Raw genomic sequence first — 288,358 nt, forward strand, 5'->3', positions numbered from 1 at the left:
AAGAAAGAGGAAACAATGGGAGCAAAAACAAATGAAATTTGAGCGACAACATCATGCCCTCAACAATGAGGAGAAAATGAAAATCTCCTCCGAGATTGTGAGAGCTTTCAAGAGTAGGATTGAAGGTTTTACTGTACAAACACAAAGTGTGAAATCTGGAATCTTGTTCTCAACATCCACATGTTCGGGCGATCCACGATGAGTCTTTCGAGGAGGAGGCTACTGTACAGACCGCAATTGTCTCCAATGTCCACAACACACTGACTACCTTCAAGCAGCCAGGTTCCAATAAGGAATTGTTTTTGAAGAATGCAGCATTGTACATGATGTTGAATTCAAAGGAAAACATGTCTATTGCAAAAAATGTCAGGGAGGATCGATTCATATTAGATCGTTCTATTTAAGCAATCTACATGTACTCAATCTACTACATACATTGTTATGTAGTTATGGGTGTATACTTATTTTATCCTCGAATATAGGCATTGACCAATAAAGACGAGATTATTATCCGGTGGTCGTGATCTCCATGCATCTCCAGATCAAGGTGTGCGGAGATCACGCATGGCTAATGTGAGGTAGTTAGATCTGGTAGCAAATGATAGAAAAATCAGAAACGGACTTTAGAAACACAAACGGTCTTTAGAAACGACTTGTGTACTTCAAAAACGCAAACGGACTTCGACAAACGAAGAACAATAATGCAAACGGGATTCAATAACGCATGTAGACTTCAAAAATTATAAATGAATTTTAGAAATGGCAGTCTGTTGAGGATTGATCCGTATTAGCTCAATCCATTTAAGTAATCCGCATGAATTAGATTGTAATTTGTACTAGATCTACATGCATGCATTGTCATGTAGTCATGGGTGTGTACTTATAACAAGAGTGATTTGTTCATTTGTTGCATCATTGGTAGATAAAGCATGGATGACACGATAGTGTGTCCTTGTGTGCAATGTAAGTAGCAAAAATCTTTTGAGCAAAAAAAATCTATGGTCAGCACATACACAATAACGGTTTCTTTCCCATAGAGAAACTACAAGATCCGCATTATCCATCTCATGGTCCAGAGAGAGTAGATCAACCCCTACAAGTAGATATTGCTCGAATTTCATCACAAAGAAGGCGATTATCAAACGAATAGCCATTGACAGAGTTCACCCCACGAATACCTAATTCCACATTTCAAGAAGTTGAGATGGAGAAAATGTTAGATGCATTCTTTGACATGGACCCCATCATTGAAAACCAAGTTGGTGACAACATTCAAGTCAACACTGCAAACAAACCTCAGTCATCCCATCCATATCGATTGCATGAGGAAAACCATAAAGAGGGCGGGATGATGCAGACTCTTTCACGTATACCGTTTTACAATTGTACAAAAATCTCAGTTCTCCGTACTGCTTTGCCTATATGCTTAACCTGCAGTTTAACTACAAATAGTCTAGTGCCTCCATCACAGAGCTTTACACGTAAATATAATGTATCCTAAGCATGCCAAAGTCCAATTTAAAGTTCAATTATATGATCTTTGTGTTCAATTGTTGATGTAATGACATGTTTCTCAACGAAAATCTTGATGGAAGGCAATCACATACCCCCTACCCGTCCAGCCGCTCAAAAGCTTCTTATTAACTTGGGCTTGGATTATCACAAACTGCATGCATGCCCTAATGATTGTATACTCTTTCGCAATGAGTATGCAAATTTGGAACAATGTCCCAATTGTGGATCAAATAGGTATAGAGAGGAAACACAAGAAAAATTTATCCCTACAAAGATCCTTCGACACTTTCATATCATTCCAAAATAAAGAGCATGTTCAGGTGCAAGTCTATGGCCGCTTTGATGACATGGTATTCAAATACAGATTAAGTGATGATGTGATGCGGATACCTACTGACTCTCTGCATGGAAGCACATAGAGAAAAGATGGCTTACATTTAAGGATGATCCTCGATGTATTTGTTTTGATCTGGAAATGGATGGAGTAAACCCATTTGGATTACGGAGTTTGTAATGGATCACGTAGCCTATTTGCTTGGATAATTATAGACTTCCACCATGGCTAGCTATCAAGAAGGACCATCTGTTGTTGTCACTAATTGTCCCAAGAAAGTACAAAGCAAAGAACATGGACATCTATATAGAACCACTTATAGAAGAGCAAAGAACATGGACGTCTATCTGGCATCACAATGCGAGAAAAGGTTATGAGATTTGTCTACTCAACTCAGAAGTCATGCAAAAGAGGCTAGAGAGGTACAAAGGGAAAAAGCAACAACATTTGACAAATTTCTTGCAATTCAAGTGCAATCCTACCACTAGAAACCTTTCTTTTTTAGATCATCTTCAAAATTTGTCTTCCTATTGGGCGATGGCTAGATGACACAACGCACATACACATCAAAAATGCAAACGATCTTCAAAAATGGTAGTTTGTTGATGTGAGGATCAATCCATATTAGAGCGATCCATTTAAGCAATCTGCATGTACTAGATTATGGTTTGAGGATCGATTCATACTAGATCGGTCTATTTAAACAATCTACGTGTATTCTACTACATACATTGTCATGTAGTTATGGGTGTATACTTATTTTGAATCCTCAAATATAGGCATTGACCAATAAAGACGAGATTATTATTCGGGGTCCTGATCTCCATGCATCTCCACATCAAGGTGTGCAAAGATCTGGCATGGCTAATGTAGGTAGTTAGAGCTAGCGGCAAATGATAGAAAAATCACAAACGGACTTTAGAAACACAAATGGTCTTCAAAAACGACTGGTGTACTTCAAAACGCAAACGAACTTCGACAACAAATGAAGTAAAATAATGCAAACAGGCTTCAATAACGCATGTAGACTTCAAAAATTATAAATGAGCTTCAAAAATGGTAGTCTATTGAGGATTGATCCGTATTAGCTTAATCCATTTAAGTAATCCTCATGAATTAGATTATGGTTTGTACTAGATCTACATGCATGCATTGTCATGTAGTCATGGGTGTGTACTTGTAACGAGTGATTTGTTCATTTATTGCATCATTGGTAGATAAAGTATGGATGACACGATGGCGTGTCCTTCTGTGGAATGTAATTATTAGATCTTTTGAGAAAAAAAAACTATGATTAGCACATACACAATTATGGTTTCTTTCCCATAGAGAAACTACAAGATCCGCGTTATCCATCTCATGGTCCAGAGAGCGTAGATAAACCCCAACAAGTAGTTATTGCTCCAATTTCATCACAGAGAAGGCGATTATCAAACGAATAGCCATTGAAAGAGTTCACCCCACAAATACCCAATTCCACATTCCAAGAAGTTGAGATGGATCAAATGTTAGATGCATTCTTTGACATGGATCCCATCATTGAAAACCAAGGTGGCAACATTCAAGGCAACACTACAAACGAACCTCAGTCATCCCGTCCATATCGATGGCATGAGGACAACCATAAAGAGGGCGAGATGATGCAAACTCTTGCACGTATACCGCTTTACAATGGTACAAAAATCTCAGTTCTGCGTATCGCTTTGGCAATGCTTAACTTGCAGGTTTTCTACGGATAGTCTAATGCCTCCGTCATAGAGCTTTACACGTAAATATAATGTATCCTAAGCATGCCAAAGTCCAATTTAAAGTTCAATTATATGATCGTTGTGTTCACTTGTTGATGTAATGATATGTTGCTCAACGAGCAAATCTTTCTGGAAGGCAATCACGTACCCCCTACCCGTCCAACCTCTAAAAATCTTCTTATTAACTTGGGCTTGGATTATCACAAAATACATGCATGCCTAATGATCGTATAATCTTTCGCAATGAGTATGCAAATTTGGAACAATGTCCCAATTGTGGATCAAATACGTATAGAGAGGAAACACAAGAAAAATTTATCCCTGCAAAGATCCTTCAACACTTTCATATCATTCCAAAAATAAAGAGCATGATTAGGTGCAAGTCTGCCGCTTTGATGACATGGTATTCAAATACTAGATTGAGTGATGATGTGATGCGGATACCTACTAACTCTCGTGCATGGAAGCATATAGAGAAAAGATGGCTTACATTTAAGGATGAGCCTCGATGTATTTGTTTTGATCTGGCAATGGATGGAGTAAACCCATTTGGATTACGGAGTTTGTAACGGATCACGTTGCCTATTTGCTTGGTTAATTATAGACTTCCACCATGGCTAGCTATCAAGAAGGGCCATCTGTTGTTGTCACTAATTTTCCCAAGAAAGTACAAAGCAAGGAACATGGAAATCTATCTGCAACCACTTATAGAAGAGCAAAGAACATAGACGTCTATCTAGCATCACAATGTGAGAAAAGGTCATGATATTTTGTCTACTCAACTCAGAAGTCATGCAAAAGAGGCTAGAGAGGTACAAAGGGAAAAGGCAACAACACTTGACAAATGGCTTGCAATTTAGGTGCAATCCTGCCACTAGAAACCTTCCTTTTTTAGATCATCTTCAAAAATTGTCTTCCTACTGGGCGATGACTAGATGCGACAATCTTGGAGGCAAAGAAGAATGGAGTGTTGATTACTCAAGAAGAAAAAGAGAGTCAAGGGGCTGCAATTGGCATGTAAATATTTTCACAACTTCCTTTTACACATCCACATGATCACATTACTTTGACTATAAGTTCATTTCATTTTTGTGAATGCAGTATACAAATATGGAGCTTTGTGATCGCATGGGAGACACTTTAGGGTGCAACGGATAGACAAAAAAAGGGTCACCTTTGATAGTGCGGTTAGAGCACGCTTCGTCCAAGAAATTAGGAGTAGTGTCAGGGATGAAAACATAGAGACGTACTAGCCAGCTTGAATACTTTGGCTCTTGGGGGGGTCACTATTTGTAAAACCTATTTATCACAGGCATTCAAGGACTATTTATAAAACCCCTTAGCTGTAAATTCTTTTACCAATAAAAGGAACCCTTTTCCTATTCAATCTGTAAATTTTTCTCCATATTATTTTTTCAACATCCTTCTGTATGTGAAAATGTGTGAAAATATAGGATAAACTAATCCCTATTTATGAACCCATGTGATAGGTATTTTTTTAATGTAGTGACCCCACGAGTTTGGCAACATCCAAGACAATCTTGAAAATTAGCTTCAGGAAGTTTGATATTTTTATCTTTGATATCAAGTGGTTCAAAGTTATTACTAGAGGCCCTAATGAAACTCTGCCAAAGATAAGAGTCGACTGATTCAAGTGAACTCTAAGCAGGTATGCGCGGGATACATTCATTCTTCCGTAACATTGTGAAAAATTTGTGTTCACAACAGATTCACTATGGAATCAAAGAAAAGGATGAAAAAGATCTGTCTAAACCATGTTGGCTCTATGTTGTTCAAGTTGCTTCATGGAGCAAACAAGTGTGTGAAGGATTGGAGATTAGTGGGGAGCAGATGCCTGAACCTAGAGATGAACAAAGTGCACGGACAATGGATGATGTAAGTGAGTATTTTGAGATGGAGATCAGTGGGGAGTAGATGCTTGAACCTAGAGATGAGCTTTCAAATACGCAGGTTGATGCAGAGAGCAATGAAGAAGTGGAGTTTGATGACAAAGATGCAGAAGTAGAGATTGAGATAGATATGTTTGATTCATCAACTCTCATAGAAGATGAGAGATTGACCACTTATTTTTGTTGGGAACTCTTTTGTAAAACTCTTTTAATTAGTGTACAACACTGGATAGATTCAATGAGTTGTGTTGCAGCTTTGTTTTTTTTTTTATTTGCATGCTTAAGATTTTCTTTTGTGAACTAACGTATTGTATCTGTGCTATTTGTGTATCTACAGCCATGGCCGATGACGACGATACATACTCTCCTAGTTTTAGTTTTCCTATCACTCCGCTCGGCATGCCACTCAAGCAGATGGGCTTTTTTGTAACAATTCACACCGGAGAAAGTTTCTTATGCATAGAACCTTTGGAGAGTTGGTCCCTCTAGACCTAGTATATACGCGGGCCTGTGCCTAGGACTAGTGTGTCCCCTACACCAACCGGCCCTACATCTCAGTCGAGTGTGCCAGTTAAATCGACGGCTTGTCCTTCTTCAAGACAAGGTAGACGTCGTTCTGAAGGCGATGGTTGTTGTGGAAGCAGTTCTACCGATGCGTCCACACCACGGAGAGAGCGTCCACCACTCTCTTCAGTAGATAGTTCACAAATTGGTACACCACGTACACCTTGGGGATCACACGGGCATGATCCTATGAAGGTGTACAAGACCCTCAGGGGGTTCACCGTTCAGTACCCCCCTATATAACGTGCGTTCGTGGGGTATTAAAAAGATCCCTCTTTTAACATGTCTGAGGGAATAAAATAACCCCTTATTTTAAGAATTTGTTCTAAAATTGAATAAAAAACCGATTATTTTAATGTTTAGTCTGTTGGTGTTGGAGCATCACATCTTGGGAGTGGGCACTACGACACACTTCGGCATGAGCTTGTAAATATTATAGTTTAAATTATCGAATATGTATATGTTATTTGAATATATTCATCTTATGGTGGTTAATTGTTTATTTTGCAAAAAGTTACTGTGAAACTCCCTCTGACAGTTCGAGAGAAGAAGTATGGGTACAAGCATGGACTTGTGGCCCTCTTGACCCAGCTGTAGGAGAAGGGAGAGGCCGTCGATTGGGAGGCATTACGATGAGGGTGACATCCTCCATATATATTATTTTTTGTAGTTGTGCTCTTCTTGATACATTTGTGCTCATTCATTGTATACATGTATAGTTTGACGTTTATATTTATATGGTTTGACATCTGTTTACGATTATGATTATGGTATGACAATTATGTTATGGTTATGGTTTTGCAATTATGGTATGACAGTCATGTTATGGTTATGGTATGGCAAGCAGGTTATGGTTATGGTTTTACAAATATGGTTTGACAATCGGGTTATGGTTATGGTTTTGCAATGAACGTATGGAAATCATGTTATGGTTATGGCATGACGAGTAGGTTGTGGTTATAGTTTTGCAAATATGGTTTGGCCATCAGGTTATGGTTATGGTTTTGCAATGATGGTATGACAATCATGTTATGGTTATAGTATGACAAGCAGGCTATGGTTATGGTTTTGTAAACATGGTTTGGCGATCACATTATGGATATAGTATGGCAATCATGTTATGGTTATGGTATGGCAAACAAGTTATGGTTATGGTTTTGCAATCACGTTATGGTCATGGTATGGAAATCATGTTATAATTATGGTATGGCAAGCAGCTTATGTTTATGGTTTTGCAAATATGGTTTGACAATCACGTTATGGTTGTATTGCGGTTTTCAAGACATGTTTTATTTATGGTTTAAAAATCTTCATGTCGTTGTGCTTATGGTTTGGGAGTTGACGTTATGGTTATGCTTTTGAAAAAATGTCATGTTTAAGATTTCGTTGTTTTGTTATGCTTACAATATTTCTAATCTGTAGTGAATGTACCTCTCGCTCTTCAACGTCAAAATGTAGGTGGAGTGCGTTTACTTTTGTACTCTTCCTTTGGGCAAAGAGGACTGGTTCCTTGTGCTACAGTACGTGCAACATCAGTTCCCAGTCCTCCCTGCCCAAATTTTTTTCCAGGTTTTGGCACCGGTACAGGTGCCAGAATAGGCGCCGATATGGGCCGTGAAACTGACGTCGATATGCACGACGTTATACACGTTGGAATGCTCTTTGTCTTTTCGATGTGTATTTTAACGGCTATACCGACGCTCATTTTATTGCTTATTCCCGATGGTCAAGATACCAACACGTATACTGACGATGTGATACAGATGTTGATATCGATGCTTATATTAGGGCTTTTTATTCTTAAAACAAACTTTTATCCATCGATACAGGCGTCTATATTTGCATGACGAGTTGTAGTATACCCACACGTTTTTGAATGATGGAAGTGGGTTTTGCATGTATGGCAAGGAAAGTTTTATGTTAAGTTGACGGGGTTTAGAGACACCTTCCGTCTATGGAAGAAAAAAGATGGATGTAGCTCTTCGGTTATGTCAGCTAGCTTTCTTTGGAACAGGGTTTCTTTGGTGTAGAAAGAATGCCTGTTTATTTTTGTTTGAGGAGAACAAGTTTCCCTTCCTAGAGGATCTTATGCAAAGGATGTAAATTCATCTAATATACCACATACATACTTAATTTAGAGAGAGAGAGAGAGAGAGAGAGCGCTCTCTTTTCACGTTGATCAAGCCGGACACAGAGATCTGCGCGAGTTTTGAACTCAAGACGTACTGGTCAGAGAGAAACGAGGGGTTGAGAGAGAGAGAGAGAGAGAGAGAGAGGAGGTTTCGGTTATTAGAAAGTAGATGGAATTGAGGCCTAGATTAAGGGCGCCAACTCGTTTCCGTTTGCTGCAATCACTCTCACAGCTCGACCCGATTCCACTACTAACTTGGCATGGATTATGCATCAATGTATCCCTTATTTCTAAGCCCTCCTCATTACGGCCGAGCTTGGTCTAATCTCAAGTGTGATCTTACTCAGCTTCATCAAGCATTAACCATAGCTACCATCAGTCGTAGATGACAATTATCTCTCACTAATCCCATCATTAGCCCAATCTGATAGTGGGTCTTCTCATGGAGGCCCTAATGATTAGCTTAATGTGGATGGTAGTTACGCTCATCACATTTAGCTGTGCCTTGATTAGTAATGTGCAAGCAAGCTCTCTTCTCAACTTCAATGCGAATGGCACTGATATGACCCTTGACATCCCCACCGCTGTCATCATATTTGGAGACTCCACCGTCGATGCGGGCAACAATAACTTCATGGCGACTGTGATTAAGGCAGATTTTGCACCATATGGACTTAATTTTGACACCCACAAGCCCACTGGCAGATTTAGCGATGGCCGCATCGTCCCTGACTTCATGGGTAATTTATCTGCAATTATCCATGTTTGGATTACATCTACATTCATAAGTACATATAGAAGAATTATAGAATAAACATTTGAAGTGGGTCATGTGCAGCATCCAGAGTAGGCCTACCATTCCCATTGCCGTATTTGCATCCAGATGCGAAAGGAGACAAAATCGTGAAGGGAATCAACTTCGCATCGTCAGCGTCAGGCTTCTATGACAGCACTGCCAATCACTTTGTAAGGCCAAATGTCAACAAGAATGTGATTTTGTGTATGACATTAAGATGCTGATATTGAACTAATGTGAGTCTGGTGTTTGTGGTTATATGAGTGCAGAATGTGGCGCCCTTATCAAGGCAGTTGCAATGGTTTCGACAGTACAAGGTGCAGCTAAGGGGCTCAGTTGGGGAAGCAAAAGTGGCCCATATCCTCAACAAAGCTCTTTACGTCGTAAGCTCTGGCTCTAACGACTTCGTAAACAACTACTACATCAATCCCTCCCTTCAAAGACGCTACAATCAGACTCAATACATGAACTTTATCTCTGGCCTCATTGTGTCCTTCCTTCAGGTACGCACACACACACACATACTGTGGATCAATGCAAGGTTAAGAAGTCTGATTATATGCACAACATGTCATGTACAAAGTTGAGTGAGTGCCAAATCTGATGAATGCTGTCGTAGGACCTTTATGCTGAAGGAGCGAGAAAGATCGCAGTAGTGTCATATCCACCGCTGGGCTGCCTGCCGTCTCAGATTACGCTTCACAGAAAGGCCAGAAAGGCAAATGGCTGTGTCGCCTTCATGAATAGGGCTGCGGTTCAAATGAATGAAAGGCTTCAGCTGGTGCTGGGCACCTTGAAAATCACCCTTCCTGGAATTCAGTTTGCCTATTTGGACAGCTACAGCTTGCTTCTTGATGCTGCTCAAAATCCATCCAAATATGGTGAGTGAGAAGGACTAAGTCAGTGTGATATGCATGTATACACATGTGTATGCATGTATGTATCCTCATACCTTTTACTCAGTATAGGTATAGATGTGTGTGTGCATGTATGCATCCTCAATCTTGTACTTACAGAACTCACTATAGGAATGCATGTAGGTGTGTATGTGTGTGTGCATGTATGTGAGCACATGTCTTTAGTACAAAGTGTGCACAACTTCAGCCAGCTCTAGCAAAGTTCACTGAGTCTAATTGGGCTTTGTGGATTGTAAAAAGGAAGTCACTGCAATCTTCTGATTACCTGATGGTGGTGGTGTGATGCAGGCTTCGATGCGACATGGAAGGGGTGCTGTGGGAGCGGAACGCTGGAGGTCGCAATTGGATGCAACGTAATGACACCACTGACATGCAGAAATGCATCTACCCACATCTTTTGGGACAGCTTCCACCCTTCTCAAGCCATGAACAAGATCCTGGCAGACTCCATCTTTGAGCAGGGCATTTCCCAACTCTTCAAGCACCACTAGCCAAATGCTTCTTTACACTTAACACCACCAACATGAGCTTTCGAGCACACATCCGCGTGAATTAAGCTAAATACCCGCACAAATTAGCTGCGATTTTTAGCAAAATGCCGAGCTTTTCCACATCCACAACTAGTAAAGGGCTGCATCGAGAGCTCATCAATATTCTTTCAGCTGCCACATGAATGTACAAGGGAGTGCATTCCTCATGCTAAATTAGCTGTTTACAGGACTCTCTCTCTCTCTCCCCTTTTTTCAACCTTGACTTCTTCAGATAAAAGGGAGCATCATCAACGAACTTTTTGCAAAGAGCCATGTGCTTTTCTGTGTATAATGAGATTTGGTTGTCAAGTCTAGCATGGTACGATGATGTGCAGGGAAGGCCTGCTGAAATATTTTTGTGCCTTTGCTCAGGCTCGTTAGTAGGCTATATGGGCCCTAAAATCAGGGCTCACTCAGAGTAAGTTCGCTTTAACCTTCAAATAACAAATGGCCGCCTCAATTTTAGCAAGAAGAATTTGAGGCGCATTATGAAGATGTGGGAGGATGTACTCGGTCTGCTCTCATCGAAGCCGAATCTCACCAGATCCCCTTTCCTCACCCCTCCTGGCAAAAAGATAACTAATCATCAACCACATGCTCCGTCGCCTGTTCACGCCTTGCCCCATCACGCCTCTTGTCTGGTCATATATAGCCTTCGTCACCTCCTGCTCGCAATCCTTGCCTCCTGCTTTGACGCAAACAATGTGGCTTGCGCCTTCCCTCGTTGGCTCCCGTGCAGACTAGTGCGGCATAAAGGAAGTCTATTATCCCTCCCCGTCGCGCTCACGCGGCAACGTCGCTTTTGCCATCGCGCTGACACATTACATCTGGAAAATCGCGGCACAATCCAACAAAAATAGGGCGCGTCCGCACGCTGGGGTAGAACCCCCCCCCGCCGGCTCAACTCCTGTTGTCCAACCCCCGTCACCCCCACTGCCTGAGCGTTCGCACGCTCGTTAGCAAACCGCCACGTGGACGCTGTTGACGCTCGGCGGACCTGCTCCAGCCAGTGGCGCTCCACAGCGGAAAAATAAAGTTTGATTTTGAACTGCCCCACCATCCCGCGTTCATAAAATTAGATGGCCAGAAGTTCGCAGCCGCCCCTCAAACCTGCAATTCATCTCTCTCGCTCTCTCACACAAACACACAGCAGCCCCAAACGTCAACTATTCACCCTCTCTCTCTCTCTCTCTCTCTCTCTCTCTCTCTCTCTCTTTCGTTTACAGGCCATGGCCACTCATGATGAAATAGTGGTAGCTCTTGCAGCCATGTTGGCAAGCATTCAACACTGCTGTATTCAATTGCAGGCTCATCTTCAAAGCTTGCAACAATCCACTCAACTATTGCATTCACTACTGTTAGATTTGGGTGAAGGGGACGACGAAGACATGCATGTTGGAGTCATCACAACTTTTCCTTGGAGCGGCCGGCAACCTATTCTTGCAAGCAACCCGTCTTCCATGGGGTGATATTTCACTTCGCATGTGGTATGTGAAACCGCGGTCTTTGCACTGGTTTTCTAATTACAATCGGTGGTGTCTGTTCGACAACGAGCGTTTTCAATCATATTTTCGATTGCCGTAAACTCTCTTTAACCAGCTAGCTGAGCTTTTGCACGATGACCTAGCGCAAGGAGAAATCCCGCCGTCGCTACTCATGGTTCAAGGTCGGTACTTCTCGATCGAGAGGAAGGTTGCGATAGCACTCATGTGGCTAGCTACAAGGGCCTCGTTGCGTATTGTTTCAGAGCAATTTGGATGCGGTGTGTCAACAGTTTCAGAAATTGTGGATGCATTCGTGGATTCATTATGTTGACGACTGCATGAGATCGTGCGGTGGCCATCCACTCCACTTGATATGCAAGCAGTGAAGGTTGGGATGGAGGCCACAACGGGGATGCCAAATTGTTGCGGTGTGATCGACTCTACACACATTCAACTAGAGGCTCCGCCACACGAGTTGTCAACCAATTGGTATGACAGGAAAGGTAACTATTCAATGACATTACAAGACATTGTAGATTCTAATATGCGCTTTCGAGATATTTTTGTTGGTTTTTCGGGGCCAGCTAATGATAAGCCAGTCATGCAAAACTCTGGCTTCTTCCTTTTAGCACAAGGAGGTGCCATCCTCACTTTTCCTCCATTCATAGGATTGGGATACAACATTAGGGAGTATATTATAGGAGATGGAGGGTACTACCAACTTCCTTGGTTACTTATACCCTTCCAAGCCCCACTATCTCCCTCCCAAGCAAGGGACAATACTCGACACGCATCTACTCGCTCTGTGGTGGAACATGCATTTGGGCGCATGAAGACCACATGGAGAATCTTGCATGGCACAATTCGACAACCTGACATCAATAAAGTACCTAGGATTATCTCCGCGTGCTACATTTTGCACAACATGGCTATTGACCATGGGCTACTGGCAATTGATGGTGTGGACAAGGCACTACAAGCTTATCATGTCGACAATGAAGATGGTGTTGCGGAAGCAAATGATATTAATATGGAAACTGTGGCTATGTACTTGGATGAACTCCATGGCACTGTACTCTCTTAAATCTATTGAATTCTCCATCTATCTTAGATTCTCATGGTTCTTAGATTTATTTAATTGGAAACAGGTTATTTGTTTTTAAATATTTAGATTTGCTCACTTTCCAGGACTGGCTGCCTTTAGCATCTTCAAGAAATGTGATGTAACATCAATGAGCTAACAATTGTAGTATTGCAAATTGGAAATCCAAAAAGGCAATTGACAATAGAGCCAGCAGTTAACTAACTGAATATTGAGTGGGTTTTGGTTTTTTTTTTTTTGTTGTTGGGGGGGGGGGGGGGGGGGGGGGGGGGGGGAAATGAACATGCATAAGGCAAACACAGAGAATCAACTAGGCTGCGAAGAGGTCGCCAAACATATTCATCGACGTCTGCAAGCCCTGCATTGGCTCGTTGGCCGCTTTCATTTGCCTCTCTTGAATCATTAGCATAGTCTGAACTTGTTCCGCATGTGCTTTGGTGTGCTCCGTTGCAGTTTTGCTCATTTGGTCCATTAGATTGCGATTGATGTCAGTAAAATCGCGCCTAAGAGCTGATTGACGAGCTTCTTTGCCTGGATGTTTCTTGCCAGTGGAGCTACCGTCTTGCTCTATGGGTCCATCTCCTTCTCCTTGAGTTCCTCTAGCTTCGTTGCCTCCTTCGCGAGCAATGGAGTTGCCTGTAGACAAAGGTAATCAGTGTTCACTAAATGAAAACCGGCAAAAGGATAGTGAGACAAGTAGGATTAACAACAACTTGCTTCTTGTGCCGAGCTATCGCACAGGACATCGCCTGGATTGACCAGAACGTCACCTCCAAAGTTGGCTTCGAGAATGTCGAACATAGTCTTGTCGAATGATAGTGGCAAGCTATGCATTTTCCGCTCTTGCGAATCCATTTGCCAGTAGGAGCTCAACCCACTTGGTGGTGCTCTATCCCAATCAGCCACATTCTTGTACTTGGGGAAGTGATTTTCCCACTTGTCTCGACATTGCAGGGCGGTACGGATCCCCCCCTTCTATCGCACCCAAGCCGAAACACATTGCAGGGCGGTACGGATCCCCCCTTCTCTCATCCAAACTTAGGATTTTATTCCTACCCTTTGCCACAGCCATCTCCTCGTCTAAACACCGCTTTGACTCCGTGAGAGCTCAAAACTCCTCTAAGGATCAATTGTCCCACATTGTAGAAGGTTCTTGTGCTGCCATTTTCACCCGACGTGCTCTCTCCGAAGCTTGCTTTCGTTGGTGCTTTTGATCCGGGTCAAGAGGCTCGATGGAAGCTCTGTTGGTAGCGGGTGTAGAGCTTGGGACTTGCAATGGAAGGTGTCCCGCTGGAGCCACGCCGACCAAAGTAGGCGGAGCTCTTGCGAGACATGGCATTGGAGGTTGCTGTCCATCTAAGGCGGATATAGAGGACATGACGAATGGAGCCGCATTACCCGATGGCATGGACGGCACACGGATGGGGCTCGGCGATGGCATGGTCGGCACACGGATGGGGCTCGCGGCCGCTACATAGGAACCACTACCTGGAAACTGGGTTGACAACACTTGTGACATGCTGCTCCAACTCATGCCATCAAAATCATCTTCCTAGGAATCGAAGGCTAGTGAGTTAAGGTCAAATCCTTGAGCCATTAGGAGGAGGTGAGAGAGAGAGAATCTCTACAAAGAAGGTCGAGGCCTGAGGGAGTGATGGACAGAGGTCCTTAAGAGAGCTTTGATCTGATGGAGAGCTCAATAGGTTGAACTACAAAGGGACATGGCGAATTAGGATACTAGTGTAGACTGAGAGAGAGAGATGGGAGTTGTTTACTGCGTCTATTCTTTTTATGGATAGGCTCATGTTGTTTGTGTGTGTGTGTGTGTGTGTGTGTGTGAGAGAGAGAGAGAGAGAGAGAGAGATTCGGGAATCGGCACATGAGCCAAAATTGAACTGTCGTTGTTGACGCCCACGCGCTCAAATGAATGCGCCACCAGTTAACTATGCTGAGGATGGCCAACTCTGCCGTTTTCGGCAGAGTTGAGATTGACACAACTTCGTTCAATGATGCCTATTAACTATGCTGTGTGCAAATCCCAATCACCCTCGCCAGGCTGGAGTCAACCCTCGCCCGTGCGAAAGTGCCCATAGATACAAGCACATATTGGGAATTTTGGAAAATTTGCGTCGACGCGTCCCCCATGTCAGAGAGAAGGAGAGAGAGAGAGAGAGCCTTGGTGCATGGACAGACGTCCGAGCTGCAAGTTTGCGTCTCTGTTTTCGTTGCAGGGCGATGGTCGCGTTGGTGTGCTTAGCACGCAAGGTATGGAAGGCCAACACACAGACGGACAGTGTGTGCACGCAGGTGCGCTTTGTTGGAGCACAGGGTAGCCAGGGGGTATGCAGGCAGGGCTTACAATTTGCTAGAAATATTTCCCAACTAAAAGTTGTAGACTCAATACAGAGCTTGGCAAGGCATGGCTGGTAGCGTTTTGCTGTGTCCAGTGCAGTGGAGCAGATACGCACAATGCTGGGCTGTAGGGCGATGGAATTAGGCAAAGATCGGACCCGACGGGAAGGATCCCTGGCATAAATGGATTGCTGCGTGCAAGAACTGCGTCGAACGGAGAGGTGTTACTTTATCCAAACTGAGAAATGGAAAGACACATCCAAGCTTGCGATGCCTTTGCAAGTGCTTTGAGAGAGAGAGAGAGAGAGAGAGAGATAACATTATGAAGCGAGCAATAATACATCATTACTGCACAAGAAGATATAAAAAACTTTTCATCTTCCAATCTTCCAAGTTCTTTACATGAAACCTTTTAACACTTTTCAAATTCTATCTGTCTCATGGAATATTCCATGTTTTCTCAATGTTTTATCTTTTTTTGAAATTGGGGGAACCTAATGACCTTCTCGTAGACTAAAGCTGTGAAAAACATCTAAAGCCGGTTCCATAAAATTGTTTTCCCAAAGTCCGCCTTCATTACAAGTCACATGTGACTTCTTTTACAATGTGTTTTACAACGCCTAAGAAAGGCTTCACCTTGTTGAACACAAAACCCCCCTCCCTTGCTAAGATGGGTTGAGCCATGGTCACCAAGTGGAGATTAAGGAGAGTGATGGAATGAGTTTGTTGCGTGAGTCTCCTGAGGTCTACTGTGTGCCATTAGGGTTGCTTTCGGCTCGGCTCACATTTTATGGGGTGTCCTCGATGAAGTAATTGGCTACATGAGTGTTGATATTCCTTGAGAATGCTGCAACCTCTATCCCTCCTTGATCAACTTTCATGTTCAATCATTGTTCCACAAATTGCTTATCTCCTCCAACAATAACATATACTTTACTTCTTTGTAGGCTGGTAGCATCTAACAACCTATTACTTTACTTCTTTGTAACATCTAACAACCATGCATCAAAACAGATGATATAACAAATTCCTATAAGCTACACCAAACTTCTCCTTTAAAGAGAGTGGATCTAAGAGGCATGCCCTCTAAGCTCCAAAATCCCTCAATAATTCTCACAAGCACCTTGCAACACAAACCAAACGATCGGTCATGTCCATGTGTAACCGTGCTACCATCTGTACAACATGTAAAACAATACCAAAAACCTAGGTTATCTGATAATTTTTTCAATGCAATACATACCCTCTAGGTCATTGGGGCATGTTATAACTTCAACATGGATCTTTGCATCCTTTTTTGCTGCTACATTTTGGGGTTCCTACTGCTACGAACGGAAGCGCGAAGAGCCCTACAAAATACTCGAAATAGCACACAACAAGCCATAAACGAACAAATCTACATACCTTGACGACTTGCACAAATCCATAATCGAGCTCAACACTAACAAAGAGAGATAGAGAGTGTGAGAGAGCAAGAGAGCACGTGCATACACACCTCCTAGAGCGGAGTACTATGCTGACACAACGAGAGGGAATAGAGGAGAGAAGAGAAGAAACACATGAGCAGTGGGTGCAATCTTCACCCGTGCAAGAGTGAGCATTTCCCTCTTACACGTATTTTATTTATAGATTCTTCAATGCTCAAAATGGATACACATTGGCCGACCGACACAAATGACCATAGCTCCTAATGAGCACTTGAGTACTCAATGTACAAATCCCATATCCATAACATACTCCAGGGTTGAAAAAGCAACTACCCCCACTTGCGAGGTACATAAGTGGTGGAGTCGAGTGCGAGGTACAAAACTTTGAGGACATGCCTGCATAGCACAATGAGTAACTGAAAACCAACAGAGTAAGAATGATTCGTAGAAAGCAATTTAGAAGTGCAAAAATGTGTAACATGTGTATGGTGTGATGGGAGTGCATAAAATGAAGTAAATGTACACAGGTGCGGAGTGCAACCTTGGTGACTAATGTTGTTCCAAATAAACCACCATCTGTCACTCTTCCAACTTTCCATACCAGTGCATCATATCCGTTCATATCAATCCGTACAAAATGTGTTGGGCCAGTTCCACATATAATATAACCACGAAGAGTCCAGCCATACCAGGTGTAGGCACTCTAATACACATGTATCAACCATCATTCCATAACATTATTGCAAAGCCGAGAGCCCTGTCTCACGAAGCGTAGGCACTGTAGGACACATGTATCGACATCCGAAAAAACTTTCAGAATAGTATTGCAAAGCGGAGAGTCCTGCCTCACGAGGTGTAGGAGCTCTAATACATAGAAGATGAGCCAGTTAGAGTGCAGGGTGGAGTTGAAGAGCCAATCGGAGCACATGGTGGCCTTGAAGATGCACAAGCTGCTCCTCGCAAGCCCTCTCGTAAGAAGAAAAAGTTTTTCAAGGTTCGCCCTCGCAAGGCCCATGTCCCATATCCTACCATCCCTCAACAACGGGCTTCTACTGTGAAGCGACACATTCCAAAGGCGTTGCAAGAGATTCGTCACTATCAAAAAACTTCAGACCTTCTCATCCGCAAGGCACCATTCGCATGTTTGGTGAAAGAGATCATGCAAAGTTATCGAATGGCGTTTCGAGTTCAAGGTATCGCTGTAGAAGCTCTGCAAGAAGCGGTAGAATATCATCTAATTTCTCTTTTTGAAGACACCAACTTGTGTGCTATTCATGCGAAACGGGTGACAATAATGCCCAAGGATTTAGCTCTTGCGCGTCGAATTAGAGGAGAGAGAGATTGAATTTGACTTTTATGCAATTTTGGCAATGTAAAGATATCTTTTTGAAATATAACGAGTCGTGGCGTTTTCAAATATAACGAGTCATGTACATTTGTGTTTTAAGTGATATAAGTAGAACTAAGTAGAGAGAGAGAGAGAGAGAGAGAGAGAGAGACAGAGAGAGAGAGAGAGAGAGAGAGAGAGAGAGAGAGAGATGTCGATAGAAGAGCTGTCAACCAAGTGTGGTTGATTGAATAACCAAAAAAGCATAATATCATTGTATTCTTATAAACCTAGCCTAAAGAAGGTTTTAAAAAGCTGTCTGGGGGCTTGCCGCAGAGGCGTGCCAGAATGCAGAAGTAACATTTACTTTTGCCTTCTCGCGCGCCTTTGCGGCAAGCCCCCAGACAGCTTTTTTAAACTTTCTTTAGACTAGGTTTACAAGAATACAATGATATTATGCTTTTTGGTGTTATTTATATGAAAAAAACTCTTTATTTTGGTTCAGAGAATTTCACAATCATATCACAAGAGAGAACCAATCACCTACTATCTATTGTACCATAAACTCAATACAGAAGATGTAAAGTACCAGTTAAAATCAAGTCCCATTTGAAATTTGAAATAGTAAAGTACAAAGATATGATATATCTCATTACAAATTTGAAAGAGTTAATTACAAGATTTATGCAGCTATTGAGTGCTTGAGCCATCTAAGATATGGCGAGCAATGTTTTCTCGGTGCTCTTGGGCGCATGGAAGCTGTTTGTGCAGCATCCCAAGCAATTTGTTCCACATTGCTTAGACCTACAGCTTGGCTTAAGGCCATGTTACAAAGCACACGACCACAAATGTGTGTTGCAAATGTAGCACTGGCCAGAGATTTATTTACAAGATATATAACTTGGGACGCTTGAGATATGGTTGACAGGCATAGGATGCGGCTCATTGCTTTCATCATTGACACCCAAAATTGACCACAAGGAGTGTACTCCTTGTGGATTATCGCAAAGCCGTCCTGGGGGAGCTTGCCAAGGTAATGCGCAAGAGATGACTGCCATCCAAAAGCTTGGCGCCTACCATCTCCTCCCCGACCTGCATGCTTATCCAGCTCCACAACATTCTACAAAGAAATCAATAGGTAAATAAGATTTCAGAATGCAACAATGAAAATTAACATATCACAAAACAAAAATTAATTAATACCTCTTGTTTTTCGTCGTCCTCATCGTTTATGCCTTTGCTGTCAAGAGAAATAAATGAATTGGGAGCCATAGCTACACTCTCAAGTTCATCTATATAAACAGGAATATGGGTGCGTTGGCCTTCAAGAAATGTGCGTGTAGCTACAAACTCATCCTCTGACACTGATGAGTGTGGTGCATCTGTCACCGCCACCATTGCCAACTCCACTGTATCTAGCACACTCTCTCCAAGGGGTAGGAGGCTTCGATCCAGTGGATCGGAAGAGGGGTCAATGGTAGAGGACTCTACAATGGCATAGAGGATGGACAGACACTCATCCATGCGGATGTCAAAAGTCTTTTCAAGATCATGTCAAAACAAATATTCCTCCCCATTTATGACAATTGGGGAGAGGTGTTTAAAAAAAGCCTCCGGAGTTAATGTCTCCTCCGGCGCATCTGCAGCGGGCTTAAAGGATGCTTGTGCACTCTCATCACCCATGGATTTGGCGGCATCCATGACACCTCCTGGGTAGGTTAGGGCAAGAATATTGCCCTCTTTGCTTGCATCCCAGGGCATTGTAATGGGCTCCTTTGTGTCCTTGACGACACCCCCAAGGCGCAAATGAGGCAAACTCACCTCAGATCTTTCAGGCTCCTCCGCAAGAAGAAACACAGAAGTCGCCAAGCGACTTAGAAACTGGGTGCCGAACTTCTTCTTTTTCAAACGTGAATCTTCCATGTACTGACCTGCCTCACCCGCAATTACACAAAATCGCTAAATCCACTGGGTGAAAGGCCGATCACCTTTGTGTATGTAGCGAAGCAAATTGCATGGAATCCACAATTCCCCTTGTCCGACAATTGGTACAGCATACTTGTCAATGTAGATTTCAAAAAATTCCAAGATAGGCTGAAAAGATTGGGTGTTTAGGTGAATAGTTGCGTTCACATCAGGGAATTGGGTGAAGAAATTGTGGAGATCGTCACGATCTTTCCACTCGGTTGTTTGTAAAAATGCTTGGAAGCGTTGTAACGCCGTGGCTTCGGGAGGGGTGGAGGAGGATGCCATAATGCTAGCTCCTAAGGTAGGAATGCAAAGAGTGCTAGAGCTCAAATGAGAGTGTGAACAAGCTATGTAAGTGAATTGTGAAAATGGTAGGGTTTAGAAGCTTTATATAGCGCGCCCCCCCCCAAAAAAATAAAATAATAACAATAATTAAAATATTAAACAATTTTTATAAAGTAACACAAATAACAAGAGGTTATAAAAAACTTTCAAATTAAATTACAGTCATTTAACTCTAAAAACACATCACTACAACTTTAAGATAATGTGCATTGCCAAAATTTGATACAACCATCTGCTTGAACTTACAATTGTGATATTATAAGAAATTTAAGTACAAAACATAACTACGATAATGATAAAATCAGATTCTCTTCCGTCATCCACGCCTTTTCAATTTAAATCGTGCTCTCCATGCGGCTACCAATCTAGCAAAAAAAAAAGAAATAGCATACCCATCTTAGAGCAGGGAATAATCCAAAGAACATAAAGATCACATAATTAAGAGAGAAAAATCATTCACCTTACGTCGTCCGATGCAAAATTTTGTATCTTCTCCCGCACATTGCCAATGTCCAATGCTTTTTCACTTGGACGGTCTCAACGACACCACTCGACAATTTGATTGCAATATCAAATACCTCGATTGTAGCATCGGTGGATTGCAATGGAATCCATTCACCAAGCTTGCACATCCATCTTTCATAGAAGTACCGCACATAAAGGGTGGAGCGCACCTTGATGAAACAGATAGCAATGCCGAAACTTCCAACCTGACACCGAAAGCGATCTCCGTTGTGAAGTCCTTCAAGATACCCCCACTTCTCGCCAAGGATGACTTCCAATGTATCGTAATGTAGATCTTTGCAAACATACATAGTATTTGTATGATGGAAAGGCAAAGATTCGAATATGCTAGCAAAGACATGAGTAGTACAACACCATCCAAGCCCAACGGAACGCGAGGCTTTTCCAAATTGTAATGATTCTCTCACATCAGCAACAATCCTGGCTTTCAAAGACATTACAGTGAATGCATCTGGCTTTGGCCACTCGATGGTACGCAAGGTTGTAGCCTCCAAAGGTTGTAGCTCTCGTAGCCTTCCTCATCTGTAATGGAATTTGCCTATTCAATTTGAGAGAAGCGGAATTTAATGAGAGTACTTTCAAGAAATGATTTTGTGAGCATAGCGGGTTGACATAATTGAAGATAGCAACATAATCATAGCAATTAGCTAACTTGGCATAGACAATACTTTTGCAAGAGAGAGAATTTAGAGAACATGATAACAGTTGAGGACCGGATTTATGTGGAGCCGGTCCCCCCTCCAATAGGCATTTGTATTATGATTTCTCCCATAAAGAGAGACTTGTTACAATACATTCTTTGTGTTCCTTGTGACCTAGGTGAAGCAATGAAGATGGAAAGCTTCATGCATCACCATCATAGCATAACCTAAACTTGAAGAAAGCTTTAAATATACCAAGCCACAGTCCCAAGACCTCAAACACCTTCGAAGGTGGAGAGAGCTAGCAGGGAATGAGGGTAGGAAAGAGGAAGAAGAAACATTTCATACGAGAAAGAGCTAGTTCCTCACTTATCATAACTCTTGAGCTAGCATACATAATAGCATGGTAATGAAGAAGAAGGAGATGACAAGCTCAAGCATTGAAGCATGGCTCTTGGTTGGATTTGCACTCCATAGCCAAGAGTGTTGGTGTAGGCTCTCAACCTCTACTTGCTTGGAGAGGGAGCTCTTGCACTTTGCATAGCACACAATGAGAGTGCTTGTGATTGTGTGTGGGTGAGTATACCCCCTAAGCACTCCCCTAGCTTGCTTGGGTCGACCCCCCCTTGTAGCTCATGATTGAAGCTCATTGGAGCCCTCCAGGCCTAGCCAATCACAAGCAGAAGCCATTACAAGCAACAAGGATAGCCCTTGGACAAGTGTCCCCCTTTCCCCTTTGAGAGAGAGGGCTTGATAAATGTAAAAACAATTAGATAATTCAAGTAATTTATCATTGGACCCCTTTGAAGCCTAGCCAATAGGCTTCAAGCAACACATGAAGGTAACATGGGTAGGGACCTGACATGTGTCCTTGCCGCCTCTTCAAGCTGGGGCTTCCCTTGTGAGTGTGAGTGTGTGTTCTCTCTCTAATCCCTAGGAAAAGGGCTCGCCCCCCCTATTGTAGGGATGCTTTTGACTTTAGGAGCTCAAGCACCTTAGTCATAAAGCATGACAAAGCACTTGGACTAGGGGGTATTCCCACAAGCATCTCATGCAAGCATGTCAAGGAACCTCAAGCACCTTAATCAAGTGGCAAGTCAAGCACCTCAAGCATGGAGTAAGTCAAGCACCTCAAGCAGGTCAAGCACCTCGAGCTTGGGCCGGGTTCCCACCTCAAGCTCAGCCCTAGCTTACCTAAGGTCAAAGGACTTTTACACACATTATTGGAGGTCTTCAATGAAGCTAACCCTAAGGTCTTATGCTCCATTGGTTAGCCTTGCTCTTGATAGACCATCTCCCATTTGGGCCCCTTTATTATTGGCCCCGTGTTGAGATAGATCTATAAGCACATATCTATATGTTAACAATTGTTCCCTTTTATTCTCCCTCATTAAGTGATCAATTTAATATGAGAAAATCATTTGGGTTGGTTAGATATTAGATTTTATGACATTACCTCTCTCTTGAAATCATAGTCGTCCTCGACTATGAGGTAGAAGAGATAAAGCCTTTAGTCAATTGTACTTAGCGGGTAGAGGATCCCTTTTTTACCCTACGACATCTTTCCAAGATGGATGACTAATCCATTTGGTGCTTGGGAGACATAGCTGCCGCAAGCATGTCTGCTCTTTAGTCCATTTCATTCTCCCAAAGTAGAGTGACAAATTCTACTTGGTGTTTGAGAGACGTCGTCATCACAAACATGATTCTAAGCATGCATACTAGTTAAATTTGTGCACAATTAAAAAGAGGACTAGTCATATAAGACAAAAACATGAGTCATTTAAAAGAAATTTGTACATTTTCTTACTCTAATTTAGCATTGTAAGAATTGACAAGGTTCATACTATCCTTAAGTTGTACTCCTTGCATCCATCTAGCATCTTTAAAAGGATAATTTTTTAACTTAATAAGATACCGTCGGATTATCTTACCATGTCGTAGTACCTTGTCTTCATGCCGAAGGATAGCTTCAGGTTGTAGCACCTCTTCTTGGTCTTCTACTTCGGGAGGGTCTTCAATAATTGGTTCAATTGGTGGTTCTCCTTTGTAGGGCTTAAGTAGGCTTACATGAAAGGCATTGTGTATAAGCCAATGGCTGGGCAACTTGAGTTGATAAGCCGTCTCATTGATAGGCTTCAAGATTTGGAAAGGACCATAGTATCTTTTTGCTAGTTTAGCATAATACTTTTGATGGCCTGTAGGATTTTTTCCCGTCGTTTGCCTTAATCGAGCCTTAGGAAACTTGAGTAAGACCCAATCATTTTCTTCGAGCATTAAGGCTCTTCTGTGCTTATCAGCAGCAGCTTTTTGCCTTTGTTGAGAGATGGCTATAGCCTCCCTAATCTTTTGAAAAGATTCTTGTAGGTCACGGCTATATTCATCGGCGGCGAAGATCTTCCCATGTACTTTGAGTAGCAAGGGACTTTTAGGTCTTCCCTCTATGATCTCGAAAGGTGCTTTCCCGGTAGAAGTATGGACAGTATTATTGTAGGAATACTCTACTAGAGGTAAATACTTTTCCCATTGTGAGCGTTGATCTACTTCGGTAACATAAGTCCTGAGTAGATCGAGTATCGTAAGATTGGCTATCTCACTTTGGCCATCTGTTTGTGGGTGATAGGCCGAAGAGAAATTCAATCTTGTTCCTAGATTTTCAAAGAGACCTTTCCAAAAATTACTGGTCATTCTAGGATCTCTATCTGACACGATGGATGTGGGTAATCCATGGTGCTTGAAAATATGAGATATGAAGAGAGTTGCCATTTGATGTGCCTTAATAGTCTTTTTGACAAGAATAAAATGTTCTTGCTTGCTAAACCTGTCGACTATTGTCCATATTCCTGTATTCCCATGGATAGACTTGGGTAATCCAAAGATGAAATCTATGGATATACTCTCCCATGGTGAATTTGGAATAGGCAATGGCTGAAGTAATCCAGGTTGCTTCCCTCTATCATACTTGGTCTTTTGGCATACTACACATTTTGAAACATACTCTTGTATGTCCACTTTCAGGGTAGGCCAATAGAAATACGTCTCTACTCCTCGGAGAGTAGGTTGAATACCTCTATGCCCTGCATATGGAGGAGCATGGGATTCATACATAACCTTCTCACGAAGGGAATGGTTAACACATAGCCTATTGCCGTGGAGAAGATAACCATCCTGCAGGGTGAATGGTTCCTCTTTCTTCCCCAAAGCAAGGGCTGACATTATGTCTCTAAAGTCAGCGTCAGTAGCATACTCATCTATCATAAAGGATAGATCATTGTGAGTAGCTATAGACACCGCATTAACTTTTGGTCGTCGTGAAAGTGCATCGGCAACTTGATTGTGCTTACCAGCTATGTGAGCAATATGGAAATTAAATTGCGAAAGAAAATTTGACCACCTCATTTGTTTGTCGGAAAGCTTGGTTTGTGTCATGAAATACTTGAGACTTTGGTGGTCGGTTCGTAGGATAAATGGAGTCCCCAATAGGTAGTGCTTCCATGTGTCTAGGGCATGTAGAACAGCTAAAAGCTCTTTCTCATAAATGCCTAAGACTCGTTCATCACTATTGAGCCTTTTGCTCTCATATGCTATGGCATGCCCTTCTTGAAGCAAAACCGCTCCAAGGCAATCACCACACGCATCACATTGGACCTCAAATGGCTTTGAGAGATCCGAAAGCACGAGGACTGGTTGGGAAGTAAGCTTCTCTTTGAGTTTTTCAAAAGCATTTTGCTCCTTAGCAGTCCATACAAACTTAACGTTCTTCTTTGTTAAGTCGTGTAGTGGTCCTTCTACTTGAGAGAATTTTGCTATGAAGCGTCTATAGTATGCACACATACCAATAAAGCTTCTTAGCTCATGTAGATTCCTTGGGTTAGGCCATGATTTTATTACCTCTAACTTTGATGGATCCATATGAATACCATTGTGATAGATAATATGACCTAGATATTGAATCTCTTGAAGGAAGAATTCACTTTTCTTTTGGTTGAGAAAAAGTTTTTTCTCTCTCAAGGCTTGAAAAATCACTTGGAGATGTTGCTTATGTTCCTCCAAAGACTTGGAGTAGATGATGATATCATCAAAGAACACTCCAGTGAATTTACGATATGGTCTAAAAATTTTCTCCATGAGACGATTGAAGGTAGCTGGTGCATTAGTCAAGCCAAAATGCATGACTAGATATTCATAAAGACCAAATGTTGTGCGAAACGCGGTCTTTAGGATATCTTCATCCACTATCCTTATTTGATGATAGCCACTCTTAAGGTCAATCCTACTGAAGTAGGTAGAGCTTTGTAGCTTATCAAACAGATCTTCTACCCGAGGCACGGGAAATCTGTTTTTGATAGTGATATGGTTTAGTGCTCGATAGTCCACACACATACGGTATGTACCATCTTTCTTTTGCACTAAAAGGACTGGAGAACAAAAGGGAGAGGAACTAGGCCTCACCATCCCTTTGTCTACCAGCTCTTGTACTTGCCTCATGATCTCCTCTTGTTGAGCTTGTGAGACTCGATAAGGAGGTTTGTTAGGCGGTGAGTTTCCTGGAAGGAGCTCAATACGATGGTCATCATCCCCTCGTTTTGGAGGTAGGTCCATAGGGATATCATCGATGAACACATCTTGGAATCCTTTTAGAAAAGTAGACAAGTCTAACTCTTCTTGATTCCTATCATTTTCATTTGATGAAACATTATTAGCTTTTAGAGAGTCTTTGACATAAATCATGTACGCAGAAACTGAGCTCTTCATTGATTTATCAAAAGAAAGAGGATTTACAAGTGGAATAGTGTGACCACGCTCACTAGCATCTATATACATGTTCTTTCCCCTGTAGGTGAAGTAAATTCTCCTTTCAGGGAACTTCATGTTGGCATCCGTGCGATCAAACCATGGTGCCCCTAGGATAAAATCCTGATGTTGGAGAGCAGAGCTGAAGAAGTCTTCTTTGTCGACATAGCTTTGGACATGAAGCCTCAACTTCCCAATCAAGGGAGTAACGGAGGCTTGTTGTCCCTTGAAAGCTGCATCATCTGTTACTATATCTCCCATCTCAAAAGCTTGAATGCCCAACTTGGTGGCCAACTCTATTGATATGAAGTTGAGAGTAGAGCCCGGGTCAAACAAGATGAAGGCATCATGCTCTCTTACCTTTCCCCACGCATAGGAAAGTGATGATCCTTTGCAATGGCCATCCTCTTTTGGAGCTTCGATGGTGGAAGCTCTAGGAGTCTCATTGCGAGTATTCTTCTTGGGGCAAGAACGATAGCCATGTCCTTGCTCCCCATACTTGAAACACTGATGGTCCTTGCGAAAAGCTTCAAGCTCTTTAGGAGAGAGTTTGTTTTTACCTTTGTAAACTCCCTTCTCCTTGGACCGATTATTGTTGTTGTTGTTGTTGTTATTAGAAGTGCCTTGGGAATTATTTTGAGCATTGGATTTCCCCTTTGCATCATTTTTATCTTTGTTTTCCATGGGCTTGACATTACGTCTAGCCCCTTGATGGAAATTGATGCGTGAAGCAACCATGGTGTGGTGGATTACTTCGGTAATAGTACCGGGCCGTTGAGAGTTGATGTATTCGGCCATCTCTTCAGGTAATCCTGCACATAATTGCTGTCTTTGCTTGGCAAATTCTATCTTTTGAAAGACAGTAGCTTTGAGATGTAAATCCCAAAACTTGTCTACATACTTGTTGATAGACTCATGAGAGAGAAGCTTCAAGCCACACCATTCGGTAAGAACTTTATCTTTAGTATCACTTGGAAGAAATTGCTTCATGATGGAAACTCGTAGAGTTTTCCATGTCTTTGGGGCTTCTCCATTGCCACGAAGGCTAGCCCACCATTGACGAGCTGTTTTTTGGAAGTGCATAGCTACATGGCGTAGCTTGGAGGACTCTATGAAGCCCTCGTCCCCAAAGGCCGCATCAAATTGCTGGATGAAGGCCAACACTTTGTCGGTAGCACCAAAGGTGCCATCATAGGTGAGAAAAGAGATACTCTTTCCTCCCTCCTTGAACTTATTTAGCTTTTATGACCTTCGCCATGCAGGAAATGATTTGCGATGTCCTCCCCTCTTGTATTCTCTAGGAGAATAGCCATAAGTTTCATCCGAAGAGGAGGAAGGTGAAGAAGAAGGAGAAGAGGGTGACCTCTTCCTAACCCTTTTCTTCCTTTGTTTCCTCTCTTGCCTTTCAGAGTGATGAGGAGAAGAACTATAGGTTGCTCTTTTCCTCTTGGGAGGAGTAGGCGATCGTCTAGACCGCCGTCTTCGTGGAGCCACATCTTCAGAAGAACTTAAAGTGTCACTGCTTTCTTTCTCTTTGGATTCCTCCTCTCGAATGGGAGAGAGTCTTCTTTTGGGGGTCTCTTCAAGAGGCCTCCTAAGCTCTCTCTCCTCTGGGAGAGGAAGGGAAATTCCATAAGCACGAAGTTGTTGAGTAACTTCGGCTTGCAAAACAGGGTTGCCCATAGCTTGTTGCAACCTAGTGACGAGATAATTCACAAACATGGGAGCATCATCATTAGCACCTTCATGTGCAAAATCAAAGCTATCAATGTTCATTCTACTCTCTTGATTATTGTCAGCCATGTTAACAAAATTTATGTTTATACTTAGTGTATGCTTTGGCAATACAAAACCTTAGTTTCCACTCCTCTTAGCCTTTGAGAATCGGCTCTTAAGTATCTACACCCATGGCTCAAAGTGGTTTATTATAGAGAGTAGAGGAGTAGGTCTAACATAGCAGAGTTGCCAAGGGTTAGCTCCTTTCGGACTTCTTATGGCTCAATAATGGTAAAGCCGTAGGCAAGTCTAGAAAGACTCCATTATTAAGTCCAAAGCTCCCGAGGTGTGCACCATCCCCCACATAGTGGGCTCAACAAAACCGATAATAGATCCCAATTCCACTTACCCTATTATAATTAACAACATCAACCATTTATAGGCTACTTAAGGACCTCTCTTCTTAAGCAAGAAAAGAGAAACCAAATGCTCTCATACCAATGTAATGGAATTTGCCTATTCAATTTGAGAGTAGCGGAATTTAATGAGAGTACTTTCAAGAAATGATTTTGTGAGCATAGCGGGTTGACATAATTGAAGATAGCAACATAATCATAGCAATTAGCTAACTTGGCATAGACAATACTTTTGCAAGAGAGAGAATTTAGAGAACATGACAACAGTTGAGGACCGGATTTATGTGGAGCCGGTCCCCCCTCCAATAGGCATTTGTATTATGATTTCTCCCATAAAGAGAGACTTGTTACAATACATTCTTTGTGTTCCTTGTGACCTAGGTGAAGCAATGAAGATGGAAAGCTTCATGCATCACCATCATAGCATAACCTAAACTTGAAGAAAGCTTTAACTATACCAAGACTCAGTCCCAAGACCTCAAACACCTTCGAAGGTGGAGAGAGCTAGCAGGGAATGAGGGTAGGGAAGAGGAAGAAGAAACATTTCATACGAGAAAGAGCTAGTTCCTCACTTATCATAACTCTTGAGCTAGCATACATAATAGCATAGTAATGAAGAAGAAGGAGATGACAAGCCCAGGCATTGAAGCATGGCTCTTGGTTGGATTTGCACTCCATAGACAAGAGTGTTGGTGTAGGCTCTCAACCTCTACTTGCTTGGAGAGGGAGCTCTTGCAATTTGCATAGCACACAATGAGAGTGCTTGTGATTTTGTGTGGGTGAGTATACCCCCTAAGCACCCCCCTAGCTTGCTTGGGTCGACCCCCCCTTTTAGCTCATGCTTGAAGCTCTTTGGACCCCTCCAGGCCTAGCCAATCACAAGCAGAAGCCATTACAAGCAATAGGGATAGCCTTGGGACAAGTGTCCCCCTTTCCCCTTTGAGAGAGAGGACTTGATAAATGCAAAAACAATTCGATAATTCAAGTAATTTATCATTGGACCCCTTTGAAGCCTAGCCAATAGGCTTCAAGAAACACATGAAGGTAACATGGGTAGGGACCTGACATGTGTCCTTGCTGCCTCTTCAAGCTGGGGCTTCCCTTGTGAGTGTGAGTGTGTGTTCTCTCTCTAATCCCTAGGAAAAGGGCTCGCCCCCCCTCTTGTAGGGATGCTTTTGACTTTAGGAGCTCAAGCACCTTAGTCATAAAGCATGACAAAGCACTTGGACTAGGGGGTATTCCCACAAGCATCTCAAGCAAGCATGTCAAGGAACCTCAAGCACCTTAATCAAGCGGCAAGTGAAGCACCTCAAGCATGGAGTAAGTCAAGCACCTCAAGCAAGTCAAGCACCTCGAGCTTGGGCCGGGTTCCCACCTCAAGCTCAGCCCTAGCTTACCTAAGGTCAAAGGACTTTTACACACATTATTGGAGGTCTTCAATGAAGCTAACCCTAAGGTCTTATGCTCCATTGGTTAGACTTGCTGTTGATAGACCATCTCCCATTTGGGCCCCTTTACTATTGGCCCCGTGTTGAGATAGATCTATAAGCACATATCTATATCTTAACACTTGTTCCCGTTTATTCTCCCTCATTATGTGATCAATTCAATATGAGAAAATCATTTGGGTTGGTTAGATATTAGATTTTATGACATCATCTGTAGGTACAATGTACTTGTGGGTGTAGAAGAGCACCCTTTTTCGTGCAAGGTTTGATGAAGTTGTGTTGGAGAAGAGCATATCCCCAAGACTTGCATGCATGATCGTAAATGTGCCTGAAAGGCACGAGAGCGGTTGCTCCTCCACAAGGCTACAAGGGAAAACATCTACATAGAAACAAAACAGTCCGTGAGATGTAAAAATTCCAATTTTTTGTTACCACCAAAACCATTGATGTGCAAGGGACATACAATTACAAGGAAAATCCCTTGGTTTGGTGATCCCTTGTAGACTCATGTGTCCAAACATGAAGACATGTTGAATGATTGCCACCGTACCCTTGTCTCTTACTTTCTTGAAGCCTATTAGTCTTCCCTTCCAATGGAGATCAACGTTGTTGGGGTATAAAGCCCAATGTGGTCGCCCAGGTAAGTGGGCGGGCCGCCAGGTATGTACACATATTCTTTTGTAAAAACCTAATAAGAACTCACTATGCTCTACACATTATAGTAGAGCGAGTTCACCATATCGTCGTGCTCTTCTTCTCGCACTCTCCATCTCGCGTCACACTTCCGCTCGTACTCCTTCAACTGGTATCAGAGCTCAGATCGAGGCTCGGGGCAGCACTGCAGGAGGCTAGAGTCACCAGCTCAGATTGGAGTGAAATTTGATAGGCGAAGACTCGGTGTTCTCAGAATTTCATTCTGAGGTCATCTCGGCCACCGTTCGGCTTCGACAAAGGTCTGCGCAGGCCATTTTCGACTACGTGGTCTCGGCGGGTGCAGATCCGAATTTGCAAATTTGGGGTTTTCGGCCTACGAATGCAGGTGCTGAGGATATCGACACTCCCAGAGTGTTGATTTGTGGCTGTCTACACATCGAAGGACGGCTCACAGTTCTTGGAGGCATGTCACATACGACACGGGCGCATCTACACACAGACTGTAGGCGACATCCACTAGTTCATCTGGTAGCTTTTGTTTGCTGCTTGATATTCCAGATTTCATCATGACATTGCAGGTACTTCCACATGGGATGTATTGTCAGAGATGATGTATGTATGTTGAGGGTTTGCTGGCTATGAGTCACGCAACAAACAACCGCCGTAGCGGTTACAGCATACAGTGGGAAATTTGTGGATGTATGACTTTGTGGGAAGTCTATGTACTGTCAGATTTACTACAGACTTTGTTGAGGGTCGAGTGAGGTTTTATTGAGCTGGGGGATTCTCGAATGTTGAGATCCTTTCGGTGATACAGGTCTTGGAGCGATCCCTTGAGCACCCTTAGATAGGCAGCTAGGATGTATTGACTGTGAGTTAGACAGTTGGGATTGCATCTTTGCTTTACTGCCGTTGAGGCATTGTCGCAGTCTATGCTTACAGGACAGTGACAGGACAGTCAGAGATAGTACAGGTGCAGGACAGGTTTACCCACAGCTTACAGTGTTAGAGAGACAGTGGTTTTTTGAGGTATTTTTTGGTCTGTTTTTAGTAACCAGAGCCATTTTACAAAGGAGACTCTGCCAAAATTTCCGCAGAATCTGAAGCTTTCTTGGTTCATTTGACAGGTTGATATTGGTTCAGAGGCCAGTTTACAGGGGAAACTCTACCGAATTTTTCCCAGGAAAGTAAACTACTGTGAAGCGTAGCTATGGCTGGATCACAGGACACTGCTCTTTACAATATCAAGAAGCTGGATGGAACCAATTTCCCATTGTAGAAGAAGCACATTTGGCACGTGTTGGTACAAAAGAAGCAGATAAAACCTATAAAGCTCAAGGGGATAAAACCAGAAGATATGGACGAAGATGAATGGAGCGAAATGGATGAATTGGCACTTTCTACCATTATGCTGACTTTGGCAGAAAGCGTTTACTTCAATGTAGCAAACGAGATGTCGGCTTATCAAGCATGGTTAAAGCTGAGTGATCTTTATGAGAAACAGAGTGCAGCTTCACAGGTATATTGGCTTAAGAAGCTTGTTGACTTGAAGATGAAAGAAGGGACACCTATGTCCAATCATCTGAATGAATTCAACACAATCTATAGTCAGTTGTCAGCTCAAGGTGTCAAGTTTGATGAACCTGCTAGAGCTATGTTCCTGTTGATCACATTGCCGGAAAGTTGGGACACTTTTCGCACAGCTTTGAGTAATTCTGCACCTCTAGATGGTTTGAACATAGCAGGTGTAGAAGGAAGTCTGCTTATTGAAGAAACCAATAGAAAGACAATGGACAAAGGCAAAGGAACAGCCTTAGTTGTCAGGGGAAGGACCAAAGAAAAGTACAAAGGTGGAAAGAGGAATCAGTCTCGTAGCAAGTCCCGCAGTGCTAAAGGCAAGAGTGACATAGAATGCTACCATTGTGGCAAGAAGGGTCACATGAAAAGAGACTGCAGAGAATGGAAAGCAGAAAAAGGCAAAGAGAAAGCTGAAGACCATGGCGAGAAGAAAAAGTCCTCAGTGAAGATTCAAGAAATAAATGTGACAAACACTGTTGCAGAGGATGACAGTCTAGTGTCAGGAGACATCTACTTCTTGAAGAATACAATGGACTCAGCTCTTCTTACAGCATCTGATGGAAATGCACTGAGTGACTGGATTATAGACTCAGGGGCATCACTTCATGTGTCTCCAAACAAGGAGTGGTTTACCTCTTATTTGACCACTAAAGATCATGTTCGGCTAGGCAATGGGCAGACATGTGAGATCTTAGGTGTTGGAGATGTTCAATTGAAGTTTTAGAATGGCTCATCTTTCACGCTGAAGAATGTGAGACATGTTCCCGCAATTACAAAGAGCTTGATCAACACAGGTTTACTTGATGATGCTGGCTACGTCACCATTTTTGGACAGAACATGTGGAAGATATCCAAGGGTTCTATGACAGTAGCACATGGAGTAAATTCTGGAGGACTTTAATGATTTATGTATCAAATGTCTCTAAAAATGTAATCAATGTAACCGAGCAGCCGAACGTTTCTTTGTGGCATAGCCGGTTAGGACATATGTCCAAGAAGGGAATGGAAATCTTGTCTCATTATGGTTATTTGCCTGGCTTTTCATTTAATGATTTTGAATTCTGTGAACATTGTCTGTATGGTAAGCAAACACAGCAGCCACATAAGCATAGAAGCAGTAGAACAGATACACAGTTGGCACTTGTTCATAGTGATTTGTGTGGACCTATGCCTAACCTATCTCTAGGGGGAGCCTCTTACTTTATGACATTTATAGATGATTACAAGAGGAAAGTATGGGTTTACTTTCTCAAGCACAAGGATGAAGCGTTTAGTGTTTTCAAAACGTTTGTGACACTTGTAGAGAATCAGAGTGGCAAGAAGCTTAAATGCTTACGCACTGACAATGGTGGAGAGTATGTTTCAAAGGCCTTTCAGGACTTTTGTGAGTCAAAAGGTATAAAACGTGAACTTACTGCTCCTTACAATCCTCCTCAAAATGGTGTTGCTGAGAGGATGAATAGGACCATACAAGAGAAGGTCAGAAGTATGTTGTCTAATGCACGGCTGCCAAATGGGTTTTGGGCTGAAGCTGTATCAACAGCTGTTCATCTTGTAAATAGATCTCCTAGCAAGGTTTTGCAGAAGGATTCAGTGCCAGAGATGGTATGGTCAGGCAAAATGCCCTCATACAAGTATCTCAGAGTCTTTGGTTGTGAGGCATATACTCACGTTCCAAAGGAATTTAGGAACAAACTTGAGCCAAAGAGTAGAAACTGCATCTTTCTAGGCTATGGTAATTCTGGTGAGATGGGGTACAGACTTTGGGATCCCAAATCCAGAAAGGTTTTCCGCAGCAATGATGTTCACTTTAATGAATCCAAATATCATTCTAAATTAGAAGAGTTGTCTTCCAAGAAGATGGACCTGCACGTGCAAGACAAAATGTCAAGGCTCAAGAGGAGCAAGGGCAAGATAGAGTGGAACCACAGGTTGTGGCTGAGCCTGAGCCACCTATTGTGCTTAGATCTGGACGTGTCAGGCGACCTCCCGATAGGTTTGTTCCATCTATGAACTATGTCATGTTGACTGATTGCAATGAACCTTCATGTTACAAGGAAGCAGTGCAAATGAAGGACTCCGGGAATTGGCAATTAGCCATGCAGTCAGAGATGACAGCTCTGCATAAAAACAAGACATGGAAGCTAGTTAAATTACCACAGGGCAAAAAGGCTCTACCTTGTAAATGGGTTTATAGGTATAAGATCACCGCTCATGATAGTCAGCCCAAGTACAAAGCAAGGCTTGTTGCCAAGGGCTTTAAGCAAGAACAAGGCATTGACTTTGATGAAGTCTTCTCTCCGGTGGTCAAGATGACTACATTGAGATGCTTTCTTGCATTGGTTGCCATATTAGATTTGGTGTTGCACCAAATGGATGTCAAGATAGCGTTCTTGCATGGTGATTTAGATGTGGAAATTTACATGCAACAGCCATAAGGGTTTGTTGAGAAAGGCAAGGAAGATTGGGTATGCCAGTTGTTAAAGAGTCTTTATGGCTTAAAACAATCACCGAGGGCATGGTACCATAAATTCCACAAGTTTATGCTTTCTCAAGGATACAAATGTAGTGAGTTCGATCACTGTCTATATACAAAGAAAGCTAAGGATGGTAGTTGGCTGATCCTTATTTTGTATGTTGATGACATGTTGATTGCTGGCAAGCACTTGGAAGAAATTTCAGCTTTGAAGTCAAAGATGGCAAAATCGTTTGACATGAAAGACATGAGAGACAGATCAAAGAAGTTGATTTGGTTATCTCAAACACAGTATATTGACAAGGTTTTGCAACGTTTCAATATGGAGAAGGGAAAGGCATTGAGTGTTCCATTGCAACCATATGTGAAACTTAGCAAACAAGATTGTCCTGTGTCTAAGGAAGAAAAGGCTGAAATGGATAAGATTCCATATGCGTCTGCAGTGGGTAGTTTAATGTATGCAATGATTGCTACTCGCCCAAACATTGCATTTGCAGTGGGAGTAGTAAGTCGATACATGTCAAACCCAGGCAAGAAACATTGGGAGGCAGTGAAAGGAATATTGAGATACCAGAAAGCTATAAAGAGTATGCGTATATGCTATGGGAGTCAGGAGCTAAGTGTAAAGGGTTTTACAGACTCAGATTATGCAGGTGACTTAGACAACCAAAGGTCTACATCAGGGTATGTCTTTACATTGGCTGGTGGAGCAATATCATGGCGTTCTAGATTACAAGATTGTGTTACTCAGTCTACTACAGAGGCTGAATATGTTGCAGCATCAGAGGCATGCAAAGAATCAATTTGGCTTAATCGACTAGTAACAGATTTGGGAATCAAAGAAGAGATGCCTGTGTTATATTGTGATAGTCAAAGTGCTATACAATTGGCTCACAATCCAGTTTATCACTCAAAGACAAAGCATGTGGATGTGAAGTATCATTTCATCAGGGAAATGCTCGAGGATAAGCAACTTCAGCTTGTCAAAGTTCACACCACAGAAAATCCTGCTGATCTACTTACAAAAGGACTTCCCTCAGAGAGCTTTGCGCATTTTCGCAAGCAGTTAGGTGTAGGGTAGTACATCACTTCTCTACATCGCTTGTATATTAGCTTGTATAGTAGCTTCTCTCACACTTAAAGTACCACATTGGACTTTAAGTGGGAGGTTGTTGGGGTATAAAGCCCAATGTGGTCGCCCAGGTAAGTGGGCGGGCCGCCAGGTATGTACACATATTCTTTTGTAAAAACCTAATAAGAACTCACTATGCTCTACACATTACAGTAGAGCGAGTTCACCATATCGTCGTGCTCTTCTTCTCGCACTCTCTCTCTCGTGTCGCACTTCTGCTCGTACTCCTTCAAACGTTTGTTCTTTCACAAACACGATGGGGATCGATTGTGGAAGGTTGCATGTAGACCCATGCACCTGCTTGAAAAACCTGAGGTTCCCATTGCTGCTCCTCATTCTTCGAGTTGTGGAGAACCATACTTTGAATGATGGGTTTGGGGCGTCTATTTTGACCATTGTTTGCCATGGATGCTTAAGTGGGAGCTTGAAATTGCAATGGAGAGCTTGGGCAAGGAGGAGGGAGAGAGAGTGGGAGCTTAAAGTTGCAATGGAGAGCTTGAGGAAGGAGGAGGGATACAGAGTTTAGAGAGAGAGTGGGAGCTTAAAGTTGCAATGGAGAGCTTGAGGAAGGAGGAGGGAGACAGAGTTTAGAGAGAGAGTGGGAGCTTAAAGTTGCAATGGAGAGCTTGAAGAGGGAGGAAGGTGTAAGAGTTTAGAGAGAGAGTGAGAGCTTTGTGTTATGGAAAGGGGCTATGGAGGAAGGGAGTCTTGGGAAAAAGGTTCTAGAGTGAGAAAATGACTTTTTGATCATAGGGTAGGTTTGGGGGGAGTTTTGGATGGAATATTTTAAATTTTTTTTTTTGAAAATTTTAAAATTTTAGGGTTTTTGCAAAAACGTATCTATGGACCCACCACTCCGCCCCTCCCCCCTCCCCCCTTTCCCCCCCTCCCTCTTTTACCCATTCACCTCCCTCTAGGATACAAAGCAATAAATGAGTGGACAACCCTATTATTCTCTCTACTTTCTTAGGTTCTAGACTTATATACATTGCTCTCTTCCTATTGGTTGGAGCCTAATTAACCTTAATCCTATATGGCCCAAAGAGAGTCCATATATTTCCTAATGTCAATTGTTGTCATGTTCTCTAAATTCTCTCTCTTGCAAAAGTATTGTTCATGCCAAGTTAACTAATTGCTATGATTATGTTGCTATCTTCAACTATGTTCACCCGCTATGCTCACAAAGTCATTTCTCAAAAGTACTCTCATTCATTTTCGCTACTCTCAAGTTAAATAGGCCAATTCCATTACATAGTGCCTACTCAATTGTTGTTGTACAGGGAAAAAAAGTCCTTTAGTAACATATCCACAACCTAATCATCCTGCGAATCGATTGCCCCTATACACATTCTCAAGAACCACAATTCCGGTTTCACAGTAACTCCTTTTATGGAAAATTTATCCTCTTCCATCTCATAGTAAGATGTGCAGTTAATTATTCCACTAACAGCACGATCTTTATCTAGCGCCTCAAGAAACTTGTGAGTTTTTGCATCTATTATCTATTTAACATAATATGGCAGAGGGGTCTCCCTTTACACATGACGCAAGCTACGAGATGAAGGCTAAATTCCAAAAGAGGGAGAGAGAAAGACAGAGAGAACATGCAATAAGGAGGGAGAGAGGTGGGGATGGAATATACAGATGCAAACACAAGGAGGCTAGAGAAGTTGGAATGATTTCGATCTACCATCAAGCGTGCCCAGCAGAAGCTGCAACTTAGCTGCATCATTCGGTAATTCCTAATTTCTATATTCATCAGCTCCATCCTGTGTATCACGAGGTCCTGAGGACTCCTTTCATTGAGGATACAGGGTGCCATGTCAAGCTGGAAAAAGAAATAGGTGCCCAACACCAACATCCTTCCCATCCCAAGGACATATCATACCATGACATTGAGCAGCAGAAGAAACCAGCTTCTGCACATCAGATGGAGCTGGACGTTAAATATCCACACCTTGATCAGAAGTGGCAGACATGCTAGCCTCTGCAAAACATCGACCTAGCCATCACAACAAGAGCATTCATCCTCCATCCCATCACAAGTATGTACAGAAGCAATTACCCCATCAAATTCATAAGGACCTTTTGCAACAAAACCCCCAATTTATGCAAAAGTCTCCTGTACTCTCCAGCTACTCTTCAGATGTAACTGGGCAACAAGGTTTTTTGTCAAGCTCATCCAATCTGTCTAGCTGGCCACTGGTGAAGTGCACGGCAGAATGCTCCCATACACACCCCGGGGACTACGCAAGTGCCACTCACCTACCCCTGCTCGACATGAGCTTTTGCAACAGAAGAGGTGCAAGGCACGCGAAGCCATGGATGCGATCTCTTAGACTATCTTCTTTGATGATGCTTACAGCACCATAAGAGATTTCTTGGACTCATCAATTACTGCAAGCCAAGTAGGACAGCCACTACGCCCTTCTCATCTGATCGGCTTTCGTTATGCTCATCACGTACATCAACAACTAGCTCCAGTAATGTGGATTTTGTTAGGAATCACCCTTTCTTCAATTGTAGGTAGCTAGGACCACATATTGAAACAAGAAGATGTCTTCATGAAATCATATGAGGCACTACGTTTCTTTCAAGGGTATGTGATGGTTGACTACTTTGTTGGTCATGTAAAGTGAGAGAGAGATGACGAGAGATAGGGCGGGCACATATAGGGCTAGCATTTGGTGAGGGAAGGGAATGATCAATGCTGATAAAGTAGTCGTGCACATGCAAGGAGGTTGTATCTAGAGAGTGTGAATCAGCTCAAACCAAAAGTCATGAACAGTCTCTGTCGTTGGGACAGGGCGAGCCTCGAAGATGTGAAAGCAACGGGCTCGCCAGATGAATCAGAGTGTCTAGCTACAGACGAACTCCCAACATGCCTCTCTCTCATTGCACCACTCCTGGGGGGGTAAGCTTTGTTGCAAGCTGAAGTGTACGTAGGTTGATTCACTTTGATCACTATCATCTTGCTGGTGGAAACCAACTCAAAGTGGAGCGCAAGGCCCGTGAGAGTGCACTAGGCTGCAACACCCCAAGTGTATTGTTGAGTTGTGGGAAAAGCTGGCATTAGCCAAAGAACTCGAAGCCAAACCTGTTGTGACATGGGGTAGTTCTACAGATAGTGACACTAAATTTCCAAAGGACGTCCACAAGTTGCATAGGTTGTCGAGAAGCCACTATGTAATAGCCAACTCCCAACTATGTATTAACCAAATTGGACAATAGGATCAAGTCTTCCAAGTTAGTTCAACTTCAATAGCCTGAGTTGCGTAGACAAGGGTTGAACGAAGACAGCTTTCGGGGGTGCATCGCTTCAAGTTTGTCGTGCTAAAGAAAAGTATGCAACTAAAATGGCCTCACTATTGATTGAAATCTTGCAATAAGAGAACGATATATAAGTCTAAAGTCCTTTACCTTGGTGAAATGGTTGGGAGAGAGAAATCGAGGGGGGGGGGGGGGGGGCAGGTTCCCTCATTTGTTAGTAGGAATTGATATAACCCCAAGAGACATGAGAGAGAAGAATAGAAGAAAGGAGAAGTCTGAATGTTGTAGGAATATTCCCTAGAGATATGTTGTAGCTATTTCATTGGACTAGGATATGTAATAGTCTACTACACAATTGGTCATGAGAGAGGGAGACGTAGCAAATGACATCGAGCTATTTCATTGGACTAGGATATATATTAGTCTACTACACAATCGATCATGAGAACATGAAGTTGTTTGGTTGATGTCATTGGTCGTTCATGCCACAACGAGACTTGAACCACCTTGACCCCTCTTATCGTTAGCATTGTGTTGACACACAATGGGTTTTGTGCGAAGAATAATCATTGAGTATGACCTGTAGATGTTTCAGTTTTACACTAGACACACATATCCAGTTGTGTATCAATAGTACACCTCAAGCATTTGAGGTACTTATGAAAGGAGGTTGGATCCATTACATTTTCATCTCAATGACGTAATTGCAGGTACAAAATGGTGTCATGGTAGCACCCATTATCCATTGAAGAGTTGGCCTCCTACATCCATGGATGTCAACCACCATGAGTTGTGGAGACAAAATAGGGTGGGCCAATTGCCCTCTTTTTTGCTGAACGCCTTGCCGAATAGGTGCATGTGCAAAGCCAGAGAGAGAGAGAGAGAGAGAGAGAGAGAGAGAGAGAGAGAGAGAGAGAGAGAGAGAGAGAGAGAGAGAGAGAGAGAGAGAGAGAGAGAGAGAGAGAGGGGGGGGGGGGGGGGGGGGGGGATGGAGAGAGGGAGATGTAGCAAATAACATCAAGCTATTTCATTGGACTAGGATATGTAATAGTCTACTACACAATTGTTCATGAGAACATGAAGTTGTTTGGTTGATGTCATTGGTCGTTCATGCCAGAACGAGACTTGAATCACCTTGACCCCTCACTTATCATTAGCATTGTGATGACACACAATGGGTTCTGTGCGAAGAATAATATTTGAGTATGACCAATAGATGTTTCAATTTTACACAAGACACATATCCAGTATGTATCAATAGTAGACCTCAAGCATTTGAGGTACTTATGAAGATCTCCTGTTGATAGTACTATGCTAATGACAATGATTTTTTTTTCATGCTGATTAATGCATCTTTCTAGCTTCATCCATCAATAAGAAGGTGGTAGGGGTAGATAGAGCACTTTATAAGTTTGCCAGAAACTGATAAATTACATCCATGTCAATATTGTTTTCTTAGCGAAGCAGGGGTTAACCTCTCTCTGTGTGAATACTCTCTTGTTTTCTTTTTCTTTTTTGCAAAACTCACACATGTGAGTGAAATTATATTAAAAACGTCTTGCTGAACACGAGCCAAGGCATCAAGCTTGCCAATCCCATAACAAACCCAAGAACACCATCTAAATACAAAAAGTTATGGCCAACACAGTGGAGGCCAACCATGCTAATCATTAACAGATAGGATCACAAACCAATTACAGGGGATTCCACCATGATGCACTCCTCCCACCAGTAACCACCATGTCTCGAGTGACCAACAAGAAGATCCACACCAGCTTTACTTAAAAGAAATCAAATCGAAACGAGAATACCTTTGTGGATCTAGCAGATAATAGCCTTGCATAAGGGGAGATCCCATCCACTCCATCACCTCAAAGAGAGTCCCACCACACACAACATGCCTCCGCATCACAGTATCCCGTTCGGACCATACCGACCGCATCAAGCTTTAAGGGGAAGTGCACCCCGCAATGAAACAACCTCCTGTGCCACCTGTCATGCCACAACTTCCTAGCATGCTGGAAGCTACAGATCCATCAATTCCATCTGCAGACGAGACAGGAGGGAGGGGACGACTCCACCCTTGTCCAAAAACCCGAGGTCAATCATGGCCGCTTTGGGGAGAGAAGAGGAAGCGGCAAGGCGTCCCTCCCTAGGACTAACCCCCAACCCCCGCAGCACAACCTCCTTCCCCCATCGCCAACAGCTACTCCCAAGTAGGCTGAGTGCCTGCAGCATCTGCACGGGAGCTTCCTGCTCAAAGCGAGATACATACCTGCTCAACCCTAACAGGGGAGATCTCAACACTAAGACACACAAAATTTCAATACTCTCCTTATCTTAATCCGAAGGGACCTCAAGATCTATCTAAAGAGAAAAGGACAATTGGTATCAAATGTTTGCAAGCATAAGTGAAAAATTACAATTTTATAATATATATTCGCCACAAATGATATCTTCTCTATATCCCCACCTCCTCTCTCTCTCTCTCTCTCTCTCTCTCTCACACACACACACACACACACACACACACACACACACACACACACACACACACACACACACACACACACACACCGAAGATAGAACAAGCATTTGAGCGTGGGTAAAGAAGTGTTCATTGTGTATGTGTCCTGGGCGTATAAAGATACACACACACACACACACACACACACACACACACATGTGTGTGTGTCAGTGGTAAGAGCGAGCAAGACCCGCCAGTAGGTGGGTCGTGCAAGCTAGTTCCAAAAAAATTGGATGAATGAAATTTCTGTCCAAGTTGGTTCCCAGTGGTGTAGCTCCACTAAACCTCACTTGCACCACAACTTCTCAACATCAGAAACATTACAAACCCCCCCTCCGTTGGCATGAGAGTTTATGAAATGGACCATTATCCATCATCATCAAACAAAGTATAAATACCTGACACATTTTCCAGAATAAACTTAAGATGTGCGCCATCAACCACTCAACATCAACAACATTGCAAACCCCATCTCCGTTGGCATGAGAGTTCATGAAATGGACCATTATCCCATCGTCATCAAACAAAGTAGCAATCCTTGACACTTTTGCTAGAATAAACTTAAGATCATTGATGTGGTATCCATTCACTTCGAAGGCCATAGACACAATAGAAGACGATGTCATGAAGCACCAACGGAGCGAGATCGTACGCAAGCTCTATGCCTATCTTCGACTCTGCGATGATTTTGTGGAAATTGATGGCGGAAACTTTCTCGAGAACAATCTCAAATTTTGCAAGATCAAAGAAGCATTGAAGGCCATTACTCTATATGATACTTTGAAGCTTTTTGGCCAAGAGATCCCTGATGCTACTGGTTTAGTAATTTGCAAATTTTGTGTCGGGCGAGGACTGCTGATAAGGATACCCTAGTGGAGCTTGCACAATGAATTAAGTCTCATGAAACTCTGGACCAGGTGGATGCTAGACGGGTAGGGGTAGCCAGTGGGAGCCAGTGATTGGAAAGATTTTGCACCTATATGTAGGTGTGTTGAGGGCGGAGGGGCAGTGGGGAACACGTATTTAGCTTGTGGGTAAAATGGGTGAGCATAGTTAGCCTATGGGTAAGATGGGTCGGCATATTTTGCCTGTGGGTCATCCTTGGGATAAGCAGGGTAGGGAATGGTACGATACGTAGGGATGGCAAGATGCGATGCATATTTTTGGGGTTAAAGAGGTGGCATAGAGGGTGGAGGTTGTGCATATAATTGCCCCTCTGTTGGCCCTGCACCATCATAGGATTCGCTACCGCTGCTACTTTACTTTATCTTGCTCGGTAACCTCGCCTGTCTTCCTTCCTACTGAAGGCGGTCCGGGGCGAGCAACAAGAAGAGTGGCCTCTAAGCACCCTTCTAGGCTCCCGTGCTGCTCAATTGGGTTGGGGTTGGAAAAAACAACAAACACACACACAAACCCGCAACCTAACCCTACACAAATTTGGGGCACCACCTAGTTTTGGATGCGAACTAGGACGTGTAGAGAGAGAGAGAGAGAGAGAGAGAGAGAGAGAGAGAGAGAGAGAGAGAGAGAGAGAGAGAGAGAGAGAGAGAGAGAGAGAGAGAGAGAGAGAGAGAGAGAGAGTCCTCGGTCTACTTTGAAATGTATCAACAAGGATCAAACAAACACAATTATATATGTAAGAAACAGAGAGAAAGGGGCAGGGGGTGCTTGTTGCATTAATACCTTCTTACAAATCTGTCATGACCAATCAAAGTGAGATTAGTATTTGTTCAACATAGCTTGAGTAAATTACACCACAACACATCACAAGAAATGCCACCCCAATCACTGTCTTAAGCCAAGGGAGTCCTCTCCACCCTGTTGCCCTCTTACAGTTTATGGAATTTATGGCTGAATTGATGACAACACCCAGAGACAAGCTATCAAGAACATAAAAAAAACACCAAAACACTCACACATCATTTTTGTCCATTACTTCACTTTGGAAGAGAGACAAGTATACAAGCTTAGTCCAAATCCACCCTCCTTGATTCAACAAATGTTGGGCTTACACTAGTAGGAGAAATGATAGATTTCCTACTCTCAATTGAATGATCACTCTCTCACATCTCGTAGCTCAAAAAAATATGAAAACATTTGAGGTAAAAGTTCAGCCCACGAGCTACAACTTTTGTTTGTATCACCTTTTCAAATTCGGGGAGCATGTGATCTTTAAAAATTCAGCAAAACCGACTCTTTTTTTCCACTGCACAAAGTCCTTGTGAGGTCCTTCTTTGGATGATTCTTTTGAATACCTCCAAGAGTGAGCCCCCCATGGTGCATGCATACATGCCACATACCCTTGACTTTATTTGGTAGGTCTATAATTGAAGACATTGTTGAGATCATGATATAAGTGAATAGAACAACTAAGAAAATCAAATATTGAGGGGTCTAAAAAAATATGTACGTCAAATATAAATAATATAGGTGGAAAAAATATAAAGGGGTCAAAATAAATCTCTCTCATTATAAGTCTACCATAAAAAGATGAATATTTTTGGTGGTCTAATTTATGAGAGTAATAGAGAATAGATGTAGGAAGGAAAAAATCACAATAGTGAAAAAATATACACATAAATAGAACTAGTTTTTTTGGATTTTTGTTGGATGGAGTTACACCAAAAATAAGAGAAGCTTGCATGAAATTATTTTTATATGGAATAAAGAGTACGCAAAATGGTAAGAAAAAATATGGTAATGTTGAGTCAATGTACATAGCATAAATAACACACCATAGGTAGAAATATTTAAATAAATACCAAAATAATTATGAAAAATCCTTTTATTTAGGCCCTATATACAATGAAATATTTACACACAAATGGGCCATAATATACTTATATTTTTTATTTTTTTATTTTTTTGGCTCAACTAGCACGGTGACTAGCTAATTGAGGGTTTTTAAGAAAATATAGGGAAAGTCCCCTAGCTCACACACGCCTATGTACGGTGAAATGGTAGGGATAGCCACAGTGTTTGGGTGATTTTGGTAGGGTGAGGTAGCTCACTATGAAAATTTATAATAGCCAAAAAACAGCTATCATTAGCCCTCCCCCATGATGATGGTATATTCATGTACCATCATAAAGCATCTTTTCCAAAGAGAGTGCTTCGGAGTCCTTGACGAGATCTTCATTGTTTGGCCCCTCAGAATTTTGGCTAGAGTTACACTCATGCTTCATGGAATAGTACTTACATGAAATAGCTGCCCTTTGACAGATCTTTGGTAGATCGTTTGGTAGAAGGCGACTCAAATAGGGCTTCAAACGATAACCATTTACCTTCCTAGAGTGCTCTTTCCCATTCAAGTCCATAAGTTGATAGTAACTTGAATTGAAAGCCTTCTTACTATGTATGGCCCCTGCCATCTAGTTTCAAATTTGGCATCAAAACGATTATCGAGTCGATTGTCATAGCTTAGCACAAGATCTCCTTCAATTATGCCTTTGTCCTTTAGTTTCTTGTCAAGCTTCTCCTTCGCCTGCATAGCTTTCCTCTTGTAGCACTTGTATGCTGCTTCTCTTTTCCACTCAAGCTCAGCTAAGGTAAGAAGTCGATCCATCCATGCTTCTTGATCATCTTGTGCTGCTTTGCCATGAAGTCGCATTGTTGGAATGTTGAGCTCAGTTGGTTGTAAAGCCTCTTGACCATAGACCAAGTGAAATGGTGTAAACTCCGTGGCTTCCCTATATGTGGCTCGATACGCCCACAAGGCACCATCAAAGAATTCATCCCACAACTTTGTCTTGTTTCTCACCATCTTTCTAATGATGCCTGCAATGACACCATTAGATTTTTCTACCAGACCATTAGATTGGGGATAGTAGGGTGTACTATGACGATGTAGAATGTGAAGTTCTTCACAGACCTCTGTAAGCAAGCCCTTTCTTAATCCTAGACCATTATCAGAAACAATCTCCAAAGGTGTGCCAAATCTACAACAAATGTGAGTGTAGACAAATTTGCTCACTGTCCTCTCATTTACCTTTGCCACACTTTGTGCTTCCACCCACCTAGTCATATAGTCTACAGCCACTAGAATGTAGAGTTTACCATTTTTTGTCCTAGGGAGAGGACCCATAGCATCAATGCCCCACTTTTCAAAGGGTCCATTTGCAAGCACGATTTGCCTTGGACCATAAACCAATCTTCTATTCCCATTTACCTGACAATTGTGACAACTTTTACACCAATGTTGGACATCCAAATGCAGACTTGGCCAAACATACCCCACAAGCAAAATCTTCTTCACAGTTAACTCTTGGGCAAAATGACCACCACATGCCTCTTCATGCAAACCTTTTAGAATGGCTGGAATTTCCTTGATAGTTGGTACTCTTCTGCACACTTGATCCTTCCCTCTTTGATAGAGGGATCCTTCTAGAAAGAGATATGCACTTGCCTTTTTCTTGAGTCTCCTCTTCTGAGCCTTCGTGAAGTCTTGTGGAAACTCACCCTCCAAAATGTAGCTAATAATGGGAGTCAATGACTCCAATCCCTTCCCTCTTTGATAGAGGGATCCTTCTAGAAGAGATACACGCTTGTCTTTTTCATGAGTCTCCTCTTTTGAGCCTTCGTGAAGTCTTGTGGAAACTCACCCTCCAAAATGTAGCTAATAATGGGAGTCAATGACTCCAATCCTTGGTATCTCGGTTGCTTGACAGTTGTTGCCACCATGATGGCCTGCACTTCTTTCTCAACATATGTAACTGCTTGTTGTGCAAGTAAATTGGCATCTTCATTTTGTTTCCTAGGAATATGATATAGTTGCACTTCTTCAAACTGATTAAACATCCTACGAATGGCATGAACTTTTGTCCTTAAGCTTTCATTCTTGCATGCCCAAATGCCTTAAATTTGCTTCACAATGAGAAGTGCATCCCCTTTTACCATGAGACGTTGTATACCTTGCCCAATGCATATCTTTAAACCATGAAGTAGTGTGTCGTATTCTGCTTCATTGTTGCTAGTTGAACCTGGTAGATTGACCTTCTCTTTCATGACCACCTCTCCACTTGGGTTGAGCAATACTAGCCCTCCCCTTGATTTTCCTGTGACTCGTCGAAAAGCTCCATCAAAGAACAAGGTAAAAGCATTAGGAATACTTTTAGGTGGTGGCAATAGTAGGGTTTTTACTTCAGGCACCTTAATCTCCTTCTCATGTACCCTATAAGTAAGGATCCCTGCCAATTGTGCACGCACACTATCTTCTACCTTGAAAGAGTATTGGAACTCTTGCAATTCCATAATCCACTTTGAGATCCTGGTGCTAAGATTCATTTGAGATGACACCCAAGGAAATAAATTTTCTGCTGCAGTGAGAATTACAAAAGGTTTTGGTAGCAAGTAGGATCTAAACTTTCTCACCGTAAACATGAGAGACAGCATCATGAGTTCTGCCTCCGTGTAGCCTCTCTCCAAAGCATTCATGACCCTACTAGCAAAGTAGATGGGTCGCATCCTGGTACTGTGGGGATCTTGTTGTAATAAAACTGCACCAATTGTTTCCTTCCCAACACTAGAGCTAACAAGGAATGTGTACTGCCAACAAGGAGGCATGAGTATTGGTAGCTCTGACAAAATGACTTTAATATTACAAAAATACTCTTCAAGATCATCAGACCATGCAAATTCTACTTGTTGTGTCAACTTTTGCAAAGGGTGAAGTAACTCCGAGGCTAAGTGAATGAAGCGTGACATATACTTCACATTTTGAATGAATGAGATGACCTCTTTGAGATTCTTGGGTGATGGGAGCTCAATAAGAGCCTTTGCCTTTGAAGGATCCACCTCAATGCCTTTATAGGAAACCTTGTGACCAAGCAAGATCACTTCATCCTCACCTATGTGACACTTGTCAGGGTTGAGTTGACCTCCCATGTCATAGAGCTTCTTTAAACCTTCTTCTACCCTTTGTGGATGCAATGATTTTGAGCTATAAATGTAAAAATCATCAATAAAAACCCTAATGGACTTTCCAAAGAATGCTTGAAACACCATGTTCATGAAGTGTTGAAAAGTTGTAGGAGCATTTGTCAGACCAAATGGCATGATTCTAAAAGCATAACAACCCCAAGGAGTGATGAAGGTTGTTTTCCACTGATCTTCCAATGTGACACCTATTTGAAAGTAACCCGAGTAGCCATCACCCACAGTGTACTTTTCATGACCAGCTACCTCATTTAGTATCTCATCCTGAAATGGGAGGGGAAAGTGATCTCTTTTTGTTGCCTCATTGAGTGGACGGTAATCCACACACACCCTCCACTTGCCGTTCTTCTTGGGAGTGAATACAACGGGAGCGACCCACTCTGAATTCTCCACTAGATAAATGAAACCTGCTGCTAGAATCTTTCTTAGCTCCTTGAGTAAAGCCTGCTCCTTGATGACTCCTAGCCTTCGTAGCTTCTGAGCCTTAGGTGTGGCCTCTGGCTTCAACTCAATTTTGTGTTGAACAACATCTACTCCACACACATCGGTGTAGTCTTTAGGAAAAAGCCTAGGAAATTTCCTTAGCACACATTTGAACTCCTCTCTTTCGTCCTTTGTAAGTGTTGTAGACAACATACCTTCTAACATTCCTTCATCTTGCACATTTTGGTTCTCTTGGGAACCTACCTCTTCCAAACCTGGGCAAGAGGTCTCTTGGTTGTTTGGATTAAACCTTACCCTCATGACTTCGATGGAAGACTCCTCTTCAGTAATGCTGCCGCTACTTTCTCCTTATGAAGTGCTATCGGTCTAGCCTTCCTCCGTCTCACATTGAGATGATTCTTCATGGATCTCCTCTTGGCGTTGCTCCTTCATGTCAAAGACAACCTTCTTATGATTGTCATTCCTGCAAATTAGCTTTCCACTCTCCCAATCCTGCAAAGCTCGAATTTTCATTAGCCATGGTCTTCCTAGGATAAATGGGTAACCATTTCCTTTGGTAGACATGACATAGAAATCCACTACCTTCTTAATGCCAAAGGCCTCAACAAAAACATTTTTACAAATGCCTACAAACCTAGCCTTGCTATTATTTTCCATTTTCACTTTGACTTCAGGTGTCTCATGGATGTGCATGCCTAGTCTTTGCATGAGTCCCTCTGTCATGATGCAAATTTGTGCACCCCCATCCACTAGACCTTTCCTAACCAATCTTCCTTTGATGTAAGAATCTAGCACATGTGTAATATCCTCATTCATTTCAGCATGTGTAATTTTTACAACAGGAACACTCTCTTTTATCTTTCTCCTAGTGCTAACTGCCTTTGTTAAATCCCTCCTAACTTGTGGACATAATGCAAGAAACTGAGGCCATGAGATATCAGGACCCTTACCTCTCATGTCTTCCAATAGGTTGTATGGAGCCATACCATGTCCAAGAGGGAAGTCTTGGAGGTTGATATGACATCGAGTCCTCTTAGCTTCCTTGGTATCCTTTGCCTTATTTTCTCGTCCATGGGCACTTTGTGATGTAACCCCTTCTTTCTCCTTACCTTTTCCTCGGCCACGCTTAATGTCATTTGCTTCCATGTCAACCTCATTTGAGTTTGTCACCTCTACCACATGCACATTTGGATCTGTCAAAGGTGGAACTCCTTCTACCCCTTGTGGAGGTGGTCTTGGTCCATTTGGTCTTTGTAGAAGCCTTGGTTGTTGACCAGTTCCTTCACCTACATTCATCACTAGGTAATTCAAGTTAGGTCTCCCTGGCTCCCCACGGGGCCAAGGAAAATTATACATCCCATGTCCAGACTCACCGCAATTACGACATTGCAAGACTCTCCTAGGTCGTGAATCTCTCTCTTCACACTTCTTTGCTTGTCCCTTTGGACCTACAACTTGTGCAAGGTGAATTGACAAGCTGTTTAAAGATTCATTTAACTTCTCGATCACTTCCGCCGTTACCTCTGGAAGATCCCTAGATGTTGATTCTTGTGACTTACCTTTGGGTCTAAGACCTTGTATTGGAACCTCCCCCCTTAAGCACTTGAGTTTCCTATATTTCTCAGCAGCCCTAGTTTCTGTTGCATCAAAGGTAGTAGGTGCACCCGCCTCAACTTTGACCTTAAGGTTAGGATAGAGTCCGGCTATAAACCTCTCCTTCTTTAGAAATTCTGCACCATCGCCAGGGTTAGCAACATTTCGTATCCATAGAGACCAAAGACGTAGAAACTCTTGCTTGTACAAGTACTAGTCATCTAAGTCTTTTTGCTTATGAGAAACAATGTCTTTCCATAGTTTTTGAGTGTTTTGGGGATCAAAGAAGTATTTCTTGAAACGATTCAAAACATCTGTGTAATTCCCCTTAACTTCCTCAGGCAAAGAATCAAACCAAGTGCTAGCATCCTTCCTAAGGACCACCTCAAACATTTCTACACGTTCTTGATCAGTTACTATCCTCTTGCTACGGCAAGACATCTTGAAATTCGCTAAAAATAATTCTGCATCCTCTCCAGGCTCTCCAAAGAAAAGAGGATATCAAGAAATTTGGCGTTGGATCTCCATTGAATTGATTTCAAAGTGACGTGTTTTTGTTTTTTCTTTCTTTGAAAGATTTACATAATAATATTTTCTAAATTGCAATCTATTCTACAACAAAATAAAAATATTCACATCAAATGACCTATGATAATCAACAATAAGAGGTAGAATGACAGGGTTTGGTGATGCGAGAATTTCTCCTACTCTTTGGGCACCAAACATGAACACCATACGTTGTTGAAAATGGATTTTTCTACTAATTGCAATGTTTACTCTAATGTGTGGAGTGAAATGAAAGGGGGAAACCTCTATTCCTGGGCCATTATCCATGGTCTATGCATGAACTAATTCTTAAAACAAAACAAAAATATAGACGTCCAAACTAAGGTCGTACCTAATGAGAGGAAAAAAAAAAGGATTTACTGATGCGTTTATCTCTGCCAACCTAAGACGACCTAAAATTCTACGAATTACATGTTGAAATTGCAACTTAGTACTAACAATTATGTGTACCTTTTGCCTTGCAATGGGAATGAAGGGATCATACAAATTCTCGTGATTCATGCAAGCTACTTGATTATGCTAAAGGTTGAGCCTACACAAAACATACACAAGCCGTCCTTCGTGGGAACACCAATTTGAAGGCGGTCCGGGGCGGGCAACAAGAAGAGTGGCCTCTAAGCACCCTTCTAGGCTCCCGTGCTGCTCAATTAGGTTGGGGTTGGAAAAAACAACAAACACACACACACACACACACAAACCCGCAACCTAACCCTACACAAATTTGGGGCACCACCTAGTTTTGGATGCGAACTAGGTCGCGTAGAGAGAGAGAGAGAGAGAGAGAGAGAGAGAGAGAGAGAGAGAGAGAGAGAGTCATCGGACTGCTTTGAAATGTATCGACAATGATCAAGCAAACACAATTATATATGTAAGAAAGAGAGTGAAAGAGGGAGGGGGTACTTGTTGCATTAATACCTTCTTACAAATCTGTCTTGACCAATCAAAGTGAGATTAGTATTTGTTCAACATAGCTTGATTAAATTACACCACAACACATCACAAGAAAAGCCACCCCAATCACTGTCTTAAGGCCAGGGGAGTCCTCTCCACCCTGTTGCCCTCTTACAGTATGTGGAATTTATGGCTGAATTGATGACAACACCCAGAGACAAGCTATCAAGAACTTAAAAAAAACACCAAGACACTCACACATCATTTTTGTCCATTACTTCACGTTGGAAGAGAGACAAGTATCCAAGCTTAGTCCAAATCCACACTCCTTGATTCAGTAAATGTTGGGCTTACACTAGTAGGAGAAATGATAGATTTCCTACTCTCAATTGAATGACCACTCTCTCTTACAATGGCATAGAGTTCCCTTGCTAATCACCACTAATACAACACATGCATATGCATAAGACAATGAGCTTCCACTCTACAGCTCCTTCTAGACAGGTTGAGCTTGGCTTCTCAAGCTATAGCAGAGAGCTCTTGCTTATGACTCCCCCATTTTTGTGCTAGCTACACCCTCCTTTTATAGCAATTTTGAGGGCTAGGGTTACTCCTCTAACCATGGTTGGGTTAGATTTTCAGCACTTATCTAATTTCTTTTGCTTGGAATTATCAAGAAGTTGGTGGGGATAGATGAAGAAGAGAGAGAGGAGAGAAGTGGAGGTGATAGGACTTTTCATAGTAGGTTAGTGTTAGTAAATTAGTAGAGTTAGTATTTTTATTAATTTACAAATGGAAGTATCCATATAGGATACAAATAAGGAAGAAAAAACTCTTAATAGGTAAGAAAATATGGATTTCTTACAATGTTGATGCTCCAAGTGTCTTGAGTAGGGTCAATTTTGACGCTTGTTGACGGTCCACTAGATTTGACGGTACGTTTTTTCTCCACTCTTGACCTTCCTTGAGAGCCATGGTGATTGAATATTAGTAATCAATCAACATGGTGCTGTCTTTCAAGAGAAGAGGCTGAATTTTGTGGTTTTTTGATAGATATGGGTAATATGGAAGAGGAAAAATGAGACTAGGTGGTCAATTTTGGAATGGAAGTGTGTAGAGGAGACATGAGTTCACCATGGTTTCTCTTATTCTTGAAGGTTGAGAAGAAGGTGAGTAGGGTGTAGAGAGGAGTGGTGAGAGAGGTGGGGATGATGAGTGGAGAAGTGTGTGTGAAAGAGGAAAATGATAAAGTGGAAGAGGGAGTGTGGCTACATAGCATGGGCAAACTGGGGTCCACCAATAAAATCATAGCTCACATCTCGTAGCTCAAAAAAATATGAAAACATTTGAGTTAAAAGTTCAGCCCACGAACTACAACTTTTGTTTGTATCACCTTTTCAAATTCGGGGAGCATGTGATCTTTAAAAATTCAGCAAAACCGACTCTTTTTTTCCACTGCACAAAGTCCTTGTGAGGTCCTTCTTTGGATGATTCTTTTGAATACCTCCAAGAGTGAGCCCCCCATGGTGCATGCATGCATGCCACATACCCTTGACTTTATTTGGTAGGTCTATAATTGAAGATATTATTGAGATCATGATATAAGTGAATAGTACAACTAAGAAAATCAAATATTGAGGGGTCTAAAAAAATATGTACGTCAAATATAAATAATATAGGTGGAAAAAATATAAAGGGGTCAAAATAAATCTCTCTCATTATAAGTCTACCATAAAAAGATGAATATTTTTGGTGGTCTAATTTATGAGAGTAATAGAGAATAGATGTAGGAAGGAAAAAATCACAATAGTGAAAAAATATACACATAAATAGAACTAGTTTTTTTGGATTTTTGTTGGGATGGAGTTACACCAAAAATAAGAGAAGCTTGCATGAAATTATTTTTATATGGAATAAAGAGTACGCAAAATGGTAATAAAAAATATGGTAATGTTGAGTCAATGTACATAGCATAAATAACACACCATAGGTAGAAATATTTAAATAAATACCAAAATAATTATGAAAAATCCTTTTATTTAGGCCCTATATACAATGAAATATTTACACACAAATGGGCCATAATATACTTATATTTTTTATTTTTTTATTTTTTTGGCTCAACTAGCACGGTGACTAGCTAATTGAGGGTTTTTAAGAAAATATAGGGAGAGTCCCCTAACTCACACACGCCTATGTACAGTGAAATGGTACGGATAGCCACAGTGTTTGTGTGATTTTGGTAGGGTGAGGTAGTTCAGTATGACAATTTATAATAGCGGAAAAACGGCTATCACTACGTCCTCTACTCCATTGAGTACAAAAAGCTTGTGTGTCTTCGACCGCCTCTCTCTCTCTCTCTCTCTCTCTCTCTCTCTCTCTCTCTCTCTCTCTGAGCACACTGAGTGCCTTGGGTTGCACGCCACACAATCGGAGGCTGACGGGAGTGAAGAGGGGTCGACACGTGTTCAGGGGAGGGCGCCGGAATCCCTCCCCCTTTTACAATAGTATAGAGATATATATATGAAGTAATATTCAAGTATAAGAATGTGTTATTGTATTATGCTACTATGTACACTCGATTATTATGAAGTAATGTATGCAAGCTATGTTTCTACAAGCGAGTGCTTGATATACAGAACCTACACTCACCTAAGCATTGATATATACAAGCAGGTAAACCGTAAAATTTCATATGGAGAGACACTTTTCAAGAGAATAAAAGAGTGGCACCCTTCAATTTCTCAACATCTATACTATATATAATGCAGCTTAAAATTTTATAGGAAGGAGAGGGCATCCACATGTCACACTCTGGTTCATTTCAAAGAAAGTCTTAAAAGAACTTTTGGTTTGAAATGCAAAAGTGAAGGGTAAGTAGTAAGTAGTAAGTACTAATAACTATGATGGTAGAAAATGGTAGAAAACAAAAAGACATAGTTTTGAGTTCGAGTTCAGTTCAGTGAAAAATTCAAAAAGCTTAGTACTTCATAGTCCTTGGCAAGGCCTCTATGCCATATATAATGCAACTTAAAATTTTCTAGGAAGGAGAGGGCATCCACATGTCATACTCTGGTTCATTTCAAAGAAAGTCTTTAAAAAACTTTTGGTTTGAAATGCAAAAGTGAAGGGTAAGTAGTAAGTACTAATAACTATGATGGTAGAAAATAAAAAGACATAGTTTTGAGTTCTGAGTTCAGTCAAAAATTCAAAAAGCTCAATACTTCATAGTCCTTCGCAAGGCCATGGAGTGAAACCCCAGCTAATATTTGGGCAAAGTCAATTTCACAAATATAAAAAAGTTTCTTCAGAGTAGATTCAAACAGGAAGTTTTCCAAAATAATCAGTATCTTTTACAATGCACCTCTATTTCCTTAAATTTTTCAAGAAGATTTTTTTCTTCTCCCCCTCCCTTCAACCAATTGTTTTGAGTTTTCAGCTCGCTCAAGGCAAATCTAAGACACAATTTTTTTGAACACTGACTTCAACTTTCAAATTTGAAGGGTGACTACTTCTGTTTTTGTAAAGGGTTGCTCTACTTTACATTTTGAAGGCCATAAAGAACGCCAAGCAATACATGGCATGTGCATGCTCAAATGGGATCAAGAATGAAGGTGACGGATCATGACATGCATGCATTGTAGACCATGCCATTGAGAATGAAGGTGACGGATCATGACATGCATGCATTGTAGACCATGCCATCGACACACGAATTTACAAATCAGCCCACACTTACTATGTAATGCATTGGACTACCATGAACTTTAGCAAAAGCATATAGACGTGATGGTTAGAGTCCATGCCTTGAACGGGGGAAGTCGTGGGTTCGACGTGCAAGGTGAGAGATAACCTTGACTTGCTCGAATTTACTTGCTCGCCCGAATTTACTTTTTCTCATTGAATTTACTCAACAATTTGAATTTGATGATCCGAATGACCCCCCCATCCATCCCATTTGAATCTGCTTGTGCTAGATAGTGCTGAGGATAAAGAACTCCCTTTTCCTTTCTATACAAATGCAGACCTAGCCTTGAAATCTATACTTGAGCTTCAAAAAAAGGTAGAACTTTTAAAGATTCCATGCATTGTATAATGTCGAGTTAAAATATCGCACTTGGCACCTCGATGTATAATTGTCCTTCTAGCCCCGAGAATGTGCACATTGTACATTGTAGCTTTGTGAAAAGGGACATAGTCGAATGCTCTCAAAGTTGAATTGGTGTGTGTCTGTGTGTGTGTGTGTGTGTGTGTGTGAGAGAGAGAGAGAGAGAGAGAGAGAGGGGTCTCGAATAGGACCTACCAAAAAATAAAATTTTAATCAATAAAATCTTAAAATAAAAAATTGCACAATAAAAATCTTTTGAACTTTAAGTTGAAATTCAAATAATTGACGATATTTACACTAAAACTTACAAAATTTTATCGAATTTCTTCAAGGCAAGCTTGCAATCTAGCAAAAATTTTGCAATTTTAGTGGTAAAAATACACTAAAGCTTGGCTTGCTGCAAACATTGAGAATCTCAAATAGCCCCAAAATGGAAGAGCATAATAGACATAGAAAAGTTGAATCCCCAGTATATCCATGATCACTCTCTCACCACCTCGAGGACATGTTATGCCAAGAAAGGATGGGCACACCTATTGAAAATCTATTACAACCTCCCATGGGACACTGATGTGTGTGTGTGTGTGTGTGTGTGTGTGTGTGTGTGTGTGTGTGTGTGTGTGAGAGAGAGAGAGAGAGAGAGAGAGAGAGAGAGAGAGAGAGAGAATTTAAAGTGTGACTCTACTTTTCCTATCGAAGGCTATAAAGAAAATCCAGCCCTCAAATTTGTTTGACGGGTGACTCCACTTTGATATTTCATCTTACAGATCTTAACACTAGAATGGTAACCTAACAGGACATAAAAGTGTCCTTTCAGGGTTTTGGGAAAAAATTCCAAAACCATAGTAGATCCACTCATTTTGAAAAATCCTTTCATGAGCTTATAGTTCAATAACTACTACATATGGAAAAAACGAGAAACTTGTAATTTTTCTCATCCCTTGGTCACTACAAGCCTCCAAAGTTGACGGACCGGTGCATTTTGCCCAAAACAACAATTTCTTACGGTTGATTGTATAAATAAGAGTGGAGATTTTTGTAGGACACGAGATAAAATGCCCCGTTAACTTCAATGGGTTGGTGACCAAAACACATGGTTGCTTTTACCTCACTAATTTTGTTTTTGAAAAGAAAAATAGGTTCAAAAAAGTTGCATTCTTGCCATTCTGCGGACCTATCATCAAAGTTTCTATAGTCACGCTCAATATAGATACTATATACATGTTTTCTTAGTTCCCTTTGGGCCTTTGGATTCAAAAGGAGCCATGGAGCATGTCAAAAGAATAATGGATCTCTTACAATTGGAACCTTGGGAGCAATGATAAAGTGCTAAATACAGCAAACATGAAAAAACTGGGTTTAGCATTATGACCTCTAGAAACCCATAGAAACTACTCAGTATCTAGCCAAGTTTGTAGTCTATGATTAGATATGGTCACTACCTACAAAATACACACAATTGGCCTAAGAAACTAGCAATATTGAGAAAGTTATACTTGCTACTCTAAAATGTATCGTATTCTTCAGCAATGAAAAAACTCAACCATCATCATATACTATGCTATATAGCATATTAGGTCTCCCAAAACTCAAGGAATATTAGCTTTATGTTATACATTACACTTACACAATCAAAATTGAATTTGGATATCAAGAAAGCCACCAAAAAAATGATAAAAGTGCTAATTTTGGCCAAAAAACAGGATTATGCAATTCTTGTAAATTGGTCAAACCTTTCAATTTTAACACTTAGCTCTCTCTACAAGCATCAAAACATGTTGAGAACAATGAAGGCCTAACCTCTAGCCATCTAAACCTCACAAACATGAAGTTTAGAGTGGTATAGTTGCCAAAAATTGAAAAAAAGCCAAAAACAGGACCCATTTTTTCAGTCAGTTTAGGTTCAAAAATGTTGTGCAAGAGTAAGGTTAATGGTGAGATCGATACTAAAGAAAAAATGCTAAGTTTTTTTCAGCTCATAAGGCAACTTTGTGGATATATAGCACCTAGTAATTCATTTTCATACTCTTCAAAAAATTAAGAAAAATGGTTACTTAACAGGACACAAAAGTGTCCAAGGACATAAAAGTGTCCTGTTACCATTCTAGTGTTGAAGAAATCTGAGCCCTCGATGAGAGAGAGAGAGAGAGAGAGAGAGAGAGAGAGAGAGAGGAGAGAAGAAAGAGGTGTTTTAATGCCAAAGGAACACATCAAGAGACCTCAAATCTCTTGAATTTAAGACATGGTACAAGAGGGAATTGTGATAACCAATATTTTCCTCTACTTATTCACTAAGAGAGATCCCAAACATCTAGCCAACAAGTCTATAACTCAAAAATTTGTGTGTATGTATGTGTGTGTGTGTGTTAGAGAGAGAGAGAGAGAGAGAGGGAGAGAGAGAGAGAGAGAGAGAGAGAGAGAGAGAGAGAGAGAGAGAGAGAGAGAGAGAGAGAGAGAGAGACAAAGAGATAAAGAGAGAGAGGGATGGAAGGTGTCATAAGAATAATCCGAATAGATATAAATGATCTACTCAATGAGTCCTGATCTCAAGGTCTAGAGAGAGAGAGAGAGAGAGAGAGAGAGAGAGTCTTTTAGATAAAATGGAAAAATTCCACATCTTTGGGACTGATTTCAATGCCTATGGATTCCTATTTCCCATTTGATTTGGGAAAATTTCATTTATTTTGGGACTCTTGTGTTACATTAGACAAAGAGATAGATTCTCAAGAATATGGTGGTGTTGAGAAACACCTTTTTTTTTCCATCCAAAATTTTATTTTCAATTGGTGTTAATTGATACTTTATAAAACATACATAAACACGGATAGCAAGAAAAATAATATATGAAAATGAAATGCTATTCAATTTCTCCTATTAAGCTAGCTTGTGCTTTCTTCACAACATTGGATGGGATTTTAATTGCTTCTGCAAGTCTTCCACCCCTTGGAGTCCATGACCACACAATTGCATCAACACACTCCCAACACTTTGGGTTAGCAAGATTGCAGCACCAATTCTTTTTCCGAAAATCCTCATATTGTTCTTGGATTGTGGGATTTTTTTTCCCGATGTCTTGGTGCCCAATATTGAATGAAAACTTTCTTGTAGCTAGGCGATGATCTGTCTACATCAACATCTAACTCTGCAACTCCTAGCCATATCGGATATTCTGGATCTGCGGGTCTCACAAGAACAAAATCCCTCTCCTTACATCATTTGAGGCGTAAAACCTTCCTGTGGCCTTGCACTTTGAGGACCAACATAGTGATCATTCAATTCTTCATATCCTTGAAACTCATCTGTGTCTTCCTCTATCTGTTGCATTCAATGACTCCCTGTAGTCTTTGGCCAGAATGATGTATATTCACCAATTTGTTTATTGGTTGGTTGTTCAAGATCACTAATTATTTTTTACCAATAAATGATAACTCGCTCCATGTATTTTGTAGAATCGTGCTCCTTTTCCTTTAGTAGAGTTCATCTTTCCAAAATTCAAGATATGTCTTAATCCCTTGGATAACAAGCGGACTATCCCTCACATAGTCTGCTATAGGAACCATATCTAGACAACCTACTGGAAATTTTGGTTTCCCTTGATCATCTTTTTTCCACAACTCAATTCTTGACTCCCTCGGCATCCAAACAGGTGATTTGGGGTGAATTTTTGTACTGCATTACTAGGATCGATTTCACCTTGCATAAAGAAACAAAATTGAAGTGGCTTAGAGTGTCCAACAAGAGCATCTTGTCCATCACACATGTACCCTTTAACAAGGATTTGAAGTCAGGAACTTGCGTCATAAAAAATAGTGCTGGAGCTGAACTTTCACATTTTTGAAAATGTTTCATCAAATGTGGAAAAGTGTAGGTCATTCCTGTTCGTAATCTCTCTAAGAACGTGCTAAACATTGCATCCATGTCCTCATGCGTATGACCCACCATTAAGAATCCGATATTCACGGTTTTGAAAACACCTTTTGCTACTAGCAAGGATAAGTATGCAAATAAATATTGATTCTTATTCTCTCCTGCACAAGAAAATTCTTAGGCAATTTTTGAAACACGGGATTGGACATGGTATCCACAACACATTGAGAGGAGGCTGATTGTTGCAAGTTAGAAATCTCTCCATTACATCCTTCAATAGCCAACGGTGGTGTTACTGCTACTGATGTATTCCTCTCACACTCTTTCATCATTCTGTTTTGGTGGTCTAGAGCTGTCCTTGAATTCAATGCATTGAACAATGTTACATTGCTGCGTGGCATACCATCATGACATAAATATCCTAGCCCATGGTTTTTTGTTCTTTCCAAATTCTGTAACCATAATGTAAGGGAACCAATTGTAGCATTCGGATCTGAAGGCCATAGACCATTCAACGAGAAATAACCATACATCCCATGCCCATGCCCATGCCCATGTGTTATCATACCTGTTAATGATACTTGCAACTGATATGCATTCGCATAGTCTTTTGAGTTCACTCGCAATCTAGGTATTGCTGTCTTTTTTTGGTCCATTTTATCATGTATAATGCATAAGTACTTATCCTTTTGCATTTGCGAGAACTTACGCCAAGTGTAGTACACATTTTTATAGCTTTGTTGTTGCATCATGTGAATCTTACGTTCATCCTTCAAATGTGAAATCAGTTCATCATCCTTTGTTGACTCTAGTTGAGACTTTATCCGACTACACACAACACATTTTGAGAACTCGCTTGTTTTTTACAAGGTGACATTAGCAAAATCTGTATTCCAAACTCTATTGAATGTAGTGCTAGACATTGGATTGAGACACATACTCTCAAGTGTTTTATTGACAGCATGTAAGATGTCTATTTGCTTGTACGTGCTTGGTATTGCAAGCAAGGTTTCTCTAGTACCATCTTCTATAGTTCTACTCTTATGTGGAATTTTCTCTGAGTTTTCATCTACAAAAGAGCGCATCAATGCCCTTCCCATTTCTATATGGTCTCTTCCTTTTCTTATGACACCATCATTACCATGCACTGAGCGTCGAACCCCATTTTCAAACTGTTCACGGTAACGATAAAATGAAGTTTTTGGAATGCCATGAATTTCATACCAAGCTCTACTATAGAACTCATTGCCATTAAAAGAAAATACATAGCAAGTCTTTGCACTTGTTTTGTTCTCATTCCAAGCAGTCAACATTGTATCATACACATAGTTGCTTCTATTTTTCAAACTTTGTCCCCAAAATTCGTTGCACATAGCCACGACCTTATCTCTATTGGCATATTGACAACACCTCATAGAACAATAATGTATGGTTGAAACAAGTTGGACAGATGATAGGGATGCTTGATTGGATCTCTTAGAAGGTTTCACAGACATTTCTGGGTTCCTATTCATAAAGAAATATTTTGGTTTTTTTGAAATAGGCTCTACCAAATGAGCTGATTCAATGCATGTATCTTGTAATGCGTCACTAGCATGTAGATCCTCATATTGTAACAATTCTTTTCCATTCATAGTTGTCACTCTCTTGATAGGACAATAAACCAGATTGATGCTGCATACATCAGATTGTGCAGAAATAGTAGCCTCACAAGCATAGGATGTTTCAATACCAATACGGATGTTATCTTCACCTAGCTCACCAAAGTTCATGGAATCAAATGGACACACATACATGACAACCCTTTCGGCTACTACATGTGTTTTTCTTTCATCCCAAAGTTGAACCCTCTTATCCTTCCAAACCTCCCTATAGCTCATTCCGTCAGACTGTGCCTCGAATGCTCCCATTCCTTTGTGAGTCTCAGACATAGAAACCCCTTCGTAGTGTATCTAATCCATATGTTGAAGCAACCCAATACTCCATTTCACAATACTGTGAAAAGCATCTCCCACTATCAATACATCCATTGTTGGAAATGGAATAAGTGCTTTCTATTGAAAACACAAATCAACTGACACCGATACATTTCCTTTACCAATAAGCATGCCTGAGCAATATGCGTTTGGGTTTCTCTCACAGACACTGCCAAGGGAAACCTTTGTGTGGCTACAAACATGCATACTCTATCACCTTGATTAAAATCCATACCTGCAAGAAGGTTTCAATATATATTTGTGAAAATAACCATCACAAAGTCATTTCATGGTGAGTATATATGTAGGTGTCTCATTATGATTATATACATAGAGGGCACTATATGTGGTTGTTGGTATACAGAATCCTATGGACTTAGGGCCATACGATTTTATATGTAGTTGGTTCATACTTAGTGTGTATAAATCATATGGCCTTTAGTCCATATGATGTTTTATGTAGGTGTTTTGTGTTGAGTAAATATACATCTTGTGGCCTTAGGGCCATAGGCTACTACTATATGTAGTTGTCTCATGATGGGTATATAGCATCTTGTGGCCTTAGGTCCATAGGATGCTATATGTAGGTGTTTCACGATGAAACTGTACACATCCTATGGCTTGAGGGCCATAGGGCACTATATGTAGTTGTCTCACGATGTGTATATAACATCCTGTGGCCTTAGGGCCATAGGATGCTATATGTAGGTGTTTTGCGATGCAAATGTACACATCCTATGGCCTGAGGGCCATAGGGCACTATATTTAGTTGTCTCACAATGGGTATATAACATTCTTTGGCCTGAGGGCCAATATAGAGCTATATGTAGGTGTCTCACGATGCAACTGTACACATCCTATGGCCCTTAGTCCATAGGACACTATATATACTTGTCTCATGATTGGTATATAACATCCTGTGGCCTTAGGGCCAATATAGAGCTATGTGTAGGTGTTTCATGATGCAACTGTACACATCCTATTTCCTGAGGGCCATAGAGAACTATATGTAGTTATATCATGATGGGTATATAACATTTTGTGGCCTAAGGGACAATATAGAGTAGTATCTAGGTGTTTGGCGATGCAACTGTACACATCCTATGGACTAAGTGCCATAGGACACTATATGTAGTTGTCTCATGATGTGTATATAACATCATGTGGCCTTAGGGCCATAGGATGATATATGTAGGTGTTTCGTGATGCATATGTACACATCCTATGGTCTAAGGGGCATAGGGCACTATATGTAGTTGTCTCATGATGGGTATATAGCATTCTATGGCCTTAGGGCCATAGAACACTATATGTATCTGTTTTGTGTTGAGTATACATAGATCATATGTCCTTTAGTCTATATGATATCTGTTTTGTATTGAGGGCCATAGGGCGCTATATGCAGTTGTCTCATGATGGGTATATAGCATCATGTGGCCTTAGGGACACAATGAGTTTGTATACATCCTTTGGACTTAGGTCCATAGGATGCTATATATTGATATAATTATATATATACATCCTATGGCCTTAGGTCCATAGGGCCCTATATGTAGGTGTTTCATGATGACTATATGAACATCCTACAGACAAAAGACCATAGGATGCTATAGTTGATGTTTCTAGCTAAGGATATATAGATCTTATGGATTTATGACCACACGGTACTATATATTCATGTTTTGTGGTAGCTATATATGCATCCTATGGACTTTGGTCCATAGGGTGCTATATATAGTGATTTCAGAAAGCTAGAGCCTGCCAGAACGTAGGGGGGTATGTATGAGCCGCACGATATGCCACGTGGTGCGTCCACATTCATTGATCATATGCCATGTGGTGTATCCGTAACCATTGATTATATCTAGAGACCGTGTCTCAAGTAGTCCCGTGGATGTACATCCATATGATATGTTTACGTCTTTGAAGGGACATAAAAAACAACGGTGTGCATGTATCACATGATCAAATGTGTGATCAAATTGCGTATGTGCACCTTTACGAGCCTCTTTGCAAATGCGCACCAGCACCTTTGTAACCCATTCTAGTATATGGGCTCCTCATTTAAATACTATTTGTATAAATATATGTATGTTGCATGTATACTCACACTTTCAAAACACGTGCAATCAGTGTGTAATTGCACGTGCAGACAAAAAGCCAAAAATTTTGTTTTTTTTTTTTGCTTACCCCAAATTTTTTCAAAATGTATTTTCAAGTCTCCCGATCAATACTGCACAAAAAAATATCGCACTTTTTTCGAGGGAAAATCCTCTAATTTTGAATGTTTTTAGTGTATTTTTCAGTATATGCGATTTTTGGTCCCGCGACGTTGATTTCAACCATGGGTGTCATTCCACTCGTAGCGAGATGACACGGGCACTGACAAAGTCTCACACCAATTTTCGAAAAAACTCTATACTTTTTTTTTTTTTGCGGAAAGCTCTTTCAGTTTCCAATCCTTTGGTATGACTCTCCCCCTAAGAAAACGATTTTAAACTCTTCCAAATTTGAAAGTCAATTTTTGAATTTTGAATTAACAAGATTGATTAACCTTATCTCTATCTCTTTCTTTCTTTCTCTCTCTCTCTCTCTCTCTCTCTCTTTCTTTTCGAAACCCCACTCTGCTCTCTCGAACACAGCTCTCTGCGTGCTCCCTGCTTCTCTCCTAAACGCCCTCCGTGCACGCTTCCTACGCCTCTCCCAAACGCCGTCCCTCCCTACACCTCTCCGAAATGCCTCTTTTGCACCGCCTCTGTTGCCTGCCCTCTCTACGCCTCAAGCGCCTTGAACAAAGAGCGCTTCTCTGTTTCCATTGCTCCGCCTCTTCTCCCAAACAAATAGCACCTCACGCTGCCCTTTGACAGACGAATTGCTGTCCTTTGCCGCCCTCAATGCGCCTCTCGAGCGTGCAACATCTCACGACATTGAATGCTTCCCTGAGCCTCTCTCTCAAACGTGCAGCATCTTGTGGTGCCGCCTCTTTCGCCTTCTCTCTCCCTTTCTATGCCTCTCTCCCAAACACAACAGTGCCTCACGACACCGCTCGCAGGTAAGCTCAATATTTTTGTTAAACATTTATTTATGGCTCTCTATAAAAAAAACAATAAAATAGTAAAATAGAAAAACAGAAAAGAACTAACCTTTGTATTGTACACTTTTTGTTGCTGTGAGAGAGGTCCTAGAAAGAGGAGATGTGGTAGGGGATGCCTGAATGATGATGCTACGAGTAAACCAGTAGGTATTGAGGCCCAAAATTCACAAGGGACTGTCTGCTATATGAATGGGGAGAGATGAGAAGAGGGAGAAAAATAGTTATTTGGAGTGAGAGAGAAAGGAGAGTAAGAGAGACAAATAGAGGAGAGGAAGCTGAGAGAGATGGAGGACTGATAATAAGGCCAAATAAACAATCTAAATGCAAGAGAGAATGAGAGAGAGAGAGAGAGAGAGAGAGAGAGAGAGAGAGAGAGAGAGAGAGAGAGAGAGAGAGAGAGAGGGCACCTTGTGGCCCTGGGGCCGTAGGGTGTCAACATAGAGCATAGAGGGGTTTAGGGTAGCATAGAGCACACCTGGGCCCTGGGCCATAGGGTGTCAATGTAGAGCATTTAGGATTTTTTAAATTATTTCCATGGAGCATGACACCTTGTTGCCGTAAAGCAACAGAAGACAAACCTAGATAAATGGTGGTTTCTTATTAGCATATGGCACAACCGCCATAAGATGCCAAGATAGAGCATGGATAGTTTTCCTTAGTATACAACAAACCCTATGTCCATAAAGAGAGCATCCTCTGGCCTTGGGGCCATAGGTTGCCAAAAAACCCTCATAGTGGTTTCTAGCATACAAGGTACCATATACAGCATAGATCGGTTCTTACTAGCATAGAGAGGACCCTATGGACTTTAGGCAAAAGGGTGCCAATATAGATCATGGAGAGGCTCTTACTAGAATAGAGGGGACCCTATGGCCTTCAAGCCACATGGTGCCAATATAGAGCAAATAGTGTTTTTTATTGACAAATATAGCTCCCTATGGCCCTAGGGCCATGGTTGTCAAAAATCCATCATGAAGGGTTTCTTCAAATTGAAAACATAGAGGGAACCTTGTGGCCCTTGGGGCCATACGATGTCATTATAGAGCATCAAGAGCTTCTTACTAACATAGAGGGGAACCTATGGCCTTCAAGCCTTAGGGTGTCAATAAAGACCAAATAGTGCTTTATACCGGCATAGAGAGCACTCTATGGCCCTGGGGACATAGGTTGCCAAAACAATGAGGGTTTTTTTGAAACAATGAGGGCACCTTGTGGCCTTGGGTCCCAAGGATGTCAGTATGGAGCATAGAGCATAGAGAGATTCTTACTAGCATAGAGAGAACCGTATGGCCTTCCGGCCACAGGGTGTCATTATAGAGAAAACAAAGGTTCTTACTAGCATAGAGGGGACCCTATGGCCGCCAGCCCACAAGGTCTCCTCAATTTAGAGCAAATAGTGTTTTCTACTGGCATGGAGATCACCCTATGTCCCTCGGTCCATAGGTTGCCAAAAAACCCTCATGAATGGTTTCTTTAAAACATACAGGGCACCTTGTGCCCTTAGGGTCATAAGATGTGTAGAGCATAGAGAGGTTCTTACTAGCATACACGGGACCCTATGACCTTCAAGCCATAGGGTCCCAATATAGAGCATAGATTGGTTCTCACTAGCATAGACAGACCAATAGTGCTTTATACCTGGGTCCATAGGGTGCCAAAACAATGAGGGTTTTTTCAAAACAATGAGGGCACCTTGTGATCTTTGGGCCATAGTATGTCAATATAGAGCGTAGAGCATAGAGCATTGAGCATAGAGAGCTTCTTACTAGCATAGAGGGAACCCTATGGCCTTTTGAGGGTGTCAATATGGAGAAAACAGAGGTTCTTACTAGCATAGAGGGGACCCTATGGCCGCCAGCTCACAAGATCTCCTCAATGGCATAGAGAACACCCTATGGCCCTGGGTCCATAGGTTGCCAAAAAACCCTCATGAAGGGTTTCTTCAAAACATAGAGGGCAACTTGTGGCCTTGGGGTCATCATATGTGTAGAGCATAGAGAGTTACTTACTAGCATAGAGGGGACCCTATGACAGGTCATAGGGTGCCAATATAGAGGATAGATCGGTTCTTACTAGCATAGAGACACCAAATAGTGCTTTATACATGTGGCCATAGGGTGCCAAAACACTGAGGGTTTTTTCGAAACAATGAGGGCACCTTGTGGCCTTGGGGCCAAAGGATCTCAATATAGAGCATAGAGCATAGAGCATAGAGCATAGAGAGCTTCTTATAACCATAGACTAAACCCTATGGCCTTCAGGCCAGACGGAGTCAATATAGAGAAAACAGAGGTTCTTACTAGCATAGAGGGGACCCTATGGCCTTCAGCCCACAAGGTCTCCTCAATATAGAGAAAATAGTGTTTTTTACTGGCATAGAGAGCACCCTACGGCCCTTGGTCCATAGGTTGCCAAAAAACCCTCATGAAGGGTTTCTTCAAAACATAGAGGGCACCTTGTGCCCTTGGGGTCATAGTATGTGTAGAGCATAGAGAGGTTCGTACTAGCATACAGGGGACCCAATGGCCTTCAAGGCATAGGTGCCAATATAGAGCATAGATCAGTTCTTACTAGCATAGAGAGACCAAATAGTGCTTTATACTTGGGGCCATAGGGTGCCAAAACAATGAGGGTTTTTTTAAAACAATGAGGGAACCTTGTGGCCTTGGGGCCATAGAATGTCAATATAGAGCATAAAGAACTTCTTACTAGCATAGAGGGAACTCTATGGCCTTCAGGCCATAGGGTGTACAATGTAGAGAAATCAGAGGTTCTTACTAGCATAGAGGGAACCCTATGGACTTCAGCCCACAAGGTCTCCTCAATGGCATAGAAAGCACCCTATGGCCCTAGGTCCATAGGTTGCCAAAAAACCCTCATGAAGGGTTTCTTCAAAACATAGAGGTCAACTTGTGGCGTTGGATTCATAGGATGTATAGAGCATAGAGAGTTACTTACTAGTATATAGGGGACCCTATGGCCTTTAGGTCATAGGGTGCCAATATAGAGGATAGATGGGTTCTTACTAGCATAGAGACACCAAATAGTGCTTTATATCTGTGGCCATAGGGTGCCAAAACAATTAGGGTTTTTTTGAAACAATGAGGGTACCTTGTGGCATTGGAGCCATAGGATCTCAATATAGAGCATAGAGCATAGAGAGCTTCTTACTAGCATAGAGGGAACCCTATGGCCTTCAGGCCACAAGGTGTCAACGTAGAGAAAATAGAGGTTCTTACTAGCATAGAGGGGACCTTATGGCCTTCAGCCCACAAGGTCTCCTCAATATAGAGCAAATAGTGTTTTTTACTGGCATAGAGAGCACCCTATGGCCCTTTGTCCATAGGTTGCCAAAAAATCCTTATGAATGGTTTCTTCAAAACATAGGTGGCACCTTGTGCCCTTGGGGTGATAGGGTGTATAGAGCATAGAGAGGTTCTTACTAGCATACAGGGGACCCTATGACCTTCACGCCATAGGGTGCCAATATATAGAGCATAGATCGGTTCTTACTAGCATAGAGAGACCAAATAGTGCTTTATACCTGGGGCCTTAGGGTGCCAAAACAATGAGGGTTTTTTCGAAACAATGAGGGTACCTTGTGGCCTTGGGGCCATAGGATGTCAATATAGTGCATAGAGCATAGAGAGGTTCTTACTAGCATACAGGGAACCCTATGGCCTTCAAGCCAAGGGATTCAACATAGAGAAAACAAAGGTTCTTACTAGCATAGAGGGGACTCTATGGCCTTCAGCCCACAAGGTCTCCTCAATATAGAGAAATAGTGTTTTTACTGGCATAGGGAGCACCCTATGGCCCTGGGTCCATAGGTTGCCAAAAAACCCTCAGGAAGGGTTTCTTCAAAACATAGAGGGAACCTTGTGCCCTTGGTGTCATAGGATGTGTAGAGCATAGAGAGGTTCTTACTAGCATACAGGGGACCATATGACCTACAGGCCATAGGGTGCCAATATAGAGCATAGATTGGTTCTTACTAGGAAAGAGCAGACCCTATGGCCTTCAGGTCAAAGGGTGCCAATATAGAGCATTGATCGATTATTATTAGCATAGAGAGACCAAATAGTGATTTATACCTGGGGCCATAGGGTTCCAAAACAGTGAGGGTTTTTTAATGGCATAGAGAGCACCCTATGGCCCTGGGTCCATAGGTTGCCAAAAAACCCTCATGAAGGGTTTTTTCATAACATAGAGGGGAACTTGTAGCCTTGGGGTCATCGGATGTGTAGAGCATAGAGAGGTTCTTAATAGCATACAGGGGACCCTATGGCCTTCAGGCCATAGGGTGCCAATATAGAGAATAGATCGATTCTTACTAGCATAGAGAGACCAAATATTGATTTATACTTGGGGCCATATGGTGCCAAAACAATGAGGGTTTTCGCGAAACAATGAGGTCACCTTATGGCCTTGGGGCCATAGGATGTCAATATAGAGCATAGAGAGCTTATTACTATCATAGAGGGAACCCTATGGCCTTCAGGCCACAGGGTGTAAACATAGAGAAAACAGAGGCTCTTACTAGCATAGAGGGGACCCTATGGCCTTCAGCCCACAAAGTCTCCTCAATATAGATCAAATAGTGTTTTTACTGGCATAGAGAGCACCCTATGGCCCTGGGTCCATAGGTTAACAAAAAATCCTCATTAAGGGTTTCTTCAAAACATAGAGGGCACGTTGTGTCCTTGGGGTCATAGTATGTGTAGAGCATAGAGAGGTTCTTACTAGTGATAGCCATTTTTTGGCTATCCAAATTTCCATAGTGAGCTAACTCACCCTACCAAAATCACCCAAACACTGTGGCTATCCCTACCATTTCACTGTATATAGGCGTGTCTGAGTTAGAGGACTTTTCCCATATATATTTAAAACCCCTCAATGAGCTAGTCACTGGGCTAGTTGAGCCACAAAAACTAAAAAAAAAAAAACATAAAAGTATATTACGGCCTCTTTGTGTGTAAATATTTCATTGTATATGGAGCCTAAATATAAGTATTTTTCATCATTATTTTGGTATTTATTTAAATATTTCTACCTAGGTGTGCATTATTTATGCTATGTATATTGACTCACCATTACCATATATTTTTTTTACCACTTTGCATACTCTTTATTTCATATAGAAAGATTTTCATGCAAGGTTCTTTTATTTTTGGTGTAACTCCACCGCAACAAAATTCCAAAAAAACTAGTTTTATTTATGTGTATATTTTTCACTATTGTGATTTTTCCCTTCCTACATCTATTATTTTTGACTCTCAAAAATTATAACACCAAAAATATTTATCTTTTTATGGTAGCCTCATAATGAGAGAGATTTTTTTTTACCCCTATATATTTTTTTCACCTATATTATTTATATTTGACATATACATATTTTTTAGAACCCTCAATATTTGATGTCTTTAGTTGTACTATTCACTTATATCAGGATCTCAACAATATCTTCAATTATAGACCCACAAAATAAGGTCAAGGATATGTGGCATGGATGCATGCACTATGGAGGGCTCACTTTTGGAGGCATTCAAAAGAATCATCCAAAGAAGGACCCCACAAGGACTTTGTGCAGTGGGAAAAGACAGTCGGTTTTGCTGAATTTTTAAAGGTCATTTTCTCTCCGAATTTAAAAATGTGATACAAACAAAAGTTGTAGCTTATGAGTTGAACTTTTGCCTCAAATGTTTTCAAATTTTTTTGAGCTACGAGATGTGAGCTATGATTTTATTGGTGGACCCCAGTCCATGCCATGCAGCCACAATCTCTCTTCCACTCTATCATTTTCCTCTTTCACACACACACTTCTTCACTCATCATCCGCACCTCTCTCACCACTCCTCTTTACACCCTACTCACCTTCTCCTCAACCTTGAAGAATAAGAGAAACCATGGTGAACTCATGTCTCCTACACACAATTCCATTCCAAAATTGACCACCTAGTCTCATTTTTCCTCCTTCAAATTACCTATATCTACCAAAAAAACCACAAAATTCACCTTCTTCTCTTGAAAGACAGCATCATGGTGATTGCTTACTCATATTCAATTACCTTGGCTGCCAAGAAAGGTCAAGAGTGGAGAAAAAATGTGCCGTCAAAGCTAGTGGTGGACAGTCAACAAGCGCCAAAATTGGCCCTACTCAAGACACTTGGAGCATCAACCTTGTAAGAAATCCATCTTTTCTTACCTCTTAAGATTTTTTCTTCATTATTTGTATCCTACATGGATACTCCCATTGTGAATATCCAATTCGATTTGTAAATTAATAAAAATACTAACTCTACTAATCTACTAACACTAACCCACTATGAAAGCCCTATCACCTCCATTTCTCTCCTCTCTCTTTTCTTCATCTATCCCTACCAACTTCTTGATAATTCCAAGGAAAGAAATTAGATAAGTGCTGAAAATCTAACCCAACCATGGTTAGAGGAATAACCCTAGCCCTCAAAATTGCTATAAAAGGAGGGTGTAGCTAGGACAAAGGGGGGAGAAGCCATAAGCAAGAGCACTATGATATAGTTTGAGAAGCCAAGCTCAACCTCTTGGGAGGGAGCTCTTGAGTGGAATCTCATTGGCTTATGCATATGTATGTGTTGTATTAGCGGTGATTAGCAAGGGAGATCTATGCCATTGTAAGAGAGAGTGATCATTTAATTGGGAGTAGGAAGCCTATTATTTTTTCTACTAGTGTAAGCTCAACATTTGCTGAATCAAGGAGGGTGGATTTGGACTAAGCATGGATACTTTGTCTCTCTTTCAACGTGAAGTCATGCACAACAATGATGTGTAAGTGTGTTGGTATTTTATTTAAGTTCTTGATAGCTTGTCTCCGGTTTTGTTGTTATCAATTTAGCCATAAAACCCACATGCTGTAAGAGGACGACAGGGTGGAGAGGACTCCCGTGGCCTTAAGACAATGGCCAAGGAATAGAGGTTTATATTTTTGTTTTGAAGCATTAGTCATGAATAGATAATGGACAATGGCCCAGGAATAGAGTTTTTTTCCTTCCATTTCACTCCACACATTAGAATAAACGTTGCAATTAGTAGAAAAATCCATTTCCAACAACGTATGGTGTTCATGTGTGGTGCCCAAAGAGTAGGAGAAATTCTTGCATCACCAAACCCTGTCATCCTACCTCTTGTTGATTGTCATCGATCATTTGATGTGCATATTTCTATTTTGTTGTAGAATAGATTTCCATTTAGAAAACATTATTGTATAGATCTTTTTAAGAAAAAAAAAATGCGTGTCACTTTGAAATCAATTCAATGGAAATCCAACGCCAAATGTCTGGATATCCTCTTTTCTTTGGAGAGCCTGGAGAGGATGCATAATTACTTTTAGCAAATTTCAAGATGTCTTGCCATATCAAGAGGATAGTAATTGATCAAGAACGCATAGAAATGTTTGAGGTGGTCCTTAGGAAAGATGCTAGTTGACTCTTTTCCTGAGGAAGTTAAGGGGAATTACATGTGAGTTTTGAATCGTTTCAAGAGATACTTCTTTGATCCCCAAAACACTCAAAAACTATGGCAAGACATTGTTTCTCATAAGAAAAAAGATTTAGATGACTACTTCTTGTACAAGCAAGAGTTTGTACGTCTTTGGGCTCTATGGATACGAAATGTTGCTAACCCTGGTGATGGTGCAGAATTTCTAAAGAAGGAAAGATTCATAGCTGGACTCTTTCCTGATCTTAGGGTAAAGGTGGGGGCGGATGCACCTGCGACCTATGATGCAACTGAAATAAGAGCTTCCAAGAAGTATAGGAAACTCAAGTGCCTAAGGGGAGAGGTTCCAATAAAAGGTCTTAGACCCAAAGGTAAGTCACAAGCATTGACATCTAGGGAGCTTCCTGAGGTAACAACTGAAGTAAGCAAGAAGTTAAATGAATCTTTAAGTAGCCTGTCAATTCACCTTGCACAAGCCATAGGTCCAAAGGCACAAGCAAAGAAGTCAGAAGAGGGAGAGCCATGACCTAGGAGATTCTTGCAATATTGGAATTGCGGAGAGTCTAGACATGGGATGTATAATTGTCCTTGGCCCCATGGGGAGCTAGGGAGACCTAACTTGAATTACCTAGTAAAGAATCCAGGTGAAGGAATGGGTCAACAGCCAAGGCTTCTACAAAGGCCAAATGGAACAAGACCACCTCCACAAGGGGTAGAAGGAGTTCCACCTTTTCCAGATCCAAATGTGCATGTGGTAGAGGTGACGAATTCAAATGAGGTTAACATGGAAGAAAATGGTATTAAGCGTGGTCGAGGATAATGTAAGGAGAAAGAAGGAGTTACGTCACAAAGTGACAATGGAAGAGAAAAGAAGGCGAAGGAGACAGAGGAAGCAAAGAGGACTCGACGTCGTATCAACCTCCAAGACTTCCCTCTTGGACATGGTATGGATCCATACAACCTATTGGAAGACATGAGAGGTAAGGGTCCTGATATCTCATGGCCTTGATTTCTTGCATTATGCCCACAAGTTAGGAGGAATTTAACAAAGGCAGTTAGCACTAGGAGAAAGGTAAAAGAGAGTGTGCCTGTGGTAAAAATTGCACAAGCTAAAATGAATGAGGATATTACACATGTGCTAGATCATTACATCAAAGGAAGATTGGTTAGGAAGGGTCTAGTGGATGGGGGTGCACAAATTTGCATCATGACAGAGGGACTCATACATAGACTAGGAATGCACATCCATGAGACACTTGAAATCAAAGTAAAAATGGAAAAAAATAGCAAGTATAGGTATGTAGGCATTTGTAAAAATGTTTTTGTGGAGGTATTTGGCATTGAGTGGCATAAAATGGTAACCATCTTTTTGCAACATTTGTCAGCCTACTCAACGTTCTCTTCCTCATATGTGTATATATTTTCCTACACTATTAAGTTATCTAGAGTAAATTCCCCCTCTTCGTTTAACCTTTGTGGTGACACATACATTATATTCTTCCCAAAAATTTCACCTTAGTCCTATATTTATATTACCACCCTTTTCTTTTTTGCTTTGTAAATAGAATAAGCATACAATAACCAACTATATACCCCCAAACTTTCTTACCTCTTGTGAATTAGTTGTAGAAAAATAATATATCCATCTTCCACCCCATATAGATAAATTCCCATGGAAATCAACTCTCCACTTGTCTTTACCAAAGATTATGGTCCCTCTCTACAAGTCTTCTATGCCCCCTACATAGGTGGCCCAATATCTCTTAAGAATATAGATATAGTTTCTCTCCTTTCAAAAAGACTCCAATTGTATATTCTTTTCACAAGAAAATAATATTGGGCCCTCCTCTATTTGTTTAAGAATCATAGCCTTTTGAAAAAGCATGATTCTCCTTGGATGCATACAAGCAAAGGGCCCATATAAGAAGACTTGGAAGTAAAAGGTTCCCTAGCCTAGTGTGGACCTTCCAAACCAAATTCCTTGGTGCATGGGCGTGAATAATAGTCCAAATTTATATCAAACATGTTGAGAAGGTCATTTTACCTTTTTGAAGCATGTCATTCCGAGCTACAGGTAAAAAGTTATGGTCAAAATAGTGTAAATCTGTCAGATTCGTAGCAAAAGGGAACTGTAAATCAAGTAAATCAAGAGGGTGAGATCTTATTTTTTCCCTACTCATCTTCTAGAAGAGCAGTGTTCAAGGTCACTTGCATGTGATGGGACCAACCTAAAGATGCTTTCTAAATGCCAAGACAGACAAGTTGAGATACCCCGCAGGAGCCACCCGTAGGGCCTCATGGTGTGGCCCACCTACATTATTCACCCCTATGGATCCTTCACTATCTAAAATGATATTTTTGGTGAATAAATAGTCCCTTTTATGTCCAATATTCAATGAGTGGTCAAAGGACACTTAATTAGGTCTAATCACTTACTCTAATTAAGTGTAGCATAATCCCACTCCTACACAACTATAAATAGCCCTGCTTGGAGAGACTCAAGGACACACACCTATATTTTCAACTTCATGTTGTTTCTTGATGAATAGTAGAGAAAACCCCAACTCTCCCTCTTTCACATCCTCCCTCCTAACCCTCCTCTTTGGAGGAAGTGCAACTCTATTCTCCACTCTTTCCATTCTACAATCTCTTACTCCATCAACCCAATAAATCATTTGTAGCACCTCAATAACTTGTAAATACATCATGATCTCTCTCATTGTTATGTTAATGATCATGAAATCATCTTCAAAACTTTCAAGTGTCGCAATTCGTGATGGTTAGCCAGCGTCTGTCCTCCCCTTAAAAGGTGTGCGAGAAATCAAGTAAGTGTTCTATTCTCAATTTACCATTGGTTTGTTTCTCCACACTTATTCAATTGGTCTAAAGAAATTTCTCACTCCAACTCTCTTTTGCTTCATTACATATGCATGTGGCTACCTCTCATGGTGATTTTATTTGTGTCACGGCATTGCATAGATGGAGATGAGCTCTCTATGCAAAGTGTGTTAGTTTGATGTAAGTAATTCTCTTGTGTGTTTGAGAGGAAAGTCTTGTGCGCTTGATTTTTTGATGAGTGCTTGAGAGAGAAAGAGTTTGGATGTATAATGGGTATTCTTATGGGGAGAAGGTGAATGCTATTCCACAAATTACATATTTCATTTTGATGCATGGCATTGGGTTGCATAATCGTTGATGGTGTTCAAGTGTCCAAAGTGTATATAGAGTAAGGGGGTTTTCAAAGTGTGTTGCTTGAGTGGGTGAGTGCAAGTGTTATTTTGATTGGTTTCTTTCTCCACTCCCAAAAGAAGGTGGTGCCCCAAGTAGTGTGCGTACCTCTTTACGAACATTTTGTGAGGGTAGGCCCATTGATTTGGGTTTAGAGGCCCCATTTCAAAAAGCTCGCCCTCAACATTAAGAACGTAATGGATTTCTATGTTATGTCTACCAAAGGAAATGGTTACCCATTTATCCTAGGAAGACCATGGCTAATGAAAATGTGAGCTTTGCAGGATTGGGAGATTGGAAAATTAATTTGCAGAAATGACGATCATAAGAAGGTTGTCTTTGACATGAAGGAGCAACGCCAAGAGGATCTCCATGAAGAATCATCACAAAGTGAGACGGAGGAAGGCTGGATCGATAGCACTTCACAAGAAGAAAGTAGCGGTAGAATTACTGAAGAAGAGTCTTCCATCAAAGTCATGGGGGTAAGGTTTAAGCCAAACAACCAAGAGACCTCTTGCCCAGGTTTGTAAGAGGTAGGTTCCCAAGAGAACCAAAAAGTGGAAGATGAAGGAATTCTAGAAGGTATTTTGTCTACAAAACTTTACAAAGGATGAAAGAGAGGAGTTCAAAGGTGTGTTAAGGAAATTTCCTAGGATTTTTGCTAAAGATTACACCGATGTGCATGGAGTAGATGTTGTTCAACACAAGATTGAGTTGAAGCCAGATGTCACGCCTAAGGCTCAAAAGCTATGAAGGCTAGGAGTCATCAAGGAGCAGGCTTAACTCAAGGAGGTAAGAAAGCTTCTAGCATCAGGTTTCATTTATCCAGTGGATAATTCAGAGTGGGTCTCTCCAGTTGTTGTCACTCCTAAGAAAAACAACAAGTGGAGGGTGTGTGTGGATTACTATCCACTCAATGAGGCAACAAAAAGAGATCACTTTCCGCTCCCATTTCAAGATGAGATACTAAATGAGGTAGCTGGTCATGAGAAGTACACTGTGTGTGATGGCTACTCAAGTTACTTTCAAATAGGGATTGCATTGGAGGATCAATTGAAAACAACCTTTATCACTCCTTGGGGTTGTTATGCTTTTAGAGTCATGCCATTTGGTCTAACAAATGCCCCTACAACATTCCAACGTTTCATGAACATGGTGTTTCAAGCATTCTTTAGAAAGTCAATTAGGGTGTTCATTGATGATCTCTACATTTATAGCTCAAAATCATTGCATCTACAAAGGGTAGAAGAAGGTTTCAAGAAGCTCTATGACATGGGAGGTCAACTCAACCCCCACAAGTGTCACATAGGTAAGGATGAAGTGATCTTGCTTGGTCACAAGGTTTCCTATAAAGACATTGAGGTGGATCCTTCAAAGCAAAAGGCTCTTATTGAGCTCCCATCACTCAAAGAGTTCATCTCATTCATTCAAAAGGGAAGTTATGTCACACTTCATTGACTTAGCTTTGGAGTTGCTTCACCCTTTGCAAAAGTTGACACAACAAGTAGAATTTGCATGGTCTGATGAGCTTGAAGAGTACTTTTGTAACATTAAAGTCATCCTATCAGGGCTACCAACACTCATGCCTCCTTGTTGGAAGTACACATTCTTTGTTAGCTCTAGTGTTGACTATGAAAAAGATTTTTCTTGCGGGGTATGTTTGGCCAAGTCTGCATGTGGATGTCCAACATTTGTGTAAAAGTTGTCACAATTGTCAAGTAAATGGGAATAGAAGATTGGTTTATGGTCCAAGGAAAATCGTGCTTGCAAATGGACCCTTTGAAAAGTGGGGCATTGATGCTATGGGTTCTCTGCCTAGGACAAAAAATGGTAAACTCTACATTCTAGTGGCTGTAGACGATATGACTAGGTGGGTGGAAGCACAAAGTGTGGCAAAGGTAAATGAGAGGACAGTGAGCAAATTTGTCTATACTCACATTTGTTGTAGATTTGGCACAACTTTGGAGATTGTTTTTGATAATGGTCCATGGTTTATATCGGGCTTGCTCACGGAAGTCTGTGAACAATTTCACATTCTACATCATCACAGTACACCCTACTATCCGCAGTCAAATGGTTTGGTAGAAAAAGCTAATGGTGTCATTGCAGGCATCATTAGAAAGATGGTGAAAAACAAGAGAATGTTATGGGATGACTTCTTGGATGGTGCCTTGTGGGCATATCAAACTACATATAGGGAAGACACAGAGTTCACACCATTTCAATTGGTCTATGGTCAAGAGGCTTTAAAACATAAATTTTTGAGCTCAGCATTCCAACAATGCGACTTCATGTCAAAGCAGCACAAGATGCTCAAGAAGCATGGATGGATCCACTGCTTACCTTAGCTCAGCTTGAGTGGAAAAGAGAAGCAGCATACGAGTGCTACAAGTGGAAAGCTACACACGCAAAGGAGAAGCTTGACAAGAAACTAAAGAACAAAGGTATCAATGAAGGAGATCTTGTGCTAAGGTATGACAATCAACTCGATAATTGTTTTGATGCCAAATTTGAAACTAGATTGCAGGGGCCATACATAGTTAAGAAGTCTTTCAATTCAAGTTACTATCAGGTTACAGACTTGAATGGGAAAGAGAATTCCACGAAGGTAAATGGGTATCGCTTGAAGCCCTATTTGAGTCGCCTTCTACCAAAGGATCTACCAAAGATCTTTCAAAGGGCAGCTATCTCATGTAAGTATTGTTCCATGAAGCATGAGTGTAACTCGAACCAAAATACCTAGGGGCCAAACAATGAAGATCTCGTCAACGACTCTGAAGCACTCTCTTTGGAAAAGATGCTCTATGATGGTACATGAATATACCATCATCCTGTGGGAGGGCTAATGATAACAGCTATTTGGCTATCCAAATTGCCATAGTGAGCTACCTCACCCTACCAAAATCATCCAAACACTGTGGCTGTCCCTACCATTTCACTGTACATAGGCGTGTGTGAGTTAGGGGACTTTCCCCATATTTTCTTAAAAACCCTCAATTAACTAGTCATTGGGCTAGTTGAGCGAAAAAAGAATAAATAATAATAATAAAAAAGTACACAAGGATTTAATGCAGTGGAAAAAGACAATCGATTTTGTTGAATTTTTAAAGGCCACTTGCTCTCTGAATTTGAAAAGTTGATACAAACAAAAGTTGTAGCTCGTGATGAACTTTTGCCTCAACTGTTTTCATATTTTTTGAGCTACGAGCTGTGAGCTATGATTTTATTGGTGGACCCGAGTTTGCCCATGCCATGCAGCCACACTCTCTCTTCCACTTTATCATTTTTCTCTTTCACAGACACTTCTCCACTCATCATCCCCACCTCTCTCACCACTCCTCTCTGCACCCTACTCACCTTCTCCTCAACCTTGAAGAATAAGAGAAACCATGGTGAACTCATGTCTCCTACACACACTTCCATTCCAAAATTGACCACCTAGTCTCATTTTTCCTCCTCCAAATTACCTCTGTATATAAAAAAAACCGCAAAATTTAGCCTCTTCTCTTGAAAGACAGGATCATGGTGATTGATTACTCATATTCAATTACCTTGGCTCCCAAGGAAGGTCAAGAGTGGAGAAAAAATGTACCATCAAAGCTAGTGGACCGCCAACAAGCGTCAAAATTGGCACTACTCAAGACACTTGGAGCATCAACCTTGTAAGAAATCCATCTTTTCTTACCTCTTAAGAGTTTTTCTTCCTTATTTGTATCCTACATGGATACAAATAAGGAATCCATGTTTTCTTATCTCTTAAGAGTTTTTCTTCCTTATTTGTATCCTACATGGATACTCCCATTGTAAATATCCAATTCCATTTGTAAATTAATAAAAATAATAACTTACTAATCTACTAACACTAACCCACTATGAAAGTACTATCACCTCCATTTTTCTCCTCTCTCTTTTCTTCATCTATCCCCATCAACTTCTTGATAAGTCAAAGAAAATAAATTAGATAAGTGCTGAAAATATTACCCAACCATGGTTAGAGGAGTAACCCTAGCCCTCAAAATTGCTATAAAAGGAGGGTGTAGTTAGCACAAAGGGGAGAGAATCCATAAGAAAGAGCACTATGCTATAGTTTGAGAAGCCAATCTCAACCCCTTGGGAGGGATCTCTTGAGTGGAATCTCATTGGCTTATGCATATGTATGTGTTATATTAGGGGTGTAAGAGAGAGTGATCATTTAATTGGGAGTAGGAAGCCTATCATTTTTCCTACTAGTGTAAGCCATGGACAACAATGATTGTAAGCATGGATACTTTGTCTCTCTTTCAATGTGAATTCATGGACAACAACGATGTGTAAGTGTCATGGTGTTTTATTTAAGTTCTTGATAGATTGTCTCCGATTTTGTTGTTATCAATTTAGCCATAGAACCCACATGCTGTAAGAGGGCGACAGGGTGGAGAGGACTCCCATGGCCTTTAGATAGTGATTGGGGTGGATCTTTTTTGTGATGTGTTGTGGTTACGTAAGGTATGTTGAACAAAGACTAATCTCACTTTGATTGATCATGACAGCTTTGTAGGAAGGTATTAGTGCAACAGGCAGTCCCTTCCCCCCTTCTCTCTCTTTCTTACATATTTATTTGTGTTGGCTTGATCACTGTCGATACATTTCAAAGCCGCCCGAGCACTCTCTCTCTCTCTCTCTCTCTCTCTCTCTCTCTCTCTATGCGTCCTAGTTCGCATCGAAAACTAGGTGGTGCCCCAAATTTGTGTAGGGTTAGGTTGCGGGTTTGTGTGTGTACTTTTTGTTGTTTTTTCAACCCCAACCCAATTGAGCAACACGAGAGCCTAGAAGGGTGCTTAAAGGCCACTCTTCTTGTTGCCCTCCCCGGACCGCCTCAAATTGGTGCCCCCACTGAGGATGGCTTGTGTATTTTTTTGTAGGATCAATCTTTAGCATAGTCAAATAGTTTACATGAATCACCAGAATTTTTATGATCCTTTCATTCCCATTGCAAGGCAAGAGGTACACATAATTGTTAGTACTAAGTTGCAATTTCAACGTGTAATTCGTAGAATTTTAGGTCCTCTTAGGTTGGCCGAGATAAATGCTTTAGTAAATCCTTTTATTTTGCCTCTCATTAGATACAACCATAGTTTGGACATCTAAATTTTTATTTTGAAGCATTAGGTCATACATAGACAATGGATAATGGCCCAGGAAAAGAGGTTTTCCCCTTCCATTTCACTCCACACATTAGAATAAATGTTGCAATTAGTAGAAGAATCCATTTTCAACAACGAGGGTCTTTTGGAAACAATGAGGACACCTTGTGGCCTTGGGGCCATAGGATGTCAATACAGAGCATAGAGCATAGAGCATAGAGAGCTTCTCACTAGCATAGAGGGAACCCTATGGCCTTATGGCCATAGAGTGCCAATATAGAGTAAACAGAGGTTCTTAGTCGCATGGAGGGGACCCTATGGCCTTCATTCCATAAGGTCTTCTCAATATAGAGAAAATAGTATTTTTAATTGGCATACAGAGTACCCTTGGGGCCTTTGAGGCCAACCCTATGGCTTTCAGGCCTTAGGGTGCCAATATAGAGCAAATAGTGCTTTATACCGGAATCGAGAGCTATGGCCCTGGGGCCATAGAAAAACAATGAGGGTTTTTTGGAAGCAATGAGGGCACCTTGGGGCCATAGGAAGTCAATATAGAGCATAGAGCACAAAGATATTCTTAGTAGCATAGAGGGAACCCTATGGCCTTCAAGCCATAGGGTGCCATTATAGAGTAAATAGAGGTTCTTACTAGCATAGAGGGGAACCTATGGACTTCAGACCACAAGGTCTGCTCAATATAGAGAAAATAGTTTTTTTTACTTGCATGGAGAGCACCGTATGTCCCTGGGGCCATAAGTTGCCAGAAAATCCTCATGAAGCGTTTCTTCAAAACATTGACACCACCTTGTTGCCTTGGGTCCATAGGATGCCAATGTATAGCATAGAGAGGTTCTTACTAGCATGCATGGGACCCTATGGCCTTTAGGCCACATTATTCCATATGGTTTTGGTGTAGAGGCTCAAAAGGGGTATTTAGGACATTCAAGGAATACTACTTTGAGGTTCCTCTAATGTTATAAGAGAACATGTGATCACACTACCATAGAGTGGCCTAAGTACACTTGTAGAACCATTTTGTTGGCACCTTTGGACCTAGGACCACGTGGTTTAACATAGAGGGGACTCTATGGCCCTAGGTCCATATGGATGCATTAATATCCATCTTGTCTAATTATATGTCATCCTTTTTACAGAAAATGTCTCAGAAGAGAAAGTCAAAGTCAGTTGATGTAACAGGCTCAACACCAAGTTCTTGCAGGTATCTAGATTTTCACTTACCAAATGGTGGAAGTGATGAGAAAGTCCACTTGGTCCTTCAAGATAAAGAGAAATTTCCCTTCAAGGACTGTGGTATTGTCAAGGAGATAAAGATAGATTGTTCAGATCTTGAAATGTCTCCATGCCTTGGAGTAAAACTACTCAATGGTGACTCCTACTTTGTTGGAGCCTATGGCCTTTGCTCAAAAATTGGTGAAGAATGATTATGACAGAGTGACAATGACAAAAGAAAGGTGGGTGGAGCTTCAAGACGACACTCCAAGTGAGAACTTTATAGACTTATATATTGAGAGCTTTAAGAAAGTCAATTAATATTTAGGTAAATTGAGCAGCACAAAGAAGAATAAGAAACGAAATAATGAAGACACATATAAAGAAAATCAATCTAAGACTCTCAAGGATAGTCAGACTCCCTCACTTGGAGACAATAGTGAAAATGTGACCGAAGAAAAGCTTTTAGTTATACCCTTATAGACTCAAGAAGCAGGAGATTCTAGTGGACTTGCAACCCTAACAGTTGAATCCCCCTCAGTGGTAGTGTTTGTGGACTCAGTATCCTTAGCTGTGTTGGACTCTATTATACAGCCCAAAGAAAAAGATCTTGATAAAGAAGTTGCCAAAACTTCTAAAAGTGGGCTAGATGGATACATTGGAATTGCACACTATTTTAAATTTGGTGTACAATTTACCCAATTGATCCCAGTTTAGCAATGCAACCTTGCACTAGATGTCTATAAATGCAGCCCATTATCAGATGTGTATGTGAAATATCTCTTGAAGCAATTTGCAGGTCACTCTAAGACAGTCTCTAGTGCAGCAGACCTGATGCCGTATAACCCAATTACAAAAATGCCTTTACAAACAGCTGAAGTGCATGGAGACAAGCTATCAACATACCACTATTGGATTCTAGCTAGTCATCATTCCATCATGGCGGCTAGAGATTTTTTGCGTAACAAAAACACTAAGTATGCTTTGAGAAAAGAGTTCTACAAGTTTAGAACTGCAAGGATAGTGGTAAACGCTCCCAAAGAGGTTGCTGTTTGAATTTCCAAAATGGAGAACATAGAGAGAATAACAGCAATGAAGCACCAGCCTTATGTGGAGGTCTTGAAGCATGGCCGTAGTCAATGGATTGCATATTCTAAACCAAAAAAACCCAAGGCAGGTGTTCCTGTCGGTCATCCAAGTCGAGCACCTTGGGATGTAAGTTCCACTTCCCTATGCTTGTTTTCGTTACAAATATATCTTGAAATAAAGTTAATTTTCTGTTCTTTATTTTGAAGGCCTTTGTAAATGTGGCAAACATCGTGTTCAACCATAAGTCATTTTCCAACAAAGAAGCACACATGGTCATGTACAATGATGAAATCTATGATCAGTGGATAAAAATCTTGGAGAAGCATCAGACATCAACTGCTCATGGGAGACAACCAAGCATAACAACCTTTAGATACCTAAATGGTTTAGAAGATAATGATGTCAAGCTACTACAAAAAGAGCTGACAAATGAGAAGATCATCTTAGTGTAGCAACCACATCAAGCGGGCATGCTCGACCTCACTGCACGTGCAACGAACTTAAAGCAGACCAGGCTTTTTGAGCGTCAAATGTTGATGGCATTTAAAGAGATAGATCCATCAGCAATAGTAGTTACTTCATGGGATGAATGTAAGTCTCATTATAACATTACAGATGAGATTTACAAATCTGTCTTCACGAGCTGTATGGAATGCCTAAATATCCTACTACAAAAAGAAGAGGAGAAAGAGCCAATTCCTTAGATTACTAGGGGATATGTGCAGTGGATCATTGCAAAAAAGAATAACACTTCTAGTTTGCAATTCATTTTACCATGGACAATCAAGTGTGTTGGAAAGAATTTGGAAGGCATTGAGTTTCTCTACAGTGATAATAGCTCTACAATTCGTGTTGGTGTTTGCATCATAGATACAACACACAAAAGTATTACATCTAGTGGTTGGAGTGCTACCCAATTTGGTAAAGTAATTGATGGAGTATGTGGGGTAGCACATCAACCATCATAGTTTTTAATTGCCGGCTTAGTTAAGTATCAGCATGCTGCTTCCCTAGAGAAGGCAATTTTTGAAAATTAAAGCTAAATTGGTATGAAATGCACGTTCTGCCTTTGAGCTCCTTAATGGGATCAGAGACCATCCAAACATGTGCTCTTCATGAAGTAGTTTTTGGGTTTTGGGCATTTTTCAGTCAAGGAGAGTAGTACACCAACTACTCTCAAGTTAAGGAGTCACTGTTGGAGCCAATGCATACTCTATGGATCAACGACAATGAGTATGATGCTGTGACCATGGCCAAAGCCTTTTTTTTGCCTCATACAATCAAATGCATATGTCTCAAAGAAGATGATCAAGTAATAGACATCTTCTGATTAGGCTATGGGATTAAAGAGACACTACAACAATAGAGAAAGGTGATATCAGTTGCATGTAGTAGTGATGAAATGATGCAATTGGAATCTCTTTGCCATTCCATAGTGGAAGAAGACCTTGATCTTAAAAGGTGGACAGGTGTGGATAACATAGAGAAAGTCAATGCCAAGGATTCAGAGGAAGAAGAAATTGAAGAACCATTGGATGCAAGTGCTGAGGCCATTATAGAAATTCTACAGGAAACAGGTTAAGCTAGCCACCCATGATATTACATTACTGATATTTAGATTATTATTGCTGTCATTTTATTTTATTTGTCCCATCTCAAATCTGCCCATGATGTTAGAAACATTGATGTTTGGTTTGTTATTTTTCTCAATTTATTTTCTTTGAAAAAATGTGAACTTGTGAGTTTGAGTTTTTTTCACAATAAATAAATTAAACTTGGGTGTATGATATTATATGTACATGTTGTGGTAAATAGAATTCTACATTTATATATGGTCATAAAATATATCACGTAATACTTTAAAGTTAAGTGATCATATGAGGTTTGGGAAAGAACACCCTATGACTTTAGGATCATAGAGTTCTTTGTAGACATGACACCCTATGGCCCTAGGGCCATAGAATCCCCCAAAAGAAAATGGGATACCCTACAACCTTACGAAAGTAGGGTGATTACACCGAGTCTCTAAAAGGGCACATAAGCATCTAGGTTACTCTATAGCCTTAGGTCCATAGGGTGTCAACATAGAAGCCCCCAAAAGCATTTGGCGTACCCTACAATCTTACGGATATAGGGTGATTTCATAGAGTCTTTAAAAGGGCACATAAGCATTTGGGCTAGTCTACATCCTAAAATCCATAGGTTGTCAACATAGAATCCCCCAAAAGCATTTGGGCTACCCTACAATCTTATGGATATAGGGTGATTTCATAAAGTCTCTAAAAGGGAACATAAGTATTTGGGCTATTCTAGAAGGAAACATAAGTTATCCAAGAGCATTTGGGATACCTTAAAGCCTTAGGGTCATAGGGTGATGACGTAGAATCTCCACCGGGGCACTTAAACCACCCCATGGATGCAAATCACTTAGCTCTCTATGGACACATCTTATAAAATATCACATGACACCCTATGGCCTTTAGACCATAGGTTGGTTATTCTAGGTCACCTAAAGACTCTTTAAGTATTTCAAAAACATTTTTCTTTGGCCTTATATCTTGTGTCCATATACATTAGGGACATATATTTCTTATCTTGTGATTAAGGTTTAATATTCTATTGAGAATGAAATAAGCTAGAAAAAACTAAAAAGTATTTAGTCCTCAAATTCCCAAAATGAGAGTTTGAACAATTGATGTATGATAATTTTTTGTTGGGTGTAAGTTCTTCTATTGTGAATTGATGGTGTAAGCATTTGAAATAATTATCTTTGTATTGCAACTAGCTAGACTAAACATATATTCAATATTTGTTGTAAATGCCAATTATTTGCTTCAATAGCAAACATCTAGTATCAAAGTGAAAATGGTTATTGAATCATTTTTCCTTTGGATTATGTAACAAGATTTTACTCAAAGATATAAAGTGCAAGTATTTTGTTCCAAACTATGATTTTGTTTCTCTTCTAGATGATGCAGAGAATTGGAATTTATGTCTTGAATTTTTTTCAATAGAGGGAAGCTAGGACTAGTACAAATTTTTAGCTTGTCATGTAGCAATCGGAACATTGTATCAAGGTTTATTGCAAAGAAATGATTGTATAATGTATAACCATTGTTTAAGTTTGTAAATTGGAAGTAGAAGGCAATGCAAGTTCCAGAACATGTGCAATGCCATAAGGAGAATCCAACACAAATATTTTTGTCCCCCAGGATTTGAAAATCAAAGTGCATTGTGAGCAGGACCTTCCATCCACCAACAAATCAATGCATTTGTGAATTAAGTACTTGCAAATTTGATTTAAATGTTTGAATGTTATGATGATATTTGAAGGCAAAGACCCCTTCAACTGTGTGGCAAAGCAACAAATGTATGATGTATGATAATGATTCAATTTGGTATATTGGATTGCATATTTACTGCAGTATTAACTTACAAATTTTAATAAGATCATAAATATAATGAGATTTTATAAAAAATTTAATACTTTGATTTTTTCATGACTATCATTGTCTAATTAAGTTGATTTATACCACCTATAATTATTTTAATGTGTATATACACTCGGATTTTTTCATTAATATTTTATTATGAAAACTTTTAATGTGTATTCATCCTTGAAAATTATGTCAAAAAGTATATCACCTATATAAATGGTATTTAAGATCACTAAAACAACTAGAATTTTTTAATTGAAATTACTAATATTAGAAAGAATCCTATGTGCTCTAATGACATCATAATCAAGATCCGTTTGTGAATGTACCGTGAATGCCTTGGCCACCCTATGTCCTTTGGGCCATAGGATACAAACTTAGAGCATATAGTGTTTCTTACTAGCATTGAAGATACCCTTTGGCCCTTGGGTCATACGCCAACTTAGATCATGGAGGATTTCCTTTTAGCATAGAAGCATAGAGGGCACCTAGTGGCCCTAGGGCCATAGGGTGCTAACATAAAGCATGTAGAATTCCTTGCTAACATGAAAGGTACCCTATGGCCCCAAGAGTGCCAGCAAAGATCATATAGGGTCTCTTAGTAGCATAGAGAGCACTCTATGACCCTAGTGCCATAGGGCTCTAACATGGAGTCTATGAAGAGTCACATAAGTCACTCAATGTCCGTAGGATAAAAATATAGTCTCTAAAGGGGCACTTAGATCACTCAATGGTCTTGGGGCCATAAAGTATTCTATATGTATGTAGTAAGGAATTATCTCTTGGCCACCCTATGGCCTTAGGTCCCCCTATGGCCTTAGGGCCATAGGGTCTCAACATAGACATTAGATGGTTTCTTATGATAGCACCCTATGGCCCTAGGGCCACAGGGTTCCAACATAGAGCATATGGTGTTTCTTAGTAGCATATAGGGCACCCTAGGGCGATAGGGTGTGAACACAGAGAACACAAGGTTTCTTCCTAGCATAGACAACACCTTGTGGTACTAGCACCATAGGGTGCAATCATGAAACATTAGGGGTTTATATTATCCTGGAGGGAACCTTGTGGCCCTAGGGCCATAGGGTGTCAACATAAAGCATATTGAGGTTCTTATTAGCATAGAATGACCCTATGGCCCCAGGGCCATAAGGTGCCTATATAGAGCATGGAGGGCTACCTTGTGACCATGGGGTTATAGGGTGCTAGAATTAGGCATAGAGGGTTTGCTAGCATAGAGGACACCCTATGGCCCTAGGACCATAGGATGCCAGCATAGACCATGTATGATTTCTCTTTTACCATAGAGGACATCTTATGGATTTAGGGTCATAAGATGTCAACATAGTACATCAAATGGATTCTTATAAGTATACACATAAACATAGTGCATAGAGGGATTTTTACTAACATAAAGGATGCCCTATGGCCTTGGGGCCATGGGTGCCAACATAGAGCAGAGAGGGCTTTTTATTAGCACCTTGTTGCCCTTGGGATGCCATAGTGCCATAAAGTGGTTTTTGTGTATGTAGTAGAGAATTCTCTCACACATGAAACCTTGGTCACCATTTGGCCCTTGGACCATATGATAGTAGCATAGAGGACACCCTATAGCCCTAGGGTTTCCTTCTAGCCCTAGGGCCATACACTGCCAACATATAGTATACATGGTTTCTTCATAAAGAAAACCTTTTAGCCCTACGCAATAGAGTGGAAACCTAGACCATATAATGTATCTTACTAGCATAGAAGGCACCCCATGACCCTGAGGCCAAAGAGTACCAATTTAGGGCATAAAGGGTCTCTTCCTAGGATGAAGGGCACCTTGTGGCCCTAGGGACATAGGGTGCCAACATAGAGAATATAGGGTTTATTGCAAACATAGAGGGTCTCTTTATAGGATAATGGGCACCCTATGGCACTAGGTCATAGGGTGCCAATATAGAGTCTCTAAGATGGCACCTAGGCTAAGGTGGTCTTTGCAAACATGTTAAGGAATACTCTCAAAGGTCACATTTTCCACCCCATGGCCCTTGGGACCATAGAGTGCCAACAGAGAGCATATAGGGTTTCTTAATAGCAGAGAGACCACCCTACGGCCTTGGGGCCATAGGGTATCAACATAGTCCAATGGGGTGTAAACATAGATCATAGAGGTTTTCTTACTATCATGGAGGACACCCTATGTCCTTCGTGCCATAGGGTGCAAACATATAGCATGGAGGTTTTCTTGCTAGCATAGAGAGCACCCTATGGCCTTGGGGCCATACAATTCCAACAAAGAGCATAGAGGGTTTTTTGATAGTATAGAGGATAGCTTATTTCCTTGGGCGATATAATACCAAAATATAAGATTATGAAGAAGGGCACCTAGGCCACTAAATCGACATGGGGCCATAACGTTGTCCTCGTGGGGAATGCTCCTAAAGGGTTCCTTGGCCACCCTATGGCCTTTGGGCCATAGGTTACCAACATAGAGTTTAGATGGTTTCTTACTAGCATAGAGTGCACCTTGTGGCCTATGGTCTTTAGATGCTAATATAGAGTTTCAATGGTTTCTTACTAGGCATAGGGGGCACCCTATGGCCCTGGTGCCATAGGGTGTCAATGTAGAGCGCAAAGATTTTCTTTCTAGCATAGAGAGCACCTTGTGTCCTAGGAGCCATTTGATGCACCCTATGGCCCGAGGGTTTTATTTTGCCAATGTAGAGTGTAGAGGTTTTCTTTCTAGCATAGAGGGAACCTTGTGGCCTAGGAGCTATTTGGTGCTCCCCTAGAGCATACAAGGTTTCTTATTAGCATTATAAAGGGTACCTTGTGGCCCTCAAGTCTCCATAGGGTGCGAACATAGAGCGTAGAGGGTTTTTCTTACTACCATAGAGGACATCCTATGGCCTTGGGGCCATAGGGTTTCAATATTGAGCATAGAGGATTTCTTACTAGCATAGAGGGTACCTTGTGGCCCTAGGTCCATAGGGTGCAAACATAGAGAATAGAGGATTGCTTACTATCATAGAGGGTATCTTGTGGCCCTAGGTCCATAGGGTGCAAACATAGAGCATAGAGGATTTGTTACTAGCACAGAGGGCACCCTATGGCCCAAGGTCCATAGAGTGATAACATGTAGCATAAAGGGTTTCTTACTAGCATAAGAGGCACAACTTGTTTCCCTCAGCCATAGGGTGCCAACATAAAGCATAGATGGTTTCTTACTAGTGCTCATAGAGGGCATCTTGTGGCCTTTTGACAACCCGTGGCCTTAGGGACATAGGGTGACACATAAATAAAGTTCCATATGGATTTGAAGCCATAGATCTATTTATATGTTGAGACCTTATAACAATCCTAACCCTATGGCATTAAGGACATAAAGCCTGACATGTTTTGGATTATCTTAAAATCATGGAGATATCTACAAAGAGAACCCTATGGTTTGAAGACCATAAGAAACTTAGTGAAGGAAATCATCCAATGCAAGAAGATCATGGCAATAGAAAATGAGACTTGTGCTCTAGAGCTTAAAGGCATAAATGTTTCTCCAAGTATACTTCTAGGCGCCACCATCATGGACAAAGAACTAATGTAGATAGATAAAGATTAGGAATCTCTAGACAATGAGGAGCATAAAAATAAATTCATTGTAGATGTGTTGTCAGTTAGTAAATTTGCTATTTGCGATTATTTTTTTCTAAGAGTGTGACAAAAAAGATTTATCAAAATGTAGATACTTTGGAATCTAAAATTAGGTGTTCTTTAAACTTGCAGTCCTTCAACAAGATATTGTGGCTGACAAAGTTTAACTCGAGATCGTTGGTATAGAGGATGCTCATGCCATTGACCCTACTGAGAAAGATTCTATTAATATCCATGTCAACCAAAGAGTTTCTGAAGAAGATGACAAGAATCTACAAGTTTTTGAAGGTCAACTGCTACAACGACTGGAGATAAATTTAAAGAGTAATCCAATGGACGAAGAAAGTGAAAGTTCCAGAACATGTGCAAGGCAAGAAGAAGAATCCAATGAAAATATTCTAGGAGCCCAAGATTTGGGAATTGGATTGCATGACACTACAATGGAAGTAGAAGGCGATGCACATTCAAGAACATGTGCAACACTAGAAGGAGAATCTAACTAAAATATTTTAGCACCCCAAGATTTGGAAATCTAAGTGCATGGTGAGTCAGACCTTCCATCCATCAACAAACCAATGCTGACTATAATAGTGAGCTTGTGTGGATTGTTCATGAGGAGATGCTAGAATAAGTCCAAGAAAATGAAGAGCTTAAAGTTTGGACATGATCATATTGTTCTTTGTCTCGGATGCATTGAGTTTTTTAAAGGCTCTACTTAGCAATTTCAATGTAGGGATATCGTCAGTTGCTAATTACATGCATGTTGTGGACATCATCAAGATTTTAGAAAAGGAAGCTAAAGAAAAATTTCCATTCTTTATGATCTGGGGGCAAATCCAATGTCAACCATGCGTAGAATCAAGGATCACTCGCTGAGATAATCCAGGAGTAGAAGCACTTTTCAAACCGCTGGCTATTGCATCATCAAAATTTGGGCTTGATGCAAGAAGATTGCTTCTTGTAGATGATGAACCATTAAAGGGATGCGTGAATCCTGCATTGAATTGTATTTTTCCACCATCATTTCATGTTGATGATGAGGAGGATATTATCTCCTTGGGGTGCAGTTACCATATATCAAAGCTCTCAATCATGTTAATGATATTTGCACAGTTACAGGGTCTCATTTATATGGACAAGCACCCATTGCTCAAGGTCATGAGCTTTATAACCATATACACAAGGTTGTTGCAGAGTGGAAGGAGAGAAATCTAATTTTTTGTAGGAAAAACCTACTCCACGGGAAGGATACCAGAAGTTTCTCGTCCTCTTCACGATGAGAAAGTTGCAACATCTAGCAATAGTGGAATGTCCACTCGAAGTCAAGATAAGAAACTTTCGGCATGTGATGGAGAAAAAGTAAGGGTCTTAAAGAATATCAAATCGTTATCAGCCTTGAAAGATACAGAAGCAATCATGCTTGCCCAAAAATTGGGATACAAGGAGCCTGTGATCAAAGTACATGAAGCTAGGAATTATATAAAGCATCTAAATATTCAGTATGATCTCAAATAGCCCTATATCAAGAAATGATGGAGCAATGTTTTGTAACATTTTTTCATTTACAAAGATCTTTATGTACTCAGAGACTTTGTTAGAGTGCTTAGGGTTTCAAGATATATGAATATGTAAATGATGAATTGTTTTTTAATTTGTCTTTCAATACTATAAGTAACTTTTGTATTTCGTGTGCCAAATGCTCTTTTTTTATAAAGGTTTTATAGTTGTTTTCTTTGAAATTTGAGTTCATTGTGCCATCAAGGACAATCTACATGCTCATCAGGTCAAAGCTTGCTCTATGACCTTGGGGGAATTGCACTTTATGGTAGCAACACCCTATGACTCTAAGGCCATAGGGTCATAGTTTGGCATGTGTTCTTGCATAAGACTTACTAAGTGTAACCACAAATTAGCACTCTATGTCCCTAAGGTCTTCAACACACTTAAGATCTCTATATTAACTTTTTTTTTAATCATTTCAAGGCTTCTAAGAAAAAATATTTTGCTATTAGATTATCACAAAATAGAGGAGCTCCCTTTCATATTACATCAAATATCACATTCAAACCAAGAGCAATGGTTTCATTATCTACCAAAATCTTCCAAACAGGAGAAAAGAACGCTTATTTTGGATTTAGAGGGTGTGCTTCTTGCAACATTTGAGCTTCATTTAAGGCCAACCTGGACCAAGTACATGTGCATTGTAGAAGATGACAATGAGGTGTATGCGGTGCGTCCAGATGCAAAGTATTTCTTAAGATTTTGCTTTGTGTTCTTTGAGGTTTGGATTTGGAGCTGCCATCATTTACAAAAATCTCAACACATAATCAAGACCTCTTTTCCTACACAAAGTCACAAATTCAAGATGATTATGGATAACAGGTGCTGCCAAAATTCAAATTTCATGATCGGTTACAAAAGAGCCTATCACGAAAATCTTTCGATCATATGGAAGCTATTTGATTATTTAGATGGGGGCAACACTATAAGATTTGATGATAGTCCATACCGAGTGATGTGGAATATGCAAGAAACTTATATGATTTTTCCAAATTTTTGGAACCAACCTACTCAATTGCTTCAAAGTTTTTTAAAAGATGAAATTGTTCCATGGTTATGTGGATGGTTGTATGCTAAAGACAAGAGAGACTATACCATAAGAAATTTTGTAATGTTCCATCCTGATCCTGAGACTCACTATGTAATACAATGTTATATGTCTCAAAGGACTCAAAATCTCAAGAGAAGGAGGCCACCTTAAGTGTACTAGTTAAGTATTCTAAATAGCATCTACCAAGTATTTGGCATCGTGTACTTTTCAAATTTTAAACACGATAGAATGTTGTGGGATAGCTTGAAAAATCTTTAAACTATTTTTTTAATGAAGTGCATCCTATTGTGAGGAGACTTGGTTTCATTGTTTGATGCTTCTATGGTATTGTTAACTTTTTCTTCTTAGTAATTGTATTTTTTAAGTGATGCAAACAATCAGTGTTCTTGACATTTGGTAGTGTTACAAAACGGTGTTTTTTGAACACCCTCAATCTTGGAGATATCATACTCTTTCTAGTTAGTACTTTGTTGTACATGCGATGAAGAAAATCATTTATGAAACTCTCAAGTTGTTGGTGGTAATCTTTGTGTCTATACTTTATACTACTTTGACATAATCAATCGATACAATTCGTATTATTCACATCAAATGGTGTTTTTAAACACCTCCTTTTTTTGAGACACCATCTCTAAAACCTTTGAGTGAATTTTAAAAGCATGTACTTGATGTTAAAAAATTTTCATCTTAACATAGATTCTTTGGCACAAAATTATATTAAGAGTTTTTATATTGTAGTTTTATGTTAAGAAAAAAATTCAATGTTAGAATTATGATAATTTATCTAAGTAAGTGCCTCATTTAACTTTGTATAGTTAAATAAAATACCAAATGAAATTATAGGTGCAATAGATGACATCTTATGGTCTTAAGGCCATAGGATACTCTATATTATTGTTTAGACTTTTTAATTGTTTGTGAACATAGAGTATAGAGGGTTTTTCTCACTACCATAGAGGATATCCTATGGCTTTGGGGGCCACATGGTCTCAATATTGAGCATAGAGGATTTCTTACTAGCATAGAGGGTACCTTGTGGCCCTAGGTCCATAGGGTGCAAACATAGAGTATAAAGGATTTCTTACTAGCACAGAGGGCACCCTATGGTCTAAGGCCATATGGTGACAACATATAGACTAAAGGGTTTCTATCTAGCATACAAGGCACACCTTATGCGCCTGGGGACATTGAGTGCCAACATAGAGCATAGAAGGGTTTTTTAGTGGCATAAACAAGATCTTGTGGCCCTAAGACAACCTACAGCCTTAGGGAGATAGGGTGGCCCCATAAATAAAGTCCCATATGGCTTTGAAGCATTGGATCTCTTTATACGTTGAGACCAGCTAACAATCCTAACCTAATGGTCTTGAGGCCATAAAGAGACATATTTTGGATTATCTTAAGTCATAGATATATCTACAAAGAGCACTATATGGCCTTAAGGCCATAGGTACAATAGATAGCATTTCATGGTCTTATAGCCATAGGATACTCTATATTATTGTTTTGACTTTTTAGTGTGAAATATTAGTTTGAATGTTGGTTAAATTATCGTGTATTTAAAACTTGATAGCATGCTACAAAACCATGACCAAGTATTTTGTTATACATGGATTAAGGTCACCAAATTTATGACAAGAGTGTTCAATAGTATTTGTCTTTACATATTATCTTTTTTAATTGCTATAATCAATCTATGTGCTGTTTTAAAATCATATCAATTGGTTTTTTTGACACCTCATTTTTTGAGAAGCTACTCCTAGAAGCATTTGTTGAATTTTGAAAATAATTGATGTCATACAAATCCTCTTTCCAAGAACTATATTGGAGGTTTATTCTGAAATTTTATAGTAGAGAAATTAAAATAGACTCATACAATCATGATAATTTATGTAAATTAAAGGCAACTAGAGCTTAGAAATCATAAAATAACACAATCCTAGCATACACATTTAGAATTTGGGAAACCGGATCTTCCCAAATGCTCTAAAATGGTGTTAGAGAGAGAATTTTCATCTTTGTGGAGTGACACTACAAGAGGTACTTCACATTAGCGACGCTTGCACTTCGACGCTTAAAAGTGAAAATCCACGACGTCGTTATGAGCGTCGCTATTTCTTTTGTTGCATAGAGATGCATATAGAAACGCCCATAGCGACGCTCATAGCGATGTCGACAGGGGTAAAAAATAACCCGAGAGTGCCCAAAACTCAGATCTCAGATCTGAATTTTAGCATTCAAGGGAAAGAGGTAAACCCACACTCTCCCTCTCTCTCTCTTTCTTCCCCCCCCCCCCCCCCCACACACACACACACACACGAGGAGATGAAGGAGAGCAAGGTATGCTCTTTCCCTCTCCTCTCTCTCATGTTCCCTTCCCCTCTTTCTCTTTCTCTCCCTCTCTCTCTCTCTCTCTCTCTCTCACACACACACACACACGCACACACATACATTGTTTCTTTGAAAGAGAGAGAGAGAGAGAGAGAGAGAGAGAGAGTACACACATGCATAAACAAAAAAACACATACACACACACACATGCATAAACAAAGAATGCATACAAACACATTGAGAGAGGAAAAGAGAGAGACACAGAGAGAGAGAGAGTTGAGAGAGAGAGAGAGAGAGAGAGAGAGATAAGAACGTCACAAAAATTGAGGGATATCCTATCAACACCAATAGGTCACTCTCCCTAAGGTCCGTGACCCAAAACCCTACCCAAAAACACCCAGTGCAGAATCACGTAGGATGTCTGACAGGTTTTTGCAGGTCGACGTTTCCGAAAACTAAGATTCCTAATGCGTAGCTCTACTCGCTTTGATCGCATGGATATGCTGAAATGCAAAAGCAGACAACCTTTACTCACCGAAACTCCAAAACTAGCTCGCAGGTGAATCTGCCAAAACACAGACGAACGCACGTGATGTAAGCATCAACGCGTAGCTCTCCTCGTGGGCAACACGTTGCTGCTCTGCGTTTGAGATTCCGACCACCATAGCTCTTGTAGCACACACACACACACACACACTCACTCTCTCGTAGTCTCCCAGTCGACAGAGAAGATAAGATTATTAGAAGTCCCTTTACAAAGCTTTAGGTTTTGGTTTATATACTAAGCCTTAGAAAACCTAATGTCCGGCCAAAATGACCTGATTTGTCCCTATGCTTCTATAGAGCTTAATTACAACACTGTGAGGTGGCTTTGCTCATCCGACAAGCATCTGCGGCCAAAATACAATTGCCGACTTAAAATATGGAGTTGCTCTAAACATTACAAGAGTGGTCGTAATGGCTCAAAATAATAACAACGGGATATTCGATGATGTCCATGAGCTTGTATCTTCACATTACAGCATCCATCTTCATCTTCATTACTTCATCATCATCTTTATATGGAATCTCTAGAGAATATTTGAGGAATCTTCATGGAATCTTTGTGGAAACGTTGTTGAAAGGCTGACCTATCAACACTCTCCCCCTCTGAATTCTTGTCGTCCTCGACAAGACCCTATGTCTGTAGTGGCCTTGACGAGTGCTTCATGTTTTGGTGTTGGTTGAAGCTTTTGTTGTTTCAGTTGCTTCTACTAGATGCTTTGTATGTTGTAGAGTTACCTTTTTCTTGTACATGTTACTTGGGGGGTTCACTATGTGTAAAACTACCATATCACGTGTATTCAAAACGTGTTTGTAAAACCCCTTATCTGTAAATTTTGTTAGGAATATAGAGTACCCTTTTTTTTAAATCTGTAAGTTTCTTTCAAATTTGAAAAAATAATGTCCTTCTCTATATATATTTCTGTAAGTTTCAAGAACTTTAAATACGCTTCTGTTGAAGCCCCGAGATAGGTTACATTTTTCTTAGGTGACCTCCCCGGGTACATGTAGTGTAGTTGAAGCCATAGCTCTCCCCCTTTGATTGGTTGTTGTATCGTGAATAGGTTGAGTGAAGTTTGTTGTTGCAGCAAGTCTTTATCTTGGCAGCTCTGTATTGTTTATTCTTTGGGTGTCATCCTGCATGTGTACCTGTAAACTTGAATACTTTTTTAATTTTTTATGGGCCGCTCCCCTTTGATTTTCTAGCTGATGAGCTTGTAGTTGTTTGGGGATATCGTTGGTCTTCTTTTCTATGTCTATATAAAAAATAAAATAGTAAAAATAAAATGTGGCGTATAACAAAATGAAGGTCTTGGATACCTGGAAAGGACTAAAGGGAAAAACCCAGTGGGAAAAAAATGCTTTTAGTCACAATTAAATGTGAGGCTATATGTACTTATGTTTTGATGTAACCGAGTTTTGTTGAGTTAAAGTACTTATGGCCCGAATGGCTACTATTACTGACTGGATATACATTGGATAAGTGTTAGTAGATTGAAGTCAGAGTCGTTGTTGTTGAGAAAATTCTTATGAAACCTATTACCGCTTCGTTGTCGTGCTGTGACATGTATATAGTGGGAACGCATGCTACAAGATCTATCTTGTATTTTTTTAGATACATAATTATATTTCCTAAAGTGTACTTAAGTATAATAATAAACCTTCTATCTCATCCTATTATTTTTCTCAAGGGTAACCTATCCTTACTTTACCATCAGAAAATACTATGGGAAAAGCATCAATAGCTTCGCCTCTTTAACTTGGGGCAAAAAGCATTGATTCTTTATTTCTACTATTTCATTATCATCTCACACCCTAGCTAGATCCTATATTTAGGGTAAACTCCAATATATATATATTCTATGTATTTTTTATACTTTTCTTATATTTTATTTTAAATAGCTACTAGGAGAGAATCAAATCCTAGTGGGACACTAGGTGGCATGATTTCAAAGATAAACTTATTTTAATGCATTATTGCAAGCATGATTATAAAAATTTTTCAAGGAGCAATGTCATGCTTTCATATGGCATGAGGCGTCCTTTGGAATTAAATGAAAGTCTAGGCTAAGGAGACCACATGAAGACTTTTGCTGCTATAAATGGACCCTATTTCGATGAATATTTTACACAAGGTTCCAATCCGAATTGGAAAACGCTTTTAAAATGAAAATCGTAGCTAATGAGCTGAAGTTTTTGCCCATATTTTTACTATTTTATTTGGAGCCACGGTTGAGGAGATATGATCAAAATACTGGACCCCAGTCTACCCACATCATGCTGGGACAACTCATTTCCAACTTTTCCAATTCCTGTTCACACTGGCTCCTCTCTTCTTGTGTAAACCCTTGTGGGTTCCCTTCACCTATAAAAGGGGACCTCTTCTTCCTTGGAAAGAACTCAAGCATTTAAGCCATTGATGAGAGGAATTCATGAGGGAGTGAGTAGTAACTCCTAATTGTACTTAGCCATTAACATAAGCCCAAGCCTACACTTTTTCCTAGAAGAAGACTAGCCATTCTTGCAGCAAGCTAACCTTGGAAGATCAACTCTAATCAAAGAAGGTCTTACACTTGGTGTATCAATCAAAGTGGAATTCTCCACTCTTCTTCTCTCTCCATCAATAATGGGGTCGAAGGGTTTGTCAAGTAAGATGTGTTCTACATTGATGTTTTCTTGATTTCTTGTTGCTTTCTTTTTCATCTCTAATCCAACATATATATATATATCTAATCTCATCTCTTTAACCAAATCTATCTCTTTCACTCTTAGTAATTCATCCTCTCTACAAATTTTAGGTTCTCCTTGCTATAGGTACATCTCTTCCCGCAGTATCCTTATTGCCTACGGGCAAGAATTGGGCTTGGGAGGGAAACTTCTCATCTCTTCTCTTCTCTCATATCTAAATTTCTCACATACTATCCTAGATGAATAACCCACATTATGATAATTTCTATCGATTTCACTCTGTACGATCTATTAGAATTAACGTATGGATTAGCCGTAAAATACACTTTCAACAATGTATAGTGTTTCTCTTTGGCCCAGAAAGGCTCAATGAAATACTTCTATCACCGGATCCCATCATACTACCTCTCATAGACTATAACTTTTCTTTTGACGTAAGCGTAGTTATCTTACTATGAACCAAGAGGATTTGTACACACAATTAATCCCAATCACTAGACAAAATATATATATTATGGTAAGCACAAAACTACAATTCCATTTAAGAACAATTCGTAGCCTATTTGGCCAGCCAAGATTGAATGCCATTAACTCATCTGTTAACCCTTTCATATTACCCATGATACGATATGAACATAGCCTTGATGTTTTCATCTTTGTGTTATTTTGACATTTTCTTTTGTGTTCTTTCTTTGTGCGTGTGAGTGCAAGAGAGAATGGGTGGGTTTCTTTGATTGTACTTCTTTCCAAACCCTAGTCTTCATGGCATCTATGGTTTAACTCCTTCATATAGTTTTTGTCGAGTTCTCTTACAAACTCTCACAGCCATAAGCCCGGTGCTTTCCTGGCAATGCAAATTTCTCGACATCGTCATCGTCATTTTATTGTGTAAGTGCATGGGTGGAACACAAATCGTGTCAAATGCAAATGTCAAATGATGGGACATTATATATGCTTGCACAGATAGATGCACGGGAAACAATATGTTGTGTGAGAAGAGTTTGAATGGGTGCTTCCAGGAGTGAACATAGCTATAGAAGCAAAAATATATTTGACTTCAAGAGTTGCCATTACTCATAAGAAGGGTTGCTGATACTCGACGTTTTTTCACTCTCGTAATTCGCCTCTCCACCAGATAAAATTGTTAGACTTTGACTCTTCTGCTCACCTATCCAGCATGAGCGACTCAATTTTACAATATGCTCAACTCTTCCAGCTTGACCTATAATCTAAACATTTAGACTCATAGACAAAAAAAATATTAAGACATGAATCTTGGGTCTGACGCTTGCTCATTTAGTGGCTCAACTACCTGACTCTTGACTCTTATGCCATGATTTTTATGGTGACTTGACTTACTCTCGGGAGCTTTCGACCAAGAATAGGTTTTGAAATTAAAAACTCCCATCCTCGAAGAGAGGATTTGTAAAGGACCATACTGGAAATATTGGTTTCTTTTGCCATACCTGGGTGACCTTGGTTGTCAAAATTTCTTTTTGTTGTTGTTCCCTTGGTTGAGAAGATTGGCTCGCTCCATTCTCCATAACACTTTGTCTGTCATGTCTTGATATTTCTTGAGAGCTAGAGATGACTTCAATCTTCTTTGGTATGTGTTGTTCTTTTGGCACCCATTTGTATCTTCATCGTGTCATTAGTGTGTCTTTGTAGATATCCTTTTCCTTGACTGTGACATTGTCCTTGATCTTGCCTTCCATGAAATTGCGATTATTTTCAAGCTAAAGTCGTTTGGTTGAAGAATGTTTACCTGGCATCTTTGGTAGCAGATTCTCCAATTTCCTTGATAGTAACCTTGTGCTTGAAGAATTGTAGATGGAACTTCCCATGATATTTTTGATGTCATATTGAGATGTACAAGAGTGCCATTGTTGGGATTATTTACCGATGAAGTCCTATGTTGGTACGGAGGCCAGCTGGATTTGAAATTTCCTGCGTACCTTTGGTGAGCCTTGTTGGTTGGTATCCTTTGGCGATATAAATATGAGATTTTTTGCTTTTGGGCACGCTTTTTGAAACCTTTATCCACCACATAAGCAAGGTCTATGGTTTTGGTAACCAAAGTTTCTTTTGACCCTCATAATAGCCTTGCTTTGCTAAGCTGTAGTGGGAGGCTATCCATCCATGTGTTTACGTTTCTTCAATTGGCTAGGATCATTTACCCATATTGGGTCCTTGACCTTTATTTCTTTAGCTTTAATGTAAACCCTTGAAAACCTTTGGTGGCGGTGATCTCGCAGTGTAGGGTGTTTCAGTTGAAAGATTTTCTTTGGAGTCTGCCTTTCATGTGTAAACATGTGTTCAATTGATATAGAAGCTCTATCTTGAACTTTTTTGGGTTGGATTGAAGACTCTGATTTAAGAAGCTGCTTCTGTTGGTAGGACATTTGTGGGCTCATTTTGGCTTTGCCTTTGCACGCAGCCGATAATCTTGGAGCGATAGTAGGCTGGATTTCTTGAGAGCTAGTCGTGATGACCATCATTGAAGATTCAGATTCTTCTTCAAGTGTTTTTGCCCATAGCTTGGACAAAATCAAATGTGTACTCATTTTGGAAGAATCCACTACTAGGAATTTGTCTTTAACTATCTTTGATCGTAGTTAAGGGTAGCTTCTACAATCCCCAAACTTGTGACCTTAAGTCCATTTGATAGGGACAATTGTACCTGAATTTCATACAGTTCTAGCTTATCTAGAAGTAACCACACCATAAGACATGACATTAGTCGTGGCAGTGCAATCTATCTTTGCTATAAAATTGAATTTCAGTTTCTCATACGCATCCAACAAGAATTTAATCTTCTTGTTTGGCTGCCAAGTAACTGATGTCCTCTTTGATTTTGGTACTTGTCTTGGACTTTTGTGCCTTGGAAGCTTTGTCATCCTCTTGTATGTTGAACTTCTTTGTCACTTGATTGGTTGTAGCATGTCCCAAGTGCTTACTATCTTCTAATCTATAGCTTTTGGGAAGGTCTACAGCTTGAGCTGCTTGTTGGTCTTCATTTCTAGTTTCTGAGTGACGCCTTGATTCTTGCTTTCAGAAGCTCTCTGTCACTATTTACTTCTTCTAGCACTTGAATGTCATTCAATGGTGACTTTTCTTCTTGGAAATCTTTTGAAGATTGTGTAGTAGGATGTTGAGGTTGACACTCTTCTTCTGATGCAATGGTCACCGTGGCGATCAGATCACATTGCTCCATAGGTTCTTGTAGAGTCTCTGTTTGAAAATATTCATTCATATCTTGCATTGCTTATCCTTGGTAGTCAATCTTGGAGTCGGTCATTTCCTGTTCTTCGGTGGGTTCTAAGACTTCAGCTACATCGACTCTCAGCTTCTGCTGGTCTTTGATTTCTTTAACCACCACTGTAGATTCCAAAGTAGAGGAATTTCCTAGTGGACTTTCAGCTTCATTTGTTGACTTTTCTTGCATGCCTTCCGCTTGTGACGTGGCACTAATATTTGATGTTACCTTTGCCACCTCTTCTTGGGTTGACTTACCATCTTCAGAATCTTGGCTTCTTTTGCTCTCGAACCTTGAAATGCGAGCTTCATCTTCATCACCTTGTGGATGCTTTGACTTGTCCTCACTCAGTTTCTTTAAGCGATCTTGAATTAGCTGATTCAATTGATCTTTTTTGAAAGCTTGATTCTCTATGATAATGTCGTTGACACCCTTGACTTCAAGAAACCGTGTCTTGAGCCTATCTTTTGTGCTCTGTGACAAGATCCGCTTCTTTTTCAGAGATCTCATTGGGGATTCTTGCTTCCATTCCCTTGTTGTCACTGTTTGAAATTTTCTTTTGGCTTGTTGCCTCTTCTTTTCCATGTAGAGCTTTGTTGGTCAGTCCTTCACTAAATGACCAATGGCACATTGGTTGCAATATGTCGCTATCTCAACATGTGCACCCTTTGGATGAGGCAGCTCTCCATAATACTACTGATAATGGTTTCCTGTGGTATGTAGATACAGATATGACCTCTTCTTTGCATGCAGTAACCTGTAGATTACGACTGACTTAGGTGTATCCATTGGCTTCGTCTCTTTATCCTCCATCGTCTTGTGCTTGCGAGTGTGAAAATAGCTTCCATTATTGCTTGGATACAAGATCAAATCACTATCCATGCTTTCTAGCAGTCGTAATGCTAATTCTTCCATCAGCATATGGTCTTTGACATGGGGCTTCTTCACAGCCTTAGGGCTATGTTTCCGAGTTGATTTTGGTGAGGTTTGCACCGAGGGTGAAGATCGAACCAAATCTTTGTTTTCCGTTTCCCTGGATGGTGCTTTGGGATGGGGTCCAAGTATGTGACTTATAGGTTGCCCACAAATGCTAAATTCATCCATATTTTTCACATCGGCTATTTCATAGTGCCTACCATTGTCAAGAGTTTTTTGGAGCAAGGGATTGTGCATATGTACATAACCATGCATGGTGCATCGAATAAAGGATAGCCCATTTTCTAGAGCCTGGTGGTTACGTGGGGCCCACATGTGTACATGTAGGGTAGCATGTACATAGTGCATCGATTTTCACTATCACCAGTACCAGCGTGTTTTTTCTATAACAATGAGGAGTTGGTAGCGCGTAAAACTTCTCGAGAAAGCTATCCACGGGCCGATGACATGAGGTAAGAAGGTGCGTCAGATGTCATCTAGTGGCGTTAGGAGGTCGAATGGGGTCAATACTTGCACGTGGATAAGTACGGACACAACGTGGGTGTTTTCTTGTGATAATTATGCAAAAAGGTCATCATGAGGACCATATTTTGGGGCCACTTCACATGGTGGCGGGATGCATTATTGAAAAAAGCTGAGTACCAGGTGTGCGGATGATGCCAAAAGGGTGACAACTATGCACTGCGAGGTTAGTTTTTGGCGTGTTCGGGGTCCGTTTGAGGTCAACTAAAAGGCCAAGGGTGGCCAAGTAATAAAGTAAGTGTGGAAACTGAAAAACCAGAGAGAAGACTAGAAAAAACGTGGAGAAGAGAGGAGGAACAGCCGCAACTGTGTTTTTGGGGTTTTTGGAGCCTGTTTTGGCCGTAAACTGCTCATCCCAGGTCGGATTTGAGGAATTTGACATTGTAGATTGGGGTTTTGGGCCGTTCTAGATGTGATGGTGTTGTCCATTTTTCCAAATTTCTCACTGTTTTTCTGCTATTTTGGTTGTGTAAATTTCTCCTATGAGCAAAGCTTCTTCTCCAATTTGTGATTGTATCTGGCATATTTTACCCATATTGTGTGAGCTATTTGCCCCATTGGTGTTGGACCAAGCTTATTTGTATCTAAACATCATAAATTCTCCTCTTTTGAGTTGAGTTTCTTGGGGGTGTGTGTGTGTGTGTCTCTGTGTGTGGAGTGGGTAAACGGATAGTCTCTCTCCTCTCGCTCCATAGGTGTGTTCCCTGTCTTGGCCAGGTGGATAGTGTAAGTCGAGTGGTGCCCCATAGTGTGTGTGTGTATCTTCCCAAGAGTGTGTGTCAGGTCATTATAGATGCGTTATGTGTGTTTCCACCCCACTCACATTCTTTTGGCGCCCACACGGAGGATCTTCTTCAACTACCTTCTGCTTCGAGCTTGAAGCTTCGAGATTCGGGATTATAGGTTGTAGTCTACAGGTTACAGGTTATAGGTAGCTGGAATACAGTGATATACTAGCAGTGAAGTCACTTGCAGTTGCCGTGGGTATGCATCATTTAGCGCCTGCTTGAGCGTATTTTTCTGTTGGATTGTACGTTACTTGTGGAAAATGCCATTGTACGCTTTTAGGGAGCCATATTTGGTTATTTGGCAGTCCCAGCCATTTGTGAGACTTGGTCTGGAAGATAGTCAATTCTGAGACTTGACTATATGCGATTTGCATAAGCCTTCGTGAGAGGGTCGATAGCGTGAGGTTTTATTGAGCTGGGGGATTCTCAAATGTGGAGATCCTTTCAGTGATACATGTAGTTGGAGTACCCTTTTCGTGACCTCGCCATTGTACGATTTTGGGGATCCATATTTGGTTTTATTTGGCAGTCCCAACCATTTCTGAGACTTGGTCTGGAAGATAGTCAACTCTGAGACTTGACTATATGCGATTTGCATAAGCCTTCGTGAGAGGGTCGATAGCGTGAGGTTTTATTGAGCTAGGGGATTCTCAAATGTGGAGATCCTTTCGGTGATACAGGTAGCTGGAGCACCCTTTTTGTGACCTCGCCATAGGCTATGTACTAGTGATTCCCACTTGATGCTCGGGTTCTATTGTTGGCAGTTCATGCATACATATATAGTCTATATTTTGGGTTCTTACTACTCTACTTTTCGGGAAACTCTGCCAAAATTTTTTCAGTTATGATGGTTGGTTTTTTGGTCTTTTGAGCCATTTATGTTGTTATGCTGCTGAAATTTTGGCAAAATCAGAGGATAAGACAGGTGTGCTTTCTTGGGAGCTGCATGGTTGACGTTAATGGATTATCAAAATGGCCCTCAATTCACTCCTTTTCATTTAACACAAAGAATCCAAATAAATGTTTATGTGTCCAGGAATATTTTTTTCAGCAATGCATATTCTTTATGTTCAGGCCAAGAAGATTACGAGAGATCCTGGAATGTCCTTTGCCTGTTGTAATTCCGATGATTAACTATGAAAAATCATTTGATGTGCATATAATTGTCCTTATATAAAGTTGAGCTCCATTGATATTTCTGGGAATTGAGTCAGTCAATAGTTTTGGGTTCTTGCACGTGTGTTCGAAGGGGTTCTCAGAGCATCGTAACTTGGGTAGCCATGGCTTTCTCTTATCCGGAGTTTCATGGAAGATGTGATGAAGATGTAGATTTTTTTTTGGAAAAGATGGAGGTTTCCTGTATTAGCAAAACCAGATTCATGACCCGGCGTAGATGTTACGTCTTCTCCAGATTTGTTTGAAGAGTGATGCATGAGTTTGGTCCAAAGCATTTGAAGAGGAGTTGTGTACATCTAATCCACCTGTAAGATTGAGTTGGGACAATCTAAAGCATGGAATTGAAGTGGAGTTTGTGAAGATAGAATATCCCGACAAAGTGTGGCAAGAAGTACAAGGTTTGGTATAGAAGGAAGGTGATCTGGTAATTGCATACATACGTAAGTTCTCATTGGCATGGGAGAGGATATGCAAGGCCTTAGCACCACAAGTACCCTTGCCTCACATGATGAAGAAGGACATGTTCTTGGCTGGTCTTTGGGAGAATATACATTGGAGAGTAGAGCTAAAGAAGCCTAGGACATATGAAGATGCACTAGAGGTAGCAAGGAACAAAGAGTGGAAGCTGAGGAAAATGAGCCAGTTAGGGGTGCAGTCTTTGCCCATGAGGTCTGAATTTCAGCCTATGGATTCTTTGCAAGGTCGCATGCCAGGGGTTCATCATGAACCAGTGGTTGCTGTTACTCCTCAAGTTATGCTAGCAGTGGTCACTACATCAGTGCAAGATGATGGGCTAAGGCAAGACATGAGGCAAGTGGTAGATTTAATGAAGAATCTCAGCCTAAACATGCTAGGTCAAGTGGGAAATAATCGAGGTCGAGGAAGGTTTGCAAATCAGCGAGGAGGTGAAGAAAGACCTAGGAATGGTGTTGGACAAAGTAATGGTAGGTTCTGGAGGCAGACGCCCACCTATTATAATTGTGGAGAGTTGGGACACATCAGCCCACAATCTGATAAGCCACCAAGGATGGGTGGAGACATGCGCATGGAAAACGGATCACGGAAACCCTCATTGTTTCCATTGTTGTGGATGTAACTTTCTTCCTCTTGCCTTCATTGTCGAAGTATGCACGACACGAGTTCTTTCCTCTCTCGAGCTCCCGTCGCCAAAAAGAACTCCCTCCAAGAGCCCCTCCTTGGGCTTGCTTCAGCCTCGACAGAGCAAAAGAAAACGCAGATGAAGAAGCTACCTTCATCGCTCGAAAAAACCCTCACCATTCCTTTTCTTTTTTCCCCTCCCATCTGCACTCTCCTTCCCCTTTGTTTTTTGCCCTAAGGGGGCAACAATAGCGCCGTCGTTTCTCCCTTCTTCTTTTTCCTTCTCTCCATAATAGATGGTTTCACTTTTTTTTAATTAAAAAAAGACCCTTATGGAAACAAGTCCCCCATCTCTACTTCACACACTTACTTTTCTTTCTTGCAATCTCCACTTAAGTGTCAATCTTTTCCTTTCTTTTCCCAAACTCTAGACACCTTTTTCTCCCCCCTGCTTCATCCACCTATAGTTTGGCACCCGGTAGATAATTGAGCCCAAAAATTTGGGTAAAAGTCTTCATTACTGACTTCAATTTGCACAAGCCCTCGCTGCTTCTCGTCCTGGGCCCTTGTACCAAAGTGACCAAAATAGGAAAAAACTTATGACATCACACCATCTCCACTTAGCACAAACTCCAACTCGTAATACCTTGCTAACTTGGACTTCGTTTGACATGCCTTCACTTTCTAGCAGTTGTTCCATATCATGCACATGACATTGGTTGAGTCCCATAACCTCTTAGTTGGTACACTTCCCAATGTGGGCAAGTTGGTCCATAACTGACCCCTGGCAAACATTGAATTGACCATAACATTCCCTCTAGATCTCAGATTGACAATTCAAGAAGATTGACATGCTCTATAACTCGAGCTCTACACATTTGTCTGTTGATATCATCTGTGGACATCTGTCATCATTTGCCCAATCTGTCAAGGATTTGCAAGACCTTCAAACTTTAAACTTCAACATCTTCCGCATCGAGGCTCTATTTGAGAAGTCGTCTGGACCAACTTCCAAAGCTCTTTGAACACTACAGATTGAGGCGGTCCGGGGCGGGCAACAAGAAGAGCAACCTCTAGACACCCTTCAAGGCTCCCGTGCTGCTCAATTGGGTTGGGGTTGGAAAAACAACAAACACACACACAAACCCGCTACCTAACCCTACACAAATTTGGGGCACCACCTAGTTTTGGATGCGAACTAGGACGCGTAAAGAGAGAGAGATAGTGCTCGGGCTGCTTTGAAACGTATCGGCAATGATCAAGCAAACACAATGATATATGTAAGAAGGAGAGAGAAAGGGGGAGGGGGTGCTTGTTGCATTAATACCTTCTTACAAATCTGTCATGACAAATCAAAGTGAGATTAGTATTTGTTCAACATAGCTTGCGTAAATTTCACCACAACACATCACAAGAAAAGCCACCCCAATCACTATCTTAAGGCCAGGGGAGTCCTCTCCACCCTGTCGCCCTCTTACAGTATGTGGGATTTATGGCTAGATTGATGACAATACCAGAGACAAGCTATCAAGAACTTAACAAAAAACACCAAGACACTTACGCATCATTGTTGTCCATTACTTCACGTTGGAAGGGAGACAAAGTATCCAAGCTTAGTCCAAATCCACCCTCCTTGATTCAGCAAATGTTGGGCTTACACTAGTAGGAGAAATGATAGATTTCCTACTCTCAATTGAATGATCACTCTTTCTCTTACAATGGCATAGAGTTCCCTTGCTAATCCCCTATTACAACACATGCACATGCATAAGACAATGAGCTTCCACTCAAGAGCTCCTTCTAGAGAGGTTGAGCTTGGCTTCTCAAGCTATAGCACAGTTCTCTTACTTATGGCTCCCCACTCAAGAGCTCCTTCTAGAGAGGTTGAGCTTGGCTTCTCAAGCTATAGCACAGTGCTCTTACTTATGGCTCCCCACTCAAGAGCTCCTTCTTTGTGCTAGCTACACCCTCCTTTTATAGCAATTTTGAAGGCTAGGGTTACTCCTCTAACCATGGTTGGGTTAGATTCTCAGCAATTTATCTAATTTCTTTTGCTTGGAATTATCAAGAAGTTGGTGGGGAAAGAGAGAGGAGAGAAATGGAGGTGATAGGACTTTTCATAGTGGGTTAGTGTTAGTAGAGTTAGTATTAATTTACAAATGGAATTGGATATTTACAATGGGAGTATCCATGTAGGATACAAATAAGGAAGAAAAACTCTTAAGAGGTAAGAAAAGGTGGATTTCTTACAAGGTTGATGCTCCAAGTGTCTTGAGTAGGGCCAATTTTGACGCTTGTTGACGGTCCACTAGCTTTGACGGTACATTTTTTCTCCACTCTTGACCTTCCTTGAGAGACAAGGTAATTGAAGCTGAGTAATCAACCACCATGATGCTGTGTATCACCTTTTCAAATTTGGAGAGCAAGTGAACTTTAAAAATTCAGCAAAACCGACCGTTTTTTTCCATTGCACAAGGTCCTTGTGGGGTCCTTCTTTGGATGATTCTTTTGAATACCTCCAAGAGTGAGCCCTCCATAGTGCATGTATGCATGCCACCTACCCTTGACCTTATTTTGTAGGTTTATAATTGAAGATATTATTGAGATTATGATATAAGTGAATAGTACAACTAAGAAAATCAAATATTGAGGGGTCTAAAAAATATGTACATGTCAAATATAAATAATATAAGTGGAAAAAATATAAAGGGGTCAAAATAAATCTCTCTCATTATAAGTCTGCCATAAAAAGATGAATATTTTTGGTGGTCTAATTTATGAGAGTAATAGAGAATATATGTAGGAAGGAAAAAATCACAATAGTGAAAAAAATATACACATAAATAGAACTAGTTTTTTTGGATTTTTGTTGGGATGGAGTTACACCAAATATAAGAGAAGCTTACATGAAATTATTTCTATATGGAATAAAGAGTATGAAAAATGGTAAGAAAAATTGTGGTAATGGTGAGGCAATGTACAGAGCATAAATAACACACACCTAGGTAGAAATATTTAAATAAATACCAAAATAATTATGAAAAAATATTTTATTTAGGCCCTATATACAAAGAAATATTTACATACGCATGGGCCATAATATACTTATATTTTTTATTTTTTATTATTTTTTGGCTCAACTAGCCCAATGACTAGCTAATTGAGGGTTTTTTATTTCAGTAAGGAGATATGGGAAAAGTCCCCTAACTCACACGCACCTATATACAGTGAAAGGGTGAGGGTAACCACAGTGTTTGAGTGATTTGATAGGGTGAGGTAGCTTACTATGGCAATTATGGAAAGCCAAAAAACGGCTATCAATATCAAGAATTAGACAAAATTTTGGACCCTTGGACCTACCATCCCAATAATCCCACCTTGGAGGCCTTCGTGGCCTAAAAAACCACTTTAACAATACATTTTCACTGCAACCACTGTACTGCATAGGGCCTTCACAACTCTCTCAGAACTTTGCCATGCCCCTCTCAACATAATCCACATTAAATTGCACATGTTCTAGCATGGACCAACTTTGGTTGCACGAACGTGGTTGCAGAAAGTAAACTAGCTAGCAAACCACCCTACATAATGAACGATTCTACAACTATTGAGGTGGAACGTCAGCTTGCTGACAATCTCAGTAGAGGGTTTATTCAACCTAGCTCTTCACCTTGTGATTCTCCTATCCTATTGGTGAAGAAAAAGGATGATAGCCTGCACATGTGCATTAACTACCATGGTTTGAATGCAGTAATAGTTAAGAACAAGTACCCATTGCCACAAGTGGATGAGTTGTTTGACAAGCTCACACATGCTCATATTTCTACTAAGATACACTTGAGATCAGGATATCACTAAGTACGCACTTGACTTGTTGATATACCCAAAACTGCATTCCAAACAAGGTTTAGACATTACAAGTTTTTGGTTATACCCTTTGGGTTAACCAATGCATCCACAACTTTCATGACACTCATGGATAGTGTCTTGATACCATATTTGGGCTAGTTTGTTATCATATTTTTTGATGACATCTTTGTATATAGTGCCTCTCAAGAAGAGCACTTGCAACATCTAAAACATGTGTTTTAATTGCTAGGAGAAAATAAGTTATATGTCAAAGAGTCAAAGTGTGATCTTCTCAACAAGGAGGAAATTCACTATCCAAAGTGGATGCCATTTATAGGTGGCCTTCTCCCACAAATCTAGAAGCGTTACAGATTTTCTTGGGATTTGTAGGTTTTTATCGAAGGTTCGTTAAAAAATATACTCATATTGTTGTGCCAATGACAGACCACCTAAAGGCCAAGGAGAAAACCTTTCAGTGGGGTGCCCTTGAGTAGCAAAGTTTTGATGCACTGAAGGATGTATTAGCTACATCTCCTATTCTAGATATTGTGGATCCTTTGAAGCCATTCATTTACAAAAAAGGTTTGCCACTAATCATGCTGTTGTACCAGTCCTTCTACATGAGGGAAGGCCAATTGCATTTGAAAGCAAGAAGCTTGATTCAACATAGCAGCAATAAGCTATATATGAACAAGAACACTATGCAATAGTGTCTACCTTGAAGATATAGCATCATTATCTATATGGAGCTCAGCGTGAGATTGTGTTTGACCATGAAATCATCAAATGGTTTACACAACAAATTAATTTGAAGGGGCAAAAGGCCAGGTGTGTTGAGATTCTTTAGGAGTATGATGCAAAGCTCTGGTATCGTAAAGGACGATACAACGTGGTAGCTGACGCTCTTAGTCATATGCCTGAGATCAACTCTCTTCATTTCACAAAAATTCGAAGTGGGTGATCATGATGACTGTGAGGTCCCTGCCCCTTGTCGAGAGGAGCAGAGTACCTTTGATAGGTCTCCAATCCTGAGAAAGAAAAACCAACAGACATTGCCTTAGCTACTACGTAGCCACGGGCATGAATCGTTAGTGAAGGATTGGTCCTATCTCGCTATGGCGGAGGGTGACCACCATAACCCTATCTAAAAAGTATCTATAATCAATTATACCTAAAAGTATAAATCTTAGAGTGACCAACCTGTGCGCTTTTTTCCCCATGTTTCAAAAGCACAACCGCCAAGGTTTGTCTTTTTTAAGATTTATGACTAATAAAAAAATTATAGCGTTGGAAAGTTACCCAACTCATCGGGTCCACCCGTCCATAGAATGATACCGTCAGGGTATCATTCTCCCACTTTCCACACCACACTCACCCTTCTTTTGTTATTTAATTAATACCACATTGTTTAAATATACATGTTCCTTTACTTTATTTATGATACTGGTTCGTTAAAACAGTTCTTCAAACAGTATTACAAACAATAGTCAAACAAGAAGTCGTCCAATTTTAAACCAACAACCCTTGGATTAGGTTCACTCAAGAATCTCTACAGACGCTATTATGTCCGATCGGTATATACATTATTTATAAAAACCCTTGTCCTCGTGAGCGTCCCATACCGCTCGACAAGTATTCGTTGTGCTAATCTGGACGTACTCCCGTCATAGCAACAACGATGCTAATCTCGGCGTCATCTCGACGACATTTCCCTCTGCTTCCTCGCATCAAGCATTTCTTCAGATGGTGTGCTACGAATTCCTGCAGATTTCGTAGTGTGGAAACATATAGATGGAACATGGTCCGATTTTGCTAGGGAAGCTCGAAATTTGCGCTTAGGCCTGGCTATGGATGGCGTAAATCCATTTGGTCAAAGATCAACATCTTACAGTGTATGGCCCGCTGTCATCGTCAACTACAACATTCCCCCGTGGTTGACTACGAAGAAGGGGCACCTATGGCTAAGCTTGATTGTGCCAGGGAGATATAAAGTGGGGAATATGGATGTGTATCTTCGTCCACTATTGGAAGAGCTACAACAATTGTGGATTGGCATAGAGGTGGTGGATATGAGCCGACACACAGGACGACGGAATGCTTTGATCAGAGGCATTCTAATGTGGACCATGCATGACTATCCCGGGCTAATAGAATGCTCAGGTGATCTATTGACACTCCTCACTCAGACACTGTAAATCTTGTTTTTTCCCATAGTTGATCTATTATCATGTGTATACATGCAGGGCTTCAAACAAGCGGATACAGAGCATGTGTCACATGTGGACCTAGACTGAATGCACGTAGGGCACCCTCACTGAAGAAGCAAATCTACGAAGGTCATCAAGCGTATCTTCCAGAGAATCATGTGTTACGCGACGGCTTTTTGGGAAGAGAGCCACCAAGGATGTCTGCACAAGCATTGTTAGAGCAGAAGGAGATGCGCGATGATGGATTGCCTCCAGGGATGAAGAGACTATCTCTATGGTACGAGTTACCATACTGGCCCCGACTCATGATCAATCACTTGCTCAATCCAATGCACATATTCAAGAATGTGGGTAATCTACTATGGGACCATTTGACCGGCAAGAAAGATACTTTGGGAGCTAGAGTTGACCTTAGAAATGTGGATCGTATGGAGCAATATTGGCCGCAAACAGCGTCTGATGGATCGATAAAACTCCCTAAAGCACCATGGATTTTCACAGGAGCCCAAGAACGCAAAGTAAAAGAGACCATTCGATCTTTGCGGACCCCCACTGGCGTAATGCACTCGCTCCGAACTTCATTTACTAAAGAAGGAAAGCTTACCGGTTTGAAGTCACACGATTGGCATAAAATGTGTCAGGTACGTTCATAGTGGACTTTAATATCATTGCATAAAATGTGGACTTTAATATCATTGCTGCACATACTTTACAGTTTATTTTACCGGTTGCCATTGAGGGATGTTTGTCTCTCGACATCCGTAACACAATCTACAAACTTGCAAAGCTGGTGCAATGGATCTCACAAAAGGAGATCAACGTAGACTCCATACCATTCGCCAAACTAAATGCTGCGGAGTTTGTGTGCATGTTTGAGAAACATTTTCCTACTACAATGCTAACCATTCAGGTGCATCTTCTTGTTCACATAGTTGATGAGGTGGTAATAGCTGGCACAGTTCATTCCAGATGGATGTTCTTCTTAGAGCGTTTCATGAAAACGCTTAAGGGATATGTGAGTCAAAAGGCACGTCCGGAGGGTAGCATGGCAGAAGGTTGGTTGGTATCAGAGTCCCTAGTGTACATTGGAGAGTGGCTAGACGGATTTGATAAATCCCGGGACACGCTATGGCGAACCATAGATGATGAGCGCATATCTGGGATTGTCATGTGCAATCTCGGTGTTGAGAAGAAGATGACGGAAGATCTAGAGGCTAAAATCAACCAATTTTGCATGCTCCACAATCCAGTGATGCAAAAGTGGATTTCACAATATGAGGATGCAAAGCAAGAGCGACAAAGGGCACGAATCGAGTGGAGACGGGGAAGACGACCACCGATGCACTATCCAACGGTTCTAGAGAGCCTACCAACCTTCATGAGCTTAAGATGGTTGCACAACCAATTGAAAAGCGCACAACAATGCGGTGACGAAGTGACTGAAGAAGAGTGGGAGTACTCTCGGGGTTGCGCGACCAAGGTAAGTTTGCAATGTACGACTAGCAAGTGACTTTATTTATAAACGTTTGAATGGCCACTCATAATCTTTGTTCGTTGTAGTATAAGTCATACACAGCAGCATGGTGTAAAGGTCGACATTTTAGGGTGGAACGAATGGACAAAAAGCGTTTTACTCAAGATTGTGGAATCATGGCAAAATTTGAACAGTCTAGTCGACGACGTTCCTCTAATGCAGATCTTGTGGTGGCGGAAGTCACTTACTTCGGCACGCTGCAAGAGATTTTGAGGATCGATTACAGAGGATTTTTGGTCGACTTGTTCGACGTGCAATGGTTCAAGATAATCATGGAGGGTCGCAACGCTACTGTGCGTAGAGGAGAGTCTGGTTTTCTTGAGGTGGATTCTACTAAGAAATGGACTGACCTAAGAGACACTTTCGTACTACCCGAGCATTGTGAACAAGTAAGTATGTAAATAGTTAACATCCCCCTTTTACAAGTTATGTGCTTAAGCTCTCATGTAAGTTATGTGGCTCTGGTAGGTAATATTTCATCCTACAAAGTCTACATCAAACTGGTGGTACGTCATAGAGGTAGCCCCTCGTAGTGCAAGGACGTATGAAGGCTACCATGTGCCAATCACAACGACATCAATGGAGGAGATCAGAGAAGATGCTCAATCAGAAGCCGCTGCGGTGGTGCCAGACGAGCATCAAGATGCTACTACTCTATATGGGGTGCATGCAGAGGAGCTACAAAATGAAACAGAGGATATGTGTTTAAACGGAGAGCTCTATATAGATATAGGAAGTTATGCTCAGTTATGCGAGGATGAGAGAGAGATCTCTTAAAGCCACAAATATTGTATTTGAACAATTTTGCTCCGTGTTGTAAAAGCTCTGGCTCTCTAAGTACCTTCCATGGTGTATAACGCTCTTTTCTACTCGCGCTCACATCTTTTGATTGAAAATTATGAGTTTTCGACTTGCCTCTTCTATCACTCGATTCATTGCGTCATTGTATTTATATGCGTCATTACGTCATTGTATTTAATGGTCTTTGCGTCATTGTCTACTCTATTCATTCAATATTAAGTTTAAATATTCGTGTGTTTAATGCAGGTATGGATGATGAGGAGTTTCTTTCTTCTTTGTCACCGCAGCAGAGATAGTGGTACGTGGAGCGTCATCGCTCTGGCGCATCATCGCGCGTTCCTACTCCATCCGCATCTCCCTCTCTTTCAGAGCATTCGGCGCGCTCCGAAGCTTCGGCGTCGACGAGACGAGCTTCACACTCGTCTAGACACCGGCGCTCTCGTGGTGGCGGTGGCGGTTGTTGTGGGGATTCCGCCACCGATGCCTCCACACCGCCTCATGTTCGACGAGGCTCTTTACCCTCCCCTTCTTTGCCCGCCCCCACACCAGCCACAGCATCGCCATCTACGCCAGGTTTTGCACGGCTGACTGTTCCTAGAAGCTACACACCTCTACCTACTCTACCAGGAGACACCTGACGTCCGTACCCCCATCGACACGCCGCTAGAGACCCCTGCCGGGACACCCAGGTTCACGCGTCACCGGCCAGAGGGCTTGCCTTACTCCGTCGACATCAGCGGCGGCATCATCATGGATGATGACGGCAAGAAGGTGATCTCGCGCATGCGTGGTCTTTGCTCTCAGCTGTTTAGACACTACATACTAAACAAATGGAGTGAAGTACCAAGTGATTTAAAAAACAGATTCATCAGCATACTTCATGATGAGTTTCCCGTTCCAACACGGGATCAGCGCTTCAATGAAGACCTGATGAAGATTCGAATGCGCGAATACTGCAAACAAGCGTTCCGAAGTGCAAAAAGCAATCAAGAATGGGTGGAACAGGCCAGATTGGCTGGCCAAAGAAGATTGGAAGAATGCGAAGAAAGCAGCGCGCGAGAATCCCGACAAGTGGAAGCAACAAAAGGATGCAGCCAGAGCGCGAGTAGAGGCAGGGAGCTCGCACCACTTGGGGAGTGGTGGATGGGCATCATTTGAGGCCGATTTTGTAAGTGTTTTCACATTGCTCTTTATGTTCGATAGTTTAGGGTTTATGAGTTTTTTAGTTCTAACATAATGAAATCTTTGTATGTTTTGATAGTGGTCGATGACAGGACGTGATCCCACACCGTACGAGCGCAAGTACGCAGGCAGGAAGGGCTTAAACGCCCTTATAAACATTCTGAGTTCTCGCGGCGGCATGGTTAGTATTAGGGTTTATTCTTTTCTATTTTTTGTATTGTTTTATAAATGTCGTTATATGTTTATACTTACTGAAAGCTGTCTTATTGTCTTTTTTTGTAGAATCCGACAGATACGCCGCTTGGACGCGATGAGACGTCTGACTAGACGACGTCAGTTTAGCCGTAGCTAGATAGCATTAGTTTAGGGTTTCTCATAGCTTATGTATCATGAGACAGATTTTATACGTCTTTTTGAACCATGTATATTATTATATTTGTTACCGCAGTTCCTTTTGCCAATCAATTATTTATGCCTATGATGTTGTACAATTGTCATTATTACATTTGCCAATCAATTCATTTTGCCTATGATGTGTACAATTGTCAATTTTGCAAACAATGCGTCTTGTGGGTGACTATTTTGGGTCTATTATTTTTCCATTGCACTTTTTTTAAAAAGTAAATCAAGTACAATATGGTTGATGGGTGGCAAGGCATTCAATGCCCTGCCACCAAAAAAAGAAATCTCTCGGGCGTCGCTATAAGCGTCGCTATTTATGGCTCTGGAGCGTCGCTATGAGCGTCGCTATAGTCTTCTGTGTAAACGTTGCTATAGGCGTCGCTATATAGCGACGCCTATAGCGACGCTCTCGTAGCGACGCTCTTAGCGACGGTTTTAGCGATGCCGGGGGTTATAAAAACCCAATGTATTTCCGTCGCTAACAGCGTCACAAGAGCACACAACCTCTTGTAGTGGCTCTTGAGATTGGTTCACTACCTGGAAAAATTTTGATTTCATGGTCTACCTCCCTAGGTGGTGGTAGTTCAGAAAGTTCACTGGGAAAAACATCCGAAAATTCTTCTAGCCACATTGGTTCAGGGTTGGAAGAAGATTTTTCTACTTTGTTTAGCTTGACTACAAAAATTTGTTGACCCTTGCGTAACCCTTTCAAAATACGATTAGCTTTGACCAAGTAATCTTTTGGTCGTCCATTCTGGCCTTGAATAGTGACTTCTTGACCTAGGTTGTCCACAAAAGTAACACTTAATTCCTTGGGCACAATGGATATTGGCATTATGACTAGCTAACCAATCCATTCCAAGAATTATGTCATAGATTCCTATGGGTAAGGTTCGAAAAGTCGCAGAAGTAGAGTATTCTCTCAACTTGAAATCTATTTTTCCCACAGTGTACTGAGATAACACCTTCTTTCCATTGGCTAATTCAACTCTCATCTTTCTTGCAGGGTGTTGATTAATTCCTAACCTCTTAAACATTTAGGTGACAAGAAAGAATGAGTACTACCACAATCAATAAGAAGCTCAAAATTTTCACCTTGGTGATTTGCAGGTGTTTGAATGACAGCATATTGTTGTCTTGTTCTTGGGTTATCAATTGCAGCATGTAGAGTTGCACTTTCCTCTTGTTCTTCTCCCAATGTTGGTTCTCCTATGATAGAATTGACTTTGGCAGCCATTCCGCGCGCCCTTGACCTCGTCCTCCATTTCTTCCTCCACGATTTATTATTTGTCCTCGTCCTCTAGCCCGAGTAGGTGTATTTGTTGCGGAGACTCGCCTAGGACATACATTCTTGAAATGTCCTAGCTCGTTGCATTCATAACATCTAAGATATGCATTTTGAGCTCCATTTGCTGAAGCTGCAACTATTGGATGAGTTTGGTGAACTGGGTGAACATGCCTTTGGTTCCACATCATAGACCGTCCTCTCCTTCCAGCATTCCTTAAATTTCCATTTCGTACCCTTTGAGAGTTTGACATATCTTTAGCTAAGGGTTTATCTCTTAAAAGAGAATCTTGCAAATTTATAGGCCTCATGGCTTCTAGACGAGTATTTCAAGGAGCATTTAGCCCTTGGCAGAAATGGGCTACTTGTTGATCTGTGGTCATTGGCGGAGCATAGCGCCTAAGAGTTACAAATTTGGAGTAGTATTCTTCCACTGTAAGTTGAAACTGACGTAAGTTAAAGAACTCATTCATCTTAAGGGATTTGTGTGCAGGTGGAAGATAACGTCCTTTGACAGCATACTTAATGTCTTCCCAACTTTGAGTGTTTTGAGCTACTTGATTATATTTGCAGTGTTGTTTCCACCAAATCTTGGCATCCCCCGTGAGACGAAACATAGCCAACATTGCCTGGTTATCGGGAGTAGTACTAGCAGTAGCAAAATAATCCTCCATCTCTTTGAGCCACACTTCAGCATCACGCTCAACTAGGGCTCCTTCCCCTTTGAAAGAGGGAAGTTTAGCTTGCTTGAGAAGTAGCTTTTTCTCTTGAAGAGATGTGTACACCGCACTCTGTGCAATATAGATTAAGTGAAACTTTATTGGATACTCTAATTTTAATCCACTTTAAGGCAAGACTCGATCAGACAATAATACAAACAAAAGATAATATTAATCCAAACTTTATTTATACACATATTATTTGCTACCAAGGTTGGTAGTCTTTAGGTACAAGAATTGTAATGTCTCTATATTTTGAGTTTAGTGACTACAAAAGGATAGGCTAAAAGATCAAAATAATAAGTTTCTTTTGACCCTTGAAAGCTACGAGATACACATATGAGTCGAATCCTACCACCATGGATAACTTTTGTAACTTGGTTATAGACCCATTGAGTCTGAGATATCTTTTCTCCTCCCAAGGTAATGGTAGCATCCGGATTATTAGTACCAATGAAAAGATAAACTTCGATGACTTTTAACTCCTCTGCCCATCGAAGTTTCTTCAGGTTGGTATCCATGTACCACATCTTGTCAGCATCGATGGTATAGATTCCTTTAGATGGACTCCAGTTGATACCCCATCCTCTATGCACCCTTGAAATAGGTGGTGCAAACACCCTATCCAAAATCATCATCACCCTTTTTCGAAACTGATAATTTGGTGATTGGCATGCATTTTCAAATATGATGGTGAACACCTGGAATTTTTGGCAGGCTGAATGAACATTTTCCTGTACCAGGAAAGTTCAGTCTTCAATACCATATAAAAACTCAAAACAATTTTTCTAGGTTCTTCTATTATTTCAAACATTCGCATCCTTCAATATCCAAACATCAATCTAAAAATCTCCCCAAGATTTAACCTAGGCTCTGATACCAGTGTGAGGTCCCTGCCCCTTGTTGAGAGGAGCGGAGTACCTTTGATAGGTCTCCAATCCTGAGAAAGAAAAACCAACGGACATTGCCTTAGCTACTACGTAGCCACGGGCATGAACAATGGATTGGTCCTATCTTGCTATGGCGGAGTGTGACCACCATAACCCTATCTAAAAAGTATCTATAATCAATTATACCTAAAAGTATAAATCTTAGAGTGACCAACCTGTGCGCTTTTTTCCCCATGTTTCAAAAGCACAGCCGCCAAGGTTTGTCTTTTTTAAGATTTATGACTAATAAAAAAATTCTAGCGTTGGAAAGTTACCCGACTCATCCGGTCCACCCGTCCGTAGAATGATACCGTCGGGGTATCATTCTCCCACTTTCCACACCACACTCACCCTTCTTTTGTTATTTAATTACTACCACACTGTTTAAATATACATGTTCCTTTACTTTATTTATGATACTGGTTCATTAAAACAGCCCTTCAAACAGTATTACAAACAATAGTCAAACAAGAAGTCGTCCAATTTTAAACCAACAACCCTTGGATTAGGTTCACTCAAGAATCTCTACTGCCGCTATTATGTCCGATCGGTATATACATTATTTATAAAAACCCTTGTCCTCCTGAGCGTCCCATACCCCTCGACAAGTATTCATTGTGCTAATCTGGACATACTCCCGTCACAGCAACAACGGTGCCAATCTGGGCGTCATCCTCACGCCACGGCAAAACAAAACCGCAGTATCCAGCTGGGCTAATCTGGGTGTACTCCCACCACAGCATCAGCGGTGCCATCTTGGGCGTCATCTCACGCCTCGGCAACTGCCACATAATACGAGCGCTAATAAGTAGAGAGACTTGAGAGAAACCATACCGAAGGTTTTGGACAAACATTCTTTCCTATAGCAACCAGTTTAACCAGACAATCTTTCCTACTTGTCACACATATTACGAGTTTCTTGGGGTTAAGCCCTGTGGTTTCGGTCCGTGTTTTCTTTTCATAAGGTAAATAATATATTCCTATGGTCTCGCATATGCAATGATGCATAACTTGAAACTGCAATACTAACCTGTACCATAGCTCCGATTGGTCCGATTGGTGGAGACATAGCATTTTCTGCAGGAGTTCCACCGTTACTTGTACCGGCTTCATGATCATTAGCGCCTTGTGTTCGAGCACGCTTTGGAGCCATTTTTTTGTACTATACCTATATTATACACTTAGAACTTTAAATTGGTCAATTTCCCTAGTAATCTCCTTGTTTCCAAAGAGAGTCTGTAATTTGAACCCTCGCCAACTCGGATTCACACTTAGTGTTGTTGTTTTACATCTAATTTCTATACATAAAATATTTGCTAATCTTAATTAATCAAAAATTAAGTGTGTAAATTACGAGTAAAATTTTAGGAATGCATTACTTTTATGCATGACATTTCTAATCCAATTCTAACTGCAATTCTATACTTCAACTAAATCAATTTTTAGTATTATTCAAAATTCTATTTAACGTAATTGACAATAACATTGGTGAATGAGAATTTCATCATGTATAATAAGAACATGATTTCTCTTATGTATTAACTTTCAATTAACAATATATAAGTTAATAGTGAAGATGTACTAACTAGAAAGAGTAGGTATACTTAGAGAGATTAGAGTAAGAGAAAACATACACACACATCTTTTCTAAAGTTAACTGAATCTTACTATCCATTAGAAAGATTAGAGTAAAAGATAGCACACACACACACACATATCCTTCTTAAAGCTAATTGAATCTTATTAATCTATTAGAAGATTAGAGTAAAAGATAGCACACACACACACATAGCTAATTGAATCTTACTAATCTATTAGAGAGATTAGAGTAAGAGATAGCACACACACACATAGCTAATTGACTCTTACTAATCCATTAGAGATTAGAGTAATAGATAGCACACACACACACATAACTAATTGAATCTTACTAATCTATTAGAGAGATTAGAGTAAGAGATAGTACACACACACACATAGCTAATTGAATCTTACTACTCCATTAGAGATTAGAGTAATAGATAGCACACACACACATAACTAATTGAATCTTACTAATCTATTAGAGAGATTAGAGTATATCCTTCTTAAAACTAATTGAATGCTCAATTAATACGCACCTTATTAGTCCACTAAAGTTTTTGCTCTCTTAGTGGTTTGTGGACGCCTTCTCTCTAAGAGAAGTGGCAGCACTTCGTGAGCGCTATAGAGGCAATCTCTATGTCTAAAGTGTGAGCATGGATGCTCTATTTATAGCAGAAAAGAAAACGTCCAACTTTTTTTTCCCAAAAAAAATGATAAATTTTTTAAATTATTTTTTTAAAAATAAATAAATAAATATATATATATTTTTTCTCCCCAAAAATCATACCCGCGTTTTTGGTACCCTTGTGGTACCCATGAGCTTGACCATTTTGTCATTATCATCAAAAGATAAGGCCACACAGGCCCCCCCTCATTAAGATTAGTCAAGAGTAGCCTCTCCTTTTTCATGTGATAGTGTGTCCCACTTTGTCCCCTCCTATGTGAGTCCATGTGCCTTCATTTGTCATCCCTGTGTATTCTTTTGTCTTTATATTTATTTTATTTATTTCCTTAATGATAATTTGCTTTACATTTTTAAGTTAAACTTTACAGTCTTATATTAACTTTATAGTACTAAAAGAAAATTCTACAATCAGTAAATAAGTCTTGCAATAAGTTAGTAAGTGATTCATATAGCTAAACATGTCAGAATTTTGTAGCGTAAATTTTAATTTCTAGGTTTTCTCAACCTACGATTCATAATTTGAACTCGAATATCTTAAATAAGGAGTGATGGTTTTAAAAATACAAATGCGTAATAGAACTTGTGTGCAATTTGAAAGTAGAGACCTTACAATGACGCATACTCCAAAGTGTGGAGCCATGTGAAAAAGAGGGATCGTTCTCACTCTAATGCCAGTAGTGTGTGATTCACCTCCACACCTAGTTCTCCTCTATCGAGTGATGAACTACAGAGATCAAAGAATTTTTCCATCGATAATGTGTATGTACTCCACAAGGGGAGAGTTTATGTACCGATACGGATGTGGACATGTGGACATTCGGTGCCAAATTATTTATAAATTTCATGATAGTCCAAGTTAGGGAACCCAAGCATTAAGAAGACTTTTTCTTTCATACGACGACAATTTTACTAGCCAGGTTTACGCGGCTATGTCCAGGACTATGTCTTGAATTGCCAAAAATATCAAGTTAGTAAAGCAGAGCGCCTGAAGGCATGAGGTCTCTTGGATCCATTAGAGATTCCTAATGGTAAATGGGAAAGTATCTCTATGGATTTTATTGTGGGTCTACCAACCACTAAACGAGGTCATGACTTGGTATGGGTGGTCGTAAACTGGATGAATAATTTATGCAAGTTTATTCCAACCAGATCAACAATTAGGGTGCCAGAGTTAGATAAGTTTTTTGTGTACAATCTCTACAGGTTGTATGGATTTCCAAGTAACATTGTGAGTGATCGTGATCCCAAGTTTAACATTCATTTTTGGAGGGGTGTGTCTTTAAACGATTGGGTACACAACTCAACCTAAGTACACTAGATCATCATGAAATGGATGGCCAAATTGAAAGAGTCAATCACATGCTAGAGGATATTCTACGATAATATAGAAGAAGAAATCAGACTAGGAAGAGCATCTACCTATTCTTGAGTTTTCTTAAAATAGTGCTAAGCATGTCATGATGATGGGATTTAGTCCTTTCATGCTAGTGTACAGTTTTAAACGTAGGTCACCGGGTTATGGTGAGGTTGGCAATTTAAAAACTCCAACAAATCAAGGATTTTATCCAAGACCATATGGATATGCTGAAACTAGCTCATCAAAATGTTGGACAAGCCCAGGATCTGTATAAGAAGTACACTAATGAGAAACGTCGACAAGTTACCTTCACAGAAGGGGAAGAGGTATTTTTTGCGCGCCAAAGCATTCAAAAAGTGTGAAGATTGGGACAACACCTGAGTTATCTTTTAAATATTGTAGGGCTTTCAAGATACTCAAGTGATTTGGTCATCGAGCTTACAAACTCTCATTACTAGCACATTCTTGTATTCATTTGGTCTCTCATGTAAGTTGTTTACGTAAAAAATTCATGGGGATAAAAATGTCATTCACCTCCAGATTTTGGTTTAATTTGTTGAACCTCCTCCCAACCGCATGAACCTGAATGAATCTTAGACTATCATGATTTATGTACACATCATGTACGTCGACAAGCTTCAAGTGGAAAGATCGACTTGAAGAAGGGGCCACTTGGGAAAGCATTAGTGCTCTTAAGAAGAATTTTCTCAGTTTTGTGTTGAGGAAAAAAACACTTTTCCAAGGGGGGAGTAATGTCATATCAAGGGAAACCCTGGGGTGCCAAGGACTTGGGCCAACAGTCGACTGCTAGTGGACACAGAATCCTACAAGGCCAAGGGTCTGTAAATAGGGAGGATGATTCTTCTAATTAAGCAGTTTCTCAGGGCTTAACAAAAATCATATGTGTGCTCCTATATACACTCCACCCATCTTCCTTGCCATTTTCACATGCAAGAAACTCTTAGAAATATGTTTCAAACTAGGATAGATATTCAATGAGGGTAACATATATACTACACCGCCCCCAATTTTGGACAAAAAATCTATTATATTCGTGGAATCTTACTTATGCGTCCCTTTTTAGCTTGATTGTGTAGCAGAGCCAACGAAAATTCTAGGTGTGCCACTTGGCGCAATGTGTTTGTATTGCCAAAGCCTTTGTAGTGCTAAAGTTTTTGGAAAATAAGTTCATTATTTCTATCAAAAGCAAAGCACAACACAAAACATAACAAACACTTTTCTTTGAAAAAATATTCAAAAAACACTTTGCAACTCTTCATAAAGTGTTTTGCAGCAATTGATTGTACGCAAGATGTTCAACCCACACAAAAAATACTAGTGGAAACCATGAGCACCATTCTACCTTGAGTTACCCTCTACACCTCCTCTACTTTTGTGTCTTTCTCAATCACTTTCAAGGAAACCAAACGATCAAGTGCTTGTGCGCGTACACACACACACACACAAAGAGAGAGAGAGAGAGAGAGCTACTTGCATCAGGTTGACCTACCTGCATGGCTAAGAATGTATGCTCTTTGGAGAGCAAGCATACAACGGAAACGAGTGTTAGTGGCATGGCTACAAAAAAAATAGATGTTGTTTGAGTAGAGGGGTTTCGGCTCAATGAGATGCTCTCAACCTCTTCTACCATAGCTAAGCCATACAATCCCTTCCTCCCCTTAGATTTATACTTTGGGAGAGGCCACCCCTCCCATGTCTCCACCAAGAGGAGTAGGATTGCTAGTTCATGGGGGTTCTTAAGGATGCAAACATGCTCTTTGTCTCACTCCTAGCAAGCTCTTCCTTGTATCATCGAAGGAGAAAACAAATTTGGAATGTGTGAGGCTCCCCTTGTACCATGTAATGCTGACAAAATACGTTTTGATGAGTTGTTGCAATGGGCCATTCAATGACTCATCTTCTTTTGATTGGTGGCCAGTCAGGGCCGGTGATGGGGGTCCGACGATGGGGGCTTGAATGTCGCCTAGTCTACCACATGTTGATCTTTTTCTACTTTGGAGGTTGGGCACCACATGGTAGATGTGAACTCTATTGTGGTTTCTAGGTAGACTATGCGGTATTTCTTGTCTCTCTCTTGTCTTTAAAGTGTTTTTTTTGGCTCCCCTTTGAGGGCAGGTCTTTCTTGGGTGGAAATTGAAAAGGCTTTGTGGCTCCTTGATTGGGGTGTGGTTGGTAGGTATGAGGGTGGCTCTCTTCATCACTTGATGTATGTATTGGTGAGTATTTTTTTGCAATGATCATGATATTTGAGGTTGTTGTTTGATACCATGGCTCGTCACGAGCATGGTTGTTCTTATAAGTTTTTTAAATTTAATACATATCTCTCAAAATTTGTGAGTTTTACCAAAAAAAAGAGTATTTTATGCTCTCTATAAATGAAGCCCAACACTAGCAATTTATTGAATCTTGGAAATTACATCCAATCTGCCTCACGTTGTAGCTAAGGATGACAAGGAAGAGAAGGAATGGAGTGAGAACTTCCATTTTTTCATGAGGTTCATGGATCTCAATGGAAAGAAGCTTCACAATGATCCCATCATCCATCAATTAATGACTAAAACCTTCAAAGGAGCCCTCAATTTATCTTCAACCCCCACCTAACCCCACCAATTGTCTCATACAAGAGGATCAGGACAAAGAAAAAACAACAATGGTAAATAAAAAACTTACAACCTTAGGTGGAATACTTAACAAAAAATCAAAGCCCTTTGAAACCTACACCAATAATCCCATTATCCTTTCTTGGAGATACTGATTAGTGAAGCACATCATAAAAATTTGGAATTTGGTAACTTCTCTCTCTAATCTCCCTTTAATAAATGTATTTTATTAACATTGCTTAATGATAGGGATTAAATTTCTACTAATCTTGGTCTGCAACAAATCCTTCTTTCTAAAGGCAAAAATTTCATAGAGCCATACATTATTGACTATCCATTTTCTATGGCTCAATTTGAAAATCAAATGTGCTGATATTGGGGTGTTAGAGGGGTCATCTATTTGTTAGAAAGAGAGACTAGATACACCGCCATATATGGAATGTATATCAACCCGTTATTAAATGTGGACTAAGACAAGATATTGAAGATGCATGACCCACATAGGCTAACAAAATCCACATAGGATGGTGATATCCACACAGGAAAATAAAGTCCACAAAGGATGGTGATGTCCACACAGGATGATAAAATCCACATAAGAAAAATCCACAAAGGATGGTGATGTCGACATAGGATGATAAGCTGGTATCCACATAAGAAAAAATCCTCCCCTACAAGTAGAGAGTCTACATCTTCAAAATGGGTCTTCATAAAAGACAACATTGCTCTCGTCTTCATCTTTTTTGTCTTCTACTATGTGAGCTGATCCTCTGTTAGGTCTCTTGCCTTCGTTTCTTCTGCGGTTGCTTTCAACTGCTTCATGGTCTGACTTTGTATACTCCCCTCAAACGAGTGCTTTTGTCCCCCTTTTTGTTGTGCAATCGGGCTTTATTCCATGCATCATAATGACTTGCAACAATATGGTAAAATATCCTATGAAAAGGTTTATGCAAAAATTAATGCTCTCTTTCATCTTGGTCATACTCCAAGAGCCCAAGCATGCGGTGTTTCTCATACACTTTGTCACAAAATCTTCACACATGGAGAGATTTTAGCAATTTGGAGACTCTCCAATGCCAATGTCTATCCCATTACAAAAGCACATAATGTCATCCATGTAGACAAATATAATTACATACATTGCAAGAAATTGTTGTGCTTGGCTGCAAGACCAATGTGTACTTTGGAATTTCCCTTCAATGTGAAGCTCCTCTTCACTATCGGTGAAGCCCCTCTTCACAATGAAGTAATGCTCCTTTGGATGCTTGGTGATGCTTTGAAGATTTTCTTTGAGTGCTTTGGAGAATATTGATGAAGCCTTTTGGAGTTCTCGGACAAGAATTGTTGATATCAAAGCCTTTGGTTGCTTTATCTCTTCCACTTGGAGTTCTTTGATGCCTTTGAGGCTTTGAAAGCTTTCGTGTACCTTGCTGCAGTTTGGTGGGAGCAAACCTTTAAAGGGGTCTTCGGAGGCTTGATGGTAGCAAGCTCGTGGGAATGTGTCCCTTGGTGAGCTTTGGGCCTCTTGGGATTGCTACTCCGTGGGAGAAGGGGCTTAAAAGGCTTTGAAAATTTACTTGCCTTGGAGCTTGAGGCCGAGAGCATCACGCGAAGGGGGGCCCGAGAAGGGGACCCGAAAGGTTATCAAGGGTCGTTTGGCGCCTCAATTGAGGTCCGCGACCGAACGGTGGGGGCACCGGCGCAGGAACTGTCGGAGCAGAAACAGGCGCAACTGTCCGGCTGGGGTCCGTTCGGACCCGATTTTCATATTTCAAAAGAGCTTACCGCCTGGCTGAAGTCCCATGGGCGCCCAATTTGGGTGTGGCCGCCCTTTTAAAAATGGTCAATCCTCCTAAAAATAGGAGGTTCCCACGTGCTGTAAAGTCATTTCTTTGAGGACTTTTGAAAACTCTTCCAAAAAGTTAATTTGTTCATTAAATGCTTCCCTCTCACACACACACAACTCTTGAGTTGTTGCATGACAGAAATTCAAAGAGCAAATGGAACTACTTAATCTTGGAAAATTTAGTGGACAATTAGGTACAAATTAGAAACCGGATTAGAGTGAACAAATAGTCGTCGGATAGCTCTCGAGACAGCTACACACACACACCAATGGTGAATGCAAATTTTGCTAGAATGAGGGGCATATTTTGAATGCAAAATGCAAGTTTCTAATGGCAAATTAATGAAATCTTATGCTAATTAATCTTCCAATTAGCTAGTAAGTAGTGGCTCAAGAGTCTTTAGCTCAAGAACATGCTCATGCTAGCCAATGGAATACTAATTAGGCATGCATTATGCAATAAAAGAGCAAGCCTAATGGATCTATCTAGTGATGATCAATGAATGCTAATTGTGCAAACATGCCAATGCATAATAGCAAGCCTAGCTAGCATACCCAAGCTCTGATACCAAATGTTAGGAATTGGATCGTGCTAGCTATGGTGGATGAAAGAGAAACATAGCTTCAATGTGTGAGTGTGTGTGTAACAAAGGTTATCACTCAAGTGAATGAGGTTCCAAGATAGAATTAGCTTGGACTCATAAACAAAATCTTGAGTATTGACTTAGCTTAGCACAAGGTCACCATAGACAAGCATGTAGTGAAAAATGGAGTTGTTGTTTATTCATTCAAGAAATGAGCTTTAAGTAGCTCTACAGCCTTGCTCCACAGTATGTGGGATAAATCCACTCTCCTCTCCTTGACTCACACCTAAGGAAAAAGCTTACACTTTACAACAAATACCACCTAAGTCTACAAGATGAGAGTTGGACGATTTTTTCAAAGTTGTTTCCTGCCAAAGGTCAATCCTTAGACTCAAGAAAGAAGGAGATCTAGAGGTGACTAGAAAAGTGGAAAGAAAAACCCAAAACCTTGAATCCAAGATACCCCACTCAACCTTCTACACCACCCTTATGGACTCCCCTTGACTCTCCTTTAGAATTTGTTGCCTTGAGCATGCAAACTCCAGCATACCATCTTCATACTAGATATTCACACCCTAAGACTTCATCCCATACCCACATGGAATTTAATGCTAGATATGCATCTAGCTAGTGCTAAAAATATATTGTATAATTAATCTTACTAGATGATTGAAGGAAACTCTAAGATTTGATGAGATTGGGATTTGTATTTTTAGTACTCAAAAATCCTCCTCTACGTGAAAATACTACACCATCAAACATTGGTATTCCTTTTAGGATACAAGATCCCTAAAAAGGTTGTTTGGTTTGTTCTTTTTTGGTCTTTTGGCTCTCTCCTAATTGTAACTCACACTCCATATGCTATGTTTGGACTTTTAATAACTCCCTTAAGATTCAATTATGTAATGCTAAGAAGGTCTTCGTTGACAACAATTTTACATCATGTACTTGCTCTCCTAGTTCAGCCGGTTTCAACCATGATATACAACATGCATTACTTTTGGATGTCAAATTATCAGGAAATCATCTTCTTGAAGCTCTACCTACTAATTTTTTGAATCACATCCCACCAATACCATTGTGTGTGCATTTCGCTATTGTAGAACTTTGGGAGTGTATCGAGATTATGATAAATGATAAGGTAATTAATCCCTTGTGTAAGTGTGGCACAAGCTACATCAAGAATATTGTTGGTCCCTTTGCGAGCTTAGTCTATAGCGTTCGATCCTATTCAAACTCATACACAAAAAACTCTATTAAATCTCTACCTAAGGCAATTGACCTCTTGTTTCCACTGAAGCAAGAATACTATATCAAACAAGAAAGCATTTGTTATAAAGCTCTACCTCCTCCATGCATGTGTAAAGATAACTTGGATGCTTTGAATCATGATATGACTCATGGAGTGGCTCACTGTTGTATGCATTGTGCAAATTCAACAAAGGAGGGGGCACTAGAAGACTCTTGCAAGCATAGAAATAGGCTTTTTGGTGAGGTTTTTTACACCTATCTCCATTAGGAATTTAAAAAAGTGACCAAGAGACAAAACGTAGCCCACAAGTTGAATAATCACCTCAGGTTTTTGCATAATTTATAGAGCTACCATCGGTGAGATATGAATTCAGTCTGCCCACTTTTTCTCACAAGTCACTCCTAGTCTTCTCTCAGTTATTTTAACACTTCCACACACACACACACACACACACACATTCCTCTCAATCCCTCACTCAAACCTATAACTTCCATGGTTTCTCCCACCCTCCTCACCATTACCCTCTCCTCTCACACACATATCACTTTCTTGAAGCTCTACCTATATACATTATCTCCATATCCCTGTCTATTACTCCCATATTACAATTTTATTTCATCTTTTCAAAAGTGCATAAAAATTCAGCAACCTAACCACGCTTAGAAATCTACAAAATGGGAGGGTTTTATAAACACAAAAACCCTCATATTCTTGGAGGTGTTCAATTGTGGCGGTGGCGTGAAGAAAAGAAGATGAAGACTGAGGATCACTTTCAACAATCTACACATGGGTGAGTCCAAGATATCTCAATGTTTCATCCATTTCATTCACCCCTCTTTCCTCAGCCCTTCAAGTAATCCTACCCATTCTAATTATATTACTAACTTCTTTTGTGATTACTGACATTAACTGCTAACCCTTTCTTGTAAATTGAACCCACTCTACTCTACCTTGGAGTAGGCAACCTCACACAAAAATCACTCACCTCTCTAGAATCTTCTCTATTTCACCTCTATAATTCTCTCCTCTTGAGCCCACATCCATGTGAATCAAGAGACAAGAGACCCCCACTTTCATAAGAATATATAAATAATTCCATAAACATGGTTTTCTATGTAAATGTTGATAAGGAGATGATCCTAATAAGTGCTCTCCTCACCTATAAATAGAGCCCTTTTCGCTTTGTAAGGGCATGATCTCTAGACTATTGATCAATTCTTTGATCATACCATTCACCATCTTAGTTGTAGGGAGAGAGAGTGAGCTCTCTATACACCATTACTTGTGGGATATAGGAAAGATTCTTTGAGCTAGTTGTATCATTGCAAGGGAGTGAGTGATTCATAACTTCCAATCAAATTCGTACCTACTCTTCAACATCAATTGAATTAATAAGTTGGGTGCAACCACGGTTAAAAACTCTCTTGAGTATCTCCAATTCACGCTTGGCAACCTCATCTTGTTTGGTTTAAGGTGACGTGTTTTATTTGTAGTATTCATTTGTTTTATTGGTTTAAGGTGACGTGTTTTGAGATTCATTTGTAGTATTTACTTGTATGTGACTCAAGAGCTTTTGTGTTTGTTTTCTTACTTGGGAAAACATTGTAAGAAGGTTGTATGGTGAGAGGGTTCCCATAACCCTAAGATAATGTGTAGATCGCAACATCATCAAACCTAATTGTGTCTCTCAACTCTTCTCCAAGCTATTAATGCACCCACGTCAATCATTTAAATTGAAGTTTGATTCTCGCTCAAAACTCTCTCTCTCTCTCTCTCTGTCTTCTCTCTCTCTCTCTCTCTGTTTGGTGTGTGTATTTGTAGCATTGATATTAGTGATAGTGTACCCTTCCTTCTCACTTGTTATTGCTCATGGATTCTCCTCTTTTGCATCCTAGTTTTCTCTAAAACTAGGGGGTGCCCATTCACTTGTTGTTGGATGTGGGTTTGTTGTTGTTTCGCTTGTTTGTGGTAGCCCCAGTCCCAATTGAGCAACACGAGAGCCTTGAGGGTTGTTTATAGGTCCCCTTTCTTGTTGCCCGCCCCGGGTCACCCGCCCTGGACCACCTCAGTATATAAAACTTGCATGGCATCACATATACCCATTTCATAATAAAGCCACTTAGCATTGGACTTGCTCTTACTTTGAACTTCTCTTTCATGTGTATTTCTAGGTTGTTATAGTATCAAGATTAGCCCCTCCTAGGGTTCTTATGTGGAGATTTTTTGGATTATCCATTTTGTGGACATATTATACTCGTTAAATCAAAATAATTTCTATATGTATTGATGTTGTCTCCCATATTTATAGCAATAATGTGCTTATCTATGGAGATTTTATCTAAAGTGTTTCTCAATGCCATTTCATATTGACCTAAAATTCTCAATTATATCTCGACTTTGAATCTTTGAAGTTGAAGTATGTCTAATGTTTTCTAAGGTTGACTTCCATATTTCCACTTCTCTGATCTATGATCTATACGTAAACCTATTGAGAGCGAGCTTTTTGAAATGGAGCCTCTAAACCCAAACCAATGGGCCTACCCTCACAAAATGTTCGTAAAGAGGTACGCACACTACTTGGGGCACCACCTTCTTTTGGGAGTGGAGAAGGAAACCAATCAAAATAACACTTGCACTCACCCACTCAAGCAACACACTTTGAAAACCCCCTTACTCTATATACACTTTGGACACTTGAACACCATCAACGATTATGCAACCCAATGCCGTGCATCAAAATGAAATATGCAATTTGTGGAATAGCATTCACCTTCTCCCCATAAGAATACCCATAATACATCCAAACTCTTTCTCTCTCAAGCACTCATCAAAAAATCAAGTGCACAAGACTTGCCTCTCAAACACACAAGAGAATCACTTACATCAAACTAACACACTTTGCATAGAGAGCTCATCTCCATCTATGCAATGACGTGACACAAATAAAATCACCATGAGAGGTAGCCACATGCATATGTAATGAAGCAAAAGAGAGTTGGAGTGAGAAATTTCTTTAGACCAATTGAATAAGTGTGGAGAAAAAAACCAATGGTAAATTGAGAATAGAACACTTACTTGATTTCTCGCACACCTTTTAAGGGGAGGACAAACGCTGGCTAACCATCACGAATTGCGACACTTGAAAGTTTTGAAGATGATTTCATGATCATTAACATAACCATGAGAGAGATCATGATGTATTTACAAGTTATTGAGGTGCTACAAATGATTTATTGGGTTGATGGAGTAAGAGATTGTAGAATGGAAACAGTGGAGAATAGAGTTGCACTTCCTCCAAAGAGGGGGGTTAGGAGGGAGGATGTGAAAGAGGGAGAGTTGGGGTTTTCTCTACTGTTGATCAAGAAACAACATGAAGTTAAAAATACAGGTGTGTGTCCTTGAGTCTCTCCAAGAGGGGCTATTTATAGTTGTGTAGGAGTGGGATTTTGCTACACTTAATTAGAGTAAGTGATTAGACCTAATTAATTGTTCTTTGACCACTCATTGAATATTGGACATAAAAGGGAATATTTATTCACCAAAAATATCATTTTAGACCGTGAAGGCTCCATAGGGGTGCATAATGTAGGTGGGCCCCACCATGAGGCCCTACGGGTGGCTCTTGCGGGGTATCTCAACTTGTCTGTCTTGGCATTTAGAAAGCATCTTTAGGTTGGTCCCATCACATGCAAGTGACCTTGAACACTCATTGCTCTTCTAGAAGATGAGTAAGGGAAAAATAAGATCTCACCCTCTTGATTTACTTGATTTATAGTTCCCATTTACTGCGAATCTGACAGATTTACACTATTTTGACCATAACTTTTTACCTGTAGGTCGGAATGACATGCTTCAAAAGGCAAAATTGACCTTCTAAACATGTTTGATATGAATTTGGACTATTCTTCACGCCCATGCACCAAGGAATTCAGTTTGGAAGGTCCACACTAGGCTAGGGAACCTTTTGCTTCCAAGTCTTCTTGTATGGGCCCTTTGCTTGTATGCATCCAAGGCGAATCATGCTTTTTCAAAAGGCTATGATGCTTAAACAAATAGAGGAGGGCACAATATTATTTGCTTGTGAAAAGAATATACAATTGGAGTTTTTTTGAAAGGAGAAAAACTATATGTATATGCTTAAGAGATATTGGGCCACCTATGTAGGGGGCATAGAAGACGTGTAGAGAGGGACCATAATCTTTGGTAAAGACAAGTGGAGAGTTGATTTCCATGGGAATTTATCTATATGGGGTGGAAGATGGATATTTTTTTTTTTTACTACTAATTCACAAGAGGTAAGAAAGTTTGGGGGTATATAGTTGGTTATTGTATGCTTATTCTATTTACAAAGCAAAAAAGAAAAGGGTGGTAATATAAATATATGACTAAGGTGACATTTTTGGGAAGAGTATAATGTATGTGTCGCCACAAAGGTTAAACAAAGAGGGGGAATTTACTCTAGATAACTTAATAGCATAGAAAAATATATACACATATGAGGAAGAGGACGTTGAGTAGGCTGACAAATGTTGCAAAAAGATGGTTACCATTTTATGGCACTCATATTAGCCCTCCCCCAAGCCTAGAGATATTCACATCTTTAGGAGGACGGTGTTGCTTCTTTTTCTTCTTTTTTTTTTCTCTTTTTTTGGTCATTTTTTCTTTTCCACTTTTTTTTTTTTTTTCAATAGGAGGAGTGTCATGCACTCTTTTACTCCATTAGACCTGCTTTTCATTACCTCAATCCCATAAATCGGAGATGGGAGGGTTGCCTTGGGTATGTTCAGATTCCAAGGCTGGTTCTTCTTTGCACATCAAAGCTTTAAACATAGGTGGAGCATTTGCCAAGCCGAAGGGAGCCATGTCAATTTGGAGCTTAGACGATGTAGGCAGATGATTGCCTATCAACGGATTGATACGTTGAAAGTAGGGCTTTAATCTCCATCCATTGACTCTGGTCTTGTGGAGTTTTCCTGATAAATTTGCTAATCTGTAACTACCATTCCCAAACTTTGTTTTTATCATGAAAGGTCCCTCCCATATTTGCAAAAAAAATTTGTCAAGTCGAGTATCAAGTCGGTTATCATAGCGAAGAACCAACATACCTTCCTTCAATCCTTTCCCCTTGAGCTTCTTGTTGATTTTATCCCTTTGGCTTGTCGCTTCGGTGATGTAGTGATCAATGGACTCTTCTCTATCTAGCTCAAGTCGTTGGAGATCTAAAATCCTTTCATGTAGAACCTCTTTTGATTTTTTTGCCACTCTTGCAAGAACGCGCAAGCTTGAGAGCTCTACCTCAATGGGGAGAAGTGCCTCCTATCCATAAACTAGATGAAAAGGGGTGAATTGGGTAGATAGCTTGAAAGATGTCCTATACACCCAAAGAGAAGCCGTCAAATGGCGATCCCAATCATTAGGCCGGTCCACAACCTACTTAGAAATGATCTTACATATCATTCCATTCACTTTTTCCACCAATCCATTGCATTGAGGATAGTAGGGTGTGGAATGCAGGTGTTTCACTTTTCACCTCATCAAGAGATCATTCAAAAGGTCAGCCCTAAAACCCGGGCCTGGATCTGATAAGATTTCTAGGGGTGTTCCAAACCTACTACAAATATGATCAAAAATAAACTTTGATACCTCTTCAGCTGTGATTCGGGTTATGCTTGTTGCTTCCGCCCATCGTGTCATGTAGTCAACACCCATGATGATGAAAACCTTCCCTGTAGAAGTACGAGGTAGGGGACCTATTGCATCCACACACCACTTTTCAAAAGGGCCATAAAATATTATTGGCACTCGAGGCTCATATGTTAATCGTTTATCCCCAGCAATTTGGCATGGCTTACATGCCTTACACCAATATTGGACATCACGATGTAAGCTCGGCCAAATAAACCCTGCTTGTAAAATCTTCCTACTTGTAATATCTTGAGAAAAGTGACCACCACAGACATCATCATGACATGAAAGAAGAATTTTCTCTATCTCTTGCATACCTGGTACTCTCCTCAAGACTAAATCTTTCCCTTTGTGATATAAATCATCCCCGATCAACTGGTAAGGTGTGGCCTTCTTAACTAGTCTATGTCTTTGCACCTTGTCTAAGTGTTTGGGACACTCACCTGCTTGTAGAAAGAAGATAATGTCTTTTAGCTCCTCTTGACCTTGATATTTGGGTTCATATAGTTTCACACCTCCTACCGCCATTTGAAGCTTTTCATTTGCGAGTAAGTCTACTTCCTTGTTATGAGTTCTCACAATGTGTTGTACCTGTGTTGCTTTAAAACCCTTCATCAAAGCTCTTACACTACTAAGCCACTCAAACAATGTACGATTCTTGCACCTCCAAGTCCCTTGGATTTGCCTGACCACTAGCAAAGAATCACCTTTTATAATAAGTCTTTGTATGCCTAATTCTTTTCATTCTTCTAACCCAAGGGTTAGAGCAGCATACTTAGCCTCATTGTTAGAGTGAACACTGGGTAGAGTGATACCTTTTCCAACCATTACCTCCTTTTGTGGGTTCAAAATGATGATTCCCCTTGTTGCTTTGTCTTGTTGGCGTTGATAAGCTCTGTCAAAGCATAAAGTATGGGCATTATCAATCTCCTTCACTTTGAACTGTTTTGAGCCTTCCTCTCTTTGTAGTCGTGATCCTTCCCTTTCTCTCACTTTGTAGGTGAGAATGTCTGCAAGTCCTGCTCTTGTGCTATCTTCTACAAGGAAAGTGTATTCAAATTCTTAGAGTTCAAGTACCCACTTTGCTATTCTAGATGAGAGGCTCATGTGTTGTACTACATATGGTAGATTGTGCTCTAAGGTGAGAAAAACAAATGGCACAGGGAGAAGATACGATCGAAACTTCCTTACCGCAAACAAGATTGCAAAGACCACTTTCTCCATTTCAGTGTATCCCTTCTCGGCCGGAGTCATCACCTTGCTTGCAAAATAGATCGGCCTTATGTATGATGTTTTAGGATCTTTTTGCATCAAAACAACACCAATTGCTTCGAAACCTACACTTGGAGTGACATAGTAGGTCTCCTTTGGATCTGGTGGCATTAGGATTGGTAGAGAGCTAAGAATGCCCTTCACTTCCTCAAAACATTTTGCATGTTCCCTCCCCCATTCAAATGTATATTGGCTTGCCAACCTATGCAAAGGAGCGATGGCTTCTGCTAGGAGATGGATGAAGCGAGACATGTACCTCACTTTGTGGTTGAAGGTCATTAGCTCCTTAGTTGTTGTTAGTGGAGATAATGACAAAAGGGCCTCTACTTTAGAGGGATCCACTTGAATTCCTTGTGAAGAAACCACATGGCCTAGAAAAACCACCTGAGATTCACCGATATGACACTTCTCTGGGTTGAGTTGTCCCCCAAATTGATGGAGCCTCTTAAGCCCCTCTTCAACCTTTTGGCAATGAAGTGATCTACAACTATAAATACAGAAATCATCCATAAAGACTCTTATAGATTTTCCAAAGAATGGATGAAATACAAATATTGTTAATCTCATGAAGGTGCTAGGAGCATTGGTGAGCCCAAAAGGCATTACTCTGACTGCAAAACATCCCCAAGGTGTGATGAAGGTGGTTTTTGGTTGGTCCTCTTCTGCTATTCTAATTTGAAAATATCCTGAATACCCATCACACACAGTGTAGCATTCGTGACCTCCTACTTCATTCAAAATTTCATCTTGGAAAGGGAGAGGGAAGTGGGCCCTCTTTGTCGCAGCGTTGAGGGGTTTGTAATCCACGCAGACCCTCCACTTACCATTCTTCTTGGGAGTGACTACAATAGGTGATACCCATTCGGAGTTGGATACTGGATAGATGAAGCCAACCTTCAAGAGTCCATTCACTTCTTGTAGGAGAGCCTTTTGTTGCACAGATCCTAGTCGCCTTAACTTTTGAGCCACGGGTTTGGTCCCTGGTTTCAATTCAATTCGATGCTCTATTACATATACACCTCTTATTTGTGAGTAGTCAGTGATAAACAAATTGGGATACCTCCTTAACATATTGATGTAGGACCTCTTCTCCTCACAAGTAAGATCTTTTGCAAGCATCTTCTCAGATCCTTCTTCAAGGTGGTGGCATCTTTCATCCCCTCGTGTGTGATTGTCTATTGGCTTTTCTTCTACAGGAACATCTTGAGTGTTGGCGTTGAATACAATTCCCATTACCTCCAAAGAAGACTCCTCTTCAATGGTTGATGCACTGGTTGATGCTTCCTCATCACTTGAGTAAGGACTCTCCTTCTTGCTCTCTTCATCTACCGTGGTTTCATAGTTGATATCTAGTTGCTTTCCTTCTCGCCAATCATACACCACCGGTTGACCCTTCTTAAGAATCAAACAACCACTTCCCCATTTTTGATCTGCATTCACAGCAATGAGCCAAGGCTTCCCTAGGATGATGGGATAGCCCTCCCCCTTAGCTGGCATGACATACATATCCACTCGTTCATCTATGTTACATACAGAGACTTTTACATTTTCAATGATCCCCAAACACTTCACACTTGAGTTGTTGGCTAGCCTAGATTGACAATTAGAGGACTTTGTAATTTCAAGCCCTAACCTGTTCATTGATTTTTCCGTGATCACACACATTTGAGCTCCACCATCAACATATACATTAGACACCTTTTTACCCCTTATGTAAGAATCCACAATGGGTTCCACATCTTTTTGTAGCTTTGAGGCCACAGCCTTAATGGAAAGATTTTCTTTCTTTTTTGGAATTCTTGTACTTACCAACTTTGGCCATTGCCTTCTTACTTTGGCTGATAGGTGTAGAAGTTGAGGCCATGAAATGTTTGGCTTTTGGGTTTGTAAATCCTCCAGGATGTTGTAGAGCTCTAGCTCCTTTCCCAATGGGAAGTCGCTGATACCAATTTCCCTTCGCCTTGATCTTTTCTTCCTGCTACTTTCAGCTTCTTCCATCTTTGACTTCTTCTTCTTGTCCCTTCTCGCTGAATTTGTTCCTTCACTTCTCATGTCTTCATCCTTATCATGTGCTCTTGTGCGTTTTTTTCCCGGCATAACATCAAAGTTTAGAGTATGCTCATCTATTACCTCTTCTAGCTTGATGATGTTGACTCCTCTTTCTTCCTCCTCATGTGGGACGGGAGGTATATTTGCTGGTGGTGGTGGTCGACGAAGGATTTGTGGGCCTTGAGCTAGTTCTTGCTGCACAGTGAGAGGAGGCGCTCTGGGGGGATATATGTCTCTCGAAAGCCGCCTTGGATGTGGACAATTGTACATGCCATGGTCCATTTCATTGCAATTCCAACATCGCAACTCTTGAGATTGTCTTCGTTGATTGCGATTCCCTTCTCTTGGTTGTCGTTGTTGAGGTAGGCCTTGTACTAGATTCAGAGTGAGGTTCTCAAGGTGTTGAGTTAGCCTTTGTAAAACCTCTTGTTGAGAGTTATCTCCTATTTGTGAAGATTGTGCAAGAGGGGCCCTAATTGGTGCTTCCATGGTTTGTGAAGACTCCCTCTCACTCACTTCATTCAAACCCCTTGCTCTATGTGCTTGGAAGTGTAGTTTTCTAAACTTGATGATGGCTACCTCACGTGCTTCTTCGAAGGTAGATGGGAATTTTAGCTCTACTTTAGCCTTTAAAAGTGGATACAAGCCAACCATTAATCTCTCTTTTTTTAGAAAGTTAGGTGCACCACCATGATTTTCTAATGTATCCTCCCACCTACCCCATAGATTGACAAAGGTTGCTTCATAAGAGGGATAGTCTTCAAGTGATACATGCTTATGTCCAATAAGACATTTCCATAGTCCTTCAGAAGTATCACCTTGCCCGAACTTGGAGAGGAAGCTTGCTCGCAGTCTCTCCCAATTGGACTTGATTTGGGGTTGCAAGGTCTCATACCATGCTTTAGCTTCTGCTTTTAGAACCAACGGGAAGGCTCGTAGCTTTACTTCCTCTTCATCTCTCCCGGATATGAGATGTGCCATCTCCAAGTTGTCAAGAAACTCTTGCGCATCTTCCCCACTTATTGCATAGAACGTGGGAAAAGAACTTGACATTTTGTTTAGACTTTTTGAAATTTCTTTTTTTTTAAAGAAACTTTTCTCTTACGGGCCACACAAGATTGTTGACACTATAAATCTGATTACATTAAAATGAAGATGTACACACCCATTGTTAATTTGTACTTTATCATAGGTAGAATAAATGGATTAATTGAAGCATTGATTTCATTGAGGCGAGTGGATCCAAATATCCTCCTTATGATAGATTGAAACCTAAACTTAGTTGCAATGATTATATGAATGGATTACCGAGCAATAGGCCTAAAATGTTCATTGTTTTGATCGTGATTCATGTGCTACTCCTCGTTGTTGTTTTGAAGACCTCGTTCCTTCATATGGCCCTTGAGCACCCCTTCACCACTCCTTGTTCCTGCCTTTAAAACAAAATGAAAACGTGAACATCAAAAGAAGTTTCATAATTGATGATTTGAAGTATAATTGGATTGGGTGATGCCAGTATTTCTCTAAGTCTTTCTGCACCAAACATAAAAATAATGCGTTGCTGGAAAAAGACTTTTCTATCTATGTGAACATTTACTCTAATGTGTTGTGCAAAATGAAATGGATAGATGGGAACTCCATTGTTCAGCACTAAAAAATTTGAAGGTAACTTGGAAATATGTTCCTCAGTGGGGGCACCACTTTATGAGGGCGAGCTTTTTGAAATGGAGCCTCTAAACCCAAACCAATGGGCCTACCCTCACAAAATGTTCGTAAAGAGGTACGCACACTACTTGGGGCACCACCTTCTTTTGGGAGTGGAGAAGGAAACCAATCAAAATAACACTTGCACTCACCCACTCAAGCAATACACTTTGAAAACCCCCTTACTCTATATACCCCCTTACTTATGTCTTCTCTTTCATGTATACTTTTAAGGTAAAGAGGGATATAAAAGATATGAATATATACACTTTACTAGATGTAGGTTTTACATGGCTACAAAAGTGTATGAAGCTTATAAGGCAGAATACTTTTTTAGGTGTTTTTATAAGAACTACACTTTTAATATTTGTAGATAAAAAAAGACAATACTTCCTTTCTTTTACTACTTATATCTTAAAATGTTTGTTGTTACAATCACAAAATCATGGATTGCCCCTCCTTAGTTTCTTACTGGTCCTTGAGTTCAATGGTTATAAAATTTTAGTGTAACACGCTCAATATATCGTAGCCGTGCACAAGAGAAGACATACATGAAAAACCAAAGGAGATGAAATGCATTAAATATAGAAAACTATCATAGGACATTTGAGGGTGAGACTTTAGAGAAAATGAGAGCACATACAAACGACTTTGGTGGTCAAAGAAACAATGTGAATGCAAGCCAGAGAGAATATACAAATTCTACTACTTATGTGGTGGGTGATACTTCTATAATACAAGTTGGATGTGGCTCTATCTTATGCCATATATATTCACACATAGTTGAAAGTCATCATACATCTACTTTTACATTGCTTCTTGGTGATTGAGTCTACACCATATGGATAGCATGGATTTTCAGTGTTGTTTCTGTAATGCATATCTATGGAAGTGTAACGTAGAAATTACCTCTGAGGGATTTGTGGGTAGGTATTGTTGTGAAAAGGAAAAAGTTATCTTGCCTCCTTTGCACAACCCTCTAGAGGTTTTGGAAGCTCTTTTGAGTGGTGATGATGAGCACAACAAGACATTTAGAAGAGATATAAGAGCATACAATAAATCCTTATCTTTTGTATCCTTGGGTGCTCAAGTAGATGAGAAAGTCACTAGAGGTGGGTTTTTTTATACATTTTGGATCAATGGGTTAACATTTCATCACATTCAAGGATCTCCATTGCCTAATGCACCACAACAACATTGTCCAAGATATGCACAACTATATGGGATGAGGCACCAATGACACATAGTTATGCATTTGAGGCACTGGATAGGACTCTATGTGATATAATACACAATCAAAATACCTTTGGTAGAAAAGTGATATTGTCTGGAGGAGACTTTAGAAAAATAGTTATAGTCGTAGTCAAAGGTTCACGAGAAGATATTGTTGATGTAACATTGTACTGATCGAGGATTTGGTCACATGTAAAATTGCTCTCTTTGACTCAAAATATGCGTGTACTTTAAGATCAAGCCAATAGTTGTGGAGCAAGAATTTTTCTAGTGGATTTTGAATATTGGAAATGCTTCTACAGAGTGAAATCAACACAGTGAGAAAGTGGCATTACTCGAGCAAATGTTATTAGTGAATAATGGATTGCATGATTTGATTTTCTGGGTTTATAGAGGGGTAAATGTAGATATTGATCATGTTGATTTATTTATAAGTATCTTGCTATTCTTGCACCTCACAATCAAGAGGTTGATGAGATAAATGAGTGTTCCTTGCATTCGTTGCCGGGAAGCCCAGTGGAATATCTTAGTGTGACTCTATTATGCCTACCTTAAATGGGAATTTCCCTCTCCACACAACAAAATACATCAATATCTTGAGTTTTGGTGGTGGTTTTCCTCCTCACCAATTGGTCTTGAAACACAATGCATCTATTTGCTGCTTAGAAATTTGGACCCTCACGGAGGGTTATGTAATAAAACTAGATTGATTTAAACAACTTTCATTCAAAGCTCATAGAAGCACATATAATTAAAGGTGATAAGTGTGGGGATAGAGTATTTCTCCCAATAATTACATTAATTCCTCCTTCAAATCAACTTCCTTTTGACATGAGGCAACATCAATTTCCTGTACGCTTGGCCTTTGGGATGACAATAAACAAGGCTCAAGGGCAGACTCTCAATGTATTGGGACTTTAGTTTCATACACCTGTGTTTTTGCATGGAAAATTATATGTTGCTTTGTCACGAGTAAGATCATACAGAGCTTTGAAAGTGCATGTAAGGAATGATGCAACAATGCAAGTGGGTGGTGATACAAGACAGAGGTTGGATGTTACTCAAAATATTGTATACAAGGAGGTTTTATTGATGTCAATGTAAATACGATGGTGTGAACTGCAAGCACACGTATTCTTGCATGGGCATGTATAATGTTACATTCAGGTGCTTCAAATTGTTAGACAAGCATGTATCTATACAATTGCAATTGGTAATGAGTCTAGAGATGAAGCAAGTTCTACTCATAAAAGATTATAGATACAGAATTTTCCATAGAAAGTAACATCATGCAGATTACATTGGGACTAACAATGACAGTTTTTTATGGAAATGTATACATTGCTCAAATAGAAATGAAATTTTGGAAATATTTGAAGGTCCATATATTTGAAATGAAAGTCAGTAATCATGTACACATGGATCAATTATTATCAAAAACATTGTATATATAATGGTTGTTTAAATGCATAGTTAGTGTACTTTTGTCTTTCTATATGTTTTTGGCTTAGATATAAATGTGATTTGATGTTAGGATTATGTGTATGAGCATTGATTTTATCAAGAAAGTTTTAAAATGTGAAAAATGGATTTTAAACAGAAATCTTTAAAAACATTACAAGGTTCATGAAAAATAAAAGTACATGAAGAGATTTTACATAGCATTGGAAAGCATTTATCTTTTGTATATATGTGATCCTTTGCCTAAGGGAAGTCATAGAGGACTTGAACTTTGTATGATAGCAAGAATGGATTAATTCATCAAATTTGAATAATAAACAATATGAATAGCTAGCACATAAGATATTATAGACAAGAAAATTCCATGGAGGGTAAAATCATATACAAGAGGGTAATATGCATATCCAATAGCTATGCATAGTTTATAGTTATTAAAAAGATTGGATAATGAATGAGTTTGGTATGCCATTTCTGTTTTCTTTGCAACTAAATGGGAACATACCTCTATGGACACAAAAGTCTGTTTAACTACGTAAATGGTATAGCTATATATATCTTGATTGCACTAAGGAGGACATGTTATGTTCAAATTCAAGGTAACAATATTTTTGATGCTTGAATGAATTCAATGTCATCTTAAGGTAGTTGCCATTATAAGAATTGGAAAGAATGAGCCAATCGTATTAATTAATTTTCATTTTATTATAATTATAATTGGATTTTTTTTTCTTCTTTGTCTTTTTTGCTTTTTAGGTCATTGTGGGGGATATAAAGATTGGCTTTAGAATGAACATAACATATCAAGAGGCATATGCAATTCCAGGTTGATTTCCAATGATGTGTGATGTTAGTCAAAATGATGTTTTTGCATTATTATGTTTAGAAAAAATTATCTAACTTTAAAAAAATATCTTTAAACATGTAATTCCTAGAGGTTGGAATGCCCTGTACACACCAACCCAGATAGTATTAATCATCAAAGATGATATGAAACAAGGTAATGTCCACAACCTATTCTATTCACTTTTTGATTGTTGACAATATATCTTAGAGTCTAAATTAGAATCATATTTTACTATTTTATGAATAGGCAAGCTCCACCTTTGAGACTGTTTTGTTGTAGTAATCTTTGAGGATTATCTAGATGGCTATGGTGTACATCCTCTTGGAGTATACCAGGAAAAGTGCCAAAGAGATAATCAAGAATGATGGTGGGTATCCTATTTGGGATATAGTGTATCAAAGGATTAGATACATTATGGTGTCTACAAATGGTCAACTGACCATTTATTTAACCACTTGTGAGCTTCACTCTTGGTGTGAGAGAAGCCTTTGAGCTACACATTGCAAGTGAGAGAGCGTGAGTTCCACAAATCTCAAAACCACTATTGTACATGCTCCTTCATCATCAATAAATTGAGGTTTGGTGCATCAAAGGCGTGATTCGACGTTCAAATCTTCGTCCTTCCATTTGTGCAATACGGTTTGGTGAATTCAAGGTGACTTGTGTATTTGAGTTTTTATCGGTTGATCTTGATTTTAGAAAGTGTTTTAGTGTGTTTTTTCATTGCCAGTTTTGTGTCCATTGTAAGAGGGTATTGTGGTGAGAGGTCTCCCACACCCTAAGACAGTGTGTGTGTGTTTTGGCAATGTTTTAGCAATCACTAAGCATTGAGTGAGTTTATACAAGTTCTACGATAGCATCATAACGAACCATCTCCATTTGCAAGTCACAAACAAGGTATTACGCAAGATCCTTTTCTCTCTCTCTTCCCTTTGCTCTAGCTCTCTCTGGTCCAGTTTGTGTGTGTCTTGGTGTGAGGTTGTTTGTGTGTGTTGTGTGGTGCATCTTCTTGGTTGTGCCAAAATCTCTCTTGCGTCGTAGTTCGCATACCATAACTAGGTGGTGCCCCTATCTTGTTTGGGTTTGGCTGTGGGTTTGTTGTTGTGTTGTGCTTGTGGTTGCCCCAGCCCCAATTGAGCACCACGGGAGCCTTGAGGGGTGTTTAGAGGTCGCCTCTCTTGTTGCCCGCCCCGGACCGCCTCAATTTTGGTGCCCCCACTGAGGACTAACTTTGTGCTTATTTTTGTTGTATTGCATGAATGCTTGAATTTCAGCATAATCAAGTAGATTGTATGAATCATGAAAACATGTATGACCGAGTTTAATTTCAAGGAAACAAAAATTGATCTAGAATATGGTTTGGATTATGCAGAACATAAGAAAGGAAAAAAACATTTTCACATAAGAATCTAGAATTCATGCTGAAAGACCTTTCAAAACTTTGTGTAGTTAGTTGATGATTGTTTGGAACTAGTCTTTGTGTGGTCCTAGCATTGAGAGACTATGACACGCTATACCTTTGATGATATCCCAATCTTCTTCGGAAATCCAGAAGAAGATGTTGATGATTTTCTTGCTGATTTTAGAATGGTTTGTCATATCCTTGGTAAAAGGGATGACATTGAAAAAGGGGATTTTCTATTGCTATGCCTTAGAGGCAACACTGAGCAATGGTTTTGGAGTATGTCTTCTCAGATTGAAGATGGATATACCCAAATTTCCAAAGCTTTGAAGGCCAGATTCTCTAAAGTTCCAACAACGGAGAAAGCATGGGCTTCACTACGGAGACTTCAACAACATGGTGAAGACTACTATGCTTATGAGGATATTTTTTCTCGTCAATGGGAAGGATGTGGATTTAGTTCTAAATTTCTAGATTATGTAAAAATGGATCAATTTATTTCGGGTTTGTCTCCTTTCCTAAAGACTAAGGTTACTTGTAGTGGACCCTCTACCTTTGAAGAAGCGGTCACTATTGCCCGAAGGAAGTTTCACAAGTACTTCTACATCAAAAATGGTTTCCATCATGCTGGAAGAACCAACCATCATGAAAGTATTTCTATCAAGGAGTCATCTCCTTTGCCATATTTGTCTCCTTCTACTCCGACAAATGTTGAAGACGTTACTTACATGCCAACTGATTATTCAAGTGCTAAAGTGTGTGGCCAAGATTCAAATGTGGAATCTCTTTCTTCTACCTTTATCACAAGCATGCAAAAATCGACACAAGATATCTCAAATGGCAGTGATGATTCAATAATGGATACATCCAACCTTTTGGCAGAGGATCAATTTCTAGTCCGAGCAGACGAAGCTTTTGTGCAACATGACTCTATGGAGAATGAAGACCTTGAAGGTAACCTTGATCTTATGGAATGTTCTGAGAGTGTATCTTGCCTAAAAGAAGAGAGTGAAGAAGAAGATGAAATCATAGGTGGGGAGATCATAGACCACATTGATCATAAACAAATGATTGTGTACATGGAATGCCAACTCCAAAACAAATTAGAAGAGTGCGAGTTGAATCCATGTGAGGATAATCTTCAAGAAGTGTTTGAGGATGTTGAAAAGCATTGGTATGACCCATGTATATTAATCATGGATGAACCTATCATGCAAGAAGCCAAAGTTTTCACAAAATCAAACAGTAATCCATCAACTTTTGAGGTGGTACGATGTGAGGAGTTGCAACCTTGCCAAAGGGGGGGCTTAGAAGGGAATGAAGAACATGGGAGAGTAGTAAAAGATAAAATCATAAAAGGAAACTATCAGAAAGGTATCATTCTCTCCAATGGTGTTTTAGTGGGTGGCTCTTCATTCATGGGACAATATCTTAGCAAGGAAATCCAAGATTTTGAAGCCCCAATCATCTTCATATTGGGTTTCACCTCTTCAAGGTCAACTTCTCCTCTCTTCATATATACCTTTCATCGGGGACACTATACCTTCTTAAGTGGAAGAGGACATGAATAGTTGGTAATAAACGGATGTTTCCAAATCTTCTTCACTTGGTTCTTTGGTGTATGGAGGTCGCACATTGTGATGCTTCTGGTCTTCATCATAGATGAAAAACTTGTTGATTGCTACATGTGGATATTTCATCAATCAGTACCAAAATCTATTCTCTTCCAATGTGTTGGAGGCAATAGAAACCTTCCTCTGTTATCTACCTATGTGGTAAACTATTTGCAATACCTTCCAATAGCAGTTGGAAGCATGGATCAAGCTTTCCTAAATCATGAAGGCCATATAATTTTTGACTTGGTGAGCCTACCTAGGTTGAATGAATTTTATGAGCTACAGTTCAGGAATTCGCTCATACAAGCTCTTGAAGATCGTAGCAGATACATCAACTTTACACAAGAGGAAGAGCAACCAATCTTTTATATCACATTCATAGTGATAGATGCAATGATGGACAGCAATAAAATCTACAAGTTTCTTCAACCGAAGTCAGTAAGTGATTCCATACCATACATCTCGCTTTGGGAAAGATATTTCAAGATCTTTGATCCTGGGGGGTGCTTATGGAAACTTTCTCGATGGAGGAGGTTTACTCCGTCACTTCACTACATCCTGCTATTGGATCTGAGAACCTTTCATATCACACAAGGTTTCTTAATCATACAAAGATGAGAGTAGACAAAGACAGACGTTACACAATCTACATGTTGTATGATCGGATAAATGGTACATGAATGTACCATTATCTAAGGGAGGGGCTAATGATAGCCGTTTTTCGGCTCTCCGTAATTGCCATAGTAAGCTTCCTCACCCTACCAAATTCACCCAAAAACTATGGCTATCCCTACCATTTCACTGTACATAGGCGTGCGTGAGTTACGGGACTTTTCCCATATCTCCTTAAAAACCCTCAGCTAACTAGTCACTGGGCTAGTTGAGCCAAAAAAATAAATAAATTTAAAAAAATAAAAGTATATTATGGCCTCTTTGTGTGTAAATATTTCATTGTATATATGGCCTAAATATAGGGATTTTTTATAATTATTTTGGTATTTTATTTAAATATTTCTACTTAGGTGTGTGTTTTATTAAACCTATGTACACCTTCTTTCATCCTCTTACACCATAATTATATTTTTTGCCAATATGTACATACTCTAACCTCATATTTTTCCTTTATACAAATCACTCCCACATTTTCACCCTCACCCTCGTGAAAACAAAAAATTGATTTCTACTCATTGGTTACTTTTATTATATTATTTACTTGCATACCTTTTCCTCTTTCACCCCAAATAATTCAAGGAGGGACCATATCATATGATTCCAATATCTTTCCATATCCATACCTCCTCCATATTTTTATTATTATTTTTACTCATTATTCTAACACCATGTGCTCATTGAGCTAAAGTCCATAAATAGTCCATATACTAGTCCCACCATGTATATATTTCTTATTTCACCAATAATCCTCCTCCATGCATGGGTCAAGGGCAACTTGAATGCTTTGTATTATAATATGACAAAGGAGGGGCTCACTCTTGGATGCATTGTACAAATTCAACAAAGGAGGCGGCCACTAAAAGACTTTTGCAGGCATAAAAAACAGGCTTTTTGGTGAGAATTTTGGCACCTATCTCCACTCCGAATTTGGAGCAGTGGTCAAAAGAGAAAATGTAGCCCACGATCTAAATAATCACCTCAAATGTTTTCATGATTTTTGAGGCTACCAGCGGTGAGCTATGATTTTTTGAGTGGACCCCAGTCTGCCCACTTTTTTCATAAGTAGCCCTTAGTCTTCTCTCACCCTTCCAGACACCTACTCACTCTTACACATCCCTCCCTTTCCTTCCCTCACTCAAATCTGCAATTTCCATGGCTTCTCCCACCCTCTTCACCATTACCCTTCTCTCTCATCTCTATAGTTCTTTTATGAACCTCTACATACATACACACTCTCCATGTCTCTCTCTATTACTTCTATGTTACAATTTCATTTACCTCTCCTAAAATATCTAAAATTTAGCATCTTAACCATGATAACTTCTGCAAATTGAGGATTTTTCATCAACAAATCCTCTTTTCATCGTGGTGGTCAACCGTGGCGGCGGCGTAAAGAAGCGAAGAAGAAGAAGAAGACCAGCGGTCATTTTTTCCACAATCTACACAAGGGTGAGTTCAAGCTTCTTCAAAGCTTCACCATCTCAATGATTCTCTTTTAATTCACCCCTCTTCCTTCATCAAATCAACTCACTCTACCCATTGTAAATGTAACATTAACTTTCTAGTGATTACTAACGACTAACATACTAACACAAAATAGCATTGACCTAACCATAAAAGACACCTCACCTCAAGACATGTATAGTAACTCTCTCTCTCTCTCGCTCTCTCTCGACCCCTCCTCGCTCACGACCCCCGTCCTACCTAGGCACACCTCTTAACACACCTCTTGGCACACCTTGGACACTTTGTGGGGCACACGATCCTAGTGCCTCCAAGCTCTATATTGTACGGCCAAATGGTTCTGTTGATATGGATAGAGTCGGGACTGGGATGAGACAGCGGATTCGCTACCTCATGGAGCTACAGTTTTTGACCAGCATTCTGACGTCTTGGGATCAGCAGGAAAAGGAAAAAGTCACTTACATAGTGGAGACCATCCTGAGAGAGTACCAACGTGCTTCGGATTCTGACGTTGTTCCGAGGAGGTGGATCAAGGGTGTTGCACGGGACAGTGTGAAACATCGACGAGATGTAGCTTGGAAGCCTTTCAGGACCGGCTCGCCGAAGCCTTCGGGCATCCCACACGAGACGTGGATGTAGATCAGGGAGGATGAGCGGACAGCGGCCACGCGGTTCAGACAGCAGCGTGAGGCCACATAGATACGACAGATGACTAGGGGGACATCTCATCTTGGTAGCGGAGGCTTCGACACCTTTTGCTATGAGTTTGTGAGTTTCTAATCAAATCTTAACTATGACGTTTTTTAAAACGGGATGAATCATGTATTCTTATTGGTCTGATTTTTATATAAACGCAGAATCTTGCAATGCATTGAAGCCCCGACACATCGGGAGGTGTCAGATGGATATCACAGAGGTATCTATGAAGTATTGAATGATCTTGATGCTTCAGGAGAGCCCGTAGACTGGGCGGCCTTACAGTCTTGCTCATCTCTTGAGGTGAGACGTTAATATGTGTGAGTTGATTTAATTAAGGATTTGTGAAGTAATATCAATACTAATTTTGTGAGTTGTCCTATGTGCAGGTTGTGACGCGTAGTCATCAGTGGACCGGATTTCACATATATGCTTTGTGAGACACAGACACGCTTCTATGTCTCCATTTGTATAGAAATATATATATGGTTATGATTATTGTTCAGACAGTTATTGTTTTCCTTACCCTCAAGTTATTGTCATTGTCATTGTATAGACATGGTTGTTTCTCCTATTCTTGTATAGACATAGTTATGGTTCAGGTTTTTTTTATGGTTATGTTTAACTTTCTAGTTATGCTTATGGTTATTGTTAATTTTGTTTCTGGTTATGATCAAAGTGGTTACATTGGTCGGTTATGGTTTTAAGTTATGGTTCATTATGGTTATGCTTTTAAGTTATGGTTATGGTTCGTTGTGGTCATTGGCCTTAAATCTCATGTGAGATCCTACATGGATAGTATGTAGGAGGCATATACATGATATATTTTTTTGAAAAGTTTATGTAAAAACGAAGGGAACTCGGCCGAAATTTCTGCGGGAGCACGGTTGATTTTGGTGGTGCTCGCTTTCTTGGACAGAGGGCAAGAAGTTTGGCTATGGTGGCTGTGTCCATCTTTTCACTGGGCACAGGCCAGGCTACCTGCCCTCTGCCCAAGAAAAAACATTTCTGTTATGGTCGTCGATATATGCGTCTATATATCCGTCCATATCTGCGTCGCTATATCCGTCTATAACTGAGTCCATATCTGCGTCGCAAATAAAGCCTTTCCACGCAGATATCGACGCAAATAGCGATAGATTCACAGGGACGTAGATATCGACGCGGTGCGTCGATATATGCATCGATGGCACCTTTTTTGTTGTAGTGATTCAATATTTATCATACACCCAGACTTGGATCCATTACAACATAAGGAACCCATGCTATGCTATACATTGAGTTTTTTGTCTCAAGGTCCACCACTTGTCCAAGCTATACTTCATAGATAGTAGACGGTTTAGTCTAGTAGTCCACAATGTGCCTATCCTTAGAAATACAAGGTATACCACTTGTATAATATTAACTTGGAGAAGTTCACAACTTGTCCATCCTAGGTGCAATGTCCACGCCGGTTTTCTAAGGATTTAGCTTGAATGTTGCTTTCTCACCATTTGGATAGCCTATGATATGTTGTTGAGGCGGTCCGGGGCGGGCAATAAGAGAGGCGACCTCTAAACACCCCTCAAGGCTCCCGTGCTGCTCAATTGGGGCTGGGGCAACCACAAGCACAACACAACAACAAACCCACAGCCAAACCCAAACAAGATAGGGGCACCACCTAGTTATGGTATGCGAACTAGGACGCAAGAGAGATTTTGGCACAACCAAGAAGATGCACCACACAACACACACAAACAACCTCACACCAAGACACACACAAACTGGACCAGAGAGAGCTAGAGCAAAGGGAAGAGAGAGAGAAAAGGATCTTGCGTAATACCTTATTTGTGACTTGCAAATGGAGATGGTTCGTTATGATGCTATCGTAGAACTTGTATAAACTCACTCAATGCTTAGTGATTGCTAAAACATTCCCAAAACACACACACACACACTGTCTTAGGGTGTGGGAGACCTCTCACCACAATACCCTCTCTTACAATGGACACAAAACTGGCAATGAAAAAACACACTAAAACACTTTCTAAAATCAAGATCAACCGATAAAAACTCAAATACACAAGTCACCTTGAATTCACCAAACCGTATTGCACAAATGGAAGGACGAAGATTTGAACGTCGAATCACGCCTTGGATGCACCAAACCTCAATTTATTGATGATGAAGGAGCATGTACAATAGTGGTTTTGAGATTTGTGGAACTCACGCTCTCTCACTTGCAATGTGTAGCTCGAAGGCTTCTCTCACACCAAGAGTGAAGCTCACAAGTGGTTGCTACACCTAAGTCTCTCCTCACGCATAGAGTGTTGGGGTGCTATGTGAGATGTTGGAGGTTGTTTTACAAGAAGGAGCGGGGTCTATTTATAGGTTGGAGACCCCTCATAAAGATTATTGGAAATCCTAATTTACAAGCTAAAAATCAGGGTTATGATTTTTTTGAATATCAAAACATTGCGGGCCTTCTTTGTCTGCTTGAGTCATGGGTGTGGGCTCAAAAGAGAGCATTATTGATGGTAGATAAGGTGAAAGTAAGTAGGGAGAGAGAGAGAGAGAGAGAGAGAGAGAGAGAGAGAGAGAGAGAGAGAGAGAGAGAGTTACTTTGTACATGTCTTGAGGTGAGGTGTCTTTTATGGTTAGGTCAATGCTATTTTGTGTTAGTATGTTAGTCGTTAGTAATCACTAGAAAGTTAATGTTACATTTACAATGGGTAGAGTGAGTTGATTTGATGAAGGAAGAGGGGTGAATTAAAAGAGAATCATTGAGATGGTGAAGCTTTGAAGAAGCTTGAACTCACCCTTGTGTAGATTGTGGAAAAAATGACCGTTGGTCTTCTTCTTCTTCTTCGCTTCTTTACGCCGCCACCACGGTTGATCACCACGATGAAAAGAGGATTTGTTGATGAAAAATCCTCAATTTGCAGAAGTTATCACGGTTAATATGCTGAATTTTAGATATTTTTAGGAGAGGTAAATGAAATTGTAACATAGAAGCAATAGAGAGAGACATGGAGAGGGTGTATGTATGTAGAGGTTCATAAAAGAACTATAGGGATGAGAGAGAAGGGTAATGGTGAAGAGGGTGGGAGAAGCCATGGAAATTGCAGGTTTGAGTGAGGGAAGGAGAGGGAGGGATGTGTAAGAGTGAGTAGGTGTGTGGAAGGGTGAGAGAAGACTAAGGGCTACTTGTGAGAAAAGTGGGCAGACTGGGGTCCACTCAAAAAATCATAGCTCACCGCCGGTAGCTCCAAAAATCATGAAAAAATTTGAGGTGATTATTCAAAGCGTGGGCTACATTTTCTCTTTTGACCACCGCTCCAAATTCTGAGTGGAGATAGGTGCCAAAATTCTCACCAAAAAAAAAGTCTTTTAGTGGCCCCCTCCTTTGTTGAATTTGTACAATGCATCCAAGAGTGAGCCCCTCCTTTGTCATATCATAATACAAAGCATCCAAGTTGCCCTTGACCCATGCATGGAGGAGGATTATTGGTGAATAAAGAAATATATACATGGTGGGACTAGTGTATGGACTATTCATGGACTTTAGCTCAATGAGTACATGGTGTTAGAATAATGAGTAAAAATAATAATAAAAATATGGAGGAGTTATGGACATGGAAAGATATTGGAATCATATGATATGGTCCCTCTTTGAATTATTTTGGGTGAAAGAGGAAAAGGTATGCAAGTAAATAATATAATGAAGGTGACCAATGAGTAGAAATCAATTTTTTGTTTTCACGAGGGTGAGGGTGAAAATGTGGGAGTGATTTGTATAAAGGAAAAATATAAGGTTAGAGTATGTACATATTGGCAAAAAATATACTTATGGTGTAAGAGGATGAAAGAAGGTGTATATAGGTTTAATAAAACACACACCTAAGTAGAAATATTTAAATAAAATACCAAAATAATTATAAAAATCCCTATATTTAGGCCATATATATATACACACAAATGGGCCATAATATATTTTATTTTTTTGAATTTATTTATTTTTTTGGCTCAACTAGCCCAGTGACTAGTTAGCTGAGGGTTTTTAAGGAGATATGGGAAAAGTCCGGTAACTCACACACGCCTATGTACAGTGAAATGGTAGGGATAGCCATAGTTTTTGGGTGAATTTGGTAGGGTGAGGAAGCTTACTATGGCAATTACGGAGAGCCGAAAAATGGCTATCATTAGCCCCCCCCTTAGATAATGGTACATTCATGTACCATTTATCCGATCATTCAACATATAGATTGTGTAACGTATGTCTTTGTCTGCTCTTATCTTTGTATGATTAAGAAACCTTGTTGGATATGAAAGGTTCTCAAAGCCAATAGCAGGATGTAGTGAAGTGACGGAGTAAACCTCCTCCATCGAGAAAGTTTCCATAAGCACCCCCCAGGATATTCAAAGATCTTGAAATATCTTTCCCAAAGCGAGATGTATGGTATGGAATCACTTACTGACTTCGGTTGAAGAAACTTGTAGATTTTATTGTTGTCCATCATTGCATCTATCACTATGAATGTGATATAAAAGATTGGTTGCTCTTCCTCTTGTGTAAAGTTGATGTATCTGCTACGATCTTCAAGAGCTTGTATGAGCGAATTCCTGAACTGTAGCTCATAAAATTCATTCAACCTGGGTAGGCTCACCAAGTCAAAAATTATATGGCCTTCATGATTTAGGAAAGCTTGATCCATGCTTTCCGGCTGCTATTGGAAGGTATTGCAAATAGTTTACCACATAGGTAGATAACAGACGAAGGTTTCTATTGCCTCCAACACATTGGAAGAGAATAGATTTTGGTACTGATTGATGAAATATCCACATGTAGGAATCAACAAGTTTTTCATCTATGATGAAGACCAGAAGCATCACAATGTGCGACCTCCATACACCAAAGAACCAAGTGAAGAAAATTTAGAAACATCCGTTTATTACCAAGTATTCATGTCCTCTTCCACTTAAGAAGGTATAGTGTCCCCGATGAAAGGTATATGTGAAGAGAGGAGAAGTTGACCTTGAAGAGGTGAAACCCAATATGAAGATGATTGGGGCTTCAAAATCTTGGATTTCCTTGCTAAGATATTGTCCCATGAATGAAGAGCCACCCACTAAAACACCATTGGAGAGAATGATACCTTTCTGATAGTTTCCTTTTATGATTTTATCTTTTGCTACTCTCCCATGTTCTTCATCCCCTTCTAAGCCCCCCCTTTGGCAAGGTTGTAACTCCTCACATCGTACCACCTCAAAAGTTGATGGATTACTGTTTGATTTTGTGAAAACTTTGGCTTCTTGCATGATAGGCTCCTCCATGATTAATATACATGGGTCATACCAATGCTTTTCAACATCCTCAAACACTTCTTGAAGATTATCCTCACATGGATTCAACTCGCACTCTTCTAATTTGTTTTGGAGTTGGCATTCCATGTACACAATCATTTGTTTATGATCAATGTGGTCTATGATCTCCCCACCTATGATTTCATCTTCTTCTTCACTCTCTTCTTTTAGGCAAGATACACTCTCAGAACATTCCATAAGATCAAGGTTACCTTCAAGGTCTTCATTCTCCATAGAGTCATGTTGCACAAAAGCTTCGTCTGCTCGGACTAGAAATTGATCCTCTGCCAAAAGGTTGGATGTATCCATTATTGAATCATCACTGCCATTTGAGATATCTTGTGTCGATTTTTGCATGCTTGTGATAAAGGTAGAAGAAAGAGATTCCACATTTGAATCTTGGCCACACACTTTAGCACTTGAATAATCAGTTGGCATGTAAGTAACGTCTTCAACATTTGTCGGAGTAGAAGGAGACAAATATGGCAAAGGAGATGACTCCTTGATAGAAATACTTTCATGATGGTTGGTTCTTCCAGCGTGATGGAAACCATTTTTGATGTAGAAGTACTTGTGAAACTTCCTTCGGGCAATAGTGACCGCTTCTTCAAAGGTAGAGGGTCCACTACAAGTAACCTTAGTCTTTAGGAAAGGAGACAAACCCGAAATAAATTGATCCATTTTTACATAATCTGGAAATGTAGAACTAAATCCACATCCTTCCCATTGACGAGAAAAAATATCCTCATAAGCATAGTAGTCTTCACCATGTTGTTGAAGTCTCCATAGTGAAGCCCATGCTTTCTCCGTTGTTGAAACTTTAGAGAATCTGGCCTTCAAAGATTTGGAAATTTGGGTATATCCATCTTCAATCTGAGAAGACATACTCCAAAACCATTGCTCAGCGTTGCCTCTAAGGCATAGCAATAGAAAATCCCCTTTTTCAATGTCATCCCTTTTACCAAGGATATGACAAACCATTCTAAAATCAGCAAGAAAATCATCAACATCTTCTTTTGGATTTCCGAAGAAGATTGGGATATCATCAAAGGTATAGCGTGTCATAGTCTCTCAATGCTAGGAACACACAAAGACTAGTTTCAAACAATCATCAACTAACTACACAAAGTTTTGAAAGGTCTTTCAGCATGAATTCTAGATTCTTATGTGAAAATGTTTTTTTTCTTTCTTATGTTATGCATAATCCGAACCATATTCTAGATCAATTTTTGTTTCCTTGAAATTAAACTCGTTCATACATGTTTTCATGATTCATACAATCTACTTGATTATGCTGAAATTCAAGCATTCAAGCAATACAACAAAAATAAGCACAAAGTTAGTCCTCAGTGGGGGCACCAAAATTGAGGCGGTCTGGGGCGAGCAACAAGAGAGGCGACCTCTAAACACCCCTCAAGGCTCCCGTGCTGCTCAATTGGGGCTGGGGCAACCACAAGCACAACACAAGAACAAACCCACAGCCAAACCCAAACAAGATAGGGGCACCACCTAGTTATGGTATGCGAACTAGGACGCAAGAGAGATTTTGGCACAACCAAGAAGATGCAGCACACAACACACACAAACAACCTCACACCAAGACACACACAAACTGGACCAGAGAGAGCTAGAGCAAAGGGAAGAGAGAGAGAAAAGGATCTTGCGTAATACCTTATTTGTGACTTGCAAATGGAGATGGTTCGTTATGATGCTATCGTAGAACTTGTATAAACTCACTCAATGCTTAGTGATTGCTAAAACATTCCCAAAACACACACACACACACTGTCTTAGGGTGTGGGAGACCTCTCACCACAATACCCTCTCTTACAATGGACACAAAACTGGCAATGAAAAAACACACTAAAACACTTTCTAAAATCAAGATCAACCGATAAAAACTCAAATACACAAGTCACCTTGAATTCACCAAACCGTATTGCACAAATGGAAGGACGAAGATTTGAACGTCGAATCACGCCTTGGATGCACCAAACCTCAATTTATTGATGATGAAGGAGCATGTACAATAGTGGTTTTGAGATTTGTGGAACTCACGCTCTCTCACTTGCAATGTGTAGCTCGAAGGCTTCTCTCACACCAAGAGTGAAGCTCACAAGTGGTTGCTACACCTAAGTCTCTCCTCACGCATAGAGTGTTGGGGTGCTATGTGAGATGTTGGAGGTTGTTTTACAAGAAGGAGCGGGGTCTATTTATAGGTTGGAGACCCCTCATAAAGATTATTGGAAATCCTAATTTACAAGCTAAAAATCAGGGTTATGATTTTTTTGAATATCAAAACATTGCGGGCCTTCTTTGTCTGCTTGAGTCATGGGTGTGGGCTCAAAAGAGAGCATTATTGATGGTAGATAAGGTGAAAGTAAGTAGGGAGAGAGAGAGAGAGAGAGAGAGAGAGAGAGAGAGAGAGAGTTACTTTGTACATGTCTTGAGGTGAGGTGTCTTTTATGGTTAGGTCAATGCTATTTTGTGTTAGTATGTTAGTCGTTAGTAATCACTAGAAAGTTAATGTTACATTTACAATGGGTAGAGTGAGTTGATTTGATGAAGGAAGAGGGGTGAATTAAAAGAGAATCATTGAGATGGTGAAGCTTTGAAGAAGCTTGAACTCACCCTTGTGTAGATTGTGGAAAAAATGACCGTTGGTCTTCTTCTTCTTCTTCGCTTCTTTACGCCGCCACCACGGTTGATCACCACGATGAAAAGAGGATTTGTTGATGAAAAATCCTCAATTTGCAGAAGTTATCACGGTTAATATGCTGAATTTTAGATATTTTTAGGAGAGGTAAATGAAATTGTAACATAGAAGCAATAGAGAGAGACATGGAGAGGGTGTATGTATGTAGAGGTTCATAAAAGAACTATAGGGATGAGAGAGAAGGGTAATGGTGAAGAGGGTGGGAGAAGCCATGGAAATTGCAGGTTTGAGTGAGGGAAGGAGAGGGAGGGATGTGTAAGAGTGAGTAGGTGTGTGGAAGGGTGAGAGAAGACTAAGGGCTACTTGTGAGAAAAGTGGGCAGACTGGGGTCCACTCAAAAAATCATAGCTCACCGCCGGTAGCTCCAAAAATCATGAAAAAATTTGAGGTGATTATTCAAAGCGTGGGCTACATTTTCTCTTTTGACCACCGCTCCAAATTCTGAGTGGAGATAGGTGCCAAAATTCTCACCAAAAAAAAAGTCTTTTAGTGGCCCCCTCCTTTGTTGAATTTGTACAATGCATCCAAGAGTGAGCCCCTCCTTTGTCATATCATAATACAAAGCATCCAAGTTGCCCTTGACCCATGCATGGAGGAGGATTATTGGTGAATAAAGAAATATATACATGGTGGGACTAGTGTATGGACTATTCATGGACTTTAGCTCAATGAGTACATGGTGTTAGAATAATGAGTAAAAATAATAATAAAAATATGGAGGAGTTATGGACATGGAAAGATATTGGAATCATATGATATGGTCCCTCTTTGAATTATTTTGGGTGAAAGAGGAAAAGGTATGCAAGTAAATAATATAATGAAGGTGACCAATGAGTAGAAATCAATTTTTTGTTTTCACGAGGGTGAGGGTGAAAATGTGGGAGTGATTTGTATAAAGGAAAAATATAAGGTTAGAGTATGTACATATTGGCAAAAAATATACTTATGGTGTAAGAGGATGAAAGAAGGTGTATATAGGTTTAATAAAACACACACCTAAGTAGAAATATTTAAATAAAATACCAAAATAATTATAAAAATCCCTATATTTAGGCCATATATATATACACACAAATGGGCCATAATATATTTTATTTTTTTGAATTTATTTATTTTTTTGGCTCAACTAGCCCAGTGACTAGTTAGCTGAGGGTTTTTAAGGAGATATGGGAAAAGTCCCGTAACTCACACACGCCTATGTACAGTGAAATGGTAGGGATAGCCATAGTTTTTGGGTGAATTTGGTAGGGTGAGGAAGATTACTATGGCAATTACGGAGAGCCAAAAAATGGCTATCACTGTCAATGAGGGATTTTGTTTGAAGGTTCAACACTTGTCCAAGCTTGCTCTATTGGAATGTGAATAGAAGAAAAGCTCCACCACTTTTCCAAGCTAGCTCTATTGGACCTGGCATAAAAGAAAAGATCCATCATTTATTCTATCTGTGCTTCTTTGAAACATGGAAAGAAGTAAGCTCCACCACTTGGCAAAACTAAGATCCATTGAGATTGGGACAAAACTAAGCTTTATCATATGTTCATTAAACTAGGCTCCATTAAAACATGGAGAACCCAAGCTATGCTATACATTGAGTTTTTTGTGTGAAGTTTCACGACACGTCAAAGCAATTCGTAGAGGATAGTAGATGATGTAGTCTAATAGTCCACAACATGCATAGCCAAAGATGGGCATTGAGAAATGATACAAGGTGCATGAATTACTCATCCTAGTATCTAGGTGCAAGGTCCACCACTTGTTGAGTCTATAAAGATAAATCTTGAATGGTTTTTCTTTCTCAACCTACATAGAGGGTTTTGTTTCAAGGTCCACAACTCATCCAATCTAGGCTCATCAAAACATGGAGAGAAGCAAAGTTGTACCACTTGTCCAAGCTAGGCTCATCAAAACATGGAGAGAAGCAAAGATCTACCACTTGTCCAAGCTGAGATTCACAGATAATAGGTGGTTTAGTATATAGCTCCACCATTTTTCCAACCTTTAGTAGCATGGTCCACCGTGTCATGCTATACCTTCACTAGTTTTTTTTCACTACATGGATAACCCATGACATGGTTACCCCATAAGTAAATCTTCTTGAAGGTATAACACTTGTCCAAGCTAGCTCCATTGAAGCATGGATAGAAGTAAACCTCCACCACCTATCCATCTTGTATGCTTCTTTGAAGCATGGAGAGATACAAGGTCCACCATTTGTCCAAGCTACTCTTCATAGATATTAGATGGTTTAGTCTAGTAGTCCACAATGTGCCTATCCTAAAAAATACAAGGTTTATCACTTGGCTAATATGGACATGGAGAAATAATAATAGGTCCACCACATGTCCATCCTAGGTATAAGGTCCACACCCAACCTCTAAGGCTATATCTTGGATGGTTTTTTTCACGATTTAGATAACCATTGATATGTTTTCAATGAGGGGTTTTGTTTGAGGGTTCACCACTTGTTTAATCTAACTCTATTGGAACATGAATAGACAGCGGCAGGTCACGAACGATACATAGTGTGTGACGGCTACTTAGGATACTTCCAGATTAGCATTGCGGAAGAAGATCAGAAGAAGACAACCTTCATCACACCGTGGGTATGCTTTGCTTATAGAGTGATTCCGTTTGGCCTCACTAACGCCCCAGCCACATTTCAGCTCTATGTGACCTTTGTTTTCCAACCCTACTTTGGAACATCAATACGGGTTTTCATAGATGATATTTGCATCTATAGTTTACGAGCCCTTCATTTAAGCAAAGTCTATGATAGCTTAACCAGGATCCAAAACTTGGGTGGCCAGCTCAACGTGGATAAGTGTCACATTGGTGAAATCAAAGTCACTCTCCTTGGCCATGTAATTTCAGCAAAAGGGATTGAGACTGACCCTAGCAAGATTCAAGCACTGGTATCTTTGTCGTCACCCACCACCGCTAAGCAGCTGGTTTCTTTCCTTCAGAAGGTAAGATACTTAAGCAGGTTCATTCACTTGCTCAAGTGGTCCTTCCCCTACAACAACTCACCTAGAGGGATGTCTTCTCATGGAGTGAAGAGAATGAGCAGTAGTTTACTAACATAAAGAAAATCCTAGCTAGGCTTCCCACTATTTCACCTCCTAAGTGGGATGAGACATTTAATGTGAACCCTAGTGTAGGGAGTGATACACTCGGAGCCGTGCTAATGCAAAAGGACCCCCAAACTTCTTTCATGCATCCTATTTAGTTCTCTAGTCGTGTCATGACCCCGTCAAAAAAGGGATTTACCGAAGTAGAACACATGGTTCTGGCACTAATGTTTGCTACCACAAAGTTCCGCTCCTATCTCTTGCCTAGACCCTTTGTAATCTTGACAATGGAAGAAGTTTTCCCATATGTAATGCGGCACATGGATGTCTCATCTCGGATCTCAAAGTGGTTAATTAGATTACAAGAGTTTGACTACACTATGCAAGTAGAAAACTCCACCCGAGCTAGTTTAGCGGGAATTCTCACTCATCGCCATTATAAGAAGAAGCTGAAGGTCAACACGGAAGGGAAGGAAGAAACAATGATGGTAGAGAGTCCTAGGCTGGAAAGAGCTCACTCTCTTTTCTTTGATGGAGCATACAAGAGAACAATGGACCAGTCTGCAGCAGGCATAGTCATTTTCAACGAGAAACAAAAAAGAGTATTCTCCATTGGGCAGTTATTACACTCCCACTCCAACAATGAAGCAAAATATGCAGCCCTAATTCTTGGGTTGGAACAATGTATCTCACAAGGAATTCATCACCTAAATGTGTTTGGCGATGCTTTGATTTTGATAAGGCAGATAAATGGCACCTGGGTTTGTAAGAATCAAGTTTTACTTGGTCAACTACGCCAAGTTAAGGATCTTCTAAGGAAGTTTGAAGCAGTGAAACTATTTCATGTCCCCAAAGCAGAAAATCAGGAGGCAGATGCACTAGCCAAATAAAGAATACAAGACGTTCCAGTAGGAGCCATCAAACTAAAGCTACCCCTCTTTCAAGGTAGCGATGCTATGCCTGATGTCATCATCTTTTTAGATATAGGAGAATGTCCAAAAGGATACACCAAAGGCCAAAAATAGTGGCTTGTCAGGAAGGCTACCAGATACCACCTTGTAAACGACCACTTGTATTGAAAAGGGCAAGGATCAGATTCTCATGAGGGTGCCAAACTTCAGTCAGATCACAAAGGTAATTTCAAGTTGCCATGATGGCGTCTGCGGCGGTCATTTTGCTCTAGATATCACCAATAGGAAGATTCTATAGGCAGTATACTCTTGGCATAGTTTCAAGAGGGATGTGCACCATTGGTGTAAAACATGTAAGGCTTGTCAAGTGGCCAGTGATCGCGCCTTAACCTCGCACCTTAACCTATGAGCCACAAACTCCTAGTCCATTTGAGAAATGGGAAATAGATGCAATTGGTCCTTTACCAAGGGCCCAATCTAGTAAATTGTACATCATAGTGGGTGTAGACTACATGACTCGATGGGCAGAAGCAACAATCACCACCTGCATTACAGCCAAAGAGGTAGCAAAGTTCATTTTTACATATTTGTTGCTGTTTTGGCACTCTTCTTGAGATAATATCAGATAGAGGACCAGGTTTCAGAGGTGATTTGGTGGGAGAACTGATGAAGAAGTTAGGCATCATACGCCGACATTCCACACCATACTATTCACAATGCAATGGTCTGGTAGAGAACGTAAACGGAATGATTTGTAAAATCATCACAAAGCAGGTGAACAATCACATAGGGGACTACGATAAACATCTCATGGCACCTCTTTGGGCCTACCGGACGACGTTCCGAACATCACTAAGTTTCACCCCTTTCCATCTAGTTTATGGAAAGGAGGAAATTCTACCCATAAAGGTACAGATAGCCAGCTTACGAGTTTTGGCTAGCCAGATACAACGTCCAATCATAAATCTCTGAAACCACATCTTGGATCAGGAGAGGCTCTAGCTCGATAGGGAAGAAGCAATCAATCACTATGCAGCACAGGCGAATGACGCCAGCTCACTTTCAATCAAGGGCTTAAAGAAAAGGGATTGGAAAAAGGTATGTTAGTGCTGAGATACAACAACAGATTCGACACCAGGAAGGACAATAAATTCCAACCCAGATGGGAGGGTCCATTCATCATCAAGAAACGCTATGACAATGGCAGCTATAAGCTGATGGAAGCAGATGGGAGAATTCACAAGACTAGGGTCAATGGATGGAGACTGAAAAGGTATTTTCTTAGGTTTGATCCAGAATTCATGTAAACATTCCAGAGGAGGGAGAACCCTCTAACTCCACAGCTAAAGATGCAAAGGAAGGGCTAGAGCATGAATGCCTCTAGCCAAAAGGAAAGGACTAATGATGGCCGATTTGTAAAAAAAAATCAAAGAAAAAAAAAAGAAAAAAACTTATTTTTCCTCTGTTGGAGCCTTGGCGACACTGTTGAAAGGCTCGGCAATGCCTAGTCAACCTCACGACGCTTTTACGGGCAAAGGGTTACCCTCCCTTTGATTGGCCGGCCTTATCACCCTCATGCCCCCGCTCGTCTATGCCCCAGCGCAGCAAGCCGCTCTCGGCTTCAAATATTCTCCCTCACTCCCCACCCCTTGACTCTTCCCCCCCTCCTCTCGTCCTTGAGCCGCCATGCAAAACAAGAGATAAGATGCCCCATCTCTCTCTCTCTCTCTCTCTCTCTCTCTCTCTCTCTCACCACATACCCCCCCCTACCCCACTTCCTTGCCAAAGCCCCTCCCCTTCTCTCGCTCATTGTCGGCCGACCGTGGCCCGTCATCCCTCCCTCGCTCTCACCCGCTCGTGGTCACAGCCCGAAGGCACGCAAGGATACCGTTACCCCCCCCCCCCCCCCCCCCCCCCCCCCCCCCCCCCCCCCCCCCCCCCCCCCCCCCCCCTCACCACCCCCACCACCCCACCCCCCCCTCTCACCCACATCTCTCTCTCTCTCTCTCTCTCTCTCTCTCTCTCTCTCTCTCTCTCTCTCTCTCTCTCTCTCTCTCTCTCTCTCTCTCTCTCTCTCTCTCTCTCTCTCTCTCTCTCTCTCTCTCTCTCTCTCTCTCGCGCGCGCGCGCGCTCTGCACACGGTTCCAGCCCGCCATATCCTCTCTCTCTCTCTCTCTCTCTCTCTCTCTCTCTCTCTCTCTCTCTCTCTCTCTCTCTCTCTCTCTCTCTCTCTCTCTCTCTCTCTCTCTCTCTCTCTCCCTCGCGGGCCTGTACAGGCGTAGGAAATTCACTCTCTCTCTCTCTAGACACGCAACACATACACGCACACACATTCACCCTTATCCACACACACACACACACACACACCATTCCCCCCACTCACCCTCGCGTAATCTGTAGCAATCTGCCAACCCACAGAAAAAAATTTATTAAAAAATATATATATACATAATAGGGCCCCGTTCCCACGCACGCTTGCGCACTCACACATACACACACATCCGCCCACATGCACATATATACACATGACACACGTATACGCACACACATGATAAAATAAAAAAAAGGGATCCTACGACATCGACGAACTCAACAAAAGAAGGAGAAAACCCAAAGCACGCGCCGCCAACAACAAAAAGAAGTAATGCGTCGAAGGCATGCCCCGGTCGACCCCGAAAAGAAGTACACGCTACACTGACGCACCAGTAATACACCATTCGCCGGCATTACGCAACCACGCCGCTATTTTGAGTAATTTGTAGGTTATGTTTATCATTTCTTCAGTTTTCACCCAAGCCTTGTAAAATTCCCACTTTGTAAATTCCCTCTCTCTAGGTTATGGTTACAAAGGCCCACCTAGAGATTCTCATATTTTTAATAACCTCCCAAAACAAAGCAAGGGTCAACCACACTGGGCCGACCGCTTGCTTTGTATCCCCAATTAGCTTACCCTAATCACACCGGGCTTACCATAATCCAAGCAGCCAACACCTATAAATTGGCACTGAGAGGTCACTATCGGGGGGGGGGGGGCAGTTCATGAGAGGTCGGCACGTGGTAGAGTGTAGTAGGAAGAGTTGACATTATTGGCATCCCGGGGAGGGGGTTGGTGTGTTGGTTTGCCTTGGGAATTGCACCATGCGAAGGGAGCCATTCCACCTCTCGACTCCAATGGTCGATGCACACACGTAGACACGCTCTTGGTAGCAAGCTTCACAATAACTGAGTCGTCTTAGAGAATGCACCAAGTAGTTTGCACCATCTTTTCCCCCCTATCTCTCTATAACCATGGTGTGCCGCCTCGCTGGAAGGAAGGTCATTGTAAATACTGCAAAAACAATTGTCCCTCACACCCCCGAGGGCTTTCTTCATTTGCAAAAATCTCTCTCTCTCTCTCTCTCTCTCTCTCTCTCTCTCTCTCTCTCTCTCTATGTGTGTGTGTGTGTGTGTGTGTAAGTTTGCGGTGTTCATATCATCATGGTCTGCGTCCTAGCTGCTCAAAGCTAGGTGGTGCCCCCTGTTCGCTTTACCGTTGACAGGCTCGAGGTGTGCCATTCGGCCCCCGACGTTTTAGAGGCCGTCGGTGTTTGGGGTTCGCTTTGCTCCCATCAGAGGTAGTGCCCATTGTGTGGAGACAGCAGAAGTTGAATATTTGTTGATCGAATCTCTAGGCGGCTAGATAGGCTCATTCGAAGGTTGGGTGTAGTTTCTTGAAAGAAGATGTCGTATGGATTTTGTCCAGGTATGTGGCCTTGAATAGCGAGCTGAGAGGAGTGAGAAGGCAGTGAGATTTCCATGGCTTTGGGCCAATGTGGTGGATTCGACATGGCTTGGTGGCTTGTCCATCAAGTTTGTGAGCATTGAGGGGCAATTGAAGGTGAAGCAAAAGAAGGTTTTTTTGGGCTTTTTGGAGGGGTTTTGGAGGTTTCAAAAGAGTGATCCATGGCCTAATGCCACATGGCACTCAGATGAGCCCACATGCGTGGAATAGGCTCCAAATAGAGGTCTTTATAAGGTGGACTGTGAGTCCTCTCTGGTGTGTAAAGGGGAGAGTGATCTACCATTAGCTCGACTATTGTGCGCGTGCGGGCGGCGCTATGTTGGCTCTCTTGGCCCCGCTCATGAGCGCAGGGGCGGCAGCCCCTTGGTTTTGGTGGTAGCCGGTCAGTGTGGCGACACAGTGGCCTACTCATCTGACGATCGACGGTCAAGGGCAGTGATGACATGGCATCACATGGGTGGACGGTTGTTCCCACTTCAAAATTACCAAATTTGGATGCACGATGGATCAATCAGAGGCCAGTTAATGAAATTGAAGAGTGCATCCCTATAAAAGTCATTTTTTAGTCATTTTTAGGGGTTTTTTGCCCAACGTTTGCAAGGGAACCAAGGTATGTTGGTATTTACCTAAGGGATTTTTGTGCAGAGGTGTGTGCCTACAAAGCCCCAAGACTGTGTTTTCTTGCCCAACGACCATGTGGGTGCATCGTTTGATGTAAAATAGTTGTAAGTGTTGCTTGAGAAGTGGTGAGGCCTCCATGGTGTTTCTCTTGTATCGTTTCTCCTGCCTCCCCTTCTCTACTTCTTCTGCTTGTGTAAGTGGTGCTGCTGCGGATATGTGTGCCCCTCGGGCTCCTTCTTTGTGTCCATAATGGAAGAGAGAGTGTATGGTTTTGTGTTTGGAACCAGTGCGTGGATTGAAACAAGTAGTGAAATGTGTGGTTGAGTGTGTGCATGCTTACGCATCGGTGTGTGTGCAGGCGGTGGCCTGCTATCATGTGTCAAGAGTTTCAAAGGTGAACTCTAGTGGATTGGGGTGTTGTGTATGCACAAGGATATAGAGAAACAATATTTTTGTGCGCCATTTTGCTCTTTTTCCAAAAGAGTAAGAGATTTTTAGAGGCAGAGGTGGCGTGCCTTTAGGCCACCATTGTTATCTGCAAGATTCTCAGCCCCAGATCGAGCAGAGGATAGATACATGATGTTCTCCAGGCCCACCTTTTAGCAGAGGTGGCAAGATCCTTGATGTTCAGCTTCTCAAGCATGGCTATTACCAGATAGAGTTTGAGACCCTCGAGATGGCATCCAAGGTCGTTGCGATGAAGCCCTATCCATCTAAGCAGTTCGAGCTCATTTTTGAGAGTGGCACCATGGTTTTGACCCATCTTCTAATTCTTGTCGAGGAGATAGACCTTCCCATGTCAATCTCTTCCCCGGCTTGAGGAGGGAATACCTTCTACTCCTATCGAGGATAGGCTCAAAGATTGGGACTATTATGGAGACACCTCGCATGTCAGCCTCTATAGTTGCCAAGGCATCCAGCATTCCCAGAGTACGTGTTCTTGTTTGGGACACCCACACCCTTCTAAAGGTCATTCTACTACCTCTGGTGAGTGGTGGTTGGCTCCACCAGAGCGTGGAGTATCTGGGCCTCTCAAATTAGTGTTTCAATTGTTGTCAGATGGGCCATCTTGCAAAGGTATATCCACGGAGGAGGCCTCGACCCTCACCTAAGGCTCAACCCTAGCCTCCTAGGACTAGCCAACAGTAACAGACCGAGTCATAGGGTACTTAGTAATACTCACCCTCTGAGCCTGGGGCTCAGGTAGAGGAGGGCTAGCAATAGGTTTGCGGTTGACATTGACAAGGGCCACCATGTTATCCTGGCCCTCTGGGTGGTCTCCACAGACTTCAACCCAGCAGTAGTGGGTTTCCATAGGGAACCATTTCGACCCTCTTCAGTAGGATGAGATCGCAGGGATAGAGGCCCTGCACTCAGCAGTGGCCTTCTCTTTTTCCTTATGTGGTTGGGACCAGTATGAGTGGACTATGGACTCAATGATGGAGTGAATTCATGCACAGGACCTTGTTTATCTCATCACATGGGAGACATGGGGGTTAAAGACCTGGTGCAAACTTTGTTGCTAGTGGCCAGTGGCCAAGATCTTAGTGACACCTCTAGACTCGGCACGATGTAGAAACATTGTGGTACACTTCTTTGCTGACATGAAGAGCCCACCATGCTATGTATACATACATGAGGACTCTTGGATAGAGGAGGTTGCCTTGCACAACAGTCTTTGCGGTCACGCCTATCTTGCAGAAACTTCGATACGAATTTCTCCCCATCAAAGCCTTCCTCAAAGATAGCACGGTTAGCTACTTCTACAACATCAATTCTCTCTCACTCCCAATGAGGATTGTCTCATGGAAGGTGAAAATATTAGGTGGACCCTAGTTTCTACAACAATGGGGTCGATTGCGTCAAGAGCTTCAGTGTTGCCTTGTGTGCGGAGAGATTGACCTTGTTATGCTGCAATAGCCGCATCTTTGTGAGAGCCGCATAAGATGATGTGGTTAGATTTTGCGTGGGCTATTTGAGATATTTTGGTCAACTGCATTTTGACTTGGTAATATCCAAGGAGGGTATGTATGACTATTGGGGACTCTTGGCAGCACGCCATTATGGACCAAGGTATTATTGTGCTTGACAGGGCTCAGTGGATTACTATGCTGGTTCATGAATGCCTCTTGGGATTCCTAAACATCTATGCACCCAATGTTGCAAGTGCACGTGTAGAGTTTTTGTCTCACATTGTAGAGTCTCCGATGCATGCAGATCAATGGTGCATTTTGGGTTACTTCAACATGTTGGAGGATCCCTCTGATAGGATTGGAGGTAGCCATGCTACTATGCACGAGCTAAGTTGGCAGTCTGGGAGAGCTATGTATGACATTGAGGGTTTCAGATGTTTGGCAACACTCTGGATTTGTGATCCCCCCAGAGAGCTTGGACTTCTCTTTCTTGGACCGTAGAGTGGGTGGAGTGAATCTATCTCGGATAGATCACTTCTACGCTAGTGACCACATATGTGACTTGGGTGGGTTAGTTTACATCTTGGCTAGGTTGAGGTCCCATAAGTGAGCCAGTTGTCTGTATGACCGATAATTGGTGTAGTGAGAAGGTTCAATGAAACCAAGAGGAATATCTTGATTTTCAACATTGTTGTCCGTTTGCAACCACTTTGGTCCAAATGGTAACTCCATATATAACTCACTTGAATGTTGTAAAGGAGGAACCACAACTAAGAGTCACTTGGGTTTAAATGGTAACTCCATTTATAACTCACTTAAGTACTGTAAAGGAGGAACCACAACTAAGAGTTGTCCAAAGGCATAACCAGTTGTCAGATCTTCTGAAGGTACTGGAATTATTCAAGGAAACCTTGGCGTAACTTTCCATGCAGTTGTGAGCGAGATTTCCTACTCGCCTGAGTATTTTGAATAGTCCGTTACATGTTCATCCCTAATGAAGGTTACTTGCCATCATGCTTTGTCAACACACCTGGTAAGTCCTTGATGTATGAAAGTATTGACACAATCTCCAACCCCACCACAAGAGGTGCTCAAAGTCAAAAATTATACGTAAGCAAATTCTATAATAGGGAGAAACTCATCTATTTAGAAATGCGTTGTGTTAATGTATGCTCTTAGCAGATCCTTTAGCACAAGATTACTCTTTGTAATCTTTGTAATCTGCCTATCCCCTTGGATAACTGACAATACTAAGGTGTGTTTTCCTCACGGTTACAGACAGTCGTCCCAGATGACTGGTAAACAGGAAATCACAGTAGTGGTTAACATTGGTGAAGAATCAACAATGTCCAAAATAACCATCGTGGTCAACTTGAAAAAATCCACAAACGCCCAAACTGAGCCATGACCTCTATTGGTGATTCTAGTGGATCCAAAAGTAATCTCAGAGAGATAGTGCACATAGAGTGCAAAATGCTTCATAAGCAACAACTTGAGGAATATGCATGCCGTTCCAAATCAGCCTTTGCTAAACACTAGGGCCCATAGCACCTAGTGTGCATGCATTTAGCAAAAATGAACCCGAACCTGTATATCCATAATGATCCTTGACAATACTCATGGAAAAATGTGATGCGCCTAGCACACATCAACAGGAATGTAAATAGTTCTAAAAAGAACCTAAATAATTTCATTTGCAAACTTTTGCAAGCTTTGTTGAAATGTTTGAACCGTAATAACAGGTGAAACAGTGATCACTTCTAGGTACAAACAATGAAACTTTTTCATTTCCTATATATATAAACAACCATCTGTAATGTTGTTTAGCAGCACTTGTACCTTAACAAGCCATTCTAAGTATCCGACAATTTTTGGCGACTAAAATTGCTCCGAATACGTCGTGTTAAAAATGGTCGAGAAAACAGATGTGACCAGCACCTAGGGACTTTGTTGTGACACGGAATTGAAATAATGGTGCCAGCCTTCACTCCAGAGACTCATATTCTCCACATGTGGAATATGTCTCAACTAAGGATGTCTGAAAAAGAACATCCTACAAGTACAAGATGTACTTGTGTGTGGAGGTAGCTCTAAACACTTTATGACAAGAGTGAGAGGGACACTCTTTATCATGCTCCACACTGGCTAAACCGAACTTCTTGAGTTCCTAGACCATGTTGTATCCCATGTGACAACATGTGGCAAATCGAACCCTACAAGTAGGTTCGTAACAGCATAAGGCATAAAAATAGATTGGACACGGCCCAAAATACTTTGTGCCGACATGCCCTTGGCAAGGCTCTGTAACATTCAAGCGTACTTATACGCATTGAAAAACCAAGCAAAGCATACTGAAAAAGGAATAACACCAAATCAATAGATGTGTACCTGGAGATTTGAACGTAATGTTTACTTACCCGTATTCAAATAGAGAGGAGCACGACTCCTACCTGGAAAAAAAAAACAGTATTGCACTGGGAACCGTAGGTGTAGCTTTCGCAATCCAACCCCTTTGGTTAAAATCTACGTAGTCAATCCCCTTGGTAAGACTCTTTGTAGAAACTGCTCAACTAGCAGATAACGGTAACCAACATAGTTAACCATGTACAGATTGAGTGGAATCAACTTGAAAAGTGTGTTCGTCTGCTACCACGTGGTAGATTGCGGAATTCTTTCCTTGAAAGTATATTTTGGAGAGATCAACTACGATCCTCAATGCAGATCAAACTATGATCTTTAATGCCTATGAGATGATCTAGTAATCACCTGTCAGGTCTTACCCCAAAAGAGTATGTCCATGGACACTCCGTAGTGCTATAGAGAGTGCAAGAGACACACACAAGTGAACTACTGATCTCTTATGGACAACCATGCTGTCACAAATGATTGCTGCGTCTATACTCCATGGTAGAGAGCAGTTGGTGTGACTTTAAGATTATCAAAAACTCAACTTGAGTGTCGTACTAAAAACATGTAGTGCAAAAATGACACCCTAAACATCCGTAATGACAAGACTCTTGCTTGTCCATTAACGTTGATGTGTACTTCCCTAGGTAGATCTGTGCAATTTTGAAAACAATCACCCAAAGAATGCCAATAATTGGGTCTTACCCTTGGTCAGGCTCTTAGCCTGTGTGGCTCATAGCCCTTATGAAAATTAGTGGTCAATGGATGCACCAATGAAGACTATTTGAGTAGCATCTTAGCCATGTTTTAGCTGAGAGTTAGAGCACCTTGGCTCAGGCTGACTCACGATCAAAACACGTTTCAAAAGCTTCTTAGAAGATTGTCATTTTTCCCTTAAAGAGAGAGAGAGAGAGAGAGAGAGAGAGAGAGAGAGAGAGAGAGAGAGAAAGAGAGAGAGAGAGAGAAATAATAGCATGCTGGACTGAGGATCTTTCCTTGAGGTTGTAGAGTGTGTGCCCTGACGCATCTTATGCCTGACTTGTAGCTTATCGTATAAGCAGTACACCATTTTCTGGTATGACTCCCTCATCAAGAGAGGTAATAGAAAAACATAAAACTCATCCCGACCCACCTACCTTGTAGGGGTCATGATTGGATGAGTATGACTTGGCATTGGCACTTTGCCTGGGAATCAAGTCCAAATTTTTGGTTCTTGTTAGTGTGCTTGTGTTGACACCAACCAAGAAACACATTAAACAATCCATCACTTAGTCTGTTCTTGACAGAGTTGCGAGTGTGATGGCGGAAGCGTAATCCATGAAGCGGTGGAATTCATGCCACCTGGTTAGCATGCCATGCATGAAAAAGTGTAAGACCTTGTCTACTATAACTACCTTAAGCATGAGAGCCGAAACCAAAAGTGCCTTGCAGAGTCTGCCTTGGTAGCGATGCATCATGATGTGTTGTTGCCACACATAAAATGGGATCGAATTGCAATGATAATAGTCAATGGCCAGTATCGTGGCACGCGTGAGAAGCCTTGCTTCATGTGAGTTTGTCAAAGCACTTTGCTTTACATGACAGACAACGTGTTCCAATGACAACATGAAAAACAAAAAAATTTAAAATTGGACTAGCCTGGTTATTCTGCTGGAACCAGTCATCCTGAAAATTTTGATGGAGAAGAACTCGTTTCATAACGGCTCATAGCCTAGTCTGCTGCACGAGAGAGAGTTGTCACGTGTATATATATACGTCCCTTGTATCATATACATCCATTTGGCATGTAATGAAAGAACCTGCAAGCAGATTACCAAATTCCTCCCAAGTTTGTATGCTCATAGTATATGCCAAACGTGGGGAGTCCCAATGCAAGATGCCTAACTTGAAGCCTTTGCTTCACAGAAACTGAAGCCTTGCTGATAGCCAACTGAGACTATTGTTGACATGCAGAGAGAATGACAAAAAGAATCGACCTTTTTGAGGAATTTCAACTGAAATGAGCTAAGACGGAGTGACAAGCATCCTTTGGCAATGGCTAGAAATAGTGACAAGGAGTCGGCCATGCCGAAAAACGTGCCTCTTGCATCAAGGCAAGTAGTGGGATGTGCTAATCTCCTTGAGATTACAAAACATGGAAAATTGGCAAAAATGAGTCGACCTTGTCGAACACTTTTAGCTAAATGACCCTGTCGAATATCTCAACATCTCGAGATTTATAAAAAAGTATGCATACTTGATGTATTCTATGTCAATTTCTAGAAAAGGTGACAATATGCGGTCATACCGAGCAACTGGGCACCGTACATTAAGTTGATCAGCAAGCCAGGTGAATCTCCTTGAGATTCCTAAACAATGACAACTTACTATGCCTTTGCATCAAACCGACCTAACTCCTGTGCTCAAAACCGTATAAGTTATCACACATACTCGATGCATGATACACTTTCTAGTCTTGCCGGCCATGTTTGTTCGTGTACATGGTTGACCTTGGCAAGCGATATGCGAGTACGAATAGATCTACAAGATTTTATGAATGCAGAATGTAAAAAAAACAAACGTGAACTTGCTTACCGATTCTTATAGCCCGCTTCGAGCTGCCTGTTACGGCATTAGCCGCACATGCGGTCCTGCGGAGATCTGCACACTGCGGATCAGGAGTCATGCGGTATGCGGCGGCTTGAGCGGTAGTTCTTCACGAGATATCATCGGACAGGAGTGTGTGCACCGTTCCCGATATGCGCTGGAGCAGCGGTTGTATATGGAGGGGCATACCTGTCTTTTGATGTAACTTAACCAATCTCTATGATATTCATGGCATCTACTGTTGTACCTCTGAGTCTCGATTATACATGAATGAAGCAAGAGGTGTCATGTGCCTGTGTACTGTGTACTTCCTTCTCTTGTCATTCTATATGTTGATGTTCATATAATGTAGTTGCGGGTAATCATTCCCCTAATGCCTATTGCTCCTGAGTGGGCAATAGCCATTACATCTGGCGACCACGATGCGTGATGGATGGTCTGCGATGAATATGCATGCGCACTAGGTCGCAGGGTCCGCCTGACCCTGTGATTTCAATTGTAGGAAGACGTCGGAGGAGAGGCGGTTCAGATGAATTTGTTTTTTCGTCACCGCAGATTGAGGAATCTATATCTCCATCACCCGGTGCATGATAGGAGGTTGCAGCGAGCAAGACGTACTCCGCGCAGTCAGTCATGTCCTCTTATCGTACGTTCACCCTCACCCACACAGGTTGCTCCACCACCGTCTCCGGTAAGCAGTCCGGAGGTATCTCCACCACTGTCTCCACCTCCTAGTGCTCGTCAGCTTTTCCCGGGAGGAGGAGGAACAGTTGGGCAAGGGGTGATGGCTCATCCTCAGATTAAGTATAGTCGGTTTCGAGGTCTTTCGAGTGAAGACCCTAATGCACATTTGCACCAATTCAATAAAGCTTATGGATTGAATCATCCTGGGGTGGTGATTCCTCTCCATCAACAATTAGTGTTTGAATCTACACTCTTAGGGAAAGTTGCGAAATGGTTGTCCGAATACCCTGATGATCATTTTCAGACGTATGCCGACGGATCCATAGCATTTCTACGAAGGTTTTGAATGGAAAAGACAGTCCCTCAACATTTGGAGAAGCTTCGAACGCTCCGGCAGAAGTCAGTGCCAGTGGAGGATTACGCTGCAAAATTTCGGATGCTTTTGTAGAGGGTACCTCAGGCACAAAGGCCGGCAGCCAAAGTGCTGAATGATTATTTTTTGCGGGGGCTCAATAAGGATCTCAGAACGGCTCTTGCAATAGTGGATAAGGTAACTACTCCACTGGATAATGTAATCGCTAGGGCGGTAGTAGCAGCAGAGGCTTTAGAGGATACGGAATCTCCAAAGAAGTCAAAGAAAAAAGACAGGAAGAAATCTCATCGCAAGTCGCAAGACAGTGGCAGTGATAGTTCGGAGTCGAAATCCGCAGTATCAAATTCCTCGGACTCAGGCAATAGCGATTCGGGGAAAGAATCCGAAGAGACACCGCGAAAAAAATCCCAGCGTCACGGGAAAGGTGTTTCATCCGGATCGTCGGAATCAGTTGCGCTGGCTAAAAGTCTGAAGGAACTATGGTGTACCCAATGTCGAAATCCGGGCCATGCTGCTCAGGAGTGTGCAATGAATCAGAAATGATGTGCGATTTGCACGACCAATACTCATAATACAGTGTAATGTTATTTCAATGGCCGGGGTCGTTGGAGTCGAGGGGACTCTTCTACCTAGCAACAACCACAGATAGGGCAGGGACAAGAGTCTGCTGTGGCGATGGCTCATGCTCATACATCAGAGATGCCTCTGCAAGGTCAAGCAGGAGGACGGGGTCAAGGGGGAGGACGAGGTCACGGAACAGGTGGTCGAGATCCTAATCGCCCCAAGACATGCCTTTTCTGTTTGGGGGATGGACACTGGCGATGTGAGTGTACTGAAGCTATGGAATACGATCGAAAAAAGCAGGAACGCGCTGCAGGGAAACATCCTAGTGTGGCTATGGTTCAGATTGAAGGACTGGAAGATTCTGATCCAGTGGTTTCATTAATCACACGTTCGGGTAAAAATGTGGTTCCAACTCCCGATGTGAAAATTCTGGATTGGACAGTTCAGGAAGAAGTGCGGAAAAAGATTGTATCCTGGTTGCCACAATGGGCACCATCAGTGAAGACAGCAGGACCATCGACATCGACTATGCCATCGACTGTGGGCCTGGAAATAGAGGAAGGAAAAGCTGGAAATAAGAATGATATTAAAGAACAGGAGGACTGGAATTCAGTTTGGCAAGTGGTTCTCATGGCACCAATTCAAGTACCTCTGGGTTCATTGCTGAAATTGGTCCCGAACTTCCATAATGCATTGTTGCAACAAACGACCACTGAGCTGAGGGAAGTCTCCATTGGGAAAGTTGAAAGCGAGGAGGATGATTCAGTCCCATTGCCGGCGAATAGGATCACGGATACCCGCATTCCGGAGCTTTCAGTTTGATACCATGGAACATACATTGACAAGGTACTATTGGATGGTGGAGCGGGAGTAAACATTATCACCCAAGTAGCTTGTGAGTGTTTTGGTCTCAGTGATTGGGAGCCTGCACCCTTTGTAGTCCGCATGGCAGATCAAAGAAGAGTGCAACCAGTGGGTTTACTTTGGGGCATTTTTTTGGATGTGGCGGGCTTATCCTTTGCTGTTTCCTTAGTATTCTTGAATAGTGAAGATCATAATCAGGATTATCACATTATCCGACGAATAGGATCACGGATACCCGCATTCCGGAGCTTTCAGTTTGATACCATGGAACATACATTGACAAGGTACTATTGGATGGTGGAGCGGGAGTAAACATTATCACCCAAGTAGCTTGTGAGTGTTTTGGTCTCAGTGATTGGGAGCCTGCACCCTTTGTAGTCCGCATGGCAGATCAAAGAAGAGTGCAACCAGTGGGTTTACTTTGGGGCATTGTTTTGGATGTGGCGGGCTTATCCTTTGTTGTTTCCTTAGTATTCTTGAATAGTGAAGATCATAATCAGGATTATCACATTATCTTGGGGAGACCCTGGTTACGACAAGCGAGGGTAAAGCATAATTGGGAAGCAAATATGCTTACAATAAAGAAGGGTAGAAGAAAAGTGCGTGTGATGTTGGGAACATGCCGACAACCAGTTCAGGTAGCATGGCCGGTGATAGCAGAAATAGTCAATATGGTGGAAGGATTAGAAGAGGATGAAGAGGAACAATTTCTCAAAGCTAATCCGGATTTGGTTTCTTTATATCTTGCGGATATTTCTCTGATTCCGAAAGGGAATTCGGTGGGAGTTTCAGGAACTCTAGCAGGAATAGGGGAGCAACAACAGGTGCTTCCAAGTCCTGAATCATTGGAGGACGTGATTCAGCAAGAACGAGCGTTTGAGGCGCAAATGGGTAAAATTACAAGGGTTAAAGAAGATGAATTAGAGAAGGTTTTTCTTGGGGAGCAAGCGGAGTCGCAACCTATATACATTAATAAGCAACTGGAGGCGAGTTTTAGAGATGATTTGATCAAGTTACTCACCGAGTTTAAGGATGTTTTCGCATGGGAATATGCGAATATGCAGGGATTGGATCCTAAGTTTTATCAGCATACGATCAATCTGAAACCGAATGCGGTGCCAGTGAAGCAGTACTCATACAGGATGAATCCGAATGTGGCAAAGCAAGTTAAGATGGAAATTGATCGCCTGTTCGAAGTAGGTTTTATTACTGTTAACCCTCACGGCTCACGGACACCCCATCACCTATGATGGACGTGTATTATGTATTTGGTAGAGTCAGGTACCGGGCTTGTCGGTCCAATAGGGAAAGGTAGAGTGATCGCCGATGAGAGGCGCACTTTAACTTGGACATTCAAGGGATTAGTTGGTTAAGCATGGGCGCCCAAGTGTGAATGGGGTGAGCTCCTATAAAAGCCAACTAAACCTAATTTTTACTCATTCTCTCATTTGTGCAATTGAAGAGTGCTCTTGCTCCATCTCCATCTTCTTCTTCTTCACCTCCTTTTGTGTGTGTGTGTGAGAGAGAGAGAGAGGGAGAGTGTGTGTGCGATCGAGCATTACGAAGGCACGACGGCGGCGAAGCGGTTGAGCGCGGCACGACTGCAGCTTCTTCTTCATCGCGGCGAGGAATCCACCACGAAGGCGAGCGTAGAGCGGTGAGTGACACACCCTTTGTTTTCTTGAGCTTGCTAGTTTAGGCTTGTTGTGTGCTTGGAGCCGTTTGTGGCTCGCATACGGTGTATTGGCAAGTCCCTTGCTTCGACAGTGCGACAAGGAGCGCACATTTTTGGCGCCGCTGTCGGGGATATGCCCTACACTAAGCTCGGTTAGCACTTTACGCTTCCTTGTGGTGCAATTTCTATCATAGGAAAGGCAGGGAAGGAGTGTGTGGAGGTTTCTGTTTTTTGCGTTTTCTGCAATTGCTGTCAAGTTTCAATTTCTGCTATTGTCTGCGTTTTTTCAATTTCTGCAATTTCTGCATTTTCAAGTTCGGCGTTTTCAATTTCTGCAATTTTCTGCATTTCTGCGTTTTTTCAATTTTCTGCAATTTCTGCGTATTTTCTGCATTTTCTGCGTTTTTTCTGCATTTTCTGCAATTCCTGCGTTTTTTTAATTTTCTGTAATTTCTGCATTTCTGCGTTTTTCTGCATCTTTTTCAAATTCTGTATTTTCTGCATCAACAAAAAAAAAAAAAATTTAAAAATTTTGGAAAAAAAAAGTTTTTTGAGAAAAAAAAATTAATTTTGAAAAAAAAAGGAAAAAAAATCGGAAATTAAAAACGCGAGCGAGTGGGTGGCGATATTTTTTGAAAATAAAAAACGTGACTCTTAAAACGGACGGGTTGGTTTGTATAAAAGATAGATCGGGATCGTTTGCCCAAGCCCAAGCCCAGGCCCAGGCCTCAGTCCTCAGTCATTTGATATATACTAGACTCACTCTTATATATATACCCTACTCCCTCAAGAGAGAATGAGAGCATGTGGGACAAGTCCTCCACTCTCCTCCTTTCTCTTCCCACTTGCACCCTTACACTTTCTAGTTTGGGCCTAGTTCCCTACTGGAAATTGACAGTTTTAGGGATTCCGAGGGCATAGAGTGACCAAACGAAGGGCTGTAAAGCACGGCACGACCCTCTGACCGATACGCTCGTTTCGAGCTATCACACGGCCCATTCCACGACACGCTCTAAAAAAAATCTAGCAAAAAAAAAACAAATAAAAAACACGCTAAAAACTAGTCACAAGGCCTCCTAGAGCAGCTTTTTGACACCTTAGGGTATCAGAAGCACATGCACTTACGCTCTGGGCGGGTGCTAGAACACGAGCATATTGAGAGTGCCTCTGTTCATACGGACACCCATTACCCATCCACGATAAGCTCTATACCCTCAGCGGGGACACAAGGTAGCACCACCCAAGACCCTAAAATAGCCGCTAGTGACTCCTTCTCCGACTCAGAAATCATGGAAGCATACCCTACCCAAAACACTGAGAGAGAAGGCCATGCACCTCCCGAAGCTCCACAGCCTAGTACTAGTATGTTTAGCCGTTTCATGGAAACATTAGGTAGAGCTACTCGCTCGGAACCTGATGCAAATGAAGCACACGAAGGGGGTGGGGAAGTGGACTCTCCTTTCACATCGCACGTGGACCCCACACCCCCAAAGAGTGTCCATGTGGATATCCTACCAACTTCTTACCAAGAAGGCCCTGTTGAGCTGCCTCCTTCAGAAGTTCCCTCTAGAGTACCGTTGCTGACAAGTAAAACCACGGGGAGCCACATTGCTTCTACCTCACAAGAAACCGTTAACACGTCGACTCTAGAAGGATTGTTCATTAATGATCATTGGACATACGACCTCCACACTGAGGTGTTGACGGATCTACACTCTGGCCATGCCTACCATGTAGGATGGATAGAGATTGTACAATCCACCTCTAGTGCCACGAGCATCGAAGATCAACAGAAAATGATCTGTAATGTTATCCATGGCATTATTCAATCAGAAAGGCAAAACCGAGGGGTAAATATACTCTCAACTGGCCCCATGAGATTTCTGGATACGAGCAAGGCTCAACAGCCTACTCTATCACAAATGGAGACTCCTCTAATGAGTCCCATGGACCCATCTTACGTCATTTCACCTGGGGTCTCTATGCAATCTGAGCCTCCGAGCAAAAACTTTAGCTTCCCTAACTTGGCTCAACCCTCTATTAAGGAAAACACAGTGCTCACTCTAGGGATAAGCCTAACAGAGAATGTACCGATGACATCTACGGTTAGCGCAGTGCCACTACCTAGTGTTGTAGTACCTAATATGGGGCCTCGACCATATGTGCCTTTAGCCCCTTATGCACACATGGCCCCCACACCTCCAATTGTACCACTTGCTTATGCTCCTCGAGTGTCGCTCCCTAGCCCTTATCCGAGTGGACCTATGCCCGGTTATGTTCCATATCCTGCATCATCCACACATATGCCAAGACCGGTACCCGTCCCTCTCCCACATATGATTCCAAGAGTACCTCCACCGGCCCTACCTCCTCACATAGGTGACTTGGCAGCGTTTGCTCAAACCATAGGTCGATCTATCGCGGAAAATATGCGTCATGCATCTGATAGAGAGCCTAGAAGTAAGGCAGTACAAATTGCCAAACTCACGCAAAAATTCAATGGGGACGAAGATGCTAGGAAACACATTGAAGTGTTTGAACAAGTATGTGATTCCTTAGGGGAACGCAACGAACTACATAAGTGCAATGCCTTAAGCTTGACATTAAGTGGGAAGGCTGGAGATTGGTATAGGACCCTAAGGGTGGACGAGAAAACAATCTACCCTACCCTTCGAAGGTTGTTTCTAAAGGAGTACATACGAGAAGGTGTGCTTTGGGGTGTAGCATCTCAACTACAGAAGGCCGAACGTAAGGAAGGAGAGTCAGTAAGGGACTTCATTAGTTGTCTAAAGCACTTAAACTCTCGTTGCCCTGTAAATGAGCGCTTCAACAATAACCAACTGCTTGATCGATTCATTCGAGGGTTGAGGAATGAAGGAATCTATAATGGACTAGTGATTAGAGGTATCACAACCTGGGAAGATGTCACTGCCAATGCAATCCAACTAGAGGACAACTTGATGATAGCAGGCATGAGGGTGTCTACTGACACGAGATCCACTAGCTCACAAGCCATTGAGTATGAACCCATGACTGCAAAGCCCATTGCCAATGAGCCAAAGGTATTTGAGACATTCTTGACAGACCTCACCAAGGCAATCCAAGAGTCTCTTAAGGATAATCGACCCCCTCAAAATAGTCACATGTATCCAAGAAGGGAGCAACAATGGTGTTCCATTTGCTTAGGTCCACATAGCACTAGTGAGTGCCCTACGTTTAGAGTAAAATTTAATGGAACTTTCAACGCATGTGGTAGGTATGGTCACCAAGCTAAGGATTGTTTAATGATCAAAGGTATGATGGCAAATAGACCACCTGTAGCCTGGACGGATGCGCCTCGAGCTCCTGTATTGATGCCTACTCCACCTGTTGAGCAACTACCGCAACACATGGTCCCTAGATCTCAAAATGTTGTACAAGCTACACCGTTACCACCTCCTGCGCTAGGACCGCAGCCCCCGCATCCAAGAGTCGCCCCTATGAACCAAGTGGGTTGCGAGCCATCAAATGCTTATGCAGATGGCTGTGAGGAGGAAATAGACACTAGTATTGCCTACGGACTTGATACATTGGAAGAATGTCCTATATACTACATGGAAGATTGTTGGGGACAAGTCAAGCCGGTTTATCAAGCTGCTGCTCTCGCATCCAGAGGTCAAAATATCAACACCCAGGCTAGGAGGCCACCTCTTCAATGCTACGAGTGTGGTGGACCACATCGAGTAGCGGAGTGCCCTATTAGGCTGCAAAAGAATGCTGCACAGATGCAAGTGAATCAAGGGAGCACGTCTGCAATGCCAATACTCACATGTAATCGTTGTGGCATAGATCACTTGATTGCCCAATGCCCCTATAACCCAAATGCACCTAAAATCACACCCCTGAATTTGGTCGAAATTGCTAGTGTGACATCGCCAATACCACCCGTCGCACCTGCTTATGCGATTACACGGTCCATGCTTCAAGGGCCAGGACATATCCTCGAAGAGAGAGATACCGCATCAGTTATCCAAGCAAAGAAAAAGAAGACACAAAGGAAGAAGTCGCAGAATACGGAAAATTCAAAGCCAAGTTCCAAAACAAACATAGGAACAGGAGATGACCCCGTGTATATGAATGACCTCGAGGATGATTCAGATTCAGTCGAGACAATGGAGACTAGAACCAATACCACAAAGGGAAAGACCGACAAGGAAAACCGTAACATGGAACCAAATGAAAACCGAATGAGAGAAAACCATAAAGAGCCTCTGAAAACACCACAAGTGTTTCCAAATCCAATCCAAGACCCCCAAGATAAACCGCAGGGGCAAAAAGGGAAGAATCGTAAAAAGAAGATTGGGACGTACCCAAACCCAGTAGACGAGATCAAGCAGGTGAAACATCTAAGAGGTTTAGTGGAGGAGACTCAAGGGAAACTAGAACCAAAACCCATGCATATCAAAATTCATGACACAGTGTTTCCCACGCAAGTTCATCCACCCCACGTGAACCATAGACCGTTAGCCATATCTAGTATCATCCCAGAAGGGAGTGAGGACAGGACATCAGAAAGTGAGCATACACCCTTCTTGTTGGAAAGGATGTTTAACGAAGGAATACCTGATCCCATTAAGGAATATGAGATTCCATCCTCACCAGTTCCTAGTCAAGGACCTACACCCTGCAAAACGCCAATGAATGTTGCCAAACTAGTGGACTTCATGTCTTCTAAGGTCCGAACCACGATCATAGCAAAGCTGTATGGAGATCCTGAGTTATTCCTTGCACTTCGAGCATTCCTTAACGGAGAGCTACGAACGGGATTACCGTATTTTGCGCAACCAAATAGGCCTGACTCGATTATGATTGATGAGGAAAATCATGTGCAATCACTTGACTTAGATGGACACGAGTCTGTGATCGAGGTACCCATTAACGAATTAGGGCAGTATTTTGAAGGAGAAGAGTCTAATGCGACCCTACCCATCACTACCAAGGGATTAACTATAAAGGGAATTCTTGATGGTGGTGCGGGAGTTAGCATCGTTACAAAAGATTGTTGGGAATCCATGGGAAAACCCCGCCTCAGTGTTACTAACATTGTGGTAAAGATGGCAAATGGTACCATAGCCAAACCTATGGGGATGCTCAAGGATCTTAAGATCAAAGTTCTAGGACACAAGGTACGACATACGTTCATTGTAATGGATTTCTCTAAACACCTTATGTCATATGAAATGATTTTAGGTTGTTTGCCCAGCGCTGCTCATGTGATCCCTGTTTCTGCAGATGTAGAACAAGAATTTGGTTTGAAGGTAAAAGGGGAGTATAAGCTGTCAGGGTTGTCAGATGTCGCAACCAGGGATGCATATCGGTGGTTTCTCGAGGCGATTTGGCTACAGGCCAAAACTTATACCATTTCGACCCGAGCAAGAAATGTTTTGCATTCGGCCAACTTTGGGCCAGTAGCTTGGGCAGCGGTGGTCAGAGAACGCCTGTTGGTGGAGTGCCAAAGAGTGATGGCACAGTTGGGGAGGAATACCCCAACCAATACAAAGGTTGGCCAACTGCTCACATTGATTTTTCCTTTAAGAGAAGTTTTTCCTCTCACCCTGCGTCCTCTCTGCCACTTTGAAGATGATCGCTTGGTGGTCCAAGGCACTAATGCTTCTCTGTCGCAAACACAAAGCTTGGCAGTGCCGTCTGAGAGGGAAACACAGCAGCAGCATGTGGGCACTGGGGATTTTCCTCGTCCATCGACAGAAGTGGTATCCTCTGGAGCCCAAGAGATGGCCACTACAGGTGCAAGATCAGCAAGCCGCAAGCGTGGCAGGGAGGAACAGCAATTTTCGACACCACCTCCGGCAATTGCATCTCTTCTTTCGGAGGATTCTGCAGTGGCTTGCTGGCGCCGCCGAATGCAGGAGAGAGTGGGCAGTGCTACTCCTATGCGGATGAGCTCTCCGGTTGCGGATGTTCTCGCTCAACCAGAAACTTCTGGCATTACCAATGCGGCTGCGACGGGAGGTATTCTTCCCGTAGCGCTACCTTGGGAGGCTACGGCAGCGACCCGCTAACCAATTGCCTGCATGCGGTACTTTTTTTAGCAGACTTGCAGAGTCTATTCGTGCAGCCTGGCCAGCCCAATGAGCTGGAAGCGCAGATAGTGGCTTTGCAGAATCGCATTGAGGAGTTATCCACTCAAAATGAAGAGCTGACTGCAACAACTCGCTAGCAAGGGGCAAAAATACAAATGTTACGAGGGGCTAATTCTGAGTTTGTGGCCTCTATTCAACAAGAACTTCTTCAATTGAGAACGCAGCATAGCCTAGCCTCCTACTTAGCCTCGCACCCTGGCGATGTAATGATTAATATGAATGATTTGGATGCGCTGGCAATGGAGATGCAAGAAGATCTCCGAGTTTTTTTGGATAATCAATTACAAAGTTGGAGCACACGCTTGGCTGTTGAGGTGAGAGCACAACCACCCACTCAGCAGGTTGTGGTGCAACTCCCCAAGTCATCCAACACGGATAGAGAAAATGATTCGTCGATTTCGTAAGGAGCGACGCAAGGTCTGTTTTTGGGTGGAGACCTTAGCTCATTCTTTTTCTCTTAGTCTACCACCTTGCCCTCCATTTTGGTCTTCTCTTAATAGATACCTTTCTCGCTATTATCCTTTGCATACACCTCTTGCTCCTCTGCCACAGGCACCTCAATCTATTTCTTTGCCAACGCAGTTTATTCCTTGGGCTGCCTGGCCTTGAGATAGATCCATGTCTTCTGGATGAGGTCTATCGGACACATACTACAGATTTTAGAGGCTTTGGCTATATTGATATTTCCGCTTCACCAGAGCAAGGTGCAGAGAAACCACTGGAACCTTCCAATCGGACGGGCTGAGTGTGGGTTCGCGCAATCCACCGTGCATGCCAGATGTTTCGGCATTAGCCGCACATGCGGTCTTGCAGTCCTGCGGATATGTGGACACTACGGATCAGGAGTCATGCGGTATGCGGCGGCCGGAGCGGCAGTTCTTCATAGGATATCATGGGATAGGAGTGTGTGCACCGTTCCCGATCTGCGCTCGAGCAGCGGTTGTATATGGAGGGGCATACCTGTCTTTTGATGTAACTTAACCAATCTATATGATATTCATGGCATCTACTGTTGTAACTCTGAGTTTGGATTATACATGAATGAAGCAAGAGGTGTTATGTGCCTGTGTACTGTGTACTTCCTTCTCTTGTCATTCTATATGTTGATGTTCATATAATGTAGTTGCGGGTAATCATTCCCGTAATGCCTATTGCTTTTGTGTGGGCAATAGCCATTACACCGCCGAAGTTTTTCATGATGCATGAGCATGCATGCTAAATGTTTCATGTCCGTGCAGATATTCCCTGCGGCCGAGTCTCAAGCGGTGCTCACGATTGTCGAAGCTCGAACCGTATTACTTTGTAATTGGTTTTGCACTGATGTCGGTAGTACTTGTAAAGTATAGCTACTCTGCGTCGTAGCAGTGAATCGTCGTTCTAACTGCGCCTTGATTTCCACAAAATACTCCCGTAGTCGTAGTTTTCACCGTAGCCAATATTTAGCCATGCTAATTACACTGGTCGGCAAAGCTTTAAGCAATCTGTGATGTTGGATACTTGTTTGAAAACTTACAAGTTGTTGTCGACGAAGCTTGACGTCCTGTCGAAGAAGCTCTTGGCCCTTCGGAGAAGGTATGGTGAGCTCGGTGTTCCAAGCCGTCGTATAATAATTAAGTTGCAAAAATCTGCAACTTTATGACTCCTGTATCGTTGAATTGTATATCGATAATCAAGGGTCGTCCTTCTCTTTGTCTAATGCCAAAACTGGTTTTGCTTGGATGCTGTATCTCGTGTAGATTGTGTGGGTGTATGCCGAGGTGGGCATGCACCCTTGCCCTGAATTTTTGAGGGAACTGGCCAAGACCAAAGGCGCTTGGGCCTGTTTGGTGTGAAAAAGAAGACCAAAACGGCGTTTGCAGGCAGCTATGGCACTCGACACGGCCGCGATAGCTTGGCAAGGGGGTAGCAGCGCGTGCGCTCCTCCGCGGGGGTCGCCCCAGTGACGGGTTATTCCACCAAGCCCAGCGCGCATCGGCCGAGCCCGCCAGTGCGGCCTATGGTGGAAGGCGACCGTCCTTCCCTCCTCGCCTGAAGGGGCCCTGCACACGTTGCTCGCCTGCGAGTTCTCTCCCGCCTGAGTAGGGCTCTTTTCCACAGCTCCCCTCCTCAGGATCCTACTGGATCCTCCTCCCAACCTCCCTTTATAGGTGGGCTCCTAGCCCCTTGCCCTAGCAAGATCCCTTGTCCACATTGCCTAGCCCGGCCCTTGGCTGTAGTCCTTGCCTAGCCTAGTCCTTAGGGTACAGGACCCGTGTCCTGAATACACATACGAGATTTTGGTGAAAAATGGTTCAAAATTTGAATTGAACATTTCAAGAGAAACAAAGACAATATAGCTTACATCCATCCAATATTCAACATTGGTGTCAACCTGTAGCATGACATTGCTGTGATGATCTTTGGTCATCCACGTGTGTGATTTTGATGCAAACTCTATGGACAAGCAAATATACACACTTATGGTGTACGAGATGCATGGTTTGTGATATTGTTGAGCAATATGGCTGCTAAACCTAAGGGTGCAAAGGAAGAAGGCAATGGAAGGGAGAAGAGGGAGGTGGGGGAGAGGTACGAGAGATGCAAGGGAGAGGGAGGAGGAGAGGAGAGGGAGAGTTATGTTTTCGGAGGGATTTTTTTTTTCAAAATTAGCCTTCCAATGAGTGTAAGTCCAAAAAAGGTGGAAAAAACCTTTTTTTGATATGTATATAGGCTCATATGAATTTGTGAGGAAAAAAAGGTGCAAATAGATTTTTGGAAAAAAAATTGGTGTATAGTTATGCACGTTTTTTATTATGTGGCATGGGAAAGAGATAGAAGGAGGTAGTTAATGCCACAATACCTTTTCCGATTCACTTTTCATGAGCTAGAGAGAGAAAGAGACCTCTAGGAGGACCACAACATAGATGGTCCTAAAAAAAGGCTAGAGAATCTTGCTCAAAAGTAGCTTATTAAATACACTTGTCCCCCAAAGTATACACAAAATTAACTTTAATCCCTTAAAATAAGGGATGCTTATTACACCCATGCAAAGTACATATTTTTCGTAATGCCTTGCCAGGGTACTCATGCCCTTCTTCTCCTTGACTCGGCAGGAGGACGCCTTTGCCAGGGTTCTTATGCCCTTCTTCTCCTCTTTGTGGCGGGAGGGAGCCTTCCTAAGGGGGATTTTGCCCTTATTCTTCAACATGCAGGCTCGTTTCATTGGCTGCTGCATGGGCAACAACCCTTCCACCAAGGTTGTGAACATCATCGTATGGTGTGCAAACAATGGGTTTCTTGTGTGAGGGTTCGTGAAAGAAAGGCAAGAGAGAGAGGAGCCTAGCGCAGAGAAAGGAGGGGAGCCACCCCAAGTAGGAATGTCCACCTTGATACCATGTGGAAGTTAGAGATGGAAACCTCGCTCTATCTCAGACACACAGAGGCACGCACACACAAACAGAGGTGCAACCGTTTATGATTACGTTCTATTTCTAGTGGGTTTTACATTACATTTCCAGCTTGTCCGTCCCCCACAGGTGACCGGCATAGTCTGTCATGGTAGTTTTTAGGGGCTAGCACCTCGTCCACTGTTATCATTTGTTGTTTAAGCACTACAGACTCGTGTGTGTGTGTGTAGGTGGAGTGGTAGAACATGAGAGTGGGAACGGCCAGGTGCTGGGTTATACAATGTCCCGTGGGCTCTATGTTGACTTTCTTTTGGTCGACTCGCAGTAGCCTGTTAAGATTGACTGGAGTCTCGTTGGGCCTGCTAGCCCGAAATCTAAATAACAAAACACAGAAGGGGGGCTGAGCGTTAGTCGTTGTGCAGCAGAGGACTTGATCACCAAATATAGAGGGAATGGCAATCACCACATGCTATAGGAGACAAGTACTATCTCCTGAGGGTTGGTGAGCACTGGAGTTTCACACACATACACACACAGATCAGCCACGCACTGCATGTCGGGATGACAAAGTTGATCACGGGCAAGAGGAACAACCCAAAATGGCCCGCAAGGAATGTCGCTAAGGTGTGTAGCAAAGACCTTGTGGGGATTGATGCTACAGATCTACAAGCACTACCCGTGAGCCTTGAGCGAAGGTGGCAATCAAACACAACAAGTGACCAATCAAATGCAACAAGAGGGTGATCAATAACAACGCCGACACTAACATGCAGACGACGGCACTGCCCGGAGAGAGAGAGAGAGAGAGAGAGAGAGAGCTCTTGACTGTGTTGATCTACAGAGCAACGGATATATATATATATATATATATATATATATATATATATATAGAGAGAGAGAGAGAGAGAGAGAGAGAGAGAGAGAGAGAGAGCTCTTGACTGTTTTGAATGACAAAGAGGAGAAAGATAATCTACTTTATTGAGAAGCCTAAAAAATAGCTTAAAAAGACTAAAAGAAAGCCTAAAAAATGTGTGCACAATTTGATAGGCACCACGCCTATATCACTGCCTTCTTGCGCCTACATCACTACCTGCAAGCAGGCAGTGCCAACAAAGTGCAGCGATGTTGAGAGGGGGTCATCCTCTCCCAAAATGTAGAGCCATCAAAAGAAACAAAAAATCTTCTTGTCCCCACCTCAAGGACTTTTCAGTGGAGAGAGGTCACAAACACCAAGTGGCAAGGGGTAGGGCTGGCCTTGGATGCCAAGGGGTTTGCTCTCCTTGCAATATTCCTTTGTGGTTCTAAGAAATCAAGCGTCAAAAAAAGAGCCCCACATTTGGCATATAGGTCCATAAGAGCTACTCTCACTACTATGTTATGCTCCAACAACTCTTGCCTTGAGATCTCATCATTGTTTTCGTTTCCTATTTTTGATGGCCCCAATTGCACCAAAGGCTTTCATGATGCACACGTAGGTCATGACATTTGGGAGAATGTCCCAACTTTGCTTTTGTTTATAACAATCCAAAGCTTGATAGCCGTGCCCTTTTCAACATATCCCTCTATCAAAGCACTTCAAGAGATGACTCTACGAGAAGGGAGATTGTCTTTGATGTCGTGTGCCGTAGAAAGAGCACCACACTTGGCATATACATGTCCATAGGAGCAGCACCAACCATTATGTCATGCTTTGATAACGCTTGCCTTATTTAATCATGGATATTTTCTCTCGTGCCAATGGATCTAATTGCAACATAGGCTTTAAATATGCACACATATCGCTACCGCTAATTCCTACGTGGTATCACAATGCCGAGCTTGGTGCCCAATGCACTTTCTCCGTGAACCTGGCCCCTTTAGGTGAAAACTTACGCTAGCTTCTGGCAACATACACCTCTTCCTAATGCAATAGATGTTGACAATACCCAAGCTGCAATCGCTTGGGTTCCTCTTGGAGATGTACATCAAGCATGCAAGGCTCTAGCAAAACACAATTTTGAGAAGAGTGTAACCATAACCTGCTACATCCATAAAGAAAATGATAAGAAATGATTAGACCTCCCTAAAAGCATTGGAGCGACCCTCTAAGAACCCTCTTGTTGTGGCCTCTTTCCTTGGTCACCCAAGTTCTAAAGGAACAAATCCTGGTGGAAACCTTAGAAACCTTAGCTTTCATTTAATGATGATAATGAAGACATCATCCTTTCCTTTCTTGTCGATTTTCAAGAAGAAACCCGCTTGAATCTTGAAATCCCTTCCCTCATGCAGTCATGAGTCAATAATTGTAGATAACCTTTTAGAGCCTCTTATTGCACTTGCTTTGTCAAGTTCAAACAACCGACTTCTATCTCTTGTGGTTTCCACATGACCTCTACCTACTTCATCTATGGTTGGGCCAACTTTAACAACCACCTAACCAGAATATAAGCAATATTAGCAGTAATTGTTGAGTCATCAACCAAACTAGGTCTTGGGATTGTCCCTTTAGAGTGCTTTTCATCATGGAGCAATACTGGGAACCAAACAAGAAGTACTCTACAACAAGGAAATGTATGCACGTCTCTCCCCTCCCACTCAAGAAGCTATGGCCTCAAGTAATCCAATACTTGATGCCCATGTACTTCAATAGTACTACCACAAGTGCTTATCGATGCCATTACAAAAGTACAACTCAAATTTCTAGATGATGGCCTTGATGGATTCTATCAAAGACCCTCTTCAACAATTCAAGAGATTATATCATGGGAGGGAAGCTTCTCTAGTACTCTCTGTATTAGGGTAAGGTCACTATGCTTGGTCTACATTTTTGCAAGAGAAAATTTCAGTAGCACAACATGCTCTATCAATCCTTATCTCAAAATGTTATTGTGGGTTTGTAGGTCATCGCATCTGGGGAAATTCCCCCTTGTTGCATTAGTTGAAAATTTTGTAAAGCGTGCTGGCCTTAAGCTCGGGGGGAGAGATCACTTAATAATTATGTGGCTGTCACATGAGTGCAGTAGAAGGGGTTATTTATTTTTATTTTTTCTCACATTTTCTTTCACACACAAAAGGGTATCATAAAATGAAAGTGGGAAAAAATTAACAAATTGAATAGGAAAAGGGTGTATTTTATTTGCCAAAATTTACAAATAAGGAGTTTTAAAAATAGTTCTTGAATGCATGAGATATACAAAATTTATACATAGTGACACTCCTCCAAGGCCTTAAGTTGCCCCTTTTAAGCATATCCTACAATTGATGCACTTTCGATTATGACATTACACTCACTCTTTGCAATAAGAAACTGCTTGAAAATTTATATTCTCTCTCTCTCTCTCTATCTCTCTATCTCTATGCATTGATGTAAAGAAAGAAATTTTCAGAGTTATGAAAGGTATTTTTGTAGCAGCATTTTTGAAGTGAATAGGTTCAAGAAAGTTGATTCTCATCTCTTATTCTACATACAATTTCTTATGGCACTTGCAATGGTTCTTCTTCTTCAACAAGGTCCACAACCATTGTAGAAAATGATCCAAAATCTCCTAAGTATGGAGATATGAACAAAACCACTCAACCAAAGACATTTGAAACCATGATCATGGCATACTTGATATCATTGCAAGAAATTGTAAACAAACAAGGTGAAGACTTACAGGCACTTGCAATGGAGAATGGAACTCTAAGGGTTCTTATGGTTGAGAATGAGAGTCTCAAGAGGACACTTGAGATGCAAACAAGATGTTTGATGCAATTTGAAGAGGAAGTCAAGGAATGTAAACCATCTCTTGTGGATTTGAATGCCTTCTTTGTAATTCCTTCCTTATGCAAGCTATGGCTCAAACAAAGAATGTTGAGAATGTGGATGTGGAGGAGTTGAAGGAATGGGAGCGAAATTCCAAGAACATTGTTATTCCTGGAATTCCCAAAGAGAAGTTAGAGACGTCTCCTTCTCTTTCCATTGTTATCGAAGATTTCTTCAAAAACCAATTTGGCATGTCCAAAGTTATGGTCTATGGAGCACATAAAGTGGGTAAGCAAGGAGCTCCTCGCTCGGGAGAACGGCTAATTGTATGCACCATGCCAGATGAGAACAAACAAAAGATTATGCTTGATACTAGTTGGATCTATTTGAGGGATACAAAATGTTTTGTATGTGAAGATCACACTATTAAGCAACAAAATATGCATCGCAAGGCATATGAGGAAAAGAATAAGAAAAACAAGGAGATCTCTCATGAACTAACAAGCAAAGCCGATGTTGTACTTCTTGCTGAAACTTGGGAGCATGATACACAAATGATTAATTTCTTGGAGGATTATAATGTACATTCATTGATGTGGTCAAGTAATCTCAAGCAACAAAGAGGACAAGGAGGGGTAGCATACAATTTTCAATATACATCAGAGTTGCGGAAGCATTTTCGTAGGGGAGGAGTTCTTAGCGTCCGACAAAGCATCGAATTTAGGCCATGAGCCTCAATGCATCTAGAGGTACCTAGAGACTAGTGATACCCCTGAATCGGTGTTATGAATGAAAGCGTACTCAAGAAAAATATAACATTGTGGAGGGTGATTATATGCGTACACCGCGGTGCGGGAAGAGAGAGAGAGAGAAAATATAATGGAGGGTGAAGTAGAGTGCACAGAGACAGGAGAATATGACAATAGAGAACCCTTAAATGCCCATCTAAATGGAACAGGCAACCATGTATTAATGCAATGACAAAATCTAGGTATACCATAACATCAAAAAGTTTATAACAAAATAACTAGCAGAGCACCGGACCCTGTGTAGGGATCGACTGCTCCACCCATCCACTTCCGCTGTACTACGGACAGAGAGAATTTCACTTCGCCGAGATCAAGCCAGAACACCTCCAACCCATTAAAACCAGAAATAGGCTGAGGCCGCTTCGCCTCCCTCTATGAATCCAAGCTCTAGAATGATCCCAAATACTAGCAAGTGGTAGGGTGTCAACACCAACCATACCAATTTAGGCACCAAGACTCTTCGATGCCCAGCATCGGGTGTTTAGGAAAAGCCAAGGAAAAATCCCCGACGTGTTAGCCATGTAGGTCATTCAACCCCCGAGGACTAATTGTGTAGATGAGCCTAACAAAAAAAAAGAAGACCTAGGCAACACCTCTAATCGAGCAAAGCCCCAGGTCAATGACCCTTTAGTCTAAGGCTAAGTGATGTAGGTGATCCTAGTCTTGTAGCGACGCTGCCATGAGAAACATAATACATGAGTCCAACCACAATAGCACTTTCCATATACACAAATAATCCTTTTCAAGCAGCTAGACTATATAGGGTCTCTACCCTTACACGTCTACCCTAAACCATCTTGATCACTTCATGATCCAATCCAAAAATCAATAAACCATAATCCAATCACATCACACCGGTGAGAACTCCACCCTATTTGGGTGAGGCACGACCAATCCTCCATAACCACTTTAGAACATAACATGGCTGCAAAAATGTCGGCAACATAACCAAATCCAGAAAAATAACCATAAGCCACACTAGCTTCCACCATAAAATCTCAACCATAATCCATGAGGGAATCTCAGTCCTTAACCATAAATTATAATCACATTGAACTTACTCCCACACTTGGAATTTGACACATCCCCTACAATCAATTGAAGTCCACACACATGTGACTCTTAAGACGTGATGCTTTCTTGCATAAAAAGAGTCCGACTAGTAACTAATCATGATTTAAAAATCCAATTTTGACAACATCTAACCATGCAAAGTTGATGCATCACATCTGCACATATACTCCCACATAAGTCTATGGCCATTTAATAATTGAAATCAAATTACCAAAACAAACCATAAAACATATAAAAACAGCTTGGTCAACTCACGACGTCACATGGTATCTCCCCCCTTGGTAGCACCCCTACGCTTGTAGGTAAAACCGGTTATAGAGTGATTAATAACTTGTATTCCCGAAGTGATAATGGAGACCTAAATTTATTTATCATCAAGTTTCCTCGAGCTTTTCAATTGTTTAAGTGAGTTTGCCCATCTGCTGGATCTATATAGTGGTTCTCCAAGGAGCCTGGAGTCAACAAATTTGGTTGTGTAGTGGGAAACAAAGTGTTTTTTGACCATATCTCTTGACTCATGCATAATTTTCCCATGACACCAAAGAGAGAAAATTTTCCAAGTGATGTGTTTTATCTTTGGTATAAAGGGTTCGGACTGATTCATAACGGTGTGTGATGTATGACCTAAACAGTGTCCCTACCGCCTCTATGACGTGAAACAAAAAGCGCTTTTTATGCATGCACGTGCTCTTAAACGCATCATGTGCATAAATCATCATGTTAAACATGATGAAATAATCATAAGGAGACTTTGTATGTACTCGGTTGATCCATACATGCACTTGTATGTGAAAAACAATGACCGAGAGGGTGACTACTCAGAAAAACGACATAGAGAGAGAGAAGATGGCCATGGAGTTTAGAGCTTCTCACTGTGCTTTAGAATCGATTAGGGGCTCTAGAAAGGCTTATCTCTTTGTCGCAAGAGAGTGGTGATGAGAGCTATGTAGAGGTATCCATCTCGAGAGCTTCCGAAGAGCGCGTACACCGTGATACGAGAGAGAAGATAATAAGCAAGTAGAGAGAGAGTATCCTTCTTCTTCTTCTTCTTCTTCTTCTTCTTCTTCCCAAGAGATAAGAGCTTATGGACATGGTGATGAGCTTACACCACTTTGTATAATAGATATGTATAGTCTTGCGGTAGTAGATGCAACAGAGGGCACTGAAAACTGAGCACTAACTAGCAAGTTATAGGCAAGTTCAATTGGCTGGAGTGTGCCCCAAGTTGAGAGATGGCGCTAACTTCTTGCCTGGAATAGCCCCTCGATTTTTGTAAAAAGCTCGAGTCTTTCCTAAAAACAAGCCTTTACTTTTGGTGGTCAACTCTTCCACCTACCATTGAATTTTTACAGCAAAATTGACCATCCGAGCAGTATCTAGCCAACTAATGGAAACCGTAGCTAGACTATGCCGCATCGTAATGTCCCAACATAATTATGACTTTCCCATAATTCCCCGGTGTAGTTACGGTACCACCTTTTATAAAAATATTTCCCGTAAAAATCCCGTTTGGTCTCGTTTTTGCTCCGGGTGATCATTTCTAAATCGGACCGAGACTAAAATTAATATTTTTACATTTAGGTCATCATAAAAAGCACATTTTATTTCAAAATTGCCAAAAAAGTGTGAAAAGATAAACATCTTTTTAAAAAATTAAAAATTTCTAAAATTGAACCAAGGTTCCCCTACTAGAATAAGAAAGCGGACTCACTTTTCACTAACAGACACTAAAAATCATGAAAAGATATAAATAGAGTGAAAACCACTCTAAAAGCATATTTTTACAAAATTGGACCATAGCTTCCTTGGAACACGTAGATCAAGGTTCCAACCTTGTTTTTTGCAAAAAAAACACCTAAAAGCATGAAAAAACTAAAAATAGCGGATTTTTCCAAAACTATACTGGAACATGGAAATGACCTTACTCAAGTATCTTAAGTCAAAATTTGGCAAAATAGATATTGAAAGCTAGTTTTATTATTTTTAGAAGAGAACCAAAAATTGGGGATCTTACATCCTCCCACACTTGAAAAACTCGAGATATCCTCACCTCGACATGAAGTCTAGATAATGTAGTCTCATTACATCATCACGTTCCCAAGTTGCATCTTCTTGAGGATACGTTGACCATTTAAAGGTGTTCAATAAGGTCCGATTACGTAGAGGCTTCATTCGGCTCTGAAATATTGCTTCATGATATACTTCAAAAGTCCCATCAGTAGATGCAGATAATTGAGAATCATCAAGAATATGTTGTGGATTAAGTACATACTTCTTGAGTAAGCGTACATGGAAAACATCATGTACCTTTATGTGTAGTGGTAACAACAATCTGTAAGCTTGATCATGAATACGCTCTATGATTACAAAAGGTCCACAGTATTTGGCAATTAGCGTTTTACACTTATCCATTGATAACGAACTACACACCCTCAAAAATATCATATGGGCTTCTTCAAAAAGTCTAGCAGCTCGTTTTGGATCAGCATAACTCTTTTGTTTATCTTGAGCAGTCTTAATATCCTTCCGTATAAGATCGATTTGTATTTGCATTTTATCCAACATTTCTTTGGATGCTTGAACTTGTATGAGAGGGTTAGTCCATTTGAGTGGAGTAAGAAATTATTTCCCATACAATGCTTGAAAAGAAGACATTCCAATTGAGCGTTGGAATAAGGAATTATACGTAAATTCAACCAAATACAAATATCTGGTCTATTTACTCTGCTCATGGATACAATAATCTCTTAACATGTCTTCAATCATTTGATTTGTCCTTTCTCTCTGCCCATCAGTTTGAGGATAATAAGAAGTACTAAAGCATAACTGGGTTCCTATAGCTGAGAATAAGGCTTTTCAAAAATTAGAGGTGAACTTCACATCACGATCAGAAATTATTTGTTGAGGTAAACCATGACACATGAAAACACCTCTCATGAAGACTTGAGCTATATCCTTTGCCGTAAACGTTGTCTTGACTGGAAACAAATGGGTCATTTTTGTAAGCATATCAACAACCACAAAAATAGAGTCATATCCTAGAGATGTAAGAAGTCCTGTAATGAAATCCATGGATATGCATTCCCATTTCATTTGTGAAGCATCAATTGGTTGAATCTTACCGAGGTATCGAATTCGTTCATTTTTAATACGTTGACATGTTAAACATCTTGTAACATAGTTCAACACATAAGGGTTTAGTCCTAGCCAAAAGAAACTCTTTCTTTCAGTAGAGTAACTCTTAATGTATCATCGGTGTCCTGCTATAGGTATGTCATGAGCTTCCTGTAATATTTAGAGTTTAATTCCACCTTGATTTGGAATGAAGTAAAGGTCATCTCCTTCAATGTGAAAGCCTTTGATTTGCCTTTTCTGTGTCTCTGTTCAATTATTTAGGTTCGTCAAGTACTAGATTTTAAAGTAATATGGGTCCTGAGTCATACCTTTTTGAATAAGGTCAATTAAAGAAGTAGTAGAGGTTGTGATAGCCACTACAATACTCTTCCTGCTTAAGGCATCCGCCACAAAATTTTCCTTCCTGAGTTATATATTCGATTCCAAAATCATATTCGCTATTCGCATAACAACTCCATCCATCTTCGTTGCCTCATATTAACAATCCTGTTGGGTATAGATCCACTTCAGACTTTTATGGTCGGTATGTAGTTCAAATCTCCTTCCAAGAAGATAATGTCGCCATACTTTAAGAGCATGCACAACGGCCAATAATTCCAAGTCATGTTTAGGATAATTTAACTCATGTATACGTAACTTACGAGATTCATAAGCTACTGGCTTCCCTTGTTGAGACAGAATGCCATCGATTGCTTGTCCACTTGCATCAGTGAGCACAATGAATGTATTTGAGAAGTCTGGAAGCTGTAGTATGGAAGCATTCACCAAATCTTTTTTGAGTTTCTCAAAACTAGCTTGAGCACGTTCATTCCAAGTAAACACTTTTGCCATCTTAAGCATATTAGTCAATGGAGATGCAATATTAGCATAACCTTCAATAAATGTATGATACCATCCTATTAAACCAAGAAAGCCACGTACTTCTCGTACTGATTTCACTGTAGGCCAAGCAATAACAACTTTGATCTTACTTGGATCGGTAGAAACACCATCTTTGGATACAATAAATCCCAAATATTCCACCTTGTCAGTGTAGAAGGTGCATTTGCTACGTTTGGTATAAAGTTAATTTTGACGGAGAAGTTAAAGTACTCGCCGCACATGTTGTTCGTGTTCTTCTCTATTTCTTGAGTAAATCAGAATTTCATCAAAGAAGACAAGAACAAAATCATCAAGATTCTCTCAAAACATGTCGGTCGTAAGATAACTAAAAGTTGTAGGAGCATTAGTAAGTCCAAAAGGCATAACTGTAAATTCATAATGTCCAAAACGAGTAACTGACATTTTGTAAGGTCTACCAGCAACTAGTTGATCTCTAGGAGTAAGCTCTATTGCATTATCAACATCACGCTTGGGTGGTAACTGTGAAAGTTCCTCAAGTAATACATCATCAAATTTTGTTATCCGTTTGGGTTCAGGTGAATCTATCTTCTTCTCTCCAGGGTTAAGCTTTACTGCATAAATTCTTTCATTTTTCCTATGACTCTTCATAAGTTTGGTAAAGTTCACTAGTTTGAGCTTAGGCTTTTCCCGTTTCCTAGTAACTATAACTCTAGAGTTTTGATCATCCTGAAAGGTCAATGAAGCATCTTTACAATTCATATGAGCATCATTGGCTTTAAGACAATCAATTCCTAGGATTCTATCGTATCTATTCCGATGGGTAAGACTCTGAAGTTTGCAGAAGTATCATGACCATCAAAAACAAAATTCAAGTTACCCATTGATCAGGTAAAAGACCTAACCTTCCTACCCGCAGCTAATTCTACTGTAAGGTCTATATCACGGTTCTCAAGCAAAATGAGGTTTTTGATGCACTTAGGAGATATGAAAGAATGTGTACTCCTTGAACCAATAGGATAAAATGGTTACCTTGATACTCTGCTGGAGTTTGAATAACTGAAAATTATTCATTCACTCCATGATGTTCAATTGCAGCATGAACATACGCTGTGAGCGGGATGGAAACACACAGAACGCCTCTATAACGACCCAACACACACTCTTGGGAAGATACACACACACACACTATGGGGCACCACTCGGCTTACAGAACCAACCTGGCCGAGACAGGAAACACACCTATGGAGTGAGAGGAGAGAGACTACCCGTTTGCCCACTCCACACAGAGACAGACACACACACACACCCCCAAAAAACTCAGCTCAAAAGAGGAGAACTTCTGATGTTTAGATACAAATGAGCTTGGGCCAACACTAATGGGGCAAATAGCTCACAGAATATGGGTAAAATATGCCAGATACAATCACAAATTGGAGCAGAAGCTTCGCTCATAGGAGAAACTTATACAGCCAAAATAGAAAAAAAAGAGTGAGTAATTTGGCACAGCGCCATCGCGTCTGGAACCACCCAAAACCTCAGTCTACAATGTCAAAGTGCTCAAAGCCGACCTCGGATGAGCAGTTTACGGCCAAAACAGGCTCCAAAATGAGCAAAAACACAGTTGCGGATGTTCCTTCTCTTCTCTCCACATTTTTTCTGGTCTTCTCTCTCTTTTTTCAGTTCCCACACTTAGCTTTATTAGTTGGGCACCCTTGGCCGTTTAGATGACCTCAAACGGACCCCGAACATGCCAAAACCTGACCTCGCAGTGCATAGTTGTCACCCTGCTGCATCCATCCACACCCCTGGCACTCAGCTTTTTTCAATAATACATCCCACCACCACGTGAAGTGGTCCCAAAAAATGGTCCTCATGGTGACCTTTCTGCATAATTATCACAAGAAAACATCCACGTTGTGTCCGTACTCATCCAAATGCAAATATTGACCCATTCGATCGCCTGACGCCACTAGATGCCATCTGACGCACCTGCTTACCTCATGTCATCGGCCCGTGGATATCTTCCTCGAGAATTTTTACGCACTACCAACTCCTCATTATTGTAGAAAAAACACACTAGTATTGGTAATAGTGAAAATCGATGCACTATGTACATGCTGTCCTACATGTACACATGTGGGCCCCACGTAACCACCTGGCTATGGAAAATGGGCAATCCTTTATTTGATGCACCATGCATGGGTATGTACATATGCACAATCACTTCTTCCAAAAAACTCTTGACATAATTTTCCCATCCCCTAGCCTACTAGAGAATTCATGCTCAGCAGCAGCAAAAAGAGATATTCACTCCACCTGGATCCCACACAAAAACACTTGGCATTCCTTGCATCAAAAACTTAATCAAGTTTCCACCTGGTTCCCAAGGAAAACCTGTAGAGATTCCATATATCAACTTTGCAGCAATAAAACCATCAATAACTTTGGCATAGACCCGCATGTGCAAATGTATCTCCTTCTCCATAGTTAAGAGGTCTCCACTGATCATTTGTGTCATCAATTCCTGCTTCTTTGACAACTCAACCTTCGTTTGCATCAGCCCTTCAATCACTTCATACGGCCCTTCACTTTCATCTTCAACCTCATTTGTAAATGCGACTACACCAGACTCCTGGATTCCTTTGTCCATCAAAACAAATGCAACATCAGCATCCTCATCACTGCTGGTAGTACTATCACTGTCCTCGTCAAACACTGTGGAATAGTCTTCATCACTAGACTCATCCTCATCTTCATAAAGCTTCTACAATCATTTCCTTGTGTCCATATTATATAGCTTCTTGGCACCTGTCTTTCCATAGAGGCTGATTGTACCACATCACCAATCTTGAATAGCTCCCACTGCACGTAACCATGGTCTACCCAGTATAATAGGATATGCTCCCAACCTTGCTGGCATCACATGAAAATCAACCACTGCCTTTGCATCATATGCTTCCACTTCTAAGCTCTTTATAACACCCAAACATTTTACTTTCTGATGGTTTGCCAATCTGATCTGAAAGCCTGACACCCCAGTCACTATAAGACCCATCTTCTCAACGCATGAGTGTGTTATGACACATATTTGGGCTCCACCATCCACATAACCTTGTCCCAAAGTTTTTCTTTTGTGCCACACATCTACTATTGGAAAAATGTCTCGTAGCTCATCCATCGCCAACACCTTCACTGAACCTCTCTCTGTCTCTTTCTCCATTGGGTTAACCATCCTCTTCCACTGTCTCTTTAGCTTAGGCACCATCTCTATAAGCTGCCCAAAAGTAACATCTACCTTCCTACTTGTCAGATCCTCCTTCAAGTCATAGCTTAATTGCCCATCCCCTAGTGGAAAATCTGAAACATGAAACTTGCGACGAGCCGTTCTTTTCCTCGTAGCCTTGACATCCTCGCCTTCATGGCTCTTTCCCTTCTTCTTACTAGGACATGGGGCACTTCTTCCTTCCTTGTCCTCTGTGGTCCTCTTCCCAATAGGCATCACTAATGTATCCTCTAGCTTTGATTCCTTCTCCAAGGTGACTACACTTAACACTTTTGTCTTTCCCTTTTCCTCCTGGGTTAACCCACTGGTTCCTTCTTCTCCCTTAATTTCGATGCCATAATCATTTGACCTAGTTAGCACCTGTCTTGGCAATGGATACATGTCGCCCCCCATCCTTGGTGGCTTATCACATTGTGGGCTGATGTGGCCCAACTCTCCACAATTATAACATGTGGGCGTCTGCCTCCACAACCTACCATTACTTTGTCCAACACCATTCCTAGGTCTTTCTTCACCTCTTAGCTGATTTTCAAACCTCCCTCGACCTCGACTATTTCCCACTTGACCTAACATATCTAGGCTGAGATTCTTCATTAAATCTACCACTTGCCTCGTGTCTTGCCTTAGCCCATCATCTTGCACTACTGTAGTGTCCACTGCTGGCATAACCTGAGGAGTAACAAAAACCACTGGTTCATGATCAACCCCTGGCGTGTGACCTTGCAAAGAATCCCTAGGCTGAAAATCAGACCTCATGGGCAAAGACTCTACTCCTAGCTTGACTCATTTTCCTCAGCTTCCACTCTTTGTTCCTTGCTACCTCCAATGCATCTTCATATGTCCTAAGCTTCTTTAGCTCCACTCTCCAACGTATATTCTCCCAAAGACCAGCCAAGAACCTGTCCTTCTTCATCATGTCAGGCGGGGGTACTTGTGGTGCTAAGGTCTTGCACATTTGCTCCCATGCCAATGAGAACTTACGTATGTACTCATCTACTGGCTCACCTTCCTTTTGCACTAAAGCCTGTACTTCTTGCTACACTTTGTTAGGATATTCTATCTTCACAAACTCCACTTCCAATCCATGTCGTAGATTGTCCCAACTCAATCTTACAGGTGGATCAGCCACACGCAACTCCTCTTCAAATGCTTTGGACCAAACTCGTGCATCACTCTTCAAACAAATTTGGAGAAGGCGTAACATCAATGCCGGGTCATGAATTTGGTTGCTAATGGAGGCAACCTCCATATTTTCCAAAAAGTCTTCCACATCTTCATCACTTCTTCCATGAAACTCTGGATAAGAGAAAGCCATGGCTACCCAAGCTTAATGCTTTGAGAACCTCTTCAAACACACGTGCAAGAACCCAAAACTTTTGACTGACTTAATTTCCAGAAACTTCAATGGAGCTCAACTTTAGATAAGGACAAACACATGCACATCAAATGAGTTTTTATAGTTAATCATTGGAATTACAACAAGCAAAGGACATTCCAAGATCTCTTGTAATCTTCTTGGCCCGAACATAAAGACTATGCGCTGCTAGAAAAAAATCTTCCTGGACACATGAACATTTATTTGGATTCTCTGAGATAAATGAACATGAGTGAATTGAGGACCATTTTGATCATCCATTAAAGTCAACCATGAAGCTTCAAGAAGGCACACCTGATTTATCCTCTGATTTTGCCAAAATTTCAGCAGCATAACATCATAAATGGCTCAAAAGACCAAAAACCAGCCAACATAACTTGGAAAAATTTTGACAGAGTTTCCCCAGAAGTAGAAGGAACCCAAAATATAGACTGTATATGTATGCATAAACTGTCAACAATAGAACCCTAGCATCAAGTATGACTCACTAGTACATAGCCTATGGCGAGGTCACGAAAAGGGTGCTCTAGCTACCTATATCACTGAAAGGATCTCCACATTTGAGAATCCCCCAGCTCAATAAAACCTCATGCTATCGACCCTCTCACGAAGGCTAAACCAAATCGCGTATAGTCAAGTCTCAGAAATGACTATCTTCCAGACCAAGTCTCAAAAGATGCGACTGCCAAATAAAACTAAGTATGGCTCCACAAAGGCGTACAATAGCAGTTTCCACAAGTAACGTACAATCCAGCAGACAATGCGCTCAAACAAGCGCCAAATGATGCATACCCACAACAACTGCAAGTGACACCACTGCTAGTATATCACTGTGCTCCAGCTACCTGTACTTGTGTTGATCACCTGTACCTGTACCTCTCCCTGCAACCTGTAACCTGTAACCTGTAGTCTGCAACCTGTAATCCCGAATCTCGAAGCTTGAAGCTCGAAGCAGAAGGTACTCGAAGAAGATCCTTTGTGGGGGCACCAAAAGAATGTGAGCGGGATGGAAACACACAGAACGCCTCTATAACGACCCGACACACACTCTTGGGAAGATACACACACACACTATGGGGCACCACTCAGCTTACACAACCAACCTGGCCGAGACAGGAAACACACCTATGGAGTGAGAGGAGAGAGACTTCCCGTTTGCCCACTCCACACAGAGACACATACCCACACACACACCCAAAAAACTCAGCTCAAAAGAGGAGAACTTCTGATGTTTAGATACAAATGAGCTTGGGCCAACACCAATGGGGCAAATAGCTCACACAATATGGGTAAAATATGCCAGATACAATCACAAATTGGAGCAGAACCTTCGCTCATAGGAGAAACTTACATAGTCAAAACAACAAAAAAAGAGTGAGAAATTTGGCAAAATGGACAACGCCATCGCGTCCGAGAAGGCCCAAAACCCCAGTCTACAATGTCAAAGTGCTCAAATCCGATATCGGATGAGCAGTTTACGGCCAAAACAGGCTCCTAGATGAGCAAAAACACACCTGCGGCTGTTCCTCCTCTTCTCTCCACATTTTTTCTGGTCTTCTCTCTTTTTCTTCAGTTCCCACACTTATCTTTATTAGTTGGGCACCCTTGGCCTTTTAGATGACCTCAAACGGACCCCGAACAGGCCACAAATTGACCTCGCAGTGCATAGTTGTCACCCTGCTACATCCATCCACACCCCTGGCACTCAGCTTTTTTCAATAATACATCCCGCCACCAAGTGAAGTGGTCCCGAAAAATGGTCCTCATGATAACCTTTCTGCATAATTATCACAAGAAAACATCCACGTTGTGTCCGTACTCATCCAAATGCAAATATTGACCCATTCGACCGCCTGACGCCACTAGATGCCATCTGACGCACCAGCTTACCTCATGTCGTCGGCCTACGGATAGCTTCCTCGAGAAGTTTTATGCACTACCAACTCCTTATTATTGTAGAAAAAACACACTGGTACTGGTAATAGTAAAAATCGATGCGCTATGTACATGTTGTCCTACATGTACATATGTGGGCCCCACGTAACCACCTGGCGAAAATGGGAAATCCTTTATTTGATGCACCATGCATGGGTATGTACATATGCACAACCATTTCCTCCAAAAAACTCATGACAACGCGTTTGCCTGATTCCCCTCACCTCTAGCCCCTTGAGTTATGTTAGCTTGAGGTCTTCCTTGAGGTCTTTGATTCCCTCCTCCTCCTAGACGAAGTTGACGGTTAACATTTTCATTGTTGTTATTGCTGACAGCCAGTCCGTTCCGAAAAAAAGGTGGATTGCTTGGTCTAAAATTCCCCGGTTTTTAGGTTCTCTCTAGTTTTGGTTAAAGTACTGCTGATTGAAGTTCCTTTGAACTACCAATGGTCTGGGTCTAAAGTTTCTAAAATTCCAATTCAGATTGAAGTTTCTATGTCCATAATTGTCCACCAATCCTGTGAAGCTTGAATTGTTAAAGGGACAATCCCTGGATTGATGACCCGGATCATGACAAGTGTAGCACAAACGATCCTGTCTAGCTTTCATACGTAATAAGTTTTCTCTTCTTTGCTATGGATTTCCAGATCCTTGTTCCTCCTCCGGACGAGCTCTTTTGATTTCACGGACAGGAACAGGTTCTGGTTTCGTCTTTCCGATAGTAGATAAATCTATTTCAATGGGTTTCCCTCCATCAAGGACATCTACAAAATTGGTAAGACAAATACTTTGAAGTCTAGTCTTTATAGGATTATGTAGCCTTGACACGAATCAAGCTACCTTGAACTCTTGAGTCATCCCTGCGAGAGCATACTTGACAAGGGTTAAGAAATGTTAGTAGTATGATTCTAGATCTCTAGTTCCTTGAGTATAGTCAAGAAACTCATTCATACAGTCTGAATGATAAACTTTTTTTTTATGGTTCTTCTTAAGTTGGGTCTTAAGATAATCCCAAGTTGCAACATTAGGAATGATGAATGATGAATGAGTTTATCTAACATTAATGGTGGTAGAGAAAATAGCTAAGCGTTGGTCTTTATTTACCGCTGATGAATGAGCCAAATCAAAGTATTCATCCATGCTCTCAATCCAATCTTCAAGAACTTTGCCTATATCTTTTCCTTCCCTGCTAAAATTCCCAGGTTGAGACTTGTGAAGCATAGCATCGATGTCTCTATCGATGATGGTATGTTGAGAAACAATAGGTGCATTTGTGTTAGCAGCAGCCATTTCCTCTAGGAGGCATGGTAACTTACTGCACCATATCAACCAAGGACACACTTAGTAAAATATTATATCCCATTTGAAGTCCTTAAACCAAATAGAATCGACGTTTAAAGGTAAGATGAGAAAAAATAGGAGAAATAGTAATGAATAAATTAACCCAATTTCTATATCACAAAACTTTGGATTTTTGAAAGTTTACAAGGTGTCTCAAAAGTTTCTAATAAATCGTAGTGGCTCTAACATAATGCACTCGGTAATATCCATCGTGACATCCTTCCACCAATGGAGTATAATTGTCCCATTCCTTGAGTATGTCTAATGGTTGACTCCAATAATCCTTTATAATCTTTTGCTAGAACATTTCTTCGTTGGCATGTGAGTCATACCATTCTTGAGTAAGAGATTTTTTTGTTACAGGTACCCCCATTTTGGTGTGAATAATCACCTTTCTGTACCCGAAGTAGTCATCGAAGAAATTAAAGCAGATTCCTTTGGAAACACATCCGGTGTGTCCCATCCTACTGAGCTATGAATATTTTCACAATCTGCAAGGCATCAAGGTTTGTTGTAGGTATTGTATAAAATTTTTACATTGCGAGGATTGTAGATTAATGACTTCCCAAATAAGTCAAAGAATACCTCCCAAGATATTGGACTATAGGAATCATTGTTTTTGCATTGCTGTCCCCATGCATCAAACATAACAATGTCAAAGCATCCCATAGCCATTACTAAAGAAAGCATGTTTTTGGCCATCCACATTTTCTTTGTCAGTCTTAGGGTAAGTTCATAAGCATTTATGTACAAAATTTGATTAGTGACTACAATCTCTATTTTCAACTTAGATTGTATCCACTCGATACTCCCAACAGACGAGGGCTTGTGTTGAGATGGTCTACACTCGGGATTCCCTGCATCATAATGATACCAAGCTTGAAAGGTATTTGGTACAATGAAATCCATAGACATCAACCTTTGCTTCTCTCCCCCATTGTGCGTGGTAGTGACAAGCCTTTGCACTTCTACTCCAGTTTGGAAATGCTTTTCCACCATAAGGTGAGAGAGTATATCTACCCATATTCCTTGAGGCAAACGGTCAGTCATCTACACACACACCCCATCACTCATGTTAGTTAGAATGATGAAAACCAAGATTCAAACTCAAATATTATATCTTCAAAACAATATGTGTTTTATCAAAATCAAATTCTTATAACCGTAGAAGACCAAAAAGATACATAGTGTTTCTAGGGAGATACATAAATACGAAAGGGTCCTATGAACTAATTCTTGGTCCCTACAATTGTGGTTCTACCCTTATACTTCTCCACATCTCGGGTGTCAAAGTTTAACACTTCAACTTGTGCACTAAAAGTCACGTCTTTCTTTTCATACCATTCTCCCCCCCGTGATACATCGTTGGGTGATAATCCAATAAAGCAGTTTACATGAGCACGTCATTCATTTACATCATTTCTATAGAAGTATCTACTCGAGTTCACTGTTATTGGTTGTGCTCGGGCAAAGTCACTAATGCACCCATGCTTGTCATAGTCATCAAAGGTAATGGTAACATTATGAAGGTTGTATTTGAGAATAGGTCCATAGACTCTACTAAACCAATTCTGGGGTACATAATACAATTGGTTGCTACCATTTGACTTCTTGCATACTTTGATTATGACCTTCTCACAAAAACCGTATCTTTGCTTTAGCATAAGGGCCTTCTTACTAAGTATAAGTTCACAACTCGGTATGTCCAAACAATAGCATACGTTAAGGTAAAGAACATATCCTTGCTTTAACATCACCTTCTTGGATCTTTTCCTTCACCCAAAGCTGTGGGTTGTTCATAAACCTATCAGGCACTTGTGTTGGATGTTCAAGCTGAGCTTCAACATATAGCTCACATGCTACGTATGTGTTGGGTACAAGGTAATCTCTAGTCCCCTTTGAAACTCAAGCCACTTCAATTCCCCAATGGATACTGAATCCAACCGCATAATTGAAAAATATTCTTTGTGTAAAATCACTCAGGAGTTCATCAAGACAATTAAGAAGATCCATTTAAAACAAGACCATGAGAGAGAAAACTTAGTACACATGTGGATCAAAACTAAGTCTATGCTTCTTTTATTCATCAAAATTTGATCTTTATGATTTCATTACAATATTATGGATGTCTTGTCTTGGAGCTAGTTCTCTAAATATTCTTTTAACTCTCATAACTGGGTATTCTCTCGGACCTCCCACACGACAACGTGGTCTATAATTATCATCTAGCTTTTCTCTTCTTATGACGGCTGCAAGAGCTTCAAACTTCTCAGCAGCTTCGGCAATTCTTAACATTTGGGAATGCATCGCCAAGTAGTAGAACATGTCTTTTAGGCCTAATCATATTCTGAGTTGAAGTAGTATGCGGTTGGAAAACCAATCTCTTGGATTTTCATCAATATAGATGAAAAATTGACGAAAGGGTTCTTGGTGACGGGTAAGGTAGCTACAATCGACACTCTTCCAACAAGTTATGCTTCTTGGTATGCCAAAGACTTTGGTCCCGGTTTCTAAGTAAAAGAGTTCCCATTCATCCCTCGATAATCGTGTCGCCATATTGCTAAACACTATGGCCAAAACGTCATTCCCTTAGCTAAAGCATTCAAATGTCACTTTGAGAGCCATTTGTTACTACAAAACATTCAAAGAAATTACAACACCATTGTTGTACACTTCAACCACTTCACTATAACTCAAATTAAACACTTTCACTCAAGAAGAAAATTCAAACAAGTACCGCCAACCAATGTCACTTATAAATGAATCATGAATACAATATCCTTTCTCAAACTACATGCATGAATGCGTGCACAATGCATAACTAACCCAACTAGTAGCATGCTTCAGGCTACCTCCATGACCTTAAGCATTGGCTCTGATACCATGTGAAAGATACCCCTCCCCGGGGGTCTATGCACAAAATATACAATTTACACCTTTATAAAATTTTCAATATACATTAGAGTTGTGAAAGCATTTGTATAGGAGAGGAGTTCTTAGCACCCGACCAAGCATGGAGTTTTGGCCATGAGCTGGATTGCATCCAGAGGTACCTAGCGACTAGTGCTACCCCTGAATGGGTGTTATTAATGAAAGCGTACTCAAAAAATATAACATTGTGGAGGCTGAATATATGTGTACACCACGTTGCGGGAAGAGAGAGAGAGAGAGAGAGATAGAGAGATAGATAGATAGATAGATAGATAGATAGATAGATAGAGAGAGAGAGAGAGAGAGAGAGAGAGAGAGAGAGAGAGAATATAGTGGAGTGTGAAATAGGGTGCACAAAGACATGAGAAGATGACAACAGATAATCTTTAAATGACCATCTAAATGGAACATGTAACCATGCATTAATGCAATGACAAAATCTGGGTATACCATAACATCAAAAAGTTTATAACAAAATAACTAGCAGAGCATCGGACCCTATGTAGTGATCGATCGGTCCACCCATCCACTTCTACTTTACTATAGATAGAGAGAATTTCACTTTGTCAGGAGCGAGCCATAACACCTCCAACCTACCTGAGTCAGACATAGGCTGAGACCGCTTCATCTCCCTCCATGAACCCGAGCTCTAAAAGGATCGCAGATACCAGCAGGTGGTAGAGTATCAACACCAACCATACGAATTTAGGTGCCACGCCTCTTCGATGCCCAGAACCGGGTGTTGAGGAAAAGCCAAGGCAAAATCCTTGATGTGCTAGCTGTGTAGGTCATTCAACCCCCGACACACTAATCGTGTAGATGAGCCTAACAAAAAAGAAGAAGACCTAAGCAACACCCCCAATCCAGCAAAGCCCCAAGACAACGACTCTTTAGTCTAAAGCTAAGAGATGTAGGTGATCCTAGTCTTGTAGCGATGTTGCCATGAGAAACATAACACATGAGTTCAATCACAATAGCAATTTCCATATACACAAACAATCCTTTTCAAGCAGCTAGACTGTGCGAGAGACCCTTACACATCTACATCTTGATCACTTCATGATACAATCCAAAATCAATAAACCACAATCCAATCACATCACAAGGGTGAGCACTCCATCCTACTTGGGTGAGGCATGACTAATCCTGCATAACCACTCTAGAACATAACATGGCTGCAAAAAAATTGGCAGCATTTCGGCAGCATAACCAAATCTAGAAAAAAATCCATAAGCCACACTAGCTTCCACCATAAAATTTCAACCATAATCTATGAGGGAATTTCAGCCCTTAACCATAAATCATAATCACACGGAACTAACTCCCACACTTGGAGTTTGACACATCCCCTGCAATCAATCGGAGTCCACATACATGTGACTCTTAAAACGTGATTCTTTTATGCATAAAAAGAGTCCAACTAGCAAATAATCATGATATAAAAAGACAATTTTGACAACATCCAACCATGCAAAGTTGATGCATCACATCTGTACTTCACCTCTCTAGCACATAGAGCTAGTTTTTGACCTAGAAAGGTGGAAAGCAGTCATAACCATGCATATGAGGCATCCACATCAATCCATGATATCCCATACATCATATGATAACATTCCGACACCATAAACATGATGCAAAACAGCTTTGACCTTGAGGTCAACCATAAACCATAAATTCACACATATGAAAAACAAATTTTTGACATTTTTGAGAGCATGTAGAACATGCAAATGAAAGTATTTGACCTCAAACCAATGCATCAAGTTCAACGTCATAATATAGACTATCACTCTATCACATCACCTTGACCTATGACGAAACAAAGAGTGCTTTATATGCACGTGCATGATCATAAACGCATCACGTGCATAAATCAGCATGTTAAACATGATGAAATAATCATGAGGCAACTTCGTGTGTACTCGGTTGATCCATGCATACACTTGTATGCAAAAGAAAATCACCGAGAGGCTGACTACTCAGAAAAACGAGAGAGAGAGAGAGAGAGAGAGAGAGAGAGAGAGAGAGAGAGAGAGAGAGAGAGAGAGAGAGAGAGAGAGATGGTGGCTAAGGAGTTTAAAGCTTCTTATCGTGATTTGGAATAGATAAGGGGCTATTGAAAGAATTCTTGATTTGCCGGAAGAGAGCGGGGATGAGAGCTACATAGAGGTATCTGCCACGAGAGTTTTCGGAGAGCACGTACACCGTGAAACGAGAGAGAAGATAATAAGCAAGTAGAGAGAGAGTATCCTTCTTCTTCTTCTTCCCAAGAGAGAAGAGCTTATGGAGATGGTGATGAAGAGCTTACACCACCCCGTATAATAGATACGTATAGTCTTGCGGTAGTAGATGCAACAGAGGGCACTAAAAACTGAGCACTAACCAGCAAGTTATAGGCAAGTGCAAAAGGCTGGAATGTGCCTCAAGCTGAGAGATGGTGCTACATTCTTGCTTAGAATAGCCCCTAGCTTTTGGAAAAAAGCTCCAGTCTTTCCTTAAAACAAGCCTTTGCTTTTGGTGGTCAACTCTCCCACTTACCATTTAACTTTTACAGCAAAATTGACCATCCGAGCACTATCTGGCCAACTAATGGAAACCGTACCTAGACTATGCCGCACCGTAATGTCTCGAATAATTATTCCTTTCCCATACTGCCCCGACATATTTACGGTCTCTACCAATTGTCTAAGTCACAGCCCTCAAGAGTGCATAAGAGGAAACTTCCTACAACGCTTTCTAGAGCCGAACACCCATCAAACAATCTCGAAACACCATAGAACTTGAAGGAGACCCTACTATTACCAATAGGTAGCTCTCCCTAAGGTCTATGAACCAAAATACCAACCCAAAACACCTGGTGCAGAAACACGTAGGATGTTTGGCCGAAATCTGCAGGTCTTCGTTTTCAAAATCTAAAGTGTCTAATGTGTATTTCTACTCAATGTGAACGCGTGGATATGCTGCAATGCAAAATCGGACAATGTATGCTCACCCAAACACCCGATGAAGCTCGTAGAAGGAGCTCGCAAAGCCAGACCGTACACGCGCAATGTAGGTATCGGCTCGTAGCTCTCGTCGAGGGCAACACGCTGCACTTCTTCGCACTCTATTCCGACCACCGGAGCACACGTAGCATCAAGATGAATGTCACACTCTCTCTCTCTCGTACACAGTACGCTCACTCATAGACTTCAAACTTGTTTTTTAAATGACAAAAGGGTTTTTCATTAATGTCAAAAAGTGGTATATATACCTTACAATTTCTCAAACCCTAAAGTTCCAAAATCAACCATCTACTCAATCTAACTATCAAAACTAGGATACAATCTGGAAACTTCTGTAAGTCCCAATAATTACAAGGTGAAAAATCAGATTTTCCTCAATGAATGAATAATTACAAAAATAATAATCCTCCGAGTAGTTACTGCCGTGGGGTGTGTCTAGCTTCTAATACTCCCCCCCTCCTTGCTCATGTCATCCCCGACATGGCCTTGATCTGCTGCTTCATCTTATCGTTTCCCGCATCTTTAGCAGTGATTCGTACCTGGCATGTAGGTTCAGCATTGTTGGGCCAAAAATGTCCGTATTTAGAATGAAGAACCCTGTATAGAATGCTTCTTCAAAATCCTGGAGGTGATAGGATGGTAGAAACATGATCCTTTGATACAACGCATGTATTACCTCCTTGGAAGGCTGACCTGACAGATCATAAGCGCATCTGTATGTATCGTGGAAGAAGAATATGGTGTCGGTCACCTGGCCTGGCTTGAAGGTCTCGAACAATGCTAAGATGGTTCTGCAGATTTTCCTCATCATAATGCATGTAAGGCCACGTTAGGCAGTGAACAACTTTATGGCACCCGTTAGGGTTTTCACCATGTATTAGACACTTATTCTCTCACCTACCTTCAAGCCCGGCAGCTTTGGGTAGTTCAGCCAAGTGGGTTGGCTTCTTTGCAGAATTTCTGTGCCTTCCACGTCCTAATCCTTGGTAGAGGAGAGAAGCTGAGGTTGTCTCTGATATCTTTAGATGCCTCTACCAGGTGGATTAGGTATTGTGGGTACTTTGTAAGCCAGGCCTTCCTCCACTTTGGCTGAGAGTCCACAATAAGATTGACCCTTTCTGGTTTTGAGGTATGTGCATTGTAGAGAGGTACAACTAGATCTTCTATGATCCGCTTGTTTATTATAGATGCCTCATATTTCAGCAATGGATATGGGAGAGAGGGTTGAAGCCATTTGCGCCTAAGATTGTTGGCCTCAATCTTCTGAATGGTCATAGATTTGAAGACCCTCTGCTCCCACTCCAAGGATTCCTTCGTGGTTTCTCTGAGCTCTACCTCTATTGCTTTACGCAATTTTTCCTCCTCTTCTTGTGTTAGATCCTGTGGCTCTTGAGAGGATCCTGCTATGACTTCCGCTTGCATAGGCGTGTCCACAGGATCTGCCACATTTTCTAGGTCAATGCCCTCATTGGCGGTTGTCCTTGAGCTCTTTGCCTCTCCTCCTTGCTGGCCTTTCAACTCCTCAATTTGCCTGAGGAGTGTTTTCTTTTCCGCTTCAGCTTCTCCGCCCATATTCACGAGGAGGTCATTAAGTTCAGCGTTTACTCTTTTCGCCTCCTCGAGCTTTATCTTCATGTTTTCCACTTCTTCTTGCAGGGCTTTTTGGCCCTCTTCCATTCTAGTTTGCATGACTATAGAACCTTCAACCATCATCAATCTCTGCTTTTTCTCGAGAGTCATCTCTTTCTGAAGTTCCTACATTTGCTCTTCATAGAGTTGGCTCTCAAACATGATTTGAGTCGAGCTCGTAGCTTTGACTTTAGCAGGTGATGCGCGCAGCCTCTAGATGGTTTGATCTTTGAATTTTAGTTGGTCCTTGAGCTCAAGGAATTCATTTAGGCTTGCTTCTTGTTCTATCTCTGCTCTTTCCTTGGCATTCCTCATGGCCTCTAATTCTTTCGATTCTTCTGCTAGCTGTAGTGTCAGATTATCTCTTTCTTTTTCGGCATCTCGCAATGACTTGCTAAGCTCCTGACACTCTTCTTCAGCTGCTTGTATTCTTTTTGCTACCTCTTGATTTGCTTCTTCCATTGCTTGGCAGTTTTGTAGAGCCCTTGCCAAGCTGGCCTCTAGGTCAGTTTCTCTCTCCTTTTTCCCTTGGCTCTGGGCTTGCAGAGAATCTATTTCCATTTTGATCTTTTCTTCGGTGGCCTTGAGAGTTGTCATCTCTTTCTCTGAAGCCATGGAATGTGCCCTCAATCCGGCTAGCTTTGTCATCACCACGTCCTAGTCATTGGAGGGCGGGTGCAGGTCTACCATGTCTGTAGTAATTTATTTCAGCTCCACTAGCCTGATGCCTTGCATCTGTTCTTTAGGCCCTGTCCTCGCCAAGTCGAATGCGACTCTGGCAGCTTCTTCCTTCATATAGCGTGCAGCTAGCAGGTCCAAAAATGCATAGTAAGCATCATCTAATACTTTTTGCTCAGTTTCAGGCTTGGCCTCTTCTTTTGGCTCAGGTTCCTGTCTTTGCTCTTGCTCCTCTGCTTGCCTTTCTTCTTGTTTGTCCTCAATCTCCTTATCTTCTTGTTGGGGGCTGCTAGGAGGTGGTGAGGGCGGTGGTGATGGCTGTGGGCTGGGTTTAGGGCTGGCTGGTAAAGATGCAGCTTTGCCCTTTAAATCCCTGTCTACTTTTGTTTTTCTTTCTCTTTTTTGGCTCTCTTGTTCATCTAGCAGTTTCTGCCTTATCTGCTGTACTTTCTCCTCTGTGAAAGGGACATGAGGAATTTTTTCTACTGTAGCATCAAGAATCTCAAAATTCTTGATATAATCTTCAAATCGGTCCCTTTGCACTCTTCTGGATGATCTGGACATAGACTCTAGAGATGGCTTCCAGAGTTCGTTTAAATCACCCTTGAGGGCTCTCTCCGCTCGAAAACTGTCCATCAGCCTTTCTAGTCTTCCCGCTTTTTGTGACCTTGTTTCTTTGTCCGGCACTTGAGCAAACTCCTTCTTCCCTTTCTTCTGCTCGGGTTGCTCCTCTTCAACTGGCTCTAGCCATCTTTTCAATCTCATAGCCACTCTTGGTGCCCTTTGCGGCTCATCTTCCTTGTCTTCTTTTACTCTCAACCAATCATTCTGAGATGGGGGGTGAGGCCGCCTTCCTTTAGCGTGTAGTGTCCCTTAAACCACCTTGGTGATTAGTTCTCTTGGCACTATATAGGTTGGCTTTTTGTTGCCCATCTTTACTAAGCTGTCATGTATATATGCCGCATAGTTGATTATCTTTGGGGTGCCTTTTTGCCCAAGTGAACGTTGTGGCAATTGCACCTGGCAGCATCCTGTACTTCTGTAGCCTCTTCGTGCACATGTGGAAGTACTGGTTGTATAACTGGCTCATGATTGCCACTTTTGGGTTGGCAATGTCTTAAAAGGTGTAATTTGCCTTTTTCTCTTTGTACACCTTGACTTCATCCCTTCTTTTTGTTACACTGTCCCCCTCATTGGAGAGGTCTAGTGCATGGGATACAACCCACTCAGTTGATTATTATCTATGTTTCTAGTCTGCCTTGTAAATCTGTTACCTTGGCCACTCCATCCTCTTTGATGCTTGTTACAAACTCCCAAACTCTTTTGATGTCCACCCCCGCCGGTATTGCTTCGAAGTAGTTGTGGAGATCAATTTTCTCCAAGTAGCTGGACATCTTGCTTCGTACAAACCCATTGATTTCTCTCGACAGCATTGGTAGCTCTATAACATTGCCTTCAGTGTCTTTGAACACTCCTTTGGTAGATCTTTAGGTCGTTGGACTCTAACAGATACTCTTGTATCCAGGTGTTGGTGGGCTTTAGTGTTCCTTCTGGAATGACAAAGGGTTCCACTTCGTCCAGATAATCCTTGATGGTGATTCTTTTCTTCTTTGCCGGTGACTTCGAAGCTGCCATAGATCCTTTTGCACTCAGTAGTCCAAAGTTAGCGTTTTTTCCATATTAGCTGCGAAACTGAGTTTTACTTATCCAAATGACTTGAAATTTGAAAATAAAGCTTAAAAGGAACTTGTGAAGCTGTGCATGTGCTCACAGTGCAGATCTGGCAAAAAATTTCCATCTAGACATCCTACGCGTAGGATGTCTTTTTCATCAGAATTGGTTCATACTTGACATGCAGGTAGTGTAAGGCTCATGGAACATGGCTATATGCTTGGATTTGAATTTGGATATCAAAAAGTGAATTTTTGGGCTGATTCAGGCTTTAGGTCACAATTTGGGTAGAATGTCTGTCATAGGTAGCAATTGATGTCCAAATGGGTTGAAAATTGGTATATGGGCTCATTGCACCATGGTATTCGTTCCCATGATTTCATTCTTTGCACAGAAGGCTAAATTTATGCTAGAGACATCCTACGCGTAGGATGTCTTTTTCATCAAAATGACATGAAACTTGTTCTATGGGTTGTCCTTGGCCTATGGAACATGGCCATGTTCTTGGATTTGAATTTGGACAAGATTTGATGCTTGTAGGGCTCTGTGTGGTGTTTTTGGGCTCAAAAAATGTATCTTGAAGGTGTTGGGGGTCAAAAGTGATTAGAATGGCCTCAAACTTGATATATGGGCTCATGATGATGAGGTGATTGGATCTGGAATGATAAAACATCCCTTGCATGTCAAAAAAGTCAATTAGACATCCTACGCGTATGATGTCTATTTCATCATTCTCTCCTTCTGACCACACATATTGTTTGTTAATGTGTTGGTGAATGTTCTGTGCAAGTTTCATGGGATTTGGACAAGATTTGGTAGGTCTATGGCCCATTATTGCGTCTATGCCCTAACTTTGCGTTTTTCCATGCATATGAGGTCAAATTTGGTCCAAATGTGATGAAACTCGGTGGATAGCTTGTAAATGTCATTCAGATCATGTACATGATGAAAAATGTTGGAGTTTGTGCCAAAAAGTTTCCTTGAGACATGCTACACGTAGGATGTCTCCTTGTGATTGCCCTTGGCTCCCCTTAGTCCCTTTTGAGCCTAATTTCAACAAAAAGTCAAATGGATAGAGAATAACTCTCTGTGTGGACTTCAGAGCCTCTGATCTGTTTTCTGACTTTTAGAGTTCTTTTTGGCGATGAAATTTCTTGATGTTGGTCTCCATAGCTTCCCGATCCCTTGGGGATCCTTGCCGTATGGTTTTTGTCGACTTTGGCTTCACCGGAGTTCCATTTGGCAATTTGTCACTCTAGAAGCACCCTTGGTTGCATTTACATACCTTTGATGATTTGTGGTGGTATACAACCATAGGACTTGGTTGTTGATGGTCTAGGAAAGCTGCTCGTGAAGTTTGGTGGAAAACAGGCTTGCGGTTTGGCCGCAAGAGCAATTTGACGCTTTGTGTGTGACCCCTATGCTAGTTTTCATGACATAATTACAAACATGCGTGAAAAGCTCAAGGTGGTGAGTCAAACTCTCATGTCTGGAGCTCGTCAGGTAGTCGTGCGCATCGTAGAAGCTGTTGGAAGGTCGATCCGCTCTAGGTGGCAGAAGCTCTCTCGACAAAGTCAATAGTGAGAATGAGCTAAAAATGGGGTGAAAATTTCTTAAAATGGAGGTCCCCGAACCACTTTTCATGAATTTGACATGTGCTCCTATCTTCTTGCGAGATGTGGTTTAGGCTCAAAAATTTCTTGATTTGGACTCCATTTCTGTTTACCAGAAATTTGGCATTTCGGTCAAAATCTGGCCAAAACACGCTTTTCGCTCCAGTCTCATAATTGCACCCCCACTATACCATAGGTTTTCCTATAGTCATTGATCATCCCCATATTTTTTGTTTTTCATTACAACTGTTTTTCACCTGCTTTTTGTATTTTTTAAGTTTTTCTGCTGAAAATTAGCAAAATTAAAAGAAAAATAGCAAATCAAACCCAAAAAATCCCCAAAAATAATAATAAATCACAAACATCACCGCAACACATTATATACACTCACATGTAATTTTTATGGCTGAATTTCTCCATTTTACCAATATTTTGCCTGAAAAATGGCTATTTCTACTTATATACACACACCTAGGGGCTAGATTTGGCGTTTGGCCCCATATACCTGTAGCTTCATGCTATATAAGGATATATGCACTTGGGTTACTCCAGAAAATTTTGCAATCAAACAACAACCCTTAAAATAGTCAAAAATCATGCCCTTTTTTTGTTGTTTCTGTTATTGGTTCCGCATTTTGAGAGTGCCTCTAGAATGCCTCCTCCCATCCTAGCTAGAGTCCTCCCAGACAACAAGGTATGGCCTCGGAGTATGTGCCATGCATAGGTTGAAAAAGTTGTGCTAATGCCTGGCAGATTAATGTGGCCCTACTTTATGCATACTCGGTAAATGCATGGAAAAATTAATGCTGTGCAAGAGAAGGGAATAAGCAAGATGCTTATTGGCATTCGTCGTCGAGGTTTCCTGCTTTCTTTTCAAGTAACAGCTGTAACTCTACCGCTGTCTTTTTTTGAAATGGCAATTGCTTTGATGGAGTTGTAGCTGTTTCTAAGGATAGAATTGGCTGGGCCGGAATGGCTATGGGCCGTATTGCCTTTGCTTTCCAATGGTATCTTGTTGCTGCCGGTTTTTGTAGATGGTTTGGCACGTTCTTGTTGGCCACTGGTTTGTTTTTTATTGGCATCCACATAAGTCGGTTTTCCTTTTTGAAATGCAGTTGTCTGCCTTCTTTTGTTGCTTGTACTGAAGGGAGCTCCTTTTGCTTTTGCTTTGGTATCCAAATGTGAGTGACATTTGGGTTATGGCTAAGCATTTTCTTTGGGATCCATATCTGTTTTATTCCGTTGGTTTGTGGTTGAACCATCTGCTTTGTTGGAATTTTGTTGTTGCATTGTTGTTTGTCCGCTATGTCATTTCTATCCTTCCGCATCCATACTTGTTTTCCTTGTGTTGGTAACCTAGATCTTTACATTGCTGCCGGTGACTTCATATGTCTGTAATTAGCATGTTTGGATTTTACCTGATTGTTGGTCTCGGGTATCATGTTTTTCTTTAATGGCATTTGTGTTGTTGGCTTTGTTTCCAGTGATTGCATGGCTTGCAGTTGATCATGCTGGTATTGCTGAGCAAAAGCTATCACCTGTTGTTCATGTTCATGCTGAATTTTGAGTGCCTTTGCTTTCGAATATATCTACACATTGTACTCTTTTTTCCAAGGTTGCCCCAACATTATTGGGTGTTGTGTGCTTTCATCTGTCACCACATAGAATTTGTGTGGATAAATATATTGATGTATCTATTTATGCAATATAGTCCATCCCAATGTTTTCAACGGGTGTGATGTGCTACTTTCCAGCACTTGAGGAGTAGGATGAAGTTGACCTGTGACTTTGAGCTGTTGGTATAATGCATAAGAGATCAAATTTTCTTGAGCACCCGAATCCAGCAATGCTGTTGATTCAACTTGATTGCTGCCCACTTTGACCTCAATTATTGGCTCCACTGTTTCTTCATCCAACTTCGTCAGTCAAATGGCATTGATTCACAATGGTGGTCCACTTTGTTGTGGTTGTCACAGAAGCCGTCTTTTTGCAATGCGTTCTTGTGCTTTGGCTTGAGCTTCTTCTCGTACTCTCTGTTTTTCCTTCATTCTTTGTTTTCTTTGATGAATTTGTTGGAGAATCTCCTGTGTGAGTGGTAGATGATACCTCCTCAGTCGACATCCACTAATCCAGTTTGGCATTTCTTCACATGCTAATGTAGCAAGCTTGACAGCTCCACTTTGTGATAGATCACTAATCACAAATGGTCCCATCCCTCTCTTTTTAAGTTTCTTGGCATGTTGCTTCAAGGTATAAACAAGTAAGTAATCACCTGTTTTGAACTCTTTGGTACGCACATGTTTGTCAAAAAATTCTTTTTGTCTTCTCTTTTTAGCATAGATTGAAGCGACAGCTCGTAAGCGGAGTTCATCTAGCTTTTCAAGATCATCAATTCTTGAAGAGAGCTCATGCCCTGTCCATTCCAAGCTTTTTGCTACTCGTAGAGTTGGAATTAAAAACTCTATGGGTAGTATATCATTTAGGCCAAACACCATGTTGTATGGTGTTGTTCCTATCGATGTTTTATAGGCTACCCTGTATGCCCATAGTGTTGAGTGTAGCTGCTGATCCCAATCTGTTCTTGATTCTGACACTATTTTAGTGAGAACCGTGCATAGTGTTTTATTAGTGGCCTCAGCTTGCCCATTGGCCTGTGGATGGTATGGTGCGGATTTCCTATGTATGACCATGAATTCCTCTAGCAGATATTCAATGACTTCATTGAGAAAATGTGTTCCACGATCACTGACAATTTCTATTGGTAAACCGTAACGTACAAAAACATTATCATACAAAAATTGTGCTGTGGTGCGTGCATCAGCTTTTTGTGTTGCTTTCGCTTCGACCCATTTTGTGAGATAGTCCGTAGCCACAATGATATATTGGGTATGGGTGCGATATGCAGGGGGTGATATAGGTCCCACAAAATCAATGCCCCATTTTTCAAATGCTCTTGCTCCCATCATTGGCCGTAATGGCATCTCGTCTCTTTTTATTGGCACTTTGGTGCATTGACATGCGTCACAACGCTTTACAAACTCTTTAGCATCCATGTGCAATGCAGGCCACCAAATTCCTGCGGTTAAGACAATTTTTGTTGTCTTATCGCCCGAAAAATGGCCTCCACTTATTCCGCTATGTGCATGTTCAGGATTCAACAGGTATTCGCTTTCACTTGCACAGATTCTAATCTGATTGTCTTTACCTCGCTTATAGAGTTGGTTCCCAATTAACTGAAAGTCACGAGCTTCCAGATCTATAGTTTTTTTTCGTGCTCTTGTGATGTTCTCAGGGAACATCCTGGTGGTTAAGAAGTCAATGATATATTGACTCCATGCAGGTGCTATGTTTATTTGAAACAAAGTTGCGTGATCCACTGGTCGTTTGGAACTACATATAGTACAATTGGTAACATAAAAATGTGTGTCCGCATACATAGTTGGCCAATAAACCCCTAACTGTTTTAATCTCTGGTGTGTCTTCACTGTTGAACAATGAAATGCACAACCCTGGACATGTGCCTCTTCAAGGTAGCACTCGAATTCTTCCAGATTTATACATAATTGTTAACCCTCACGGCTCACGGACACCCTATCACCTACGAGATGGACGTTGTAACCTATGGTGGACATTGTATTATTTATTTGGTAGAGTCAGGTACCGGGCTTGTCGGTCCAATAGGAAATGGGTAAGAGTGATCGCCGATGAGAGGCGCACTCTAACTGGAAATTCAAGGGATTAGTTGGCTAAGCATGGGCGCCCAAGTGTGAATGGGGTGAGCTCATATAAAAGCCAACAAACCTAAAATTCACGGATTCTCTCATTTGTGCAATAGAAGAGTGCTCTTGCTCCATCTTTATCTCTTTCTTCTTCTTCTTCACCTCCTTGTGTGTGTGTGTATGTGTGTGAGAGAGAGAGAGAGAGTGCGATCGAGCATTGCAGCGGCACGACGGCGGTGAAGCAGTTGAGCGTGACGTAGCCGCATCTCCTTCTTCTTTGCGGCGATGAATCCTCCACGGCAGGAGCATAGAGCGGTGAGTGACACACCATTGCCCTCTTTTGAGCTTACTAGTTAAGCTAGTTGTTTGCTTGGAGCCATCAGTGGATCGCACACAGTGTTAGGAAAGTCCCTTGCTTCAACAGTGCGGCAAGGAGCGCAAATTTTTGGCGCCGTTGTCGGGGAATCGCCCTGCACTAAGCCCAAGAGGCACTTTGTGCTTCTTCTATGAGTTGTTTGTAGTAGGAAAGAAGAGGAAGAGGAAGAGGAATGAGTTATTTTTCTGCAAGTTGTTAATTTCTGTATTGTATGCAAGTTCTGTGATTTCTGCATAATCTTGTGTTTTCTGTTTGCACACAGTCTTTGCACAATTAGTAGTCGTTAGCTTGTTCGCAGTGAATGAGTAAGTAGGTAGACAGTTAGCAATTTCTGTTTGCACACAGTCTGTACACAGTTTTCTGTTAAGGTTTGCGTGCACACAGTCTTTGCACAGTAAGGTAGTGAGAGAGAAAGTAGGTGGACAGTTAGCTCACTGTCAGTAAGCAGTTAGTAGAGTGGTTAATAGATTAGTTAGTGGTTAGCAGCACTGTTAGCAGCACTGTTAGTAAGTAGATAAGGTAGTGAGCTGTGAGCTGTTGACAGAAAGGTTAGGTAGGTGTTGACAGTGTGTGTGGCCAAGAAAGGGTCACCTAAACCACGCGCGGTTGTCGCCTAAAAAAAATAAAAATAAAAACGGAAATATTTAAGCGTGAGTGACTAGAGGGCTACACTAAAATGTTGATCGGGATCGGGATCGGGATCATTTGCCCAAGCCCAAGCCCAGGCCTCACTCCTCAGTCTTATGATATATACTAGACTCACTCTTATATATATACCCTACCCCCTCAAGAGGGAATGAGAGCATGTGGGGCAAGTCCTCCACTCTCCTCCCTTCTCTTCCCACTTGCACCCATAGACTTTCTAATTTGGGCCTAGTCCCCTACTAGAAATTGACGGTTTTAGGGATTCCGAGGGCATAAAGTGACCAAACGGAGGGTTGTAAGCACGGCACGTTGTCATGCTGTGACACGTACATAGTGGGAACGCATGCTACAAGATCTATCTTGTATTTTTTTAGATACATAATTATATTTCCTATAGTGTACATATGCATATTTAAGTATAATAATACGCCTTCTATCTCATCCTATTATTTTTCTCAAAGGTAACATATCCTTACTTTACCATCAGAAAATACTATGGGAAAAGCATCAATAGCTCCACCTCTTTAACTTGGGGCAAAAAGCATTGATTTTTTATTTCTACTATTTCATTATCATCTCACACCCTAGCTAGATCCTATGTCTAGGGTAAACTCCAATATATATATATTCTATGTATTTTTTATACTTTTCTTATATTTCTTTTTAAATAGCTACTAGGAGAGAATCAAATCCTAGTGGGACACTAGGTGGCATGATTTCAAAGATACACTTATTTTAATGCATTATTGCAAGAATGATTACAAAAAATTGCAAGGAGCAATGTCATGCTTTCATATGGCATGAGGTGTCCTTTGGAATTAAATGAAAGTCTAGGCTAAGGAGACCACATGAAGACTTTTGGTGCCATAAATGGACCCTATTTTGATGAATTTTTTACACAAGGTTCCAATCCGAATTGGAAAACGATTTTAAAATGAAAATCGTAGCTAATGAGCTGAAGTTTTTGCCCATATTTTTATGTTTTTCTTTGGAGCCACGGTTGAGCTCATTTTCAACTTTTCCAATTCATGTTCACACTGGCTCCTCTCTTCTTGTGTAAACCCTTGGGGGTTCCCTTCACCTATAAAAGGGGACCTCTTCTTCCTTGGAAAGAACGCAAGCATTCAAGCCATTGATGAGAGGAATTCTCGAGGGAGTGAGTAGTAATGCCTAATTGTACTTAGCCATTAACATAAGCCCAAGCCTACACTTTCTCCTAGAGGGAGACTAGCCATTCTTGCAACAAGCTAACCTTGGAAGATCAACTCTAATCAAAGAAGGTCTTGCACTTGGTGTATCAATCAAAGTGGAATTATCCACTCTTCTTCTCTCTCCATCAATAATGGTGTCGAAGGGTTTGTCAATTAAGATGTGTTCTACATTGATGTTTTCTTGATTTCTTGTTGTTTTCATTTTCATCTCTAATTCAAAATATATATATATATATGTATCTAATCTCATCTTCTCAACCAAACCTATCTCTCTCACTCTTAGTAATTCATCCTCTCTACGAATTTTAGGTTCTCCTAGCTACAGGTACATCTCTCCCCGCAGTATCCTTATTACCTACCGGCAAGAATAGGGCTTGGGAGGGAAACTTCTCATCTCTTCACTTCTCTCATATCTACATTTCTCACATACTATCCTAGATGAATAACCCACATGATGATCATTTCTATCGCTTTCACTCTGTACGATCTATTAGAATTAACGTATGGATTAGCCGTAAAATACACTTTCAACAACGTATAGTGTTTCTCTTCGGCCCTGAAAGGCTCAATGAAATACTTCTATCATCGGATCCCATCATACTACCTCTCATAGACTATAATTTTTCTTTTGATGTAAGCGTAGTTATCTTGCTATGAACCAAGAGGATTTGTACACACAATTAATCCCAATCACTAGACAAAATATATATATTATGGTAAGCACAAAACTACAATTCCAAAGAACAATTCGTAGCCTATTTGGTCAGTCAAGATTGAATGCCATTAACTCATCTATTAACCCTTTCATATTACCCATGATACGATATGACCATAGCCTTGATGTTTTCATTTTCGTATTGTTTTGACATTCTCTTTTGTGTTCTTTCTTTGTGTGTGTGAGTGCAAGAGAGAAAGAGTGAGTCTTCTTTGATTGCACTTCTTTCCAAACCCTAGTCTTCATGGCATCTATGGTTTAACTCCTTCATATAGTTTTTGTTGAGTTCTCTCACAAATTCTCACAGCCATAAGCCCGGTGCTTTGCTAGCAAGACCGCAAATTTCTCGACATATTTTTGGTGAACCCGATGCGAATTTGCTAGGGTGAGACTTTGTGGGTAACCATGGGTGATCATGTTGAGCAACAGGGTATGTATTTTGACCCAGCAACAATGCAAATGTTTCAACCATTTGCAATGTTCATGCAACAACAACATGCTACTGAAAGAAGGGAGATTTCAGCAACGAAGGCCATACAAGCGGTCGTCAACAGAATGGATCAGTTCAATGGCAAAGATGTAACCAAGTACTTACGCGAGTATGTGAAGGAGATGGAGCTGCATCGCGTGTCAGAAGGTGAGATGATTCAAAGCTTTGAGCTAGTTGTTGCTCCAGAAATTAGGGAGCATGTTAGGGCAATTAAAGATGGGCATGGGAAAAATTGGGAAGAACTCAAAGTAGCTTTAAAGGAGGAATATTTCATGGAGGACTTGGAGAGAGTGACCAAAAGGACATTCTTAGAATGGGTAGTCAAGCCAAAGCAAGGACTATCAATAACAGAGCTACTTAGGGAATTTGAGTGGCGCTATGCACAACTCACTAGGACAGAAAGGGCCACACTAAATGCAGAGAAGACATATCTTTTCTTACAAGCTGCAGGTAAAGAGTTTCAAGAAAATTTGGAGTTTCTTCTTGAAGATAAAGATGTTGAGAAAGGACTAAAGACCGACTGGAATGAGGTTGAAGGTGCTCTCTCACTGCTTGCCAAATGACAAAGAAGAAGGGACAATATGGTAGTAAACACTACAAGTCCTTCCACCTCAACTTCTGACAAAATGGTAAAGCCTACTTTTATCGCTCCTAAGTTTGATGAGTCCATGCTAGATGAGCTTGTGAAGGGAATGCGTGACTTGATGGTGAAGCTTGCAAAGCTTGACGAAAAAGGCCAACCATCAGGGCCACTTCCTAGGCAAAGACAACAGCCCAAAGAAGGGTTTGTTAATAGATGTATTTGGTGTGATAGTACAGACCATGTAAGAAGGGATTGTGATGATTTTAGTGATGCTTTGTCAAAAGATGTTGTCTTTTTTAAGGATGGTAAAATCCACTTAAGAGAGACAGGTCTACCCTTGAGAACTAACTTTGGGAAGGGGGGAATGCAAACCTTAGTTGAAGATATGGCAACCAAGCATGCCACCTCTTCAGTTGAGGCAGCTACTTATGGAGTAAAAATTGAACATTTTTGTGATGAAGAGGTGAGTGACCATCATGGTCAAATTTGGCCAAATGTCATGCAATTAGCTAAAAAGGGAAAGCTTATAAAAGAGATTCTACATGAAGCAGGTGATTGCATACGTCTAGAAACAGGATGGAATGATCCAGTGGACTCATTGTCAGTGCATGCCTACATTACAAAATGCCAACAAAATGAGGCAATTGTAGAAGAGAAGCGCAGACGTGAGAATGCTGATGAAGGACCATCAAAAAGAGCCTCTAGAAGTGGGGGAATAAGCGAATCAATTCCTTCTCAAACACCCTCAACACAAGGAGCATCTCCCCCTGAAGTACTCATGGAGGAGTCTACAACAGGAAAGAAGAAAGAGCCAATGAAAGGTAAGACAAAAGGCCCAACTTATAAACTACAATCTGATATTGAGGTTGCTACAGATTTAAAGAAAGTCTTGGAGGAAAGGATATTGAATAGCAAGATTGAGTTTACTCTGGGAGAAGTTCTTGGCATTGCAAAGCGTGAATTCCATGAGGAGATCATTGACATCATCAGGAGGAAGAGGCAAACCCTTGCTGAAGTTTCTCTTCCACAGGTTGAAGGGGAAACCTCAAAGACAAAAGGGATGCAACTGCAAAATAAGGAGAATGATGGAGCTGTGGTAGGATGCTACCAATCTAGTGGGAGAGTGAAGCAAGTGTATTTCTCAAATGATGATGAAGAAGTTGAAGATATTCCTAGGAGTTACTATTCACGAAGTCATTGGGCAAGGGCTACTACAGAAACTTTGGTCAAGGTAGGTGATCTTGAAGAGACATTTGTTGCCTTGATTGACCATGGTTCAGAAATAAACATAATGTCAAAGAGTCTCTACAACAAGTGCAAATGGCCGATGGACACAGATCATGGCTGGATGGTAAAAGTGGCGAACAATTCATCCAGTGAATTGTATGCAGCATGTCCAAGTGTGAAGGTAACAATAGGTGATGTAAAGATTGACCAAAACTTCTTTGTACAGGATACATCTTCATATCATCTCATCCTTGGACAACCCTAAATTGTGGGAGTTGGAATGGAAATAAAGGTAATGGACGATGGTTCAGCATATGCTAGAATACGTAGCAAAGATGGTAAACGAGCTGTCCAATTTCTCACAGTCTGTGTAAACATGAAAGAAATCGTGACAACCTCAGAGAACATCCTCCACCAAAGGTAAACAAAGAGTGTCATGATCATAGAGAAATGATGGGTTTTGGCCAAGTACCATTGTAAAGCGGGATTGCAGTGGTATAGAAAGAAAAAGGGTCTCGCTTGATCCAAAAATAGGTGAAAATTTCTCGATGAGCTCCTTGGTAATAAGGAATGGATCAGTATGTTTTACAAAACTTGAAGATTTGAAGAGATATGAAAGGAAATATGTGCATAATGTACAAATAGGCATGAAAAAGAGTGGGTTGCTAAAGCCTACTGAAAATGTTTTGGGTTTGTGTGAACAAGTTTCTTTTGTAGATACTATGGGTGAGCTTGATGCTATAATGAGGTCTAGTTTGCATCTTGAAAATGAAGTTGTGGAAGTTTGCTCTATGGAAATGTATCAAGTAATAGAAGCCTTTAAAGAAAGCCAAACAGTTGGCCCAGAAGTCCATGTTGAAACTAAATACAAGAGTGTAGCAAAGAAGGTGAAACCAGTAGCTTCACCCTTACCACCCAACAACAAGGAAAAGATTGAACAGGCTTCTTTACAACCAAGTTTGCGGAATCCTAAAAAGATCGGGCATACCTTCACAATGGAGTCCTTTCAAGAGTTGCAGATTGGTTGCGAGGAGTTTCTAACACAGGAGGAGACAAAGTGCTTCAATGAAATGCTTTCAAAGCATGGTAAGGCTTTTGCATTTGAGCCACATGAGATAGGATGTGTTGATCCTTATATTGTAGCTCCTATGGTAATTTTCACAATACCTCATGTGCTTTGGAATCTGCGGCCTATTCCGGTTCCAAAGGCTTATTTGCCAAAGTTAGTAGAGCTACTGAATGAGAAAACCAAAATGGGAATCTTGGAGCTTTCTTCTGCTCCATACTCAAACAGGTGGTTCACAGTTCCAAAGCAGAATGGTTCTCTACGCTTCATCCAAGATATGCAACCAGTGAACAAGGTGACAATTAGAAATGTAGGAACAGGTCCAATTGTGGGATAATTTGCAGAGGCGTTTGCAGGGAGGGCAATCTACTCAATGAGGGATCTCTACTCAAGGTATGATCAATTTCAGCTTGCAATCAAAAGCAGAGACTTGACAACCATGAGGACACCTTTGGGTTTGGTAAGGATGTGTACCTTGCCACAGGGAGCAACCAACTCGGTTGCACATATGATGAATGGGATGAATAAGGTTTTACGTGACTTTATTCCTCAAATCACAATGCCTTTCATTGATGATTTTCCTATCAAAGGATGTGAAGAAAGTGACAAAGATGAAGCTTTGGATCTCAAGGGATGTCGCAGGTTTGTGGTAAATCACATAAATGATTGTGATAAAATTTTGTCTAGGTTGGAAGAAGTGAATCTTACATTGTCAGGGAAAAAGTCTATGTTTGGTGTCAAAGAAGTGCTCATTGTGGGGCACATGTGCGGGCCATATGGTAGGAAACCTTGTTCATCAAAGGTAGATGCCATCCAAAGAATGAAAGAAACATGCACTAGCATCACTGAGGTTAGAAGGTTTCTGGGAGCATGTGTCTTCTATGTTATTTGGATTCCACATTATGCACATGTAGCTGATCCTCTTTATCAGCTGCTTCGAAAGAATCAAAAGTTTAAATGGACAGAAGCACATGTAAAATCTATGAAAAAGCTAAAGGAGTTACTCCAGTCAGCAATGACTTTGAGAAAGGTAGACTATGAGTGTCAAAGGCCAGTGATTGTGACAGTAGATACCAGTCCTACAGGGATTGGATGGGCAATAGGGCAAGATGACAAAGAAGGACACAGGTATGTGGTAAGATTTGGAGCAAAGGTACTAAGTGCTCGCCAAAGAAACTATCCACAGATAAAGAGAGAGTTATGGGGTATGGTTACAGCCTTGAAAAGTGGGAAAGAGTACCTAATTGGTGCATGTGTGGTTGTAGAAACAGATTGTCTACCACTTCTTGGGATGATTACAAGCTGCTCAACACCAGACATTGCTATGTTGCGGTGGATTGCCTACATTAAGTCCTTAAATCCCGAGTTTAAGCACATTGCAGGTAAAGACAATACAATGGCAGATATGCTATCAAGGGCAAGGTATGAAGATGAGTCACAAATGATTGATGAGGGAGATGATGTAGGCACAAAATTCTATTCTATCTCTCATGTCAAAGGTAACAATGTCTGCATGACTAATGCACTTGAATTGTTCTTGAAAGATCTTTATGAAGGTGATTGGCTTTCTATTGGAAGGTACTTGAGTACTCTAACAAAACAGGATGATTGGTCTGAACAAGAATTCAAGAGGATACGCAGGAAAGCATATGGGTACGTTTTAAGGGATGGTTACTTGTGGAAGCATCCTAAACAAAAGGGTGCTACACCACAATGGGTTATATGTAAAAAAGAGACTCAAGTAAAGCTCATGCAAGAGTTTCATGAGAGTCTATGGGCTGGACACAGGGGTGTGTGGGCAACCTTCTCCAAGTTGAAAGAAAAATACTGGTGGAAGGGTATGTATAAAGATGTATCTCAGTTTGTAGAGTCATGTGTAACTTGTCAATTGTATTCAAATGTTCGACATCGTGATGGATTGCACCCTACATATCCACTAGACATGCACTATAAATGGGTTGTGGATCTAGTCACGATGCCTTTAGGACTTTGGCAGATGAGATACTTGGTTCTTGCACGAGAGGACCTAACTAACCAAGTTGAAGGAAGAGCATTAAGAGCTAAGACCACAGAAGCTGTGTGCAAATTCCTTCTTGATGAGGTGATTTGCCGTTATGGTTGTGTGGGAAAAATCACTGCAGATCGAGGTGAACTGGATGCCAAAGAAGCAAGGGAGTTCTTTTCTAGATTAGGGATCAAGCTTTCTCTTACTACAGCTTACAACCCTGAAGGCAATGGAAAGAGTGAAAGAGGGCATCCTCCTATCATCAAAGCTTTGGCCAAGGCTTGCGAAGGAAGAGTTGGTGAGTGGCCAAAATTGTTACCATATGCTTTATGGGCTAATCGTACAACACATAGCTCAGTAACTGGCTACATGCCTGCAGAGCTAATGCATGGTCAAAAGCCAGTGATGCCGATTGAGGATAAAATTCCCACATGGAATGTACTACCTTGGCAAGAGGGGCTTAGTAGGGAAGATCTCCTTGCACTGCGTATAAGGCAGCTAGAGAGAAGACCTGGAGACATTGAAGCTGCAAAAGAACGACTCAAAAATGCAAGGTTGAAAAACAAGGACTATTTTGATAAGCGACATCGACTCAGGAGCAAAGCAATTGACAAAGGTGACTGGGTTTTAGTGTATGATAGTAGCCTTGATAACTAGCACACAGTCATGCGTAAGTTCTCAAAAAGATGGTTTGGACCGTATGTTGTAAAGCATGTGCATGAAAATGCTACTTACAGCTTGCCTGAACTAGATGGTACAGAAGTAAAGATTCCCATTGCAGGAAAAAGGATTAAAATGTTTAAGAGAAGAGGAGACAATGATCTAGAAGATATGGATGAGGAAGAAGAGAAAAACACAGGTGAAGATCAAAGTGAACATGAAGCTCTGGAAAAATCCAGTGAAGAAGAAGACAAGGAAGATGTACAAGAGGTCTAATCTTACAAAGAGACAATGTGGCACATACTGGAGGATGTGAAGGTTTAGAGGGGGTGGATGTCGTGCTGTGACACATGCATAGTGGGAACGCATGCTACAAGATCTATCTTGTATTTTTTTAGATACATAATTATATTTCCTATAGTGTACATATGCATATTTAAGTATAATAATAAGCCTTCTATCTCATCCTATTATTTTTCTCAAGGGTAACATATCCTTACTTTACCATCGGAAAATACTATGGGAAAAGCATCAATAGCTCCGCCTCTTTAACTTGGGGCAAAAAGCATTGATTCTTTATTTCTACTATTTCATTATCATCTCACACCCTAGCTAGATCCTATATCTAGGGTAAACTCCAATATATATATATTCTATGTATTTTTTATACTTTTCTTATATTTCTTTTTAAATAGCTACTAGGAGAGAATCAAATCCTAGTGGGACACTAGGTGGCATGATTTCAAAGATACACTTATTTTAATGCATTATTGCAAGCATGATTACAAAACTTTGTCAAGGAGAAATGTCATGCTTTCATATGGCATGAGGTGTCCTTTGGAATAAATGAAAGTCTAGGCTAAGGAGACCACATGAAGACTTTTGGTGCCATAAATGGACCCTATTTTGATGAATTTTTTACACAAGGTTCCAATCCGAATTGGAAAACGATTTTAAAATGCAAATTGTAGCTAATGAGCTGAAGTTTTTGTCCATATTTTTACTATTTTCTTTGGAGCCACGGTTCAGGAGATATGATCCAAATACAGGACCCCAGTCTGCCCACATCATGCAAGGACAGCTCATTTCCAACTTTTCCAATTCATGTTCACACTGGCTCCTCTCTTCTTGTGTAAACCCTTGGGGGTTCCCTTCACCTATAAAAGGGGACCTCTTCTTCCTTGGAAAGAACGCAACCATTCAAGCCATTGATGAGAGGAATTCTCGAGGGAGTGAGTATTAATGCCTAATTGTACTTAGCCATTAACATAAGCCCAAGTCTACACTTTCTCCTAGAGGGAGACTAGCCATTCTTGCAACAAGCTAACCTTGGAAGATCAACTCTAATCAAAGAAGGTATTGCACTTGGTGTATCAATCAAAGTGGAATTATCCACTCTTCTTCTCTCTCCATCAATAATGGTGCCGAAGGGTTTGCCAATTAAGATGTGTTCTACATTGATGTTTTCTTGATTTCTTGTTGTTTTCATTTTCATCTATAATTCAAAAAATATATATATATGTATCTAATCTCATCTTCTTAACCAAACCTATCTCTCTCACTCTTAGTAATTCATCCTCTCTACGAATTTTAGGTTCTCCTAGCTACAGGTACATCTCTCCTCGCAGTATCCTTATTGCCTACAGGCAAGAATAGGGCTTGGGAGGGAAACTTCTCATCTCTTCACTTCTCTCATATCTACATTTTTCTCATATCTACATTTCTCACATACTATCCTAGATGAATAACCCACATGATGATCATTTCTATCGCTTTCACTCTGTACGATCTATTAGAATTAACGTATGGATTAGCCGTAAAATACACTTTCAACAACGTATAGTGTTTCTCTTCGGCCCTAAAAGGCTCAATGAAATACTTCTATCACCGGATCCCATCATACTACCTCTCATAGACTATAATTTTTCTTTTGATGTAAGCGTAGTTATCTTGCTATGAACCAAGAGGATTTGTACACACAATTAATCCCAATCACTAGACAAAATATATATATTATGGTAAGCACAAAACTACAATTCCAAAGAACAATTTGTAGCCTATTTGGTCAGTCAAGATTGAATGCCATTAACTCATCTATTAACCCTTTCATATTACCCATGATACGATATGACCATAGCCTTGATGTTTTCATTTTCGTATTGTTTTGACATTCTCTTTTGTGTTCTTTCTTTGTGTGTGTGAGTGCAAGAGAGAAAGAGTCAGTCTTCTTTGATTGCACTTCTTTCCAAACCCTAGTCTTCATGGCATCTATGGTTTAACTCCTTCATATAGTTTTTGTTGAGTTCTCTCACAAACTCTCACAGCTATAAGCCCGGTGCTGTCCTGGCAAGACCGCAAATTTCTCGACAACGTCCCTCTGACCGAGATGCTCGTTTTGAGCTATCATACGTTCTATTCTATAGCTGAGTTAGAAAGCAAGGACCAAAAAATAAAAAATAAATAAAAAATAAGAAAAGACTTGGGTTGCAAAACACCCAAAAATAGTAGGTGAGCAGCCTTCACGGGCACTCAGTGACACTTTCAGGGGATCCAAGTCATATGAACCTATGCTCTAGACGAGTGTTAGAGCACGAGCATATTGGTAGTGCCTCCATTTACGTGGGCACCCATCATTCCTCCACCCTAGGTTTTGAACCTTCGGCCAGGACTCAAGGTAGCGCGACCCAAGATCCTCATATCGCGTCTAGTGATTCTTCCTCTGACTACGAAGTCGTGGATGGGTATCCTACACCAAACCCTGATAGTTCAAGTCAAGACATGGATGCCATGGGCCCACGGCCCGGGTCCAACTTGTTTAGCCGCTTTAAAGAGACCCTTAGTAGAGCTACTCGCTCCGAACATGCGGTTAATGAAATAAATGAAGGGAGTGGGGAAGTAAATTCGTCATTCATGCCTAAAATAGACCCTATGCTTCTTGAGAGTGTGCATGTGAATGTTCCATCCACTGCACCTCCTGTTCCTTTAGGACGATCTCCCTCTGAGGTTCTACTACGCGATGGTAGGAGTCTTGCCGAAGTACAAGAGATCGAACGCTATATGCAAGCAACAAGGAAGAGGGAAATTGAGAACCTACGAAGGCTAGAACAAAGTCGAGCCCTGAAAGCAAAGGCTCCTATGACAAAAATCATGCCAGCCAAGCAACTGAGTGCTCCCAAGGTAGCAGTCACGGAGGGGCAAGCGATGGGGAACAATAATGCTTCCACTTTGAGGGAAACCTCCAACACTCCAGGACTAGATGGGATATTCCTAAATGAAAATTGGGAGTATGACCTACAAGTAGAAGCTTTAACTGATCGTTACACACGACACACCTATCATGTGGGTTGGTTAGATGTTCTACAATCCACGTCGGGTGCTACTAGCATAGATGAGCAACAACAGAAAGTCTGTGATGTCCTCCATAGGATTGTCGAGTTAGAAAGACAGAACACAGGGATCAACATGCCTTCAATAGGCCTAATGAGATTCTTGGGTACAGGAAAGGCCAACCAACCAACCCTATCACAAATGGAGACTCCCTCAGTGAGCCCCATTGATCCTCCATATGTTGTTTCTCCAGGAGCCTCAATACAATTTGAGCACACAAGTGGCAGCTTTACCTTCCCAGATCTAGCTCATCTTTCTCTTAATGACACTACGGCTACCATGCATATCCTAGTGGTGAGCATGACAAGAAGTACACCATGGAGTTCATTTGTTAATACTGCGCCGATGCCTAGTAGCACAGTGCCCCCAACTATACCTACATATATGTATCAATCATGTGCACCTCTTGTACCTCAGCCTCATGTAGCTCCTACACCTCCGATTATTCCAAGAGCTAACAATCCACAATGGCATTATCCAAGCTCTTATACAAGTGGAGCCATGCCATTTAATAATAACATGCCATATCAGGCACCCCCTATGCCTAGGGCCACGCCTGTAAACTTTGGACCACTGTCTAGTACACCACCATACGAAATATGGGACCCAAGAGCCGCGTGTATGCCAAGGCCAAGGCCAACTCCCATCTCACATGTGGTTCCACGAGCACATACACCCATTATACCTGCTCAAATAGGAGATTTGGCAGAATTTGCTCAAACTATCGGTCGCTCTATTACGGAAAACATGCGTAGTGCACCTGATAGAGAGCCTAGGAGCAAGGTAGTTCAAGTAGCTAATCTCACACAGAAATTCAGTGGAGACGGAGATGCTAGAAAGCATATGGAAGTCTTTGAACATGTGTGCGATTCCTTGGAAGAGCACAATGAGCTACATAAGTGTAAGGCTTTGAGTTTGACCCTAAGCGGAAAGGCTGGAGATTGGTATAGAACCTTAAGAGTAGAAGAGAAAATGATCTACTCTACTATTAGGAGATTGTTCTTGAAAGAGCACATACGAGAGGGAGTACTTTGGGGTGTAGCCTCTCAGCTCCAGAAAGCCCAACGAGAAGAAGGTGAATCCGTGAGGGACTTCATTAGTCACCTAAAGAATTTGAATTCTCGATGCAATCCAAACGAGTGATTCAACAACAACCAATTGCTCGATAGATTCATTAGGGGACTACGACATGAAAGTATCTATAATGGCCTAGTCATTAGAGGTATCACTACTTGGGAATCAGTCACCATGAATGCAATCCAATTGGAGGATAATTTAATGATTGCAGGAGAAAGAGTGTCTGCCGAGCCGAAGTCTAGTAGCTCGCAAGCGTCAGGGAATGAGCCAATGAAGATAAATCCAATCGTGAAAGAGCAAACGATATCTGAGATGACTTTGGCAGATCTCACCAAGGCCATCCAAGAAAGCCTTAGGGATAATAGTGCTCCACAAAACACTCATATGTATCCAAGAAGGGAGCAACAATGGTGCTCAATTTGCTTGGGCCCACATACTATGAGTGAATGCCCTAATTTCAGAGTAAAGTTTAACGGGACTTGTAACGCGTGTAGTAGGTATGGTGATCAAGCGTGTAGTAGGATTGCCTAATGCTTAAACGCATCATGGAAAATAGACCGCCTATAGCTTGGGCAGACTCACCTCAAGTTCCTGCATTGATGCCTAGCCCACCCGTGGAGCAACAGTTGCCATTACATCACATGGTCCCTAGAACCCAAAATGTGGTCCAAACCACACCGTTGCCACCTCCAGTGCTAGGACCGCAATCCCCTCATCCAAGAGTTACACCTATGAACCAAATAGGTTGCGAGTCATCTAGTACTTATGTAGATTGCGAAGAGGACATAGACTCTAGTATCACCTATGGAGTCGACATGCTTGAGGAGTGTCCCATGTACTATATGGAAGACCATTGGGGACAAATCAAACCGGTATATCAAGCTACTACGCTAGCAGCAAGAGGCCAACACATTAATAGTTTTGCCAGAAGACCACCTCTTCAGTGCTACGAATGTGGTGGACCACATCGAGTAGCTGAGTGCCCCATTAGAACGCAAAAGAATGTTGCACTAATGCAAACAAGTCAAGGGAGTGCATTGGCAATGCCAATACTCACTTGTAATCGTTGTGGCATAGATCATTTGATCGCACAGTGTCCTAACAATCCAAACGCACCGAAAATCACACCATTGAACTTAATAGAGATTGTTGATGGGACACCACCAACTATAAACATAGTACTAGTAAACGCACTCACACGATCGATGCTCTAAAAACAAAATTATATTCTTGAGGAAAGAGACACGGAATCAATCGCCTAATCTCAGAAAAAGAAGAAAACACAAAGAAAGAGATCGCAAAAAGCAGCGAAGTCAGACCCCAGCTTAAAGACCAACATAGGGACTGGTGATGACCCCGTATATATGAACGACACTGAAGAAGATTCTGATTCAGGTGAAACCATGGAGACCAAAATGACCACTAACATAGAAACCAACAAGGAAGATCTTCATGAGCCACAATGGCCAGGATCCAAAAAGAAGATAGGAACTTACCCAAACCCTATAGAGGAGATTGAGCGAGTCAAGCATTTAAGGAGTTTGGTAGAAGATACCCAAAGGGATCTAGAACTAGCACCTAGGAAGATCCAGATTACAGACACCGTGTTCCCTACACAACAACAACCTCACCAAGTCCATAGACCCTTGGACATACCTAGTGTCATCCAAGAAGAAAGTGACTTAAAGTCATGGGGAAGTGGGCGTACTCACTTCTTGATGGAAAGAATGTTTACAGAGGGACTACCTGATCCTATCGAAGAAATGGAGATCCCATCTTCCCCACGTCAAGGGACTCAAGGACAAAAGGTGCCGTTAAACATTGCCAAATTGATGGATTTCATGTCTTCAGAAGTTAGAACCACCATCATGTCCAAACTATATAAAGACCCCGAGCTAGTCTCAGCTCTTCGAGCCTTCCTCAATGGAGAATTACACGCCGGATAACCACAATTTGCACATATGAACAAACCTGACTCGGTAATGAATGATGAGGAACATTTAGCACCACCATCTAACCTAGCGGGACATGAATCTGTAATTGAAATACTCGTTAACAAGTTGGGGCAATACTTTGAAGGTGATGAATCTAATGCTACTCTACCAATCACTACTAAAGGATTAACTGTAAAGGGGGTCCTTGACGGTGGTACGGGAGTCAGCATGGTGACAAAGAGTTGTTGGGAGTCTATGGGGAGACCTCACCTTGAAGCCATAAGCGTAGTGGTAAAAATGGCTAATGGATCTATTGTTACGCCTATTGGAATGCTAAAGGATCTCAGGATCAAGGTCTTGGGACATAAGGTAAGGCAGACTTTCATTGTTATGGATTTTTCCAAGCATCCTATGTCATTTGAGATGATCTTAGGGTGTCCATTCATGAGGGAAGCAAAAATGGTGCATGACTGGTCCAAAAACCACGTCTACTTACAGTTCCAAGACTCTGTCATTCGAGTTGATCTTTTAAGTGGTCGAACGCATCCTCTAGGAAATAAATTCATCATTGATAATCGATCAGACACAACAATTCACTCAGCTCCATTACAGTATTGTTACACGTGTAACGAAGACACGGATATTGGGGAGAACTCTCCTTATATGGATATCCTACCTAGAATGGCTGAGTCAGACAATGTCGATTGGGTACACCTAGCGGCAACTATAGATACATGTGGAGCTAGAGGAACAACCTGGGTAACACCAGATACTGAAGAGATACCACACATTGCACCAGTAAACATGTTAGGTGTAGCGCATGTAACATCCGATGATAAGAAAGAGTCACACCTACCTGAGAGTGAAACTGATGATTCCTCAAAGGCTTCAGGCCAATACACATCAGAAACGGAATCTCAGGGAGAAATGGATTCAGAACCTGAGGAAACATTGAGTGAACCAAGTATAGAAACTAAACACTCAAGGCCTAGTACGACCATCTATGGTAATTTATATGAGAGTGAAGAAGATACAAGCGAAGACCTATCAGGCGAGTCGAGTTCAAACATTTACCAAAATCAAAACCTTAACAAGAAACAAAGGTCATATAAGAGACGCCGATATCGAGCAAATGTGAGAGCTAGGATAAACAAGGAAAGATCTATTGCAGAATGGCTTAGCTATCTAGGGGCATGTGATGCTCATCGAAAGCTAGTAGACAATTGGGGTGAACATCTCCAGAGTGTCATGTGGTGCAGCCCGCGACCCATTGACCTCGCTCAATTGAAGGTTATAGAGCCAAAATTGAGTTGAACTATAAGAAGACGTCAAAACCGAGAGTTAGCACAACAACAAAAGGAGGCAGAACTAAAAGAAAGGTCTCTATCAGGACAAGAGCCTGCTGACTTACATACTGCTCCTGAACATTTTAAATCTTATACCACGGGGGAGCAAAAGGTTGTGTATGCCAAAGCCCAACGAATACCTACCAATGGAAACAGTGGAGTCTATGATGGTCCAGCGGTAGTTAAAGAGATAGAATTAGCAGAACCAGGTGAGGAGTCTAAACCAGTCTTTATTGCTCAAGACCTTACCGAAACTGAAGAGGCTATACTTAAGGAGCTCCTCAAGGAATACAAGGATATCTTTGCTTGGACATATCATGACATGAAGGGCGTTCCACCTTCTGTGGTGCAATATACAATTCCCATGATCAACATTGCTAAACCCGTCCAGCAACGACCGTATCCAATGAATCCTAAGTACGCCAAAATTGTACAAGAGGAGATTGAAAAACTTATCCAATGTGGATTCATATAACCTATTGAGCACTCAGAATGGGTTTCTCCAATAGTCATTGTGCCAAAAAAGAATGGGAAACTAAGAGTGTGCATGGACCTCAAGAAAGTTAATGCAGCTACTAGGAGAGATCATTATCCCTTGCCATATTCAGAACACGTGCTTGAAAGAGTTGCGGGCAAGGAAGCTTATAGCTTTTTAGATGGGTACTCTGGTTACAATCAAATCACAATTGCATTAGAGGACCAAGCTAAAACTGCTTTTATCACAGAGTTTGGAGTGTTTGCATTTCGTGTTATGGCTTTTGGCTTAACAAATGCCCCTGCTACATTCCAACGATTAATAAACACTGCGTTTAAAGAATTTCTAAGGGAGTTTTGTGAAGCTTTCCTAGACGACCTTTGTGTTTATTCTTCTTGGGAGAAGCATTTGTTATATCTACAAAAAATATTTGAAAGGTGCAGATTTTATCGCATCTCATTGAACCCTTTCAAATGCCAATTTTGGGTTAAGCATGGAGTCATTCTAGGGCATATAGTGTCCAAGAACGGGATATCCACAGATGAGAGTAAGATTAAAGCCATTACCGATTTGCCACCACCTACGAACTATAAAGGAGTTCAAAGATTTATGGGCCATGTTGGTTATTATCGAAGGTTTATTTTAAATTTTTTCGAGATAGCGCGTCCATTGTACAAGCTTCTTATCAAGTATCACTGGACGGAAGAATGTCATCAATCTTATGAGTTATTAAAGAAGGCCCTAACAAGTGCTCCAATCCTGCGAACACCTGATTGGAATGTACCTTTTCATGTGCATATTGATGCATCAAACTTTGCTATTGGGTGTGTTTTAACTCAACCAGGAGAACATGAATTCGACTACCCTATTAGCTTTGCAAGTCGCCAATTAAATGATGCCGAGATGAACTACACTACTACAGAGCACGAAGGTCTATCTATGATTTACGCAGTAAAGAAAATTCGCTATTACCTTCTTGCTACCAAGTTGTGTTTTATGTTGATAATCAAGCATTGCTATATTTGGTAAACAAGCCGTGTTCCACAGATCGAATTACACGATGGTTGTTAATTCTTCTTGATTTTGACTTCACCGTTGTTGTGAGGCTTGTGAGGAAACATATCATGGCGGATCATTTATCTCGTATCCCTAATGGCGAAGCTCCTACGGGGGTTGATGATGAATTGCCTGATACTCCTTTGTTCATTGTTGAGACAATGCCTGAATGGAGTGAAAAGATTGTTAACTTCTTAGTTAATGGTTTTCCACCCAAAGAGCTGCGAAAAGATATAGCTCGAAAATTAATCAAGGAATGCGAACCCTATTGCTTACTGGATGGAACTCTCTATAAGAGAGGAAAAGATGATGTTCTTAGACGCTGTGCCCGCGAGGATGAGTATTTATATATTCTACAAGAGGCACACATGGACGTAGCTGGTGGTCACTTTTCAGGAAAGTTGACTGCCCGAAAGATCTTACAGTCAGGCTATTGGTGGCCCACTCTGTTTAAGGATGCATCACTTTTTGCAAAGGGATGTGATGAATGCCAACGCTTCAAGAAGCCACAAAGAAGGGATAGGATGCCTCTACATCCCATCAAGGTAACCCAACCATTTGAAAAGTGGGGCTTAGACTTTGTTGGACCGATTAGTCCGGTTGCACTTAACACACAATCACGATATATCATTGTGGCTACAGACTATGTAACCAAATGGGTTGAAGCAAAAGCAACACGAAAGGCGGATGCAAAAACGACAGTTAAGTTCCTCTTTGAGAACATTATCACACGTTTTGGATGCCCCTTTGAACTTGTGAGTGACAATGGAACTCATTTTATAAATGAAGTAATAAAAGAACTCACATCAAACTTCATGATATCTCACCACAAGTCTACACCCTATTATCCCCAAGCAAATGGCCAAGCTGAGAGTACCAACAAAACTTTCATCTCCATTTTGACAAAGATAGTGGAGGCTCATCACACTAATTGGGACCTAAAGCTTACATCAACTTTATGGGCTTATTGTACTGCGTATAAAGTTGCTATTAATTGCACACCGTTTAAGATGGTGTATGGCCAAGAAGCAGTTATGCCATGGGAGTTTGTCATTCCTAGTCTTTGAGTAGCTTCTCAAGAAGGTTGGGATGGTAACCCCTTAGTTGAGCGATTATATATCCTGGAAAGGATAGATGAAGAGAGGCAATTAGCTGTGCGAAATGCTCTAGTGGAGAAGGATAGGAGAAAGAAGTGGTTTGATAGCCATTTAAAGGATAAAGACATCAAGGTTGGTGATAAAGTTCTTATGTACGGGGTACATAATGAAAAGAAGAAATTGAAATACGCTGGTAAGGGACCGTATCGAGTGTGTGAAATTACCCCGCAAGGTACCATTCGTGTGGAGACTCTAGATGGAGTTGAAACCATTGGATTCCTTAATGGGAGTAAATTCAAAAGATATTATGATCCTCTAAGCCAGGAAGAGTTGCAAGCCATCCATCAAAAGAAGGCTGCCAAGGAACAAGCAGAGCTTAGAAAAATCCAAGCAAGAGTTGAGGCTCGAGAACGACAACAACGTCTTAGATGCCAACGAGAGGCTAATCTGGGAATCACGCAAGCATTTTTCGAGAACATAGATGACGACTCATTAGAATCTGAGCCACCCCTATGATACCCAATTGAGCTAAATAGCCCCTATGGGAAAGTACTATACAACGCCTTATTAGATACGGGAGCTAAACACAATTTGTTATCCTATGGAGTTTGGTGTCAATTAGGGAAACCGACCCTATCCCCAAGTACGATGCAAGTCAAGGGCATTAATAAAAATAAACTGCTATTCTTGGTGTGTGTGTGTGAGAGAGAGAGAGAGAGAGAGAGAGAGAGAGAGAGAGAGAGAGAGAGAGTGATCGAGCATTGTGGCGGCACGACGGCGGTGAAGCGGTTGAGCGCGACGTAGCTATTGAGATGTAGAGAGAAAGAGAGAGAGACGAGACAAGAGACACACCATATACGCTCCCAAAGACTGATTCATATTGAGGACAAGATACAAATATATAGGTGAGACCAAGTTCAGTAGAGTGAGCCATATATAGCTCCAGCACCCCCACTCAAACAAAGGTCTCTAGCTTTGGATGAAAAAACCCTTGGGGAGTTCAAGGGAAAAACCCAAGCCCCTATACAATGTGAAATATGAACCAGTGGTGATGATGTGAAAGTGAATTGTGCATCTATGTACAAATATTCAAGTGACTTAGATATCACAAGGTGCAAATGTGGAGTGTGCATAGTGCATGGTACCTAAAAGATTACAATGTCATATGTACAAAGCTATTACAATAGAAAATAAGCTAATCTAGAAAGAGTGAGGCCGAAGCAACTCCAAGCTCCGAGCGCAAGAGGATGAAACGTGACTCATTGAGGCCTTTGGTCAAAATGTCTGCAATCATCTGGTCACTTGGACAGTGTTCAACCATAATGGTTCCCTTGCGTACTTCATACCTAACAATGATAATGGACAGCAATGTGCTTTGACTTATTATGTTGAACATAGTCTTTTGCAAGACTAATAGCACTTTGGTTGTCACACCGCAAGGGTGTGCTAGAAAGAGGAGAGTGACCAATATCAACCAGCATTTGTCGAAGCCAAATCAACTCACGAGCTGCAAGTGATGCCGCAACATATTCTGACTCAGTCGTAGAAACTACAACACCATCTTTATTAGAGAGAATAGTAACAATGTTATCATAAGAAGAGTCCTTCATCGTATCAAGGAGAAGTGTAATCAGTTGCTTTTGTGGAACAGGATCATCGGCAGCAGCAAGTTGATAAATAATAGATTTGAAAGACTCAATATGTCTCGTCATGGCAGTACCAACTTCATATTGTAACTTGTTAAGCAACCCTCTCAAATAAAGTATTTCTGTAACAGATTTCTTCTGAAAGTTTGCAATAAGGTACTTCCATACGTTATGGGAAGTAGGCAGTTCATACATATCAAGCAAAAGGGAATCAGTAAGAGCAGAAAGAATATACCGACGAGCTGCTTTATCACGTCGTTGCCAATCCGTATAGGAAACATTCCAATCTTCAAATATAGGTCCTTCAGTGATAAGCACGTTATCATTATCCGTATCAACAGGCTGAGGCGGACAAACACGATTTCCAAGAACAACATCGGAGAGTTCATCGCCTTCAAGAATTAACAACATCTTTGCTTTCCAGCCTGGAAATCCTTGACCTTGGAAAGGAGGAACAAAACGTTGGCTAGAAGGAAAGCCGTTGACGAGAATATTCATAGCCATATCTTGTTGCGAGAAGACGTATAAGATAAGATCGCAGAATCTGCACACCATATATGGTGAAGGCCGCAATTGAGAATGAGAGAGATATGAGTACTGCGTTCTGTCAATGATAAACGTAAGAAGGATGCTCAAGGAACGTCCAAAGATGTGAGAGACGTCACCCAAAAAAGACAAGGTAAAGGAAACGTTAATAATAAACGAGTCCTCAAAATAGAGTGGCGTGAGACGCAAGATTGACGGCCACAATACGAATAGCAAAAAGCTAAATCTTCTCGAAAAAGTTAATGCCAAAATAAGAAAAACGATCCGGACGCTTCACGAAGAAGTAGGACGAAGAAAGTTGCGTCAAGCTCTATTGCAGTAAAAACAGCATAACTTTTTGCTGCGAACTCCAATTGACGCAAACCTAGAACTCAAATCGAAGAGCTCGAGGAGACGAAAAAGTTTTGGATGAAAAATGCCATTGCGCTTTTCCCGTTTCTCCAAATTTTGAGCAGAACAGCAAGAAAAATTGAGATGAAGCTCAGGGTGTCATTAACAAGAAAACGTAATCAACGATTAGATTGATTATAAATAAACGCCACATAAAACACTAATCATATTCTTCTAAACACAAAACAACCACATTTAACAAGAATCAACGCTCAAAAATAAAATTTGTAACAATTTTGAATCTTACATGCGAATCGCATACACATACTGTTGTCACCATGAATTGAATCTGCGCGTGATCGTTACCGCTCTGATGCCATGTTGAGATGTAGAGAGAAAGAGAGAGAGACGAGACAAGAGACACACCATATACGCTCCCAAAGACTGATTCATATTGAGGACAAGATACAAATATATAGGTGAGACCGAGTTCAGTAGAGTGAGCCATATATAGCTCCAACAGTAGCGGCGTCTCCTTCTTCTTTGTGGCCAGGAATCCTCCATGGCAGGAGCATAGAGCGGTGAGTGACACACCATTGCCCTCTTTTGAGCTTACTAGTTAAGCTAGTTGTGTGCTTAGAGCCGTCAGTGGCTCGCACACAGTGTTAGGCAAGTCCCTTGCTTCGACAGTGCGGCAAGGAGCACACCATAATCGTAGGATTAGGTCCGATCCAAGATGATACAGCCGTCGTGCTATCAACTAGAAGTTTTTTGTTTGTTGAATTGTTTGATGTTTGGATCTGCATTCCGTATTATCAAACCCACTTCCAAAGGAAAGAACGCTAACAATTTCCTGAGACCATTTGGGTACCATTTCAATTTTGAAAAGATAAGCATCTGGTATGTCATCATCGACTCATTCAAGAGCTTCCCCGTTGTGTATCCTTGAAAGATGAGCCGCTCGTAGATGGGTTTTACCCTTTTTGACCACCACTGTGAAGTCAAATTCTTGCAATATAATAAACCAGCGTACGATTCTCCCTGTATTGCAAGGTTTATTTACTAGGTACAAAAGAGCTTGATGATCTGTGAAGAACACAAATTTGTTTGCAAGAAAATAATACCTAAAATTTTTTACAGCATAATTCATTCCTAACCCTTCCCGCTTGGTGGTTGTGTAGTTCTTTTCCGCACTATTTAACTGTCGGCTTGCATAGCAAACCGGAAAATCCATTGTTCCGTCTCCAGGTTGAGCTAGAATACTTCCAATGGCATATGCTTAAGCATCAATGTGCACATGGAATATCCTTTCCCAATCTTGTGCCTTTAGTACAGGTGCTCATATAAGGTTTTCCTTCAGCTTTTGGAATGAAGTTTCACACTCCTCGGTCCACTTGAAATTGACTAGCAAACGATATAGAGGTTGTGCGATAACCGCATACATGTATATGAATCTTCGACAATATTCACAATGTCCCATGAAGGATTGCACTTGTTTCGCATTCGTAGGCCTGGGTAGATCTACAATGACTTTGACTTTGTCTAGGTATGTGGTTATGCCATTTCTTGAGACAATGTGTCCTAAGATTCGTCCTTGCTTAACCATAAATACACACTTTTCTGGGTTAAGACAGATTCGATATGTCCTGCACTTTTCAAAGACCTTTTTCAAATGGTCAATATGTTCCTCTCGTAGAAGAGAGTGCACACACAGGTCATCCATGTAAATTTCTAAGAATATTCTTAGGTATTCCTTGAATGCGTGAGTCATTAACCTTTGGAAAGTGGCTGGTGCATTAGTTAAGCCAAATGGCATAACTTGATACACATAAATCTCCCATTCTGCGGAAAACACTGTTTCGTGTTGATCCTCCCTTGCTATTGCCAGTTGGTTGTATCCTGAAAACCCATTCAGAAAGGAATAATCCCGTTTTCCGGCCACTCGCTCAAGTACATGTTCTGTGATTGACAAGGGATAATTATCCCTTATGGTTGCTGCATTCACCTTCTTAAGGTTTACACACACTCACAGTTTTCCATTCTTTTTGGGAACTACCACTATGGGTGACACCCAATCTGTATGTTCAATCTCATAGATGAATTCAGCTTGCATCAGTTTATCAATCTCTTCTTCGATTCGTTTAGCAAATGTGTCATTATATGTATAAGGACGTTGTGTTCTAGGTTTTTCATCCGATTTCAAAGGAATTGTATATTGGCATATCAATGGATCAACTCCTTTGACGTCTTTATGGGACCAAGCGAACGCATCTTTATACTTCTTGAGAAGTTGTGTTAACTGTTCTTCCTCCTCAGGCTCTAAATCGTTAGCTATATAGGCCGGCTGAGGCTTTTCACTTGGTTCTGCGAGGTCTATCTTTTTTGCATTTTCAGGCCCATCGTAAGATTCTTGGTTGGTTCTTTCCTTGACTGGTGGTGTCATGATGATTTTTCTGTCCTGGATAGTAAATTTTCGATAGTGTGATGGTACGTTCATGTTCCCCTTTTCTGACTCCCCTTTACCATCACTATCTTCTTCAGTAGTCCATATCTCTCTCATAGACCGTTTCAATTCTTGGTATTTTTGTTTATGCTCCAGTTTAGTCCGCTCTTGGTCTTTTGTTGTTTCTTCTTTTGATTTTTGAGATTTTTGTGATTTTGTTTCGGTTTTAGCTTTTCGTACTTGTTTTATTTCCTCTCGCGTTATTTCTTTTTGATTTTTTGAGAATCTTTCTGATATTTGATCTTTTACACAATCCTCTGCTTTTACAAGCATCAAATAGTGGGTTTTACCTTTCATCCTGGGCATCAGTTTCTCTCTAGCTTTGTTTCCAGCTCGTTTCCTCCTATAGCGTTCTTGGCGTCTAGGGTGTTGATTAGCAAAATTATAAAACTTGATATTATTGGTTTCATTTCCACGCTCACTTCAGGTGTCTAAACACTCATTATATGCATCATCATTTACTTCCAAATGTTCAGAGGAGTTGTAAAACTCTTCTTGTTCTGGTGGTTCTACCGTCTCTTTTTTCGGTATAACGCTTACCATGTAATAGGGTAACACATCATAGACATCCTTATCGCAACATTTCGTTGTTGGACTGTTGGCAATGGTACAGACATCCAATGTTGCTAGTATGTGTTCCCATTCTAGAGGTTCCAAGGCATCTTCAGGGAAAGGTTCCGGAATATACTCCTTGTCCTCAATTTCTCTTTCTAAGATGCAATCCTCTCTTCTTAAGATTCCACAATGTGAAGCTCCGCACATCCACAGGTCTTTTGGTTGCCCTAACCATGCGGGTAGTTCTGATCCTGTTACTGTAGCCGGCTCAAACTCTTCCACAGGTGTTTGGTTCACATCTTTGTAACTATGGTCTTTCAGGTGTATTTTAGTTGTTGTCTCGCCATGTCTCAAATATATGTGGTCATAACCCCAATCTTGGACCATCTTCAATTGTCGCATGAATGGTCATCCCAAGATGATCTCATAATTGTTCTTTTTATTGAAATCAACTATTGCAAATGTATGCTCATACTCGATTCCGCACGAAGTGACAATCACTTTTTCTAAGAGTCCTAGAGGCTTCTCCATGAACCCATCTGCCAATTGCAGTTTCATTCTGGTAGCCCTCAAAGCTGGTTTTCCCCATTTTTTCTAGATTTCTTTGGTGGCGATAGCAACTCCCGCTCCACTGTCAAGAATAGCTTTGGAAACTACTCCTTGGAATTCTACTCGTAGCGTGGTGTTTCCATCTTCTCCCTCGCAATATTCTCCAACCTTATTCAATGGTACTGGCCTAGTGTTTAGTTGAGGCATGTCCAACTCTCTGATCCCTTCTTGTAGCTTCAAGGTGGGGTCTTTCACTCCAAATTTTCTAGGCATTTTTCTACTGTGGTCCACATGTTTGGCCTTAACCTTAGGAGTTCTACTAACGTGATTGTGCATGCCACCGGGGTGGATAACAACTCAATCAATCCTTGTGAATCCATCACCTTTTTAGAAGAAAGTCTTTAAGATGGGATTGCTCTCACCTCCGACTTAGCTTCATACTCTCCTAGGTAAGAGGGTAAAGTTCTCAACGAGTCTGGTTGGCTGTGCCCCGAACTAATTGATCCTTGGTCTCCCCCTTGTGAATGTATCTCAAAGTTCATTTGCGACCTTGCCTCAAATTCTTCAATAGGAGGTAAGATCAAATTCTTTTCTTTTCTCGTGCTATTAACGTGGTTACTCATCCTATTAGCCTCGTTGGCCTCACGGATTTGCTTCCACAAATCGTCTAGACCGTTACAGTCCTTACCCATTTCTGCCAATATTTTAGAGTGGAACCCGTCACTTGCCCCATTTGTGGTATTTGGCACTATAATAGGCTCTCCTCTGGACTCATTGGCATTAGTAAGTCTTTCCTTTGTTTCCACATGTTTTTCTAAAGTTGGTTGGATAGGGGTTGGAGTTGGTGCCTCATGCCAATTTGCAGGTTTACCCGACGGGTCTTCCATCAACGATTGAGCCGTCTCGATCATCTTTTTATACATATCCAACCTCTATTTTTCTATTTCTGCATATGGATAAGTCATCCACCTTTGGTCCTGGGTTTGGTTCTTTTTAAGTCGAGCTTCATAAGCTTTTAGAAGCACATCCAACTGCCCATTTACCTTGTCTGCCAGTACAGATCCTCCTGATCCTGCACTTTTGGGCTCTTCTATTTCCTTGGGTACTATGGTTTCTGTGGTGTGTGAGCTTAAGATAGCTAGATCCTCTAACCGCTCCAATCTGTCCTTTCTATGTTTCAACTCCTCGGATAGGACTGTTTGCTCCTGGCTTTCCTACGCACCTTTCTAGCTTTCCAAGTGCTTCTCTGATTTTTCGTTTCTGAACTTTGGGCATCGGTTTTTGGTTCTTCAACTATGGGTTCATTCATCCTTCTTTGAGCTTGGGCTCATGTTACCGCCTGAATAGGTATGATTGTTTCATTTTCCGATCCTCCACTGGAAGGTACTGTTTATAACATGTTTAAGGTGGGTTTTGCTCTTTTGCTCGGGTTTTTAGGGCAATCGGGAATCAAATGAGTAATTCCACATTCTGGGCAATACGCATTGACCCTAATGATTTCATCATGAGGACAGTCTCTCAGCCAATGGTCTCCACCACACTTGTAGCAGGGTCCCTTGGGTTTTTGAGGTGCTCCTTGAGCTCCTCTTTGTTGGTAAGCATGTCTCTGTCCACCCATGCCTCCATTGGCTATGAACAACAATGTTCATTCATCTAAGCTATATCTTCCTTCTCCTGCTACCTGTGTAGCAGTTGGTGTTCTTGTGTTTCCTATCATGCTCCATGGTTCTGGTGTCAAGGGTTCTTCCGGTGGATAATAGACAGGGTTTGCTGCATATCCATTTGGATGTTCATAATATGCTTTCATAGGTACCAAAGCCTTATCCTCTGATTCAGTTTTTTACTGTTGGTGTGTATCTTATACCAACTGGTCATAATCCTGGTAGGGATGGTTGTTGCCCCAACACCAGTTGTGGTCTTTCTACACCTACAGGTCCTGGTAAGTTGACTGCTTGATATCTAGGCATCGGTGGAACTTGAAGGGAAGCTACTAGAGCTTGGGGAGCGTAAGGTCTCTCTCTCACATATCCCTTGTTATAATAACATTCCTCGGTCCCATGATTTGTCCATTTTTGTTCAATAGCACACCACTTGGGCTGTTTAGCTTGGGATTTGGCGTACAAGTTGATCTTTTTTAGCACTTCATCTACGATCTGCTCCTTGTTTACAACTACTTCTCCTTTCGGTGCTGTCTTAGAAGACTTGCTTCCATTTTGCTGTGAAGACGAATCGTCATCAAGGTGCTTGAACTCCCCTTCTTTGTAGACCGCACAATTGTTCACAAGGTAAAGATCCTCCTTGGTTAACTCATTCAACGTCATGCTCCTCTTCATATGTATGTCTTTCTGGAGATCTGCATTCCTTAGTCCTTGGATAAATATCAACATAAGTCTGGACTGAGTTGGCAGTTCTTCAACAGGACAGAACTTAACATATCTTTTTAGTCTTAGGGCTGCCTTTCGTACAGATTCTCCATCTTTCTGTTTGAATTTATGGATCTGTGAGACGGTATTATGAGCTATTCCCCTTTGTGAGAATTCCTCCATAAACTCGTCAAACACTTCCTCCATAGACTCAAAGTCTCTACGCTCTACAGAGTCAAACCAAGTGGCAGCATCATCCTCTAGGGTTAGTCCAAACCCTGCAAATTGGGTAGGAAAATCTAACACGTCTTCGGCTCTAATTACATGCACAAAGGCTGCTACATGATCTCTTGGGTCTCTGCTTCCTCCGTATTTCTTGTTTACCCGTTTTTGCACTTGAGAAGGTCTAATTCTTTGATGGTCTACAAACCTCATCATTGGATCCCCCCATCCTAGTCGATATAACTCCTCAGTCCTTCTGTAATAAGCTGGTTCCTCTCCCAGTGGTGCTCCTAGGCCATAATTTCTAACGGTTCTTGGTGGAGGTGGTTCTTCTCTTCGAATTCGTTCTATGGGTGGTCCTCCAGGCTCTGTTGACCCTTGAGTCTTTGGCTTACTCTCTGCCTAATACCTTGAATAGAGTGGGGGTTCTTGCAAATCCCTGAGCCCTCGTGTGGCTTGATAACCATCTCGATTTCGGTCTGGTTCCATTGTTGCACTCTATCGAAGCCATGCCTGCAATGATGGCTGGTTTGCTGGTTGGTATTGGTTTTTGAATGCTTGCGGTCGGGTGGAATGTGAGGTTGCATCATACTCATCTAAAAAAGGATTCATTGACTTGCTTGGGGTGTAGGTGGCTCTTGGCACTTCCTCAGGGGCATATGCTGATGCTCCTGGACCTGTTGCCCTCTCTACCTCCTCTGGAAGAATACGTTGGTATTCTCATCCGTATCTATCAACAAAAACTATGCCCTTCCCCATAGCAGTTTCGTAAGAGAATAAGTAAAGAACCTTGTCTTTGCTTAATTCGTTTATGTATGGTTCTTTGCTGCGAAAGTAAGAGACTATACTCTCACTCTCATGCTTGTAGATTCCCACATTCTCGATATAAGTTGGAACCCTGGTTGTTTTCTTATCATACATAAAAATAGCTCCGGGCCAATCAATGTTTGGTGGCGGTTCTTGAGCTTCTGAAACCATTTTCCCTTTCGCCACGTTATCTCCATATCTGCTGTAATCTTCAAGGTTGCTAACTATTAAATAGTGGTTCCCCTTTTCGTCTCGGAATCTATCTCCATCATCATACACTCGGATTATCTCCAATCTTTGAGCTAGCCTCGCTTCGATACAAATGCACTTGCGGCCTCGATAGTCAGAATAGACTAGGTGTCCTCTCGAGTTTGTTCCCTCTAAGAAGATCACCGTGAGCTTGGAATCATTCAAAGTATTTTGGGAGGTGCTTCCTACTCGCATAGGTCCATCATAGGTTAAACCTCCTGGCTGTTGACTACCCATCATGAAGAAAGATTTGTCTGACGAAGTGTCAGTGTCACTACCTTCCTCAATAATCGGTGCTAGCGGATCTAGCCTTGCCTGAGTTACACTCTCTTTGGTGGACACTAAGCTACCGTGTTCACTTGCCACCTTCTCGTCTCTAACAATGTATCTTCCCGATCTTAAATTCATCAAACTTATCAATGCAATTTATCACAAATCCAACCACTCACCTAGCAAAGGGTCAGTTTCTTTACAACTTCTTGCTTTGTTGCTGAATATACCTGTACACAAGCGTTTTAATTTCGGCAATCGAATCAAAGCATTTATCTGCTAGAGGTTATCTTAGTAATGATTGGTATAACTGGAGAGTAAATCTCACCACTACTGTATTTTATACATTGCTGATGTTCTGGATTAGGTCTGCTAATCTGAAACAATACTACCCTCAGATGTTGGTCAATTTACGCGAAAAAGTTTGAATTCAATCTTTGCTTCGTCAAATGGGCAAACAAGGTCCAAATTCACTTATAAAAGAAGTTTTGGAATCCCTAAGCCCAATAGAATCTCACTGTCTATGCCAGGTCAAATTTTCTTTGCAGTATGCTCCAATAGACATCCTACGTGTAGGATGTCTCCTGCTGTGTTTTGCCTGGATTTTTGCAATGTTGTTTCCCTTTGTTATGTTGAGCTTACAACTGCTTTTACCTTTTGAATTGGACACCTATTAATTGGTCAATGAGTTAGAAATCTAATTTGGACCAAAATTGACTAGGAGGCTTGCCTTAGGCTATACAACACCTTACTATGCTCAAAGTCAAAGTCTGGCTTCAATTTCTTGCTTTAGACATCCTACGTGTAGGATGTCTTTTTAATTAGAATGGCTTCAAACTCAAATCCTAGGCTCCCCTTGACTTGCTGATCACTTTGGTATACTCAAAATTTAGTTTGGAGTCCAAAATCACTCAGAAGACTTGTAGGATGTCTTTTTGGCCTGTTTGACCCCAGACTTGTCCCACAGCTTCCCCTTGATGTCTGTAACCTAGTGGTATGCTTAGATTTTGGTTTGGATGTCAAAAGTCCCAAATTTCAGTTGTTCTTACCTTTTTCAGTCAAAAGTACTAAAGTCCGCTTGGAATCCAATTTTCTCACCCCAATGAGGTGAAACCCCTTTCAGTCACTCAATATATCATGCAAGACATGCTCATGCAACCATCTAATGGTTTTGGTCTCAAAATAATGTTTAGGCACTATTTGGGTAGGATGTCTGGCAATTTCAGTCTATCTGGCCTTATCCTGTCAAGATATGGCCAAATTTCCACTTTCCAGTTGAAATTAGGGTAAACCCTACCTTCTGAACACACTGGTCAACTCAAAATCCCAAAATTCCTCCCAGATTAGCCTGTAGACATCCTACGCGTAGGATGTCTCCTGGCTTAAAATTAAAATTTTTTCTGACAGGAATGCTTCTGATGCTCTGTAGATCTATCAGAAACACTCACAGTAACTTTTGGACTTCAATTAGGCTTTCAAACACACTTTTGCGTCTTTTACAAACTTGTAATGACTTTCCCAAGCAAGTGTACATGCATGAAATGCTCTAGATCCTGAATCATGATGTCCTAATTACTTTACTCCTACGTATCATGTGAAATGGTGTTAATGGTGTTTTGGTTGCTTTTTGGCCTCTCTGGACTCTCAAGCTCTCCTCTCACCGCTTCTACCACTCCAACTCTTACCCTAGAACTCGACTACCACCTAAAACTACCTAAGTCTACCTCATCTACCTAAGTCGAAGGATCTAGGCCAGACACACACTTCCTATACTCCCTCTAAGACCTAGAGAGTCCTCCACCCTCTGATCCTATCTAAATGTAAAGCGAGACTCTTGGAAAGTCAAAAATCCCAATCCTCACGGATTAGTCTTGGTCACCTACCTAAGGTTTTCGTCCCCGGCAGCGACGCCAATGTTGGACGGATACGTCGCGATGGACGTCAGCACAACGAGAACTCACCTAACATGTAATGTCAGCTAAGGACAAAGCTCGATTTGCAGGCGTGTGGAAGCAAGCATAAGGTATCACGACCGACTCCTAACTAATTCCTACAGAGGTCTCTACCAATTGTCTAAGTCACAGCCTTCAAGAGTGCATAAGAGAAAACTTCCTACAACGCTTTCTAGAGCCGAACACCCATCAAACAATCTCGAAACACCATAGAACTTGAAGGAGACCCTACTATTACCAATAGGTAGCTCTCCCTAAGGTCTATGAACAAAAATCCCGACCCAAAACACCTGGTGCAGAAACACGTAGGATGTCTGGCCAAAATCTGCAGGTCTTCGTTTCCAAAATCTAAAGTGTAAAATGTGTAGTTCTACTCAATGTGAACGTGTGGATATGCTGCAATGCAAAATCGGACAACGTATGCTCACCCAAACACCCGATGAATCTCGTAGAAGGAGCTCTCAAAGCCGGACCATACACGCGCAATGTAGGTATCGGCTCGTAGCTCTCGTCACGGGCAACATGCTCCACTTCTTCGCACTCGATTCCGACCACCGGAGCACACGTAGCGTCAAGATGAAGCTCACACTCTCTCTCTCGTACACAGTACGCTCACTCACAGACTTCAAACTTGTTTTTTAAATGACAAAAGGGTTTTTTCATTAAGGTCAAAAAGTGGTATATATACCTTACAATTTCTCAAACCCTAAAGTTCCAAAATCAACCATCTACTCAATCTAACTATCAAAACTGGGATACAATTTGGAAACTTCTGTAAGTCTTAATAATTACAAGGTGAAAAATCAGGTTTTCCTCAATGAATGAATAATTACAAAAATAATAATCCTCCGAGTAGTTACTGTTGTGGGGTGTGTCCAGCTTCTAATAGATTCAAACCATGGTAAGTACTGATTTGACACAAGGATAAATAAAGGAGTACTTAGCAATGTTGGACAGGTTTCCAAATCTTTTCATCACTTTGTATCAAGAAACAAGGGGTTTTGATTGAGACCATGTGAAGATTGAACTAGTTGAAGGGGCAAAGCCAGTAAGATAAAAATTAAGAAGGATTGGTAAGGAGAAAATGAATGCTTTAAAGGACGAAGTGGATAAATTTTGGATGCAAGGCTCATTATGCCAGTTGATAATCTTGAATGGGTGAGCCCTGTAGTAGTCACTCCAAAGAAAGATTGGCGTTAGAGAGTTTGTATTGATTATAAACCATTAAATGGGTGAGCCCTGTAGTAGTCACTCCAAAGAAAGTTGGGCGTTAGAGAGTTTGTATTGATTATAAACCATTAAATGCAATGACCAAAAAATATCCTTATCCTTTACCTTTTATTGATCAACTTTTGGATGCAGTGGATGGCTTTGAAAGATATTTGTGATGGATAATCTGGGTATTTCCAACTTATCCTTGCTTTTGAAGATCAACAGGAGACTACTTTTATCACTCCATGGGGTTGTTTTTTCTTTTATTGCCTTCCTTTTGGGTTAACAAATGGGCATGGAGCCTTTGAAAGAAAAGTGGATTGGGTCCTTACTCCATTTCTAGGGAAGTTTGTCTGAGGGTTTATAGATGATCTCTGTGTATACAGTTCAAGGAAAGAGCATTTCAAAATCTTGAAATGACTTTTGCAAGGTATAATGAGTGCATGGGTCAGTTCAACCCTACGAAATTTCATTTGGCATAGCCAAGAGTGAAACTCCTTGGACATGTTAAATTTCAAAAAATGGGATTGAGGTAGATCCAGAGAAAGTATTGCTATTGTTGTCATCTCCAAATGATACAAGATAGTTGGAAACTTTCAAATAGAAGGTTAAATATTTGTTTCTATTCATACCTTTGCCATCACAATTATTGTATCCATTGTAGCAAGTGGTTAAGAATGATCCATTGGAGTGGACACATGACTGTGAAGATGTTTTTGACAGAGTCAAAGAAGTTTTGAGTACACTACCTATTATGCAAGCTCTTGTTTGGAAAAAGGAATGCTATGTTAGCCCATCAGTTGGAGATGATTCCTTTGGGGCTATGCTGTTGCAAAGAGGGAAGGAATCTCAATATATGAAACCCGTTCATTATGCTAGCAGGGTGAAGACTCCTCATGAAAAAGATTACTCATAAATGAAATTGGTAATGATCAGTATGGTTTATGCTTGTAGACGATTCAGAAATTATGTGCTACAAAGTCTTTCACCTTTCTCACCAATTATTCATTGGTTTCTCATATATTTAATAACTCAAACATATCAAAAATTGTGATGAAGTGGGTTATCCAACTATAGGAGTTTCAATTCACTTTGTTAGTGGAGGAGAGTACTCAGGCTACGCTGGCAGATTTACTCACATATAAGAGACTCCTTAAATTTGGTTAAGGAAGTGGTTGTGCAAAGGACGAAGGTCGAACCTCTTTCAATATCCAATGCTTCACTGTTATACTTTGATGGCTCGTATCAAAAAAGTCATGATGTTGCTTCAAGAGGAATTGTCATTTATGATGCACAAGGAAATATTGTAAGGAAACAAGGACTAAAACTTGATGCAAAAAGTAACAATGAAGTGGAGTACATGGATCTTGAAGGTGGCGTGCACATCTGTTTACAATTGGGCATTAGAGGCCTACAAATCAAAGGAGATGCCTTGTTGACTGTTTGGCGGGACAAAGGGACAAGCGGCCGTTTCCAGAGAAGGGTCATATTTTTTTGAGAAACCTTTGTAAAATTCTTTTGTAAGGGAGCATCTCTAAGCCGAGAACTTGTCAAAGGGTTTATGATTATTCTTCTAGGAGCAATTGTATATTAGAGAGCTAGTTAGAAGTTTAGGAGCTTTTGGCTGAACAAGCCATTTGTAAAGAACTAAACTATAAAGGTCATTTTTTGTAAGTTTGAACATTATCTTTTTCATGGAAAACTGAGAAGACAGCGTACGTTTGAGAGCTGCTTCTTGCTCCAACTTGTAATCTTTGCCATTGTGGCTATGGTAATCCAAATTCAAATTCGTTTATTGCATTGTGTTCCTCTTACCTTGCTCTTCCATTCAAGTGTAATCATTCAAGATTCGGTGTAGGTTTTTAACTACGAGTTTGAGACCTTAAATCGCTGTTTTGAGTGTCTATATGCGTATTTTATGTTGTTTTGACCCTAGGAGAGGCTTTAGGGACCCTAAAACAACCCATTAGGATCACCTATTCACTGTTTTTGTTGACTTTGGTATGAACATCGCGATCTTTGTACCTTTCCAGAATGCTATGACAGTGATAGGATACGATCCTGATAGTCCCTTGTAGCTTCCCTTCAAGTTTTGTGCGATTCCGAATAGATTTTTATGGTAAACGGGTGTGACGACTGTAGAGCTGTGTAGAAGGACATAGTCAGATTACTTGGCGATAGTGCGTTTGATTTTCTTGTAGAGTGAGTAGATGCATCTCATCGAGTTCACTTCATTAGGAGTGACACCCTAGTGAGTTTCCATGCCTCATCCTGGTCGCTTCCCTTGCATTGATAAATATGTTGATGCTTGAGAGCTATGCTATGGACGTCCATCGCCGCGACCCGCAAACATTGGCGCCTCTGCCGGGGAATGCACCTTAGGTGATGAGTGACCGAGTGCGCAGTTAGATTCTTTGAAAAGAAGATCAATCCACAAATCCATTTTAGACCTCAGTTAGGTTGCTAGACAAGGGTTTAGAGCTTAGTGGAGTCTAGAGTCAGTGGACCGGCTAAATCCTCTCTTAGGAGATTTAGGGAGCTATGAGTGAGAGTGTTCAAAGCATTTTTGCTCTTCAATTTCTCTAATTCGATTGAGTACTGAAATCTCACCTGAAGTCCGTTGTGTTTTTTTTTATTGATTCATTTGCTTATGTTCTTTCATTTCTGTACTTAGGAGTAGGATAAGAAAATCACATTCCAATCAGATTTGGGGAAAAAGTTAGAGTCGAGAAACCAGAAAACCATAACTTTGGCAAAAAGGCCATAAGACTCTAAAATTTTGAAAATCTGACCAAACAGAGCTAAAATTGATTCAAATCACAAAGTGGTAGCACCAAACACTGGGAAATACTTGTCAGAGGGAGCAAACCAAATTTCATCAGATTTGGCCTAGGTACTATGATCGCGATCGGTGTACCTAAGTGCCAAATTTTGACCATATTTGTTGTGTGCCTTCCTGATAAGATTCTATACAAGATTGTCTAAAGCAACAACACCCAAAACATCAAAAACATCAAAAATCAAGGAAATCGGGCCACTTAGGTAAACTATCCTGACAGACCGAGAAAGTGCAAAATCTTGGCTTTTAATGATCCAAATGCAAAAAGAATTGGGGGATAGCTCTAAAACATCAGTGTCTATAAGCATGTCAAATTTGGTCTAATTTGGGCTTAGAACTACGATCGCGATTGGTGTACCTAAGTGCCATAATTTGACCAGAATTCATTTGTGGGATCCTCAGGTGTATACAAACATAGAAGTCTAAAGGACCTAGAGCCAAAAACCTCAAAACCTGTTAAACCATTTGAATATAGATCCAAGTCACAAACTACTAAACTGGCATAGAAATTGACTTTTAGTAGACCAAAACACATCAAAACTGGGAAGAAACCATACAGAGGGATATCCCGTACACAGGACAACCCCAGATAGCTTCCAAATCCCTAATCAAGTACCAAAAATTAGATCAAACTGACAGATTCTAGAAAATAGACACTTCCAACCAAGAACTTGTAAAAGCTTGACTTTTTAGAGTCTGAATACAAAAGTATCAAAGAGGTAGCCTTAAAACAGCCTAGTGAACAAGCTGATGAAGTTTGAAATTTGGGCTCAGAAGTACGATCGCGATCGGTGTACCTCTGGCCTAGATCTAACTCATTTTTGAACTGTTCATAGACCTAGACTATTTAAGATATCAGGAGTCGTCAAAACTCAAATTGGACATACTGTCAATAATCTGCAAGAAAAATTGTGTTGAATTCATTGTGAAAGTGTTGAATCTGCTGACAGTTGGAATGATACAGTGATCTCATAGCCATCAAGTGTATGCATTTGCAGAGACCGATCAAGTAACAATCCATGTAGTCGTAGGAGTTGGAAGATCACTCCATCTCCAGGTAAGAGGTTTGGATTCAGTCAGTAAATCCCACTTTCTTCATGTTTTTGAGATCGGGAAAACAAATCAATATCCGACACCGAACTTTAGCGGATCAAGCAAGTTTTTTATCAACTGAGGAGATTGTAAACCAAGGTGTAGTACGACCGTTAGAGCCGATCCTTGAAGAAGGCATCTCCGATACTCCTTCATAAATATCTAACAAGTATTTCACAGAACACTTGGGACATTTAAAACTATACAAAAGAGAAAAAATGGCAGCAGGACCATGAGACCCCTCAACCACAATGAAGCTATTTTTCATCAAGTATCAATATGATAACAAGCAAGGTGCCAAGATATACAAAGATGGTATGGACCGCTATTGTGTGAAGATAGAAGATAGACCAAGTGAGTTCAGGAATTTAGTGCCTGTGAGCTATAGCGGAGATAGGTACCTAGATGACAAGGGTATCATGTACTTGGTAGTCCTGAATCCTAGAATTGTAGACAAGTGGGGATTGATGGGCACGAAAGACAAAATAGATGAGGAACATGAGGAAAAGGCACCAACAATGAGCTTACCTAATGTGAGATTAAGGCGAGAAAACGAAACATTGAGAATCAACACGGATAATGTCTACTTGGGGTATAATAATGGAGAGCAAGATCTCTATTATGTTGAGATGTCGAGCTCTACATCTTGAGCTGGCATCCACTACGGGTCTTGGCCGCTTACGGCATCACTGGCGCGTTAGGTGACCAACACGGAGGATCTCTGCCAGTGATTCTACAGTTGGACTACACTTATAGTGCCAGCCTTGTACGCTTCTAGCGAGTTCACACTTAGTGATCGCATGTACATATGTGCTGCTTTTCAGCTTTAGCACTTAGTCATTTTGTACTCTCTTTTCTGTGAAGAAGAAGAAGAATCTTTCCATATTTGTGTGCTTTGTGCTTGTCTTGTGTAGCTCTCTTGCATCCTCATTCTTTACATGGTATCAGAGCCTGGTGCAAGCAAGAGAGGCTAAGAGAGCAAGAGCATCACAATCCCTTCGTTCGCAACCCACGACCAGATGCCGAAGGCACCCCGCGCAACGAAAAAGAATTTGGGGGTTTTTCGTACAAGTTTCTGAATAGGTCTCCAAAGTGCAGTATACAGAGATTTATTGTACAAGTACAGTGGTTGTATGTACGCTTCATTGTGGACACTCGTTGAGTGTAGAAAGCGTTCTAGGTACCACGATAGCAGGTTCAATAGATTTGCAGGTTTTTGCAGATTGTAGCTATTTTGTCTTAGTGCTTCAAGATGTTTGACAGTTTCAGTCAGATTGTTACTGAGAAGCTTGAGAAAAATAACTACCCTGCATGGAAGTTCAAAATAACAAATTTCCTAAATGGAAAAGGTTATTGGGACTATGTAGAAGGAGACAATGAAAAGGAACCAGAGATTCCCGAGGCAAATGCTACAGCAGAACAAAGGAAAGCTTTGAGGGACTGGCAACAAGGACAGAGCAAAGTGATGTATTGGATTTCTATGAGCATCACAGATGGCATGATGGGCTATCTACAGGATGCTGAAACCCCCGCCATTGCATGGAGAAACTTAGGCAGAGTGTTCGAGGTGAACACCAAGGCCAGGAAGCTTCAACTAAAGTCGGAGCTAAATCAGGTTAAGAGGAACAACCTCTCAATCAATGATTATTCCTTGAAGATCAAGAGTATCATGGAGGCTCTTGGATCTATTAAAGTCTCAGTGGAAGACTATGACATTGTCCGTGCATTCTTGGATGGTGTAGGAGATGAGTATGTACATTTTAGGTTTTCCATGAATACAAGAGACGACATCCCCATGTTCCAAGATTTGATTTCTATGCTTATTCTTGAGGAGAAGAACCTTGACACATCTTCTTCTCATGGCGGAAATAATTATGAACAGGCCTTCTATTCTAACTCCAACAGAGGTAGAGGTAGAGGCCGTGGTCGAGGCCCAAGGGGTTGCAAGGGCCAATTTCAAGAAGTTCAATCAAATCAAAACAATACACGTGGCAGGGGAAACGAGTCTCAAGGCAGGGGGAGTCAAAGAGGTCGTGGTGCAGGATCAAGTAGGCAGCAACATACTGCAAATAGTAGAGAATGTTGGACTTGTGGTGAAAGAGGTCACATGTCACGTGACTGTCCAAAGGGAAAAGCAAGTGGAAAGAGAGAACAGGGCAACTATGCATCTACTAGTAGAGATGCAGATGATAGCAAAAACGAACGCATGTTTGTTATGCAGCATGTAATGAATACAATGAGTGCAGAGAATTCCACCCAAGATGATGTTTGGTATGTGGATTTAGGTGCCTCTAATCACATGACGTCTCGTGGAGAATGGTTTAGAGATATGCGCAAACCAGATGTGTCAAGCTATGTGCAGACAAGAGATGACATAGTTCACCCCATTGCTCATGTAGGGGACATACCTCTAAATACGAAGAGTGGGAAATCAAAGTACTTAGCAGATGTAATTCATGTCCCAAACATTACAAAGAATCTTGTTTCTGTTGGACAAATCGTTGAGCAGGGTTTGCAGGTTCGCTTCAATCCCAATGACTGTTATGTAGAAGATTTCCAGAATGGCTGTAAGCCGATCACAGAGGACAAATGTGTGGGTAGAATGTTTACGTTGAATGTAGACATGTCTGAGGTAAAAGCTGCATTATTTGCACACGGCACAGGTATTGTGGCTGATGTTGACATTTGGCACAAACGCATTGGCCATGTCAATGAGCAGAGATTGCGCAGCATGCAATCAAAACAGATTGTAAAAGGTTTGCCCAAATTCAAGGTGGATGGAATGCATAAAGTGTGTGAAGCATGCCAGTTTGAAAAACAGTCAAAGGGCTCATTTCCACATGAGCGCAATGTATGTAAAAATCCACTTGAGGTGGTGCACAGAGATGTTTGGGGTCCAACCGATACTGCAAGTATACATGGTTGCAGGTATTATGTCTCTTTCATTGATGACCATACAAGGAAAGTATCGGTCTACTTCATGCGTAACAAAAGTGAAGTGTTTGGTCACTTTCAAGACTTCAAAGTCATGATTGAGAAGGAGACAGATATGCAAATCAAGACACTGAGGTCAGATGGAGGGAGAGAGTACTTCTCCAATGATTTTTGAGATTTTTTGCGAATGCATGGTATACGCAGGCAGTTTACATGCAGATATACTCCACAACAGAATGGGGTCGCAGAAAGGAAAAACAAGCACATTGCAAAGGTTGCACGTGCATTGATGAATGAGAAGAACATGCCTCATCATTTCTGGGCTGAAGCTGTAAATACAGCTGTGTACATTATGAACAGGACACCTACAGCTATGGTGCATGATGTAACGCCTGAGGAAAAGTTTACAGGTACAAAGCCTAATTTGGCACACTTGAAAGTGTTTGGCTGCATAGCTTACGTGCATGTACCAGATGAGTTGTGTAGGAAATTGGATCCTAAAGCAGAGAAATGTATTCTTGTGGGATATTCCCTTGAACAAAAGGGGTACAGGTGCTACAATCCTACTACACGAGAATTACGAGTGAGCAGAGACGTAGTCTTTGATGAGATGAGCAGCTGGTATAGTAATGCACATGGCACTATTGGGGCTGATGTGGTTGTACAAAATGTGAGAATGCAGTTGGAAATGTGCATTGAGATGATGCAATGAATGAAGAGATGGCTGCATTGGAAGCAAACGACACATGGGAGTTGGTGCCATTGCCAAGTGGCAAGAAAGCTATTGGCTGTAAATGGGTGTATAAAACCAAGCATAAGGCTGATGGTAACATTGAGCGTCACAAGGCAAAGCTGGTCGTAAAGGGTTATGCACAAACGTACGGCATAGACTATGAGGAGACCTTTGCTCCAGTGGAAAAGATGACGACTGTGAGAGCTGTCATAGCAGTGGCTGCATCTAGAGGATGGATTATGCATCAAATGGATGTAAAGAATGTCTTCTTGAATGGTGAGTTGCAAGAGGAAGTGTATATGGATCAGCCACCTGGTTATGTCGATCCAGGTTACCCAGATTATGTATGCAAACTTCTCAAAGCTTTGTATGGTTTGAAGCAGGGCTCTAGAGCATGGTATGATAGGATTGCCAAGTATCTTGTCACTATTGGGTTAGGAGAGCTCATGGTGATCATTCACTCTATGTACGTGAGAGTGATGTGGGGATTGTGGTCATTACCATATATGTAGATGACCTTACCATTGAATTCCAAAGGAAGGGTGGTGTTTCCATCTTCTCCCTCCTAATACTCGTCTACCTTGTTTAATGGCACTCGCCTAGTATTTAGTTGAGGCATTTCATCTCTTTGATGCCTTCCTCGATTTGAGTCATTGGGGTTTTTACACCAAATTTCTCTAGAAATTTACCCACATTAGCCCACATGTTTGGTATTATTCTGGGCAACTCAGCTAACATTATTGTACAGGTGACTAGGGTAGATAGAATATCTACTAGCCCCTTTGAATCAATGGCCTTGTTGGGAGACAGTCTCTGTGATGGGACTGCAACCACATCTAACTTGGTCTCATACTCTCCCATATAGGACGGTAGTGTTCCTAGCGAATGGGGTTAACTATCCATAGATTGTACAGATCCTTTGTCGCCCCAATACGATTGCACGTCTAGATTCATTTGAGATCCACTCTCAAATTTCTCTATTGGTGGTAGCAACACTCCTCGTTCATCACTAGTCTTGTCTACTCGTCTTCTTAGGTCATCGGCTTCATTGGCCTCTCTGACTTGTTTCCACAATTCGTCAAGACTATCTACCTCTTTACAATCCTCAGGTATAGCTTGGTGAAATCCCTTGGAAGAGTTATCCGTGGTATTCAGTACTATCCTTGGTTCTAATGCTAGGTCTTTGAGGTTTGGTCTATGCTCATGACTAGAATTTGGCTCTTTTAGTTCCTGGTTTGGTGGGATTACTTGTGTAGGCATGACATAGATCACATCCTCAGGTTTTGCAACTGGTGGTTCTAGTAAAGCTTGGGCTGTTTGAATCATTTTCTGGCACATTTCAAACCTTTGCTTTTCTACTCCCGCATAGGGATATGTCATCCACCTGTGTTCTTGGGTTTGGTTGTTTTTGTACATCACATCATAGGATTTTAAGAGGGCATCTAATCTCTCATTAACCTTCTTTGCCAACACAGATCCTCCTGAACTAGCACTTCTCGGTTTCTCATCTGTGGATGGTTCTTCTAGAGGTTTAACCATCTGTGTAAGAGAAGGTGCCTCCTTTTCCTCATGTTGTTTTATCTTCTCCTGAGCTTCGGTAAGCTTCTCAGCTAGGGATTTTTGCTTCCGTTCCCTGTGTGCTTTCATCCTAGTCTTTCTAGCTTTCCAACTATTTCATTTGCTCTTGGTTTTCTGACTACGTGCGTCTCTCTTTGGTCCACTGTCTTTGGTCCATCATCTGTCTTTGGACTCGTGTCACGTTTTGTGTTCTTTGTCTCTGGATTCTCATCAGCTTTCTTTTGAGCTTGTGCTCTCGTAACCACTTGAACTGGTACAACATTTTCATTTTCTGAGCTACTAGGTAGTTGAACAATCCCTGATACATTTTTCGTGATTTTCCTGATTTGGTTTGGTTTTTTTCGGGCAATCGGGGATCAAGTGAGTGATGCCACACTCAACACAATAGGCATTTACTTCAGAGATCTCCAAATGAGGACATTGTTTGACCAAGTGGTTGTCACGAATTTTGTGACAATCTGTCTCTGGTTGAGGAGATTCTTTTAGCATTTCCTCTTGGCTATAAGCAAGCTTTGACCTAGATAAGCCGCTATTTGCAATGAATCGCAATGTCCTTTCGTCCATTTCATACCTTCTTTCTTTCGACTGAAACCCAGGAGGTGGAGGTTGTACCGGCCTCACCACTCCATGTGCTTCTCTCACATTTTGTTGCTCGGAAGGGTAGTACCCACTTTGGTTTCTATACCACATTGTAGTTGGTGCTGGCATTGGTTTATTTGATGCTTCCATCATTGGCATGTATCTCATGTCTACCGGCATTCTAGTACCTGGCAGTGGAGGTTGTTGTCCTAAGACAAGCTGTGGCCTTAAAACTCCTACTGGTCCTGGCGCATTCCCCCTAATGTATCTACGTGGAGTAGGTTCTTCTGGAACAGGTTGTACATACCTCTCCCTAGCATTTTCCATGCTATAATAGCACTCTTCCCCTGTATGGTTCGTCCATTTTCTCTCAATTTCACACCACTTCGGCTCTCCCGAATCAGATCTTACAAGAGGAATCACCCTCTTGACCAAGTCGTCGATAAGCTTTTCTTGATCAATAGGTTGTTGAGATAACGAGCTTTACATCTTGAGCTAGCATCCTGTTAACCCTCACGGCTCACGGACACCCATCACCTACGATGGACGTGTATTATGTATTTGGTAGAGTCAGGCACCGGGCTTGTCGGTCCAATAGGAAAAGGGTAAGAGTGATCGCCGATGAGAGGCGCACTTTAACTTGGACATTCAAGGGATTAGTTGGTTAAGCATGGGCGCCCAAGTGTGAATGGGGTGAGCTCCTATAAAAGCCAACTAAACCTAATTTTTACTCATTCTCTCATTTGTGCAATTGAAGAGTGCTCTTGCTCCATCTCCATCTTCTTCTTCTTCACCTCCTTGTGTGTGTGTGTGTGAGAGAGAGAGAGAGAGAGAGAGGGAGAGTGTGTGTTCGATCGAGCATTACGAAGGCACGATGGCGGCGAAGCGGTTGAGCGCGGCACGATTGCAGCTTCTTCTTCATCACGGCGAGGAATCCACCACGAAGGCGAGCGTAGAGCGGTGAGTGACACACCCTTTGTTCTCTTTGAGCTTGCTAGTTTAGGCTTGTTGTGTGCTTGGAGCCGTTTGTGGCTCGCACACGGTGTATTGGCAAGTCCCTTGCTTCGACAGTGCGGCAAGGAGCGCACATTTTTGGCGCCGTTGCCGGGGATATGCCCTACACTAAGCTCGGTTAGCACTTTACGCTTGCTTGTGGTGCAATTTCTATCATAGGAAAGGCAGGGAAGGAGTGTGTGGAGATTTCTCTTTTTTGCGTTTTCTGCATTCGCTGTCAAGTTTCAATTTCTGCTATTGTCTGCGTTTTTTCAATTTCTGCAATTTCTGCATTTTCAAGTTCGACGTTTTCAATTTCTGTAATTTTCTGCATTTCTGCGTTTTCAATTTCGGCGTCTTCAATTTCTGCAATTTTCTGCATTTCTGCGTTTTCAATTTCTGTATTTTCTGCATTTAAAAAAAATAATAAAAAATCTTTAAAAAAAACATTTTTAAAAAAAATTTCGAAAATAAAAAACGCGAGTGAGCGGGCGGCGAAATTTTTCGAAAATAAAAAACGTGACTCTTAAAACGGACGGGTTGGTTTGTATAAAAGATAGATCGGGATCGGGATCATTTTCCCAAGCCCAAGCCCAAGCCCAAGCCCAAGCCCAGGCCCAGGCCTCAGTCCTCAGTCCTATGATATATACTAGACTCACTCTTATATATATACCCTACTCCCTCAAGAGAGAATGAGAGCATGTGGGACAAGTCCTCCACTCTCCTCCTTTCTCTTCCCACTTGCACCCTTAGACTTTCTAGTTTGGGCCTAGTTCCCTACTGGAAATTGACAGTTTTAGGGATTCCGAGGGCATAGAGTGACCAAACGGAGGGCTGTAAAGCACGGCACGACCCTCTGACCGATACACTCGTTTCGAGCTATCACACGGCCCATTCCACGACACGCTCTAAAAAATCTAGTAAAACAACAAACAAAAAACACGCTAAAAACTAGTCACAAGGCCTCCTAGAGCAGCTTTTTGACACCTTAGGGTATCAAAAGCACATGCACTTACGCTCTGGGCGGGTGCTAGAACACGAGCATATTGAGAGTGCCTCTGTTCATACGGACACCCATTATCCATCCAGGATAAGCTCTAGACCCTCAGCGGGGACACAAGGTAGCACCACCCAAGACCCTAAAATAGCCGCTAGTGATTCCTCCTCCGACTCAGAAATCATGGAAGCATACCCTACCCAACACACTGAGAGAGAAGGCCATGCACCTCCCGAAGCTCCACAGCCTAGTACTAGTATGTTTAGCCGTTTCATGGAAACATTAGGTAGAGCTACTCGCTCGGAACCTGATGCAAACGAAGCACACGAAGGGGGTGGGGAAGTGGACTCTCCTTTCACATCGCACGTGGACCCCACACCCCCAAAGAGTGTCCATGTGGATATCCTACCAACTTCTTACCAAGAAGGCCCTGTTGAGCTGCCTCCTTCAGAAGTTCCCTCTAGAGTACCGTTGGTGACAAGTAAAACCACGGGGAGCAACATTGCTTCTACCTCAAAAGAAACCGTTAACACGTCGACTCTAGAAGGATTGTTCATTAATGATCATTGGACATACAACCTCCACACTGAGGTGTTGACGGATCTACACTCTAGCCACGCCTACCATGTAGGATGGATAGAGATTGTACAATCCACCTCTAGTGCCACGAGCATCGAAGATCAACAGAAAATGATCTGTAATGTTATCCATGGCATTATTCAATCAGAAAGGCAAAACCGAGGGGTAAATATACTCTCAACTGGCCCTATGAGATTTCTGGATACGAGCAAGGCTCAACAGCCTACTCTATCACAAATGGAGACTCCTCTAATGAGTCCCATGGACCCATCTTACGTCATTTCACCTAGGGTCTCTATGCAATCTGAGCCTCCGAGCGAAAACTTTAGCTTCCCTAACTTGGCTCAACCCTCTATTAAGGAAAACACAATGCTCACTCCAGGGATAAGCCTGACAGAGAATGTACCGATGACATCTACGGTTAGCGCAGTGCCACTACCTAGTGTCGTAGTACCTAATATGGGGCCTCGACCATATGTGCCTCTAGCCCCTTATGCACACATGGCCCCCACACCTCCAATAGTACCACTTGCTTACGCTCCTCGAGTGCCGCTCCCTAGCCCTTATCCGAGTGGACCTATGCCCGGTTATGTTCCATATCCTGCATCATCCACACATATGCCAAGACCGGTACCCGTTCCTCTCCCACATATGATTCCAAGAGTACCTCCACCGGCCCTGCCTCCTCACATAGGTGACTTGGCAGCGTTTGCTCAAACCATAGGTCGATCTATCGCGGAAAATATGCGTCACGCATCTGATAGAGAGCCTAGAAGTAAGGCAGTACAAATTGCCAAACTCACACAAAAATTCAATGGGGACGAAGATGCTAGGAAACACATTGAAGCGTTTGAACAAGTATGTGATTCCTTAGGGGAACGCAACAAACTACATAAGTGCAATGCCTTAAGCTTGACATTAAGTGGGAAGGCTGGAGATTGGTATAGGACCCTAAGGGTGGACGAGAAAACAATCTACCCTACCCTTCGAAGGTTGTTTCTAAAGGAGTACATACGAGAAGGTGTGCTTTGGGGTGTAGCATCTCAGCTACAGAAGGCCGAACGTAAGGAAGGAGAGTCAGTAAGGGACCTCATTAGTCGTCTAAAGCACTTAAACTCTCGCTGCCCTGTAAATGAGCGCTTCAACAATAACCAACTGCTTGATCGATTCATTCGAGGGTTGAGGAATGAAGGAATCTATAATGGACTAGTGATTAGAGGTATCACAACCTGGGAAGATGTCACTGCCAATGCAATCCAATTAGAGGAAAACTTGATGATAGCAGGCATGAGGGTGTCTACTGACACGAGATCCACTAGCTCACAAGCCATTGAGTATGAACCCATGACTGCAAAGCCCATTGCCAATGAGCCAAAGGTATTTGAGACATTCTTGACAGACCTCACCAAGGCAATCCAAGAGTCTCTTAAGGATAATCGACCCCCTCAAAATAGTCACATGTATCCAAGAAGGGAGCAACAATGGTGTTCCATTTGCTTAGGTCCACATAGCACTAGTGTGCCCTACGTTTAGAGTAAAATTTAATGGAACTTGCAACGCATGTGGTAGGTATGGTCACCAAGCTAAGGATTGTTTAATGATCAAACGTATGATGGCAAATAAACCACCTGTAGCCTGGACGGATGCGCCTCGAGCTCCTGTATTGATACCTACTCCACCTGTTGAGCAACTACCGCAACACATGGTCCCTAGATCTTAAAATGTTGTACAAGCTACACCGCTACCACCTCCTGTGCTAGGACCGCAGCCCCCGCATCCAAGAGTCGCCCCTATGAACCAAGTGGGTTGTGAGCCATCAAATGCTTATCCAGATGGCTGTGAGGAGGAAATAGACACTAGTATTGCCTACGGACTTGATACATTGGAAGAGTGTCCTATATACTACATGGAAGATTGTTGGGGACAAGTCAAGCCGGTTTATCAAGCTGCTGCTCTCGCATCCAGAGGTCAAAATATCAACACCCAGGCTAGGAGGCCACCTCTTCAATGCTACGAGTGTGGTGGACCACATCGAGTAGCGGAATGCCCTATTAGGCTGCAAAAGAATGCTGCACAGATGCAAATGAATCAAGGGAGCACGTCTGCAATGCCAATACTCACATGTAATCGTTGTGGCATAGATCACTTGATTGCCCAATGCCCCTATAACCCAAATGCACCTAAAATCACACCCCTAAATTTGGTCGAAATTGCTAGTGTGACATCGCCAATACCACCCGTCGCACCCGCTTATGCGATTACACGGTCCATGCTTCAAGGGCCAAGCCATATCCTCGAAGAGAGAGATACCGCGTCAGTTATCCAAGAAAAGAAAAAGAAGACACGAAGGAAGAAGTCGCAGAATACGGAAAATTCAAAGCCAAGTTCCAAAACAAACATAGGAACAGGAGATGACCCCGTGTATATGAATGACCTCAAGGATGATTCAGATTCAGTTGAGACAATGGAGACTAGAACCAATACCACAAAGAGAAAGACCAACAAAGAAAACCGTAACATGGAACCAAATGAAAACCGAATAAGAGAAAATCATAAAGAGCCTCTGAAAACACCACAAGTGTTTCCAAATCCAATCCAAGACCCCCAAGATAAACCGCAGGGGCAAAAAGGGAAGAATCGTAAAAAGAAGATTGGGACATACCCAAACCCAGTAGACGAGATTAAGCAGGTGAAACATCTAAGAGGTTTAGTGAAGGAGACTCAAAGGAAACTAGAACCAGAACCCATGCATGTCAAAATTCATGACACAGTGTTTCCCACGCAAGTTCATCCACCCCACATGAACCATAGACTGTTAGCCATATCTAGTATCATCCAAGAAGGGAGTGAGGGCGGGACATCAGAAAGTGAGCATACACCCTTCTTGTTGGAAAGGATGTTTAACAAAGGAATACCTGATCCCATTGAGGAATATGAGATTCCATCCTCACCAGTTCCTAGTCAAGGACCTACACCCTGCAAAACGCCAATGAATGTTGCCAAACTAGTGGACTTCATGTCTTATGAGGTCCGAACCACGATCATAGCAAAGCTGTATGGAGATCCTGAGTTATTCCTTGCACTTCGAGCATTCCTTAATGGAGAGCTACGAACGGGATTACCGCAGTTTGCGCAACCAAATAGGCCTGACTCGATTATGATTGATGAGGAAAATCATGTGCAATCACTTGACTTAGATGGACACGAGTCTGTGATTGAGGTACCCATTAACGAATTAGGGCAGTATTTTGAAGGCGACGAGTCTAATGCGATCCTACCCATCACTACCAAGGGATTAACTATAAAGGGAATTCTTGATGGTGGTGCGGGAGTTAGCATCGTTACAAAAGATTGTTGCGAATCCATGGGAAAACCCCGCCTCAGTGTTACTAACATTGTGGTAAAGATGGCAAATGGTACCATAGCCAAACCTATGGGGATGCTCAAGGATCTTAAGAACAATGTTCTAGGACACAAGGTACGACATACGTTCATTGTAATGGATTTCTCTAAACACCTTATGTCATATGAAATGATTTTAGGACAACCATTCATGAGGGAAGCACAAATGGTTCACGATTGGTCTAAAAATCATGTCTATTTGCAATTCCAAGACTCTGTCCTTAGAGTGGATTTGGTGACTGGTAAGGTACACCCCTTAGGGAGTAAAACCATTATTGATCATCGCTCTGACACCACAGTTCACTCGGCCCCACTACAATATTGTTACACTTGTAAAAAGGATACAGACATTGGCCAAGATTCTCCTTATATGGATATCCTACCTGGGATGACTGAGTCGGACAATGTGGATTGGGTACACCTAGCTGCAACCATAGATACCTGGGGAAATAGAGGAACCACTTGGGTCACACCAGAGGGGGAAGAGGTACCACAAATTGCACCTCTGAACATGATAAGTGCCATACATGCATCTTCTAAGGGCAAGGCAATTGTGGACCAATCTGACAGTGACACCGATAGCTCAATAGAAGACTTTGACCAACACGACTTGGACACTGACTCCCAGCGTGAAACGGATTCTGAATCTCATGAATTAGAGAGTGGAGCAAGTTCAGAGTCAAAACATTCGGAAGGACCGGGCACATCAACCGATGATAGCTCCTCCGAGAGTGAAGAGGACACCAACGAGGACTCCTTTAGTGAGCCAGATCTAAATGCAAATCAAAAGCAGGTCTCAAATAAGAAAAAGAAAAACCTTAAGAGGCGTCGATATCGAGCCAATGTACGTGCTAGGATAAACAAGAAGAGATCCTCAGCAGAATGGCTCAGTTATATAGGAGCATGTGATGCTAATCAAAAATTGGTAGACAATTGGGGTGAATATCTCCAAAATGTTATGTGGTGTAGACCACGACCCCATGACATAGCCCAATTAGAGATCATAGACAAGCCAAAGTTGAGCCGCACTGGAAGGAGGCGTCAAAACCAAGAGTTAGCTCGACAACACAAGAAAGCAGAAATGGAAGCACAAACCAACGCACAACCAGAATCCACAGACTTGCATCCTGCACCAGAACATTTCAAATCTTACACCACAGGGGAAGCAAAGGTTGTGTACACAAAAGCCCAAAGAATACCTATCGATGGGAATAATGGAATCTATGATGGTCCGGCAATAGTTAAAGAAATAGAATTAGCTGACCCCGGTGAAGAATCAAAACCTGTTTTTATTGCCCAAGACCTCACAGAAGTTGAAGAGGCGGTCCTCAAAGAGCTTCTCAAGGAATTCAAGGACGTATTCGCTTGGACATACCATGATATGAAAGGTGTTCCGCCTTCTGTGGTCCAACATACAATCCCTATGATTAGCACTGCGAAGCCCGTACAACAAAGACCCTACCCGCTGAATCCTAAGTACGCAAAGATCATTCAAGAAGAACTAGAAAAGCTTATCAAATGTGGGTTCATATATCCTATTGAACACTCTGAATGGGTGTCGCCAATAGTTATCGTGCCAAAAAAGAATGGGAAACTCAGGGTGTGCGTGGACCTCAAAAAAGTTAATGTAGCTACTAGAAGAGACCATTACCCCCTACCATATTCCGAACATGTACTCGAAAGAGTTGCAGGCAAGGAAGCTTATAGCTTTCTAGATGGGTACTCAGGCTACAACCAAATCACGATAGCGCTAGAGGACCAAGCTAAAACTGCCTTCATCACAGAATTTGGCGTGTTTGCATTTCGTGTGATGGCTTTTGGCTTAACAAATGCCCCTGCTACATTCCAACGATTAATAAACACTGCTTTTAAAGAATATTTGAGAGAGTTTTGTGAAGCTTTCTTAGACGACCTTTGTGTTTACTCTTCTTGGAAAGAACATCTATCATGTTTGCGGAAGTTGTTTGAAAAATGTAGGTTATACTGTATCTCATTGAACCCGTTCAAATGCCAATTTTGGGTCAAGCATGGAGTTATTTTAGGGCATATAGTATCCAAGAATGGTATCTCAACCGATGAGAGCAAAATTAAAGTGATTCTAGAGTTACCACCACCAACCAATTACAAGGGAGTTCAAAGGTTCATGGGACACGTGGGTTATTGTCGACGGTTTATTTTATTTTTCGCTGAGATAGCACATCCTTTGTACAAGCTTCTCATTGAATTTAAATGGACTGAAGAGTGTGACCAGGCCTATGAACAATTGAAGAAAACACTAGCAAGTGCTCCGATTTTAAGGACACCTAACTGGGATGTCATTTTCCATGTGCATATTGATGCATCAAACTTTGCTATTGGGTGTGTTCTCACTCAACCAGGAGAACATAAATTGGACTATCCCATTAGCTTTGCAAGCCGTCAATTGAACGATGCTGAAAGGAACTACACCACTACAGAGCGAGAAGGTTTGGCAATGGTTTATGCAGTAAAGAAATTTCGCTACTACCTTCTGGCAAACAAGTTTGTATTTTATGTGGATCATCAAGCGTTGTTGTATCTGGTAAACAAGCCATGCTCCACAGGAAGAATCACACGATGGTTGTTAATTCTTCTGGAGTTTGATTTCACGATTGTAGTGAGACCCGATAAAAGGCACGTCATGGCTGATCATTTGTCTCGCATACCCAATGGTGAAGCCCCTACAGGAGTTGATGATGAATTACCCGATACTTCCCTATTCATAGTTGAGACTATGCCTGAATGGAGTGAGAACATTGTTAACTTTTTAGTTAATGGTTTTCCACCCAAGGAACTTCGTAAGGATATCGCTCGAAGGCTAGTAAAAGAATGTGAACCCTATTGTTTGATTGCCGGAACCCTGTATAGATTAGGCAAGGACGATATTCTTAGGCGTTGTGCCCGCGAGGATGAATATTTGTATATCTTGCAAGAAGCACATATGGGCATAGCAGGAGGACATTTTTCAGGGGACCTGACTGCTAGAAAGGTGCTGCAAGCAGGCTATTGGTGGCCAACTTTATTTAAGGATGCGTCACTTTTTACAAAAGGGTGTGATGAGTGCCAACGTTACAAGACCACACAGCGCAAGGACAGAATGCCCTTACATCCTATTAAAGTAACCCAACCATTTGAAAAATGGGGCTTAGACTTTGTAGGTCCAATTAGTCCCGCAGCTCGCAACACTCAATCTCGATATATTCTAGTTGCTACGGACTATGTAACAAAGTGGGCTGAAGCTAAGGCTTCACAAAAAGCTGACGCGAGGACAACAGCTAAGTTTCTTTTTGAGAACATTATCACAAGATTTGGTTGCCCTTTTGAAATTGTTAGTGATAATGGTACCCATTTTATAAATGAGGTAATAAGAGAGCTTACCACGACCTTTATGATATCCCACCATAAGTCTACACCTTATTACCCGCAAGCTAATGGACAAGTCGAGAGCACCAACAAGACTCTAATCTCTATTTTAACCAAGACGGTAGAAGCTCATCGCACTGATTGGGATTTGAAGTTGACATCTGCTCTATGGGCTTATCGTACTGCTTATAAAGTGGCTATTAATTGTACGCCATTCAAAATGGTATACGGCCAAGAAGCGGTTATGCCTTGGGAGTTTGTCATTCCTAGTCTTAGGGTAGCTTCGCAAGAAGGATGGAATGGTAACCCCTTAACCGAGCGTTTGTTTATCTTAGAAAAACTAGACGAAGAGAGACAGTTGGCTGTGCAAAATGCTCTTGTGGAAAAGGATAGGAGAAAGAAGTGGTTTGATCGCCATGTGAAGGACAAGGACATCAAAGTTGGTGATAAAGTCCTTATGTATGGAGTACGTAAAGAGAAGAAAAAGTTGAAATATGCTGGTAAAGGACCATATAGAGTATGTGAAATTACCCCACAAGGTACCCTTCGTGTGGAAACTCTTGATGGAGTTGAAACCATTGGATTCCTCAATGGGAGTAAATTCAAAAGATATTATCATCCTTTAAGCCAAGAAGAACTACGGGCCATTCATCAAAAGAAGGCCGCCAAAGCACAAACCGAGTTTTTTAGGAGTTTTAATTTTTCCCACTGATGTGCCTCCTGGAGGTATTCCTTTTGTTTCCTAGTGTGTACAGGAGCGTATTGCTATTGATAGGATTTGGATCTTCATGGAACTTTTCTCTCGTTCACACTTCAAATCAAGCGTGACCATCGACACGAACAGGTGTTTCTTGTCCATTAGCATTGCCCTTATCTTTTTGCATCCATGTTTGTCTGCCTTGATTGTGATTGGTAGCATAATATTCAACGCATTGTCTTAGTATCAAACATTTAATTCAATGTAATGTTTTGTCATAATCACTTGTCTAGGTTTAAAAATCAAGCAGTCCGACTAAGCTAGTTTGACCAAGTTAGGTGTTAGAGATCTTCTCTTAATACCATGGGGAATGCCTTCCTAATAATCAATGGTTACTTAGGTTCTTAATCCGATTTAGGCAGCATTGTATGAAATGTACTAGGGCTTTCTAGTGGGCTTAACCCTATTGACCTTTAGCTTAAGTATTATAAAGGGAGTTTACTAATGTGATGAGCCTGGGGAGGGTAACAGTGTTATATGACCCCCCAAAGTTACAAAATTTAAATGCTGAAAATGAACAAGCAAAAATCAAAGTGCCACAATGTAAAATTTTAAGCTGGAAGAGAAATCCCTGCTTAAATTGGTACTTCACTCACATGTATTGCCTATGGTACTAGAGCCCTAGAGGTTCCCAGTGTGGGCGCTTTTCCTTGAAAAGCAAAAAACCCAAGGCATACAAAATAAGCACACACATCATAATTGAATCAATGTGAAAAGACTTTGAGGGGTCAAAGAAAAAGTAATCAGTCAGGCGATGATTTCATGAGAAATTCCTTTTATGGTAGCTTAACTACAAGGTTTTCTAGATATAGCCTCTAGTCAGCCCTCGAACATGAATACTTGGCTCTCGCGATTAAACAACTTAATTGACCACAGAAAATTAAGAAGCTTACCCATGGTATTAATATTCGATCTCTAGTGCCTTTCGACTGGCAAATTAGCGACCCCAGACTTGTTTAATTTTCTACCTTTACATCTGTTTATGCATTTGATTACATTGCGATTTAATGTTCATTGCTAACAAATTGTTTGAAATTCTTTGACCAATCAATTTGTCTACCTAAAACTGCATATGCTTTTTAAGAGAATGCAATTACTGTGCCAATGTTATTTGATTTTGCAGTGACTGAAGAAGGCTAAGGACATTCATCTCAAATGCTCTTCCACCTCGACGAACCAGCTTCAACTCAATAGCTTCCGAGGACGGAATCTACATCAGGAAGGTGGGCATGTTAACCCTCACGGCTCACGGACACCCATCACCTACGATGGACGTGTATTATGTATTTGGTAGAGTCAGGCACCGGGCTTGTCGGTCCAATAGGAAAAGGGTAAGAGTGATCGCTGATGAGAGGCGCACTTTAACTTGGACATTCAAGGGATTAGTTGGTTAAGCATGGGCGCCCAAGTGTGAATGGGGTGAGCTCCTATAAAAGCCAACTAAACCTAATGTTTACTCATTCTCTCATTTGTGCAATTGAAGAGTGCTCTTGCTCCATCTCCATCTTCTTCTTCTTCACCTCCTTGTGTGTGTGTGAGAGAGAGAGAGAGAGAGGGAGAGTGTGTGTGCGATCGAGCGTTACGAAGGCACGACAGAGGCGAAGCGGTTGAGCGCGGCACGACTGCAGCTTCTTCTTCATCGCGGCGAGGAATCCACCACGAAGGCGAGCGTAGAGCGGTGAGTGACACACCCTTTGTTCTCTTTGAGCTTGCTAGTTTAGGCTTGTTGTGTGCTTGGAGCCGTTTGTGGCTCGCACACGGTGTATTGGCAAGTCCCTTGCTTCGACAGTGCGGCAAGGAGCGCACACATCCACTACGGGTCTTGGTCGCTTACGACATTTACTCACTTGCGCGTTAGGTGACCGACATGGAGGATCTCTGCCAGTGATTCTACAGCTGGACTACACTTATACTGCCAGCCTAGTACGCTTCTAGCGAGTTCACACTTAGTGAGCGCATGTACATATGTGCTACTTTTCTTTTTTAGCACTTAGTCATTTTGTACTCTCTTTTCTGTACGAAGAAGAAGAAGCTTTCTATCTCTGTGTGCTTTGTGCTTGTCTGGTGTAGCTCTCTTGCATCCTCTTTCTTTACATTGTATCAGAGCCTGGTTCAGGCAAGAGAGGCTAAGAGAGCAAGAGCATCACAATCCCTTCGTTTGCAATCCACGACCAGATGCCAAAGGCGCCCCGCGCAACCAAAAAATTTTGGGGGTTTTTCGTACAAGTTTCTCAATAGGTCTCCAAAGTGCAATACACAGAGATTTATTGTACAAGTATAGTGGTTGTATGTACGCTTGATTGTGGACACTCGTTGAGTGTAGAAATCGTTACAGGTACCACGATAGCAGGTTCAGCAGATTTGCAAGTTTTTGCAGATTGCAACTATTTTGTCTTAGTGCTTCAAGATGTCTGACGGTTTCAGTCAGATTGTCACTGAGAATCTTGAGAAAAATAACTACCCTGCATGGAAGTTCAGAATAAAAAATTTCCTAAAAGGAAAAGGTTATTGGGACTATGTAGAAGGAGACAATGAAAAGGAACCAGAGATTCCCGAGGCAAATGCTACAGCAGAACAAAGGAAAGATTTGAGGGACTGGCAACAAGGACAAAGCAAAGTGATGTATTGGCTTTCTATGAGCATCACAGATGGCATGATGGGCTATCTACAGGATGCTGAAACCCCCGCCATTGCATGGAAAAACTTAGGCAGAGTGTTCGAGGTGAACACCAAAGCCAGGAAGCTTCAACTAAAGTCGGAGCTAAATCAGGTTAAGAGGAACAACCTCTCCATCAATGATTATGCTTTGAAGATAGAGAGTATCATCGAGGCTCTTGGATCTATTAAAGTTTCAGTGGAAGACGATGACATTGTCCGTGCATGCTTGGATGGTCTAGGAGATGAGTATGTACATTTCAGGTCTTCCATGAATACAAGAGATGACATCCCCATGTTCCAAGATTTGATTTCTATACTTATTCTTGAGGAGAAGAACCTTGACACATCTTCTTCTCATGGCAGAAATAATTCTGAACAGGCCTTCTATTCTAACTCCAACAGAGGTAGAGGTAGAGGCCGTGGTCCAGGCCCAAGGGGTTGCACGGGCCATTGTCACGAAGTTCAATCAAATAAAAACAATACAGGTGGCAGGGTAAACGAGTCTCAAGGCAAGGGGAGTCAAAGAGGTCATGGTGCAGGATCAAGTAGGCAGCAACATACTGCAAATAGCAGAGAATGTTGGACTTGTGGTGAAAGAGGTCACATGTCACGTGACTGTCCAAAGGGAAAAGCAAGTGGAAAGAGAGAATAGGGCAACTATGCATCTACTAGTAGAGATGCAGATGACAGCAAAAACGAATGCATGTTTGTTATGCAGCATGTAATGAATACAATGACTGCAGAGAATTCCACCCAAGATGATGTTTGGTATGTGGATTCACGTGCCTCTAATCACATGACGTCTCGTGGAGAGTGGTTTAGAGATATGCGCAAACCAGATGTGTCAAGCTATGTGCAGACAGGAGATGACACAGCTCACCCCACTGCTCATGTAGGGTACATACCTCTAAATACGAAGAGTGGGAAATCAAAGTACTTAGCAGATGTAATTCATGTCCCAAAAATTACAAAGAATCTTGTTTCTGTTGGACAAATGGTTGAGCAGTGTTTGCCGGTTCGCTTCAATCCCAATGACTGTTATGTAGAAGATTTCCAGAATGGCTGTAAGCTGATCACAGAGGACAAATGTGTGGGCAGAATGTTTACGTTGAATGTAGACATGCCTGAGGTAAAAGCTGCATTATTTGCACAAGGCACAGGTATTGTGGCTGATGTTGACATTTGGCACAAACGCATTGGCCATGTCAATGAGCAAAGATTTTGCAGCATGCAATCAAAACAGATTGTAAAAGGTTTGCCCAAATTCAAGGTCGATGGTATGCATAAAGTGTATGCAGCATGCTAGTTTGGAAAACAGTCAAAGGGCTCATTTCCACATGAGCGCAATGTATGTAAAAATCCACATGAGGTGGTGCACAGAGATGTTTGGGGTCCAACCGATACTGCAAGTATACATGGTTGCAGGTATTATGTCTCTTTCATTGATGACCATACAAGGAAAGTATGGGTCTACTTTATGCGTAACAAAAGTGAAGTGTTTGGTCACTTTCAAGACTTCAAAGTCATGATTGAGAAGGAGACAGATATGGAAATCAAGACATTGAGGTCAGATGGAGGGAGAGGGTACTTCTCCAATGATTTTTCAGATTTTCTTCGAATGCATGGTATACGCAGACAGTTTACATGCAGATATACTCCATAGCAGAATGGGGTCTCAGAAAGGAAAAATAGGCACATTGAAGAGGTTGCACGTGCATTGATGAATGAGAAGAACATGCCTCATCATTTCTGGGCTAAAGCTGTAAATACAGCTGTGTACATTATGAACAGGACACCTACAGCTGCGGTGCATGATGTAACACCTGAGGAAAAGTTTACAGGTACAAAGCCTGAATTGGCACACTTGAAAGTGTTTGGCTGCATAGCTTACGTGCATGTACCAGATGAGTTGCATAGGAAATTGGATCCTAAAGCAGAGAAATGTATTCTTGCTGGATATTCCCTTGAACAAAAGGGGTGCAGGTGCTACAATCCTACTACACAAGAATTACGAGTGAGCAGAGATGTAGTCTTTGATGAGATGAGCAGCTGGTACAGTAATGCACATGGCACTATTGGGCCAATGTAAAAGATGATGTGGTTGTACAAAATGTGAGGCCACAGTCACAGGTTTTGAGTGGACCACAAGAGTCCTCTTCTCGTGGCTCTGTTGAGAAGCCATGCAATGGTAGGCTACGTACGCAGGTTACTCCACCAGCAGGTACAGGGAATGTATCACAAAAAGGAAAGGAAAAGGTTGATGAACCTCCCTTTATGGCTGATGCATCATCAGGTTTTTCACATGTAGACATGGATTCAGATGGTTCTGAACAAAGTCTTGATGAGGAATTTGGAATTTCGGTTGTCAGGACACCTGGTGTAAGGAAAGTACAAGAAGATGCTAGAGGGCAAAGGAGTGACCCAGGACCGCGCAGATCTCATAGAGTCAGAAATCCAGTTCAGAAATTGACTTATGATGGGTATCTAGCGCATTACCAAGCCTACATGGCTAAGGTGATATAGGATGTGGAGTCCACATGTTTTGAGGATGCAATTGGAAATGTGCATTGGGATGATGCAATGAATGAAGAGATGGCTGCATTGGAAGCAAACGACACATGGGAGTTGGTGCCATTGCCAAGTGGCAAGAAAGTTATTGGCTGTAAATGCGTGTATAAAACCAAGCATAAGGCTGATGGTAACATTGAGCGTCACAAGGCAAGGCTGGTCGCAAAGGGTTATGCACAGACGTACGGCATAGACTATGAGGAGACCTTTGCTCCAGTGGCAAAGATGACGACTGTGAGAGTTGTCATAGCAGTGGCTGCATCTAGAGGATGGATTATGCATCAAATGGATGTAAAGAATGCCTTCTTGAATGGTGAGTTGCAAGAGGAAGTGTATATGGATCAGCCACCTGGTTATGTCGATCCAGGTTACCCAGATTATGTATGCAGACTTCTCAAAGCTTTGTATGGTTTGAAGCAGGGCTCTAGAGCATGGTATGATAGGATTGCCAAGTATCTTGTCACTATTGGTTTTAGGAGAGCTCATGCTGATCATTCACTCTATGTACGTGAGAGTGATGTGGGGATTGTGGTCATTACCATATATGTAGATGACCTTATTATTGTTGGTGACAGTGCTATGGAGATTGACCATGTGAAGGGTCTTCTCAAACAGGAGTTTGAAATGAAAGATTTAGGTGAGTTGCGCAACTTTCTTGGCATTGAGGTGATCAGAACTCCAGAGGGTGTATGGCTATCACAGAGACAATATGCTTTGGACATGTTGTCAAAGTATGGTATGGCTGATTGTAAGCCAATTTCTATTCCCTTGGATGTGAATGCAAAGCTGAGTGCAGAGAAGGGTGATGTTGAGGATGTCAACATGTACAGGAAGATTGTGGGTAGTCTAATCTACTTGACTATCATGAGGCCAGACTTGAGCTACACAGTAGGATTGGAGAGTCAGTTCATGCAGCTTCCGAGGAAGCCACATTTGGATGGAGTACGACGCACACTTAGGTATGTGCAAGGTACTTTTGACTATGCATTGTTCTATGCAGCAGATGCACCATTAGCATTGTATGGGTATACAGATGCAGATTGGGCAGGTAGCATTGTTGATAGGAGATCTACGAGTGGCTTCATGTTCTCTTTTGGGAGTGTTGTTGTTACTTGGAGCAGCAAAAAGCAGCCTACGGTTGCTTTATCGAGTACAGAGGCCGAGTACATAGGTGTAGCAGTTGCGGTGTGTGAGGTAGCTTGGCTACGCACATTACTTGAGGACTTGGGATTGCAGGTGGACCAGCAGATTTTCATCCATTGTGACAACCTCAGAAGCATGCAGTTGGCTAGGAAGCCAGTGTTCCATGCTAGGAACAAACACATAGAGGTCCATTACCACTACGTTCGAGAGCGAGTGTTGGCGGGCGACATCGACTTGGTCTACGTCAGCACAGAGGAGCAGATAGCGGATATCTTTACCAAGGCCCTCGGAGCTGAGAAGCTTCAACGTTTTCGGACTATGCTTGGACTCTGCAACATGCAGAGCTCGAGGGGGAGTGTTGAGATGTCGAGCTCTACATCTTGAGCTGGCATCCACTACGGGTCTTGGCCGCTTATGGCATTTACTCATTGGCGCGTTAGGTGACCGACATGGAGGATCTCTGCCAGTGATTCTGCAGCTGGACTACACTTATAGTGCCAGCCTAGTACGCTTCTAGCAAGTTCACACTTAGTGATCGCATGTACATATGTGCTACTTTTCATCTTTAGCACTTAGTCATGTTGTACTCTCTTTTCTGTGAAGAAGAAGAAGAAGCTTTCCATCTCTGTGTGCTTTGTGCTTGTCTTGTGTAGCTCTCTTGCATCCTCATTCTTTACATATTATAGATGCGAGGAACCCTACGTTGGAGAGATGACTGAGTGGAAAAGACTTTATGTCTTCACCTACACAGAGGGAGGAGAAACGAAAATCACCGCATACGACAAGTATGCAAGACGATACGTAGCAATCGATAAAAAGGAGTTGGAAGGATATACATACTTTGGGGGACCACTTCACTAGTATTATGTCACCCCAAGCCCACTAAGACCAGCACCTACAACTGTCATGCCAAACCCGATGACAATAGGTGGAGAGAGGACTCATGTAGATGATTCTTTCAGTCGACCTCATTGTTCTATGCCAAGCCCCATGGGAACGTTACATTCAAGAGAATCAATGGCTACGAATCAAGGTAGTGTAGTTCCTATCTCTACACATACAGCAGTAGGGCCGACATTTGTAGCCACACCATCACATTTGCCTCCTAGTAGTAGATTCGGGGCAGGGGAGCCAACGAGAGAAACCCACGACATCCATGATGCACGAGAACCATTAAGTCAAGACACGGGAGCAATGAGACTGGTCGTAGACCACAGACGGATTAGGCCATCCCAAGTAGCGAATTGAATGCCGAAGAAGTATAGCGGATCAGGGGATCCATACGCCCATGTATCACTCTTCAAGCGAATTGAATGCCGAAGAAGTATAGCGAATCAGGGGATCCATACGCCCATGTATCGCTCTTCAAGCGAATTGAATGCCGAAGAAGTATAGCGGATCAGGGGATCCATACGCCCATGTATCGCTCTTCACTGATTTCCATACTCAATATGAGGGATTCGGGCTGACCTTGGAAGGGACCTCCTTAACATGGTTTCAACCTTTGAACCCTGAAACTTGTCCAAATATTGAACATGTGTTGCGCGAGTTCGCGGAAGAATTCTCAAAACATGGTATAAAGCATAATATTGTATCACAGATATATGCTTTTAAACAAAGGGAGAATCCTACAGGAAGAATTCTTGAGATTCAAACAATACATTGAGAGGTTCCCGCGAAGAGAATTACCGCAGGATGAGAGATTGTTTGTGCTCTTCATTGAAGGACTTAGGAACAAAACCTTGAAAAAGGACCTTCACTTGAAGGTCTATAGCACATTTCAACAGGTTACAAGGGAAGCATTATATCTTGTTGATAACTGCAAAGCATATAGGGAAGTGTCAGAGGATACTGATTCAGTAACCAGTGGCTCTTCATCTATTAAGAGAGAACCCTCTACCAAGAAAGATGCTCAGGCTTCCTTGATGCCGGCAGGCTAACAAAATGATAGAGGAGGTGACAAAGAGAATGCAAAAACATATGAGATCAATCTGGTGATGAGACAGTCATATGTGGGGGGAATCATCCGACGCCGTGGTGCACACAACAGCCGAAAGCACTAGTTGTGAATGGATGAGTACTGAAATGGTGCGCCATAGAGAAAAAATGGACAAATCATGGCATGGAAGAGTGTTTTTACAACAAAAACTATGTGAGGGAAGGACCGTATGGACCTCCAGAAGGACCACCCCAGCCACCTCCTCCAAGATATCAAGTTGGACCAAATATGAATATGGTAGCAGGAGTAGACATACCTCAACCTGTGTTGGGTCAACAATCTCCATTACCACAGGAAAATAGAGCCGTGATTAGGTATGCTCAACCTTGTGAAGCATCACCAGGAAAAAATAGTACACTTCAAGTTTCTTATTATGAGGAACCGAATGAGCCTTACATAACAAAACCTGAATCACAAATGTACGGAGACGAAGCCTATCAAGCGTGGGGAAATAGCGAGGGTATGTCACCACCAATGTATGTAGCACAACCTTTGAGAGATCAATATTTGGTGGACGAAAGAACGCTAATGTTCATTGCGAACCAAGAGGATATCCTAATAGGGTAGGACAACCTATGAGACAACCTCCTCAAAATCAACCACCAATTGGATACTGCTATAACCGTGGAAGTACGGATCATTAGGAGCGTAGCTGCCCTTTCAAAGGTGAAAGAGTGATATTTTTTGGGTTTTGTGACGGATGTGGAGTGAATCACATATTGCCAGATTGCCCAAGGAATCTGGACAACATGGGAAAAGCAACTATAAATATTGTGGGGGTGTTACCAAGTGCAAGCAGTGGATCAGATACCAATCCCATGATCCAAATCAATGTGATAACCAGAGCCCAAGCCAAGGACTTAGAGAAAAACAAGCCGTTGGAGGAAAAGGTTGAGTTGCCAATACCCACAGAAAATGAGAGTTTATCTATGAGAACCCAACGAAAATCCTGGAAGGCAAAACGAGACAGAATGAAAACAAGAAGGTTGAAAACCCAAATTGCCATGCAAAACAAATTACATAAAACGAAAGAGCAACTGAAACAAGAGAGAGATAGTAAAACTACTGAGGATAACAACAAGCCGAGGAAAGCATCCTCAGGAGGATCAGTCTTGGTTGAGAAAGTGCTAGAGCTTTTAGATTCTCTATTACAAGCGTACGAAGCAAGGCTAAAAACAAACCAAACCATAGAGCAGAGATGGTTAACTTATCCTCAACCCCAGAACAGGAAGTGTTGATTCACAAAGAGCGAGAAACACTAAAAATCGATGAAACAGAACAAGTAAACGGACCCAATCCTGAAACGATATTGTCATTGGATCGCCGAGTGGTGCGGGATACCACTGATGACGCTAAGTCAATGACTATAATTCCAATTCCAAAAGATGAAGAACCATGGCCACAACACTTATGGAAAAACCATTAGAAATAGAAAGAACGGAAGCGCGACGTTACAGTCTTCTCCAATTCCTGAGATTGACTTGGACAATGGATTTTATCCAGGAGATATACAATCGCTGTATGGGGATGCGCGAACGGAGGTTTCAATGGAAAGAAAAGCTCAATCCTTGAAAACCCTGCCTTCATTTATAGGTGAACACGAGGCACAATCGGAGATAAGGTTAGTTCCATCCCACATGAGAACTATTCCACAAATGATTGACTCAAAAAGTCTTCAAGAGATGCTATCAACACCTATAATATGCACAATCACATTGTCATAACTCTTGAGAGTCAGACCACACTTATGGGAAGACATTTGGAGAACAAAGGAGTAAAGATTACTCTTCATACAAACTCTACAGGAGAAGAAAACAAACGGGAAGGTCAACCCAAAGCCCAACCAGTGTTCAAAAACAAGATCAGAGAATAATGTGAAGGCGAGGAAGGTAATACAACCTTACCTATTGAATATTAGGATATAAAAACGATAGATATCCTAGACAGTGGAGCGGGAGTGGCGATTGCTATAAAGAAAATCTGGGAGAAATGGAGCCGTCAAGCTCTCAGAAAGAAGAGAATGAAACTGCAACTCGTAGATGGGTATGTAGAGAGACCATTGGGAATCCTAGACCAAATAGTTGTAAATTCGTGTGGAATTAACTATGAGCACACTTTTGTTGTGGTGGACTTCGGGAAAACTAACAACTTCGACATTATTTTGGGGTGACCTTTTATGCGTCAACTCAGAATGATACAAGATTGGGGGTACGGCCAAATTTACCTAAGGCACGAAGATCTAATAACGAAAATCAACATGAAGGATCACAGCTATAGAGACGTTGCAAAAACACCAGTGCAAGAATTTAATTCAACCACAGTAAATGAAAAAGAAATACCTGCATGGATGCAAACGAAAGCACATGTCTGGATGTGTGGAGCATCTGATTGTGGAGACATAATCAAAGAGGAATGCGTATTGGAAAGATCCGTAGAAGACGAGGCTTATCTCCCAGAACCTTTCCTTGAACATTTATTTGAGCCATTTGGGTGGACTCAAAATTGTCAACCTTGGATGTAAGTGTTAAAGAATGCACGCCTACAAAATTTTGTGACGATGAAGGATACGACCTAGTAATGTTGCAAATGGCTAGTGTCATCCTTGAGTCAGGATCAGAGAGCGAGGAACAAGAAGAACCACTACGTGAGATTGAGTGTAAAAGAATAATTGATGAGATATCTGTAGTGAACGATAGGAATCAAATAGATGAGGAATTCACGGATTCACTAAGCGTTGACCTTCCATCACTGGGTGATGAAATCCAAATGATAGATGATGATGATGAAAGATCGAGTGGATCAGAGATGAATAGGAAATACAGGTCGAGACAGGACAGGTTTTACGAGTTTCCTAACCAAACACCTAGTCGTCGTCGACAAGAGCGGTATAAATCCAAGAGAACAAGAAAATCAAGAGAGAATAAGCATAATCCAATGCTTCTTGTCAATGACAGAGGCCTCTCATAATCCAAGGACAGAACGGGATATCTAAAGCTTGTCAAAGCTGACGATTGTGTCAAAGACGAGTTCATTGGCCGGTTTATCAAAACTAAACCATGGAAAAACAACAAGAAGAACAGGCACAAAAAGCGAACGACTAAGTCACATAAAGGGGGGGCAAACAGGGTCTAGAATGACCAAAATAGAGAGGAAAACAGAGTACAAGAAGCTCAAGCGAACCCTCAGAGACATATGGACGACTGAATTGGAAACAAATGAGGACACGAATTCTAACAAGATGGATGCACCGTCCCATTATAAGAAGTATACCATACAAGATAGGAAAATCATAGTGCAACAACCGATGAGGGAATTGAAGGAACCTGGTCCTGAGAAAGCCAAACGAATAGATCTAGCGGAGCCAAAAGAAGATCCAAAATCTGCATATATTGCCACGAATCTTACTGAAGACGAGGAAAAGCTTTTGGTAGCTACTCTTAAATAGTATAGAGATGTGTTTGCATGGTCATACAAAGATCTTAAGGGGGTGGATCCAAGCATCTGTCAACACACAATACCCCTTAAGAATGACGCCAAACCCAGCACACAACGTCCCTATACTTACAATGAGACGTTTGCAAAAAAGATCACGGAGGAGATAGATAAGCTTAAAGAGGCAGAGTTTATTTACGAAATTGAGCACACCGATTGGGTTTCACCGAATGTGGTGGTCCCGAAGAAAAATGGAATGTTAAGAGTGTGCGTCAATCTCAAGAAAGTAAACGTTGCTACAGTTCGGGACAACTATCCCCTACCCATTACTGATCATGTAATAGAAAGAGTGGCAGGTAAAGAAGCTTATAGTTTCTTAGATGGCTTTTCGGGTTACAACCAACTCGCAATAAAGCCATGGGATCAGCACAAGACGGCTTTTGTAACTGAATGGGGTATTTTTGTATTCTGGGTATGGCTTTTGGCTTAACAAATGAACCAGCCACATTTCAGAGGCTAATGGGTCATGCTTTTAAAGAATATCTAAGACAGTTCTTAGAAATTTACATGGATGACTTGTGCATTCACTCTCTTGTAAGATTGGAGCACATAGAGCACATGACCAAGGTGTTTGAAAAATACAGACTGTATAGGATTTGCCTGAATCCAGAGAAATGTGTCTTCATGGTAAGACAGGGCAAAATATTGGGACATATAGTGTCCAAAAACGGTATTTCGACAGACATGGAGAAGATCAATGTCATTGTTGATCTACCACGACCAGTAAAGGTAAAGGAGGTACAGGCATTTATGGGCCATTGTGGATATTATCGTAGATTTATCTACTCATAAGCTATAATTGCAAAGCCACTTTACGTGCTGATAACTAAATTTGAGTGGACAGATGAGTGCGAGAAATCTTTTCAAACTTTGAAGCAAAGGTTGATTGACACTTCAATTTTGAAGGCTCCGGATTGGGAAAAGATATTCCACATCCACATAGATGCATTAGCATATGCTATAGGATGCATACTTGCACAACCTGGAAAGAACAACATGGATTTTCCAATCAATTACTCGAGTAGACAACTGAACAATGCAGAGAAGAATTACACAACAACTGAGAGGGAGGATTTGGGTATGATCTATGCGGTGAAAAAGTTTAGACACTACTTACTTTCCAATAAATTTATATTCTTCGTTGATCACCAAGCACTACTATATTTAGTAAACAAACCTTGTAGTACAAGGAGGATTGTTCGATGGTTCATCATATTGCTTGAGTTTGACTTCACGGTAGTAGTAAAAAAGGAACTACACACCAAAGAGCGGATCATTTATCTAGAATGATGCATGGAGAAAACCCGGTAGGAGCTGATGATGATTTGCCAGATGCATATCTTTTCAACATAGAAATGGCTCCAAGATGGAGTGAGGATGTAATTCCTTTGCTGACTATCGGGTCATTGAATGTGACAAGACAAACATCTACCATTGCAACATCTAGATCATTGGTAATGTTGGCAGGAAGGCTATACAAATAGGGATTGGATCAAATCCTTAGGCTTTGTGTTGAATCGAGTGAACGGGAACTGTATCTAAACCAAGCTCATGTACAAACAATGGGGATTCACAATGGGCATGCACACACGTATCAAATATTGATGAGAATGGGTGTGTATTGGCCAAAAATGCAACATAGTGTTCATATGCATATCAAATCATGCGTTAGATGCACATTTCAAAAGCCAATAGAACACATGACTCTATTCAAATTATCTGTAGCACCCCGATGGAGTAGCTACATTGTTGAATACCTCACCACCAGGATACTGCCTGAAGGGATGAGTAGATCACGTATCAAAATGATCACGAAAGAGGTAGAAAACTATGTCTTGATTGAGGACAATCTTTACAAGAGGGGAAAAGAAAATCAATTGATAATGTGCGCGACTGAAGAGGAGTACATTCCTATCTTAGAGCAAGCACATGGCGGACAAGCTGGTGGACATTTCTCAGCTGACAAAACGGCCAAAGCAATTCTTATTGCAGGCGTATGGTGGCCTACACTATTCATGGACGTTAAAGAGTTTGTGAAACAATGTGATGATTGCCAGAAGACAAAGATTCCTAGAGCACGCGATGATATGCCCTTGAGGCCAATGATGGGGGCAAGAGCGTTTGCAAAATGGGGAATAGATTTTTTAGGATTGATAGCACCTCCGGGATATAAAACGAATGCTCAATACATTATTGTGGAAACAGATTATCTAAAAAAATGGATGGAAGCAAAAGCAACAACCAAAAATGATGTAAAAACGACAGCATAGTTTTTGTATGAGAACATTTTCACCAGATATGGCTTACTAATAGAGATAGTGAGCGATAGATGGACTCACTTCATCAATGAAGTGATCCAATTCCTATTGGATGAATTCATGGTAATTCATAGGAAGTCAGCTCCCTATCATCCATAAGCTAACGGCCAAGTAGAAAGTACAAACAAGATTTTGGTGACAATTCTCACCAAATTGTTAGCGAATTGAGAGCTGACTGGGATCAAAAGTTGCATTCAGCTTTATGGGCATATAGAGTAGCTTACAAAACATCAATCAGAACGACTCCGTTCAACATGGTTTATGGAATTCAAGTGATTTTTCCACTTGAATTTCTTATCCCCACGCTTCGGGTCGCTAAAGAATTAGAATGGACGGCCCATGAATTATCCAATCATGTAGATATCCTAGAAAAACTGGATGAAACTAGATTGAGAGTCGTTGCATCAATCTACGTGCAAAAACAAAACATGAAATCATTCTTTGATCAACATGTTATCAGCAAGGAATTTTCTACGGAGGATTACATCTTAATGTATACCCTGAAACAACATTCCTGGAAACTAAAAAAGCGAGGCAATGGACCCTATGTGATTCATGACATATCATCTAGCGGTGCCATTAAAATTACGACATTAGAGGGAGAGGAAATGCCTAACCGAATTATTGGTTGCATACTAAAGAAGTACAACCTACCACTAACCTCAGAGATGCTTGCCAAAATACACGTTGCGAAGGAGCGCAAATACAAAGAAAATGAGACAAAAGCTCAAGGGCAAGAGGAGGCCAGAATCGGGATTTTAAAACGAAAACAAAACTTACAACAGCAAAGACTTCCTCAACCAACAGATACGGCTCAAATTCCTCTTTCTATAATTCACACTGATGAGAAATGGGAAACAGGAATCGATGTTTGCATCAATGTCAGACTTCCGCATGGCAGATATCAATGAGCATTGATTGACACAGGAGAAAGAGTCAATGTGGTCAACTTCTCCACTTACAAGATGCTTACAGATGAACCCCTAGTGCAATCCACACGTGGTTTACAAGCTGCAAATGGAGAAACAATGCCAACATTAATTGGGGATAGTAAACTTACCAATCAATATTGATGGAAATAGTTGTCCTCATCAGTTTTTCGTAATGAAAGACGGAGAAATCAGAGAATCACTATGTTTGGGAGTTCCATGGATGAGAACGTACAATGCAGTCACTGAATGGTTAGAATATGCGTTGATGTACACACACAACTCTAACAAAACAAATCACTCATGGCTGAGTATCCCCATCGACAAAAAGCAACCAGATCATCAACCAAAAACACCAAAAAAGGCTATTCGAAAAGTATGGATAAAGAAAAGAATTATGTCGAACAAACCAAGCCAAATATGGCTACCCAAGGACAAACTCCCGATGAAAGCAGCACCATATCAAAGACCTTCAGGAGTTACTCCAGAGAGGAAACGGAAACCAAAACTAGAGAAAACCAAAGATACGGTGACAAAGCTCGAGGAGAAACCCAAAACTCAAAACAGGAAGCCTGAACCTCCAAAATGGCACTGGAAACCTATGAAAATTCAAGAAACTGAAGTCCAATCTGTAAAGATGTAACAAACCACATACAAATGGGTTCCTAAAATAGTTGCCATCACAACACCAACAATCAGGGAAAGAGCAATTCGACTGCAAGCTCTTCTGTTCCATACACAGCTACCCTCGCCATCAAAAGCAACTAAAACTACATTCAGTCCCCGCATCTTGCACAACACCTTGTTACCCAACGCATTGTCTCAAACATGATAATAGGGCCACATTACAAGGCCATGCATAGAAACAGATTTCAAAACCCATGCACATGCACCCAACCTTCGTCCGGGACAACTCAGTCAAGGAAGGGGGGAGTAATTGATGAATCTAGCAGCAGTCAGGACCTTTAAGGGGTGTTTTTTCATTATTTTAGAGTTCAATTTCGAACATATTTGTAAACAATGTATGTGTTTTTTCATTATTTTAGAGTTCAATTTCGAACATATTTGATCAAAATCTGGCATTTTTAACCTTTTTTTATCATCCGACCAAGATAATAATTAGTTGTAATGACAAAATCCGGAGCATTGGGATGCTTCTAGTGAAAATATATGCTTAGGGGTGAGTATAATAATTTTGGCTAATTTTTGCCAGTTAATAAGTATTTTCAATTTATTTTGTTTGATTTTCGTTAATAAAACAACAAAAATTAAAAAATATCGCTCACAAGTTCTGGAAGCAAACGCCGAAGTATCATGATAAGGTTATCAAGCATGGAAGATATGAAGCTAATGTGAAGATGTTGAATTTCAGCCTTAATGATCATGACTACATTTCGCCGAAATCGCATCAAACGGTCATACGACGTCGGAATGACAAGCGGTTCGACCCACAGGTGGTATGCACATTATATCGGGGTCAAAGGTAAGAAAAATCAGCCCTATGTCACGAAAACCTCGGGAAGATATAAGTCAGGTAGGCCAAATTCTAGCTCATTGTTCATTTTCACATTTTGAGAGAGAAGAAGAGAGCTTCTTGACCTAGAGCGAGCTGCCACATTTCTACCCCGTACGGACGGTCGGAGCCAGCATTTCATACCAGATTTCATAGGTATGTTTCTTATCAAGTAAAGATCAAGTCTATTACGCATGCAAGAGCGAATCATTGCACAAACAGGCGAAGGGATCAAATCAGAGTTGGATCGGGTCAAATAGGTTAAGGGCCCTTAGAGACATCCAAACAAAACTTTTTTTAAGCACAGAATACATCAATGTGCTCCCCACAAGGTGAGGAACAAAGCCATATGATCAAATCTCAGTTTGGTGGTGGTACACCGATCACGATCGGTGTACCTCACTGACAAAACTTGGGAAAGAATCTACAAAAACCTTCCCTCAACCTCGCCTACAATCTGCAGGTGTCAAAAATCATTTTGGCCTCTGTGGTACGATCACGATCGGTGCCCCCAGATGCAGGTTTTGCAACTTCTGATCTGGCCCAGGCTTGGAACTCAATTAAAGATACACTCTCTTGAATTTTCAAGGAAAATGCACAAATTTTGCTCATAGAAAGGGCCTAATTTGTCAAACACAACCGAAACGCGAAAATTTGACCTATAACTACCAAAATCTAGTTAAAAATAATGATGGATAGTTTGAAGGGCATACCTGTCCAACTAAGAGTCAGTAAGTTGTAGAAAACCTCAAATGGATCTCAGAAGCTCCTACAAGTACAAATATGATCATTTCAGTCTTGAATGATCACACAAAGGGAGAATTGTGGCCGAATCAATGACAAAGACCAAAATGTGACTTATGGATGGTCAAATATCACATTGGTATCCAAAGAATGCCTGAAAAATGCACAAGACTGGAAAATCTCCCAAGACGGGGTATAAAGTGCCTGATCAAGTCAAAATCAGTTAGTGGAGTAGGCTGATGGTAGCATCACATCATGGAAGTAGTGAAAACTCTAAAACTAACTTCAACTAACTCCAGGCTCCAACCAAATTTCATCAAGAAAACCCAATATGATTAGACTTAGTAAAATAAGGTGAAACAGTAAAAAATTGCTCTAATTTGTTCATTTTAAGTCCAAACATGGAAATAAATCATCAGTGGGCTAGGCAGACATAGGGGTCCATGACCATCTAGTTTTCTCTCAAAAAAGCTCAGGTACTACGATCGCAATCGGTGTACCATAGCATCAGATTTTGACCAAAACATAACAGATCCCTTATATACATCTTGTTCAAGTCACCCACCAACTTTCAAGCCAT

At 41.3% G+C, this 288,358-nt stretch overlaps 1 protein-coding gene and 2 pseudogenes across 1 annotated transcript; 2 read left to right on the top strand and 1 right to left on the bottom strand.

Annotated features, from left to right (window-relative positions):
• The first annotated feature begins 8,402 nt into the window (after window positions 1-8,402).
• LOC147447156 (GDSL esterase/lipase At5g03820-like) lies at window positions 8,403-11,080 on the top strand. Its single transcript, XM_086524261.1, has 5 exons — window positions 8,403-8,942; window positions 9,041-9,168; window positions 9,268-9,501; window positions 9,618-9,879; window positions 10,204-11,080. Exons 1-5 carry the CDS (start codon window positions 8,645-8,647, stop codon window positions 10,404-10,406), a joined length of 1,125 nt encoding a protein of 374 aa, XP_086380387.1. The 5' UTR covers window positions 8,403-8,644; the 3' UTR covers window positions 10,407-11,080.
• A 26,266-nt stretch (window positions 11,081-37,346) lies between these two features.
• LOC147447157 (uncharacterized) lies at window positions 37,347-38,360 on the top strand (annotated as a pseudogene).
• Window positions 38,361-41,125: 2,765 nt separating this feature from the next.
• On the bottom strand, window positions 41,126-165,956 carry LOC147447158 (uncharacterized; annotated as a pseudogene).
• Window positions 165,957-288,358: the final 122,402 nt, after the last annotated feature.

This window comes from Adiantum capillus-veneris, chromosome 11 (assembly GCF_014529385.1).
Source record: "Adiantum capillus-veneris isolate H3 chromosome 11, ASM1452938v2, whole genome shotgun sequence".
Classification (NCBI taxonomy): domain Eukaryota; kingdom Viridiplantae; phylum Streptophyta; class Polypodiopsida; order Polypodiales; family Pteridaceae; genus Adiantum; species Adiantum capillus-veneris.

Excerpts from the sequence above, each read along its gene's own strand:
- LOC147447156 (XM_086524261.1), top strand. The coding sequence starts at position 8,645 with ATGGAGGCCCTAATGATTAGCTTAATGTGGATGGTAGTTACGCTCATC. Across the intron at positions 8,943-9,040 it reads CATCGTCCCTGACTTCATGG|CATCCAGAGTAGGCCTACCA; the intron begins GTAATTTATCTG and ends GGTCATGTGCAG. Across the intron at positions 9,169-9,267 it reads ACAGCACTGCCAATCACTTT|AATGTGGCGCCCTTATCAAG; the intron begins GTAAGGCCAAAT and ends ATATGAGTGCAG.